Source organism: Epinephelus fuscoguttatus, linkage group LG4 (genome assembly GCF_011397635.1).
Source record: "Epinephelus fuscoguttatus linkage group LG4, E.fuscoguttatus.final_Chr_v1".
Classification (NCBI taxonomy): domain Eukaryota; kingdom Metazoa; phylum Chordata; class Actinopteri; order Perciformes; family Serranidae; genus Epinephelus; species Epinephelus fuscoguttatus.
The window spans coordinates 10,543,994-10,832,351 of NC_064755.1; the positions used below are offsets into that span (position 1 = coordinate 10,543,994).

Genomic DNA, 288,358 nt, shown 5'->3' on the forward strand with positions numbered 1-288,358 from the left:
AGCCAATGATTCCTGTCAGCTGCAGTGAGAATAAGCTCTGGGCAGCAGGCTTATAGGACTGTGTCATCTATGTGCATCTGATGTGTACCTTGTATGGAAACTGAAGAAGGCTCAAGAAGGCAATCAGCAGGACCAGCTTATCATTTCAAAGTCTTCATTATAGCATTACTGCTGGCCTGATTAGGCTGATTTTCCTTGTTGAATTAAGCTGTTGTATAACTGTGGTTAAATATGTTTATATCTCAACACTCATGAGTTAGGGAGGCAGTTTTTTCCTTACTCCCTGATATTGTCACCATTATTTCATCTACATTTACCACCCAGACATAAAAAAATGAATAAATGTAATATTACTGGAGGGCAATTAGTTCAAATATAGAATATAAAATACCTGCATTTCATGAAATAAAGATGAGTTAGGGAGCAATGCAAAAAGAGACAGGAAACCATGGCTTCCAAGATAAAACTGCTTTTAACTTATGAAAGCAGTTTTCATTCGCCGAAGTTCCAGAGCGCTTTGCCATCTTGAATAATCAGGCAGTTCCAAGGCTGCTGCTAATAATGTTAATAAAAAAAAACAAAAAAAGTAAACTAAAATAAACTAAAATAAACACTCATTGAGTTGCTTTGCTACTGAAAGTACATTGAAAAACAGAAGCAATCTACACAGAAATTAACATCATGTAAAGCCTCGCAGTCTTCATACTGTGAGGATGCACTCACCCTGTTCCTTGTGTCAGAAATGTTGCTCAAACAAAACATACACACATACATGTAAACACACTTTACTGAAGGTTAAACTGAAACCTACACAAACAAACTCTCCAGAATATAGTTACTAATATGTGGAATAATGGAGGTAAGCAACAGTCACAAAGCCCAAGGTTTCGGTGAAGTGCCAGAATACATTGCGATCGCACTGAATGCTGTGCTTCAGGTTTTTATTTTCCTCAGGCTCATCTTGCAATAGAATAAATTCTATTAGGTGAGAGTTTGATTAATTTATGTGCTCAAGTATTACTTTAATTACTCCTTCTCTTTCAAATTCAGATCCATTCAATATGGTTTTTCTCTAGTATTACCAAAGCGTCAAGGCCATAGTTCACTTTATTTTGCTGTAATTTTTAATCACTTTGTCTACTTGTATTAATGACATACTTATGTTTCCAAAGGGTTCACTCTCTTCTTCTCCTAGATATATTCTCCATAAAAGCCACAAACTGCAGAGGACACAAGGAGCATTCTTGTTGAAGTCCACTCGTAACCGGCCAGATTTAATGGAAAGAATGCAAACAGCTTTTAATCTGCTGTTAACCCTGTTGTCCAGCAATTTATCCCACAGGATATGTCAGGAACCACATGCACTCATGGGCTAGTTTGAGATCTGTAATACCATGCATTCATGTTTGTTTGCTAGCAGTCTTCTTCTTGCCTGCTTTAATGGGCACATTTCTACATTTGTTGGCCAACTGGCGATCAGTGGATATCACTGGAATGTGAGGGGCGACTGTGGCTCAGGAGGTAGCAGGTCATCCGCTAATTGAAAGATTGGTGGTACTGATACAGATACCCAGCTCTTCTACTCTACATGTTAAGGTATCCTTGGGCAAGATACTGCTTGTGAATGCATGGCTGATAAGCAGGTTTATGTATGTATGAATGGCTGTGTAAATGGGTGAATGTGGCATGTAGTATAAAAGTGGTTTGAGTGGATGGAACACTAGAAAGTAGGGATGCACTGCAATAAGTGATTAACATGGGGGGGGAACAAAATAAAATAAATAAATGAAATAAAATTCAACCAGCCACCCTCTTCCCCTGACAAGTCCCTTCATAAGTAAAGAACAGTCCCTAAAGTGTGGTGAGGTTTGTGGGCCATTACCTGCCACAAAGAGTAATGTGAACGGCTTGTTTCTCCTCTGATACCCAACATACTGTGTGCCACCATGGCTCGGCTGTTCAGGTACTTTTGGGCAGTCGTGACAACAAGTTATTCACCTGGAGCCAGACTTTTCTGTCGCCGGTAAGCCGTTATCCTGCGCTGCCGTATTTGACAGGAATACGTATTCCTGTCTGTGTCTGTGACCCCCGTTCAACCCACAACCGGCAGGATTCGTCATTTCGTTTCTGCTGCTGGTTGAAATCTGCACTCACACAGCGTGCTGAATGAGTTATTTTGCCTGCACAAAACTATTTTTAGTCGCAAATGCGAGTGCGGTGATGGACGAAGTAAAATATCGCCACACTGCTGACATTTTACTTCGTCCATCACCGCGCTGTTTGATTGCGTTATCAGAACACGCCGCTATTATTCGGCCTTGCTTTTCAATGTGCTCATTTGCTTTTATGTTTTGGTTCAATAAATGGATTTCATTTTCTCTGCATATGATCAGAGGCGTGGACTCGAGTCATGTGACTTGAACTCACAAATTTGGTGACTTTAGACTTGACTAAAGAAAATCAAAAAAAGACTTGCAACTTGACTTGGATTTCAACACCAGTGACTCATGACTTCACTTGGACTTGAGCCTTTTGACTTGAACATTCTTAATACCTTCCTGCAAGCCCAACGATTACCAAGCATTGTTTGGAGTTTTATCATGATATTATATTAATTCTCTGGACATCAATATATTCAGCCTGTTCTCGCTGTTTTTTTGAGGCCAGAAGTGACCATATTTTGGCAAGAGGCTGGTGCTGTGGAGGAGCGAGGGGTGGATGTGACTGAGAAGCTGAGGACACTATTGACAGAGAGCCTGTCACTCAAGAGCAGCCCGCTCATAATCATGTATAACTTTAAGCCTTATTCAAATCTAAGTTACACAGAAATTCAACCTCTGTACCTGTTATCATGAATCTTGAATTTAGCTGTAGATGCAAAAAACATTTTTTTCTGGTTTGATTGTTTGTTTGTTTTATTTCTGCTGTAAAGTTGGACATTTTAACATGGAAGTCTATAGACCCATTAAGGGCCAACATCACAATGTCGTCATTTAATTAGCTGGAGGCAAAACACGACTCGCCACCAAAGGGCTGTAGGTTACACAGGAGTCTTAAAATGTTGTTGTGTAATTGGGAGCCAGAATAGAAGGAGTCATGGCTCAAAGCTTAAATTTTATCGCATACTAGCCACAATGCAAAAAGGCAAAATGACTGGATGGAGGCAATCGTCAAAAATGTTTGCATGTATAGCGCAAACTTCGTCTCAGGTTAGGGCAACAAAATTTCCTGTTGTAGAGATGAACAACGTTATTCATATTAAGGGATATCATGTCCATCTGGGGAGGTATTGAGAGGAATATTGGATTTCTCTGTAATGCTAACTTTGTAGCACATTAGCTAATGTTGGCTTCGATATCGAAACAAACTGGAGGAAACGGTTCAAATCAGCCATTCCACCTTCAGCAATCCTGTCAAATCAAATCGGGTCAGCCAGTCTGGTCCCGTTGGTCAGTGTTTACTTCAAGTAACACTCGTGGTCCTGGGGAGTAAGTGACCTGACATGGTGCCTTCGTAAATTTGCTCTACGCTAAAATGAGAGCCCTGTTGGTCAAAGAAATGGAGCGTTACATTCCTACATGAAGTAACAAACGGTTAAGTTAATCACACACTTACTCCACTCGGCACTCTGCTGCTCTGTCTTCCCAGACAGAGTGCTTAGAGTGAGCTCTGCCACTCTGAGAATGCGGTGCTCTGGATAAATGAACGGTACATTCCGACAGTGCTCCTAATTTATGAACGATAAAGTTTGTGCCAGAGTGCGATCCGGTACTCTGTGTCGTATACAATGAGTATTTCTGGATGCACCACTCACATCATCTTCCTCCACTGTGTAAAACAAGTCAACAGAACTTGCTAGGTCTATGGGGATTAAATGGCTTCTGGAGCCAGCCTCAAGTGGCTGTTCGAAGAACTGCAGTTTTTGGTACTTTCGTGGTGGCTACAATGTGTTTTAGCTGTGTGTCACATAGATAAGTTAAAAGTGCCCTGTGCGTTGCTATCAAACGCTGAGGGGCATAACAAAGTGTTTAGCTTGAAGACCTGGGAATGAAAATGAGATGGATATTTGTTAATAATACAGAGTCTGCCACAATAAAATTTAATTCAACTCAATTCAGGGACATGCAATTGATATAATAACCGTTAATATTATCAGTCTTTTTCTTGGCTGTTTTGCATTGTTTGCCTGGTGCTAGGCTGCTAGCACTGTTTGAATGTTTAGGAAGGAGGTGCATCAGATAGAAATGGTGACACAGACGTGCCATGGGAATTTCAACTTTTGTCAACTTAAAGATGACAATAGGTATCATTATTTTCACTTTGCATTGGAGCGTATAGACATTTAAGCTTTAAAGAATTGCTCTCAGTGAGTAAGCCCGGAGGTTCAGTCTCCTGCTTGAGGGTACTGTGACAAGTTTGATGGTTGTTGTGGGACTGAGAACCCTGTCAATTCAGCCTCTGCATAAATGTCATCCTAAACTCATCTCGTATGAATCAAACCCATGTGGAGACTCCACACCCTTATTGTTTAGCTCGCTCCCCACAGACCACAAGAGGGCTCTTGCTGACATTTAGCGTCCATCAACTCTGACATTCTCCATCTTTATTTCCCCTCTGTCATTTCAAGCACAGAGGAGACCAAAATATTAAATTATACACAGATTTAGATGAATGCACAGATTAGAAGGTTCCAGTTAAAGCAGCGGTGCCCAAAGTAGAGCTTACCGGACAAATTTAACCCTCCACAAAGTTATTTTTAGCACCTCAAAGAGTTTCTTGGGAGTGACAGTCATTATTTTGATTTTATGGCTGTACTAGTCTGACACAATCTGAGCAGTAGTTTTCATCTTTTTATGGCACAAAAAAAACCACAACAACACCACAAATCTCAGTAAGAAAATGCTGACTTGATACATTTCTAAATAATAAATGTATTTTTGCCCCTTAGTGTTTGAGCCTCCATGAAGAAGATATAGGCTCCCAGGCACAGACAGCTTTAATAAAACATCAGGAAACCAGGTGAGGTCAGATCTGAGGTCAGACTGTTGACCTTAAGGTCACCACGCTGAATGTTTTACTAGCCTGTTCTGTGTTTGCATGGCTCTGAGTCTGAGAATGACACACACATGCCTCTGCAAAGATGTCATAGAAACACACTGAGTATGATCCACATCTGAGTCAGCTGTGTGTGGGTGTGTTTGTATGCATCCGTGAGAATTTTACTTACACACACAAACATAGACATGCCGCCATGTGGAATGCTAGTCTATTGGCTGGCTGGCCTGGCTGCAGTGTCGGGTTGCAGTAGGTGTTCCAGCCTGTGACCCTGGCATATCTGTGTTTGTTTTATGTCACAGCCCCTCCCTCTGGGGAGATGACAGTCCAGCAGTGCCTGAGGGGTTGAAACCTGAGATAGGCAGAGCTTAGTAGTAAACAACAACTCCTTTATGAGGCAGAGGCGGCTGCCTGCTGCATTCAAAGATCTGAGAGAGATAAAATGATTTTCAGGTTAAGGCAGTGGCTACTAAAAGTCGGGTTCCCAACAACCCTGAGGGTCCTTCAGGGCGGTCCAGGGGTGGGTGATGGGGTCTGTATGCAATACTAAGAGCATTAATATTGCAGCAAAGCACTACTTGCAATGTAAAGATATAGTGGAGTAATAGCATTCTGAGCAGAGAATGAAATCACACTACCTCTGTGTGTGTAGTAATCTGAGCTGCTCTGTTCTTTGTTGTAATCATCATGTGTGTATATCACTGGCCAGCTCTTTATCACTGCCTTGCACTATGCTTATATGGCTGTTACCGCTGACATTGGGACAGGGTTATTGGGGAAGTGTAGCACCCCCTCTCTAGTTCATCCCTGGTTAACACTGTAACCATTGTTGAGCACTTTTTATGGCATTAACATCATTTGCTGCCAGCTCAGCCATCTCCATGTTTAGAACTGAGTCCAGACTACTTATACTCTGAATTAATAAACAAACATCTGGAGGAGAATTTAGATAATTTGCTTTATTCTTGCTTGTGTGTTCCTACTAACAACCTATAAACACAAAAGATAGCCAACTGAAAGTAACATTAATGTTTAGCTCTTGATGTGTTTACATTAGCTTCTGTTTCAGCGTGTTGCCCTGCCTGCTTTGTGGTTTGTCAGATTTTCAGTGGGATTATGAATGAATTAGGTCCATAACTCTGTCAACAACCGCTAGCTAAAATCACTGGCAGAGACACAACATCTCTGAATTTTCAAATTTTTTTGTTTAATAGGGATGTGGTTATAATATATCTAAATGCAAACGTGAGATTTCTTAATCAAGGTTAAACTTTGCGTTTAAAGAGAGACCATGAAACTTTTGCTGAACAGCAGCCACTTTGACTATAATACAAAAGAAGAATTAACACATGACAGGATAATGATAAGTAGCCTACTAAAAGATAGGCTAGTCAGGGTGTCTACAGGTATCAAACACTAAAACACTAAAGACCTTTTAAAGATTATTTTTAACAAAATGTAAAACCAGTTTTTGCACAAAGATTTTTTTTCTTACTCAAGTGTTGGAGGTAAGGATGGGTTGTACCTTTATGTGTAGTCCCATGCAGATGTAGGTTTTATGTAGAAATATGGTTATTGGAGTGAGCTAGGTTAATCTACATTTTGCCAACAGGTAAAAAGACAGCATTAGGTTCAGTGGTAGGTTTAAAGATTTGTAGCATCAGAAATGTGGACATTCACTCACAAGAGTGTGACTAGGCAAATTTTTACAAATGAAACTCAAGTCCAGTGTGTGATTTTAGACAGCATGCTGACATTGAGGAATCAAAAGAGATGTGACATGTAACACAACAGTGACGGCCTCTATTGTGACATATAACATACGCTTCGGCAGCGCTTTATAAACAATAACAATGGCATTAACATGGCAATAACAATCATTTACTGTCCATGTTACATGGCAGTTGATTTCGTCCTTTGCTTGGAGGGTACAGAGCTCCCAGACCTCATTGTTTTCCCAGTTTGCGGACATTTTTAGCCAATGTCCTTCTTCTTTGAGTTAGCTGCTAACTGCTATCAGCTACTTTTTAACCATCTGGCAGTGGGTAACAAGCATGACACACTGTCAAAATGCCACACCCATGCCACTCATGATCCTGCCCTGCTGGCTGTCCTGTTCATACAGACATCGTTCAACTGCTGTTACTACCTCTGACACTGGCTTAAAGGTGAGACAACTGTACCCATCCCCCCCCCCCCATTCTGGGATTGTGCCTTTTACACGACACGGCGCAAGGTGGAATAACAGTATGAAATTCTTGCCTTGAAGAGGCAATGGAAAGGGGGCTTCAAAGATGAATAAATAAAATTAGATAAAATGTTTGTAGCTGTAAGACCTCACAAATTCAAATTTAAGACTATTTAATGACCTTCAAGGCCTAATACTTACAACAATAAAATTAAGACATTTTAAGACTTTTTAAACTGATGCACTCCACTCTGCTTGTAGACCTATGACAGAAGTACCAATAGGCTAAAAACAGTCACAAAGTCAGGGTACTTAGTCAGCATGTCAGATACACAACAATATCTATCTCAGGTTTGCAAACATTTACCACTTGTGATACCAGACTGGGGAAGGCTGTATTGAATTTAGCAAATGTTCATTTTATTGCTTATGAATTAAACATTTTAGTAGTAGGAGGAATGTGTTATGCTTCTTTAAAAAGTCACATAACCTCATTTAAGTGTTTAAAATGTCGCTTCCATTGTTTAAAATTTAACTTTTTAATTTTTAAGGAAGAACTTATTAAAAGTTTGAAATTTAACTCGTATAAAGATGCTGTCACTGTAATTTTTGAGTAGACCTTGTTTGATTCGTTGTCAGCTGCTCATCCATGCAGGGCAGTCCGTGTTTTTATCTCGACCCATTCTTCTCCTCCACTGAATAGAGTTTGGGCGCTCCACTCTTTTCTTTTGTTGTTGAACGCAGCCCATACAGTCCGGCCCCTTCCCCCTCGCTCCTTCTTTTCCTTTTTTTTCTCCACCCATCCTCCCATCTCTCACTCACTCATCCATCCAGGGTGACGCCAGTCCCTCTCACCCCGCCCCGTTCAACTCAGTCCACTGCGTTCATTTCATTCCTGCTCCCATTCCGCGCATATTTCGCATCCTTGGAGAGACGCTGCGCATTTTACGCACTCAGCGCGCCCGATCCTTCATCAAACCAAAACCGTGAGGAGACTCTGGAGTCGGCGGAGTGCTTCCCGATGCTGTGGCGACTCCGATCCGTGGAAAAGTGTGGGAATTAATCCATAAAGAGGCGTATGAATCGAGGTAAGTTCCCAAGGAGGAGTCCCCCCTCAGCCTATAGCCTGCGCGTCTGAAAGCCCTCGGACGTTTCGCTTGTTTCTAAAACCCTGAAGTGGTCACTGAAGCTGAAATTCAAATAATTTCGGCGACATCGCGAGCTTCATCGACACACTCAACCCTTTTATACATGTTAAACAAGTCTAACAAGCTTATTACTGCTTTGCCGTGTGAGCTTCAAAGCGAGGGATGTCGCTTTCACTTCAGTTTTATCCCCCTTTCTCCCGACACCAAAAAAACAAACCTGCTTTTCTATCACTTATTTCTCTCGTATAATAAAATACACGCTGTAGGAGGTTTCTCCATCAGAGTTAGCCTCATATATTGACCTACATGTAACGCGAAAGAGATGAAAACATTTTCGCTGCAGCGCTGGGAGGCAGCTTAACAAAGCTGGGAGTGAATGGGGGACTTGTTGCATCGGCGGGGTTTTCTCTTTTCCGACACAGGCAGGCCCCAGTCACAGGAACAGGCCATAGGCTGATAACATGCACACAGCCTGTGTTTACCCAGTGGACAGAGCACATTATATGCCCAATGAGAACACGATCAGAAAGGCCGTTGATGGATTTGTTTGAGCATCTTGAAGGAAAATACCAAATATTAAAGATGTAGAATTCATTTCTATAATTTGAGTTTTCCAGACTGATTCATCTCTTACTGTCTAAATCATACAACCTCCACAGTCTGTAGGTTGAACTGATTTCATGTGTGAGGAGTGAGGGTCATTTTGTGCTTCTCTGAAAATATGATTTTTCATTTGCTTACTGTCTAATGATTCCAGTCATTTCATTTTACACCAGCTCACATCAGACATGTTTAATGAATCTCTGGGAGCTGAGGGTGATTTAGTCAAAGAGTTTCCAGATTTTTTTAACCCCCCCCCCCCACTGGCCTATGATTTCCCCATATGGGCTTATAGTTGTGTTATGTATTTCCTTTTAAATATTGATTAAAGGATTGCTTTTGTCCTTTATAGCAAGAGATCTGCGGTGATGCAGGCCAAACCACAATGTAATTATTGGAGAAAATTACAGCCTGTAGGATGAAACATAGTAGACGCATTACTTCTGTAACAGCAATCCATCTGTCAGATGAGGGGAGGGGTACGTTAGATGAAAGGATTTGAGTTCGGACTAGTTTGGGCTTCTTTATAATAGAATTGATCTGGCTAAATGTAACTGTGAAATGGAGATAATTTGTTTTGTCAATGAGATGACAGTGAAATAACCTCAGTCATTGTGAGTTCATGATTCAGGGAGAATGAAACAGCTAATGATTATTTACATTGTAGATTTGATGCATAACATCCCAATTCATCGATAAATTGTTTTGGTTTTTTTTTGTCTAAAAATTGTCAGTAAATCACGGAATCTGGAGGTAGTAACTGCTCACAGCCTGACGCAGTGTCCTTAAATATTGTTCAATCAACAGTCAAAACTAATACACATTCAGTTTACAGTGATGTGAACAGGGGAAAGCAGCAAATGTGCACATTTGAGAAGCTGTAACAAGAGTATTTGTGGGCATTTTAGCTTGAAAAATGAAATTAAACAAATAATCAGTGACCAAAATGGTTACTGATTAATTTTCTGTCAATCAACTCATTTTCTACTAGATTTCAGGTCTGCTACTGTTACAAAATGATCGGTATGTGTGATAGAGATGACATTAAACTGACTATAAAATAACAAAAAAGCAAAGCAGAAAAAAACATACAAAGTATTTACAGGGTTTTATTTAGTTTCTGACTTCATGAAGGTATATACGTGTTGATTTTGAAGAGTTTTGGTCCATGTGTCACCGCTGGCAACAGTGTAAAATATGAATAAATGTGATAAAGTGATGCCCTACACAGGCAGCAATATCTGTGATGTCATTTTCCCTGAAAGTGTGGATTTAAAGAAGTAATCAAATTAGTTTTTAATTTTTAAATCTTCTTGGAAAAAAGTTTAAATCTTGATACTAGAGCAAATTGTACTTATTCTGTCTTTGCGCTCCTCAAAGTGTTTCAAAATGATAAATGAGGCAGTGTTGAAAGTGTAACAGAGCAAGGAGATGCATTTGTGTGTGTGAGTGTGTGTGTGTGTTTCATTGTCTTTGCTATGTCTAGGCCTGCGAGTGTTCAAAGCTTTGTCATTCACCCTGGGCAAACAGCCTCCCGTCGTCCCTCCACTTTCCTCCCCTCTCCCCCCCGTGCCTCTCCCTCTCCAGTCCGTTGACATCTGTTTTGAGTGCTCCGTGCACCTGTAGAGACCGAGGAAGTGTGTGTGTGTGAGAGAGAGAGAGAAGGGGGGGTGGGGGGGGACGAAGGGAGGCGCAGAATGCAAATCCAGGCGTTTGTTCTGGGCCTAAGCAGACTGACTGACTAACGACCATTTGGTGTGTGTGTGTGTATGTGCGCACATTTGTGTGTGTGTGTGTGTGTGTGTGTGTGTGTGTTTGCCTCTTGCTGTCCAGGCCAGGCGGGCCTATTGTTGCGGCAGCAACAGGCGTTGGTGGATGAGGACGCACCATATGGCCTCTGTGTGCTTTAGCCACAGCCGCTGTGTACATGCGCATGTTTGTGTGTGTGTTCACGTACTTCACCAATGCTGTTACAGTATGGTGGAGTTGTGAGCAACGGGCTGCTCGCTGCCCTCCTCCTTGTTGTTTCATCTGTCGTCTCATTTCTAGACAGGAGTACACAATCCGGTGCACAGATTTCTGGATTAGGAGGAGTAATCTTTCTGGCATGAAATGATGTCTTGTGATGTCCAGATGTAGACCCACTTTGTTCATTTTTATTCAAATAATGAAGTTTGCTTCAGCAGAATGAGACGTGAGTTTGAGGTGGAAATTGCCAGTTTATCTTTTGGATGAATCAACAGGTGATGGAGTCAGTCCTGGGAATTATGTGATGTTTCTGACTGTGAGGATGTCAGTGTTGCTGTTGGAGTTGTTGAGGTGTCAACTGGAGAATTTTCTCTAAAAAAAAAAAAACACAATTTCCTTTTGATGCTAATTAAAATCAACTCCTACAGTGCCGCTGCAGCCCTGTTTCGATTTCCTGTCTTTTACACATCCCTGACTGTAACAGCTTCTGCATTTTATTTAATCTTTGCTCATAACTGTGCTGATTTTCTATGCATTCACCAGAAAGTGAGGAGCGTTTAGCATGCAGCAGGATAAAGGAGGAAAAATTTGGTCAGTGTGTTCTTAAAGAGGATAAAAGAAGGGGAGCCTGAGCTCGTATGTAATGAAATTTAGGGAGTGGAGCCGGTTTATTAGAGCAACAATGCTGAGTGTGTGGGGGGTGAAGGGTGGGTTGGGGAAAGGGAGGGTGAGTTTTGGGGGTGTGGGGTGAGGTTGGGGGGGGCAGGCTTTGTTTAGGGGATGGGGGAACAATAGGCATCCTCCTGGGTGGGGGGTGCAGGGGTGCAGGGGGGAGCTGGTTTCTGGCTGCAGGAGGCTGTGGAGCCTGTGCTGGCTTGTCTGCCTGCCTGGGCTCCCTGTCTCTCCTCTCCTCTTCTCGTCCCCGTCTGTCTGTCCCTCAAGTCCACACTAATAGAAATACATCTTAAAATGTATCTTTCTCTTCGCTTATATCCGAGCAGGGAGTCACATCACCCACAGTGTGCTACGATCTGCATATTTTGCCATGAAAAGAAAGGCGTTATCATACAGGTGATTCTGCAGCATACTGTAAGATAGTCATCTAAGCTACATCATGATAGTGAAGAGAAAAACACAATCCTGAAAGGGCTTAATCAATGTGTACAAAGCAGGATCTATCCTTTGTTGCTTTTACTCTCTGCATTAGACAGACTTTTCAGTTCCACAAAGTTTCATAAAACTGAGATGAACCGTGTGTACCTAAGTGCGGAGTCACACACCCACACACACACAGCAACATTTATAGCCCACACTTTACATCGTTCAAATGCTAAACAGCCATAAACTCACAAAAAGCTTAAGACAGAACAATTCTGCAGCAAAGTAAAGAAACACTGCCTCGATATCACAAGAGAAAGATTGTGATGGTGTCCTCGGTATTGTGTTGTCAAAACTATTGATTACATACATATCGATTGTAAATATTTGAAACCATGTCAGTACTCATTTTCAGCAGTATCGATACACCGATACCAGCTGAACCTTCTCGCTCTCTCTTATTTATTTATTGCATTTATTCTGCTTTTCTCTGCTACTAACCAAGACCAGAAAAGTCATCATTGTTATGGTATGCTCTTTTATATTTATCTTTTAATAAAACATCTTAAATGCTCTCAATGCCAGTTTTTCCCTGTGGTATAGAAAATTTTTAGAATAGGTTTTTTTTTCAAGCTGTTTTTGAAGAAAGAAATTCCAGCATTGTGACAACACTACCTCAGTGCATCATAAGATACCACCAGAGACTATATCAAAATATCTCTTTTCCCTAATCTACACTCAGTTTTCCAATACTGAGCATGAAGTGTGTGTAGGTTGTTAAACTACAGCAGTGTAGACAGGAGAGGAGGAACTCTTTATATATATATATATATATATATATATATATATATATATATATAAAAATACGTATATGTATTCAGTGTCTCAACCTCTTGAAAACATGGCTGATGCACTTCTTTTGTTTTAATCTTTAACATTAGCAGATAGATATGTCGCTGTGCTTTTACAAGGAGCACATAGCACCTTGAGCTTCTGGTATTTCTGGTTAAGATCAAATCACTTGTTTTATACTCTGCACTATATGTATGTGCAGCTTATTGTTTTCGGTTTTAATGTAAACAGATTTCCACCCTTATTTTATATCCCTGCTCACTCAAAAGTTTTTGTTTCCTGTTGCAAGAAGACTCTGAACACTGTTAAGTAAAACAAAATCCTAATGTGGGTGCAGAAAATTAAGAAAAATAGATTAAAAAAGAAATATGGAGAGAAATTGCAAATGAGCAGCTCTGCGTTTTTTGCTGTGAAATTTTCGAAACCTAATTTACCCCAGATTTCTATATTACATCTGGTTTATAATTCAAAATAAACACAAACACATATTATGATATTATAAATTGGAATCATCAGGTGGAGCCAGAAATGAGGATAGAAGAAATTCTACAAGTCAAGTTTTTTTTTTGTCAGTGTGCAGTGTTCTTTTAGGGATGTTCAGCTGCACAGTGAACGCTCCTCTGAGCACCCTACGATCTCTCTGAAGCCCTTTTTACACAGAGACTGCACCACAGGGCCACTACGGTCCCTCTTCCTGTCACCCTTGCGTTTTTGCACAGAACCTCTAGTCAGCTTCAAGTGTGACAGATAACATATGCCTTGGCATAACATCACAATAACAATCATGTACCATCTCTGTTATATGATGGGTGGTCTTGTCCTCTGCTCTGAGGGTAAGGAGCTCCTGGACCTTGTCGATCTTATTTTTGGCTGCTGTTCCGCCTCTTTGAGTTAGCTGGCAACTGCTACCAGCTGTTTTTTAAATCTCCTGCAGTGGGTTGCACGTATAACACGTCACACCCGTGCTGCCTATGGTGCCTATGATTATACCTTTTATACAGAATGACAGAGCGGAAAAACAGCAGAAAATTCCCACCTTTAAGAGTCGGTGTAAAAGGGGCTTGAGTGAGACGGAGGCAGCTGCCCAAAGAACGAGTAAAATTACAGCTCATAGCAACTTAATACAATACAGTCTCTGGCTTTTGTTTGATATCTGGTGTTGGCAAAAAAAATTGTTTAACATTTCCAAGCCATTGTCAGTGCAGTTAGCATGCATTATCTTGGGGAGCTAACTTGACCTGTTTACTTTATTACCTGTTGTGAACATCGCTGTGATTCTGAAAGTCCCGCTGAACCCCATTTAAATTCTCAAAGCATAGGAAAAAAAGGAACAAATGGTCAGATATTCTTAGTGAACATCCAAATCCAGTTCAGTTGACTTAATTCTTAAATAAAAATACTTAAATAACTGAGTCAGGTACAGCCCTTGATAATTATTATAATTTTTTGTAAAATTAAAAATATATATAATATATGATAGTATAGTAATACTTTATGTGGCTGTTTACCAATTGAAACACAGAGAGATTTAGTGGAAACAGAGCTGTACCCTGAAAAACAGTAGAGTCTGGCACCTGCCAAAATTAGCCGATCCATCCAACCACACTCTGTTCCAGATCATGGTTGTAGTAAACCTTTTTTTGCCTAGCAACAATGAAATAAAAAGTATAGGCAGAGCTTTAAGTGTCTTTCTGCTGCTTTGGCATTTCAGTGTGGATGACGCACCTCTAGAATCAGCTTCCACTAACTGTGAACAGAACACACATTAAAAGCATTTTTGGGTTTATCTGTGTTAGCAAGGACATGATGTCATTCCTTTAGGATTGAAGTTCTGAGCAGATAAATGACGAGAAGCAACAAACCTATCATGGGAAGTCTGAATCAACCTCATGTTTCCTGTCCTCAGCAGGAAGTGAGCTGGAAGTCTAGATTTCAACTACTGCTGCTTACTTTCCCAGTTGGAGGAATTGACACGATAAACACTCTGCAGAGCAGGACAACAGCTCGCTCTGCTCTCTGATACTCTCACAGTGGAAAAAGTGCTTCCCTGCTGGTGTGCTCACGACCTCAGTTTTTGTCTTCAGCAGGCCCGACGGTGATTACTCACTGTTTGTTTGTTCTGTTGTTCTCTGATAACATCTCTGATCTGATTTGCCTTTTTGTTCTTTTGATGGGAGCGTATCTATGCTCCCCTGGTCCTATGTTCCCCAGCTCAATATCTTCTTCATATGACTCATTCAGAAGGCCTTTCAAAGGGTTTTATGTTCTCAGCTATGTTTTTCTGTAAGTCAGATGTTCAGTGGATGCTAGCTGGGTCAGTATGTTGAAATCCTCCACCTACAGTGTGTGGCACTTAGATTTGTGGGCAAGACAGTTTTGATTTTAGACATTGATATCTCCACAGTGGCTGAACAGACTTCCAAAGTTCAAACTGCATTTCATCTCCCCATCTCCCTTTGTCTTTTTTTGCAATTTGACCTGTGAGGCTAGCCCTTACCAAACTTGAACAATCTTAGTTTTTATCAAGAGATGTATTACCCTGGGAACATCGGGGTGACCCCCTTTAGAGGCTGTTGGTAGCTAATGACAGCAGAAAAAATTCATAACTTCATACATCTTCCATTGGAGTCAGTCACCTTTGTTCAATGTAATAAACACAGAGGTTTCCTGCTACATCCTGATCTTCTCTGTATGTATAACCTGTAGCAGTTAGCTGTATAGCTTATGCTAAGCTAATGTCTGCAAACTTTAGCTAGATGTTGTGTGGCTGACATTACTAAGACAGTTTGCCATCCTCATGACTTTTCTTCACTTATGCAACTGCTTTTCTATGTTGAACGCCACTTGCCATTATTTACGAACACATGGCACAGTGGCTACTGTTGAGCAAAAGTCACATAGTGCCATAGTGCCAAGATCTGCCGTGCAAATAAATCCTCTGCCTTTAAGTCGTTTCATCAGTGTGAGAGGTCGACTGATGGATTTTTAAAGGCTGATATAATTATAGTTTGGAACAGGAAAAGGCAGGTAGCAGATTAATCGGCTGATATCACACCCCTCAACCCCCTGTGGAAAAAAATTTGGCACTGTCGGAAATGAACAGTCTTTGACTTTATTAGACCCTGGGAAACTGTTGAACTGAACATCTAAGTCAAAGTAATAAACACCTAAATAAATATAGAAATCTTGAAGTGAACATTAAACTAACTGTAAAAAATCTGGGTAGGAGAATTTTTCGAGCTATTATTTTTCCTGAAATTCCACCTAAGATTCTCAGGTACACACTGACATCACCTTGACTTTGTGTATGGAGCCTCCATGCTAAATGGTGATCAGAGATGGGCAGTATTTCTGTTAGTTGTATTTGAAAAATGCATTTTGATTAGGGCTGCAACAATTAGTCGACTAATCGATGATAAATCGACTATTAAAATAATGACTATTTTAGTAGTCAACTAATCGGGTTAAGTTATTTTTCATAGAAAAGTACTATAAAAGTACCCCAAAATATCCCCTCTTATTGCAGCTTCTTACGTTCAAATATTGGCAGCTTTATACACTCTCCCATGACGGTGAACTAAAACCCTTTGACAAGACATTAGATGACATAATTTGGGGGTTTGGGAGAGACAGACCGACATTTTTTTTAACATTTTAACACTTTTTTTGATAAAATGATTAATTGACTAATCGAAGAAATAACTGACAGAAAATAATCGTTAGTTGCAGCCCTAAGTTTGATTACTCTTGGGTATTTTTTAATTGGTATTTGACAGGGCTGAAAAGTTCAAATGTAATTTAAAACAAGATACTTTAGAGTAGAGTAATTTCGGATTTTCAAAATACTGCTACACTATACAGAAGAAAAAGGAATTCAAACCTCTTGATAATTAAAGTTATATGGAAGAGAAAACTAAGGTGGATGGTAAAATGATCACCCATCCTGTCCATTGTAAACGCTCATCACAGTTTACAGACCAACGTCTTGAGGAAATTAAATTTTTCATCGTATGAAGTACTTCTTTAAGTATGACCTGCCATACCTACAGTAGTTTTGATTAACATTTTGGGTGTGCTCGCCTCTGGTTTTACCTCAGAATTAAAGAGTTTCAGATAATCTAACCAGCCTGTTGACTTAGAATTATTTTAGTGAGTAAGATGTTATAATTACTGAAAGAAATGGCCAAAATTATGAACTGTAAATCTTAGCAAGCCAGTTATGTCCTTTAAATAACCTACTGCACAGCAGCACGGGATGCACGGCCGCCACACTCCCTGCCTCTTAACCTGAGTCGGTCTAAATAAAGCAATACACACGTTTTAATGGACCACAGATGGAAAACGCAGTTCAGGGGCTAATTCATTTTGTGTGTGAGTGTGTGTTTGTGTGTGTGTTTGTGTGTGTGTTTTGAGCAGCGGGAATGAGAGCAGAGCATATGTTAGTTGTAGAGGATGTAATTGTGGCAGAGGGATGGATAGATGGAGTTTACCGTACTCTCTTCACATTCATGCAGCCATACAATGTTCCTTCGCTAGGTGTGGAACGAGACACACACACACACACACACACACACACACACACACACACACACAAACAAACATGTGGTTTGTGTCTCAGCACAATGCTCCTGAGTTCACACTTATTAAATGGTGTTGGTATTGCTGCAACCTCCCCAGGCCTCTCTTTCTACTGGTGGAGGATATTGTCTTCCATGTGTGTGGGTGTGCCTGTGTGTGTATGTGTATGTGAGACGGTCTACGTTTGACAGCGAACCCCCCCAGGAAGAGGCCGCATAATGGCTCGGTCTGACTCAGCAAAAACTGGTGGAAGAAGAAGAATAACAGAGCAGGATGGAGAACAGGGAGAGGAGCTGCTAGCTAAACATTTTACCATCACATTTCCAGGAGGAAATAAGCACTTCACTGTATCAGTGTGCAATCTGTGACCAATTACTGTGTGTGTGCATAAATGGTAATGCTTCTGTGAGAGGAGATGGTGAAATAATGGGGAGTGCATGCTGTGAATCACTGCCTCTTCACCACTCATAAAGCAAGTCTCTCTCACTTTCTCTGTCTTTCTCAAGTGTGTATTAGCGCTGGGGAAGAATAAAAGGAACTCTGCTGGTTTCATTTCACTGATACGGCTTTTTCATTCGGGCCAATGAATATCCGTCTTTGTTTTTTAAACATGAAATCGGGTCAGAACTAATCAAACCAACTCGAGACTCTCATAAAGGTGATTATTTTTTTCCTGGCATTGTGCAAGATGAATTTATCAGTAATGGATTAAATGAAATCGTGACCATGTGAACTATAAAGGGTGAATGCAGAGACGGGCATCAGCGCCAAGACAAAAATCACGAGTGGTGGAGTACAGGATTGATTAGTCTGCAGCAGAAATGGAGGCACAAGAGATGAGTTCAGTGTGTATGGAAAATATTTGTGCAATCTGACTGATCATAAAGATAATCCATGACACAAACACCTCCCAGGTGTAATGCCCACCACAAACTTAACTTTGAACATGTGTGCCATTGTTTGCAGTGCTCAGTATATGATACAGCTACTCCCTTAAATATTTTACATAACGTCCACAATCTCATATCGTGCTTCGTGGTTGTTTGAGGAGTTAGAGAGATACACTCCCCCACAGTTCAGCTGAAACAAAACACTGTTTTTGAGTCTTGTTGGTGAAAATTGTCACATGGTTGATGGTTATGTAGCCCTGTGAAAAAGCATTTCTTCTCTTTCTGCTTGTTGACCTCCTGTTTACATCTGGCCATGAACACTTACCTAATAGTGTCTTGTGTGAGTGGATCATAAGTAGATACCACTGCACTCGGTTGGGAATGCACCTAGATGCATGCCGTAATCAGAGGTGGTCAAGGACACGTTCTCATCTGATCTTATGTGTGGTTCACTTTTCCTGACGCTGCTGGTGAATGGCTGTGGTGACACGGCTCTAGCATGTAAAGCATAAAGAATCCCTCACAGTTGGATACAGTCGATGTGCTGGTGCCAAACGACTTGCGTAAAGTCTTTAAGCCGGTGTGCATGGAGATCTACCAAATAACTGCTACAGTCCTCTTCTCTAGCCTTTACAGTTGAGTGCTAATGTGAGGTTTTTTTCCAGTTAAAATGCATTTAGCAGTTCAAATCAAGTGGAAGAAAGCAAAAAACGATCATAAGTGTTCTTTCTAAATGTGTGGTAGTATGAGATGCTGAGGGTCATATGCATTCTGTCTTACCTGGATACAGTATCCATACGTCCCATTGTCATGAATATAATTAGTTTAAGGTCACTGTGCCCTCCTGTCTGGCTTACTCTTGTGAATGCAATATCTCAAGTAGGCCTTGTTGGGATTTCCTCGAATTAGGCATAAACGTTTACTTGGATTGGAGAATGAACTAAGTAGAATGTGGTGGTCAAAGGTCAAGGTCACTGTGACTCCACATAACATGTTTATGGCCATAACTCAAGAATTCACATGTAATTATGACAAAATTTCATACAAATGTCTAATAGGGTAACATGATGTAGTGATATGTAAACTGTAAATGCAACTTGACTGGTGTGTGGAGGCAAAGAACCATGAGGCGGTAATTATAGTTTTTTTTTTTAATTTTAAGTATTGATTGAAGGCACCATTTTGGCACTGGTATCATCTAAGGACCAGTATAGGTAAAAACCCAAATGATACCCCAATTCAACCTAAGACTTAAGTGTATTTATATATGAACCAAACCCAGGTGCTTATGTCAGAGATGCTATATCTGTGTTTTGTTTTGTTGAAAATTGTTTAAAACCTGCAACTGCGTTGGACCACCAACCTCTTTTTAACTGTGATTAATCCCACTGATCACTGTACAGCAGGGGTCTTCAACCTTTTTCAGGCTAAGGACCCCTTAACTGAAAGAGAGATGGAGCAGTGACCTACCACACATATAAAATTGCTGTGCATATTAAACTGAGTAGACAGAGGTTGTCAGGTGGAGGGCCATCCTCAGGCTGCAGTCTTGACCTATATTTGCCTTTCAGGTAGGTCAGGGAGGAAACGCCACTTTCAAAACGATAAGTTGTTTCAAAAGGCAAAATATATTCCATTCATGTTAATGTGTACTTTCAAAAATGATCAAACAGTCATTTGGTGGCCCCCCTGCAGTAGCTCTGAGCACCCCCCAGGGGTCCCGGACCCCCTGTTGAAGATCCAGGCTGTACAGTAATGCTTTGAAGCTGTAGCTTTCACTCATCCGTGATCCTTTTAGAATTCAGCCAAGCAGAATGAATAATTATATATTGTAACAATGCAGACATAGTTATAAATGTCAAAAACAGGCAACAGAGTAATTCACATATTGAAAGGTCCATTCATCATAATACAGCTCAAATTAGTGCAGTAAAAGAAAGTGTATGTTATTTTGTTCCCATAGTGACCAGTGTGGAGCTCAGGGACAGATGGTGCATCAGCACTGACTGAAATCATATACTTAAATACATTCTGACTGTTTGAATAACATGAGGTGCAAATGATGTGTCCGCTGTGGAGGCTGTTAAAACGGCAAGATGAATGAAGCACCCCTGAATCTGTTGAAATATCTCACACTTAAGTCACATTTGCACACAAATAAAAAATGAGTGCTGGGCCTGGGTGGTCCTTGATGAAAAAACACACAAACAAAAATAAGCAGGAAACAAGAAATATCACCTCAGATGCTGAATAATACTATTTGGGCCGTAAGGGACCATTAAAACATGGCAAAACATTGTAAAGTGGAACAATGTTTGCTTTGAGGATTATGAGAAAATCCTCTTGTATAAATGTGTGTGTGTGTGTGTGTGTGTGTGTGTGCGCGCACACATGTTGGAAGCAGTAAAAACAGATGCCATTGAGTGATCCAATAGAAGAATGAGTGAAAGGAACTGACTAGCCTGTGATAACACATTCAACTTGTCTACCAACAGGACCCCCTGCTGATACACACACAGAAACACACACACACATCCATGTACTTCTGTCTTTGTGAGGACCTTGACCAACTGTTTATATGCACAAAATGTTCCAGTTTCTGCCCTTATTTCGAAAAAGACAATATGGTTCTAAGCTGTTAACATGGATAATGAAAATGAATATTTCACTAATATTCCCGTTTACATGCAGCCACTCCAGTTAACATGCCCTAACGTGTCATTTATCGCATCAGAATATGATGGAACGTCTGGAGCCACTTGGGCCATTTTGCTACTTTGTGTCAAATTTTTTCAAAGTTTTCCACTGGTGACGGACTTGTTTGACCACGTAAACACAGCCTGCAAACTCGTATTTCAGTGTGGAGTTGCGTGCAGCGAATCGATTTTCTCAGCCCCTCCCTTCTCTCTGCTTATCATAAGACTACTGCTATGAACTGGAGCTCTGCACATGTGACAGAGTCATTCAAACACAGTGACAGGGCTAACTGTTAGCATCACAAAGCTAATGCTACCCGACGGTTATTCACAGGTTGACAGAGTCGAGTAGTTTCGATGTGAGATTAACAGCTCTGTGTCAATATGACGAATAGGGATGAGATCACATTGTGCTGTGTTAGCTAGTGCTAACTGGGTAGGCAGAGCAGGTAGAGAGCCTCTCACTGGGATGGTTCTACTTCTGCGTCTACTAACCCCCCACCCCCCACTCTGTTGGTTGAAAACGTGTTTTGTTTCTCACTGTATAACTTGATATACACACACACACACACACACACACACACACACACACACACACACACACACACACACACACACACACACAAGACCCTCTGGTCATTGAGGCACTCACACATCAGCAGCATTACATTTCATTACAACCCCACTGGCCTGCTTTTGAGAATATAGAGGCTGAGAGCCATGCACATTGCATCCTCACAAACACATACATGTAGCTGGCATGTGGTGGAAGCCAGTGAGTGCTGTAAGAAAGAAGTGAAAGAGGAAGAAAGGCAACACAGTGGGAGAGCATGAGAGTCCAAGGCAGCTGCAGGGCTGTGGCTGCATGCCCTGTGTGTGTTCTCCTGAAGGCTGGCACTGACACCATGAAGCCTGCTGTCCTGGCTGGAGTGGCCCAGGCCTGCCTGGTGACAGAGAGACACACAGAGAGGAGAGGCACCCAGGGTGCAGAGGAGTCGCCCAGTCAGGGTTGATTGTTGTGTGACTAATGTCTCTCTCCAGCGTCCATCTGCTGCTGGGCCCCTCTCATGCTCACATCTCCTCCGCCTCACTGTGATTCTTCTGTTAACCATGAAACCTCTTCTCTCCTCCGCTCCTTCACCTACTCATCCCCGATTTGCACCATTTTAAGCAGCTGCAAAACTACAGCTACAGTCCTTAGGTGCAATAATGGCAGAGACATTTATGTCTAATTAATAATCTGAATTTGGTTTCACTGGCTTTTCATAAATACTTTTCAAAGTTTTTGTGTAAAGTCCTTTGTAAATACTAAGTAACTACTAGTTACAAGTGAATAAACATGCCAGGTGGCACCATTAAAACTTACTAACTTGTACTAACTTTAATCACTATTTCTGTAATAGCAATAGATCAGGTGACTATGTAAGGTTAAAATGGTCACTCACACTAACAAACCTACACAGAATAATAACCTGGCTCTGCTGTTTTTTTCAGCTCATTGTTTACATTTCCTGGCGTGCAACTTTAGTGAGCTCACTCTCACTGCTCTCATAGTTGTTTTGACCTTAGCACACAACTGTTTTAACAGAAAAAGCTTTAGAAACCCACATTTTTCCACCAGCCCAGCAACAAACAGCAAACAATGTTAGTGACTAGCTGGTAAACAGAGTGGAGCATTTAGTAGCCAAAGAACCAGGAGTTCTCTCAGGAGTTAGTACCAAGACCAAAAACAGCTTAAAAGATAAAGAATATCAGACTCATGATCATCAGGTAGACACAAAATACGCCTAATGAATGCTGATGTTTCTTCATGCTGGATGTATAGGTGTACATATTTAGCAACACATAAACTCACATAAACTTCAGGGCTAGGTACCGCACTTGGTGCTTTAAAGGGTACAAACCGAATACATACATGAATAGGTACTACCGAGTACCTATTCACGTTAAATCCATCTGTGCCAGATTTTGGTACCTGAGAGCGCATCAGAGTGTGAACACTGGGTTTCGACCATAGGTGGAAGTGCCGTGAAGCACCCCAAAGTCTGGAAGCCAGCCACAGAGCTCCAAGGCCGTCAACTGGGCTCTGTGGAGCCGCCAGGTTCAACTTTAGACAGGAGCCAGATCCGCCCCAAAGCTTCTCCATCCGCCCAGTTAGGAGAAGTGAACACAGCAGCAGCAGCTAACATCAGATATCGAGTCGTTAAATGGCCCCAACAATCTCACACTGATACTGAAACACCACAACTCTATTGTTAAACCTGCTAATAACCACTGGGTAACAGTAGCAGTATAATGCTAACAGCTAGCCATGTTACTGTGTGTGTGACTCTGTCCCAGGCATGGAGCTCACACTCCTGCAGCAGTCCTCTCATAAGAAGCAGAGAGGGCAAGAGGCAAGGAGGGACAGAGCAAATCAATATGTGGGTGCAGCTCTACAATAAAATGAGATTTCACCTGTTTTAAATAATCGAACTTGGAGTTAAGTTGTGGTGGTTATGTAAAATCGCAAAGTCATGCAGACTTTATGGGGACTAGCTGAATTTAAATAAATTAATAATAATGGTGGATGGGTCCAACAAGTACAGGACTTACACCCAGGAGACTGGTTTTCTTGTCCTGAGTCGTCACAACCTTGCTTGTCACTGACCCCCTCTGCGTCAAAATACAATGCAAAAAGCTGCCCCTACTGTCCTTATAGTCTGCCCAAGTGTATGACAAGATCCCCATGGAACCTCAAATTGGTTGGCCAGCACCTTGAATGGTAGCTTGCTGCCATCGATGTGTGTGTGTGTGTGTGTGTGTGTGTGTGTGTGTGTGTGTGAGAGAATAAGTGAATGAGAAGCACTTTTATTCAACCAACAATTTTGCCTTTCATTCACTCAGATACAAATGCAGTCCATTTACCATTTGAACTTTTAAACTTACAAAGTGTGAACTGAGGAACAGTTGGTGCAATAGGCTCCAGCACATTTAAATGTGATCTCAGCTTTCTGGTTGATCACCTAACTAAATCATTTGTAAAGATCACACACAGGAGCAGCGCTAACACAACAATAGGATTTATTGTAACATTTGAATAGTGTGCCACATTGGTGCAACAACAATGTAGATTTTGTGTGGGTCCTCTGGCCTGCTCCCACAGTCCAAAGACATGCAGGCCAGGCTAATAAAGTAAACTGGCTAATCTAAATTGTCTGTAGGTGTAAATGGTTGCTTCGTGTAAACCCTGTGATTGACTGGAAAGCTGTCCAGACAAAATGTTGCTGCAGAGATTGAGAGCCCATTTCATTTTATTGTAGGTGGGTTATTGTCATTTCTTCAACACATGCTTTCAAAGAGGTCAAATGTTTTGTGAATGACATTCTCTTCTCCATCATTTGTTTAGTTTTTTCAGAGCCAACTCTTAAAAGATGATTTGAATGTGCAGTACTGCTTTGTGCTTGAAGTGATTTACAGATAATAACTGACTCAAAAAGGGAGAAGATCAAGACCCTTATGCACACAAAGTCTCTCAGTTGATACTGCTTCAGAAAGAATCCAAAGTCATGTCCTTAATTCATTAATATTTTGGCCACTATGACTGTGAACTGATACTTCTGCACCAAGTTGATGCCAAAATTCCAAAAACGTAGTGGTACTTATTTTCCAGTACTGTAGCTACCAGGGATGCAGTTCTTCCGCACTGGACTGGACACTTATACACTTACATTAGTTTTCTAATGTGCCGTTAAATGCTAAAGAAAGAAGAACAACACATGGAACATGACATCAATATACTTTTTTAAAATTCTTCAAAATTGTAATGCAGTGTATTTACACTATACTACAAACACCAGCAGCGTAACGAGGCTTGGAGCTTCTATTCTACGCTGAGTGCTGCGTGTTTGGCTTTTTTTCTTTCTTTTTTGGTTAAAATGTTGCACTTGTCACTGTTACTTTACACAGATGTACAATCACAGTGGAGGTGGGGCAGGACAGATTGCCTACCACGAGGTCAAGTGTCACATCTTAAAAGTGCTAAACAATAAAAACAATGGAGAAGAAATATGTTAATATTCTATATGTTATATATCAATATATGTTTCCTTACCCACAAAATCTTGTGAACCCACATAGAAAAGAACTTGGCATCAGGGATTAACACTAAAATTTAAATTAAATTGAATTGACATATTTTTTTTTTAAAAAAGGAGTGTATGTTTAAGTACATGGGATTTATGTTATTTATGGGTTTTTTTTTGTTTGTTTTGTTTTGTTTTTTTACTGTGGTATTGAATTTGGTATCGCGAATTGTGGAATTTCACTGGAATTGGTAATGACTATTAAATTTCTGGTGTCATGACATCTCTGGTAAAAACATTACACTGATGTCACCTTATAACATTTTTGTGGTCAGCACATTAGCAAACAGCTGTTCACACATCCAAAATCCATCTCTTTACCTGCTAAATGCTCCACTGTGTTCACAAGCTAGTTCCTGACCTTGTCTGGCAGGTGCTGGGCAACAAGTGTTCTGTGGATTTATCAGAGTTTTACTCCAAAAAATCGCTGCCAGCTGTGTCTGAAAACAAGCTTCTTGAGAACTAAGAAAACAGTGAGCTAAAAGACCCTAAAAGGCAACCCCTTTCACATTACAAATACCATTTGACTCATTAAAATATTGATTAGAGCAGCTTTTAAGCTCTATGTGGTAAATTGGAACAATCAAAAGCCCTTTATACACAGAGATCGTGCTATAGGGTCACTATAAAGCTGCTATGACGTTATGGCGCCTTTGTATTTTAACACAGAACCAGACAACAGCGGTATCATGCCACTCCAGTGCGTGATTATAGACATCATGCAGGCATTGCAGAAGCAAAAAAGGTGTGACGGACGTGATATGTAACACAACAGCATGGGCATAGTGTGACATATAACAGATGCATTGACAGCGCTTTATGAAATATAACAATGGCATTAACATAACAATAACAATCATTTACCGTCCCTGTTACATGGCGGCTGATCTCGTCCTCGGCTCGGATGGTAAGGAGCTCCCGGGTCTAATTGTTTTCCAGATTTGTGGGCATTTTCAACCACTGTTGTTCTTCTTTGAGTTAGCTGCTAACGGCTATTAGCTACTTTTAAAATTTTTGATCGCATGTATAACACGTCGTCAAAATGTCACACCCAATGCGGCCCATGATCCCGTCCTGCTGGCTGTTGTATTTATTCAGACTTCATCATGGTGCTGTTACTATCTCTAATGCTGGCTTAAAGGTGAGACAACTCTGTCCCCTGATTCTAGGATTGTGGCTTTTACACAGCACGGCGAGATGGAATAACGGGGTAAAATTCCTGCCTTGAAGAGGCAATGTAAAGGGGGTTAAAGACTCACTGCTGCAGGCTTTAAAAGGCAGTTGACTGTTGAAAAGTTTGATTGTTTTAGCTCCGCTACCGATCCACACTATCGCACTCCTTTAACCACCAAAGCCAAATAGAAGCAGTATTTATTCATATTTTGATGAAATGTTGATTGTTGAGAACATACTGAGCACACTAATAGACAGCAAAGAACCGGATTACACAGCAGGAGTGGTTTGAAATGTTTCTATGGATGCTTCAGTCCTTTATTTCTGCCATTTAAACGTTTCATCAGTGGATTCATTGTACCATGAATCCAAGATGATCAAAGCCTCTGTTACTTGTGAAGAAGGATACTTCCATAGCACACTCAGTTGCATATTCACAAACACACTCACACTCGGTGTAGAGGGAACAAATCTTGCTGCTGGTGCTCAACCATACAGCCCGCTGGATGAATGAATCCTTGTTTGAATGGAAAACTGCTGGGGGAGGGCAGGAGGGAAGAGGGGAAGAAAGCAAGGGTGGGAAGTTGGAGAGGAAACGGAAATGAGGGTGAATAGAATAAGCATGAAGAGAGAACCAGAGAACAAACTCTAGTAAAACCAGCAGATCTCATTCATTACACATGACTGGGAGTCTAAGCCAACGGATGTTTTCTTGTGGCCTTGCAGTGTTTTGCCCCAGGTGTTAAATAGCATAGAGCTGGGCTCAAGTGTACAGGGTTAAAATGTGTCCAGAATGTTGCCTGCTGCTTTATGGGCTTCAGTTGCATGTGTGTGCATGCGCACTGTCAAGTGTAATTGTGTTAAAATTAGCCAGACACACACACACACACACACACACACACACACACACACACACACACACACGGTACACTAACTGACATACACTTCACACTGCAGGCTTGTGCAGGCTGTGGCAAGGGACAGTGCATGGGAAGTGTGAACAGTAGAAGACCAGACAAAATGACATGTGTTCGCCCAAGGAACTGGCACTGTAATTGTGTGTGTGTTTCTATGTGTGTGTATATGTGTGTGCATATGTTGGTGTACTACGCCAACCCTGCTGTTTACTGTGGGGGATTTTAGAAGAATTGTAGGCAGCTGGCAAACCCCTTCAGTTTCTCTTTTTTTTCTTCCCAAGTCTGCTAGTAGCTGTGTGTAGTAGTGGTCCGTTTGTCTGTCTGTCTGTCTGTCTGTCTGTCCATCACTCATTCATTTGGTCCACTTATGTGCGTGTGGATTTGATGTTGGGCTACCACAGCGGTTTAACAAAATAGGCAATTTCCTACATGAAAAGAAGCAATAATTTCCCTCTAGCAGCTGGGATGCAGGCCTACAATGTGTTGATCAGAGCTTAAAGCTGTACTAGAAAATTTTTTCTTGGTAAAATACAGACTTAATATCAGCACGAATCACAGAGTGGCTCCAGAGATTGTAGAATGGCCCATTTCTATTATGTTTGCCCTGTTTTCTGTAATGAAATTCTGGGTTTTGGTGATCACGTCTATTCAAAGCAAGTACAAAATCAAAAGTTAAAGTGGAATCTCCTGAACCGCAATGCACATCATACACAGTAAACCGGACAAACTGGGTTTCTTGCTGATGACATACTGTATAGTATATAGAACAGTAGCCTACCACTATAAGCTATATGAGACTCATTGCAGCTTGCATATCAAGGCATCAGCTGTCATTGACTTCCATTTGAAATTGAAAAAAACAACAACACCTTAGCATGTAGCTTTGTCGAATGAAACTCTTTCACTTTGTCTTACGTTGCTTGAAAGAAAAGTTTGTTTTATTTTTTATGTGCAGCGATGCAGCTAACCAATAGCCGGGAACCATGTGTCATTGAGCTAATATCGCAGGCGCAGTCTGAACTTTAAGGTATGGGGTTCACAAAAAAATCTAGAACAAATGTAATGTGAACAACAGAGGTTGCATTTAGACAAAATTAAATCAGGATACCAGCAGGTGCATGTTCATATCCCGGCTAATATGCTCAATGAGTGATGGAATATTGAGAGAATTACCATAGAAACTGTATTTACAGAAACTGCAAAACCCAACAGTTAACCAGATAAAGACCCCAGCTATTAGTGTCAGGGCTTGACAGTAAAGCTTGCCTGGGGCAAGAAAACTGTTGGGGCAAATGGAATGCCTCATGCAGTTGTCAGATTGGGCAGGTGAAAAATAAATGTGATGTCTGACTTTAATGTAATGCTATCTGAAAATAAACTACGTCCTGTATCGCTGAAGTGGATCTCTTCCAACTGACTGATGAAAAAAATCTGACATACAGGACCATACAGAAGTTAACTCTGGGGTATCAATGTCATACACAACACTGACGTTACTAATACCCCAGCAGTATAATCGTTATCTGTCAGTTGTATGTGTTGTATCTTAATAAACTATAAGTCAACTATAAATAAAATCCCTGTATCCATGCAATGCATAGTTCTGTGTTAAATGAAAAATATGGAAAATATTTCAATTGCTATATGCACTTAGCTGCGACCACCATGGCATTCAGTGAGCCCCCAAACCAATGCATACTGCACCTGCACACAACTTAAGATTTTATTTGGCATTTTTGTCTTCATTTGGCAGATGACAGTGTGAAAGGTTGATTGAAACAGGGTGAGAAAGGTCCTAATGCTTGAATTGAACCTGTGGCTGTGTAGCATGCGCTGTAACCACTCTCCTACCAAGATGCTCTGCTGTGCACAACTAACCGCAGCTAATACAATACTTTGTTCTTCATTTCAGGGTTCCTGCTGTATGACGCTGGATTTGGAGCAGCCTGCCGAGTTGTCTGCAGTCTATGAGCCACTTTTAGTTTTATTATTGGTGGTTAGATTTTGGGATTACCATTGTTGAAGCACCAGCTAGCATTAGCATTCAGTTTCTAGTTTCCTCAGCTGGCTGTCTCCGCTGGGAGTTAATTATTGCCATTAGTATTAGTCAGCTAGAGTTTCACTTTAGCTTTTCATCACGTTACTTACTTAGTGTCAAACCATTAGCGTTAGTGTTGGGTATACGTCGGCTGGTTAGCTGCCAGTATGGAACGCAGTAGCTGGAGCGGCAGTGAGAGTCCAGGGGACGATATGGAAAGACTGAGTGACTCAGGAGGGGACAAGACCATGGATGGGGACCCCGAGGGGGTCTGGAGCCCCGACATCGAGCAGAGCTTCCAAGAGGCCCTGGCCATCTACCCGCCCTGTGGAAGGAGAAAGATTATCCTGTCAGATGAAGGAAAGATGTACGGTGAGTAATGGGAGGTGACTGCTGTGAGTCACTGAGGGAGGGAAGTTTTACTTGTGTTACCAGAAAATAGTTAGAAATGACCAAGGCCAAGAAACCAAAATTTTCATCATATCAAATAAAGAAAGCAGCAACATTTCACATTAGAGAAGCTTAAAACAGTGGATGCTTAGTTTTTCCTTGATACACTACGTGAACAATTAATCAGTCTTCAAAATTGTTGTTGATTAATTCTCTATAGATCAATTTATCACCTATAAGACCCACTGCTACAGCACAGGTGTGATGTGTTACATGTGCCTGATGTTTCCCTGGTATCTAATCTGTTTTACCAAAGGAGGAAGATTTGGATTGAAGCTAAATTACATTGTTAGCGTAGGACACTTGTTAGTGTATTTTGCACCATATTTAAAGAATGTGGGTAATTTGTGATCGTTCAACACAAATTCACACAGTGTGTTGTGGGAGAATGTGACATCTCTACACAGTGTTATAAACACATCCAGTGATTGGGCGAGCTGTTGAAATGTTCACTGTGGTGTGTCAGACTGTGAGAATTACTGGGTAGACGACTGTGTGTGTGAGGGCTGTCTCACAAGGCCTCGAGTGTCAGAGACACAGGAAAGAAAGATGAACTGTTAAAGAGAGGAAACAGAGGCGTGCTATAGGTGCGTCATGTGTATGTGTGCACGTCTCAGAATGAGCGCGACACTGAGAGAGAGAGTATGTATTTGTGTGTGTGTATGGCTGTGTGTGTGTGTGTGTGAACTAATAGAGTGATGAACAGATGGTCCTCTGGCTGCCACCAGCTGCGTCTCCCTCCCCTCTCTCTTTCTGTCGTTTTTCTCTCCCCCCCTCCTCTCTCTGTATGCAGAGTGAAATTTAGTGATTTCTTCATGATTCTAGAGTTTTAGGTCTCTGTTTTATTGTAAATCCCAGACATTAAAGACTTTTTTTCTTTTAAATACTTTGATGAAATCTTGCCTCTGAAACTTGATGGATTTGCATACACACACTAAATGGCCAAAAGTATGTGGACACCTGAAGATTTTAACCATTTGTGTTTGTGTTGAACATTTCCCATTCAGCCAGTGTTGCATTAGTGACGTCAGGCACTGATGCTGTCTGGCTCACAGCTGATGTTTTAGTTGATCCCAAAGGCGTTCGATTGGGTTGAGATCAGAGGTCTGCGTAGCAGAGTTACAGTTTTGTATTTTCATTGGTTTTTATTTTTATTTCGTTTAAATTTTTTTCTTTCACTTAAATTTAGTTTCACTTAGTATCCAGAGGGTGTTTGCTCATTTCAGTTTAATTCTTATCGTATAGAGTTGTTTTTGTTAGTTCACGTATTAGGTTTATTAAAATATTGGGGATAGTTGTCTGGGGCAAGAGTTAAGAACTTTAGATTAGGTATGACAATACAAATACAACATTTTGTGAAGGCAGTTAGCCCACATTCTTGTAAACATCCCATTCTCAATAAACATATGCACCAATGCCTCCTCATGCTCGTTATGCTGACAAATTTTTACCAAATTGACAAAGACTAAAACTAAAGACATTCCCTGTATATATTCATTTTATTTTAGTTTTGTAAGTGCACTATAGTTTTTTTCCCCTAAAGTCTAGTTTTTATTTTTATTTCAGATCTCTAAATATATATATACATATATATATATATTTTTCACACCTAGTTTTAGTTTTTAGTTTAGTTTTAGTTAACTTTAATAACCTGCTGTGTCAAGTTGAAAACCATTTCTTTAAAGCTGCATTAAAACTGCATTAGTATATTTATATTAACAATGGGAAAAATTACCATGCGGAATGTAAAAGGTGTTGCTTGTGAGGATAAACCCATGAGAATTAACACCCAACTTTTTAGTTCCTCTCACCTCTCCTTAACTTTTTAGCGTCTTTTAGCTCATTGTTTTGATTTTATGGCCTGCAGTTTTACCATTGTTTGCAGCAGCAGCAAGAAGCTGTGCTCAGCTAAAAATAAATAAATAAATAAATAATAATAATAGTACTAAAAAAATTAATAAATAAAAAAAAAAACAATAGCTTTGAGATCAACCCATGGCACACTACAGCCTCTTTCCCACTGCAACACTAACATCTAGCTTTTGTGTGTAATGGAAAAAAATTACAATATGCATTTACACCCAGGTCAAACGACTCTCAGTAGTCACGGGTATTTATCACCCCCGCTCCGACCGGCATTGATGTAAATACAACACTCGGTTTAACATGCTCATTTTAGCTGCTTTAACGGCAAGATACAGTGATGCACCACTACAAAATGCTGTCCGTAGCTGCCTAAGTAGTGCCTAGACATCGACCAAGTTTGAAATAGAGACTGACGTAGTAAGAGATATATAAAAATGGGTAACTACCATCACAATTTTTACTGAACTTAATAGGCCTGTTTCCACCGCAGGAACTTCGGGATAATTTTACGGGGCTGGGGCCGTTGGTGCGTGTCTCCACCGCAAAATAGCAAAAAAAAAAATAGCAAAATAGCTGGCATTTTTAAAACTCAGCAGACGAGGGTTAGCTCGTTCATAGCTTCCACCGCCATGTAAACAAACTCAATAACCGGACCGTGAAAAACATATTTTTTCCAGCGGATATCTTAGTTACAACATGATTGAGCTAGCAAAGCAGTTTTGTGTTGCTATGTGTAGTATTTATTCAGTTTTGGGAAATCACGATGTCTAGGAAGCATCAGTGGCTGCAGCTGACAGGGACAGCTAACAGCAGCAGCAAAGCTAACACCAGGACGTCATCTGTTAAAAGCCTCCTGTTGTCGGATACAACATGAAACTACTCCAGTTAGCTCAATCATGTTGTAACTATGTTAGCTGATAGCGGTGTCTGAAATAACTCACTAAACTCACTGAGTTTAGTGAGTTATTACAGACACGGCTATCAGCTAACAGCTAACAGCGTCCCTACGCCACTACGTCGCCCCGGTCAAAATGGTCGCGCTTCAGAGCTAGCTCCGTCAGCTTGACGGAATAGCAGCGGCTAACAATAAAGGGTTTAGGCCAAGCAAAGGGTCAGTTGAGTTAAACAGTGGCCCCTTTGAGATTCAGAAATACTGTCGTAAAAAAGATCCACTATTACAGCAACTTTGCTTCTTTGATTTCTTTTTACACTAAACCAAACTAGTAAGGCATAACGCCGCCCCACTGTGGGATTTTAGACACCATGCCCGCATTCTGGAAGCAAAAGAGGCTTTATATGTAACACAACAGTGTTAGCATTTTGCGTGTGTTTGTGTGTGTAGTCTTGTCTTGCAAACTGTCCTTTTTACGCAGACGTTGATTCTGCTCTGTTTAGTATCATCACTGTTGGTTTAATGGTGGAACAACTCTGTACCCCCAGTCCATGTTGGTGCCTTTTATACAGAATCGTGAGGTGGAATAGCAGCTCAACATTAAACAGGCTGTGTAAAACGGTCTACTGTCTGTTTTCTGTGCAGGAAAGGAGAAATGGCGAGAAGGGATGAGCAGTGCTTGAATTAGAGCGGGTTTAATTGTTCTGAGAACATCAGTGCAAACTTAAGTTCTGAAACAGCATCTAGTTTGTTCTTATTTCTGGCTCCTGATGCACACAGAATAGGACAAGCTCACATATTTCCCATGCATGTTTTTTAACTTATTGATTTTTTTTTTTTTTGTAAGAAAAAAAGCATAAATTTGTTTTTCTACAAACGCAAAAGCAACACACTGAATGCACGTAACCTTGGGGTTACTTAAAAACTTGGCATTATTTTCTTCACTATTCAAACCAAACCCCAGTGTTAATAATGGTGGTTTTGTGGTTTCCTTGAGCATTACATTAACAGTAAAATGTGTGGCAGGTGAGTTTTCCTACAGAAAAGAAAGAGGTAACATGTGATGGAGAGGGGACCTATGTGGGTCTAAGAATACCCCCCAAGTGGCTGCAGGGAAATGGACTGAAAAAGAAAAGAAGAAGGAAAATGTGCAAAAGTGCTGGGACGAACTTGGTGGGAGAGAAGCGTAAAAAAAAAATCATAAATGGATGTGTATAAAAGGGAGAAAGAATAAAAAGGTGAATAATAGTGCTATTATCCTTGGCAAAGGTACAGCAGAGATACAATGCAATGGGTAGTGGCTTTGTCCCCTACAGAAACATCATATGGATCTACTGGATGGATATGAAAGTCATTTAATTGGTATTGAACCTTGTCTATCTCTTAAGCTGTGGATCAGGGACATGTTCAAAACAGACGTATTACAGAGGGCTGCAGCATGCTGTGAATGGTAATGGGGGAAGTGTAGGCTGCAGCAGTGACACAGGCCACAGACATCTCCCAAACATCTTCACTACAGCCTTATGAAAGTATTTTATTCAATATTGTCACATTGTATAAAACATGCCTATATTCCCTTTCAGTGAACATTTAATTTATTTTCCTCTGACTGGAGGTGTTGCCTCACAGCCTTCATCAGGGCAGAGAGGTGAAACTGTTGCCTAGATACACTACATACCCAGAAACATTAGCATTCATTTGAGTGTTTTGGCAAGTTGTGTTAACTCGTATTAAGTCTAATATTCACTCTCCTGTCAGCTCTGTTTTGGGCTCCACAAACACCAAAGGGTAATATCTGCCCCTTTAGCTGCTCAGTGCTCCGCTGTGTTCACCAGCCAGTCACTAACATTGTCTGTCAAAACAGATGTCTGCTGCTGCTAGAAACAGCCAGAGGTGTGGACTCCAGTCACATGACTGGGACTTGAGTTAGAGTGGTGTAAAAAAAAATATGATAACTTAAGACTTGACTTGACAAAATCAAAGAAGACTTACAACTCAACTTGGACTTAAACACCAATGACTGGTGACTTCACTTGGACTGAGCCTTTCGACTTAAAAATACTTGATACCTTCCCCCAAGCCCAAATATTAAAAAGTATGTTATTTAAAAATAAGTCCAACAGCATCAGATCGAATTGCAGGACTGAACCATGAAGAACTAATGTTATGTTACTGAGCGCCAGTCGGAAAAAATAATGAATACATAAAAGATACAAAAAGACACAGAAGATAATATTGTTCGGGTACAAAAACTCTATGTTGGTCAACAAAAACCATATTGCAGTATGCCAAATGTGTGTCAAAAATTACAAATGGAGTCACAACAGCTTCCAACAAACTTGTTTCAACAAATAAGTACAAATACAGAAAGTATTGTAAATGTGATATATTATTACACTTTTGTAAAAATGGCATTACATTAGGCCAAGAGAGCATTGTGACTTGTTAAGGACTCAAAACTCAAAGTTTAGGACTTGGGGCTTGAGTGTAGGGTAGATGTTTTCTGATGCAATTTTTCCTTCCTGATACTGATTCCGATACTTGAAATTGGCTGATACCAAGTACCAATACAATTGCGTTTAAAAAAAATTAACAGCTGTAAACTGCTTACCCTGTGGGAGTTTAATGATTGCTATCATTGTATGGCATGATTCAGGTTCAAAGCTAAACTGATGGGACTGTCCAGTGTGAAATATCACAAAATTCATGGCATTTTGCTAATGGTTACCCTTACACTATTTACTGGAAATCAGTTCCTCTTGACTGCTGTAAAGCAGTGGTTGCCAGTGGCTGCACAGTGCAGGTCTTAGTGTTGGCTACTTTTTTAGAGCAGGAAAGAAGAACTGACTTGAAAATGGAAAACTGGCATTTTATCCAGGTGTGAAACCACTTGAAAGCTACCAATACATGGTATCAGATTGGTACATAGACTTGCGTATTTGCCGATGCCCCATCCAGTATTTTAGGCAGTATTGGAGGCATTTCGGAAAATGGTATTGGCACGACTCAAGTGCAGAAACGTGAGACTTGTGACTGGAAACAGGGTTGATAAAATCAGATGAGACTGAGCCAGAACAGTAGAGATATCGTGCTAATTTAGCTTTGGGTCTCCTGAATGTGTATACAGGCAAAATATACTAAATTGCTAAATTGCTCTGTAGGCATGGATGATAATTCTCTGAGGGTTGGTCACTTCAAATGAATCCTCTCACATTATATCACACAAAAATGACCAACATATACAAAAACAATCAAATGTGAACCAAAATCACGACCACATCAAAACATTGACATATTAAAAACAAATTGTATCACTGATAGGCACACTTTAAAACAGAATCTCTTTCTTCATCAGACCAGGAAATAACGAGGCATCAAAACTGAACCCGCAAGAGCTTTTCCTCCTTCAGATTTCTTTGAAATAAGTCACACATGCAGTCACTGTAACTACAAACTGCTGTTGACTGATCTTTAGCATCAGGTGATGTCACCACCTGTTGCTCTCTGCAGGTGACATCATCTGGCAGCAAACATCTCCAGGGTTTAGTTACTGTTTAAAGAAACTGGCAGCTTGTTTGCGAGAGATGAAAGATTAACTGTGTGGTTAGCAGGAGCGGTGATGGTTTGTGCCATTGTACCTGAAAAAGACAATAAAACAGTGCCACCTGGTGAGAAGCAAACTAATCCACAAAAGCCATCTCATTGCTGGACGCTGTATGTTTGGTCTGTGAGAGGTGCACAACTGTACCAAACACTTAAACTGTCCCATGTATGTCGCAACAAGCACACACTCCTCCTCAGTGTTAGTGAAGCCAGGCTGTGGGCCAGACTCGGGCCCATGTGGTCTCTGAGGTCTTCCCAGGGTACACAACAATACACACTACTCCACTGCGGCCTTGTTAGCGAGCGCGGTCAACAAGGCTTTGAACTAACTCTGAAAGGGTTTTTCCAGCTATTCTGTAAAGCAGCTGAAGCTCTTAATCACTCTGCTAACTGAGCGTGGGGAGCGACAGTAAACTAATACAGTAATGCTTCTTTGGAAGACCAGAGAGGAATATATTTACAAGTCCGGTAAATGTACTGGAAGCTGGGAGCTTGATTGATCATTATGTACTCATTGTCACAGGTATTTGTGTGCTCTTTCAGCACCATGTGACAAATCAGTCAATATTTTGTTTTTAGTGTGGTGTTTACATGTGTGTGTAAAGTATTGCATTTTAGTCACTGTATCTGAATTTTGGAATTTCCCTCCTCTCTTCACCTCATCTTGCCTTCATGTTCACTTTACTGAAGATGGAATCACTGTTTGATTCTATCATATTGTGACAAGTCTGCTTCTTGTCTTTCTTATTGTTGTTTTTTAATCTTAAGTGAATGGGGTTAAAAATCACACAACTAAAAAGTGTTTTTCATTTGCGTCCTTTCCCTCAATATCTGCTTGCACACAGAGTGGCTTCAGCCTGGAGATAGGGAGAGGAGGGTGCTTCTGTTCGTCACGGTTAATGACCATCTGACTTTGGCCTTGAAGTCTTTCACTGGGCAAGTAGAGAGAGGGAGAGAGAGAAGCAGAGAGAGGAAGAGGGAGGGAGCAGAAGGGAAGCCCATTCACTACAAGAGGGACAGAGGAGGGGAGAAAGGGAGCAGCCAGAACAGAGGATGGATGGATGGACGGAGTGTGTGTGTGTGTGTGTGTGTGTGTGTGTGTGTGTGTGTGTTGTGTGTGGTGTGTGTGGTGTGTGTGGTGTGTGTGTGTGTGTGTGTGTGCTGGAGAGTTTTTGAGAAGAGGGAGGGTGAGGGATGTGTGCCGCAGGGTTAGTGAAGGATGATAATTCACCGTTAAGCCTCCTAGAAAGACCAGCTGGCCCCTCTGGAGTCAGATGTCAGCCTCAGCAGCCAGGACTCTTTGTGTGTGTGTGTGTGTGTGTGTGTGTGTGTGTGTGTGTGTTGGCACTCATGCATGTATATACGTGTGTGTGTGTGTGTGTTTTTGCGTGTGTGCTGTCGTCAGTCGCAGCTTTTGACTGCTAGAAGGAAAACACCTGCATGGGGAGCTGTAGATGTTATCAGTCTAAGCTCCCTATCTCAGTGAGAATGGGATTGGTCAGAGCACGCACACACACACACTCACACACATGCACACACATATGCACAAATAGACGTGCACACACACCATCTGCTAGTTAGTTAGGGCTATTGTTGCGAGCCATTTGGGTAGTGTGTAGAGAGGTTTGGCTTTGTGCTGATCTTGACCATCAGTTGGCCAGCTGGCCTGACTTTGGTTTTCCTTTCCTTGGTCGGAACAGAAAACACACCGGGAGACGAACCAAACCACGCTTGTTAGCAAATTAAATAACAGACAAATTACATAATTTCATAAAAAATTTAAAGCGAACTGTCATCTTTGAATTTTGGGGACTCCAAAGTTGTGTCCTGGTCAGACTTTGGAGGCCACTGTAGTGCAACACTCAGCTACTATGTATTACATATGAACACACAGGTTTTCTGTATGTAACACTGTGGTTTTCTGCTCCTTTTCTCCCTCTGTCTCCCTCTCCCTCACTAATCTATACTAGCCAGGTCATGCTGAGTCTGCTGTGCGCCCTATTCAATGGGTTGAATTGTGTGTGTGTGTGTGTGTGTGTGTGTGTGTGTGTGTGTGTCTACGTGTGTGCGTGTATGTGCACACACATAAGCATGGGTACAGCTGGTCTGCTGGTTCCTTTAATCAGGGGACGGCCGGTCTGCATGAATACCTGTATTGTTGGGTCATGTGTATTCAGGGTGGTGGCGTGTGTGATTTTGTGTGTGTCAGTGAGTGTGTGTGTATGTATTTGTGTGGAGGGCTCAACAGGAGTACCAGTGATTACAGTGCGACTATGTGAAACTGCACGTCACAGGGTCGCTGGGTCAACAGTGCTAAATCAGGCACTAAGTTGTTTGTCAGGGTCATATGATTTCTGCTTGTGATTGTCTGTGTGTGTGTGTGTCAGTGTGTGTGTGTGTGTGTGTGTGTGTGTGTGTGTGTGTGTGTGTGTGTGTGTCAGTGTTTCACAGTATGTTCTGTGTCTTTTCCCTCCAGGTCGAAATGAGCTGATAGCCAGATACATCAAGCTCCGAACAGGCAAGACGCGGACAAGGAAACAGGTAATAATGAGGGTGTGCACTAAATCCAATCATGCTGTCTACAGTATGTATCACAGCATATCATATTATACAGACATAATGAGAGAAATGGTGCTAAATGCAGTGATGAAAAGAACAGTCTAAAAGCTGAAGAGTAATCATTAATGGTTAAGTTTGGGAAAAGAATACAAGCAATTTAAAGTTCCACTTTGCAGGATTTTATGTGTCCATTTTTGGAATTAGGGGAAAGTGAGGAGAGGTGGTCTTATTTAATGAACCAACCCACCTGCAAGAATTATTGTTGACATTGTACATTTCTGCAAACCACGGATATGTTACATTTGTATGCATTATGTTGGAAATACACTGAAATTCATTTCAGCAACGCTGTTTCCAGTGTTTGGTTAGATTAAGCCACAAAAACCACTTGGTACTGGTGCAGAAAAATTCATGTTTTGGCTTAAAATACCTGCTTTTGATGGCAAAATCCCAGCAGGAAATGCTGCAATGCCCCTTCCCCACTGCACAATGACCCACCTAAAACTCACTCACATCTGTTTTTTTATTGAATTTGAAAGGTTATAATGGACATTCACTCCCAGGTCAAATGACTGCAGTAGTTACGGGTATTCATCGGCTCCAGCTCCAATCAATAGTGATGGAAATATGACAGCTGAGTGGACAGGCAAATTTTAGCTAAAATTTTAGTGCTCAAACATTGTTCAAAATTTGGTTGACTCCAAGTTTGAGAGACTGAATAAGTAACAGACATAAAAAAGAAGCAACCACAGTCACATTATCACTGACCTTCATGCTGCTTTACTGGTGACTGACCTGTTTTCCGGCCCATCCGTGGCATTGAACCAGGACAATAAAAAAACAAAACAGAGAGGGGCGCTTGTCTGCTGCAGAGCCCTGTAAATGGCTCTGGTCTACTGGCTATGGGAGCGGAGTCTATTGTCTATTTTAAGCAGGTTTTCCTGTGTTAAAGAAACCTGTACACACCCACTTATTTTGGTGAAAAGGGGGTGTTGGTATGGTATGGTATGGTATGGTATTGGCTGCTTTTCGTGGCACTATCCAGGCTGGAAACACATGGATGGGTCCCTAAGAAACACCCGCATGCTGTGGCTGAAATACTGCTGGAGACAGAGCGTCAGGTCAATAAAATAACTGTTTTTGTTGTTTATTGGTCCTGAAGGTGGTCTGCAGTCTGGCAGCCGTCCCACCTAGCCATTAGTGTTTCTCACAAGTGAAGATATTATTTGTGGCTAGCAAAGCTGTTGAAACTGACATTAGAGAATTTGAAGTTGAGATTGATGCATTGGTCTGTACATCACTTTAATATTATAACGGGTAAAGCTGGAGATTATTGTAATATATACATATATATATATATATATATATATATATGATGTACAATGCTGGGTAGCTTGTAAATTTCCACCAGGGGAAATGATCTGATCCATTAATATTGTTCTTCTGGCGTTATCAGAGGCTTATTATGTCTTCACTGTACTTATAATAGGACATCATTATTTATTTGTAGATGTTTGTATTATTTGGAGTAAGAAGTATAAAGTAACAGAAAATGTAAATAATTAAGTAGAAGTACCTAAAAACACAGTATTTAAGTAAGTGTACTTAGTTACTTTCCACGACTGGATATACATCTATTTTCTAAGATATTTTTAGGTTTTTAGGAGTTTAACAATGATAATGACTTATGATGACATTATTAGTGGCCAAAAACACTACAGCTCCCATAAAGTTATGTCAGCACGGGAGCACACAAAATATGTTATCATAACTGATGGTTTCTCTCTTAATCAAAACATGCTCGTTGGTCTGATCCCCTCGCCATGCAGGCTCATATGGTGGTGTGTATCGAATGTAAAGCAGGAGTCATTAAGAAATATTCTCTAAGAGGGCTTTGGGGCTTTTTTTTAAATAGCATGTTTCATTAAAAGAGTAAAGTTTACTCTGAAATACATTTGTTTAGGTTTCTTGATAGAACGTAACAGAGCTCCATCTGAATGTAGTGTAATCTTAATATCTTAGTTGTTGGCCTGTGTTCCCAGGTGTCTTTTTGCTCTCTCAAAAGATGTGCATAGATGGGTCTATTCACTGTTGTCAGGGGAGTAGTGTGTGTGTGTGTGTGTGTACCCTTCCAGTGTGGCAATAGTCCTTTCATAACCATGGCAACTCACTGTTTGGTCCTTCCTCCTCTCTTTTCTACCCTCCAACCCCCCCCCCCCCCCCCCCTTTCCTTTTACCTTCTCCTCTCCTCTCCTCTCCTCTCCTTTCCTCTCCTCTCCTCTCCTCTCCTCTCCTCTCCTCTCCTTTCCTCTCCTCTCCTGTCCTCTCCTCTCCCCAGGTATCCAGTCATATCCAGGTTTTAGCCAGGAGAAAATCCAGGGAGTTTCAATCCAAACTAAAGGTAAGAGGGGTGGGGTGGGGGGTGGGGGTTGCTCAGGGTTTGGTGGTTCTCAAATGTAAAAATCCTCTGTAGCACAGGAAGTGATGTTCAGCTGATTAGTGAGGATTAACACTGATGACCACAATGGAAAAAGATGGCAAAAAGTGCCATCTAAAGAAACTTAATGTGCTTGAACAGAAACCGTCACATTATTTAATGCATTGATGAAAAGGTGATCTGTGAAAAATGCAGTGCAAAGATACTGCATAATTAGCACCATGGAAATCTAGTACATTACTGCTTACATTTCAGACTTACACCTCAAAAAGTTAAGAAAAATGAGCCATCCTAAAGCGTGTAGAGGCAGTGGAAGTACTTCTGCGATCTCTACCACACCACATAATACACCAAAGCAATTTGAATTCAGAGTTTGTCCCCTGCTTGTTGACTTTTTGCTGTGGCTGGATGGACGGATGGCTGTCACAGTGACTCCAGTATCCTAGGTATCTAATTAGGCCTGTTCTGGTTGTCTCCTCCTCCTCCTCCTCCTCCTCTTCCTGTCATTCTCTTATATCCATACATTCATTGATCTGTTGCTCTCCTCTTCCCTCCCTCTTCTTACACTCTCTCCACCCTCCTTCCAGTCTATTAATCTCTTACCCTCCGTGTCTCCTCCTCCCTCTTTCCCTCTTTCTTTTTCTTCCTCACTGTTGGCTGTAATTAACTTCATGTAGAGCAACAAAGGGGCACTCGTTTTCTGGGTAGAGCAGTCGCAACTCCGAATAGAAACAAAGTGAGGACGGAGTTGATGTTTGCTGTCATAAAATAAATGACAGATGGTTGGTTAAAATTGGTAGTAAAGGTCACTTGAATCAATTTAGAGCTAACACATTAACGTGTTAATGATGATACAGTGTATGTTTTCTTTTATATTTTGGAATAGTGCTGGGCAATATTGGGAAAGAAACAAATATGACATTTCTTGCCAAATACCTTGGTGTCAGTATTGTGACAGTATTGTAAGGTGGCTATTAGTGCTTTCACAAAATATTTACACCATTAAGTTTTTGATAAATAGTTATCAGTGATGTAGTTATAATGGCTAGGTGGGTAATGGAAAATGATTGAACAGCTAGAACAGTCTAGTAAGTTCAGAAAAAAACATCACTTTACTGTTATGTAGCCTTTGAAATCAGGAAAAGACAACACTTAGAATATTATGATGTCAAAAATCTAAGACAATATCTAGTCTCATATCATGACATCAATATGAAACCGAAATATTTGGAAATGGCTACATTGGCAGGAGTGCAGTGTTGCACGATGTAGTTTTTATTATTGTATAACTGACAAACTAGAAACTTCATATAAAATAGGGATCACAACCTTAACTTAACACTGCCACAGAGTGATATGCTCCCAGGCACGTACTGTTGACTCCTGTAAAGACCATATAAATCACTTTTTGTTAAAGCTTTTTATTAAAGATAACAATATACCTACAGCTCATTACATTTTTTTAATTAATTAATACGACTGTTTTCATAATCAAGTTCAGGTTCCCACAGCCCATGCTTACAGCAGGCTTACAAGATATTCCATTTCTGATGATATAATACATGGAAAAGCATCTCAAGAGCGGTTTAAGAGTCTGAAACCAGGATATATATATGGCATATTTGATTAAAAGATAAGTCTGGCGATATTCTGTATGTTTCACATTTTCAGTGAATCCTATGAAAAGACAAAAAGCAATGATACATTTATTCTTTTTCTATTTATGTAGTTTGTTTTTACTTAATTACACAAACACCATCCTGCTGCCCAAAGCAGTGACTGGAGCACTAAATGTGTATTCATCCACGTCTGAAAATAGTCCCCAACAAATGCACTATTTGCTCCTGTTTAAATAGTGTTTGATAAAAGCTACAGTAACCAGCTGTTTTAGAAGATAGAGACTTTTTAGAAAGTGAATTTTTTTTTTAAATAAAAATTTACATCTTCTGTAGGAACAAATAGGCTTGGGGCTGTGAGGAAGCTGAAAAGCTGAGAGACATTTTTGCCTTTAGTCATTTCATGGGCTTTGTTGGCAATAAGGGAAATATAGACTAACACCAGCCTGAAGATTTAGTAAATGACCTATACTGTTAATAGATGGTCATTATTATTTAGTGATTCCCTTAGCACTGTATATGTTCAGAAATGCTGTAAAGTCTGTGTTCATTTGAACGAGCTGCTGGATTTTCCATTTAAACCACAACACATGGGTTGGTCGTTTCAAAGAAATGAGTTCAGGTCAAGGATGTTATCAGACCCATATGGTTCCTGGTATTTAATATGAAAATCCAGCATGATTCCCATCTCAGTACCTCCTATAATGTTATTACCTCCCCTAGGAGGAGAGATTTCTCTCAGTGCCAATTAACTTGAGTGAAGCTGCCAATTAGTGATTCTCCAGCTATTGCAGCGTCTCTAATTCCATTTCATTCAGCTGTTTTCTGCTCTGAGGTTCATGTTGCTTTGAGATCAGATGTTACAAATGAGCCCTAAAGTTCAGACTTACTGTAAGTCTTCTGTACGGAGCTTTTTGCCCAGAGGCAGCAACCAGTGTGAAACACATATAACTGCACGCACGCTCCACGCTTTGTGCTCGGCGCTCTCCACTGTTGTTGCTATGATTTCCTCCTGGGCCACAAGTCAAACCACCACACCCAAACTACACATGCGTAGAGAAAGGTATATTCCCTAAATCCTCTGCCTTATCACTGAGAGACAGTTTAAGGCAAAACAGGGGATTCAGATATGAACACACATGATCAGACTCTTATTAGTGTTGGATTGTGCAGATAGGCAAAGGCAAAACAATTCCATGTGAGCCAGATTCGCTGCTTTCAGCAGGGACCTCCTGGTGTCTTAAAGATCATATAGTAAATGATAACAGACGAATGACAGGACCTTACCCCAGCTCTGCCTGAGGGGCTTTGATTGTCAAGATCATTGTCAAAAGCATTGAAACTGTTGTAGATAGTTTTGTTTTGTGTTTAATTCCTTTAAACACCTCACACGGCATTTATTTAAAAAATTCTCCAGCTTTTTAAATCAGTGTTTTATTGACTGTAAAGCAGGTTTTAGCTCTTAAGTCCTATTAAAATATACAAACAAAGTGTCTAGAGTCTAAGTGCACATGTTGTGCTGTTGGCAAATGAGCTGCTCCATATTGGGCAGTTTACTCAAATTGCGGTATGTTAATTTTTGTAATCAGAAAGTGGCAGGAGGCGGCAAACTGATCACAACCAGTCAGATAATGACAACTTAGTGGAGAATGACATCTATTATGATTTTTCCCCTCAGGCCTTCGGTTTTCTCTAGGATTTTATTGTCCAAGTTAATTCAAATTATTCTTGTTAATTTGGGGAATTTTCTGCTTTTCATAACTGAGTTTGGTGCCCTGATGGTTGCTGTCACTTTGGGTTTAGATTGTGTAGGACCAGAATGTAAAGTGTGTACATTACGATGATGATGATGATGGAGATGATAATGTGTGTTTTTATTGTCGTGTAGGACCAGAATGCCAAGGAGAAGGCTCTGCAGAGCATCTCCACCATGTCCTCGGCCCAGATTGTCTCAGCTACTGCCATACACAGCAAGCTCCTGCCTGGAATAGTACGGGCCAGCTTCCCCAGCAACGCACAGGTAACACACACACACACACACACACACACACACACACACACACACACACACACACACACATTTTCCTAAGTAACATTTGGGGGATTACATAGACTTACATTAATTTCCTGGAGATTACCTTAACCCTAACCACCACTTGCCTTCCCTAACCTTGACCCCAACGTTAACTTGGCCCTAAACCCAACCATTGACCCCCAAATCAGCTTTTCATGATTGTTGACACGACTTTTGTCCCCAGTTGGACAAGTTGTCCTCAGTTAACTGGTCTTTAGTCTGAAATATGTATCCGAAGGTAGCCTAAAGCAGGATTTATATTTCTTACCGCATGGGCCAGGGATACTGAGCTTGCTTTGCCCGGAGGCCACTTTTGCAAAATGACAAGAGGCTAGGGGCCAGACACAGGAGCCCTACACAGGTCAGGTGAGCGCTGGGGCGTTTCTAGGAACTGGGGACATTTGGGGCATTGACTGGACCTCTGTTGGGGGGGTCGGGGAGATCCTGTCCTGGCACATTTTTTGATAAACAAGCTCTATAATTATGCCTTTTTATGCACTCCGACAAGTAGAAAATGGTTGGGGGGGCCACCCAGCACCCTATCAAGGGCAAGATAGAAGACACAATGCCATAGGCCCTTGCTTAGGCTACAGTGAAGGCTCTGGGTAGAAACTATGCACAATTATAAATTGGTCTCAAGTCATACTCACACACTATCCTCTTCAAATAGATACAGGAAACACAAGGACATGAATACAAAATAAAGCTATGTTTTCCAGTGGCCACATATGCTCAGTTTGAAGTCCTGGTACACACATAATAACACACACGTATTGTATTGCATTCGTGGTTTGCTCCCTCAGTCCAGTGCATCAATGTGTGTTTATATGTTAATTTTCAGCTGTGGCAGGGGATGATTCCTGGAGGACAGTCTAGCTCCACCACAGAAGAGTAAGTCACACTCACCTCTCATATCTAAGTTACTTACTGATGTTAAGCTTTGATATTTGGATATGGACACAATGATCCTCGTCAAGTCCCTCATTGACCTCAAAATGTACACCACTGTCTATCTTCCCCCATCAGACAAAACTGTTGGTGTGATTTTTGCTTATTCACATGATTGAATCCTGGAATCTTTTGTCCCTCATTCTGCCAGATACTGACTGATTTTGTCGATGATATGAATACATGTTCCCAGTTTCAAACTTGGTGAACTTAGGCTCCAAACCCTGCTATCCTGCTGTTTCCATATCTTACATTAGTGCCTGTTCACATTGCCAGTGGCTAGCAGGGATCATGGTGCTACAAGTTCAAACCCTTTTCTTTTCATTGCCAGCTGCTGTTACACGACCATGTGATGATGATGATAATGGTAGTAAATGGGGCTGGTATAGCTTTTACTGAACTCAGAGACACTCTTGACCTCTGTACTCCTGCTACTGTTCATAAAAGCCCCAGAACAGAATTCCTGTCTGTATAATGTAGGTACAATGTGACAGGCCCTACTGTGTCGCTTCTTCTTTCAGCTTTTTTAATGCTCTCCTGTCTGTCTTTCTGTCTGTCTTTGTGTCTCTGTTTCTCCCAGTATCAAGCCGTTCTCTCAGCAAGCCTACTCTGTGCAGACAGCAGGGACCACCACAATCTCAGGTGAGAGAGACCGTGGTACAATTATTTCCTTTCTTTAAAACGAACAGGTGGTCCTCTCTCCTGCCATCGAGGCCACAGCCTCTCTACAGGGTTGTTTTTGACTGTCTGGGTGCCTGGGTCTCCAGTGCGCCTGGAGGTTTGTCTTGTGACGAGGTCGCAAGAGAGAAGGTGTCAATTTTGCTTTCCTTACGTAAATTGTATTAAATAACTTAAAATGTCTTTTTGCTTCTCATAGTATCTGCTTTGAAACCTTTAAAAGTTGAACTAACAATTAGCATACATTTTTTTGAAGAAATGAGTATGTATATCCTTGGTTTACTTTGTTTTCTCACCCTCCAAACAGTTGTCAATACCAGGGCAATTAGCTGTAGAGACCAAAACTGTTTTTGTACCACACTGTAAACATGTTTATTTCTGCTTTTAAGTTGGGCATTTTAACATAAAAGTCTATAGAGTGCTCCAGGGATGCTGTTTTTCTGTAGGCTAATGACGAGGTTAGCGTCGCCGTGGTTCCCTCGTCAAATAGCCTATGGGATTCCATTGGATTTTGGATTATTGCAGAAAATGAGATCTTCGGCAAACAAAAGTTGATGATACTTCTCAGCTAAATAATCTTCACAAAAGAGCACCAATTTTGTGATTTTAAAAAGCTAATGTTAGGCTATAAGCAAACAACACCATGGTCGCAGGACTTAACGTCGCCAACACGACAAGGCTGTAAAGTCTTATTTGATGTGATGACTGTCTGTAGTCTCGTTGAGCCACTTGTTAGCAGCTGCCTTTTTAAAACACATAAAAACATCAACATTCACCAATGGCGTATGTATTTTATGTTGTAGGACAAAACATGAAAGTCAGACCTTGGTTGAGATGAGGGAACCGACAGTGTATAAATGCTAACTCATTTCTAGAATGTAGGACTAATTCGTGGGGCTCTCTGGGGATTGACTCACTTTTGGAGCCAACCTCAAGTGGCCATTAGAGGAATTGTAGTTTTTGGCTCTTCTACATTGGCTTTATTTATTAACCCTGGAGGCTGCTGCTTGGTTTTAACTGACAATGTTGGTACTGAAATTTGCTGTCATTTAATTGGTAGGTGGCCACCAAAAATTGTTTATAATTCCACTTCACTTCCATTGGACACACAGACAGTTAATGAGCACTGGGAGAGGCTTTGTTACATATAGGGCTGTACCGTCTTTTTTTTTTTTTTTTTTTTTTTTTTTTTTTTTAAATTTGAAGCTTCTATTGAGGTTTTTGAATGAAGCTTTGAATGCGTGTTGTCATATTTAATGACATCACAACCTTAAAAAAAAATCTCATACAAAACCCTCAGTTTGAATAAAGTGATTTGTTAGATTAAATGAGTTAGTCTTTTTTAATAGTCTAAATGAATAAATGAAATTATTACATTTATCTTTTTTTTTTTTTAAATAAATTTTGACTTTTGGACCTTACAACTCAATGGAGTTATTGTAAATGTTAAGATTACACAAGTTGAAAATAATCCCACACAGCAGTGATATGTGGGTTGGACATATTAAGTAGGTCAGAAAATGACAAAGCAGCGTTCCGAGTAAATGATTAATAACTTACAGAAATATTGCATGCACCTTACACCTCCTCTTTCCCTCTCTGTCACTCTTTCTCTCTCTCTCAAACACACACACACACACATACACACACACAGAAGACCTTGTCTCTGTCCTTGTCTCAGTCCTCAGTCCTGACAATTGTGCTACTATAATGCATAATGTTGGCACTTTTTCAGTCCTTTTGGTTTGAGGTCATTAAATCATTATTAGAAATTCTTGATAAGGAATTTCAATGTTTCCTATCATTATTGCTGCTAAATGACACCTCTCAGGTCCCTGTGTCTGTGCATGAAAAAAGAATGTGGCTCTCCAGCCTAACTGCTGCGAAGGAGTCCTGGTAATACGATGGAAACCACCACACACACTGTCATTAAAGCATTGATGGTGCCTACTATTTTGACTCTATAGCTCTCTGTGGCACAGTCTCATGGTGCCAAAGACCATAAGGTCTTGGTCAGAAGCTCCTCTACTGATAAATATCTTGCCAGAAGAAGGGGGGTTATCTGTAGATCAATCATCAGTGAAGGGGTTGAATACAGTTATAAAACTACTAATTGTTGACATTTAAATGTGTGTGTATGTGCGTTCATGAACACATGCATGTGTATGTGCTTGTGCATACATTATTCTAAACCCTGATTTGGAGTTTTGGGGTAAAAAGACTACTTGTTACTGTGAGTTTTGGTCATTTGCCATCATGACTGGACCATTGGGAGGGGCTGACCCTCCTCCTATGTTTTAACAAACACAGCTCTGAGTGTGGAGGAGCTGCTGATGACTCAGTAGAAGTTGTCAGCTGTTTTTAGTGGGAATATTGCTCGTGTTAGCAGGCTATGCTAACTAGCTTTCACTTTGTGAATGAAAACTTGTTAGTCTAACATTTTAGCTTTCACTTTCAGATTGGAAATGGTATGCTTAGTTCTATCAAATGTTGCATGTTGTAAAGAGACAGACTGCTTAAATGGTCAACAGTTGATAACCAGCATTATGTGGAAAAAAGAAAAACATCAGTGTTCAAAGGCCACACAGTTTTCCAATCAGCAGGGTTGATCCGGCCATGTGACAAACTACAGTATGGGTCAACAAACACTACTTCGCAAGAATTTAAGAAAGCAACTTTTCCCTTGGCTGGCCTGTAATGTTGATATTTCACAATGAATTTTATTAACTTATCAAGGTCCCTGCAGGGTTGTGCATTTTTACTCAAAGTGGCTGATGGCAGCTGTCAGTTCCAAAAGCATGAGACTAAATGACAAGAGGAAAAAGGCTTTTGTAAATGGAGTGTGTGAGTTGAGTGCCCAAAAGAATTCACTGTGGCACTGTATCATTGTTACCCCTTTACATCTACTTTTGTTAACTGCTTTTCAGTGCTGCACCCTCACCTCAGCCAGGCTTTGTCTACGAGACTCCAGTAATGGCATAATTTTTACACATTTGTTGCAAAGAATAATGTTAGCATTACTGCTAACCCCGTTAAATAGCATGATTGTACGTGATGGCAGTGGTGATGTGAGGTTAAACAGACTCTGTGTGTGCGTGTGTGTGTGTGTGTGTGTGTGTGTGTGTGTGTGTGTGTTGTCTAGGCTACGAGCCTCCCACTGCAGCCCAAACACACAGAGAGCCAGCGTGGCAGGGTCGCTCCATCGGCACCACCAAACTACGACTGGTAGAGTTTTCATCTTTCCTGGAGACACAGAGGGACCAGGAGGCAGTGAGTACCACGCCTGCACACACACACACACACACATACACATACACACGCACACACATGCAGAGCACCAGTCTACAATAAGCACTCCCTATTGTCCCATAAACAGAGATGACAGATAACCCCACTGCAGAGAACAGCGTTAAAGCCCTTTGTGTGTATCCTAGTATGAATAACCTTTGTAAAGCTCTATCTCTCTGTCTGCTCAGTCTATCTGTCATCCTGCCACACTGTGGGCTCACTGTCATTTTTCTACCTTGGGCTCACCGACAGCTGGCATTCATCTTGTTGCAACTGTTTGGACAGTTAAAAACCTCGAACTGTTTGATGTTGACTTTGAAATAGACTCTGTTGTCAAAAGGTGTCATGTTTCTGCACAATTTACATGAATGTGAACGAGGGCCTTACAGGTAGAAATTTCATTGCAATGCAATTGTATCATTTAGCTCAAATGGTAGGCAAAGTTGCTTGCATGAGTTTTGCTTAAGGAAAATTCAGAGTAGGTAGGGCTGAAAACGTTGAGACAAATATTTAATCATGAGCTTTTTTTTTTTACCACTGTTGTGATTGAGTTTGGCATATTGGCTGTAGCTATCTTGGTTGTTTGGAACCATTAGTGACCACATTTGTATGAGAGGGTAGAGCTGTGGAGGAGTGAGGATTGGATCTGACTCATATGCTGTGGTGACACCTCACAGGCAGCCTGTCACGTAAAGCATTCTTAATTATGTGTTACTTTAAGCCTTAATCAAGTGAAAGAGGTGAGTTGTATAAATATTCATCCACTGTACAGTATTACAGTATTATAGCTAATTTCCCATAAATTGGGAAATTAGCTATAAAGACGAAACTGTTTATTGTACCAAGCTGTAAACATGTTTATTTCTGAGATAAAGCTGGGCATTTTATGGGGACTGACTGGCTTCTAGAGTCAGCCTCAGTGGCCATTTGATGAATTGCAGTTTATTGCACTGCTGTGTTGGCTTCATTTTGCAGCCCCGAAGGTTGCCGCTTGGTTTACACTCTGGAATTCACTGTGTGTATTCTTAAAAAACACATTAAATGTGTTTCCTTGACTATAAAATATTTTGAATAATTTTACAATTATATTTTTTGATGTACATCACTCACATCAATGTTTGCCAGTTAGCATTCTTCCCCATCTTTGCTGGTGCATTGCTACATTTTTAATTCGTACATTTTAACGTTGTGAAACCACAGGCAGGAATCTTTATTGATGTACCTGCATACTTGGGGTGTAAATTACCTTTGTGTGTTCGAGGGGAGCTTGAGCAGGGCTTGACATTAGCTTTATGCTCACCTGGCGCTGATCTGCATGTTGTGCCAACATTAGCACATGTTGCTAGCAGTGGACAGCTAAAGTTTCCGGGAAGAACTTGCACTGGTGAATTTGGTTTCACATTACATGCATTGATCTGCATGGGGTGTAGCTTATTCTGCATGCAGCTACGTGCACTGGACTGTTGGTTTTACAGTAATAGACAAATCATTTCTGCTCTAGTATATGCAACCCACCAAAGTGGATAGTAAGTGTGACTGTGTTACATGCCACTGCCAAATTCTACCGGCATCTGGCACATAGGCGGGTGCTGATGTCATGCCCTGAACATGATATACAAACAAAATGGGGACCCATTTACAAAAATATTGTTCCATAACACCATGAGTGTTCACAAAATTAATTTGGCACCTTTAATTTCTGAGATATGGGGACACATTGATGTCACTCCAACCTGTATCTTGTCCAAAAAAGTAAGAAACTATCTGTTTAAGATGGTCCAAACTCATAAATTAAGACCTTGCTGTTTCACTGAGTGAGATCAGCTGTTTTCTACCTGTCTGCTCTCTTTCTGCCTCTGTCTTTGCCTAATTCAAAGTTTGTCCCTCCTCGTAGTACAACAAGCACCTGTTTGTGAACATCAGCCAGAGCAGCCCGAGCTACAGCGACCCCCTGCTGGAGTGTGTGGACATCAGGCAGATCTACGACAAGTTCCCAGAGAAGAAGGGCGGCCTCAAGGAGCTGTTCGGCAAGGGCCCACAAAACGCTTTCTACCTGATCAAGTTCTGGGTGAGCAGACAAACACTTACCTTCAAATTAAAATCAGTCAGTATATTCAAAATAATTATGGCCTCAGTTAGTGTCTGAAAATTTCCATCTTTCATACATTGGCCATTTTTTAACTAAATTTTGTTTTTGAAATGTTAAGCCATCACACGAAGGTTGGCACGTACCCTGTATTTTCCCTGTATTTTTCCACCCAGTGCCATGTCTGTGTGTGTGCGTGTGTTCTGTCTTTCCACCTGGGAAATGGAGGTGGTGGGTTGATGAAAGCACAGTCGCTTTGTTTGAACACCTGCTCACCTCCTGACTCACAGGTTGCTCTGTCTCCACCTGTGTGTGTGTGTGTGTGTGTGTGTGTGTGTGTCTCTCACTTTACTGTTCTTTCTCAGATCTGCAGTATACCAAAGGACTTTAAAAAATTGCGGCAACAGAACATCACACATTTAGCGATTTCTTTTCCATCAGAGTTCTGTTGACACTGAGTGGTTTTTCATCAGACTTTTGATAAACTCAAACCAATCAAAGAGTCTCAAAAGAGTCTCAGACTAATTTCAGACTGGATCTCAAGTAGGTGAAATGTGACAAGACAGATTTTATTATGATCTTCCAAATTGGTGTGGGATTTCAGTCCCCAAAGTTACCGTGGCACGCCTGTCAAACTTTCCCTTTTCACACAGCACACATGCAGTGGTAGATTTACTACTCAAAATTCACTGTAATCTCTCAAACAAGCAGCAGGGGTTGAATTTGATTTCAAAGGTAGTGGTAGTACAGGCACAAGTACTCCAAAGGGCTTTGGTTTTTCAGATACTCCAATCAGAGGTAAAACAAAACATGACCATGTGTTTTTGTTTTTTTTTTTTAATTATTTTGATATGTCCCCTTCATGAAATGGATGGTCATAGCAACAGTATTTTATATGGCAAAATAAAGCCAAAAGTGATGAAATTATCAATAATGTGACTCAGCCCATGGGCAAAAAAAGTGCAGAATAAAACCACTCTGGAGACATGCCTACTGTACTTAATCTCATGTAATTTTTCCATTTGCTGGTTGGATTTAGTTCAAATTTGCACTAGTAGTGCCCTGATATCTGCCCTGCACTTCAATGCAATATAATATCAAAATATGCATTTATCATAAAACTAGAGTCTAGAGAATTTTAAATACAAATTGTCATAGACTGAAATTTCACAAGCACCTTTTTAAAAGAAAGTTACTTGTACTCAAAGGTTACCTACGGTAATATATGCTGGCATAGTTCAGGCCTTCGCATTGAATGAGACACTTTGTACAAAAACAGCAAAGGTGCTGCAATGTAGCAAAATGTATAAAGTGAGGACTATAATGCATTATTTTCATGGTAATGAATAAAGTATGGAAAAAAAAACTTTTTTCTTTTGAACTTTTGAAAAAATTTTTTAACCCTGTTAAACCACATTTTTTGTTTGTTTTGTTTTGGTTTTTTTTCCATATATATTATGTAGGTTTTAAGGTGCCCAATAGTGCCTTTTGAAAAGATAAGATAAGAGACGCCACCAGAAATTCTAGTGTAGCAGCAGTCAAGAAGAAAGAGTCACATTGAAAATTTAATTTAAAAAACTAGGCATGCAAAAAATATAAGAAGACGAAGAAGAACAAGAAACAGCAATAAATAATAAAGTAGTGCAGAGGACATGTCCCCTGTGTCTGCCCTGTAAATAATGTCCCCGGTCATTAGCAGATTTTAATAGCATTAGCTAAATAGCTCATTAAACTAACTTTGGCTCCATTACTTAGTTGAAAATGCCACCAATGGCTGACTTTTTAATGTTTCCACCCTCCAGCTGACTTGTTTTACTGTTTAACTTGTATAACAGTGTTAAATAGAAGTGGATAGCAACATTAATGATAATAATTAAAGACTGACTGATGCTAAAGCACACACTGTAAAAAAATAAAAAAAATGGACGTTGCCTCCTTGATGACACCCATTAGTTTGTAGATCATCGCCATCTTGGAATTTTGGAGATGGATGTGTATTTGAAAGAGAGGGTGGAGCTGATTTACTTGTTTCGGAGCCAGCCTCTAGTGGTCATTAGAGTAACTGCAGTTTTTGGCACTTCTTTGTTGGCTTCATTTTTCAGCCTTAATTGTTGCCACTTGGGCTAAAACTGCATGTCCCAGGCAAAAAGTCAACATCCTCACTGGTTAAAGATCCTTGTACAGGGCATGGAAAGGGACAGTTCTTTGTCCAGTCATTATAAATAGGCTATGACAGGAACAAATGTAAGATCAATCTGGCACTACACTGTTTGTCTGCTTAGCTGGCATAACTGGAAGAGGAAGACAAAGGCTGGCAGGAGTTATGCTTTATTTTTTTTTGTATTTGCACAAAATGTTTAACTTTTATGTCACAAGTGGGGTTTTTTTAGGATTAGAGCCCACCAATGTGTTTTGGTGACCATATCTCACCTACCATTGGCTGTGGTGGCTGGATTGTAAACTTCCTTGCAGTAGATGTGCCTATTGAGATGGCAATTTTTTTATGTTACCTATAACCCCACAAAATAGTGCACGTTTTGTGGTAAGTTACTAAGCTGGACATGCTAAAAATCACAGCTAATTTTATAGCAAACACTTCCGTTGTTTAATCAGTTGCTTGCACTTTTATTCTTGTCTTTTTTCTTTTCTTTTTTTTTTTTGAAAGATTAAAAAAGGAAACCACCCTCTAAAAAAGACTCCACTGTTTGAAGGATATCACCTTTACTAAAACCGCATTTATACCACTTCAGCATGTGGAGAAATCCAAAGCTTGACAGGCCTGCTGCGCCTGGTTACGGTTGCTAAGCTGTCATTGGACAATTCTTGTTTGTGGGTGGGTTTCACAGAGGGTTAATTATCAAAGCACTGGACAGGGTGAGTTGAATGTAGCTTTGAGGTTGTCGACAGTTGAACCATGCAGGGGCGGACAGAGGCCTGCAGGCCGCTGAAGTGGGTTCAGTGTACAATAAAATGTAGAAGAGATGAGATGAGCTTGTAGCATGACAACAAACAAAGAGAGATGGAAAGTGTGTGTGTGTGTGTGTGTGTGTGTGTGTGTGTGTGTGTGTGTGTGTGTGTCATGCGGAGAGCCTTCCCTCTGAATTTAATTAAAAAGCTCTCTGATCTACCACAATGGAACATGTTTCTGATAATCTGCTGCTTTAATAGAGCACAGTTTGATGTGTGTGTGTGTGTGTGTTTGTGAATGTACAAGAGGATGACTTAGCATATGGTGTGTGAGCGTGTGTGTTTGTTCTCCGCCCTGAGACACATAGTGCTCCTTAGAGAACTCATTACAAATAGTACAAACCCTTCTTCACTTCTCTCAGCCTGTAATCCAGGTGCAGCATGTTCTCCCTGCTCTGATTAAACAACTTCCGTGACACAAAGTTACACAAGAATATCGTTCTTTGCCCTGTTGTATCTTCTAGTGTTTTAGAAAGTAGGTTAGAATCTCGCTATTTGTTTCATTTATGTTTGTAAAAGTTACATCAAGCAGAAACAAAGCTATCAAAGGTTTTGATAGAAAAAAAATACAGCTATTTTAGGGTCAGCTCACCCAAATTACAACAAACATATTTGCTCAGTCTCTGAGATCTCTGCCTCCTTCCCAACACAGTGAAGCTGAAGTGAATTTTGTTGGTGGTGTTTACAGCCAATGGCGTCGCTTTGTGTTGAAAAGTGGTGGGTACATAAGGGTTCAGATGAAAAAACAAAAAAAGTGGCGCTTTGTTACAACATTGGAGTGGACGCATATGGACCCGGGACTCCTCAGGTCTGCCTCCAGGAAAGTTTGGGTGTCAAACACTTGATCTCCTGCATCTTGGTGAATTTTTATGCATCAATTTATGGAGGAAATATCTTTATTTATGTAAGAGAAAAACACAAACTTCAGGTGGCAATTCAAAATATAGAAATAGAATGGTATATAATGCAGTAAGGCTAGAAGGCAGTCTGTATTGCTTTCAAATATTTATTGCTCTGTAGATCAACTTTTCTTATTTAATGCTCACCCTGCTGAGTCAGCACAAGTGGGCATGATTTACTCTTCACTCCTCTTGTTTGAGGAAATAACCCCTTTAAATTTGAATGTGGCACCTATTCATGTCAACATTGACACATTAATCAGTTCTAATCCTGAACTTCACTAGCTCATACATATTGTCATGTTCACAGAGAGAATGGAAAACATGGACAAGAAGAAACTGTATCAAGAATTTTTTAAAGTTACCGATTGCTGCTGCACATGTCGGGGTCATTTTAGGTTCAGTACTCAATGGGAACATTTTTATTTTATTTTGTTTTAGATTACATTATTAATTTACATTATTTAATTTTATTTTCTTTTGTTTTACTTTACATTACATTATTTAATTTTTGTTTTTATTTTGTTTTAGATTACATTATTAATTTACATTATTTGATTTTTATTTTCTTTTGTTTTACTTTACATTACATTATTTAATTTTTGTTTTATTTTGTTTTACTTTACATTATTAATTTACATTTTATTTTATTTTGTTGTAGTTTACAATATTAATTTACATTATTTTATTTTGTTTTACTTTACATTATTAATTTACATTATTTGATTTTTATTTTATTTTGTTTTAGGTTACATTATTAATTTGCATTATTTAATTTTTATTTTATTTTGTTTTAGTTTACATTATTAATTTACGTTATTTATTTTTTATTTTGTTTTACTTTACATTACATTATTTAATTTTTGTTTTATTTTGTTTTAGGTTACATTATTAATTTGTATTATTTTTTTATTTCATTTTGTTTTAGTTTACATTATTAATTTACATTATTTGATTTTTATTTTATTTTGTTTTAGATTACATTATTAATTTACACTATGTTTTAAATTTTATTTTGTTTTAGTTTACATTATTAATTTACATTATTTGATTTTTATTTTATTTTGTTTTAGATTGCATTATTAATTTATGTTATTTATTTTTTATTTTATTTTGTTTTAGTTTACATTATTAATTTACATTATTTGATTTTTATTTTATTTTGTTTTAGTTTACATTATTAATTTACGTTATTTATTTTTTATTTATTTTGTGTTAGTTTACATTATTAATTTACATTATTTGATTTTTATTTTATTTTGTTTTAGTTTACATTATTAATTTACGTTATTTATTTTTTATTTTATCTTGTGTTAGTTTACATTATTAATTTACATTATTATTTTTTATTTTATTTTGTGTTAGTTTACATTATTAATTTACATTATTTGATTTTTATTTTATTTTGTTTTAGATTACATTATTAATTTACGCTATTTTTTATTTTATTTTGTTTTAGTTTACATTATTAATTTACACTATTTCATTTTTATTTTATTTTGTTTTAATTTACATTACATTTGTGGACAGTGCAGACTTGTTGCTACTATATTTACAGTGTATTGTATGTTTTCTTATTGTGCAAATAGATCTTTCTAAAAGTGTTTTCATTTGTAAGTTAAAATTTCTTGGTTCAAACTTTATCTCAGAACATTGTTAGCTAATTATGGTTTTAAAAAGTGATGGGAACAAAATTTAACACTTCAAAAAGTAGTGGGGGCATGTCCCCAGTGTCTCTGGTATAAATGACAGCCATGCTTACAGCACTGAAAATGACCCTTTTACAAGCAGCTGCCCATCAGGAGGTCAGTCAGTAACAACTCATGCCGTGCAGCCAAATATTGTCTATTGTAAATTTGAAAAACTTTCCCTGAAGAATCCTGTACTTGGGGAAAAAAAGAAGAGCAACAGAGTAGAGACCCTCCTCCAGGACAGATGAAGATTCAACAGATGTTGTGTCTCTAAAGCAGACAGAAATGACAACAGTAAAATTAGAATATGGAGAAAAAGAGTGGCAATATTTGACAGAATCAGAAATCAACAGACCTCTTTTTGAAAAGGGACTATTTGTCCAGTGGAAAGTAGTTCCAGTTAACTGTCCATTCCCATTTGTTGTAGTGCAGTTGAAGCAAAAAACCCAAAAGCTGATGCCTCAAAACCGAGACAAATCAAATCAGGACTATGTGAATGTCTTTGTCACTGTCTTTGTGATGGGAACTCTAGACCAGCACATCATTCTGCTCCTCAGTCAGTCTCATCCTGATGCTACAGACGCTGCTGTATATGGCTCAGTGTCTAAGCAACCAGCAGAGGGCACCGTTGGCTAATTCAGAAAGCATGCAATGCTCCTCTTCATGTTTGTCCTCATGTGACTGGGAGTGTAGATGGATTTGATTGTTTGATTTTGATCATTGACATTCATACTGTCATTAGTGGTGAAGATGGTAATATTTTTGCTCTGTGGTTGCCAGGCGGACCTGAGTTATAATGTGCAGGACGACCCAGCGGCTTTCTACGGTGTCACCAGCCAATATGAGAGCTCAGAGAACATGACCATCACCTGCTCCACTAAGGTCTGCTCCTTTGGCAAGCAGGTGGTCGAGAAGGTGGAGGTAAGGGTGGATTCAAGTCGTTGTTGTGCGTTATATTTGACAATGATAAACCAGGAGCTTTTCATGGGCAGTAATGTCTGTTGTGCTGTACTTAATGTAATCTCTGCGATCAAACCATAAGGGAAAAAACCTGGAGCTAATTCATGAAAGTAACTGGCCCATAGAAACGCATGGGTTTAATACAGTTAATAAAGTAAATTCAAGTTTGGTAGAAATTTTGGTTGAACAAATAAATCAGACACTCAAAGTCAAACCGTAAAGGGACAGTTCACCCCAAAATCCAAAATACACAGGTTTCTGCTTACCTGTAGTGCTGCTTATGAGTCTAAATTGTTTGTTGTGAATTGCAGAGTGTCGGAGATATCGGCCATAGAGATGTCTGTGCCTTCTCTCCCGTATAATGACAAGATGACAATTGTGACCTGATTACTCAGAATAATCCACAGACCTTGTTGTAAGCAGTTTCACGTAGGAGCTATTTTCTTTCTACCAAACTAAAAACGGCAACTTTATCACCTCGCAGAAGGAAGCGTGCATCTACTGCTAGCTCAACTAGTACCACTGAGCTAGCTAATGATGCAGCTCAACCAAGGCAGACACCATTAGTGTTTACATCTTGCACTGTCATGACCATGAGTCTTTCATCCATGAGTAGATGCATGCCTCCTTCTGCGCTGTGATATGATTGACGGGTGTGGTTTGGTAGAAAAAAAACATAGTTCCTATTTAAAACTGCTCACAACAAGATCCGTGGATTATCTTGAGTAATTGGTTCATGATTTCTGGAGAGATCGTTGTTGATCTTTTCAAACACCAGAGGCCGAGTGCCATCTAGTTCCAAGACTTGGCAGCGCACACCAAAATCTAGATTGATAAACAGAACTACAGATAAGAGGAAAAACTTGTGATTTTGAGGTGGACTGTCACTTCAACAACAAAAGAAGACCAAACAGTCCTTCAGACACTGTTTCCTGAATTCAGATCTTTCAGGAAACAGATGCACACAAATGTTTTAAAAACATATTAAAGGAGTACTCAAGTTATTAAGTATTGATATCCTGACTTTTAGTCCCTCATGTGGGACAAGCTCAAAAACACTTACGCATCCTGTAATGCAACGTCTTTCTTTCCAATTCCATCGTCCTATTTTGTACCACAGGCTTTCTGTCCAAATTTGAAAGCAGGTAATACCTAATGACATCATTAGACTCACTTTGTGAGGCCCGACACAGCTTTCCAGAGCCACAGAAGGCAGTTTTCACAGGGTCAGCTTTTGACTACTTAACTAATCTTGATGTGTGCTAAAAATTGTTTGAGTTCCCCTTCAGTGGTTAGTTATCACTTTTATTTAGTTATGCTGACTGACTCCCTCTCTCTCTCTCTCTCTCTCAGACGGAGTACGCAAGGTTTGAAAATGGGCGCTTCGTCTACAGAATCAGTCGCTCTCCGATGTGTGAATACATGATCAACTTCATCCACAAGCTCAAACACCTGCCGGAGAAATACATGATGAACAGTGTGCTGGAGAACTTCACTATTCTGCTGGTGAGTACATCAGTCATTGTGTCTGTCTGTGTGTGTTAGAGTATGAGTTAATTAATTTGCTTTTTTCTTTGTGTGTGTTTTTAGATACATATTTAACCCCTAACTTTTTTATCCTTTTTTTTCCTCTCTGTGTGTGCGTCCAGGTTGTGAGCAACAGAGACACTCAGGAGACCTTGCTGTGTATGGCGTGTGTGTTTGAGGTGTCCAACAGTGAGCATGGAGCTCAGCACCACATCTACCGACTCGTCAAGGAATAGCACACACACTTCTACAAACACACACACACGCACACTTATGGCCTTTTGCTTGGTGATTAATGGTGACATTGGAGGTAAAATGTCTAAAAACTGAATTCTACAAGAGTGTCTTTCAGCCAAACAACTCAACTCACTGCGGAAGAAAATGGCTGCATTTTCACTGCTGCTCACAAAACACCACGACAATGATTGGGTGATTTTTATTTAACGTCAGATATGATGCAGAACCCTCCTCAACAGGAGCATTTCCAAATATTAAATCCAACCTGAATATCAGATGTTCATTAGCTGTAAAAAGCAAAGTGGCAGTGCAGCCATAGAAACGCATCAGAATCGACCTGGGTGGTTTTTCCCGAGAACATGGTGACTCTGATATCACCTGGAGATGTCATGTCTCCTGCTAATTGGTTTCTCCCCCCCTTTCTCACAGTAAATTTGTATTTTGCAGTTCTGTTGATGGAAATGAAAGTGATACTTCTGTCATGTGCTTTTGGGAAAGTCAACCCAGGGTCGAAAAAAGAAAATCACAATTTTCGCCCCCCCTGTGACAAAAGTGTGTGTGTGTTATCTGCCAAGATACTGACGGACACTGAAGGTCAGACCCTGTGTATCATCAATAACCAGAGAAGGAAATAACACTACTGCGTTATCGTGTAGTACAGTATACAGGTGGTTTTGTACAGATAGCCACTAAAAATTGTGTGAGCTGCATTCTTGCACAAAAAAAAGAGGTTTGTTCCCAAAGAAAAGAAATCAAATTTTTAAATTTTTGTATTTTTTTTTTTTTTTAAATTAATAGCTTCTAAACTTTGGGAAATTGTTTATTGATAGTAGACTATATTTTAATTCCAGTAACACTATCTAAAAATGTATGTTAATAAGAGAGTATAAGTGAAATTGAGCAATTCAGGTACCTTTTTGTGCAACAAGTGACTCTTTATTAAGATTGAATAAATAAATGAATAAGCATGTTGAAGCTATGATCCTTAAGATTTCAGTCCTGGCTGTTTTGGCTCTGGTCTATGGAGCAGCTCCAGTCGCTATACTTGATGACGTAACAAATTTGAGTTTTAGTCGTTCTAGGGTGGTAGTCCTAGTTTCTGGATTTGGGAGAGAGTTTTTTTTATGTGAACTAATGTTTTTTGACAGTCTTAAATCATGGGAAATAACAATTATGAATTCTGAGATTGGGCATAATTCCCCTTTAATACAGCTCTGATATGACATTAGAGGAGATAATACAGGGTAGTGAGGCTGATGTCAATGAGAGAGAATTACAAACAGTAAAGCTGAATTGCACCTGTCCTGTAAGGCAATTTGAATCCAGTATGGCTATGGCGGACCCCGCCACCAACAACAAAAGCCTTCCACATTGAGAGGTAATTAAAGAATATATGAAGTGGCTATTGCTGAAAAAACAGGGTTTGATTTTTTTGAAAATCTTAAGGATTATAGCTTTAAATATCAAACATATTTAGGTCAGTCCTTTAGGAAGCACTGTGAATCCTAAAAACTATACAATGTCATTCATGGTGTGCATACAAGGAAGGAAACATTTCAAAGAGTTAAAACAAACCTATGTTTTTCTGATCAGGTTTCACTTTGCAAATTAAACTTAGCTTAGTTCGATATTCCTGCACCAGCTAACTTGAGCTTTAACATTTCCATATTGACCGATGTGTTGAAGCCTGAAATGTTATTATGTCCATATTTTAATTGAAGATTGCCCTGACCAGAAGCCATGGCACCTGTGTTATTATTTTGAGAAAAGTGTTTGAAGACTCAGTTTCTTTTAATCAGTCCAGGACTTGTTTCTTCCAGTTAGATGATATTATGTCAGAATTAAAGTCATTTATTAATTAAAAACCAAAAAACTGTTGATGAAGTGTACTGTAGCAGGTGATGATTGCTGGTTCGTCTGTGTCATGCTCGGCAGCATGAAGTGCCTTTGGTTGTGATCAGCAGTAGACATTTCTAATCTGTTTGACGAAAGTCCTGATAATTTGGTGTTGTAAATGGTGTATAGAAAGGTATTTTAGTGAATATAAATGCATAATTAGGCATCATGTGCTCCAGTTTAAGTGTCTGAGGGCTAATTATCCAAATTCCATATTTAATGGCTGTTTCTTGTTGTAATTTGTAAACAGTTGGCCGTGAACCATCCTTAGCTGTTCTTATTTCCCACAGGATGTTAATGAGACACATTCTTGTTCACTTCATTTTATGGCAGCGTTTACATGTATTTGTGAATTACATGCACACTAGGTATTGTTTGGTAACTCATTTATAAAATACAACTCAGACTTGTTACTACTACGGAAGACCAGTTTGCAAATCTTCACATCCCCACTGTAAATCAATTGAAACAGATCAGGAACCTCATGACAGAAAGTTCTGTAGTCTGAAATCCTATCTTATCTCAGTTTAGATTGACATTTAGGATTTTTGGTACACATGCCGTGTCTTTAACTGCCTGGAAATGGCGAGGATTGGCGCTGGGCGCTACTCTTGTGCCTACTCTGTGCCAGCTTTCAGGAGTGTGGCAGCAGATTGCATCTGAGGTTGCTAGGCAACCTTAACAAGCACCATATCAAAGCCTATTTACCTGATGCCCTGAGAGCAGAGCTGAGCTTCTTCCAGGTGTTGTTTGTGTGTAGGCCTGCTGCTATGGGAGAGATATAAAGCTCTGGCAGCCCTGCACTAAAATGATCAACTTCTTCTCCATATTAACATTAAAAACAATGAATAAAAACGCGACATGTGTACGGCTGTTTATACCCTTTCTTAAAATCAAGATAACTGCCAAGAATGGCAGCAGTACTGTTGGTAGGTCTGTATGCTAATGACAGTGACGATGGAAAGGAACATGAAGACCGAAATGTAACAACTGAAAGGCTACTGAAACCTTACATGTTAAATTCCGTTTTAATTAATAACTATTTTAAATAATTGAGAAGAAAACTTCCCAAAAGTTCCTTATAGCTAAAATTGAATGCCTATATTTATTTGTCCGCGATTACAAGCCAGCTAGCCAGTGGCAAATGAGAGCCATTGATGTTATGGCTTGTCCATCTCAAGTAGCCTTACTAATCAAAGATACAGGCATGACTGTTCACTGAATAATTGAATTTACAGTTATAGTTAGGATTTCTTAAGTAAAGATAAAACAGGAGGTCTGAGATAAGATAGGACACAGCTATGAGTATAAGAATTGCTTCTGTAATCGGGAAACAGTATTTTTCCTATCTTTGAAACTAAATGCAGTTTGCATATTTTTCTGTCATGAGGTCCCAGAAGAACATATTAAAGAACAGTGATCAGCATGCTGTATTCAACAATGAACTTTCCTGTGTGACCAGCTGGGATGCTATGTGGTGTCCAGAATACCCAGTAATCTGCGGAGAAAACCTTACAAATTTAGTTTGTGTCTAGGGCAACTTTTACGATTTTACCAGAACTGAAATGAGCCATCTTTAGTCACAGCTAAATATTTGGTCTTGAAGATGACTCAGATCTGACTGGTGTGGAACGGCCATCAGTCTTCCTTCTCTGTGCTGAAAGGTTTAACATTTGCCATTGTCCACAAGCACTATATTTTGACTCTATTTGTCTAAGGACTCCTGTGGGTGTCTCTCAGGGTTACAGCCACCTGTCCACAACAAAACGCAGTCCTTTCAACACACTGGTGGTGAATCATTCTGTCAGGAAACCCCCTTTCAGAATTCCCCTGCCTTTAACTTTCCCAGAGCTCTATCTCACACTACAGTGGTTTGTTGTTTGTGGGCAGACTACTAGACCTTCACAGCAGAGTACTAACATGTAACATGTATATGGTAACCTAACACAGCTTCAGACGAGCTGATTTTGCAATAACGACCCTTTGTCTGGACATTATCTACCACCTGCTTACCAAAGACAGTCATCACGTGACACAGAGGGAAATGGATTTCTTACAAGCTAGAGTAACTGACAAGCTTCTGCCAAAAACGTAGTCTGAGGGAAAATGACTATCAGCCTCCACACATCAGTAGCTCATGGGCTACACTGTAACACTGTACAGATGTAAGTAAAAAATAAAATGAAATGAAAAGGACTGGAAATAGAACTGTTTGAACCAGGTTTAGAAAAGTGTGCATTTAACATGTTTTCGTCTTTAAAATTTGACCTTATTAAATATGGACACCTCTATCATCTTGGTTGGCTGACTGTATGAGAAGGCCACAGGAAACTGATTTATTAAAATACCCCAAATGTGTTAAAATTCACAACTGTAGGGCTTTACTGGTGAATGCCTGCCTGTTATAACCAGCTGGAGAATGTGCTCACACTAATAAAGCCACACAAAAAGCAGTGTATCTATGCTGCCTAAAGGTTATTCAGAAGGTTTCAAAGGTCAGTAAACTGCTGAGTTTCTGGGTCATTGTCGTCTGTGTCGTTAATGTCGTCTCGTACGTGCAAGTTTAAATTTATGTTATCTTCTTTTCCGAACCACACGTGGCACAGAAATCCTGTCTGTAATCAGTTCCAAAATGGCCTTGAATCTTTTCACTCCGGCGCACGTGCAGCACATCTGTACGTGCACTGAGGGGTTTTTGATAAGGTGCTTTATATAAAGGTGACAATAACGTTTATTACAGATGTTGTGTATATCTTTGATATTCTAATGTTTATCCTATTTTGCGAAGAACAGAGTACATTTAGGAAAAATCCAAAAGCTAGTCATGTGTGTCTATTGGTACTGCACAGGGTCTGATCTTTGCTTTGTAACTTTTTTCCCCCTCACGGCTAAAAGTATGTTAGATATTTTCTAGCTTTGTAGAGACTTTGTACGCATATGCTATTCAGTTTAAATAAATGGTCAGTTCCAAATTGTGATCTGGGATTTTTGTCTTTACTCATAAGTCCTCATTTACAATTACATCCATGATCTCTGAATCCATCAAGAGCATTTTATTTTTGTTATATTTGATTGGAATCATAATGTATATAAGCCGTAACCATATGAGCAAAGTTACAGGTCATGATCACAACTGAGCAATGTCACTGTACACTGATTAATAATGTGAGATGGATAAGTAAGTGGACCTTCAGTTGCAGATTTTCTCAGTTGCTTAAGCACATTTTCTGACATGCTTGCATTTTTAAAAATCTCACATCAGTTAAACTGTACAGCACAGAACTTTATTGTCCCCAAATAAAGTAGAATATCCTTCACAGTCAGGTTTCTCCCTGAACAGTTCACCTTCCCATTTATAGTATGTGTACTTTATACATAACAGTCTCAGAAAATGAATAAATGAAAGTACAGTAAAACAATTTTCAATGCCGTTATAAAAACCCAAAGCGTGACTGCAGTGTATCAGAACACGGTAAGACCAGATTCAACGAGTGATGAACAGAGCTGCAAGTCTGAGGACATGAAGGATACACATGAAGACTGAGGAGCTCCAGTAAATGGCTGGTGTTTGCAGCACAGCAGCTGTAGTTACAGTCTTTAAATCTGTGTCATGTTGCCCCTCTGCACCAAACAGAACTGTTGAGCTGTGGCTTCAGCACCAGCTACATGGTCACACGAGGTTAGCAGTGAAGGTACCACCCTCTACCTCTGAGTGACACAAACAAAAAAACTAAGAAAACAAAGAATGTCACTCCTCAGCCAACGGACAAACTCCCTCCAAGGCAAGACAAGGCATGAGACCTGCAACTGGCCAGAGCCCTCCTCGGGGTCAGGGGCAGCTCAAAGCAAATTCTTTGTAAAATTTAAAACTTAAGCTGCACTAACAAAAGGGTGGAAATAAAACATTTTTCAAGAGCAGCCTCTGCTTGCTTTTCTGGTCACAGTAAAACATTTGTCCTTACAAAGCACACACAGAAAATGTTTTTGGTATGGTGCAGCTGTCATGTCTCTGCTGTGATGTCCTCACAGGCAGAATGTCAGCTTGGTCCTCCTTTTGTCTGTCCCTCCATGTCCACGGGTTCCTCTGACCAAACTGACATATGTAGACACCCTCTCTTTTTTTATGAGCTGTCCATCGTCCCTTTATGAGGTCTGCCTTGTTCATTTTCGGTAACTTCAGTAACGGTTACTACCAGAGGTGGGACCTTGTCATTGTAGTAGTAAGTAGTAAGTAAGTAGTAAGTCTCTATTCTTTGCACTCAAGTCTGAAGTCAAGAATGACAAGTCTTGAGTCAAGTCCCAAGTCTTAAACAAGTTATAATGTGCTCCTTGTCAAGTCTAATGCTATTTTACCAACAGAATAATAACTATTAAATTTTCCAAAACCATTAATGCTTTCAACATGTTGTATGTATTCATTAAAATAAGTTTCTTGGAAGTTGTCACATCTCTGTTTGTAATATTCAACCTGCATGTTTTGCATACTGTAATTGTTTTTTTGTTGACCACCACGTAATTTTTATACGCAAACAAAATTATCTTTATCATTAATTTAATTATATTAATTTATCATTTTTCCAACTCCCACTCAGTAATGTAATGTTCTGCATGGTTCCCTCCTTCATCTTGATTGGATGGTGTCAAATTTGTTCAGTCACAGTGCATCTAGCAAATTGTCGACTTGCTGGAAATGAAAAGTGTTATCATTAGTTGATTCAAGAAATGAGGAAAAATGAATTGATTTGTGGCACACTTTTTAAATAACATACATTTTAATCTCTGTGCTTTGGGGAAAGACCAAGTGTTTTCAAGTCACAAGACTCAAGTCCAAGTGAAGTCATTGGCGTTAAAGGCCAAATCGAGTTGCAAGTCTTTTTGATTTTGTCAAGTCGAGTCCAAAGTCATCAAATTTTTGACCTCAAGTCCAGGTCATGTGACTCGAGTCCACACCTTTGCTAATTACTGTACCATGTAAACCTCATTTCCACCCCCTCTGCGAATGCAAAGGTATTTGAGGAGTGATGTCTGCAGAGCGGGACCTGTAAACTGACTTTGACATGTGAGTGACATGTTTTGTTTCAAGTTTCACTATGAGTTGAGGACCAACATGTTGATAATCTGTGGCATTATGACACCAGATTACTGAAAATATGAGACAATTCTGTTTGAATGGTTGCATCAGTTGGCTCAGATATTTTACATGTGAGGAGTAACACAGCCACTACAATGCTAAACATGACTTACAGTCAGTTAGAAAAGCAGTGTAACCCATTATAACCACTGAGACTACCTTAAATGCATAGCATGGTCAACTGAAGGTAATTGCATGTATTCTTTTGCATTATGTGTGGAAATGACTATGAAATATCCCAAAGCAATTGAGAAAAAATGTAAGATATTTTTCTGATCATTTAAAGTGTAAATGAGCCTAGACTCTGATGATGTAGTTTCCTTTGTGAACACCAGAGGTAGCCATACTCCAGGAATTAAACCCATGGCCCTACAGAAGCTCTGTATTTCTATTTATGGCATGATGAACTTGAAGCATCACTTTCATGCACACATTTGCATAAACAGCCCCAAACATTCATGTTCATTTGCTATTTAGATAATGGAGTTATTACCACATCTCATTGTATTTGATGGATTACACCTATGCATAACACCACATTGTGTTTACAATCACAAAGGGGCAAAAACAGGCTCAGCTAACACTTACATTTACTATAACCCAACAACAGAGCTTTTTTATGACAGTGCATGTTTGGGTTACTCAGTCTTACCTTGTGATCATGCGCACTGTGGTAACACAGAAAGTACCAAACCCTTGACAACCAGTAATAAGTCTGCAGTCCAGACAGATGTGATGACCTCACAGGAAATGGGATCAAAGATAAGAAAAACCCTCTGTTATCTCACATCCCAGACGCAGCACCGACAATCCTCTTTATCCAAATCGAGTGTGTTTGTGATGCATGCTCTGAACGTGGGTGCAAATGCTGCTGTGAGTAAGATGGTGTGTTTGTGTCTGATATGTGCAAACACACACACATACATGCATTAGTGTGTGTTCACATTCCCAGATGGTTTTCCAAGCAGTTATTTTACCAACAAACGTGGCCTGATGCATCACTCTGAGCTAAGGTTAGAGTACACAAACTAATGGACTAATGGCGGCTGGTGGGGATGAACACTTGCCATTAATGTGATACTCACACACACCAAAACACTCACTGCAGATAAATCCTTTTATGAATCTCAGCGACCATATTGTGACCTGAAATAGTTGAAAGAGCAGATTATGAGGTCAGACACTATATCCGAACCCTGCAGTGTAATAGACGGATTTCTCTCTGCTTTATGATCAATCCAGCTGAGCTCTATTCGGCTGTGTGGGGATTATGAAGATGAAACTGTATAACAATGCATACTGCAGTGCAACACTGCTGAGTAAGAGCTTCATCTGTGTTTTAGCTTGGCTCGTAACCTGGACTCATTAGTTCTACTTTGTGTGGGACGTCATAAAATGCCTCTAAATACGTCCACATAACTGCAGCAAAATAAATAAATAAATGAAAAAATACCACTGAGAATATAAGATATGTAAATAACCAAACCTAAAATTAGTTAAGAAATTCAGGGGGAAAATCAAAAATACACCACAAGGCACCAGCTATGTTATACAGGGTTTGTGATTTTAACTCATCTTTGGCAAGGCTCAGTATCCTTTACATTCTGTGCTGATTAAATAAGGGTTTCCACACAAAGGTGCAGGACTTACTGAAATCTGTCACTGAAAGGAACAGTTCACTCAAATTCAAAAACACATATTTTTCCTCTTACTTGTAGTGCTGTTTATCAGTCTAGATTGTTTTGGTGTGAGTTGCTAAGTGTTGGAGATATCGGCTGTAGAGGTGTCTGCCTTCTCTCCAATATAATGGAACTAGATGGCACTCTGCTCAAAAAAAAAAAAAAAAAAAAATTGAAAAACTCAGCAGCAATGTCTCTTTCCAGAAATCATGACCTGGTTGATCAAAATAATCCTCAGACCTTGTTGTGAGCAGTTTTATAGTTTTATGTAGGAACTATTTTTGTTCTCCTCAACTACACCCGCCAACTGTACCACAGCGCAAAAGGAAGTGTGCATCTACTCATGTATGAGCGGCTCATGCTCATGAGAGTGCAAGAAGTATACATAAATGGCATCCTCTCCTGCTGAGCTGTAACACACTGAGCTAGCTAGTGTTACAACCTAGCATCTAGGTGAGCTAACGGTAGATGCACACTTCCTTCTGCGAGGTGATACAGTTAGCAGGTGTAGTTTGGTAGAAAGAAAACAGTTCCTAGGCCTACATGAAACTGCACACAACAAGGTCTGTGGATTATCTAACTGGGTCACGATCTCTGGAGAGAGACATTGCTGTTGAGTTTTTGTTGTTTTTTAATGTATTTTTTTTGCACTTTGAGTACCATAAACCGAGTGCCATCTAGTTCCATTATATTGGAGAGAAGGCAGACATCTCTACAGCTGATATCTCCAACACTCAGCAACTCACACCAAAACAATCTATATTAATAAATGACACTACAGGTAAGAGGAAACATATGTGTTTTTTTTATTTTGGGGTGAACTGTCCCTTTAAAGGCCTTTGAACCTATTTTCTAAATCAGCTTTTTATGATGAGCAATGGGGCCCTATTGTCTGTCTGTGCGCCTCTCACCGGCTTTATGTACCTAATTTAAAAAGGACGTAGGGTTGTTTGCTCGTGTTACCCGGGGAGCTAAACATGATTAATATTAAATACTAAAGAGAAATAGTGAAGATTTCAAACCATGTTTTTCAGTGCTTTAATTCGTAATGGAAAAATACTTAATTACAAATTCTGCACTCAAAAATTTACTTTGAGTATAATTACATAAGTGTAAGAAAACAAATATAATTACACAGAATGGCCTCTTCTCATTCGTGTTATTATAATTGGATAAGTCAGCTTTATTGATGCAGCTGCGTTTTACTACTGTAGGTAGAGCTGATTTTAATATACTGCTTTATACACAGTTGGGTACTTTAAATATCAGCTTACACCATGGATCTTCAACAGGGAGTCTGTAACCCTTGTGGGGTCCTCCGAGTTACTGCAGGGGGGTGTCAACATATTGTTTGATATTTTTTTTAAGTTGTTTTATTAAATTTCTATACATCTGAAAATACACATTGATATGAATCCAACATATGATCAGCAAAGATAAACAAACATATTCATAAAAAAAAACAACTGTTACTACATGAATCCTCAAATGAATGTATGATTTATAAAAATGTAGTTCAATAAATAATCATTATTCTAATAGCTCTGTTTTATGTGCACTATGTAAAAGTATTTTTATACATGGCTCTTTAGGCTGCCTTACACATTATTGTAGGACCAGTTTATACAACTAAATTACATATATATGCAGTTCCTCCTCTTCGTCTCTTTCAGCTTAGGCGTCCTTGGCCTGAAAAATGTTACACAATATGATGCATGTTTATAGATACATGCATCATATTGTGTAACTTGATCCTGAATTCTGCATGAAAACACACTATATCCAGACTTATTTGCAACTACACATGTTAAACACAGCCTCACAGAAATACGTGAGATGGACACGACCTCTTAACAACGCATTATGGGGTCGTGGGCACAAAATGTGTTAAAATGACATGCTGGCAACACACAAACAATACCAATGCAAAATCTATTATGAACAGTGAACAGTGTTTGGTTGGGTTCAGGAATAGATAATGTTTTGGGTTAAAATTACTATGTTCGGGACATAAGTGAGGTAAACATGCATACTTTGTGTAGTTATGTAAAATACCTGCGTAAAGTACTTTATAGTGACATTAAGTTTGCAAGGTCGTGTAATTATGTTGACTTTTGGTTTAACACAGGACGTGAATGTCCATGTTTGTTTGACCCATCCACCCCTTCCATGCACTATCTTTCTCTTTATACTTTATACTTATACTTACTTTATACTTTTTTATAAGATTGTGCTGACATGTCAAACAAAGTGGAGTAAAAAGTAGGCTACAATATATGCCCACGAAATGTGGTGGAGTAGAAGTATAAGGGAGAATAAAGTGTAAATACTCAAAGCACAAGTACCAAGTAAGATTCTGTGCAGAGCATATATTACTCTTGTTAGATTATTCAAGATGGATGACATATGTTCTGATTAATGCTGGCACAATTGTGGCAGCCGAGGTTCATTATTTCACTTGCTCTGGGACTGTCCAGCTGTTCAACTCTCTGCTTAGAAGCCATATCTTTTATGTCAGAGGGTTTTTTTTATGTTAATTTCCCAGTGTGTCCCAAAGCATGCTTGCTGGGCTTGACATAGGATAATAATGTTGGAGTCACTGTTGTCCGCCTATGAATGTTGGGTTGCTTATCTGCTACAGGACTAATTCTTCTAAACTGGAAAGAGCTTTGGACTTTAGTTGAAGGAATACCTGGACTTGCTGAACATGGAATGGGTGGTCTGCCTGTTAAAAGACTTTGATAAGGGCCTGGAAAACCACGGACTGTACACTTTTAAAACAGTACCTACTAGTTTAAAAGACTTGTATGCAACGGATGTACGAGATCCACAATGTTACATAACATTCTTTAAGAAATGCAAACACTAATCTTTTACCTTGAAGACGCACCAGGCACAGTATGATAGCTACGTCTAATTATAAAAGTCATGTGACAAGTGTGTAAATGGCAGAGATTAAAAGCAGAATCTGGGATTACTGATCATGGATACATTAACTTTGCAAACAAAAACCCAAACAATAAAAAAAAACACTCATTGTAAAATGAGGCATTTAGCAGCAGTGAAACCTTTCCTTCACTGTGACGTCAAACTCAACAATAACTACTGCATGTTTGCCTCACTATCTCAGTCCAGGTTTGCCTGTGTAGGAGGGGTGTGTGTGTGTGTGTGTGTGTGTGTGTGTGTGTGTGTGTGTGTGTGTGTGTGTGTGAAAGAGAGAGACACAGAGAGGGGGAGTGGGGGGAGGCGTGTCCCAGCCTTACAGCACCCTCTTGTTTTGTCCCGCACACAGCAGAGAGCAGCCTGTCCTGACACAAGGACGCTCCTCTCCTCTCCGGAGCAGTGCGCAGGGCTGAGATCGATCTGCCCGGGAGAGAGGGATGAAGTCCCGGCAGGCAGCCCGGGAACAGACCATTGGGAAAATATGAATGGAAATAATATTTTTGTGGACAACTCTGACAATCCTTCAAAAGGCGTAACAAGGTTATAGTGTCGGACTGAGCGTGTTGAAAGCAGGAGCTGATAAGCAGCGACGGGAGCGCAGAGGATTTGTTTCTGGATGAATGTTTTGATTCAGTTTCTCCCACAGAGGACTAATTAAGGTTTAAGTCAACTTCAAATGTTGTCAGAAATCTAAAGACTACTTTCATCTCCGTTACTTTTTGAGTTTCCACACACACACACTGACGTTGTAGAAACTTTTTCTCTGGTTGAGATGGAGCCGGAGGAGGGGAAGATCTCTGTGTGGGTCTGCCGGGAGGAGAAGCTGGTCTCCGGGCTGACGAAGCGAACCACCTGCGCCGACGTGGTCAAAGTCCTGCTGGAGGACCAGAACCTGCAGCAGGGCGCCTCGGCAGCGATGCTGTCCGGCTCCCCGCAGTCCTACTGCGTGGTGGAGAAATGGAGAGGTTTCGAGAGGATTTTACCCAACAAGACCAAAATCCTCCGTCTGTGGAGCGCCTGGGGGGACGAGCAGGAGAATGTCCGCTTCGTCCTGGTGAAGAACGAGGCTTCGTTGCCCAACAACGGGCCCCGCAGCGCCGAGGCCCGGGTGGTCCAGAGCCGGGAGAGCGGCGGTCCGGGCGGGGTGCTGAAGGGCACCGCCAGGACTTGCTGGACCGCCGCGGCCGCTGCCGCTAATCTATCCCAGGAGAAGCAGAGGCGCATAGTCAGGAAGGCTTTCAGGAAGTTGGATAAGATGAACAAAAAGAAAGAGCAGGCTGTTTCTAAAGATAAGGGCTCCGTGGAGAAGATGGAGACGCTGGTTCACCTGGTGATCTCGCAGGACCACACAATCCGCCAGCAGATCCAGAGGATCAAGGAGCTGGACCGGGAGATCGAGAGGTACGAGGCCAAAGTGCACTTCGACCGCATCAAGAGACACGGGGTGAACTATGTGCAGGACACATACATGGTGGACGCCTCCGCGGAGGGCTCCGTTCCTTCGGACTGTAAGCGCAAAGCGGAGCGGCAGGACGCGCGGTGCACAGCGGAGTCGGTGGCGCAGTTCGAGGAGTACGCGCGCCGGTGTGAGGAGGTGGTGCGGCTGCAGGAGGAGCTGACGGAGCGCGAGGCGCTCGTGGAAAGCATTACCGGGGAGATCCAGGAGGAACTGAATCGGCGGTGGATGAAGCGGCGGCGGGAGGAGAAAGGAGCGGAGGCGGCGAAGGACACAGACAGCGTCTGTGAGGAGATGTGCCTGGCAGCGTCTGGCGCTCCTGCTGTGGAGACAGATGTGGAAAGTTTGTCTGAGAACGAGTTCGCGCTGGAGGAGGAGAGGATCAAAACGCAGCTGGACACTAGTCTGTACATCGGCCTGCGGCTGAAGACGGACCTGGACTCCATCAGGGGGGACTTGGACCTGAGTCTGGCACTCTGGGAGACCAGGGAGAGTGAACTTCTGGACCTACTTGCAAAAGTTGAGACCATGGAGATAGAGCAGGCGAATAACACACTGACTGATGATGGTAAGGCAGAGCTGGGTGCAGTGAGCGCTGAGGCTGAGCCGGAGTCAGCAGAGAAGAGCAGCGTCTGGGTGGAGCAGGCCAGAGGTCTGTCCAAGGCCTGCAACACAAACGATGAGGACTCGGACACAGGTCTGAGCTCCATGCACAGCCAGGACTCGGACAACCCACCTGTGTGCGAGTCACTGGTATAGACTCACTTTGTTTGGAAGCATGTTGGACTTTTATGCATTTCAAAGCCACAAACTCAGGGGCAGAGAATCAGTGTTGGCAATACTGGGGTATGATCTTCCCTACCCAAAATGCACCTCAGTCCGGACACTGTAATTCTATAGCAATAATTCCTATATGTAGTTGCACAATAAGCTAGGAGAGACAGCATGCGTAGAGAGGTTTGATAGGCCATGCTGCTCCATAGCTGACCTTTGACTTCCATGAGAGAGTCAAAAAAGTACCACTTATTAAGAGAAATAGCCTAGAAGAGTATTATAATAAGCCACTTGTAATCTGTAGTTTTCAGCGCGAAACTAACGTTAAGGTAAACTTGATCACAGGTTTATAAAGAGTTAATCACAGCTTGCTTTTGTCAGGATACAGTCTGACTTTTCTGCTGAAGCAACTGAAAGGTGAGGCTGAGTGTTGGACTCTGTAAGTAGGCCTAATAGCCATGAACAGACAGGTTTCCTTTAAAAGGTCATCATCCAGTGTACCTTAATGCACAGTAAACATTAAACATACAGTCAGGTCAAGGTGCTGTGAAAGCTCTTTCAGTCAAACAAATGCACGATGAAGGTGAGATCAGCTTCAGATTCACCTCAGCCTCTTCAAAATGAGATGAACATTTACAGAAATCATAGCCAGTCAAAATACTGCTACTCTTATCAGTTTTTGGAAAAATGAAAACTGCAGACTTTGTGGATTAGAGTTGAAACACTCACTTCCTGCTGGCTAAGCAGCGCAGATCACTTGATATTGTCCTCAGTGTAGGCTAAAGAGTGAATGTCATTAAAGCACAAAAAGCCCTATTTATTTAACAGTACGTCAGAGCTGGGTCCTGCACTGGTCAGCTTTCAAAGGTTGGATTTAAACATTAAATATCTGATTCCTAATTGTTGTCATTGCAGCTCTTTCGTCGCCGTTTCATTGGTTCTCAACCTTTCTGGCTTGTGACAGTTCAAACAAGACAAAGTCAACTCTCAACCTCTCATCAAAAGTAACATATTTCTATGAGCTGTGAGCATTTCAGCAAGCAAAGAGTGATTTACTGCACAGATTCTTTGTATAATTACAGACACCTGAAGAGAACAAAAAAAGACTATATACAGGTAAAAAAAAAAGAGAGAGAAAAGAATGGTTGAAATTTAAGCAGCACAGACTGAGGTATTCTGATTTTTAGCTCCTAGTATGAGTGAAGCTCCAAAACCACCAAATGCTACATTTCCCACAATGCAACTGGATCTTTAATTAAACTTTGCAGTGCTCCATCCAGAGTAACAGGATCTACTATACAACTGTTTTCACAGGCTGACTGTTACGCCTCATGACAAGTAAACTAAACATTGGTTAGACTGTTGTTTGGGTGGCTTGTTTCTCCGCAAAAGCATCTCATCAACCACAATCAAAAAGCAGATGAGAAAAGCTTCACGCTTACATCCAGGTGCAAGTCAAGGAATTATTCCCTCTATCAGACGGACGGCTTTATCGTTATGGTGTAAGAAAGACAAACACACCTGGAATACAAGTGTGAGCCCGCACAGTAGATCTACATTTACAGATTACACATTATCTACAATGTCAGATTATATGTTTCTTGTCTGATAAACAAATTCATTCAACGATCTATGGAAAACCAAGAAGTCCAAAATCATGTTTCATCTGGAGCTAAGTTTTTGGCCTCCTTGGCTTTTCATCTTTAACTCACCTGATCACTTGATGATGCACTTATTCTCATGCCCAGTTTCACAAAAATGCTATATTAATTTAGAAACATGTCCTTTTATGTAAGTTTTTACAATGTTGCCAGGCCTGTCCAGTTAAACACTGATTTCAAATGTTATCACTCTATTAAAAAAATGTTAGTAGTGGTTATCAGCAGAAGTGAGTGACTCGAGTCGAATTTGATGACTTTGGACTTGACTTAACAAAATCAAACAAGACTTGCAACTCAACTTGGACTTTAACGCCAATGACTTGTGACTTGAGTCTTTTGACTTGAATATACGTACCTGATATCTTGATACCTGTAACTGTAATGTATCAATACTAGCACTATATTTGCTAAAGAGCACAGTATGACTTGCTTAGGAGTGGAAACGCAAAGTTTAAGACTTGAGACATGCCTGTCCTAACTTTAGACGTGGTTTGAGACTTAAACGCAAAGACTTGAGACTTGCTTGTGACCTTCAAAACAATGACATCCTTGGGGACAGAAATGCTGCTGGAAACGCCTTGATGTCTCGCTAAGGAACAGCTGGTGTTGTTGTATGTTGGTCTCGAACAGGTCTGCAGCTTGGCAGCCATCTCGCCTGGATGTCACACCATCCATCATCCCCTCCATCTCCCAGTGACAACGTCAGCTCATATACATGTTGTATAACAAGAAACACAGTTGTTTAACAGCTGATAACGACATTCTAAACATACTACCTGGTGTAGCAGGAGCTGACTAAACATTATCTGTAACACTGATAACCACTAGCAGTGCCTATGTATCAGAGTGATAACATCTGAATCAGGTGATTTGAGCCCAACTGTGAGTACAAACACCTGTAAGATTGGATTTTAAGATGCTTTTGTGAGAAATGACCCCATTTAGTAATCCCACAGCCCCCGTATCTCTGACTACTGTGACATTAAGGGAACTATTTTAAGCCTCAGCTCATTTTTTACATCCTGGAAAAAGTTGCTGCAAAGCAGCATTAGCTCTTCTTCCTGCTACGCTCTTCCAAGAACTGCATGGACAATAAGCAACAGAAAATTAAACAGAAGATATCAGAGTACATTATTTTAAGATCATCTTTCATCCTAAATCTCTCTGTATTTTTGTCAGGCTGTTGTGATGTCAGATCTTACATGGTTGACTTTGTCTAACTGTAAAATGGTGAGAATGAATAACCTTGTAACACCTAGAAGTGACCGATGATGCTGTTTCTGTGGAGTTAGCTGTTAGCTGTATCCAAATACCAAAATGACCTATGTGTAGCTAATTTATGTTGTTGATCAGGGACAATTTGGGCCGCTTAGTCCATGAGATTCAGCCTGTTATGTCAAGATAGATGACTCTAGATTAGCGACTCTGAGGCTACAGCAAGAGTTCTCAGATGCACTGTGGCTGCATCATAATGCCAGTCAGCACATTATTACACATGACTGTTTGTGTTGAAATAAAGAGCAAAACCTATCTGACTTGTAGTGTGGCTTTATTTGGCGTGACTGACATGTCTGAGAGCATTTTATGTGCGAGCAGCTCAGTGTTTTTACACCACAGTTAAGAGACGACTCCCCCCTTCGGCTAAACCTTTTTTCCACACATAGTTTTGCGTTTCATGTGTGGTTTTTGGACGGAAAGATAGTATGCATACCTCTAGGCCGCAGCGCTCGACATTGAAAGGTGTGTGTGAATTTGTGTGGTTTTTATAAAGTGCGCATTACTCTGCTCCTGTTATCCTGTCACACTCGTCATGCATAGTTATGCTTAATTGCTGCTTCCTGATCGCTCTTGCATGAACTGCTGCATTAATTATGACAGGATGAAACAGAGACCTGGATGTAGAGAGCAAAGCTGTGCGGCTCAAGTTACCATTTAGTAACACATACCTCCACACGTTCCTCAGGTGGTTTCTTAAAGGGTCAGTTCAACCAAATCACAAAAAAACTGGTGTCTAACTACGCAGACTTCTTTGGGTTTTATTTGACAAAGCTTTGTGACATCTGTCTCTGAGGTTTGTGCATGCAGCCAAATTAATGGAGGTGAATGGAACCCAACTTGTGGTGCTTGCAGCAATGATAAATTACATTTTAAATATTTAACAGCAGCATCCCTTTTCAGAAACACTGTCCAGGTGTCTCTGGATAATCCTAGGAACTCGCTGTGGACAGTTGTCAGGGGTTTTACAGCGAGGTCTGTGGATTATCCAGAGTTATGATCTTGCTCCATTTACCTCCACTACTCCACTACTTCTATAAATGTACATATGTTAATTGTTCTGCAAGCCAATCCAATGCTTATACTTAAACCTGACTGCTTGTACACCACCCAGGTGATACCTAATTTCTTAAATTATCTATGTCACTTTTTGGAGTGAACAGTTCTGGGGACTTCCTGATATCCCTTTTGCACCAAATTACTTCTGGTTCTTTACATGGTTATGTCAGGACTCTTGGTACTATCATGCAAACCAGCCCGTTTTTCCACCAGTTTTGAACAGTACCATTGTAATCAAGGATGTGTCATCAGTGAAGGGTATTGCACTATGCACAGCTGAAGTAAACAGTAGCAAGATGGCAGATCGCATTGATAACAAGCAAACCTTTTTTCTGTTATCACAGATGTTTGTTTTATCCAAAAACAAGCATGGACGAGCTAATAATGAGTCTGCTACACATGCTTTTTTTTCCCCCAGATAATTTCTTACTAAACATCTCTATTGTTGTCTTCTCCACTTTTTCTTTCCAACCTGTAGAATATGACATACCCACTGATGTTGTAAAGAAAAAACCTGCTATTTTTTGGTTCCAGCTGGTAACCAACTTTTCAGGGTCCAAACCAATTTATTTTTGGTCGATATTCTCTGAACGGCTCCAAATGCAGGAACCAGAACAGAACCCGTTCCATGTTGGTGGAAAAGGGGTATGTGAGGAACTGCCCACTGGGTAGCTCCCCCATGAATTGCCTTCGAAGACTTGTTTCCATTTGCATCTGCACAACCAATAGGCAAACTGAAGTGACATACTGTAAGCTGTCCAGCGGTGGAGATAGCAACCTTACTTGCGCTTTGACGAGTCAAAATCGTGTTGTATTTCCATCATGACATATATGCTTAGTGAAGCCTGGACTTCACCATCGGTCCTTCTTTCCTTTACGTGGTTTTGTTTGCGTTGTCTGCCGTTTACATGCCTAATGGGTTTTTAAAAATGGTGGTTACCGGTGCTGCAATGACTATGTCCGTCCATTCGACATAAATGTAGGACATCTGGACCAGTCACCATACACTGTCATCACTCATGGTTCCTCTTGTGCCTGGGAGAGTTCCTTCTCCATAATGGGTGCTAAAAAATCCCTAAAACATCATTCTAAGAGCTATGATCGTTTCTAGTACCTGTGGTGCGGACACAACAAAAAGGGGTTCTCTTATAGGTTCTTAGAACTATGAAGATTTCCTTCACTCTGAAAACTCCCACTGACAAGTCAAACCTACTAGACCTTGAGAATTCCAGACATGTCTCCTAACAAAGGTAATAATTTTGTGCCAGTTTTCCTTGTTCTGCGATGCACCTCTCTGATGATTGTACCACACCCTACTGTTCTGAGGCATGTTTGGAATGTGTAGCTTTATGGAGCCCGTGTCTACAGAATAAGCCTTATATCTACATCCATAGGGGAAATGCTCTTATGAGGACGGAGAAAAAGGCTCCAATGCAGCAAGTAGTTACCCAACTGTCTGTGAATAGTATGAGCATTAGTGGGGGAATCCCTAAAAAGTGCAACTGTATAAGGAGAAACAGACAGCAAGGTAAGTATTCTCCTGAAAGATGTAGTAAGAACAAGATAAATCTAAATGTATGTGTGCTCACTGCTAATACTGTGCAGCTGAAACATTTTAAATATCCAAAAATACAGAAAGAATTTGGGTTAAAGTTGACCTGACAGCCAAAAAACAATAACTTAAATTAGTTAAAATATAGGTGCTAAGGTTCAGTCATTCAGTTAAAGTTTGAGCACTAAAAGGAGTTAAAGTTGTCAAAGTATAATAAATTGTACTGTAGGTGTCAGTTAAACTGGAAGTCCTGTGACAACTTCTAACAAAAAATAATTAAGGTTTTTGTTTGAAACATCTGAAATAGCTCAAAAACGGAGAAAGTTGAACAAGCAGTTGAAGTACAGTTATTGAAACAAGTTACAATGGCAGACAATCAAAGTGTTAAAAGAATTTAAATTTTTGTATTTAAGTTTAAGCACTGAATCAAGTTAAACCAAAGGATCAGATCTGTACTTTTCAACCTGGCCCGTTTTCCCATGTTTTTTTGTTGAAGTGACTAAGGGGAACAACAATTTTTGAAATTGGTCCAAGATTGAGCAAGAGCTGTCAGCAGCCAGACAGGTTGAAATGTAAGCACTTGGGGGAAGGCTGCTCCGTCAATTTATATTCACTTTAAGTGCTTGTTTTTGCCACTGACTTGCTCAGATTGTTATTAAAAGTGACTGACGAGTTATGGAAAGGATCTCTACGGATATAGACCTTTTTTGTTAAAGAGTGAGATCACTTTTGTTTAACCAGGGACAGCTCCAAAATTGCTATCGCCAAACCCACCAGACTCCATTTAAATAAACAGTAATGTTAGCGTGTATAGAGCAGCATATTTTTTAAATCTAACTGGGTGAATTAAGGGTTCATTTCAACCAAAACAGAGCTGATGATCATTGGAACAGTGGAAAGATGAACCAAGATGGAGTTTTTTCTTTAGTTTTATTCTGTTTGTGTCAACTTTGAATGAAGTGTTTTTTACTATGGTAAAAATACTGTTTATTTTAAACAGTCTGGTGGGTTTGGTGGTAAAGATTTCAGGGCTGTTAGCTTCAAGAGCCAGAATGCTTACCATTGCTTGGCAACATCATCAGCTGCTCTAATAATTTTAATGTCTGTCTCCTTGTAGACTTGTCTACCTTGCTATTGTGAAAGAACTGATGCCACCTTGGTCGTACTATCCAGATTTTAACTCCTAAATTAATTAACAGGGTGTTCCCAGTGATTCCCAGTGTGTGTGGTTGTGTTTGTATGTGGAGGGGGTCAGCCCTAAAAAGTACCGATAAAAGTACTGATAACGTGGGAGCTTATCAATACTGCAGTCTTTGCTAATTTAGCTCTAGGGCTCATTTAATACTGGGTTTCAGTGGAACTCTCTGTTGAGGTGTAACCACTGAAAGCAATTGAAACATTTATCCAACAGGACTTGACCATCACAAGCATCAGTGAGGGGAATAAGCTTAATGTTTAAGTAGATTGATACAAAGGATAAGTGTATCCCTGAAATTTCCAAGGTCAGATAACTGATAGGGAAAAAAACATTGTTTCACTCTTCTCTACATATCTGGATTTAATAAAAGTAGTATTAGCATTCAGTATGTTTTACATTGCTGCAGCAGCACCACAGTAAATACCTGAGAGTCTACCTCCAGCAAAAACTGATTCAAACTTTTACATTATCATCTTTAGGTGAGACGTTTTCCCTGAGGGAATGTCTGACAGCTCAGTCGACTGCCAGCCTGCTGGTCTCTGTCTCATGTAAATGTGTCACTCAATATGCCTGCTGTCATCTGATACTATCTATTTCATTCCTACACTAACTGGTTTTTAAATCAGACTAGTGTCTAGGTCACCAAACACTGAATTTATCAATGGCGACATCACCCATGCTTGTTAGTGGGTTCGTCCAGGTAGGATTGATGTAAATGTATGAATGACTGAGTGACTCAATCTGGCAGTGGACACTCACTTTCTCCTGTGTCTTCAGTGGCTGATTATGTTTCAGTTACACTGTTAGGTTCATTTGATAGGCTCCTCATTCTCCTCTCTCCTTTCTTTCTGTCTGCTTTCCTCACCGACTTTTTTTTCTTATCAGCCTCCACAAGCGGCAGGTTCTCACATTTTGACCCTCTAGAGGCCTGTAATGTCAAAATGACCTTTAGTTGTCCTTGGAGGCTGAGAGAGCCATATGTTCTCTTGCAGTTTGGTTTTAGTGGAACTTTTATTTCTAGGTTCAGACTGTTAAATACCTCCCCTTTGGCCTCAATTAGAATAAATGACACACACTTTTCCTCTTTAGTGTGGGACAAGACAGGGGTGCCCACTCTCTCCATTGTTTTTTGCATTGTTTGGAGCCCCAGGCAAGTGCAGACTTAGGGACTTTTAGAGGGAACCAGGAATGCGAAATCTCACTGTATGCAGACAATGTCCTCCTCTTTGTATCTGATCTCTTCTGTATCCTCTCTTATCTGATTCGTAGGCTATATCTTCAACACTCTGAAAGAATTTGGTAGATTCTCGGGCTATTAACTTAACCTTGATAAAAAGTGAGCTCTTACCCATTCCCACCACTGTCAACCAATTTATATTGGTATATCTGTTGCAAAATCTCACTCTCAATTGCTAAGGGCCAATTTTACTACACTCTGGGAAGGTGTTAGCTGATGTTAATGGGGCTAAGCTCACAGTCTCTGGGGCGAGCTGGGACTAAACTGGAGGGTGGCCGTTGACATACACATTACGTGACATACTCATCACTTGACATACTCATTTACTTACTTTCATAAGTTTAGTAACAAACGTAGTTATTTTAAGCCAAGACATGATCTTTTCTCTAAGATATCTGGCTAATTTTGTTGCCAAACCATTATTTTGGTGCCGAAACCCACAGTTTGAAGTGCAGGGCCACTGAATAAGCTGTTGCATTTGACGAGTTGGAAGTCAGAACATGTTGCAAGTTAAGATTTTTGAATCAATTCAAATTCAGTATTATTGGGAGATCCTACTTTTGATGTGACGCTTAATAATCTATAACATCAACCCCACTATAGCAAGAAATTGTGCTGGAGGAACTTGGCAGCCGATTCTTTTGTTTGGAGCTCTCTGGAGCTCTTTGGGCATCCCTGGATGTCCTCGGGCATCCTCAGGTTTGCTTGGTCTGAGCTGATCTGTCAATATTTCTCTTGCAGCAGGCAGCAGGATCTTACCTCAACCCCACTTGGCCGGAGTGATGGTGGCAATGTTTGCCAGATCTTGATGATTCAGAGTTTCTTTCTTTCAAAGTTGCTGGATGCTGGCCTTGGGGTTCCCAGAACTTAGCTGTGCCCGCCTGCAAAGGTAATTGGTCGGAAGAGCAAAAAAACAGCAGAGAAGAACATTACATTCAAAAGACAGGATAACATCTGTTACGCCTGTTATTATTACAATATATACATATGTAAATGTATATGTCTGGATATGTTATATGAAAATCAAATGATGTGGGAAAACAGAATCAGCATATATCAGTATCAAAAAGTCAGTGGTCTTCAAGAATGTGTTCTCTCGACAGGGAGAAGAAGGGGTGGAGGGAATAAGCAGCTTGTACGTACATTGTTTTCTTTTCAAGTCTCAAGTCTCACTCCCACTGTAATGCAGATTGTACCACACTTGAATTGCTACTGTAAAGGTCAAATGTTTGCACAGTGAGCTCTAAAGGGCAAAGGGGAAACAATTCAGGTGAAAACTAAAGTCCTAAATGAAATATTCCAGTTATAAAGTGTTTTAAGCCATCAAACACAGCTTAGTGTCATGTCAGCGACAATGGATACCATCTGTTTTCACGAAGGAAGAACTTGAAAAACGTCCATAGAGACCATTTAGAACAGTATTACAGCAAGACCCATATCTCTGCTGAGAAGAGGTATGCTCAGTATGTTCCAACCACATAATATTTTCCCTGTAAGAAACACTGCAAATCTTAGACAAAACAAAGTGTTGTACAAGCAAGCAAACAATCATGCTATTATATAATAGGCTTAAGTATTCTTATATGGCCACTACTTATGTGGGTTGTTTGACCTCTTGGTGTCATGCTTGGCATCAAGCAGTGTGAGACCATTCATTTTACTCAAAACACTGGCATTTATGTAACTTGACATTCAGGCTGCAGGGGATACTTAACTCTGTGTGTGTGAGTGTGTGTGAGACTGAGATAAACAAACAGGGATAAAGAGACAGGAAGAGAGAGCGATATGGTTAGATTATGTAACCTTGTTAGACTATTTTTTTTCGTGTGTGTTGGACCCTCTGGTGTTGTGTTTGGCAGTAACAGTGTGAGGTGGTATAAGGGCCAGTTAGCAGCAGATGCGCAAATCTTTCTACCAAAAACACGACAGTTTACATAACCAGACCTGAACACATATGGTGTTTGTGTGTTTCAGCATCGGTTGACTGGTAATTTGATTTAGCCAACAGCTTATGTACATGCATTTACTATATATATGAGTGCAGTGATGTGCACACTTCACATTAGTGTGCTGGAATAATAAATTGGAATATATTTTTTTTACTTGTTCTATTCATTTAGCCTCTGTACGTTTAGTCTGCAGACCTGAAGGCATTAAATCCTCAATGTCAGTACACCAGTAAATCCAGTGGTCCAGGTTTACTAAGAGCCATTAAAGATGATTTGAGAAGATGGACATCTTCATCTTTGTCATTGTGGGGAAGAAATGAATAACAATGAGTGTTCTCCTAGGTTTGGCTCACATCATAACCTCCATTGTCCTTCACATCCCTCAGTTTTGGTTTAAACAAATAACAGACCAGTCACCAGAAGAAAATGTTTGCACTGTACATTTCTGGAAACCACAAATATTTTACTTTTGTACATTTCATAACATCAAATTCCTTGTGTCTATAGTGATGTTGTTTGGGGGGGGGGGGATTACACCAAGGTGAGATGCCTGCCTAGCTGCAGAACACTGAACAACAAACAACAAAACCAGTTGCGTTTTTGTGAATCATTGCATCATTGCTGTGTTTCTAGCAGCTTTGTGGGCACCAAAGGTGTGTGTTCTTTAGTGACTGGTCACTGTGTTTCCACTGTGGATAGTGTCACAAAAACCAGATGTTTTTTACCATGACATTGTTTTGTTTCTACAGGGATTATGCCCCCGAAAGGTATTTTAAACCAAAACCAATGCCTTTCTCAGTTCTCACTCCCAATTCACGAAATACTGATGTTTGGTCAGTGGCCCTACACATCAAAATATGATACTCTAAGTACTCCTCCAGTGTCAATTTTGGACATCAAAGTCTCTTTTCAAAATACATTTTGAATGTGGGTTAAAAACTTGGAACTGAATTTTTGGGTTTCTTTTGTTAGGATTACACAACATAAATATGTTGTTAGGTTAAAAAAAAGACATGGTTTGGCTTCAAGTAAGTATGTCACTAGCATAGTATGCTACACATGCTACCACACTATGTTATCAAAATAACTAAATTGACTTTTGATTTCACACAGGACACAAACAGCAGGCTCCTGGGTCAAAGTCCAGCATTTGTTTGACCCATCCACCTCCCCTTCCACCTTTCTATACATAGTTTCTTGCTCTTTACAATATAATAGTTGCCTGGAGCATCAAAAAAATGCAGCTGCCCGTTGCGTCTCATGTCGCCACTAAAGGGTGCCTCAGCGCGTGTGTCTCATGCCAAGGGCCACTGATTAAGCATTGGTATTTGACAAGTTGGGAGTCTGACCGGGTTAACCATAACCAAGTAGATTTTGTGCCCAAACCTAACCATATTTAAGGACAGCATTGTTGAAATGCAGACTTTGAACATTTCTGCTAAATGTACAAATGCAACATGTGGTTTGCAGAAATGTGCAGCACCAACATTTCTTTTTTTTTTGCCGCCTGGGTTAGGAAAGAAATACTATATTCTCTCAGTTCCTGTGAAAAGATAAAAAACCTAAAATAAATCATGAGAAGCTGTCCATGCCGACTTAGGTTAAATGTGCCTGACTTGTATTTTTTTTATACCTTTCACACAATGCCAGATTCCCCATGGTTTGGGGTTTTGGAGGTACAACTCCAAAAGCAAGTTGAGACTGGCTGGAAGGACAGATAATCACAGAGCATAATAAATACATTTCTTTAGCATCATTATGGTATCATCCCAAACCCACCGTAAAACTGAATGATACATTTGTACAAATTGCTAATGTAGTTAAAATTATAAATACAAGGTTAGGTACCACAGGTACTTTATGCCCACTATGAAAAAATCTGCTCTTTTCAGCAGGCAATAACTTGTTGATCAACATATCTATACAAGGACATAACACATATGAGATAGGTAAAATTATGGAGGACATTGCCATCATTTCATTTTCAGAAATGATGCCTAATCCAAATAATTCCCATTTTCTCTCTTATTTGCAGCAAAAAGTTATTATCACAAAAGTAACCTGAGAAGGTGCCTCTATAGGTTGCAGTGAACATCTGGATAATGGCCTTAAAAAACTCCCAACATAGAAACGATGGGAGAAAGACCTGAGTATCACTCACCCCACAAGAGATGGGCAGAATTTGGAGGAACTCAGTATCACTGTGTGTAAGATTTAGGGTAATACAATTGAAAATACTGCACAGAGCACACATCACCTGCTCTAGACTAATAACGACGGATCAAACCCTCTCAGGCTGATGATGGCATGGTTGTGAGAAAGTGGGCACCCTTGTTGTGCATCCTCGATCTATGCGTGCCTTTATGTGTGTCTGGGTGATTACAGAGACAGGGTGGTGTAAGAATGATGCACCATTTTTACACAGAATGAACTGAAAACACCATCATGAAAAAGTGCAAAAAAGAACAAACGCTAAATAAATGAGTTTCCCTGAGTGCTCCAGGCTGAGGAGACGAATACAGGAACAGCTGTCCTGCTTGGATAAAAGAGGTGCTGTGTGAATGTGTGTGAGCATGTGCAGTCGATTTAATCCCTGACGGGAGCTTGCAGACAGGCAGACAGGACGACATGTATTTGTGTGTGTGTGTGTGTGTGTGTGTGTGTGTGTGTGTGTGTGTGTGTGTAGCGTTTGTGATCCGGGTTAGATGAGTTCTCTAGGGGTTTGTGTGTCCTCCAAATCACACACACAGCTGGCATCATTGGCATCATTTATAAACAATACCAGCATTTCATCATTGGAATGGATTAAAATCTCGAAAAAGACCAGAGACATTCTGGTGGCTTTTAGCACACTCTCTCTCTGCTCATCTACGTTAACCTAGTGAACTCTTTGTTCATGTCACAACAGATCTGATAGGTGGAGGGAGGGTGGAGGGAAGTCTGATCTTCAGACAGCTGATCATCACCAAACTTGAGATTTTAAGGAAACAAGTCAAACAAGACAGATACAGCAGTGCCTTAATTTGCCCTTTTAAGCTGTGTGTGTGTGTGTGTGTGTGTGTGTGTGTGTGTTGCCAACACTCAGGGACAGCCGTCGGTCACACAGCTGGTGACAGATTAATTTCTGTTGTTGGATATTTAAAACACATTTCATCCACAGTTATGGTGAAACCTTACAGGGAGACCTTTCAAAGGATTTATTATGACCATATCAGACAGAAGAGGAGATACTCTGTCAATTGTCTGTAGCCTGGTTGACATTATGTGTTATGTGTTTGAGCAGCTTTGTGCCAGCAGTGATCAGCCACTGTGATAAGAGTGAAACCCACACCTCACCTTCCTGCGGCGTCCTTACATGGCTTCTCTCATCTTACAGAAGTACATCCAGGATTTGGGAGATCACCTTGTTGGTCACCTACTTGTAAAGTAACAAGAATGTAACTGCAATAATATGTAATGTAATCAATCAATCAATCTATCTATCTATCTATCTATCTATCTATCTATCTATCTATCTATCTATCTATCTATCTATCTATCTATCTATCTATCTATCTATCTATCTATCTATCACAGGGTGTAAGATGCAGGCAGGAATAGCTGAGAGGAATAGTGTAGAGGAACATCTGCAGTATGGGCTGGAAGTCCCAGGGTCAGAATGGAAGACATCTCCAAAGGTGGTTGAGAATGACTAAGCTAAGATCCTGCAGGACTTCCAGATTCAGACCTACAAACTGGAGATGGCTAACCAACAGGACATCATATACAACATTTACATTGAGTAAGTATTTAACAAATTATTTTATTGCTGGGTTGGCTATCCAACATTATATGCCTTATCAGGCAGAGCCAACGTGTTGTAAGCAAGTGCCTGGTCATCCGCAGGGCGCCAATGCATTGCCGCAGGGCACGTTCTTAAAATAATTGCAATCAAGCCAGTCTTCACTCAGATCTCCTTGGTCAAGTCAGCCGATGCCACACCTGAAGTGCACCCATGTACTGACACTTGTGGTCAATACATTCAAATGGCCCAGTTTGAGCTTACAGGAAGGGCTGATGACGGACAAGACTTGAAGAAGTTAGTGGAAGGATACACGCGTGACTACGTCTGGTTTTCAAAATAAGGTGTTACCAAAGAGTAGATAATAATGAGGTTGGCCCACTGAAAAAACTTTGCAAGCTTCCCAATGGCCAGTCCATGCCTGGCAGTCAAGCTAAAGTGCTCACAATGACATTATTCACATGCTGATATTTATCATGTCATCATTGCACTGTAGCATGCAAACATGTGTACATCTGAGGCTGATGAGAATATAATTTGTTAGTAAGTATTTGTTCATAACCCAAAGTACTGAACACATTCCACTGTTTAACTGATGATGGCAGAAAAGTTATAGAGATCACCAAAGTAATAACAACTAATCACACGGGGGAACATGAATACCTGTTCCAAATTTCATTGGAATCCATCCAGTAGTTAATGGAACATTTCACTCAGAACCAAAAATGTCAACCTGCTGGTGGTACAAGAGGAAAAGTCAGGAGATCACCAAAGTCAGTAGGATTTATTTCCTGGAGACCATGCGTGTCTGTACTAAATTTCACGGCCAAATATCCACTAGTTGCTGAGATATCTTACTTTGAATTACAGTAATGGCCTGACTAACCGATTGTCACTGCCTCCCTAAGGCTGCCATTTCTTCAAAAAACAGTATCCAGGCAAAAGGTTTCTGCAGGAGCCCCATCACGTTACAGCTGGGTTGTGCAGTGACCGTGGCCTAGTGGATCCCCCTACATCATTAACCTTTTATCAAAGCTTACGTAGAGCACTGACCCCTGAGTAACAAGTCACTTAGCTCATGATTTATAGTGCTTGTCAGTTATATTATTTATTTAGACAGATTTTTTACCACCAGGCAGATTGTGCCTAAATCCACATCCTCACATAAATAATGAAGCAGTAACAGCCTGTAGGGCCGGAGCTGCTGTTCTGCTATGTCAACCTGAATTAAGACACTCATGAGGCCGGCAAGGATGAAATATGATCATACGTTTTACTTAGAATATCACAATGTGGTGACATCAAAGTCAAAATGCATTAGCGGGCATGTAAGAGACCACCAGAGAAACTGGAAGAAGGAGAGCATTAAAGAATTTTGAAGAGCACATGTAATTTGAGCAGTGTGGATCACTTCAACATGGAAGACGTGTTTTAAACCCCATAAAAGTGAAGCTTTCTTCCTGCTGAAGTGACTCTGAGAAAGACATTGAATCCTTTGCAGCTCCAGGATTGGTGCTGTGCAATCATCACTGCTTGTGTGAAGGAAGTAGACTGAAGAAAGTGACGAGGAAAATCAATCAATCAATCAATCAATCAATCAATCGTCACATGGAATTATACAAGGTACAACTGCAGTGAAATGTGATCCTACCAGCTCCTTTGACCTATGCACTGGAATTAAGTCCTTTTTTGCCTCTCCTTACATTGTTGGCTGCTGCTTTATAATTGTCCATGTTTCCAGATGGTTCTGGTAATCCATGGTTTCTAGTTGTGGAATAATTTAATTGTCCACACACCCCAACCCCAACAAGATGGTTGTGTGGTTGCTTCTTCCAATCACGAGCAGCACCGCACTGAAGCCGCCTCTGTGCAGCGTATAGTAGTGATCCACAGCAGGAACAGGACAGCAACTCACCTTCCCACCGTAGCACCAGTCCTTATTCACGTCCTCCCCTTCTCTTGCTAGATACTACTCTGTCAGATCAGCATATAGAAAAAGAGTCACCTGGTTGAATGGCGCTGTCCAGGACTTAGCCAAAATTCAGTGAATCAAAGAATATTACAGTTCCTGATATCCAGTTGGAAACTGATGCAGCACAAAGGTCATCCAGTTTATTTTTCATTGTCTGTACAATGACTGGCAGGATATTAGTTCAGGTGGTGTCCATTTCTTCTCCATCTTTAACATAATGTTTACCAATGTTTGCATCTCGAAACTTCAACCTGGCTATCTAGCAGCTAGCTAGCAGAAGTCAGCAGAAGGTGAGTTTACAGACTGTTGAGTTGATTACCTCATCCTGATGACTAACTTGCAGCCACACGCCACCACCGTCCAAAGCCAACCACAAAAAAGCACCGCCAACACTTCCAAAATAGAGGCGACTGGAACTGTCTACGTAATAGATTTAAACCCATGTTACTGAGTCTTTGATTTGTTGTTCTCACTGGTTTGATGCCTGGGGCTCCATTTGAAAAAAGCTTGTGTATTTTGTGCAGCAATCAGAGTTTAGATACAACTGAGCCAAAGTGAACAGTGAATAAATAATTACAGTTTATACATTCAGTTAGACCTGAACAGACTTTTCAGTGGCATTGAAGTACACATCAGTGGCATTTAATATAATCAGTTAAAACCTTACACATCTTCTTTCTTAAAGCCGTGCTTTGACATAGTGGCCAAACCCTGAAATTACAACTTCTAACTCTGTCACATGATGCCACTGGGAATAGAAAGACTTTTTCTCACAGACTTATATTGTGAAAGAAACGTCTGCCACGTGTGCACACACACTTCGGTGCAAATGTCACAGTCAATCAGTTGGTTAGGGTTTGTTGGTGGTTTCACACAATGTGATTTAACAATCCCACAGAACAGGTGTGTACTTGCTGTCAGTGGTGCCAACTTGTGACTTTATTTCTCACATGCTAGGGGCAAAGGAACGCTGGGGGCAAATCTAATATCCTTTTCCAATTAAAACAATTGGCAACACCACATTTGATTAATGAAGCTGGAGAGAGCAATAACACAACAGGAACAAGCTTTTCCAGTCATAAGAAAGTAAGCCGCCCTTCATGGAAGGGATGAAAGTACATAATGTCAGCCCAGTAACACTGGTTTCAACATATGGTGTGTGTCAGAAACAAAAATGAGTGATGGACTGACAGTCAGTATATTTAAGGGTCTGGGATGCTTCATGCTTCAACACAAAGTCTACCATGTCAGAATTTCTTTGACATTTGTTTGTCTGGCCTGACAGCGTTCCCTGCTCGTTCCCTGCTGCCTGACATGTCTGGAGACCAGAATACATCCTGACACTGAACACTGACATTTTCTTTTGCTGTTTGCTGGTTACAAAACATGTTTTCAGTCAACCTTTTTCTGCAACTCTCAACAAGTCCTATATTGGATTTCAACTTCCTATCCAAAGTATCACCAAAACAATGATAATCAACCTGTGCTTTCCCAGTGCAGTCATCAGAAATAAAGCTGGAACTGTAAGTTTCTGCAAACTATGGATACGTTTCATGTGTACATTTTTAAGTAGCAGTTATGTGGAAAATTACATTTCAACAACCCTGTGCGCAATGTGTAGTTAGGTAGTTTAAGTAATTTTGGGGGCAAATCCCCACTGGAAACACATGGATGTCTTGGTAAACTACAACAGCTTTTTGTGGCATTATTCCAGGTGGAAATAGAACGATGGGTTGCTAAAAACACCCATGTTTGGTGGCTAAAAAGCTGCTGGAAACACATCAATGACTTAGTTATAGTGGTGGAAAAAAGTTTTCGGACACCCCATGCATTTGTGAAATATTGCATTAAGAATCACTCTTAGGTCTTCAAGTGCAATTTCTTTTAGTACAGTCACAGCCAAAATACTAAATAAATCCTAAAAAAGCCATTAAAAACTTAAAATTGATTGGTTCCATAAAAATACATAAGAAATTTTGAGTATTGGGTCATTTTGGTACCAGTGATGAAGGTCGTTCTTTTTATTAAAAGACACAATTTTGTTGCCAAGCTTTGTGTCTACATAAAGCCAGCACATTTGAAAGTTCTTCAGACACAAAAATGGCTAAAACAAGGAACCTAATGCAGGAAACACGCCTGAAGATAAAGATTCTCAGCCAGGAAGGGTACAGCTGCCGCCAGATAGCCAGGAAGTGCAGATGCAGTCCTTCAGCAGTTGGATACACTCTGCAGAAATACAGACGAACCAACAGCTTGGAAGACAAACCAAGATCTGGGCGTCCAAGGGTTTCTTCAGCAAGAAATGACCGCATCCTGATCCGCATGTGCAGGCAAAACCGCCGAATGACATCACAGGAGCTTCAGCAGCAGTGGTCAAACCAAACTGGTGTCCAGTGTTCCACCCGCACTGTACGTGGCCACTGTTAGATCATGGCTTAAGGTCCTACAAGGCTATCAAGAAGCCCCTGATCAATGAGAGACAGAGGTTAGCCCGGCGTCGTTGGGCCCAGGCACACAAGAACTGGACAGCCAGGAATTGGAAGAAGATTTGTGGTCAGATGAGTCCAGTTTCCAGCTTTATCTTCCTCCTACTAATGTGAGAGTACGCAGAAGGCCAGGCGAGCATTATCTCCAGCATGTACAGTACCTACTGTCAAGCATGGTGGAGGCAGTATCATGGTATGGGGATGCATGAGTGCTGCTGGTGTTGGTCATCTCACTGTCTGTGATGGCACATTGAACTCTATCAAGTATTGTACCATTCTCCAAACCCACATGCTCCCTTCTGCGCGTGCACTGTTCCGTCGAGGTAAAAACTGGATGTTTCAGCAAGATAATGCCCCTTGCCACACATCCAAGGCCAGTAGAACTTGGCTGCAGGAGAACAGTATACAGGTCTTATAGTGACCATCTCAATCCCGGACATGAGCCCCATTGAAAATCTGTGGTGGATTATCAAAGGTCTGTTTCAAAGCATAAACCAAAGAATTTAGAAGAATGAAAAGCAGTAATTCAAGAAGAATGGGACAAGATTACCCCTCAACAGTGTGAAAGGCTCGTGGGGAACATGCCAGCCAGGATTAGAACTCTACTACGTGCCAATGGCAGGACTACTAAATATTAATTTGATGATGTGATGGTTTATTTATTTTTTGTTCAGTTTTGAACACATTCTCTGTTATTTGTTGACTTTGATACCGATAATGTTGAGAACTGACATATTGAAACTGTCAAGAATTTAGTTTTGTTAGTTTTTCTTGTAAACAACAATAAAATATAATTTGTATTTGTTTGTATCTGTCTAATGCAGCCACACCTTTTGAAACACAAAAAAGATTTTTCTACAAATATTTCATGATAATATTTGAGATTGTGTAAAATTTTAAGGGTGTCCGAAAACTTTTTTCCACCACTGTATAAACAACCACTTTCATTGTTTGTTGGTCTTGGAGAGTGTTCTGTGGCTTGGCAGGCATCTCACCTAGGTGCCACACTGTTCACCACCCCCTCCACCTCCGCATGATGAAGTCAACTCATATATAGTCACTTTAGAAACGTTGATATGATACATATAAAACATACATATGTAGGTTTGCAGAAATGTACAATGCCAACATTTTCTTCTGGCGACTTGGCTGGCTTTCCATATAATTTGATGTGAAAGTCATAGTATTACTCATCCTGATAAGAAAGACAGTGCTGTACATGATTGTGACACTATTTTCTTGTCATTTTGACTGACTGTTGTAAATGAGAGCCTCCTACTGAGAGTGAGAGTTTCAAGTTCTTTATTATAACATGCACAACACTTACTTAGAAGCCATGTTGGCAATTTAAAAGTTTGACTTCAAGCTCCCTCCAACAATGCTCAGTAAGTATGTCTCAGTAAAAAAGAAAAGAAAATCATATGGATTCAAATTTGTGATAGACACAGTGGCGTAAGATAGTTACCATGGGCCCCAGCGCACACTATTATGACGGGCCATGGTGCACGTTATCATGCACATATGGTCTCTGAACAGTGACATGTTCAGAGACTTGACATCGGATAACATCAACATGCGTATTACTTAGCAATCATTATTGTATATCTGTATAAGACAAAAACTACCAAAGAAAATAAGAAATTATTAATTCTATTTAACAATTTCCATAGTTGATTTATAGTTATAGAATAAGCATATCATTTTGTTATAGATGCTATCGACTATTTTACAAAAAAGGAAAACATCAACATCCTCAAGGCATACAAGGGTATATAGCAAATGGCACTGTTTTTAATTTAATGAGAATTCTTCTTTGAATAAACGTATTTTCAAGATGGCAATCACGCATAAGGGCACTTCCTCTACTAAATGCATTGATGGAGGGCCCACTCTCTTGATGGTTCCCCCACCTCACAGGCCAAAGTGCAACTGCACTGGCTGCACTGTCTTTATTTACACGCCTGGGTTGACAGTTACTGCAAATAAACTGAATGTAAACAAGAATGTAGTAAATGCATATGCGTGATTAGAAGAATAAATATAGTGAACAATTTATAAAAGAGAGTGAGAATATAAGAAGATTGATGCTGTTCTCATCTCATTCTCAGAAAATAAGATCTCAGCAAATAAGAGTATTTCCTACAATGTTGAACTATTCCTTTAAGCTTTGATTTGTCACCTCCTGATTGGACAGTGAAACCTCACTTGGGTAAGCAGTGGAGATGGGACACTTTCACTGTGGTGCTACATTGTAATTTAGGCTGCTAAAATCTGTCAATTGTTTACATAGTGCAACTTTAAATACACACACTGATCTATAGCATATAATTTAACACAACTGTCTTTGCATTGGATTGTTCCGGTGTGTTGCCCTGAAAATGCCCTGTCATATTTAGCCTCTCGTTACTCAGTGAGCAGAGATGGATGGAAGGAGATCGAAACAAGAGAGAGGCCACAGCGCAGTGAGAGAGGAGTGTGAGAACAGATAAACAAGAGGAATGAGACACCGTGATTTATAGCGGAAGAGGGAAGGAGTCAGGCCTTGACGTTTACGAACCTGACGAGCCGGTTCTGTTCTTTTCTCCTCTCTGTTTTATTCTGTCACTTCAATCATCTCCCCAGCTCTGTTCCTGCACTCGGCTGCCAGTCAATTAAGGCAAATGCCAGCAGGAAGGGCGGAGACATGATCAATATTTTACGAAAGCAGCTCAGCCAGACAGACAGAGTGGCGGTGGTGATGTCAAAGACGGGAAAAACACACAGACACAAAGTAGAAAGCTCCAGAGCTAAACAAAGAACAGCCTTTCCACATCTGAGTCCTATCAGTCTGTGAGAATATAACCAGGGGGTTTGAAGATATGTGGTTAAATTGGATTTATTAGATCTTTGCTGCTAGTTCCTTGATGTCATCTGTAATCTGAGGAGTTGAGTCAGTGGTTGTGACTGCTGGTATTGTACTTGAGTAAGAGTAGAACTGCATTTAAGTGGTTAAAAAAAAATCTGTACTTCAGCTTAGTTTAACTGAGCTCCTCACGCTTCATAAAGTTTAATGTTTAGATCTTTAATGAGTGAGAAAATCAAATCTGGAATTTACATTATACGTTATACACGTCCCTAAACTTTGGCTGATAATCACTCATTAATATATGGCCTGTAGTAAAATGATCTCACCATTTTTTGCCATACCAGCAGCATGACTTTAGGTGAAGTCAGTCTGTCTGTGGGTCAGTCCATGACTTTGTTAAGACTTAAACATCTCAACAACTATCAGATGGATTGCAATGAAATTTCACACAGACATTAATGACCCCCAAAGGATAAATCCTAGCAGCTTTGGTGATCCCCTGACTTTTCTTCTAGCACAACCAGCAGGGGAAAGTTTCACTCATCCCATGAAATATCTCAACACCTACGTCATTTAATGGCACAGCATTTATTGAATATTCATCCGTATAATAAATCTTAATGACTTAAGTGACTTTGTGGCTTTGAGTGAAACGTCTCGACAGCTATTGGATGGATTGTCATCATTTAATGCTTATTAGCAAATGTTAGCATGATAATTTGTTGGTGAAGGTTAATAGTCATCCAGGTCATGGTAATCCTAGTGCTATATCACAGGCAACTGAACTTGCTTGAGTTTCTTGAAGACGTTTCACCTCTCATTCAAGAGGTTTCTTCAGTTCTGGGGGGGGGTTCTGAAGAACTGGAAAAGCCTCTTGAATGAGAGGTGAAACGTCTTCAAGAAACTCAAGCAAGTCCAGTTGCCTTCGATATAGCATTTAGGGTTGGCATGATAACAGTAAAATACTCACTTTCAGGGGCACAAGCACTAATATTTTAATATTTTAACAATCAATCAGTGTTCTTCTTCTCAATCAATCAGCTCCTCTTCATGCTATCCACTGTCCCCTCCACCTCCAGTAACAAAGTCAGCTTAGATACATGTAATCGAAGTACAAAAAAATCATGCTCTGGGTTAAAATAAATATGTTAGTTTCGTAACTTCACTGTGTGATGACCATACATAAATTGCATAATGTTACATTAAAACAACACTGACTTTTGGTTTCACACGGGACATAAAAGCCCTGTTTCCACCAAGCTGTATGTTACAGTTCAGTTCAGCTCGGTACACTTATTTAGTTTCCACACTGAAAAGATGTGGATGGTACCAATGGAACTGTTCCGTACTGTCCCCATTTTTGGTCATCCTTCTGTTTGGGTACCTAGTACATAGATCTGGTACTAAAAGGTGGAGCTACAAATGCTGCAGCCCGTTGATTGGTCAATAGCAGACGGTCACTCTTGCTCAGGGCTGAGTTGTAGCTGGTTTTGTGACCACTGGCAAGTTTTACATTAGTAAACTAGACCAATAAAACTGAAGGATGTTTTGCTGGCTCTCGCAGCAGCTGTAGTCTGAGAAAGAAATAACTTAAGTCACTGCAATTTTTAACGTGGATTGTTTCCTTGTTGTGTTACTCAGTGTATGAGCTGACGAAGTGAATCCATCAACAAACCTTAAATTTCGCCATGGGGGTTGTTCCTGTGGGTTCCAGCAACACTAAATCGCTGCGCTTGTCTGAGAAGGACTAAATGCACAAACCCTCTAGAGAGACTCTCACTCCAGGCTGTTCTATGTTGGCATAAATGAGGTGCAGACTGATAAAGGAGGAAATACAGTGAGTGCTGAACGGAGCAGTGAGTGACAACAACCCCACCCGCTTGAAAGAGTACTGTTTGCAGTAGAAACCAGAGATGGGGACTCGAGTCACTGTTACTTGGACTCAAGCCGACTCGAGTCGATGTTTTGATGACTTGTGACTTGACTTGACAAAAAATAAAAGACTTGAGACTTGACTTGACTTGAGACACGATGACTTGTATGACTTGAGTGTTATTCACATCATGTTTTCGGTTAGAATATAAAATTAATAAATTAATTTAAAAAATAATGTCGATTACGGGCAGCACGGTGGTGTGGTGGTTAGCACTCTCGCCTCACAGCAAGAGGGTTGCCGGTTCGATCCCAGGCGTGGGAGCCCTTCTGTGCGGAGTTTGCATGTTCTCCCCGTGTCACAGCATGGGTTCTCTCCGGGCACTCCGGCTTCCTCCCACAGTCCAAAGACATGCAGATTGGGGACTAGGTTAATTGATGACTCTAAATTGTCCATAGGTGTGAATGTGAGTGTGAATGGTTGTTTGTCTCTATGTGTCAGCCCTGCGATAGTCTGGCGACCTGTCCAGGGTGTACCCTGCCTCTCGCCCGATGTCAGCTGGGATAGGCTCCAGCCCCCCCCGCGACCCTCAAGAGGATGAAGCAGTTAGAAGATGAATGAATGAATGAATGTCGATTACTCGGTAGGAGCGCAGGCTGAGAATGGCGTTGTCATGATTGGATCACTACCCTGTCAATCAGTCATGCCCTCTCTATGTATATATATGTCTCTACGTGTTTATTGGAGAAACAGGCCCTCTTATATCAGATAGGCATCAACATGTCAGCGGGAGGGGTACCGAGAGTCATCGTCTTCGGCTTTCGGAATTACCATTATTACGGCAAAAGACGAACAGCACAGTGCAAGACATGCGGCATAAACATCTTGGACACCTAGACGACAACTTCAAACTTTGCTGGTCATTTGAAGAGACATTCTGCCCAGTAAGTGCTTGTCAATTAGCTAATATTATCTGGTTAGTCGGTAGTTAGCTAACATTAGCTTGATACGATACGGGGGTGGGGGTGGGGTTTGGTGGAACTTGTTTTTTAATTTATTTGCTAGCATTAACCCCTGAAAACATGAGCGAACATTCCAACCGGTTCATCACAAGACCGGCTGTACGTTTTATGAACGAGCAACACAGGGTTAAATGAGCTAAATGGGTGATTTTGGCCGCTGCCTTGGTTAGTGTGTGTGTGTGTGTGAGTGTGTGTGCGGGGTCGTCCCTGCAAAGTAAACATTGCAGCGATGAAGTCAGTGTTTACTGACAGTTACTTATATCTTGTCTTTTCACTGTATTAAGATCAGATGCTGCAGGTAAAATTACAATAATAAGGGGACTTGACTTGGACTTGACTTGACCTATTACAGGACTTGACTTGACTTCACTTGACTTGCCCAAGAAAAAATGACTTGGGACTTACTTGAGACTTTAAGGTTAAGACTTGAGACTTGTACATGTGTGACTTGGTCCCATCTCTGGTAGAAACGCTAGGGTCTAGGTACCATGTTTGAAGGGTTACTCTGGTTCCAAAGGTAACATACCAAAAGTGTTTGGTGGAAACGAGGCAAAACTTCGGTCTCTTAAATGAAAGTCCACTATACAGAGACTTTCTCACTCTCTATACCACATTAATTGCTCTCAGCATTAACTATTACCAAGGATAGTTTCACAACTGAGTTAGCTGCAAGTGTGGTGCATCACATAAAGATGCTAAAGGGTGCCTGTGGCGTTGACATCACAATATTTGATGCCCTGCAAATAAAAATGGTCTGGTAATAAAGGTACATGTCACCCTGTGTTGTTGCATTGATGTGTTAGTGATTGATTTGTGGATGACAATGCAGCTGTATTGGACAGAGCTATAAGGCTTTGGCTACACAGACAGTATTTGTTAGTAGGATCGATTCATTGGTGGTTTTGGTCTTTTCATGACATTTGTTGACAATAACAAAAGTATAGGCTCATACTGTGACATCCTTTATTTGCACTGCATCTTCTTTTCAGCACAACTGAACTCTTTCAACAACTTGTTAAATTCTTATTCTCCTGTCTGAGTAAACATAGAGAAAAAATGGACGTGTAGTTTGGATAACAGAAAATGTCATCTGAGGACTCACTGATTTAAAAGTGTTGGCCATGTGTGTTGGGGAGAAAAGGCACATTTGGTTGTAGCGTCAGTGCATCATCTGTTGGAAAAACAGGAGATGAAAGACAAAGAAGCAAATTGAAAAACTGGCACCAAACATCAAAACAGTTTATCTGGCATGATCTTGACATCACTACCATCACAGAGGAGGTGCACTCATCTATTTTAGTCATTGGTTTTCCAGATGGGCAGGGCTGGGTCAAACAGAGTGGAACAAAAGGTATCACCATCAGGCTAATAGAAAGGAACAGATCTGTGGTGCAAAAAGTACGAATCCTGTTGAATTAATGACATAAGTTACAGCTGTATCTTTTAAAGGGTCAGTTCACTTACATCATATATAAAACATATTTTCTCATTTATAGCTATTCAGCAATGCAGAGACTTTCAGATGTGAGAAATCTGACGTAGACCGGGAATATTTCTTCAGTAGAGAGCAATATTTAAGCAATATTACACAAGAGGGAGGGCTGTTGTCCTGACTATCATCATGTCTGTGATTTGGTCATGGGCACGAGGCCGCAGGCTATTATACAACAGTATACAAGCGCCATTTATTAGTTAAGAGGAAAAAGCAACAACAGATTATGATTCTTTTGTTTATTTAATTATTTATTTGACTCCACAAACACAAACAGCTCTGAAACTGGACTGGGACTGAACTGTTGCCAAGCGACACATAAACATTCTTGCACATTAGCTTGCTTCTTTGTGTACGTCTACATGTCACCACAGGCCATTTACTATGTATCATGTAGCCTAAGTTTATCTGTATGTTTCCATTTATTGCTCAACAAGTGAAATAACAGTGTGTTGACAGTTGCTTTGGCGCCGTACATGTGATGCCAATGAGTTAACACTTGATCACACAGTGTGTTGTGACATCCTCTGATGTCAGATGAGCATACCTGGAGATCTGCAGTATCTTATCCAGGTTTCTTTCCGTCCCCTTCCTCTTTTTCTGGTGACCACTCATAACTATACTCAAATTCTATTTGTGGGAATATGTGCAGTTTGTTATAATGATCCTTAATGTAGGCTAATTAACAGCTAACATAATTAATGGTTCACAACACCTGTAAAGTGGAGAGATGCATGCATTGTTAAGTCCCAGTGCTGTTATACTCTATATCAGCACTCATGGAATTTCTTTTGTCCAATCAAATGGCTTGGACAGAGCTAACTATTATATAATATTTGATATCACTCTCTTAGCAGTTTCATTCCAAACCAACCTAATGTGGTTCAGTTTAGGTGCGAAAACCAATTGGTTGAGGTTGGGAAAAGATCGTCTTTTGGCTTTAAATACTTGTTTCTCGTGACACTATCCTCTGTGGAAGAACACTGTCGCTAAAAAACACCCAGGTTTGGTGGTTAAAAGTCACAAGAAATACAGGTCACTTAAACACAACAGTGGTCTTCAGTGGCCTGTAGCTTGGCAGACGTCTCGCCTACATGTCACGCCATCTACCATCCCCTCAACCTCCGAATGACAAAGTCAGCTCGTATACTGCGTCACTTTAGAAATGTTGATATGATATATGAAACATACATTGCCAGCATTTTCTTCTGGACGGCTGTCCAAACAAACCAATATCTGCTTTGAAGGTAAGTCAAACTGTGAATGCAGTATCTATGATTGTGATTGTAAAGGTGGTTATCCAATCAGCAGCAATCCAGTCTATTTCTGGCCGTGTTTATCAGTTGGGTGAGGTAGTTCCTACACTGGTCAGTGTTGTGTTGGCAGGTATGGAGGCTGCGCTCCACCCAATGCAGTAATGTAAACTCTGGCTTAAACATCAACCAGGAGTCAACACACACTGCCTGAAGCTGCCTTGACCTCACGTTCCTCACTGCTGTCAAAGGCAAACAGACCTGCCTGTGTCAGAGCTTTTTAAACACTGAAGGATGTGACGATGACCAGACCTGTGAGTGTCTGTGTGTGAGAGGCATTGTGGGGGAAACAGTGACCACCATAGAAGAGATGGCATGACATCCTTTTTCAGCAGATTTCAAAATATTCCAAGAAAGAAGTGAGCCGACACTTGAGAGAGAGAGAGAGAGAGAGAGAGTGTGTGTGTGTGTGTGTGTGTGTGTGTGTGTGTGTGTGTGTGTGTGTGTGTGAACACAAAAACGAGTTCCCACAGGTGGGTGGTATTAGAGCTGAGCGCCGACAACTTATCAATCATCTTCCACAGGAATTAGAGACACGTAAAGTGTAAGGCATCAGCCTTACACTTTGTGAAATGCACACACACAGGCCATAGGCCCCTCAAATATTTGCTTTTTTATATTTGCTTCATAGAAGACATGAAAGGTTTGGGGGCAATTCTGTATATCCCGTCTTACTGAATAGATCTGTGTAATGTGAACTAAATGAGGAAGTAAAGTAAAGAAGCAGATTAGAGTTTAAAGAGTGCAAAGCTGTTTAATGGCTGTCAGACTTGAGATTTATAGATTTGAAGGAAGAAGAAAAGCCGCAGCTGCTTCCGCTGATCTTAAAATGCCATGTCAAAGATATATATAGAGAGCTACCTTTATTTTGAAATTGTGGTAGCCAGGTGTTACAAAACAGCTGTGGACAAAAACAAGCCCACCTATTCATCATGCTGGCAGGGTGGGTTTTTCATTACGCAAAGGGGACAGGGTTGGGTGGTGTTACGACATATACTGTGGCCTCAGATTTGGCAGCTAATTACATAAAGACACCATTTATGATCATTTAGAAAGGTGAGGGATGGGCTGCTGTGGCAGGTTTACAACCACATTAGTGACACAAGCTGTGATAGGCACATATATGTTTGTAAGGAGTGTAAAAAACATATTTACCAAGTGAAAAAAAAAAATCATATGAGCTCAATTACCACAAATAAATAAACCACAAAATATGTTGATTTTTACCGAAATTAAAGCTGTTTGTCTCTCCATCCCTCTCAGTCCACTGTGGCTTCCATACCATGTATGTGCCTCTCAGCCTCAAGCCTACACTGTAGGTTCCTATGTAAATCTTAAACAGTGGCTCATAAATGTATTTAATTTTTTGTAAGACTCAATAATTTAATAAAACTTCTTCGCGCTGCAGATTTTACCAATGTAGCTAAAACAGGTAAAACAGGGACTATTTTTTATCTGCGGATTAATACACATTTGGTGCTCTACTGAGTCGTTATGACAGCAGGGTGGTGCATGTAAGATTGATTGAAACAAACACAATGTGTGCTCATTGTAATAAAGGAACAGTTCTTGTTAGGAGCAATTCATTGTTGGTTTTGGTCTTTTCATGGACTTTGTTGGCAAGCATGCTAACAATGCTTGTGACAACAATGTAATACCTCTACTTGGCTTTGTACCTGCTTTTGCTGTGCAATTAATCACCTGGCTAGAGGAAGTGAGTTAATTACATTTGATAGGCAGTATTCAAATGAGAGTGACAGGAAATAACACTCCCAATCCTCTTTTAGGATGACAGCTTATTTAACATACACTGAACAAAAATATAAACGCAACAGTTTTGTTTTTGCTCCCATTTTTCATGAGCTGAACTCAAAGATCTAAAACAATTTCTGTATACACAAAAGACCATTTCTCACAAATATTGTTCACAAATCTGTCTAAATCTGTGTTAGTGAGCACTTCTCCTTTGCCGAGATAATCCATCCCACCTCACAGGTGTGGCATATCAAGATGCTGATTAGACAGCATGAATATTGCACAGGTGTGCCTTAGGCCGCAAGAAATACCGCTGGCCACAATAAAAGACCACTCTGAAATGTTCAGTTTTGCTTTATTGGAGGGGACTGGGTTTTCTGGGTCAGAAAACCAGTCAGTATCTGGTGTGACCACCATTTGCCTCACGCAGTGCAACACAACTCCTTCGCATTGAGTTGATCAGGTTGTTGATTGTGGCCTGTGGAATGTTGGTCCACTCCTCTTCAATGGTTGTGCGAAGTTGCTGGATATTGGCAGGAACTGGAACACGCTGTCGTATACGCCGATCGAGAGCATCCCAAACAAGCTCAATGGGTGACATGTCCGGTGAGTATGCTGGCCATGCAAGAACTGGGATGTTTTCAGCTTCCAGGAATTGTGTACAGATCCTTGCAACATGGGGCCGTGCATTGTCATGCTGCAACATGAGGTGATGGTCGTGGATGAATGGCACAACAATGGGCCTCAGGATCTCGTCACGGTATCTCTGTGCATTCAAAATGCCATCAATAAAATGCACCTGTGTTTGTTGTCCATAACATACGCCTGCCCATACCATAACCCCACCGCCACCATGGGCCACTCGATCCACAACGTTGACATCAGCAAACCGCTTACCCACACGACGCCACACACGCTGTCTGCCATCTACCCTCAACAGTGAAAACCGGGATTCATCCGTGAAGAGAACACCTCTCCAATGTGCCAGACACCATTGAATGTGAGCATTTGCCCACTCAAGTCGGTTACGACGACGAACTGCAGTCAGGTCGAGACCCCGATGAGGACGATGAGCATGCAGATGAGCTTCCCTGAGACGGTTTCTGACAGTTTGTGCAGAAATTCTTTGGTTATGCAAACCGATTGTTGCAGCAGCTGTCCGGGTGGCTGGTCTCAGACGATCTTGGAGGTGAACATGCTGGATGTGGAGGTCCTGGGCTGGTGTGGTTACACGTGGTCTGCGGTTGTGAGGCCAGTTGGATGTACTGCCAAATTGTCTGAAATGCCTTTGGAGACGGCTTATGGTAGAGAAATGAACATTCAATTCACGGGCAACAGCTCTGGTGGACATTCCTGCAGTCAGCATCCCTCAAAACTTGCGACATCTGTGGCATTGTGCTGTGTGATAAAACTGAACATTTCAGAGTGGCCTTTTATTGTAGCCAGCCTAAGGCACACCTGTGCAATATTCATGCTGTCTAATCAGCATCTTGATATGCCACACCTGTGAGGTGGAATGGATTATCTCGGCAAAGGAGAAGTGCTTACTAACACAGATTTAGACAGATTTGTGAACAATATTTGAGGGAAATGGTCTTTTGTGTATACAGAAAATGTTTTAGATCTTTGAGTTCAGCTCATGAAAAAATGGGAGCAAAAACAAAAGTGTGGCATTTATATTTTTGTTCAGTGTAAATGCAACAAATGAGCTACCTGGACGTGAACAGGAATTGTGCTTGAGTAACTTTGTGAATCTCCATCCATCCATTTTCATCTTCTTATCCAGGGCTGGGCCAATCAAAGCACCCCAGATGTCTCTCTCCCCAGCAATGCTTTCCACCTTCTCCTGGGGGACCCCAAGGCGTTCACACAGATAAAATATCCCTCCAGTGTGTTCTGGGTCTGCCCCAGGGCCTCCCACCAGTGGGACGTGCCCAGGAGGCATCCTGATCAGGTGCGCGAACCACCTCAACGGACCCCTTTTGACGTAAAGGAGCAACGACTCTACTCTGAGCTTCCCCCAGATGTCCGAGCTCCTGACCCTATCTCTAAAGTTTATTTTATTTATATAGCACCTTTCACAGATATAAATATATCTCTAAGGCTGAGCCCAGCCACCCCACAGAGGAAACTCATTTCGGCCACTTGTGTCCGCGATCTAATTCTTCTGGTCACTACCCAGAGCTCATGACCATAGGTGAGGGTTGGGATGCAGTTGGACCAGTAAACTGAAAGCTTTGCCTTCCAGCTGAGCTCCCTCTACACCATGAAGGTCCAGCGCAACACCCGCATCACTGCAGACGCTGCATCAAACCGCCTATCCATCTCATGAACAAGACCCCAAGATACTTGAACTCCTTCGCTTGAGGCTGTAACTCTCTTCCAACCCGGAGAGAGAACTGCCACCTAATATGGTGGAGGGGTTTGTGTGTCCCTGTAATCCTGGAAACTGTGTTGTCAAGGGCTAATAGCCCCTGGTAGGATCTCCCAAAGCAAAGTGGTCCCAGGGAAGGGGCCAGACTAAGAGCGATTCGAGAAATTCTTGATGACATGGCATATTTGGACATTGAGTACCTTGCCCGGTATGGGGACACCAGGCCCCCCTACTGGAGCCAGCCCTTGGGGGGGAGCTTGCCAGCGAGGATCTGGTGGCTGGGCCTTGGGCCATGGGGCCCGGTCGAGCTCAGCCTGAATAAGTAACATGGAGCCACCACCCTGTGGGCACACCATCCGCAGGGACAGGAATCAGGGTCAGGTGCGTTGGGTGCCTGGCAGGAGCGGGACCCCGGGTGTGCTAATACGTGGCGTCACCGATAAGCTCTGTGAATCAAAAGAAATCAAATGCTAAGGTGCAAGAAATTTAAAGGGTTCCATGCGTCATTCAGAGCATATGTGTTGTCTGGACCTTAACATGGACGTGGCTGAGCTGGCAGCTAATGAGGCTAATCTCATAAACAGCGCTAAAAAGCAGTAAAAGTGCTGACAGAGCTAATGGTGGTAACAATTGAGGAACTGGAGTGTCGGCGCCACGTTTCCACGACCCTACTTTTCATATAAATCTCATCAATAATGTGAATGAGTATTTTTAAAACTTTCAAAACTTGTAAACCTGTGCACTGATTTGGTCCAGAGAAAACCATCTGATGCACACTGCGTTTCTAGTTGCATGCCTGTATCCACTGAACCAGATTGAGATCCACTATTATTACTGTACATGGTGACGTCTCTGGAGAAATGACACACAGCACCATGAGTGATTTTACAGATGATGCTAAAAGGAGCAACAGCTAGGCTGCACATCTGGAAGGGAATGATGTGTGTGTATGAGTGAAAGACCAGGCGAAAGGGCAGGCGGCATGCAGGATGTTCACTCTGGCTCCAGCTTCATCAGCGTCACCAACACATGAATAGAGGGAAACAGATGCTGCCTCTCGCTTTCCTGACTGCCACTTCCTATTACCTCTGCAGCATGTGTTCATACATGACGAGTGTGAGTGTGTAAAGCATTTTTAAAATGGAAAGGAAAGTTACATTTCATTTCCCTTTCTGGTCTCTCACTCGGCATTGATGGAAATGTTGGTGAGTGTGTGTGAGGGGGTTAGAAAGAGCCTAATTTCCAGTTTCTATTTTCATCTCTGCAGCTAATGAGCTCAGCCAAACTACTTGGTCAACTATTACTCCCCAAGCAGGTCATCCAGGTGCCGTGCCTCCAAACCTGACATCACTTAACTCAGTGGTCGCTAAGAATTTCAGTGTTTTGCTGATCACTTTTTAAGTAACAGACCTGGAGCATAGTTGCACAGTGAGCGATATTTACAAAAAAAACTCCCAAGGATGTTTTTTAATGTACAACTGGCATAGAAGAAGAAGACACTGAACTCAACAACTATAATAGAGATGCTGGATTTTCTTTTTCACTGTCTTTGCCTGTTTAAATGTATTGATGCATCACTAGATAAAACGGGTTACACCTCACAGACTAGTTCATTAATATTTACACCTTCAAACTGCCTTGTGTAACTATTTCATAGCTAAAAAAAAGCAACTCAGAGCTAACATTAGCTTGCTAATATAGAATCTGTGTAAAGAATTTGAGTTTGAAGAGTAAAAGAGGTAACAGGATATTAATCCTGACACCTGAAACAGGTGGTAATTCTCCGGAGGTTTATTACTTAGAGCGCCTCCTGTCACATTGTCATATTAGTTTTATTTCTTCATTCAATATATTGTTGTAAAAATATGACTATAGCCACTTTAATGGGGGCAACCAGGCGGTAAAATCCAGGGCTGAAAAATGAGGCCAACGTGGACGTTCCAAAAACTGCAGTTCTTCGAATGGCCACTTGAGGCTGGCTCCAGGAGTGAGCCAATCCCTACAGTACCCCCATGTTAAAATATTTACAGCCTGGTACAAAAATACAGTTTTGGTCTCTATGGCTAATTTCCTTGTTCATGACAACCGTGCGGGGGTGAATTTATAACTCACTCATTTAAATGGTATTTAGGCTTATAGTCATGCATACTTGAGGGTGTGGCTGCTATGGGCAACAGGTGGGTGCTGTCTGGTGACAAGTTACTCGACGGCATACAATGTTGGTTAGGCTCTGTCACGCTCCGAAGTATGGTTATACTTAGAGCTGATGCCGACACTCCTTGGTGCCACAAGTTCAACAACTCCTTTGCATGTAAAGGCAGAAACACAAGCAGTCTTTCAAAACATCCAGTGAAAATGTATCACATACTGCTCTCAATAGCCTCAATCGTAGTTCATCTCTTGTTACCCCATCCACATCAGGTATGTTATAGTGTATAATAGTAATTCATTCAGGTTGCTGAGGTTTGTAGCCTTTCATTCCTGTTAAGGTTTTTTTGGGGGGGGACATGTTTTTCCTTATCCGCTGTGAGGGTCCATGGACAGAAGGATGTCATATGCTGTAAAGCCCCCTGAGGCAAACTGTGATATGTGATATTGGGCTTTATACATAAAATTCAAATTGAAATGAAATTCTAAACAATGCTATAGCAGAATGTTAATTCATATATGGTACTTACATACATAGAAAATGAAGCAATGTTAATTCTGTTCTTATAGTTTTTTTTTTTTCTCTTAAAAAAAGACAAAAAAACCCCCCAAAACATTAAGAGCACCGTTAAAGTACCAAATCGTTAAGCAGTATCGGTAAGATTAGGCTACTAATGTAGTTAAAAACTTAATGATACACAAGATTCTCAAGTAAGTTCATTTTGTTTCAATTGTTGTTTTTTTTGCTAGCGAAAATAATCATTAGCATTATCAGTAAGACTGTAAATCCACGGTGCCAACCAAGCTAGCATCTAGCATTAGCTCCACCTCTTGTCCAAATATGGTCACCTCTGATTCCAAAAATCCAACATGGCGATGGTTAAAATGCCACCTTAATGCTTCATACAGGAGTCCACAAATCAACAGGTGACACACGTTTATTATTCGTATACAGCTTATGGGTGCAGCCAAAATTTAAAAATGACTCGTCTGAAACAAGTATTACTAAGAAATTAGGAAGGCCTTTTCACAAAAACAACGTGGATGTACAAACAGCTGGTGCAGTCCAGTTCAGATTAGAGTGCAGCCAAAGCACTTAACATTTCAATAATTCAGTTTTAATAAAGCTGTAAATCAAATATCTTAACAGTGTTTCTCAAAACTTAGAGCTTAATTTCTGTTGTTTAAATGCATTGACTGAGAACAGTGACTTCATTAACTGAGGAATTATCTGTGCACTGCCAGTTTTAAAATCACTTCAGAGGAAACTACTCTTGTAACCTCTGTCAAATACTCCTGCAGCCTACTTTCTGTGTCTTGACATGCCAGTACTTGAACTTCATCATATATAGACATTTGAAGCGATTATTTATGTCGTTATCATTAGTTATGGAGCTGCAGTCCTTGCCAAGACTGAAATTGAGACACTCCCTGGTTAGCTCACCATAGGGCTCATCCGCTGTGGTGCGGTATCAGGTTCAGAGGGACTCTCCTGCACTTTTGCAGAGAATGAAAGAATGTGATTGTAGATTAGCTCAATAGGGAGGATGTTAGGAAACAGGAGGCAATCATTAACCTCCGGTTCCTATCCAGCTATAGATTTCAGACTCACTCTGAATTCCTCTCACACAAACTTCCTTCTCTCTCTCAGTTATTGTTTTTTTTTTGCATGTTTCTTCTTGCTGCCTTTCTCTTTCTTAAAAGCAAAATGTTTTAACATCTTACATTGATTATACTGTGCAGTGTATTTACAGCTGTAACTAATGTAAGAGGACAGTGCAGATGGGCTGAAAGTTTATATCCGGATGTGGTTTAAACATTATGTATATTTGGTGCACAGTGCAAAATAGAAAACACATATAATGAATGAATTTTAATTTTAATTTTAAAACTACTGAATACTTAATGATGAATTTTAAATACTTTGTTTTGAGAGCATTCAATCTGAATGTATGTAGTCTGAATTTCACTTTTTGAAATTTCCATAAGTTTTAAAATTTCAAAAAGTTTTTCTGTCTTTTCACAAATATGAATTTGTGGGCCAAAGAAAGGTTAAAGTGTCAGCGGATTACAGTCGCTCATAGAAACATGATTTTTGGATCATGTGACAGAACATGACCTGTTAAGACACTTTTGGTGTCTGGATGTCACCAATTTGATTGGATTTACTTCATTTTCAACTTGATTTGTTTTTGGAAAAACAAAACAAAACAAACAAAAAAAACCCACAAAAAAACACAAACACTTTTTTAATAGTTTTTTTGTAGACTGCCAAAACCTGATATACCTACTTGGGAAATTCATAGATTCAGATGGACATTAGTCAAATATTCCATTGCTAAATGTGCTTAAATTTGTCCAACAATTTATATATCTAAATTGTCCGTAGATGTGAATGTGAGTGTGAATGGTTGTCTGTCTCTATATGTCAGCCTGTGATAGTCTGGTGACCTGTCCAGGGTATGCCCCAACTCTCACCCAGTGTCAGCTGGGATAGGCTCCAGCCCCCCCACGACCCGTAACAGGATAAGCGGTTACAGAAAATGAATAATTGAATGAATTAGTCTAACAGTTTGGTGTCCTGTTGTTTATAAGACTCCAAATCATTTTTTTTCTTTTCACATCCACAGAAATGGAACTAATCCACCAATCCTCTAAAATTTGTGTCTGCACCTGGATCAGTATAAATGATATTTCAAAATTTTAAAGCTAGACTCATGTCTAATAGGTAGTGATGTCACAATACTAACTTTGATACAGTATACTTAAAAAATATTGATCATCGATACCATTTTCAATACCACAGGGAAAAAGTGATGTTGAGGTCATAAAAGTTCATTTTTTTTATTAAACTATAAATACAACAAGGCTGTAACATGACAAATGATAAAGACTGTTCTTGGTTAGCAGCAGAGAGTAGCAGAATAAGAATGTGCAGCTTTTCCCAGTGTGCCCATACTCTGAAAAATGAGTATTAAAACTGTTTTAAATATTCAGAAATGATATGCATCAACACATTCCTATTTTTGACAACACTACTACTAGATTCACACTATTTGAATTAACCAAGAGCAACTCATGATTGAAAGGGTATCAAATTTGGCAGAATTACTTAAAGGCGATAGGTACATATGTCGTTTACATATTGATGGAATTCCATGATGTGATTAGAAATTATGACAATTCGTATCAAGTAGGCCTTGCCTACAAGAGTTTGGCAATGGATTGTTATGAAACTCAATAAAAATAATTACCAGAAAACAAATAATTTTGCCCCCAGTCAAGGTTAATACTATCTATGTCAAATCTAGTAAAGATTGGATGAAATTTGCAGTGGGGAGTGAAAAAAGTTTAGATCAAAGTTTTATGTAGACATTAATGAAGGTGGCCAATACATGTCACACCAAGGATTCTGGGTGAAAAAAATTTGCATCCACCCAGGGGTGGAAATTCGCACCAGATTTTGCTATCCAGATTTTGCAGATAGATGAAAAAGTTAATTTCCAACTGTGCATCCATGCCTCACAATTTTGGTGTATTTGGTCTCACTTTTGGGGCATCAAAATATGCCGCTTGGGCAATACCAACCAATGCAATGGATTGCAGTGGGTCCAACAACTAAGGACTTTGACCCACGAGACCAGTGTTTGTGTCACATGTGAAACCGAAAGTCAGGAAGTTATTTTGTCACAAATCACTGGTCATGTGAGTCGAGTCACGTTGACAACGATGTTCTCCTAACCCTAACCAAGTTGTTCATAGACAGGTCCTCAAGAGGATGAAGCGGCTAGAAGATGAATGAATGAATGAAACTCCCTCTGCATCAACACACAATACAAAAGGCTGCCCCTGGTGTCATCATAATAACACTGGGGGATTCTGCCAAGCATTGAAATTTGCATGTAGGGATGAGATCATGATGGTGATAATGTGCTTTCAGGCATGTGGTTGTGATAACTACACCAAACACTTCCTCGGTCCACTACCTTCCCTTCCACATATATATTCACTAAAATCTGTTAACTACTTGTTAAGACCTCAAGACAAGCATGCAAACAAACAGACATGAAGGGGAACAATAACTAATAACACGCTACATGCCTCATATCCTTCAGATCCCAGGACATCCCAAACAGCAATTTTCAGGATTCTTCCTGTGCGACATCACAAAGGCAAAACATTTCTCATGATGACAGATCCTGTTGGAAAGTCACATCATATAAAGCACCGATAATATACTCTTGTTAGTCATCATGCCTTAGTGAAAAGGTGTGCTTTGTAGTGTTAAGACCTTCTAAAATAAACACACGTCTTCAAAGAAAGATGCCAATATTTTTAGGGACTTCAGGGAACAGCAGCCAAATGTTAATGTTTGACTGAACTGTGATGTTTTGTTTCACAGTCACCTGAAAATAGATTTAGTTTCCTGTAAAGCCAGTTACAAAATATACACAAGACAGTGTGACAAATCGAATCCCTAAGCAGGTCGGTTAAAGCTTAATGTTTCTCATACAGTGAGTGCTGATTTTATAATCTGACGCATTTAAACTGTGCAGGCTAAGTGAACAGAGGTATGTGACCCCTCTGTCCACCCCCACGTTTCTGTCCAGGTTGTGCAGTTTGCCTTTGATCCTGAACGAGTCAAACCATTACAAGGTCGGAGGGTCCACTCTGTGCATTCCACTGCCTTTAATAGGTCACTACCACAAGACTTCACACAGAAAAAAAGAGAGACCTGGGATGAACAAAATCATTAATTACAGGAGGTTGTAGCAAGAAGAAAAAGTTCACATAATCTGTTCCTGTGTTTTTTTAATAACAGCTTTTAGTATCACTGAGCCAAGTATCACTGTGTGTTTGTTTCAGGTCACACCCTTTATACATCCACTGAAAATCCAGTTACCTGTGTTTTCTCTCATGACAGATTAATACCGGCAGTAAATCAAGCTTTCCTGTCATGGCACTGGAACTTAGCGTTCATGACCTGGGAGACACTTGGATTTCCAGGTGATGAGGAAACAGAGGGAACAGTCTGAATACATTTAGGAGTTATGTAATAGTAGTGAAAAAGTCAGCATATCATTAAGATGATGAAATCGACCACACAAACACCTAATGTAGAAAAACATACACCACCAAAATAACTATTTGTGTATCAATTAGTCATTTGGTTTTATGTTGAATTTGTGGAGAAAATGTTTTTCTCGCACGCCTCCAGTGAACGAAGAATCCAAAAATGGAGAAAATTTGTAATGAACTGACATCAACAGGAAAACTATATCAAAACAACTGTTTACAAACTTTCACACAACTCATGGAGTATAATCTTAGCCTCATTTATCCAGTCGTATGTTTATTATTTCCCAAACAGACAGCCCTTTCCAATGGGGAACTGTATGGATAGTGACACTTATACTCTCTCCAAGGCCAGGCTCTGTTTTAATAATTTTACCCTGCTGAACATGGGAGCTGCCAGTCTACAGCTGCCTAGATCAGCAGTTTATGTTATTGTATGACTTTAGTGAATCCAAACTAACCCTTTAAAACACCAAAGACACTCAACCTAACTGATCTAGGCAGCAGTAGACTGGCAGCTCCTGCGTTCAGCAGGGTAAAATGACTGTTTTTGTCAATGGAGCCTTGCATTGAGGAGAGCATAGATGAGTTTTACTTTCTGTTCAAATCCCTGTCAGAGAGGGCCGTCTGTTTGGGAAGTACTGACCATACGACTAGTTAAATGAGACTTGGATTGTACTGCACGAGTTGTGTGAGAGTTTGTAAACAGATGTTTTGTCATAGTTTTGCCGATGTTAAAGGTGTTCACCGATGACTCCACGAACTTTCTCTTTTTTGAATTCTTCGTTCACCAAAGGCATGGAAGAAATACGCTTTCTTTACTAATTCCAGGTAACAAAAGGTCAGTAATTGACATACAAGGGATCATTTACGGGGTGAGGTATTCCTTCACTGACGAAAGAATGACCGTGTTTTAAAACGATCCATACGGCCTTTCTGAAGGTGTTCAGGGCACAAAGTGAATGTTAGATGCGGCACGCTGCTTTCAAAGCCAATGGGCAGACCTGAGTGAGCCAAATAGATGGGACTTTGCTCAAGGTGGTGCGAACTGAGATGAGGATGTTTCAGTGTGTGTTCCAACTTTAGCAAAAATATGTGTCTACTTCATAACCATACAGAAATGTGAGGAAAATGAGACTGACTGAAGGAAAATAAAAGAAAGAACTGGGGAGTTCTGATGTCAGTGTGAGCTGCCACACACACAAAGATACTCCACACACTCAATGGTCAAAGCATACACTGCTACATTGTTCATGTTTATTTGCTATTCTGGAGATTTTGATTGTATCTGAGTGGCCTTCACCAGCTGATGGAGTTTACAGATTTCGTTTTTCTGAGCACTTCAAGGACTCATTTATGTTGTCTCCAAAACCACAATCACATCATGTAATTATGTCAGGTATGAGTTGGAACCTCTTAAATTTAATCAGTCAGAAACTGTTGACTTTATGTAACAATGTGGAGCAGAAGTTGTCAAGATGCTCAGAAAAGTTGAACATCTGCAATCATTTTAGGTCAGGTTAGGAATGTTGTCATTGCCACTGCTATTTTGATCCTTGCCTCTGAGACAGTCGGTATTTAGGCGGTCACCAGATGTCACTTATCAGAAAATTGTGGTCATTGAAAGTGTCTGAACCAAAGACCCTTTTTTTCTTAGAGTATAACTGATAACACCAACTGACATTTGAATATCAACAGCATAAAACATTTTCACTCAATTATAATGTAATAAACAGAACAGACTGTGAGAACCGTCAGCACCGTCTAGCTGTGACTTATTTGATATGAGAAAGTTCCAACCCAGATAATTGCATGATATGAGTGAGGTTTTGGAAGCCCAGTGAAGAACTGACTTATTACAGAGAAACACACAAACACACACAGGGACGTCACCACACTCCCACTTAAGGCAGCGGCTCTGCAGTCCAGAACAGACATCCTCCTAAATAAATAAAAAGTCACCATTAAAATGAATATTAATATTTTATTAGTGCCAACTGTGTAAGACAATAAAAACAGAGTCATGTTTAAGCATTTATGGGTCAACTGGAAAAATAAACAGCACCAGTGTAGTTCAAAGTAGTATCAAAATAGATCCGGGCTACATGCACAACTGCATGCATGCACACACATACCTATGTATTCAAAACATAAGCAGTATAAAGATACTCTGGTGGAAATCTGGTTTAACAGCACCCTACAGGACCTGAGCGGCAACTTTAGATGACCTGCAGGTTGGATTAATGTCAATATGGACCCTGCACAGAGTCCCCTCATGACATTTGCTGCAGTTTAATAGTTTCCTTATGTAAGTTAGTCACCCATTTGGTCCCAGATCAAAAATAAAAGATAAAATAAAATCACCCGATTTACATGACTAACAATTGTTGCTTCATATATAATGTAAACATTATATTATTAATGTGTGCTTGATCACTTCACTTGTTCCATCATGTTCCTCTGTCTTCTTCAGGGTCAGATCATTTTGGACTCTCTGGTATTCCTGAATGGGACGCTGGTCTGATGTCTGGATGACAACTCCCTGACAGAGAAAGACAAATATATGGATAGTTTCAGAGAAGAGATGTGGGAAAATATGGTCAGATATAGTTTAGATCGAATCCATTTGGATCTTCAGCTTCGTTCATTTTTGACCTTGGAAACAGGAACTTGTCAAAAAAAATCTATTCAACACTAAGTCCAGCTTATCCTGGTTATGGATTCTGTTTCGGATTGTTGGCACATTGAGTAAAAAAAACTAACAGAAACGTTATGAGTACAACTGTGCACATCAAAAACCCATTATTACACAACACTACAGGAATGCATCTTAGACAGACTTCCCCCCTTGCGTGACCTTATTTCTGCACAGTAGTTACATTTTGTTCATCAGAAAGATATTCTATGAAGCATAGCCACATTTTTGAGGGCTTCTTTTAGATTTACTAGATAAGTGCATGCACAGCAATATGGATGGGAGCACAGCAGATCAACACTCCACTTTCAAGACTCTATAAGCAGAATCAAGAAGCTGGGTTCTCAGTGAATCCCCACTTTAGCATACTTTGGAGTGGGTTACAATTCTGAACTGGTTCTCGCAACCCAAGGCTCCAGACAAGCCAGTGCAGTAACAAATATTAAGTCACAAATAATAATAGTAACATAGTTGATATGCTCTTGAATCTGCTACACTCAGCTGTAGCAGTTAGTGTGATTTTATTGACTTGACTGTATTTTCTATGTGGTGGCCAATATAAATACAGCAATTTTGTTTATTTTAATAATTTTTTTGTAATTTCTTCTTTCTGGTGGTCATACTATTCCAAACCACTGTAAATTTCCCTGGGTTCATGTACTTATTGGTTAGCTTCCTGTATTTGTTTCAGATGATATCCTCAATCCTAACCATAACACAGTTCTTCTCAAACTGGGCCAAGATTCACATTCTCAGGAGCTCAAATGACATTTTGCTCATCTGCCAAAACCAAACAACTTGGTGAAATGTGCTTGAGTCACAATAAACCACAAACATTCATGAACACACCCTAACGTTTTTATACCAAATCCATCAGGAAGACAACAATACTGTAGAATCACATACAAACTTCCTGAAAGAAAACACACATAGGTCCCCAAGTAGATAGTATATGTTTTAGCAGCCATTTTGAACTTGTTTTCAATTAGACTGATGCGTTTGTTCACTGCTTTTGTGTTGCTGAGCACCTTGCATTTTTGTAGGAGCTGCCTAAACACCTTGCGTTGAAAAAACTTAAACTCAATGGGAAAAGCGCCCAAAGTCTTTGCTGTTTTTTCCCGTTGTCCAGTCAGATGAATTGAGAGGTGGGCCTTTTCTGGAGTCCATGACAACAAGTAGTAGCGTAAATGGTTTGCGCTAAACTAGTGTTTGCTCACTTTCAGCATCCCCTCGGTAAGCTGCGACACATATCTGAAAAATTGGAGCCAAAACTATGTTGTAACATTCACCCAAATGTAACGTTCCCTACTCATCCTGACTTCTCTTCTGTCTAAAGGGTCTCGTACTCACATGGATGTCTGTTTTCCTGCGTCCAACATAATTTTGGGAACAACCTCTCACCCTCAGTCAGAGCCAGAGCAAGTGCCCTTCGCCTGTCTCCATTCTGATGCATATTTCAAGGTACAGAACTGTGAGTTTACTTCACAGCAAAATAGCAATTAAGTTAAGGACAGGTGATCAGGTGGCTACAAACTGCAAAAGAACACTATCTACTCGGGGTAGGCTTCAACTAAAAAGGCGTTACGATGTTGCAACTTGCAAAACGTTCTGTCTGATCGGAGCCATACAGTTGTAAGCTCTGAGATATATCAGATGCCACCTTCTCTTCCCTCGTTGTTTGTTTCTCTTCCAAAGGGACTTTAAAGTTTTCACATAAAAACATTTCATAGCAGACCAGTCTCTGTGCCTTGTATTTAAAAAGCTCCGTTCATGCTGCAGACCCCTGAATCTGGTCATTACACAGGACATGACCGCCCTTTTTGTACTCAAAGCAACCTTATCTTTATTGTCAGTGCCACTTTACTCTGCTCCATCAACCTCTTACAGCCCAGCATGCCTTGACTCCACATGACATAAACACTGCTTCCCATTCCTTGGATTAAATGTCTGACGTAGACTGTGTTTTGAGGGTGTGTGAGGGGGGAGCACATGTGCTTGAAAGAGAGATATGAGTGTGTCTGCGGGTGTATATATTGCTTCTTGAGTGTGTGTTTGACTGAGTCAGTGTTGATTGGCCTGATTTTCATTGTGTGTTTGAGTCAGTGTGAGTTTGCAGCGATTAAACTGAGCAGGTTAGCTACGGTGGCTTTAGCTGCATGTGGTTGCAGACAGACCCAACCTGATGGTAAACAACCATTCACTGGGGCCAGCGCTCAGTCTGGCTTTCCCACAATACAAGTCTGTGGAGGTAATTCAATGGAAGAATTGACACTATGTGAATGGTGCTCCTTGACACCGACCCCACATTACACAAGCGTATGGCCAAGTCAGTCATTGCCAGTAAGCAGCACAAGCCTATGGAGCAACCAGTGAGGTGGGCCCCATGCTATTCGGTCCACAGCCTTTAAATGAACACGAATAATAACATTTATACCCAAAGAAACAAATTCTCAGAGTGATCAGAATGGTTCCAAAGTAAGACAACATACGGCTTAAAAAAAACAAAACAACACAGAGCAGTTGGAGAATAATAAATCCCCTGCCACCCACACACAAGCAAGACTAAACAAGAGCAAATAAAATAAACCTTTGTCACCAGAACATAGAAATGCTCTCACACAATCACTGGACCTGCACGGGCAATGATCTGTATAGTGTGTGTACACATGTGTGCACATATTGGCATGTTGCAGATGCAGTTTCCCTCTGTTGAGGGGGGGACCTAGGATTGTGTAAGCAATAACCGTCCCTTGTTGCAACATCTACCTTTGATCTCTATTCAGTCCCTTCATTCCTGCCATCACATCCATCACTCTCACATTACCCCCCACTAATGCATGAAAAGGGCACTTAACTGAAAAACAATACTGGTTGTAATCTGACAGTATTACACGCATGAGAAGATTGACACCATGCCTGTATGTCGAGTATGCAACAGAGGCGGTTAGCTTATCTGAGAAAAAAGAATGGTAAGCAGGGGAACTAGCCTGGCTCTGTATGTTAAAAATAAAAGATGTGTCCACCAGCACCTCTCAAGCTCACTAATAATTGTTTAATCTTTATAAAAAACAGAAATGTAAAAATGACAATATGTGATTTTACAAGGAGCTAGGTACAGTAACTATTTCTTGATGAACAACAGCCTTTTAACCAATCCATGTACTTCTGTAGAGCGTCTTTGCTGGTTGCCTGGCAACCTCACAGACCCCGGGAAGGCACTGCACAGGGCTGTTATCCACCCGGAAGTGGTTACAGCACGTAACTCCAAATGTGACCAAATGGTGGATTTTAACCATGCTATGACTCTAGGGATGGCCATGTCTGTCGGACTGTTGGGTGGTCTGTCTGCTGGTTGGTCAGTCCACCACTTTGGGCTACAATAAAATATCTGGACATTCATGGTCCCCAGAGAGTGAATCCTACTGTTGTCATGAAATTTGGTACAGATATCTAAGTGGGCCAGAGGACAAACCCTAGTGACTTTGGTGATCTCCTGACTTTTTCTGTTGCACCACAGGCAGGTCAAAGTTTTCAGTTATCCTATGAAATATCTCAACGTGTACTCTATGTATAAGCACAGAATGTTGTACAAACATTCATGATCCCCAGAGGAGTAACCCCACTAACTCTGATGATCTCCTAGCTTTTCTGTGACAACACCAGCAGGGTGACATGTAGTTTTAAGTGAAAGGGATATGATGTTTGCTTTGGGTGTAAGAGGTGCCGAGTTCAGATCCTAGACTAACCCCCATTTTGTCACGAACATACCCTTGCTTATTGATGCTCTTCCTTGTTCTTCTGACTGAAGAGCCTAAACCAACCAAACAAGAAGCACATTTACAAAAAAGTTCAGCCTCAGGTCAGTGTAGTAGGGCTTAGTATTTTCATTGCACATCCGTGTATGCTGTACAGTATGCAAGAGATAAAGAGAGGCACTCCCAAAAATCCAACCTTCTTGTTTACAGGAAAGCACTCATACACATTTCAGCTTCAAGATATTTTTAGCTGATTAGTTTCTGGGCTGTGACAACACGTGATAACAATCATAAACCAGAGATATGGAACACCACTGAGGTTAAAGTTGTGGTTCAAACCTGCAATGCATCTGTGATAAACATCCTCCAAACCTTAGACCGTCACACAATGACAATGATACCATTCATCAGTCACTCAGAGGGTCCTGAACTAAAAATGAGTGCAATGAGTCGTGAGATCACAACTGGCCCCATTTTGGAGAATAATGTAATGCTCCCCTGTCATACAAAATTGCTGAGTGAATCTAGTTTCCAGTCATAAGAAGCCACAATGGAACTGCTAAAACATTTAGACTGGGTGTCAAGTTGGGACCACGGTACCGTGGGGTGGGAATAACTTAGACAAAGGTGGCGCAGTAACATAGTCAGGTCACACACACACACACACACACACACACACACGTAAAGTCTATTGTGTGTCAGGTACAGTAATGGGAAAGTGTTAGCCAGGCACATCAGTCGCTGAACTGAGCTCAGGTTGCTCCTGTTTCTACACATGCATACACATGTATAGATACACACATGCACACACACACACATGAACAAAGAAAGTGATTATTACCTCTCTGCTCCAGCAGACATAAAGCATGCATAATTCAAATTCAATTACACTGTAAGGAGACGGAGGAAACTGGAGAGAGACTTTCAGTCAGCATTAATGTGCAGCACCAGTAAAACCATTCCATTTGAAACGATTCAGCAAGTCACAAGGCCTGGGCTCAGTTACTCAGCTCTTTTGGCCCTAACTAAGTTCTCAGCACAGAGATGCATCAGTGACACCTGACACCAGTGTCCAGTGTACTTCAGAGGAACAATGTATACCTGCACTGTGGCACCAGAAGCCTGTCCATGCCACATTGGTGAGACTGCTGAGCAGTAGAAGTTTCGTCTATAGAATTTCTGAAGATAGTGAAAAATGCTCATAACAAGTTAGCCTAGGGTGACATCTATAACAGTCATCATCTGAACAACAGTCCAATCAATAGGATATTGAGTTCACAATGACATTAATGCACTTAAACACAACAGAGCTTTAAGCTAAATGCTAATGTCAGTATCTTTACATGCTGTTGTTTAGCAGGCAATTTTTAATATGTTCACAGTCTTAGATTAGCGGGCCAACATGCTAATATTTGCTAATTAGCACTTAACAAAAACTACAACAGAGGCTGATGGCAATATCATGTAAGAGGTATTTAATCATATACTAATATATGGGCTACATAAAAATTTTGACTTGATGACAAGTAGATAAAAGGAGTATTAAAAAAAGTTATCACAGAAAATCCTGAGGCAAACATGAATGTTTGTACTAAATTTCATTACAACCCATCTGCCAGGGGTTGTGACATTGCACTTAAAACCAAAAAAGTGTATCTCATGGTGGCATGAGAAAAACAGTCATTTGGATGCATCATCTGAAAATATAAAGTTAATGCCAATCCATTTAGTTGTTGAAACATTTAGATACATTACGGATTTAAACACATCAATATAAACAGTCTCCTGCTAGGCCGTGCAGCACACCTGTGCACACGCGTGTGTTTGAACTCTGCTAAAACGGAGCTCAGAGGCAAACTCGGGGCACTACCAGCAGGCAGAAGTGTTTTAAATCATAAAGTTTCAGCAAAATGCATGTGTTTGAAAATACTGAGCAAGTGACTGAATAAATGAGAACTGGATTACACTGTAGGAGTTGTGTGAGAGTTTGTAAAAGGATGATTTGATATAGTTTTGTTGTTGTTTAACGTGGCCCCTACTAAATTCAGTTCAAGAAGAATGTGCGCCTTTTTTGGATTCTCTATTCACTGTGAGAGCATTTACAAAAAATACGTTTTCTTCACGAATTCAAAGTAACACATAGTGAGCAACTGATTTACCATTGGTCAGTCTGCAGATCAAGTATTCCTTTAAACAATTACCAAATTTGTTAGTGGTTAATATTCTCAATCACTTGTGATTTTCCTAAAAAGAAATTATATTATAACAAACTGTTTTCTTCTTATTTTCTATAGCCCTTTTTAGTTAGGAGTTGTGCAAATTTGCAGGAAAGCCCAATCAGTTTTTTCAGCATTGGCAGTATAAAAACAAAATCGGGGAGTGCAGCAAAAATGCCACCTACCTACTTTTGTTTATACAGAATGTGCCTTTTTTGGGGGGCGTGAGCAAGTAACAAAACGTGTAGCTCAGTGTGTGACGTAAACAGTGACGTGGGAAGGAAGCCGCAGCTTGTCAGTCAACTGGCGATTCTCTCGTAAGTCGGCCCGTTCTTCACTGTTCCCGTCATCTGACCTCTTCGTTTGTGAGGGCAAGGAGGGTGCGCAATTCTTTGTCTCCCGAGTTGCTCATCTTTACTGTATGTCAGGTTTGTGTTTCCCTCTTGCTGTTAGCTGCTCGCTAATTCCTGCTATCAGCTGTTTCCTGTTTATCCACTGCCATTGGGTCGCATGTGTGGCATCATCAACAGCCCCTCTGGCAGTGTAAAAGGGGCTTGTGTTTAGGGACCTTTATGGGTGTGTACCCACACAGGACTGAAGTGAGGTCAGGGTTTTATATAAAGGTAGTGACCAGGTGCCAGACGGTAAACAGCAGGCATCCAAGAGACACAGTGCTGAATAAACGCAAATATAGTAAGGGAAAACGCCAAATGAGAGTGAGTTTGGAGTTGGCTTTAAAGCCACAGTGTGTAGGAATTTCTCCCATCTAACGTTGAAATCATATATTGTATTCAAACAGATGGCGCACTCTAGCGCCTCACTGTTTCAAACACGTATTGCAACAACTGTAGCAGCTGTGTACCAAAAAGCTATGATAACACTGATGAAACCATGTCATCCAATACTACACGGAGTATTCATTCAGGCTCCTACACAGACACACGTGACGCGAGTTGACAAACCCCCTCCTCATCATGCTGGCTGTGTTTACAACGTAGGACTGTTGGGGCGGATGTAAATTGAAACAAACCAATCACGTCTTGTCCTTTGACAACTGACAAGTGGCTCAACCTCACACACCTCATCCCTCTCCTCGCATTACTGCGCTGCTAACAGCTGTTAGTGGCCAGCGGCACTACTGCCGCATAACAAAGTCCCACTCTTTGAGCATAATGCAGGATCATGTATTATGCAGCATCACGGGAGACGGAATCCTCGTCGCCAAGAAAGCGCAAAAGGGAATCAAAAAGGCAGCGTGACCAGCGAATTAAAAAAAACAAGGATCAGCATTGGGGTTGCCTTTCCCAGGTGGAGAGAGCTGCTGAAGGAGAAAGGTAAAACAATCACAGGCTAGCGCTAACAGCGGCTAACAGCTAACAGCGGCGCAGTGATGCGAGGAGAGGGATGAGGCTGTTAGCAACTGGCCGCTAACAGCGGCTAACAGCCAACAGCGGCGCTGGCCTGTGATTGCATAACCATTCTCCCTCAGCAGCTCTCTCTACCTGGGAAAGGCTACCCCGATGTGGGCCTTCGTTTTTTTAATTCGCTGGTCACGCTGCCTTTTCTATTCCCTTTTGCGCTTTCTTGGCGACAAGGATTCCGTCTCCCATGATGCTGCATATGCATGATCCTGCATTATGCTCAAAGAGTGGAACTTTGTTTCAAATTTGCCGGGGTAGTAGCGAAGTGCCTCTTGCTCCTCTCCTTCTGCTCCTCAGTCACACAGTGCTGGCCTGGCTCTCAACGAAAATGCCGAAGGCGGTGCTGTATGTCCCTTGCTGGCGGGTGTATTCTCAAGATGGCGAAACGTAATGGAACCCCACAGACGACTTACTCGCACAATGTACAAACAAATCCGAAATTCTCATTTTACGAGAATAAGTCAGATTATTGGTGGAGGTAATAGTACACCAGTGATGACATATTTATGAATGCAGACATCAATTTTTGCCAATAAACAACTGAAAATGTTACACAATGTCCCTTTAACTTTCACTTTAGCTGGGGAGAGTTTACAAACAGCAAGCGACCGCTCTGTATAGTATACCTTTTATACTTGATGACAAATGGCAATGCACAAGAATGTGTTTTACCTATGAAATTACCTTTTGCAGATCTTGTCTGTAATATCTGTAATACGCTCTGAATGTACCATGACTTTACTCTGGACAGCTACAAATAAATCAAAGGATGAACCTGGATGCTAACTTTACATCACTTACTATCAAACAAGCGCCACAACAAATGAATGAGGAAATGACCCAAGGTGAGAGCTGAATTCAAACATCCTCTGAGAGGGGGGCAAGGCAGTTCAACAGGTAAACGACTGTGTGAGGGAAGTGTAGGAGAGTTGATCGCGGGGGGTGGGTGGGTTTAACATATATCTGGCTCTTTTTTTGTGGTCCTATAAGTTAGTTAGATAACTCACTGAGGCTGTTTCTTTTTGATGTTCTGTCACAACTCTCCTGACAGGCCTGTGTTCTTTTTATTTAACCTGGATATGTTCATTTGACAACTCAGCACGAGCTCTGCCTTTCACAAAGAGAGACAATAGACTCAATCATTCACCACCAACCTTTACAGTCCCATGACCCTCATCCTGTCCCCAGCAGGTGTTCACTGTAAAACTGAACATATATCAGATACAATCTTAGATACGGGCTATAGGAAGTACTGAGGAAGTTACTAAAGACTTGTAGCATGAAGTTCATTCAAAGCAAATGAAATGTAGATCAGGGTAAGCACAGAGTGAGTTGATATCTTTTAGTGTTCCCACTGTTCCCTTGACAGGATCTCTGTAATGGTGTTCAATTCTACTTTTACTACATTTCCAATGTTAAACCTCTTGGCCTTCAGACAAAACCTTACTGATCAAGTCTGCAATAAGATACAAACATGACAAGCAAATTCATTTTTACCTTTCCCATTACTGCCACACTTGAAGCTTCAGGGCAGTCTTTTGTCAGACTCTTACATAAACACAAGGAGATGGGGGCGTTCAAAGCACATTCACTTATTTCCCTACCCCCTTAACTGAATGAACTCTTGAAGTCTGAGGGAACTTCCTGTACTATCATACTGGGTAAACAAAGATGTGATTCTTTTGATAAGAGATGTTCCATTGATAGTATTTGAGTTTCTGTAGTTGATGCTCTCTCCTTTGTCAGTACAGTCAATATGGCAACTGCTGTTAATGCCAACTAATAGCTGTTCTATTTCATTTAAACTACCCTGCTACTGATACTGCCGCAAACACAAAAATATATGAAACATGACAGAGTCTACAGCTATACAGGTGGCTCTGTGGGACTGGACTATGGCACAGTGATACGTTGAGCTAATTGCTACAGTAACATCAGCATGTCAACAAGCTCACACTGGAAAGTTTAACATGGTGCTGCAAAGCAAGTATAATGTTTACCATGCTAAACTTTTTGACAGGCTACGTACTTTTACGTATGTTTCTGCAAACCAGGGATAGATTACAGTTGTCCATTTCATATGTATTAAATCAACATTTCTAAATTGACATAGTCAATGAGCTGACATTGTCATCTGCAGGTGGAGGGGATGGTGGATGGTGTGACGCCTAGGCGAGATGCCTGCCAGTGTGCAGGTCACTGTTTGAGACCTACAAACAACAAAAGGAAGTCATTGCTGCATCTTCCAGTGGCTTTTAACCACCAAATGTGGGTGTATTTTAGCGACCCGTCACCATATTCCCAGCAGTAATATTGCCACGAAAATTGGTTGTTTTTTACTGAGACAGCACTGTGTTTCTTGCTGAGCTAATGCCACTAAAGCATTTGTTTTTTACTGAGGCATTGCTGCATGTCCAGCGGCCTTTAGCCAACAAAACCGTTTTTTTTTTAAGCCAAAACATAATCTTTTCCTAACCATTACCAAGCATCCCCCCCCCCCCCCCCATTTTTTTTATGCATTTATTTGTCTTTGAGTTTTGTTGCCCCTATTTTTTTTTTTTTTAATTATTATTATTATTAATATTATTATTATTATTAATTTATTTTTTTTTCTGTTTTGGTTTGTTTTCTGGTTTGTTCTTTTTCTTGGGGTTGCACAAAGAAAAACTGTAAGACTTACCATCAGATTGTATCTGGATTATTTTCTTTTGTGAAATAAAAAGACTTATAAAAAAAAAAAAAAGACAGGACAGGGTTAAGCCTGAAAAGGGGAAGACATGCAGCAAAGGGCTGCAGGATGGACAATGCCTTTGTACATGGCATGCCTGTGCTTATCACTGAGCTACTGGGTGCCCCACAACAAAGTGGTTTTGTACCTAAACCAAACCACATGTTAACCACAGTGTTGTGTTTACATAATAATAACGTACAAATGTAGTGTATCCATGGTTTGCAGAAATGTACAACGCCAACATTTATTGGGGTGACCTGGGCGATCCTGCTACTGCTTGGGGTTCAGGACTTGCTGACAAAGATGTGAGGGAACACAAGGTGTCTTATAAGCTGAGACATGTGATAGCAGTTGCTAAACAGACACTGAAACATCAACCTTTCAGGAAATTCTCTAGAGTATGCCACCATTGCAATTCACTGCACACACTGAGAAATATGAGTATGAGACAAATAAATTCCTAAATCCTGAATGAACATCTACACAAAAACATCCTAATTCCCTTTGCATGAAAAGACTTCGATTCTGCATTGTCCTTTATTCCTGGCTCTATTCATTTTGATACCTTTAACCTTGAAGGCCTTTTTTTCCTGACAGTCATTATCTTTGACCTTTTCCATTTACTGCAAGGACTTAGCATTCAAACCAACTCTTTCATTAAGACTGTAGATGACCAACAATTTATGACACATTTCTTAGTGAAATCTAAAAACCTATACATTTTCCTTTTTTTTTTCTATGAGGAATCACAGTTCCCTTAGTTATACTGGAAGAAAAACAGCAAGCGTACCTCACAGAGCAATTTATTTTCAATCTATTCCATTTATCACTTCCCTTCACTGCAGGCATGGGGGGAACACTTTCCATTCAGCTTTTAGAAAAACAGCGAGGTGTGGCCCATTCATGGTTCACTCACTTTCACATTTATACCTGTTAGCTTTTGTTCACCTTTCTAGATAAACAGCAAGGCGTGGACCAAAGCTGCCATTCACTTAAACTGTACCTCTGCCTTGAGGCTGACCCCCTCTCAGTGTACACTTAACTCTTTAAACTCTGCTTATACATGTACACGTTTTACTATAATTATGTGATAAGCATAATAAGGGTTTACCCAAGGTGGTCATGTTTGAATTGAAGTAAAAATACATTGGTTTAAACTATAATAAGGAGCTTAAGACATCCCAGTAGTCTATATAATGACTATAATGATAACTTATTAGAAGAGCTACAGTATAACAAGAGGTTACCTTGGGTTTGGACTTATAAATCAAAACATGAAAAGACTTGGAAACAAAAACAGATATTTAGACCACAGACTATAGATAACATACATCAAAACCTAAAGGGCAAATAAAGTTCAGCCAGAGTTTAAACAGTTAATTCACCTCTGCTATTGTATTTCTCTTTCAAACCATTCAGGCTTAAGGTTAACACGTTCTTCAACAAGTATAGTGTGTGTGTTTACGTGAGTCTTGAGGCTGAATCTTTGATCAAACAAACACCACAGTGTGGGATATCAGTGTGAGTCTTGCTTTTTTCACTCATGTGTGACCTGAAGAATGTTATCATTGACAAGGGTAAAGCCTGCCGCAGTGGCAGTTAACTTTAAACACACACACACAGACCAAACAACAGCCGGGCATCGCTGGGAAATCTGGAGTGATGTCATGAATGATTAAGATTACAGTGGTGTAGTGCGTTCAACAGAACAGTGCTCAACACAAAGTGGAGAACACGCATGCATATTTACTGAAATCTGACAAAAATGAACTGAACACTTGGACAAAATACTGCAGTGATAATATCATTATCTATCAGACCATTAACATTTCACATCAGTTGAGCCTGTCACACTGAGCAACAAATTTTAAGAACAGGGTGTACCAAAGATTATAGTGGCTTAATATAACTACATTGCATATGAGATGGAAAAGATCATACACTGTCTTTATAAGAACACAAATAAAAATATAAATACAAGTTATAAATAAAGTAGTAACTTCTTTTTCTGGGCAAAATCGACCTTATCTTACAAACTTGTTTTATGTCAATAAATATTTAAAATAAACTGTGAAGTTTGCATGTGATAAATGAAAAAAAATGAACTGATGGCTAGCACTTAAGGGTGCTAATGACAGAATTCAATAAACAATGCAAATATGTGCACTGGTGCTGACAGAGCTAGTGGTGTTAACTAGGTGGAAACTGGAGGGTGGGCGCTATGCTTCTGCAATGATGTCTCTACGGTATTAGCAGTAACTGACGAATAAGCGCACAGCAAAGTGGCAGCTATAAGCTAGCCAGAGAGACACACTCACAGGGACTCGCAACCCACAGAGAAGTTAGTAGTTAGCTCACTCTGTCAACTGGCAAGTTTCCTCAGCATCAGATAGATATGGATTTAGCTACAAGAGCTAATCCAGGGGGTTAATTTCTGTGTTTACAATGGAAGCAGTGTTTAGACTGAGAGATAAGCATTTAATATTATTTATGCAAAAATTAAAAACGCTCAAGGAGGGTTGCCCTACAACTGGCTACAATCTCAACAAGTGCAGCCATTTTAAACATTCCACTGTCTGTCTCTTCTTCTCTCCACTGAGTTCCTGTGTGTCTGTAAGAGCAGGGGCCTGCCCTTGGCAAAACACCACACCCGTATCCCATAAACAAGAGTAAAATCAGTATGAGACTGTTTATTTATGTTAATTACCGAAGATATGAGTACTCATTGTCATGTAAGGCATATGGTGTTTCACTATGATGACAGACAGCAGTAAAGAACTGATAACAACTACACCTACCACACCACTGAAACGCAAAGAAAGCCCCATGAGCAAAAGGCCAATAAGAGTAATATATAATGTAGCCTAATCCAAACAATTAAGTACAGATGACCATAATAAACACTCAACAGAATATAGTTCATTCACGGGATATATTGGGACATCCCTATTTTTTACCATATCCAGCGATACAGAAATAATACAGTAGAACCATGTTAAAAAAATATTGCAGTTTCCCTTTAATGTATTACACCTTGCTTCACATTTCTTCAACATCTGCCTTGATGGTATTTAAATGCTAATAAAAATGCAGGGGAAGAGCCTGGGGCAGAGTCAAACACATGCTGCTATCTTAAACTGAGGGTTCAGCTTATCTTACATGTTGTCAGTGGCAGCTGGTCGACCACTGTGCACTTGACCATGGGGTAATTGGCCTTGCCCACTGATTATATCATTGATGAAATTCATAGATGAAAAAAAGGTAGCAATAATATTTTTAGAAACAAAATGGAGTAGTGGTGCTGTGAGATTAAATTCTATATATTCAAGGGCAGCATTTCATGATTTAATTGAACTCTGATCTTTTTTCTGTCACTTTTGTGATGATTTTGTTTTGCCTTTTTAGAAGGAACTCCATATTTTTGTGTTTACATGTTTTAAATACAGTGCATTGGTTATACATTATGCAGTACAAAAGGGACATATTGTTTTTGTTTTTTTTTAATGACTTTTTATGTTTAACTACGGTGCATTAAACAGTGACAGAAGCTTGATTTGTTTGTGGTAGTCAGGGGAATGAAGGTGTCATTTGGCTGGTTAAAGCACCAAACACTGCAGTAAGCCTTCCACTGTCCCTTTGTTTCTTTAAATAGGATGAGCTCTGTGTGTGTGTGTGTGTGTGTGTGTGTGTGTGTGTTTGATCACTCATCCGTCTTGTATCCTCACGACCCTGTTACATAACACCACTACACCTGCATCTTAACAATTCCCTTAACAATGGTAGAGGTGGTGTGTAAGTGTATGTGTGTGTGTGTGTGTGTGTGTGTGTGTGTGTGTGTGTGTGTGTGTCCATACATGTGCTTTAGTTTGCCTGATTAAGAATTTTTCATGCATGTGGCTGTAACCAGGTTCATTTTTGCATGGGGTTTTTATCACGTGAAGCGTGCACAACTCAAAGGCACATCAGCACACACATGAACGACCAGGTTACAAAACACATGGTCACATATTGAATGTCTCTAATGTAAATATATTATGGATTTGTGTAAGAGTGTGCATGTACATAAAACATGTGTCCACAAACATCTCCCCAGGGAGAGGAGATGAGAGGTGAGTACAGGATAGGAGAGTGGCTCCCACACTGCTGAACATACAGCCTACAACACCAGAGGATCAGGTGACAAGCTTCAGCCAACACACACTCCAAAACACACACACACAAGCTCATGCAGTACGCACAGACATGAATCATGTTTTCGTTTCTTTTTACCTCCCAAACTCTCTCACACATGCAACCCAAATGGGAACACACTGGACACATTGCTTGGTCTTTTTCCTTAGAGTCAGTTCAAAACACACTGATAGATCATGTCTTTCTCTTTCTCTCTCACACACACACACACACACACACACACACACACACACACACACACAGCCAGCTTCTGACAGGCTGCAGGGGTAACATATGTTCTGCTGTAACGTGGGAAAAACTGTGGCTCTAATTGTGTCAGTGACTTTATCCTGTTCCCTGCACACAGTGATCAACCTCTATCAGTGTCCTCACACACAGGTGCCAAACCACTATTTAACCTTCACTACTGTTGCCCACGTGGACAGATACACATATATCAGGGTTCAATATTAATGCCAGGTTGTCAGTAGTAATGCCAGGTTGCCACTGGCAACCATTTTGAGAAACTGGCTCTTCATTTTTAGCCTTTGGTTGTGTGGTGACCACTTTTTAACATGTAAAGAATAGGGACAGCAAACAGCAGAAAGTGCACTCCAAAATAATCCAGAACAGTGCACCCAGCACAGTGCAGATGTCCGCCAGGCAGTCACCCAGGCTGATCTCAGCCACTTAAGACAATTCTTGTAATTTCTGCAGACGAGCCGCATTATGCTCCAGAAGTTCCCCAGAAGCTAAGAAAAATACAAACCCATGCTGTCGTAAAGAGCAGATCAACTGGCACTGTATGTGAAATTTGTATACAATGTAATTATGAGGATGAAAGTATTTTAAACAGCCCAAAATCTTTGATCCATGTCGTTTATAATTAGACCTTTAACACATAATGCTCCGCTTTCCTTGTGTGGTGTGAGGTTGTGTGGCAGACCAAACAAAATCATACAGCCATGAATGTACACACAAAATATTAGACTGATTGGTCCAGTAGTTTGTGAGATTAGCTGCAGACAGAAAGATATCATGGATGTATAAAGAGAACTGGATACAGCAGTGGAGGTGGGATACGTTAATTCCTAGGAAAGTTGCTCAGTGGAGCATGAAACCAAAAAAGCTCAATTTCCACGCCATGAATTTACACAATTTTTCCACATCGTGGCTCCTGTAGAGCAAGTACATAAAAGAATTCTGCCGTCTGAATGGCTAACTTCTAGTTTAGCCCTCTGCTAACTTAAATGGGGATAGTGAAACTTTTCATGCAAGTTGAGACGCTAAAGAAAAAAACTTTATCCACTGTTGTTCCACTATTGGTCACTATGTAATATTGGCTTCAAAGCTTGGCGATGTTCCAGGGGCCTGATAGATATACACACTCACACATGCACACTCTCATGCACACACATAATTATTAGTTAGTTGTAGTAATAGTTTTTAACATTTGTTGCATTAATGATATCTAAATATTGCTGTTGCAGTCAGAACCTGAACCAAACAACACTGAATGTGCGCTGGTGTGCTTACTTGCACGTTGACAGGCATCTGTTCTAGAGACAAAGACGAAGCAAATTATGTTGTTGTAGGGCAAAAAGTTCGACTAACCCGCCAACATCACAGTATGTTTGAGGTGAAGAACCACAAGGCTGGACAAGCACTGACACTCAAAGCAACACGAGCTGGCAGCTCAACAACATAATGAGGTTGAGGCTGCAAGAGCTGGCACACCCAATGCCAGGCCGATGAACACTGCCATTCCCAAGATTAGTGGCACCAACCCAAAGAGCCTTGTAACTTGTCAACACTTATTATGTTCTTAAAAATGAGGAACACTTTACATCCTTAACTTCTCTGCTGGATCATTTTCATTAATAAGCTTAAATTTAACTGTGCAGTATCTAAATTACTCAAAATTAAAACCATATTTTCAGTTACGCAACTAAACGCACCTGGCATCCACTCTTACATGTTAATCATGAGCCCTGTACATATACAAGATTCATAAGACATAATGCAGCCAGATATAGATTTTTAAGCCAGCACTTCTTATCCACATAATTCCTAAGGCAGGGATCAAAATTACAAGCTGCTATGTCTCCTGAGTATATTTGTCTTATTATAATATAATGCGAAAGCGATTAAAAAGAAATCCTTTTACATACTTTGGTAAGTGAGCAATGTCATAGTTAGATATAATTAAGAAACCTTACACACCCTGTTTCTGTGAGACGATGCCAAAGAGAGACGATGTGTGTGTGTTTCTCTTTGTCTGTGTGTCCACAAAGGTGCGTCTCATATAATGAAAAAGTTTAATATGAATACATGCAACTTACAGTTAAAAAACAAGTTGTAAAAACATGCAAGACAGAAAATACATGACACAAAGCATTAAAATAAAAATAATTATTACGTAACAACAGTGTAAATGTGTGTTCCTGGAGTAAAAGACTGTGTTTGTGTGTCTCTGTGACCGGCAGAATACTGGTTGAGCTAGTTACCTGGCAGTGTGTCAGTCATAATTGGCACTGTGATTCGCACTTGGAAAAATGTTTTCCTGCCTGCCAACCTGTCTGTTGCAATGCTGTTAACATGCGTGTATGACACAGATGACAGGACAAAATGAAAAGGGGACTTACAAGCATTAAGTCTGTAATTAGGTGACATTGGAGCAGCTTCCAGAGGAGAGTTAAATACTGCTAAAACTAACAAGAAAAGGCAATGAATCTGTTGAGGAACTGGTAGTTCTGTCAGCTAAAGCATGTAACTGCAAGGTTGTGATTCTGAACTTGATGTGCCGTCCTTTCCTATATATTCTTTTATGTGTTTTATTCTTTGACTGGTTAAATTAATGTGAAAAGGGAAAGGAAGTCCAATGAAAAAATGACAAAATATGAGATTCTGATACTATAGTTAGTGTCAGAGGAAAAATTACACTTTAGTGTTTAAGATTATTAATCAGCAAAATAGAAAATATGCAACAGCATGGTTCATTTTGTTTTGATGAGGGAGCATATTTCATGGGCTTGGCAAAGGACTCTTCAGCAGTTGGCTGTGCAGCAGGATAATTTAGATAATTAGTTTAATCCATGTCAAAAACAGTGAGAGAGAGAGAGAGAGAGGGGCCTCTAGCAAACTTAATTAATTTTAGAATATTTCTAATATATGCAATGAACTACAATGTTATCATTAAGTATATCCAGTGAGTCTTTATCATGTAACTTTTGGCTATCTAAAAATCATTTATAATGGTTAAATGGGAACAGGCTACACAGACACAGAGAGAATGACAGCCCCTCCCACGGACGTCCTCGCTGGTAATATGACTTCCCTGCAAAATTCCTAAAGTGAACAATAAAGTCCAGGACAGACTAAACCAACATTAAAAAACTAGTGACGATGAAGGCCGGCTGTTGTGTCAACTCAGGTCACCTGTGTCTCAGCCAAAAAGTTACACTTGAATACACAGCATAGACTACAGCCAACGGCCAACCAGCACTCCATAGCAGCAGGAGGCGGTAGTCTGTATTCATCATTCAAAAAGGGAAACCAGAAGACCGACAGGATGGATACAAAATGCTAGTTAGCCAGTTAGTACATCAGCAACACAACCTGATGTTGAAAGAACAAATGATATTTCCTTTCCTCACTTACTCATGTCATCTGCTGAGTTGAACTGCCAATCAAGAGTGACTTCTCTCACTGATGGGATTCAACATGCTAAATCGCCTGGAAAAAAAGCGGACACGGGCCGACTAGTGCCAACGGTGCATTACACACTGTAAAAACTAGGGTGACAGATGTTCACCAACAGCCCAATATCGACCAACAGCTGACCGTCAGCTTGGCGTGTAAGGGCCCTATCCTGTTGAAACTGTTTTGGTCCAGCTTGGTACACTGACTAATTTTTGCTTTTCTTTTTAACTTGACTTGGGCATAAAGGAATGGATGATTATTGATTAGTAGGGAAGCCCTTGCAGTTACTTTTTGACGGCATTTAAAAAAAAAAATCTTCTACAACAACTCCCTGGTCATTTCATAGAACGCTGCCGATTTAGGGTATTTGGCAGATGTAAGTCAGGAATGTCAGTTCCCTTTGACATTTTGACAGCTTTTCTTCTTAACGCTTCAGATAAGCGCCATGGCTGTCATACACAAAACAAATCGGCGCATACACAAGTATTACATAACTTGTGACAACAAACTTCACTGTACACAAAGACAATTTGACTTGCAAGATTAATTTTTTCACAGAGCAACAATGCAGGAAGAAGGATGCTATAAATATCATAGCCTCTACAATTCCTTAGGTTATGAAACTGTGATGTTATGTAACCGTGGCCATTGTGAACCAGTTAATCCCAACATTCCTTATCTATTTGTATTTAGCAGAACACAGGCTCTATTGCTAAACAACTTCTGTATTAGTCTAATACTGGACATGCATGGTAAAGGGTCGTTGGATATGGTAAAAAATAGGGATGTCCCAATATGTCCCGTGAATGAACTATATTCTGTTGAGTGTTTATTATGGTTGTCTGTACTTAATTGTTTGGATTAGGCTACATTAATATATTACTCTTATTGGCCTTTTGCTCACAGGGCTTTTGTTGTGTTAAAGTGGTGTGGTAGGTGTAGTTGTTGTCGGTTCTTCACTGCTGTCTGTCTTTGTAGTGAAACACCACATGCCTTAGATGAATAAATAAACAGTCTCATACTGATTTTACTCTTGTTTATGGGATGCAGGTGTGGTGTTTTGCCAAGGGCAGGCCGCTGCTCTTACAGACACACGGGAACTCAGTGGAGAGAAGAAGAGACAGACAGTGGAACATTTAAAATGGCTGCACTTGTTGCATTGCTGTGTAGGAAAGCTTTGAGTAAAAACACCAGCAAATGTAAAACAACTGAACGGATAAGACTATATATAGATCAATATAGCTGATCCCGATCAGTTAAAAAAATGCCTTGATCAGCCCTGATATTGATCTTTGACAATGGATCAGGACATCCCTTGTAAAAAATAATTTCTGTCTACTAAAATTCTTATAAAACATAAATTGGCTGCATTTATATAGTGCTTTTTGTGGCAAAGCTGAAGCCTGACCACTGGTGCCAATTTGGGTTTCAGAGTCTTGCCCAAGTACTCTTAAGCATAGACATGGACATGTGAAGAATCATAATACTTTGTACTGGCTCAAAATAATTAGCATGGTATTTGGTATTTAATCAAAATAGAATTTGTTTTCCTTTGTAACTGAGAAATTGTATTTACCAGTACGAATGCATCTCGTCTCTGATACAGAGGTGGATCTGTGGCATGAAGACTTTTATCATTTTTCTGCTTCTAAACTACATTGACTATACATCAATTATTTCTCTCATTTTCTATTTCACTCCCCTTTTTTCAATCCTGGCCCCTGATCTGTCCTCCTGCATGAGGGAAGCCACAGAAAGTGGAAAAGTAATTTCAGGCTGGGTGTGTCGAAGCCTTCAGTGGGCAGATACTGTCCATCAGTGAGGTGGTGAAGATGAGACAGCTTAGCTCATCTTCCTGTGCATGTCAGCTGTATTTCCTTGTTTCCCACACACACAGGGAACAACTGCACACCACTCACTCAGTCACCAACAACTCTACCAAAGTAAATTCAGCAACATGAATGCATATACACATATAACAAAAGTTGTTCTGGCAATAGTTGTGATGTGTGTACCTCCCATGAGATTCTTGGGAGGGACATCTTGTACAGAAGGTGTGTAACCTACTAAACAGGAAACTACAGGTCTATTTCTGTGCTGTGGTGACCCCACCCTGCCCTGCTGTGAAATGCTATGGAAAACACAACAGGATGGCTTAACTCTCACTGTCTACCAGTCACTCACACATACTCATCTCAAACTCTTTAAAAAGACCATTAACACATCAGTGCCATCCATTTACTATTAGTGTTTACACCCAGGCATGACGTAAGCCAATGAGTCTGATCATCACCAAGAAACCTCCCTTTGCTTCTGTTTTGTTTTTGTGGTTAAAATATGACATGTAGCAATTCAAACATTCATCAGAGTAAAAATATTATGACTAGATGAAAATATCTGTGGTAAATGATTTAGCAGTCTTGCTCCATCAACATTAATGTGGTGACAGATTAAAAGGCTGTTTTTCAACCAAGCAAATGAATAAAGGAATGTTTTTGTATGTGGATATTTCCCCACATTGCGTGTTTCTTCATAATATACACTGGCAACAAGTTGACAGGTTTTATTGTAAAATTAACTGGTCAGGAGAAACCTAAAACAAGAGGACTCTAGAAAATAACGTAGTCATAATACGCCAGCTATATTAAAGGTTTGACAGTCAGTACTTACAACTTGATAATCAAATACTAACGGCTGTCGTGCCCTTTGACGTTACATAGAGACGCACAGGGTACCCTTTAGTGTCACAATGTAATGCACAACTAAAACACACTGTAACATGAGGTGTATGTTGTATATCATGAGGCATGAACTGCAGTCTCCTGGGTGAAAGTCTTTTTTTTTGTTTGACCCATCCAACTCCCTTCCGTCCTACCTTACATAGACTTTCTGGCTCTTTATACTACATCAGTTACTCTCAGCTTGAAAGTGCAGATAGGTTTATATTGGAACTACTTGAAGAGAAAAATATACGTAGTGTTATAATTTACATTTTCCTTTTGGTTTCGTCTACAGGTACAGTATGTGTTGTTGAAAGGTGTCTTGTTATATGTTTGATATAATGCAACAGTGTTGTGTGGGATGTGGAAAAAAGATGGACCAAATGTGTGACAAAAAACCCACTATTAAAATAAACAAATAGATACAGAGACATCATCCTAATCAGTTTACTTGGAACTTTATTGTTTCACAAAAGCTGAGAGCAAAAAAAAAAAAAAAAGTTTCCCTGGCAGCATTTGGATTGATCAGTAAGGTGGATGTTTGATGTGGGGCGTTGCTGTCTGTAAAATAAGCACACTTCCGACACACGACCCTTAAATCAGATTAACATAAGCTTACAAGTTGCTGGTTTGATAGTGTGAAACTTGATATACTATGTGATGTGGTTTGCTCTGCTTACCACACTTGTTTTGAGCTTGACCGCAGCTTTTTTCTACATCCGTCATCTGTCAATAAAAGGGCTTATTTGGCAAGTTTGATCTTGGTAATTACCACTAAGGTTCTCTCATCTTACAACTCCACCCAGAAATGCTGAATTTTGTGTATGGTGTTAATGACTGATACCAACAGGTGCTGATTGTTTTGTCAAAAGTCTCAACAAAATGATTTTAAATTATATATTTTAAACAAATAGTGATTTTAACTCATTCTCAAAATATGTTTTTCATCCCCTTGTACACACAGATCCTCCTTCCCCAAGTCAACTGACAGTGTAGTTGTCTTGGTGAAGTAGTGTTGAGATTGTTCAGCTCACATCTCTCCATTCATCTAGATGACAACACTCAATACTTGGAGTATTTGAGCGTTTCGATTGATATTAGCAATACTAATCAAAGCAATAACTGCACACATTAGTATGCAGCACAAATATTTGTGGTTCTGTGATGCATGAAGTCAAAATTACCTTAACTCAAAATATAAAGTAGGGTAAATAATCTAATCCCAGTGGTAAAAAATTCAAATGAAAATACCAAATTAGTGTTCGAATTAATTTGTTTTGTCTTAGTTTTATTGCCTTTGGCCATGTGGGTATAGTACCACACCCAATCTGCTTCCCTCAAACTGCTGTGACCTGAGGTGGATGAACGCATACAAGATTTGTGTACTGTCTGTATCTACATGTTGCTAAGTGTTATATCTACATTCATATAGATACAACACATAGGTTTATGTCCTCTATGCATTTTTCACGTCAGCCACTGTAGTTAGAATCTGTGATGTCAAATTAAGGGGGGAATTACCACCTGATGTTTCTTCATAATCAGTAAGGTATGAGAATATCATGAGGTGGGGTGAGCATGTGGACAGGTAGAGCAGTTGCAGGTTTGATGCCAGACCTGTGCTGGTCTAGACTTCTGAAAGCTCACTGTAGGATTTTATATATTTCACAGCAGGCACATTAAAAGCAGTGAAAGTCCTGCAAGGCTGCATGTCATTTTCATCCTCTGTGTGAAAAGGCTCTTACAATAAAACTGTTTAACAGCTTAAATTCATATGAAGTTCTTACTTGATGAGAGCGGTCCTTGGTGTGTCTTGCTGCTTCTGCTGATCCTCGCTTTGAGGAGCACTGGATGATGGAGGACTCGAAGATAGGATGGAGGAAGATGGAGGAAGGGTAGAGGATCGGAGGGACGAGGGGAGGACAGAGGAGGAGGGAGGGGTCTGGCTCGGCGAGTTCTTGCTGTTTCGTAGAAGACGGAGGGACTTGACTCTGATGGGCTGGACGAGGCTGTGGTTGCTATGGCGACTGGCCAACTTGCCAACAGGACCTGTACCTGTCCTCTTGAAGGTTTGCTCTGATCTGGGAACAAAGTCAGAGTTATAGCAGGTATAAATTACTTCATCAATGGTTGTCCATTAATTGATATGTAAACTGGCAGTTTACAAATTTTAATACATTCACAAATGAATATGTATAAATATATACATTTACATAATCAACAGATAGATACAGCATATTCTCAATAATTTTAAAGAGAGCCAAATAAACAATGGATAGATAAATTCACAAAAGATAGATAAATTCATATGTTTTAATCCAGTAATAAGTGTTCATTTTCCTGTTATGATTTAGGTGGCACTTGGGATGGGATTTATTCTGACAAAATATTTCAAAATGTCTCCATGTCTAACATTAAATTCTTCATGCTGCATTGAAACTTATAAGATGCCGAAATAAATTAGATGTAAATGTTCATCTTAAAAGTTTATAAAATATTAAAAGACCTTAATAATTAAAACACAAAACAACAGCAATAACAACAACAGACAAAAGGTGTTTCTCCCTATCATAACCTCCCCCAACTCTCAGAGGGGATTACTGCATATCCACGTTGTTGTGTTGTGCCCTTTATCCTCAGGACAGGTGCACCCCTACAGTACCAACACCTGCATAGTGGCTACCTCATTACTGAGTAGGGGTGGGGGTGGAGTGATATCCAGTGAAACACAATGTACGGAGGGAGTACTGCAAACTCTGCAAGAATTTTTGGCAGGATATAATGAAGAACATGCAATGACACTCCAGGCATTTAGAATATGTGAAGATGCAATGCTCTGTATTGTATCTACAGGGTAAAAGTTTTTACCCGGTCAGCTGAACCTTGTTAGGTGCTTTATGAAGCTTATTACAACAAACCCACATGAAATTTTCACCGATGATTCAAATACTGCCTGCAAAATATGACCCAGGTTGACCTGATGGTGGCACTGTAATTAAAGGTCCACATCTCAAACTTTGAAATGTTGTAACTCCTATGCCGTAAGTCCAATTTTCGTAAAACCTAGTAAAGACGTCCATGCTCACTTTATAAACATGTCAAAAGAACCTCCAAAGTCAGCCTGACTAGATTTTCTGCCATTTTTAATTTTTCTGACAGGCACATTTTCTCCGCCTAAGCCTAAGGTCCAATTTGTACCAATTTTTTTTGTAGATCACTATTGGACCGAGCTTTTCAAAAGTTATGAAATAGTCCACAAGTGCTGGGTAAGTCATCTCGAAACTAGCAGGATATGTCTGGATATGAGAGTTTCATTCAAATCAATCACTAGGGTGTGTTACAAGTGTTACAAGTTACAAGTAATTTTTCTGACAGGCACATTTTCTCCGCCTAAGCCTAAGGTCCAATTTGTACCACTTTTTTTTTGTAGATCAACATTGGACCGAGCTTATCAAAAATTATGAAATAGTCCACAAGTGCTGGGTAAGTCATCTCGAAACTAGCAGGATATGTCTGGATATGAGAGTTTCATTCAAATCAACCACTAGGGTGTGTTACAAGTTACAAGGCTTGAACCCCAGAATCGCTGCTTGTGGCAAAGTTTCAATGTTTAAATTAAAATATCAACAGTTGGCTTGTAAAAGGCAAATATGTGAAAGCATTCAACTAAATTTCAATGCACACATTCTAAATAAATAAAATAAACCTTCTCTATGTGTGGGTCCAAGATGATATTTATGGACACAACAAGTTTAAAAGGAGCAAAAAACAAAAAGCCTACTGTTAGTAAATATATGCAATAGTGAACTAGTTGTTTGACTAGGAATAGAGTAAAATAACTGAATTCCAGAAATGTCTGGGAAGGTGGCAAAGTGGGAGATTTTGACAAATATGTATGTATCACATTAAAAAATGTCTTAGTCTGTAATCTAATATCTGGGGGTTAATCATAAAAGAGTAATGCAGTTCTTTATACTGAAATGATGCTAATCCTGGGACTTCAAAGCCATATTCCAACATCCCAAGACAGATTTGGGGTCCTGACCTGAAGACAGACGCTATCAGCTGTCAAACTATCCCAGTGTATAGGGTGCATATAAACCTGCTGAGGCAGGCAGGAGGGCAGGTGGAATTCTGAGAGGCAAATGCCACAAAGGAGCGCAGAGCATACCTACTATTGTCTGAATGTTCACCTCCTGTAGCTTACTTCATGTTTTGTCTACCGGCTTCTTCACAAATTCAACATGTCTGACAATATTTCTAACAGAGACAAAGACTATGTAGAAAGCCAGGATGCTTAGATAATACAGTATAGCTAGAGATATGTGACATGGTCATGGTATAATGTCAAGTGACCGTGGTATTCAAGCAGTGTGACCCTTAAGGCTAAGTAAGGGCACTGAGGCCCTGAACTCTGACCCCTCTGAAGCAGGAGCCACTTCGCAAAGTCTGATATGATCTAAGTCCTCACCGGATAAACTGTTTGCTTGATGTTTGGAGTGGCAGTCGTTAGCTCTAATATCCTACTGCAACTGAATACTGGGCAGTGCCCAAAAAGACGAGCAAATATTTCTCTATTAAAAAGCAAAAGAGTATACCGTTGATATGACAATAACAGAAAATATTTAAAAGTACTAAGTTAAGTCTAATTTTGTTGACTTTAATGAATTAAAATTCTGCCTTTTTGGTAAAATACATATTTATCAAAATTGTTTGTATGTATCATGTGTAAAAAAAAATTAATGAAGTGACAAAACTGATCCCACTGTGCTTGTTTGTTCGCCCTTGGGAGAACAGAGCAATGCTCATTGTCTCTGTGAATAAAACCCTGCTCCTGTACTGTTGTTCTGCCTTCTAAAATCACTATAATAAATGGATTACTTAGAGGATAACTTTGCTATTTTTCAGCCTAGACCCTATTTTCCCATGCTTCTGTGTCTACATGTAAGTGATTAATCAGAACAGCAATTTTTGAAACTGGTCCACTATTGAACAAAACCGCTGCAGCTGGCAGTTAGTGCAACCAACTGTAATGTAATCCCTGCGCACAATTTAGCACCAACAATTTAGGTCCACTAAAACTGCTTGCCCATGCACAGATTGGTATTCTAAGTGTCTGACAACATTATGGAAAGGATTCCTATAGAGGCTGACCACTTGTTAAACAGTAAGATCCTTTTTGTTTAACCAGAAATAGCCCCAAAATAGCTATTGCCAAACCCACCAGACTCCATTTAAACAAACAGTAATTTTATCATTGTAAAACACACTTCACTTAAAGTCAACAGAAGCAGAATAAAACTGACAAAAGCCGTCTTGTTTCATCTCTCCACTGCTCCAACAATCACCACCTCTGGTTTGGTTGAAATATAATTAATATAGCTCGACGTCAAAATATGCCTGCTCTATGCATGCTAAAATTATGGTCTATTTTTATGGAGTCTCTTGTGTTTGGCAACAGTGTTAGGATATCATGATGTCAGCCACTTAACAATCTGAGCCTGTCAGTGGTAAAAACAAGCACTTTTAGTGAATATAAAATGATGGTGCACACTTGCCCACAGGGATTGCATTGCAGCCTGTTTTGCTGCTGCTAACTGCAACAGTCTCTCTCAATACTGGACCAATTTCAAAAACTGTTGTCTCCATTAGTCACCTAGAGGTCAGAAAATACTTCTGTTATCCTTTAATTATCCTCACTTATGCACAAAGAAAATAAAATCATTAAATAAACCACAAAACACTGAGTCAGCCTATTTTAAATTGTAAAGGAGATTCTTCTCTTCAAAAAAGTACTTTTTAAATTCAGGGTGCAGGCTTTAAGACATTAAAAAACATTATAAATATTCAGTAGAACTCTTAACAATCATCATATAAGAAAACAGGAATTAAATGATACCCAGCTTTCACATCTTCTCATTAAATGCTTGTGCACTGTTGGAAATTATAAAATTGGCAACCAACTCACTTTATGATGAAGGTTGATGAGAAAATGTTAACAGAGCAGTCACAGTGTAAAGAGGAAGCAAGTGTCCTACCCACCCACAATGAGTTGATTAATTAATTATTAATTAGGCTTTAACAGTAAACTAAGTTTTAAAATGGAACAGTGACGCAGACTGGAAGAGTAAAGAAAATGTCTGTCCTTCATACTGTTATTACTTTCCAACTCAAAGCTGCTCTCCTTTTGAGAACCAGGGCCAAATATGGTGCAATCACTGCAGCTCTTTCCATAAAGCTACATAAAGACACATTTATACAAAAGACACTGAGGTCGGATGAGTACTAAAAACCATATTCTTAACAGATAGATAAAGCCAGTAATATTCAAGGGCTTAAGTCTGAAATATAAAGTTAAACTGTCTCTGTTTTTAACCCTGATGTATTTCTCCAACTCCCTTCCTCTGGTGTTCCACCCTTCACTTAACTTGCCTTGTTGTCATTGTTTGATTTTATTCTTGTTAAGATGACATGCGTTTTCAACACTTGGCACACAACATTGGTTAGTTCCATCCTCTAACACTAATTTGCCACCTCATTACAATAATCCTTTAGGTGACCCTTGGTGACCCCAAGTGCCCCACAGCCTAGTTAAAACAACCTAAACCACAAAACACAAAGACCAAGTCTGTGAGGAATGACAAGTATGCTTAAAACATGCGCACATACACGTGCATACATACGCATGGAGGAAAGGGCTCTCTCTCTCTCTCTCTCTCTCTCTCACACACACACACACACACACACACACACACACACATCACTAACACAAGAGTGACAGCCTTTTGTTTTGAGCAGTGTGCCACTCAGAGGAAAAAACAACATTACAATGAGAGGATTAGAAGACTATTGTGAAATTCTAAGTGCTGCTGAAGAACCAGCTGCTTTATTACAAAGACACAATACCTGAAGACATGGTGGAACAGAACAACTCTAAACTGGTAAAACACTGAATAGAGTTCAACAAAAGCTGTACACGTCACACACAGAATACAGTATGCAACCATCTGTACTTAAACAGACATGCACACATAGGTACATGTGACAGTATGTGAGGGACAATCAACATTAATTCTTCTTATGCTGTGTACATTCACATAAACATAAACTCAGTTAAACAGGCACATTTGGATATGCACGTCCAAAACTGTGTCTAGCATGCTTTAAAATGTCGATGTTTTATGCATATGGAAGCTAATTTATTTTATTTGCACTATGATGGTTTAAGTATGTGCAACAGCACAACGTGCAAAAAGGCTGGGTGAAGTGGGATATTGATCAGAGTGTGTGGTGTTTAACAAATACACTCTCAGCCGGTCACATCACTGGTCTCATCGCTTTAAAGCAGCAGTGCCAATCGCAGTCAACAACAGCTCAACAAATGGAAAGACCCTTTGTAAGGAAATCATATTGTTATCTAGATGGTGCAGAGCGGCGCCATAAATTATGTGTTTTCATGAGTTAATTAGTTCGATGATGACAGAAATACATAATGATGATTAAATTGGTTTGTAAAGCTGTTTATAGGATTGCATCAATCCAACATTACTTCAGTCTTTAATACACCGCATTCCACGCTGTACGTGGTTCATATCTTAAGCAATATTTGTGACGCACCGAATTAATGACCTCTGGCAAACCAATGTCTGCCTCATAAAAAGGCAGAATGCAGAGTTATAACCAAGCAGTCTGCTGAGTGTAGAGGTGTGTGTGGTTATTTTGTAGCAGCCTGGTGTCATTTGCACATGATTTAAAGAAGGTAAACATAGTGGACGGCAGTGCGTAATGGCACTGTGCTCAGCCTCTCAAATCAGAGACTGCAGATTTATCAACATACTCTTTCTGTCCTGCTGCCTCACGATGGCTGCAGGAATTTAATGAGCTGAAGGAGAAACTTCTCATGTAGTATTAAGCAGCTGTGGACAACAGATATTGTCAAGAACATTCATTTATTTATAGATCAATGCAGACTGCTTAATCAGCTTTCCTGCTCTGTACACATGAAGAGTTATTTTTTACAGCCCACTTAAATGCAGCCACTTGCTGAGGAATGTTTTGTGTCATTAATTTATCTACACTTTGAGTATTATTCTGTTATTGCTGCACATTTGTAGGTATTTTATAGTAAACTGCTTGCTCTTGTTGACATTATCATTAAGGTGGCAGCAGCTTGGTGTGGTTCTGTGATGTCCATTCTATGCGCTAAAGTCGAAGACCAGTTATTCCAACAAAACTCACTTTATGCTGCCTCATTTGAATAACCCTCCTTTTGCACCTGTGCACCAAAATACTGCAGGAACTATGGAGCTTTATCCCTATCTTTATTCAAGAGAGTGGTCTATCAGTTTGAGAGCATTATTTATTGATTACACACTCAAAAACCCTGCCCTCTCACTCAAATAGCCTCTGCTTGCGCTTGCATCTACTCTGTTTCGGCTCAAACTGTGTGCTCACACTCAGATAGCATGTTGCTCGCACTCAGATACAATGTTGCTCGCACAGATTTCCTGCTGTTCGCACTGTTTCTGTGCGCTCGCGGTATTTCTGCTCTCAGATTTCTGCCCTGCACTTGGATTTTTTTGTGTAACAACCCTGTCAAAATCCCCCAACCAATAGAATGCCAGATTTACTGTTGTGGGCGCGCTTGCTTTAGTATTAGAGCGTCCCGTCCGGGTGGGCACTCTTTAACCGGGTTCATCCACTCCCACCCTCTTCCCTATATATATATATATATATATATATGCATATCTCACGAGAGGGAGTGACGTTGTAGCCTACTGTATAATGTCACGACCTTGAGTGTGATATTGCTTTCAATAAAGCCCTGGAGGGTGGGAGTGGATGAACCCGATTAAAGAGTACCAGCCTGGACGGGACGCTCTAATACTAAAGCAAGCGCGCCCATAAGGAGGCAGGGACCATTTCATTGGTCAACAGTAAATCTGGCATTCTATTGGTTGGGGGATTTTGACAGGGTTGTTACACAAAAAATCCAAGCGCAGGGCAGAAATCTGAGAGCAGAAATACCGCGAGCGCACAGAAACAGTGCGAACAGCAGGAAATCTGTGCAAGCAACACTGTATCTGAGTGCGAGCAACATGGTATCTGAGTGTGAGCACACAGTTTGAGCCGAAACAGAGTAGATGCAAGCACAAGCAGAGGCTATTTGAGTGCGAGGGCAGGGTTTTTGAATGTGAAATCAATAAATAATGCTCTCAAACTGATAGACCACTCTCTTGAATAAAGATAAGGATAAAGCTCTATAAGGAACAGGCAAAGAAAATTTTGAGGTCAGGAAATTACCAAACAGTCACAGCAATGGTTGTTGCGCCATTATGAAAATATGGCTCTCAGAAATAAATTTTGGCAAAGGAAATTAAAAATCTAAAGAAAAAGCACTTCAACCTCCAACTGTCAACTGTAACAGATTAAACTAAATTTCAATGCACACACTCAAATGAACTTTTTCTGTGTAGAATCCCCCTCCCCACGGAAATCAGTTAGAATGGATGCAATGTCAGACTGAAGATGGAGGCAGAGTGTAATGACAATTCTGTCTGATATCAAGCAATGTAAACCGAGATATGTATGATGCGAAAACAAAGAGTTAACAAATGACATTAAAGCTACAAACAGAAAGGTATTGCACAAGTGTTCATGTTATTGTGCCCTCCCTCTTTATATAATGTACAAAGATCCCAGGGAAGAAAAGACCACGAGCAGCAACATGCTACATTAACAGTCCACAGATGGTCATTCATGTGTGCAGGTAGTATCCTGCAGCCAGAGGTAAAAAACAAACACTTGAGGAAAGAGTTGACATGAATGAGTGCAGGCATGTCATGTTTTGTTTGTGATGTTTAACCTTTGTCCTCACCTGTGAGTTTTCCCAGCTGTATCTGTCACAGTGACATCACCACTGCTCCCCTGCACTACCGGCTGCTGTGCTGCACCTCTCTGCTGGCTCCGCCTCCTGGACCTGATCTGAAAGAGAAGACAAAGGCCCTGTTTACATGTGGTATTAGCATGCACTGTGGGTGATTGGATGACAAGTGAGCTGCTCTAAGTATAGGCGTGAATGTATCCTCAATGTCTCCTAAGATCCAATTGTTCAGACCATAATCACAGGTGGTCTGGGCCACAAATGGCCAAATTCTTTCAGCAGTGTGTATCATATTGTGTCCTGGGCCACATTGGAGGACCAACTACTCAGCTGACATCCCTGCTTATCTGACTCCCGGCTGGATATGAACTGGCTGTTGCTGCTGTTACACAGGTTAAATAGACGCAGTGCTGATGGACTGTCTCTGGTGCTGCTCTCCTGCAAACAGTCAATTCAGTGCCTGCCAGGTAAGCAGGAGCTAACATAGCGGCCGCTGTCAGCTGCCAATCAAACTCACACCATCACAAAAATGCCTTGACTCTGTTTGTAAATCCCTTAAAACTGGTAAGTGTGTGTGTGTGTGTGTGTAAGTGTGTGTGTGTGTGTGTGTGTGTGTGTGTGTGTGTGTGTGTGTGTGTGAACTTTCGCTAACTGTCCCTGGCGTGGAGCTCACACTCCTACTCCTACAGCATCAGTCTCTTAGTGGCTGTGAGGTAGGGAAACTGCGGGTTGCGTTAGCTTGTCCCTTGATAAACACAGAGTATGAGCAAAAGCAGGGTGAGAAGAGGCTGAGCGAATTAATACAATGCACACAGCTCTGAGGTGAAATAACCCAATTTAAATTGTAAAAAAAAAAAATCAATTTGTGGTTGTGTGACTGTTGATACTGTGACGGGCTACTGCAATTAAATCACTGTATGGGAAACACTGCACGATCTCTGACAGTTTGTCGCCTCTAACCAACCTAGTAACATGGCAAGTGTGTGTATAGCATGGCAAACCTCCCACTGGTTAAAAACTAAAAGGCATTTGATCTTTGCAAATGGAGATGATGTATGCATTGACTTGCTCTGTCATAGTGAAGAGGTACGTCTTGTCTTGCTCCAAAGCAACAATCCCCATTCTCTGTAGTCTGTGGTGATTAACCAGCATTGATAAGGTACTGCATAAAGGATGCGTTTTTATCAGTTTTCACTCAGCTCTCTGTGTGTGTGTGTGTGTGTGTGTGTGTGTGTGTCTGTTGTTGGAAGGCATTTGAAGCTACACCTAAGAGGCTTACTTTCAATCCCACTTACTTCCCATGAAAAGAACATACATACAGAAGAAAAGTCAGGGGATCCCCAAAGTCAGTAGGCAACTAGTCGTGAATATGTGTTCAAAATTTCACGGCAATCCATACAGTACTTGTAAATTGGTGGACAAGAGGCCAACAAACTCACACTGCCATCTCTAAGGCCATGTCATATGACAGAGGGGAAGAAGATGATAGAGGGGGAAATTTTTGGACTGAAATGTGACCATCTTTACCTAGAAGCAACCCCAAGGTCGGCCGACCACTGATTCACAATATGCTTCAAGAAAAATCCCCTGGGCAAAGTTCCAATCACATCTTCCAATCATTTTTAACTGACAGTGGCTGGAGCCGTATGCGACGTAACAGCTGGCAAGGCAGGAGAGACAATTTTCTCTTTTCGATACAAACAGAACTATTCTGGGTCACAGGGGAAACATTTCTAAAGAGCAGAATTCTACTCTTTTCCTTCCTTACCTTCTCTCTCATCTTGTTTATCCATCTTCCGCTGGCTTAAAACTTCCTGTCTCTCAATCATCAGTTCTTTTTTTTTAAATGTCTCTTCCTCAAAGATGATAAACAATAACAAAGTGTATTCATTTATGGCGTATTTTTTTTTAAAGGAATGGCAACGCAGGTGATTCCCGAACAATCAGAGCTACAGCTTGCATGTGTGTAACACAAAGGTCACATAAAACCTTCCATTACTGTTACATTAAGATTGTGAGGCCACTGTGTACAAAGTGACTGATTTGTGTTCCTGAACAAAGTCATCCTGGTAAATGTCCAACTATTCCTTTCAGCGGGACTACACACACACAGTTAACTGTACCAATCAAATTATGAATTCATTCTTCATCTGTCAAAGGAATTAGAATAGGCAGCCTTCCAAAGTGGCACTGCCAAACCTGGAGAGTGTGTGTGAGTGTGTTTTCTACTAAAATCTACTGAATGGGAGTAGCGGATACAATGTGTGAGCCAGGATTGTACAGTGTGCAGGTCAAATGGACCCAGTGGTACTTTTATAGAGGGGTCTACAGGATATCAGGAGTTCTAAAAAAGGATTTTTATAAAAACTGTAAAATCATAGTCATAGTTAGGGGGCGTGGTTGGTGAGGGGGAAAACCTTTTTTGTGTCCCAGCCTTTAACAGCTGGGAAAGTGCGTTTTTTAAACTCACATCAGAGGCACTATTACATTTACCACAGACATGATTAATTAAACTGTGCATAATAACAGTAGCCTACAGCCATTAACACTGTGACATGTGTTTTAGTGAATTCCATGCACTGCCTATGTTTTGACAATGTGCTATAATGTTATCACACAGGGATTTGCAACCGCAACAACTACAGGTCCTTGGAGGCTCTCAACTTTTTCTTACCAGTTTCTGAAACGCTGTTTCAGGGTATATGCAGGAATCCTGAGGTTAATTTCAATACCTTTTTAAGACTTTTTTAAGACCTTCCAAAAAAACCCTTCAGACCTCATCGCCACTTCAAGCTGTCATTAGCAAAAACGCATCTTTAACTTATTAAACAGTTGTAGTTTGCAATTAAATCTATGGAGCACAAATATACAACAGAACTCAGATAAGATGAGAAGGATTTTTTATTGTCTTTTGCTCCTCTGTTTGTACATTCATGGATACTTTTTGTCAAAGCTTGAATGCCAAGAAAATTTAATACTTCATAAAATCGCGATTAAGACTTTATAATACTTTTAAGGGCCTTAATTTTCTGACATTTGATTTATCAACTTTAACTACTTTTTAAGACCCCGCAGACACCCTGTGTTTGAATAATGCGATACATCCATTTTGTTAAACCAGAAACTCCCAAAATCACTATTGCCAAACCCACCACACTGCGTCTAAACAGTCATTTTAGCATGTATCGAGCAGCATATTTTCACTTCTAACTGGGTGAACTGAGGTTTCATTTCAACCAAACCAGTGTTAGTGATTGTTGGAAAGATAAACCAAGATGGTTTTTGTGAGTTTTATTTTGTTTCTGTTGACTTACACAGTGTCTTTTACAATGATACTGTTTATTTTAATGGAGTGCCTCGTTGAGTTCTGGTTAAACAAAAAGGATCTAACTCTTTAACAAAAGGTCAATCTATGCAAGGATCATTTAAATTATATTCACTTAATCACTTCAAATAACAATCTGAGCCTGTCATTGGCAAAAACAAGCACTTTTAGTGGACGTAAACTGGTGGTGCCAACATGCCCTGAGTGTTTACAGTGCGGCCTAACCAACCAATTCAAATTATGTCATTCCCAGTAGTCACTTAGACACAAAATCATGGGGAAATTGGGTCCAGGTTAAAAAACATCATTTAACTCTGGATTTTTAAATGTATTTGATGTGCAAAAAGCCAGATAGCTATTCTTGAAAATGGTAGAAAATGCTTGTTTTACCCCTCTGCGTAAAAGGATGTGGCATTTTGTGAGGGCTCCCATAAGTTCCAACTGTATCTGAACCCATTTGTTGTGCCAGTGACAAGTATTTGAATCAGTATTTTACTTGAAGTCAACTTCTACAAATTTGATAATGCATTTGTTCCTAGTAAACCTGATCCATTTACAGTAGCTCACATCATCTAAATTAATCTGTTGAAGCTCGCAGTCTTTCCTTTGGATGCTGAGCTTATGTTACATAAGACAAAATTTGAATTTTTTTTTACAGTCTGACAGGAGAAGCTGCTGCTCAGTTGTGACGCATGTAATAAAGATACTGATGTGATCTTCTTATAAGTACAACCAGGGGATTCCAGTCAATTTGCTGGTGTTGGCTACTGTTGAGAACTAGTGTGTGCGGGCAACACAAAACAGTTGGCAGAGTGCACACCGCTTTGCATAGCATGTTGACAAGGTAACAGCCAAAGTTCATTCTGTAATTGGGCTAACTCACAAAAGAAATGTCACGGCTTTTAAAATTAAAATATAAAGGAAAAGCTTGTGCACAGCTTTGATTCTGCCCTTGAATTTATGGGGGACAAATAAACACAGGAAACTTGTTGTGACCGGACATTTTACTATATATTTCATGGGGGACATTGAAGCAATGGTGCACTCAAACCCTGTGGATCTATCCTAACAGATCTCCCTTCAACCCTGTCAGACTGACCTCTACCCTCTGAGGTAGCTGGTGCTGTGCTGGCAGTAAGAACAGAAAAACTCAGAGAGACCATGTTACCAAATATTATGAAAACTCAACACAGTAAGAACAGAGCTAAGCCCTGTAGTGTCAAAAGTGTTAAACATCAGATGCCAACTTAGTGAGCGTTGCTGCCGAGTCTGGTTTTAGCTGAAGGATTTGGCATCTAAATCAAGCTGTTGAAACTCTAGTTGTCAGACACTTGGTCCTTTGTTTGAAACTTTCAGACTGCTTGCTCTCAGTAGATCCTGATTACTTTAATGACTAAAAAAAACATAAACTGTTTAGAGAGTTTGAGAGTCTCCAAATGGGAGGCAGCAGAGATCAACGTTCCTGAAAATAGCAGTCTAAGGTAAAAGTTCACACCATACAGACCACATGGCAAGAACACATTATTGCATTATACACATTGCTTACCTATGAAACCTATGAAAAAGCATTAAGAGGTTTTTGGACTTGCACAATCAAAACAACCAGCACAAAGTAATATGTCTAGTGCAAAAGGACAGCGGGAAAGTTACCAAACACACTTTCTGTTCTTACAGGCACAGTGTGTGGGCACAAGTGTTGGGTTAAGTGGAATACACTTTGAAGGGTATGGTGATAAATCATGATGCAGCTGTGCCTGTTACAGTGGTGCATGACAAATTTACTCACCATATGACAAGGTGAGAGCAAACAGGCAACATGTTGTGGGAAGTAATAATGTTGTATGGTTGGTTAAAGTAACATCAACATTTCTCACAGCAATCAATACCACTTTCACATATGTTTGCTAAATATGTGGCTATAGCTTTAGCTCAGCCAGGCTAAGGTGAGCTAAGTTATCTTAGCTTGGCAGTGAGAGTAGATAAAGGGGAAACAGCTTGCCTAGCTAGAGGAAGCTAGCTCTGGAAGGCAGTAGCTCAGCCCATAGGTTAGGGAACCAGAGGGTTGCCAGTAGTGTGGACTGGTAGCTGAGGAGGTGCCAGTTCGCCTCCTGGACACTGCTGAGGTGCCAGCCCCGTTGCTTTGACATCCCTCCATTTAATGCATGTATAGGTCCTGTTTGGGCATGTGTGTATATTTTGGGCCTTTGAAAAAATATATTCATAAAGTACATCTTCTTCTTCTTCTTAAAAGCTAACAACATCTGTCTACTAGCACTACTAAAGCTTAATTTTAGGGATGCACCGAAATGAAAATTTGCGGCCGAAGCTGAAGCAGAATAATATTAAAAGCTTGGCCGAATACCGAATACCGAAAATCGTTTAGTTTTTCATTAGTTTTTGCAGATGAACCCCCTCCAGAAAATGAAAATGAGGCAGATGTGCCTTTTGTCATTTATAAAAAGATAAATCACTTTTCTATAATACATCAATGATATTTCAGTGGAATAAATTACTTATTGACTTATTCATACTTTAAAAACAGCATCAATGAGTGATGAACATGGGGGGGATCAAAATAAAATAAATAAATAAAATAAGAATCAACCAGCCACCCTCCTCCCCTGACAGTCCCTTCATAAGTATAGAACAGTCCCTAAAGTGCGGTGAGGTTTGTGGGCCATGAAGGGCTCATTTCTCCTCTGACACGTCACATACCTGTGTTCGGCTGGCTCGGCTGTTCAGGTACTTCTGGGCAGTCCACACACCAAGAAGAGGACATTATGGGAGCCGACTCATCCGTCGCCGGTAAGCCGATGGCCGCCGTATTTGACAGGAATACATTACTGTCTGTGTCTGTGACCCCCGTTCAACCTGCAATTGGTGGGATTTGCCTTTCGTTTCTGCTGCTGGTTGAAATCTGTACTTGCACAGTGTGCTGAATGATGTATTTTGCTTGCACAAAACTGTTTTTAGTCGCAAATGCGAGTGCGGTGATGGACGGAGTAAAATATATCGCCACACTGCCGACATTTTACTCAGTCCATCATCGCATGCTGTTTGATTGCGTTATCAAAACACGCCGCTATTATTCGGCCTTGCTTTTAACTTATTCCACCGAATACCGAATGTGTGTTTTTTTGCATTATTCGGCTGAATATATTTGGTTACTGAATATTTGGTGCATCCCTACTTAATTTAATCTGTGCTAAAACCACAGTGTAAAAACGACAACTTGAGGTATTATGGAATGTTTTGTGCTGGACTATTTCTTGGCCCAAAGCAGTTACTTCCTGGAGTGTCTATTTGCTGTGTGTCAACCCCACAGGAAATAACTGAGCCAAGCTAAGAAAAAGTACGGCCCCAGGCTTAACATTAAGCTAAATTAAGCTAAGCTAACTAGCTGCTGGCTGTAGCCTTGTACTGAATAGAAAGATATGAGAGCAGTATCAATCTTCTCATCTAACTCTCGATTATAAAGTGTGTTGTCCAAAATGTCAAACAACTGCTTTAAGAGTGACATGATCAGAATAAATGGCATAACAAATCTGCAAGGCAAAGGCTCATGGTGTGGCTTTTTAGGTTGAACTTATCTTATTTAAGTCCTGTCATGTCATGATTTCCATGTATAATGGTGCCTATTTTTATTTTGCAGCACAATGACCACTATAATATCTCAGAGAAACATGTAAATCATTTATATGACTGCATAAATTCAACATTGATACAATCATTATTTTCCTGTATTAATTAAACTGAATACAATTAAAGATGCATTTCAAAAGTTAAAACTGAAACGCTGTTGTTACCAAACAAGTACGACAGAAACAAAATCACAAAGTCATAAATTTCCAACAGAGAAGAGAGTCAGTTATTTTAAATAATGTGTTATGGTATCTACTTTTTAAAAGATAAGCTGCAGAGAAAATGTTCATAGTAAACAAGATGATGCATGAGGGGGTCTCATGCCATGATTACTATACTGTTTTTTACCTGTGCTTGCGTTAGTGAAGCTGAGGTCCGACTCCTGAACACTCGTCCGGGTGCAGGACTACGCTGTCTGGGCTTGGTCTGGGTTTGAGAACTTGTCGCTTCAACCCTCTTTCTACCCATCGGGTCCAACAGGTATCGCTGGGCCAGGCGTATCACCCGGGTCAGCACACTTTTAGCCCCTGTAACTGAGTCTATGGATAAAAAACAATGACTCAATATTGTAAATCCTCCTTGGACTAAACTCTGTGATCATCAAAGGCTTTCTTCTGGTGTTACAAGCCCTATAAAAAACAAAAACTCATCTATGATGGTATGAAAATGAAAAACTCAATCTTATAGTAATCACACACCCCAGGCCTGAGCACCACTCAGCTACAAATTCCTGGGGGCGTCCCTGTGATGATACCGTAAGCAGTGCATGTTGGAGTAACAAAACAAGTTATCATTCCATTACAGGCATACCCCTACTGAATTGTCTTTGTGTGTGTATGTGTGTGTTTCGGTGTGTCAATGTGTCCTTGTTATCCACAAATTAATGTTATCAGTGGCTCACCATATTTACTCAGGGGGCAGAATCTGCCTGCTTAGGCAAGCTGTGAACACAAAGACCCACTTATACAGTGTACTGTCCTTGTTTGTGTGTAAGCACACACACATACAATCACAGACACAGACAGTGAAGCTGTAGCTTACGTTTAGTAACACAAGGAGAACATGATATTCAAATGATATTTTTACTGTGCATTGTGTATTGAAGAGAGGACCTGATGTGCTTGACCTTCTTAATAACATGACAAATCTAACTTCAACACTGATTTAGCATCACAACAGCTTCTGTTATCTTCTGGAGTCAACTTTATTGCACTATACTATTGAAAAAGTGTGATTTAATAATTCTTTTGATCAACTGCTTGGTAGAGCAAGAGTCAGCAGTGTCTTTACCTAAATGTCGTCCTAGAGCCATTTCCCTAAGAACGAGAAGAGAGATTATGGTACACCATTTGTTATAATAACATGAGCTCATCAGATTAGTTTTGCCTTGTTATTTTTGGTTCTAAATGATCAGTTGATACACTCTTTATGTGGCACAGAGTGCTTAGAGAGCAACATACAGTCTTGTTCTGACAAAAAAACAACAAAAAAACATGAGGCAACTGTACAGAAAGTATTCAGACTGTTCGGTGAGGGGTGATTTACTGTAGTGTGTTTGTTGAACAATAGAGCTGCTGTAGCCTCTGGTTAACATATTGTTTAAGGGTTTCAATCTTTCAGTTAATCAATGACAGGCAATTTAGTGTAATTTAAATATTTCCGAGTATTGTCTTGAAACTGAATTGTGATTTAATGCTCTATTATGCAGGCTGGTACTTGTCAACCTTTTGCATGCAAGTCTGCCCTATGTTGAACCTGCTGAATTAATAGTGATTTAGTACCTCTGACATACTTTTTCCTGTATTAGCTGGGACCATTCACCAGTCAAGCTAAGATATATGGATGTGGGACGTCTAGACCTGCTGCATAGACTAATGTTGTCCTAACACACCTCAAAAATACTGCAGAATGAGACAGATGTTAAAAATGTACAGCTACACACACATAACCACACATAACCACACACACACACACACACACACACACACACACACTCTTACCTTTCTCAGTCGTCTTTTCTCCTTCTGAAGGTGTTGATGCATTTTCTTTTTCTTTACCTCCACTGACTTGGGTTGGCAGTGTGGCCTTCTGATTTTGACACTGTTCTGAAAAACAGACCACCACATATTCAAAACATACGTAAGGCTACATTGGCCACTACTAGCATAACACACCGAAATCTTCTACTGAACTGTGTGACATGTTGGAGGTCAATTTGTATTGTGGATAATGTTTCGACAAGGAAGAGAAGTGCATGGAATTAAAAAAGACAATAGCTCTGGGTCTGTTGCTTCGATTTTGGTCCTGTCCACTGTAAGTCAGACAATGTTACAGGAGTACAGAAATAAATCAGTGGAACACTCTTTAAAGAGATTCCCTTTAAATATATTTTTAAAGTATATACGAGAGACCATACACTATACTACTATTATACTACTACTTACTATGTTATACCTATACTATACTCTTCAACTGTTATATTTGACACTTTATTTAATTCAATCCTATGCTTTATTAGTGTACTATATATTATTTTCTATTATACAAAAAACATATACCATATCATTAATATGTTAATCATATTTAATATGTTCAAAATATGTCAAATCTTATATTTATAATACATCTTTCTATATACTGATACATGTATATGGCTAAATATATGGATCAATAAAGGTTCATCTTCTCTTATCTTAAAAATGTATGTGACTATGTAATGGGATAAGAGATGACAAATACTGTGGATCACTGGATCATTCACTCCGTTCACCAGTAGCTGGTGAACAGAGTAGAGGCCCCCAGGACGTGCCCTGGAGTTTAAAGCCAATTTTTGAGGTGGCCAAACGGTGGAATTACAACTCCTCAGCCCATCACATGTTGCCATGGGGCCCAAAAAAGACTTTCTAATAGACTTACATTGGGAAAGAGATACCTGTAAATCAGTGGATACATTCTTTTGTGCATTACATCCCACGTAAAATGACCCATTTCATTATCAGGATTTGATCAGTTTGGTCTAATAACATTTGAAAAGTCTAGATAAGATGCAAGATTATATCATTTTATCTCTCTGGTGATATCTCTGGTGTGCTTGATCTATGGGCCCAGTGACGCAGAAGCAATGACGATTATGAGGATGATTTCATACCATGAAAACAGAGCTTTTTTGGCTTCATTTGCCACTGAGCAACTTTTATAGGAGCGAACCAGGTCCTGTCTCCAACGCTGTATCCAGTACTCTCAATACATCCATGCTGTTCACTCATTCTGACACAGAATAGCCGTAGTATGTACAGTACCAGTCAAAAGTTTGGACACACTTTTTCATTCAAGTAAATGGGAAAGTGTGTCCAAACTTTTGACTGGTACTGTGCGATAATCAAATCATTAGATTTGGAAAAGCCTCGTCCAGTTTGTGTGTTTTTACTCGCTGGGCCAGAGCAAAGCTGACATGTAAGTCATGCGGGAGGCCAGGAGGTGATGTTGACTTCTAATTTGTAAGAGTCTATATCAGTGTTTTAACACAAGCCTCAAGGATAAGGCTTCTGCCAAACAGGAAGAGCCAATGATAAAGTGCAGTGTCTCCCGGCCTAATGTGAGGTCTTTGCAGAGTCCTGAGAAGGGTTATCTTTGATGTTAAAACAACTCCATTTCCCAGACACACCCTCCCCCCCCTACTATAGCCCATGGCTCTCTCCCTCTGCCTCATGTCTCTCTCTTTCCTTCCCTCCCTCCGATCTATCTCAATCACTGTCAGACATCGGTTAAGGAGAGGTTCCCTTCCACAGTCAAATGCCAATCTTCAAAACACTGACGTGTTACAGCACGTCTCTGGTTAGCCACCCAAAGACTAACTAGATAGGAACATGTGGCATTTTCAAACAAATTAAGCAGGGGAATTAGTCATGTATTGTATGTCTGACAAAATGTTAACCCCCGTTGGCTCTACAGACGTTCAAGTTTGAACTTCTTTTAATAACATGATGCTTCTTTTGGATGATTTATAAAGTCAGACAATTAGCATCATATATTACTATCATATTAGAGGTATAAATATGTTTTCATCCAAAGAGTCACACATGTGCAAACACAAACACAGTACGGATGCATTCACATCGAAGATCTCAGCTGCAGTTTCTGTATGACTCAGGGTTGTAATGAAAAGGTCTGAATGATTGTGTGTGTGTGATTTATTGCCCTGTGCAGATCTATTGCTGCCAAACAGCAGTCAGCTTCATTCTCACACAGTCTGGATGCTCTTTAAAGAAAGAGCTTTTGATGAAGCACTGCATACTACACAGAATAACTTTAGCAACAGATAAATCACGACAATTACTATATCTTTCCATCTAGTGATTGTGTATAGCCCCTTATACAGTGCAGGATCACAGCCACTGGCATGATAGCTCACAGCTAGCCACTGAACCACCATGCCAGCCCCAAGCAGTATTCTTTATCTTAAACTCCAGTGTAAAGGGTAAGGGGTTCATGGCAGTTTAGTCCAGTATATCATAAGTTTGGCAGGGGGGAGTTGTGTGTTTCTATACAGGATAAAACTGCAGTAAACCACTGGATAAATTCATAAAGTTTAACATGGAAACCTACAGTGAAGTGCTCCAGGCAGTGATGTTGCTAGGCACATGTCCTGCGGGAAAAATTAAGATTTTTGAAAAAGCAGTGGAAAACCTCATGTAGCAAATGGGTTTGAAGGACAGTTGTTGGTTTAGGTCTAGTGGGAATGTGGCTTTTTGACCTCAGAGGCTGCAGAGATAAAGAACTGAAGAAAAATTGCATGTAGGGCACAAAGGCAAACAGCGGGAAAGTTACTGGTTGTGCATATTTTCCACTGGACAGATGCAATGGTTCTTGTAGTCTGTTTGGGCACTGCTGTTTTCTACTTTTGTAGTTTGTGTGTGGCTGGATTTGAGAATATAAAGTGTGTGGATGTGGCCTGTTATCAAAATCTGTCCATGTATTACTGTTCCTCTGGGTAAGAATTTTACCTACTTTATGGTTAAACACTTTATCCTCAAGTTGACGTGAGTTGAAACTGAAAATTTTGCCAGTCTGAAAACAAAATCTATTGCGTCGGTTCCCATTTTTTCTGTTCTACTTCAGTGTACTGGCTTAGAAAATAGTCGCCCGTCCTTTGAAAAGTGAAGTCATAACTTTAATAACAACAGCTGTTGAAACTCATTATAATTCAACAGAAATTGGCTCGCCCTCAAAGCAACTGCTTCAAATAATTAACCCTGGAGCCTGTTCAGCTTCAACTTAACTGTCGCTTCCAAACAAACAGCAGCTTGTTGTAGCACAGGTTATTCTGTCACACCAAAGTGAACCACTGGTCTGAAAAGGCAAATGCTTTAATGACGTTGACAGACAGAACATATCTATCTTTTTAAACTGACCGATCGATATTATAGGTCAAACACCTAAAAGTAACCAGTAGGAAAACTTAGGTCCTACTTAACCAATGTCTTTGGTGATCCCCTGACATTTCCTCTACTGCCACCAGCAGGTTGCAGTGATCAATTACACACTGAAATTTGACTTAACTGTCTTAACTAAAGCTGGATCGCAAAATCTCTCTGACTTCTTATTTAGCACTGAAATGAAAATGTATCTAGTACTTTCAGTTGGTTTATTACCAGCTGTGACAGTGTGGCTGATATTGTTTTCACCTTGTGAGTCTATGTGTGTGTGTGTGTGTGTGTGTGTGTGTGTGTGTCATTATAGAAAAATGTGGTCCTGGAGACACCTATTGTACTAAGAAGTATACTTCGGCAGATGTTTATATGCCCATCTGTTTGTCGGTAGACAGATACTATCAGCACCACAGTGTCACAACCATGCAAGACGCAGCCATGAAACTTTACAGATGTGTTGTTGAGATCAAAATGAAGGCTGAGTTTATAGATGGGTGTGATCAAAGTAATGACACCAGAAGTAGGTGGGTAGAAAGTAAGAAAGGGGCCTCTAGCACCCCTAGCCCACATTAGTTTTTAGTTGCGGATCAGCGTTTCAGCTGAAACCATTAAACCATTGCAAGATGGTCTATAATTTATAATTAGCATATAGTGTTAGCATGCTAACATTTGCTAAACTAAGATGGTTGTAAACAATACAACTGCTAAACATGAGAATGTTAACTTTGTCACCGTAGAAAGTTTTAGCATGCTGACATTAGCATTTAGCTCACAACACCACTGTGCTCAAGTATTCTCTCACTAACTCAATAAGAGTCTACAGTCATGCTAGCAGGACTGTGAATTACATGTACAGTCACTTTATTATACTATCAATGGATTTTATTCCCAGTCTGTAGTGTTCATTGTGTGTTCAAAGTTTTCCAAAGAAAATCCAATAATTCTTTCCTTGAGACCCACCAAAATTTCTACTATGAAAAATATGTGACATGCCCTGGGGTACTCTGCCCCCAAATAATGAGGCAACGCCAGGTTCACCCCACATCCCACCCCTGACACATAAATAGAGCAATCTACACTGACTAACATTACAAAGACAATTCAAATTTTCACTTCAAAAGGAAATTATCAATATTATGTAGGTTAATTGTGGTTTATTTGTTAGCTGACGTTACTAACCTGAAATTTAATGTATACCGCAAATATGATTGTTGGGTCCTGGTGTTTAGTGTTTAGTCCTTTTCACAGCTGTCACTGTACTTACCACCAGTATTTTCTTTTATTGTGATATTCAGGAGGAAATCTGTGCCATTGTTCTACCGCCCCTCTTACATCAATTTGTAGACCGTATTATGACAAAAGATTGCACCATGGTTACAGTGCTTGTATTTTCTTGTATACTGACCAGGTTCAAATAGTATCATTGTAAGTGCTGCCTGTGTTTTACCCACCAGCAACTACATGTCGTCACTCTGTGACATCAGCTCAGTTACTCCCATACAACTAAGTGTAGAGGGGGTCTGAATCAAGTTTGTGTCAGACAGTCTAATTTGTTATTTTAGGTGTAAGTGTTGTCCTCAAAGTCTGTTCAAAGAGTCACATATGCATACTCATGTATTGTATATTCACAGACAGACACACAAACACAAGAAAACAAATTGCACAACTCATGTCATGTGTTAACTTTACACTATTAAATCAAAACATATGGCCCAAATCACAACTCACACACACAGTAGTTGAGAACGTCAGTGTCTGTGAGCTCAGCTCCGGGGTTTCTCTATGACTCAGGGATATAATGAGAAGGTATGACTGACAGTGTGGGTTTTACTGCCCACTCTCTCTCTCCCTGTCTCTCTCTCAAAGTCATTCTCAGATGACAGAGTACTCTGCTGATTCCTCAGTGTTCAGGAATTAATGCTGATGACACGCAGCCTTTTGAAGGTTGTGTTTTGGTGTGTTTGAAGCGTCTGCCGTCCTCTGGGAGTTGGCGGGGGCAGCACACCTGTAGCTAGGATTGAATAAGCTCTAATGTAAGGCTGGGCTCAGCAGATCCTGTGGCCTAGGAGCTCACTGACACTGCTCAATGGCAGCTTTGAAGTGCTGATCCTTTACAGAGGGGAAAAAAGTAGACAGGAAAAAAGGGAAATGGTCACAGAAAATGTCCTGAGGGAAGGAATGCAGAAGGGGGAAAAAGATGGAGACAAATTGGAAGATTCCACTCCACCATTACCTGAACACCAAGGCAACAGGGAGAGAGAAAATAAGACATGGGTTGCATTCACCCGAGATGTATTGTAACTCAGATGCAACACCTAAAAATGATGGCCTCTAATCACTCCCAAAGAAACTGTTGCACAGTTTATATGGAATGGAAAATTAATAGAAGCTCAATACAAGAGACAAGCCAGAGGACATTAGCCTTAATAGAGTAAGGAGAAAATATGTTAGCCAGCAGTTCTCAAGATTGCAAAACCTAGATTAACACGGTGACCTCAGGGCAAACCACAATCTGAATTGATGTCTGTAAGCTTTTTTTAATGTGTTTTTCATTGTAAAAGGAGTCTATTATGCTGAGCTGACGTTTCATTGACTGAAAGCACATTTGTTTTGTCAGGGTTGCCACCACCATGACCCAGGGGCAGAAATCCCGGGGGGGACAGGGGGGACATGACTCCCCCTTCAGTAAAGCTGTACCCCCCTAGAATCATTTGAGACACAATTAATAATTTTTGAACAATGCAGTAGTATTTATTGAAAGCACTATGTAAGCGGTGCTCATTATAATCGCGCAATAATGTGCTATTTAAATCTTAAAAGATTTAGTCCCCCCCTCCCATTCCTAGTAGTGGTATATCCCACACTCTTTCCAATGGGCGGGGCTGCTTGGCAGCAGTAGCAGCGTTTGGCTGGAACCGCTGTCCACATCACGCATCGCAGAGTAAGTTTAACTTACACAAGTAACAACACATCCCATTTACTGTTACAACAAGCCCCAGGCCCAGGCTGATAATATAAACTGTCTACAACATTTCTCCTGCATTGTTCAAAAGTCTACTCAGTTACGAGTGCTGCTAAGCTAAAAGCTAATGATTAAGGTTAGAGTTTAGTGATAGTTAGAGAGGACAGGAGAGAAAGAAGGGGGAGAGGACAGGACAAGAGCAGTCAGTGGTGGAGCGGCTCGTAGGTAATGGGTACCTGTCTGTGGGCTCTCCACCTGTCAGTGAGACAAACATGAGAGACATGCAGTCTAACCGATGAGGAGCGGCCATTACGCGCGACTATTACGCACGGTTGTGAAGTGCGCAGCGGCAGATCTCACAGTACACTGTTTATAAACCAGTTTACCAGTTTAATTGCAGGAAATGTTTAGTTGTTAAGCCATTTCTCATAAGTATAGACATTCACTCTGCCTGTTGGAGAGATAGAGAGAAGATTAAAGCGTCAAATTGCGGTAAAAGATGCTGTATAAAAGACAGGCTACAACTTTTTTTCCTTGTCCCCCCCCGGAATTATTCTCTAAAATTTTACTGTTTATTGTCCCCCCAACTATGAAATGGGATTTTTGCCCCTGCCATGACCTCAAAAAAGACAACACCTTAATCAACAAGAAAAGTGCACTCAGTAGAGTGTGGGTCTCCACCAGGCCGCTGCCTGAGCTGATTGCAGCCACTTTAGACTATTCTTGTAATTTTCATCAGACGATGTACACTTTTAACGAGCTGACTTGGTCCGAGGCTACAACACAACAAAGTAGAAAATAACAGCAATAAACACGATTAAAACCAGGCAAAATCCCATTTAACTAAATAGCCTACTTACTAGCTTATGTTCAAACCATAAATATCACAGTAAAATGACCAAATCAACAAAAACTGTAAGTCTACAAAATCAAGCAGGCAAATCGCTCCGCCTCTGAAACGCTCTCAGTGTGGTATGACGCTGTGCGTAGGACAGAACAAAACCTGCTTCAGTTCAAAATGACAACTAACATCTCTGTGGATTTCAGTTTTGACCCACAACAAATGTGGCCAGCAACTGACAGTAAGTTAGGGGCGGCAGTGGCTCAATCCATAGGGACTTAGGTTGGGAACCGGAGGGCCGCCTGTTCGAGTCCCTGTCCGGACCAAAAAATATAGAGTGTGGACTGGTGGCTGGAGAGGTGCCAGTTCACCTCCTGGGCACTGCCGAGGTGCCCTTGAGCAAGGCACCGAACCCAAGCCTCACCTAGGGCAGCCCCCTCACTCTGACATCTCTCCACTTTGTGCATGTATAGGTCCTGTTTGTGCATGTGTGTGTCTTTCGGACCTGTGTGTAATTGACAAGCAAGAGTGAAAACATTGAATTTCACCTCAGGGAGATTAATAAAATAAATAAACTTAAGGCTTATTGTTTTTAGTCGAGCCAATTTCTAGAAAACTTTCAGCCCCTACTGGCCAGTTGAGTGGAGTGACAAGTCAGCAGTCAATGACAGTATATGACACCACATGGCCACCACCACAACCATGAGGGCCTTGAGCATACAGTCATAAAGATGCACCCTAAATATTAGGCTCATTGGTCCAATAGTTTGCAAGACTGGCTGCGGACAAAGGGATATACACGCTTACACACAAACACACTCATGCATGCACACACACGATGCATGATCCCCTCCAGGCTTACACCTGACGGAGATAATTATGCCAGTTGGGGAGAATGCCATGACTTTAATGATACAGTCAGCTGAATGAATGCATTATTTAGATCATTATCTATAATAAATTAATTTATCGTTCAAATACCAAATTTACTTGATTTTGTGGCAAGTACGAGACACATCTGGGGCCAGATGTGTAAATGATGCAAGTGCGTTTTCCCACACACAGAGTGGTATTTATAAAGCAAGGATCTGTGGTGAGAATATGTGCACCTCACGCAGACTTCAGACTGGGCAGTTTTAGCTGAGATTGCTGCGGGTGACAAGATAAGGAGGAGATTGAATAGAACTTGAGACAGATAACATTGCTTTTAGATTGTTTGCCAATATCACCGATTGTATTACTATTTTTGCAATCTGCAAAGCATTCCATAAATTGTTATAAAAGACACATTTATAAACTTAATTATAAAATATTTGAGTGATACATTTTATGTGTGCCTGTGTTTGCCACCAGGTGGCCCAAAAATATTTGATGTTTCTTTGAAAAACAACACAAACCAATATTTAAAGCTGGCATGAGTGTTCACAAAGCCAGTGGAAAGAAAGAAAACATGCTGAAGCTCGATTCTGTTGCTGCCGAAGCATGAGTCTATTGCTGCAGTTTACCACTGTTAAACTTGATAAACTTGAGGGAATAATCTTTTTTTTTTTTTTAAACATTATTTTTTGGGCTTTTGCCTTTAATGTACAGGACAGAGTGAAATGGGGTGAGAGAGAGAGTGGGGGGTGACATGCAGCAAATGGTTGCAAGCCGGAGTCGAACCTGCGACCACTGCAGCAAGGCATCGCCTCAGTACATGGGGCGCCGGCACTATCCACTACACTACCGACGCCCCGACTTGAGGGAATAATCTTGAGGCTGATTCTTCCCACGGAGCAGGGGACAACAGTGAGAGATAGTCAAGTTATTTGTTATTCTAGCCTACTGGACACGACCCTGATCGACCTCCCGTCACCCCATGTCCTTCCTCTGCACACTGTTAGGTCACACAACACAAAGGACTGTTTAGCTTTTACTACTGGGCACAATCTGCAAAAAGATAAAAAGCAGAGGGGAGAAATACAGGGAAAAAGAAAGGATAACATCAAACAAAGAAAAGTGGAAGGTGAGAGAGAAAAAGATGAGAAGGACAGGAGGAAAAGAAAATGGTGAGTAAGACAAGAAGAAAAGAGAAATATGGTGCAATAACTCTCAGATGTCTTGTGTCATTACAGATAAGCTGATAACTTGACAAAAAGGAAGACGAGTAAGACTGCTCTCCCACACACTGTAGCACACAGACACTCTAACTTAAATAGAAGCACGTTAGTTCACAAATATCCACAAATATGAACACCCACAAACACCAAAGTAATAAATCCTAAAATGCTGTCATGCTACTGGCTTGTGTATGTTTTCATTGGGATCATTCAGCACTTTATAACCTCATAGTGTTTCATTTGACATCCAGTAGAGCCAAAAGAATGAAAAACATATCACAATTCAAACGGGACTGCGCTGCTTGTATTTTTTGCCTACTATTCCACTTCTTTTTTCCTATTCCTATTTTTATCCTCTTTGTTGAAATCCATCTTTTTCAATGTAGGGTATCTGAGAGAAACATTGTATACAGAGCAATGCCATTTCAGCCACTCTTTATGAGAAAGTGTGGCTAAGGAAGTGGAACTAGAGGTTCAATCACTGAACAAAGGTATTAGTTTCTTATTCCGCTGGGTTTAACAGGGTTTATCCAGGCACTACCAGATGGAGGCCGAGGGTGTGGACATGTAGTTATTTTATCAGTCTAGCTCATCTCTTACATCAAAGTTGTTTGTAGTTCAAAGCCCCCAGCAGCCATCCTACGATTCCTCCAAACTCACAGAGGCTAAATTAAGGGTATTATTACAATGGAGAATAAACCAGCCTTGTGTTTGATCTGACTGGCCTGGAAAAACAACCAGCTATGTTTCTCTGAGAATTAAAGTTTGAAATTGTGTTACTGGATAAATGAGGTCTTACCTGTATCTATTAGGTTGTAATAGACAAAACAGTGGCTACTAAAATTCCAATTAACTACAACTGATGTTTTTAGCCTGGGCGGGCAGACAGACAGACAGACAGACAGACAGACAGACAGACAGACAGACAGACAAAGAGGGTAAACACAAGAAAAAACAGTAGGGAGGATGAAGACAAAAGAGAAGGATAGAAATATGGAGGCAGATATTATGAGTAAGTAGAAGGGGATTTCCACAGAGAGGCTGTCGTCCACTTACAAAGAAAAACACCCAACCTAAGAAGAAAGTCATAAGAGAAAACTCTTAAGCCTCATTCTTACATTACATTTCTAACACTTCTTTTTAACACAGTCTTTCCATGAAAATAATGTCAGCAGTTGAATATTATAAGTCTTGTAACTGATTTCATTGGCACAATGACAATATCCAAACTGATGGTAGAAACAATTTAGCTTTACACATAAAGTTTATTCCAGCTAGGTATAAATAATCAGTTTTAGCTTAACTCAAATTTACGTCATACAAACATACATTTTTCAGTGAGTGTCTGTGTGTCCACATGGTCCCATGTGTCTATGTCTTCAGTTAAAGCAAGAAAAAACATGAGACTGGTATGAGGCCAGAGAAATGTGAGGGGTCAAGTGATGGAGAAAAGTAGATAAAGATGTTTAAAAAAAACATACAACAGTACAACAATGGCAGGAGTAGAGCCAAGAAGTGACAAGACACATGCACAAAAAGCAAAGTTAACACAGAACAATGACATCAGCTGTAGAGAGAGTACAGCAATTTTCAGATAGCATTTAAAATATTCTTAGACGTGGTGCTGAAGACCACCCTGCTCTTATCCAACACAATTAACCCAGTTCATCACATTACTACACAATAAAACTTGGCATCTATAGGGGGGGTCTATGCAAAATTCAGAGAGGATGAGTTGTCTGGAAATGGTTCTCAACATGGAGGTAGCTGCTCTGGTGGCCAGCAGCTAACGGTGCTAACTCCATGAGCGCTAAACAACAGTAGCCTGACCAGTGTTGTGTGTAACGCGTTACAAAGTAACAAAGTAACGCGTTACAGTAACGTAACTACTTTTATTGGGTAAAAAGTAGTGTAACGCGTTACTACTGAAAATATGGTAACGGAACGTAGTTACTTTGTCAGTTGGGCACAACGTTACTTTTCCCGGGGACAGATTTGACAGTGACACTGCCTGTCTGCCTCAGCTGCGCACTAGGCAGGAACTGTGACAGTTGCCATGTCAACAGTACAGACAGGAACGCCAAAATCAAGAATCGTATGAGGAATATGGAAGATACACACGCCTCCTCGGATTATTTTAACGGTTTGTCAACCGAAGACAGGTTAGCTTATTGTAATAAGCTAACAATTAGCAACGGAGTGAGGTTTCCTGACCCGTACTTAATGTCGGGTCAGTGGGTCACCGACCCAACGAAATGGCCTAAGCTACAGTGACCGGACATTTTTTTATATCTTGTGGAGAAACCCAGCGTTTATACGCATGAAAAACTCAAGGCATATGAATCCCTTGATGTGTATAATTTTGTACTTTGCGGTCATGTCCAAGATATTGAATACCGGGATTATCTGATGGTTTTTGTGCTCTACGGACCGAAGTACTGCCGAGCCAGCGACAAGGACACAAAACAGTAACGTTAACTAATGTACAAGACCTGGGCGACTCTGAACAAGTCGACCAACTATATACTGACAGCGAACTGCAGTTGTATGGCTGGGTAAGTGTTGTTAAATGTAACGTTAAACTCGCTAGTCAGACCTCAGACATGGGCAACATATGACCCCGGAACCTCAAAGGAAATCAAAACGACCCCCAAAACATCAATAAAATGCAGCATTGTGTTAACAGAAAACAGAACAATCATAACCTGCCTACCTTCCTGGTGCTGTGTGAACGGCAGCCTGTTGCAGCAGCTCCTATTTTGCGTATTTTAAATTGCTGCTGTGACGTTGAAATTTCCCCCCGAGGGGTTAATAAAGTACCTACCATACCATACCAGAAGAGAAAATGAATTAATTTATTCATGCAGGTCTGTAGCTTACTGCAAAGTATGAGTCTGTTACACAAACACAGTCTCACAGTTACACACGTAATAACAGAACAGAAAATGATTTATTCATGAATATGACACTATTTGTTCAAAGATAGTGTCTGTGAATATTAATATTTTCCTCATTCAGTGATGCAGCAGGTCTGGCAAATAGGCTATTAGTAGTAGTAATCTGTCATGTAACAAATTCATGTAGCCTAGTTAACACAAATTAACTCTCACTCTTTAATCTTTATTTTATCACCAAAGTGGTAAATACCAGTGGGAAACTCAGATTTTTTCACATTTAGAAAATGAGATGGGGTTCTACCCAAAGTCAAGCACCATAAAAGTAACGTAAAAGTAACGAGTAACGTAAAAAGTTACTTTCACAGAGGGTAACTAAGTAAAGTAAGGGATTACTTTTTTAAGAAGTAACGAGCAAACACTACTTTTTAAAAGTAACTTCCCCAACACTGAGCCTGACTCACTGGATGTAGACTGTAGCTATACGCCTGCCACTGAGGCGCTGATTTCAGCTGGCATTCTCCCTTTCTTCGGCTGTCTGTGTGTTACCATTTCCAAATCCCCTTCGCTACAGGACACAACAACAGCCTCTGAGCTAATAACTTACACACTGATGATGGCAAGTTCTGAGGAAGTGCTGCGGAGATAGGTCTGGCTATATGAGACTAACCAGGGAACTGGAGGTTGGGTGCTGAGCTTCTGCGCCACCACAGTCTCAATATCAACGCTAACTGCCGTATGAGCGCAGTGCTAAGTGGCAGTGATGAAGGACACACACATGCACTAACATGCACACGTGGCCGGACCGCTTACCACAACAAACCACAATTTTGGATTATAACATACACAGGGGTAGGGTGACTCCATGCTCTGCTTAGGACTACATTACTCCACTATAACTATAGAAAAAAGTAGTTTAGGGATATATTATCGCTCTGAATGTCACATACAACACCTTTAATAAAGTATCATTATCAAAAGGATAATGTTTGTGCTATTTTTCCATAATCTCATGAAAAGGTTGAAACCAGAAGTGCCGATACTTTCTGTCCTCACTAACTGTACAGCCCCAATTTCAGCGGTTCCTACTGAAGAAATCTGTAAAACCTCTACTGGGCACTGCAGATTTTTGCAAACTTTACTCAGAGTGGAGGAAATAGTGCATTTATTGAGGACTTTCTTCAGCTGTGGATTAATACACATTTGGTTTTCTAGTGAGTACTTAGAGAAGCAGGACTGTGTATGTGTAACTGACTTGAAATAAATTAGACTGTGTGTGTTTGTGGTAATATAGAAAAACATGCAGGATTAGTGTCATCAGATTTATATATAATAGATTGAAGTGGTAACCAATGAGGTGCATACCAAACTGTAGTGCAAGCGCTGTGTTGCAGCTCTTTTTTCCTTTTATCTGTAATGCAATTATGCAGATAATCATCTCATTTAAATGCAATACCCTATGTTTATATCATAAATAAACTAAAATATGATACAGTATGATATTTTTTTTTACCTCATGAGAACTTGATAATTTTCCACTGCTCACTGTAAATGAGGAAGTCCTTGAGTTATCAAGTCAAAGCAGGGCCTCGACCTGTTTGGATCCTATTGTGAGTTTAGCTCTAAGTCACTTGAAGTCAGCACGTGTTTACAATATCTAATCTAGCCTCCTGAGCATCAGACCACAAACGCTCTCAATCATCACTCATTATTAAGTTCAAGAATTATAACCATTTTGTTCAAACCACTCGGAAATATCCATGTCCTCAGGCATCCTCCACAGCACCACACATAGACAGAATTACGGTCAAACACTTACACCCACACTCATGTTTGTCACTACAGTCTGGGTTTGTTATAATACTTCAGTACCCAAGGGGATCAACATCTCATCTCACAGACTGTGGGTCCTCATTAATCAGACAGCAGACAGCAGCTGAATTATTCCTGCTGTTTGTTTTTGTGTGCTTGCCTGAATGTGTGTGTAAAACTGACAGGAAAAGCTTCATGAGTAGAGTGCAGGGTGCAGTTATGGACAGTTACGGTTGCCAGGTTGCCTCTGGCAAACATTTTGAGAAACTGGCAACCAATTCTTTGCCTTTGGTTGCCCTCAGTGGCAACCACCATTTAAAATATAGCGATAGCAAACAGCAAAACATGCACCCCAAAATAAATATATTTATATGAGTTGCATCAATGATATTTAAATATTGCTGTTACAGTCAGAACTGGAACCATTTGACTCTGGATGTGACAACGCTGCATGTGTGTTGCTGTGTTTCGCCAAGTGCGCACAGGCATGTGTTTTAGTGACAATGACAAAGCAAAATTTGAAAAGGAGAAAACAGGTGAGCAAGCATCCAGTGACCTGCTGGATTCATTTTTGAGACACCTGTAAATAAAATGACAACAGCTGCACTACTGGTATTTTGTATGCAAGGAATTGAAGGTGGACATGTTAACTGATAATACTTGAGATTAAAATTCTGTGTAGTATCAGAGAAAACACAAACTACAAAGAATTTTGTTTGGTTCAAGCAGCAACCTCTGGGGCTGAAAAATAAAGCTGACATGGAAGTGCCAAAAACTGCAGTTCTTTGAACGGCTGCTTGAGGCTGGCAAATACCAAACTAGACAGAAATAACATGTTTACAGCCCAGTACAAAAAACATTTTTGGTCTCTATAGCTAATTTGCCCTTCATGACAACTGTGCAGAGGGTGAATCTTTATTTAACTCATCTGATTAAGGCTTAAAGTTATGTGCTACTAAGGGCAGGCTGCTTTGAGTGACAGGCTGTGTCCTCTGCTTCTCTGTTTCACCCCTCACTCCTCCACAGCTCCACCCTCTCGCACAAATATGGTTACTTCTGACTCCAAAAAACAAGATGGTGACGACCAAAATGTCAAACTCGATGCTTCAAAACTAGATTTCACAAACCAATGGGTGACGTCTCGATAGCTATTGCCATTATTTTTACAGTCTATTGTTTAGTTGTGGTAATAAAGCTCTTAAACAGTCTTGTAACTCATGATTTCATCACTAAACCAATGTACAACTGCATGGTATCTTAATTACTCAAAATATAAGGTGACTAAAAATAGCAACCATAATTTTCAGTTTTGGCAACCAAAAGCTGATGCCTGGTTGCCAGCCTGGCAACCACTTTTAAAAGTTAGTGTGGAGCCCTGAGTGTGTTTTAATTGGTGTTTGGGAGTACACGCTGCAGTCAACATGTGCCTGATGACAACTGGAAAGAAACACTGAGCCTTTAATAGAAATAGAAATGCACAGATTCAGTGGCTCACACCCACAAAGCTCAAAGAAAGTCCCTGTGTTGGTAAATCAATGGCTTAAGAGTGTGGAGGCCACTACAGGGCATGATAAGGAGAATAGAGGGAGCAGGGAGGGAGTGTGGGAAGACGAAAAACAAAATAATAGCAAAGAAAAGACGAAGGCAAAGCAGTTGATGAGGAAAGCGGGGAAAGGAGAGCAGAAGGGGGAGGACAGAGGTTCAGAAGTGGGTATAAGTTGAGAATGCAAATTTAAGTTAGCAGTGTACAAGGATTGGCTTTAGTTCCAACTGTTTGACCATGAACACAGCTAAATTTACAATCAAACAAAATATGAAGAAAATGACAGCAGATCAGTTTGAAATATCACAGGGAGTAATAGAATAAGGGAGCAGCCAAAATGAGTTGTTTGATGTAGAGCTGCGGGCAACATGCCACCAACTTCTTTGTGCTGCTGTGTGGAAAACTGCTCGCAGCGTGTGCAGCATGAGATCAGATTGTGGTTACTCATGTCATGACGGAAAAAGGCCAATTATTGAGTGACTTCATTTTTAAAACAATGTGAATATGTGTGATTGTTCTTTGAACAGATGCATCGGTTGCTCTTCTGTTGTATTTCTGACAAAGTAGCTGCTCAAGGGGTGTTTGCTGCCATGGGTTAATCTGACTCACTGTTACCACCAGTAACCACAGCTGCCCATTCAACCAGGACTGTAATCCTACGGACTATAAATTTAACCACAAAATTGGTGACTTTTTAAATAAATTCATAGGAAGTTAAAGATAAAGAAATTCATGCAAAAAGCACTACACCATATCAGATAAAGGGGTGGCAGGTGAAAAGAGCTGTTTGGTGCGTTAGAGGAAAGGAATCAAGCAAAGCAGAGAAATTAGGATGGGGATTGAGTAAGGGATGTTGGAGAAAGAGACAGGGGAGAAAGACATAATGGAAGGGAGTGGGCCTGTTTGCCCCTGATCCCCACTGACCTGTGAGTTTTGACCCCTACCACACCCTGTCATTCAGAGCCTGCCTCTTAATGCGCCTTAAGGCCTACTGCAAGGTCAGAGTTCATTCCCAGAGGGCAAAGGTCCAGCAAGGACTCCAGAGGCTGGGTTTCAAGAAGTTGGGCACTGAGCAATAAGTAACACATATTCAATACCCATGGTCTAAGACAGTCCAAAAATATTAGGAAACATTATCAACTCTCTCCCGAATCCAAAAGCTAGGGTGCTAAAACTCAAATTTGTGATGTCATCAAGTATAAAGTGTGAAGCTGCTCCATAGACAATTAATTGGAAAAAGATGTTATAGATGACGCTAAGAGCACCCAGGGCAATGTTCTGAGTATTGACCAAACCACAATGTTTATTTACATTAAGTTCCCAGAAGAAAATCCTTGCATTACGTACATAAAATCAAACAGCGCTGAGCAAACACTGCCTCAATTAGTTAGTTTTTAGCCACCTAAAAAAGGCCTACAAAAGCCCCAAAGCAAAACAAAACAACAAAAAAATATCAGTTTGAGTGTACACTATATTTAGAATATTTTCACCACTCTACCTTGCTGTCAGGCAGCCTTTTCTGATGGGGAATTGGAGCCGTTATATCAAAACCACCAGACTCCCCTGACAAAGGCAGTCATTTTACTTACCCAAACACTGAGTTGCTGGTCTACCATTGCCTTGACTGGTTAGTGTGTATGTTAACTTGGGGCATAAATTTTAATACAGCATACACTTACACTGATATTGATTTTTTTTAGGTAGCTAAAATATGTTTTGATGCGGTACCATCCACAGCAGTACATTGTTTGGCTTCTGTGCCGGTAAATTTGCTTTATCAAAGATGATAACAAAGCAACAAACAGCAGAAATGTCACATAGTGTGGACCACTATGTTTGACCACATTTCTTTGAACTTTACTGTTACAACTGAAAATGTAAACAGAAATAAACATGTTTGCCAATTTTACAAAACTCTGCAATTGAAATCAGCTGCCAGTTGCCCAACCTGAAAGTGATTGTTGTTGTTAGCACGACATCAAGGTGTTTATATGGGTACATTTTCAGAACTGACAACACTACAATAAAGCTCATTTGGGTCTAGAAAGAAAACAAACATTCTGTGGGTCAACAAAAATAGGCTCCCATTCATTGTGTAAGAGCCTGTTTACACCTGGTATTAACACACGTCTTCGGTGATCGGATCACAAGTGGACAGCGCTAAGTACAAGTGTAAACAACCACAAAGACGGATTGTGATTGTGACCGCATATCTTTTGTAGTGTTAATGCTAATGCATGCAGATGTGTCCCTGACAGGAGTGTCATCAATACAGGACGTAGTGATTGTTTTGGTGACATTGTGCCAAAGCTTTAAGACTTGCCAATTTTAAGACGAGTTGAATTAACTGTCGTGTGACCCTCCCTTGTTTTGCCTTATGTAAGGAGACATGTTGGATTCTGCTGACAGTGCTATCTCCGGCTGTACTAGCACAACTGCTAATGTGACTAGCAAGCATGCTAGCAAACAGCCAGCGAGAGTGTGGAGGTAATAACTGCGCACGAGGCACTTTGACCCCCTAGTGTAAGTGACGCAGGCAGTAACAAAATCTGAACACGCCAGAGGTGTGAATGGCGATGTGTTTCAACTCTACACGTTTTCAGATCACCGAAAATGCATATGAATACCAGGTGTAAACAAGTTCTATGGAACGGCTCCAGAATTTATACTTGATGACATCACATGTTTTAGACTCACTTCTCTGGTTTCTGGCTTTGAGAGAGAGCAGCTCATGTTCACAAATATTAATTGAACATTCCCAGGCCATGGTAATAACATATTGGATTTCTTAACTTGAATGATGTTCCCCTTTAAGACAGTAAGGGAGGGGAAAATGAGGAGAGGAGGGAGAGAAGGGAGAGAAGGAGTGAGGGATGAATAGAGGGTAGGGGAAGAGAGATTGGGAGTGGGAGGACAGGAATGAATCTAAAACAGCCAGATCTCTACTTTCAAACCTGTAATTACAGCTGCCAAAACTAGAGTGATGAGCAATCTAAACAGAGTCTGGGGCCTCTAATTTAAACCCCACAAGTTTAATATTTTATTGTGTCATGGTTTGGTTAAACACAGTTAAATGAAGTTAAGATCTGTGCCTCTCTGATTGCCTGTCAGACCAGCCCTGCAATTTCTCTGCGGGTCACTTTGTGTGCTTGTGATTCAAGAGATAGTGTTTTTTTTGTCTTTTAAATCTCCAACTAAGTATTCTCAAACATTGTGCCTCACTTTGCCCTTGTTTTATTGATCTGTTGTCATTCCTCCTTTCTCAAACATTTAATAATATGCCTTCTTTCTTCATGCTTTTTTAAAATTTATCCAGTATTTTAGATGAAAAAAATGCAGCAAAGAAAGCTCATTTTGCCTTGTTTGGCAAGAAAAGAATGACCCAAATTTAGGTGTATGCAAATCATCATGATAACCCCTTTAACAAATTATGCCCCAGATTTTAACGGAAGTAAACATAATTAAGAAAATCTATTAATTATTAAAGTCATACCTCCCTTGCTTGAGTTTGAGAGCCAAGTTCTACTTCAGAATACAAACAAAGCTGCTTTATTCACATGCATGAACACAAAACAGTGTATGTTCTCTCTTTCACACACACAAACAAATACCCAGCACATACACATTGGCTCCCCTTTTACCTCAATTATATAGCAATACACTACACACACACTCCAGGATAGCCACAGGGGCTCTACGGGGTGTAACAGCAGAGTGAGGCGAGAGGGAGAGAGGGAAGCGCTGGGAAACTTACATGGCATGAGCTGGAGTGTATGAACATACACACACACACACACACACACACACACACACACACGGAAAGCAAGTAGGCAGGAAAGCCTTAAGGGCCCAACCCTGGAGGAGAGTACTGAGGGGCTTGGTAGGATCAGAGCCAACTCTGCTTTCCTTTCTTTCCCTCTAAACAGATTAGTTTCTCTCTTCTTACCCTCTCATCTCCTCTCCTACCTGCGGCTTCTAATCCCATCATCCAACACATTTACACACAAATCACAAATAATTAATTCTCCTCCTAATTTTTTTTTATCTCATTAAGGACCATATGCAAACAAGCACAGAATCCCTAACCAGCTGCCTTGTTCTAATTTAATGAGTGGAGATGAGGACATGCAAACCGCCATTCTCTCTCACTTTTACTGAAGTAATTCACCTGCCAGAAAGTCCAAATCTTCTTGACAACTCCTAATTTACACAGAAAAGCTACTGTAATTACAACATACACATAAAGCCAACTTTCAGATTACAAAAGCTTCATGTCAAAGGTAAATTACAAAACAAAATTACCAAATTCTATTCAGGTTAACTGATTAATTGCTTATCTGATGGACAGAAATTGTCTATTGTCTATTGAAATTTTCCAATCTGGTTTTAAAACATTGCACAGCACAGAATCAGCACTCTTAAGGGTTTTTAATGACATCTTTTTAGCTAATGACTCTGGTCACTCGGTAATTCTTGTCCTTTTAGATTTAACTGCTGCTTTCGACACAGTGGACCATGATATCCTAATTGCTCGCCTGGAGCAGTGGGTGGGCATCAGGGGTCAGACGCTGGCTTGGTTCAGGTCCTACCTATCACACCGGTCATTCTGTGTCGGCCTTGGTGACTCTGTGTCCTCCACTGCTCCTCTTTCTTGCGGGGTTCCACAAGGCTCAGTGTTGGGCCCACTTTTATTTTATTTATACCTTCTTCCACTTGGGTCCATTCTCAGGAAGCACGGCATTTTATTTCATTGTTATGCGGATGACAGCCAGATTTATGTCCCCCTTAAAAAGGCTGACTCTTCTGCACTTAAGCCACTTCTAAATTGTCTGGATGACGTCAAAGCTTGGATGGCTCGAAACTTTTTAAATTTTAATGAGAACAAGACGGAAGTGATTGTCTTTGGTGGCACTTCCGTGACCTCCCCAGTCGACCTGGGTTCCCTGGCGCAGTTCGCCAAACCCACTGTTAATAATCTGGGGGTAAAGTGGACGCGAACTAAAGTTCGACAGCCAGATTAAAGCTGTGGTAAACACCAGCTTCTTCCAGCTAAGACAACTTGCTAAAATTAAACCCTTTCTGCACAGACAGCACTTTGAAACAGTAATACATGCCTTTGTAACCACTCGGCTTGATTACTGCAATGCTCTTTACATGGGGGTCAGCGGGTCCTCCATTGCACGTCTGCAACTAGTGCAGAATGCAGCTGCACGTCTCTTAACTGGCACTCGAAAGTCTGAGCACATTACACCGATTTTAGCTTCACTTCACTGGCTACCCGTCCATTTTAGAATTCATTTTAAAATTCTTTTATTTGCTTTTAAAGCCCAGAATGGCCTTGCTCCAGTGTACCTCTCTGAGCTTCTGCACCCTTACGCACCTACTCGATCCCTCAGGTCAGCTGACCAGCTGCTCCTGAGGGTTCCCAAAACAAGGCGGAAGCTCAGAGGGGACCGAGCGTTTGCTACTGCCGCCCCTAAGCTTTGGAATGAACTGCCGCTGCACATCAGGCAGTCCTCTTCCGTGGCCACTTTTAAATCTCTTCTAAAAACGCACCTCTTTTCCTTGGCTTTTAACACCACCTAGATTGTTTATTTTATGTGCACAGGCTTTTTTTTTTACCCCTTTATTTATTATGCTTTCTGTTTTAATGTCTATTTTATTGTTTATTTTTCTTAATGTACAGCACTTTGGAAACCTTGAGTTTATTTAAACTGTGCTTTATAAATAAAGATGGATTGGATTGGATTGGAATTGTTTCAATCATATTTCAAGCATCTTCTTCTTTTAGTTTATGTTTCAAGATTCTCAAATGTGAGGACTGGCTGCATTTTTGTATCATATGTCATAGTAAAGGAGTCTTGGATTGTTGACAAAACAAGCAATTTGACAACGTCACTGTAGGTGCTGAGAAACTGTGATGGGAAATTTATTACTTTAACTAAATCACTAAATAATAATAGAGAAAATTTCCTACACAGTCAACAATAATGCCAAACTGTTAGTTGCAACACTAAAAAAAGTCAGCCTTGTGATAGTCTGGCAATCTGTCCAGGGTGTACCCCGCCTCTTGTCCAATGTCAGCTGGGAAAGGCCCCAGCATCCCCATGGCCCCCAACAGGATAAGCGGCTATGGAAAATGAATGAATGAATGAACCCTAGAAAAAAATGCTCATTATAGATTAAAAATAATTAACTGTTATGTGCTGCAAAAGGTGCTAGCCTTCATCAGATTTCCATTAATCTATGTACAGTGGAAACCTTTATAGTGATCACATCTGTGTGGGTCAAACTGATCACTATCTGTGGATGATTATTAGAACCACATTTTTTTTCTTTTTCTTTGTTTCTCATGCAGATAACCATCTAAAGATATTTGTATATTTATTACATGAATATAAAATAATGAACTTGACAGCATCACTACCAAGGGTCCACTCAAGGGGGCATTACGTGAATAGACATTATCGTTCTACTTGACGTGGGCGGCCTCAACCACAGGTGCTTTCCCCGTGGCCATTGTTTTCTTTTGCCATCACTAGCAGACATGACTGTGTCTCGTTGTTTAATAGCCTACACAAGATAGCCTAAGGAATTATAAGTTTTGCTGCAGCATCTCATTGGCTTGTTTTTGGCAGTTTGTCCTATGCTTCGAGGAGACTACACTTTTCATTGAGAGAAAATGACTGTCTTTTTCCTGTAATGATTTCAATTTGCAGGCATTATCCTCAGGTAGCCAGCTGGAAGCAGATGGGTTACCACAAGGCAAAGTATCATGAGAGATAAGTAAATAAAAAAAAGAATTACCATATTTTTGTTTTTTTAATTTCCGTATGTTGTCATGTATAAAAATGAACACTGTAGGCAGACTACTTGATTTCTATAAGCAAATTATTGAAACAGTATTTTGACTCTGTCCCAACTTTTCTCATCCACAGAAGTGGTTTATTGCTGTAACCGTCAATCCTGATGATCATCATCTGATAACAAAAAACAATTTAAAAAACTGCCAGGTAAAAAGCTGACACAACAATTACATCACTATGTCTTGATCTGACATTTGCATGAAATTGTCAGTTGGAGTCACAACAACATAACAATCACTACAACTCAGCCAACATATAGCCAGACAAGCCTCCAGGTCATTGGCCTACTTCCTGAAACCTGCTAGTCAAGCTGAAGTTGAACAAAAGAACTTACAATGTACAATATCTAGGTCATTGTACACAAACAAGCTCATGAAAGTCATGACCCCTCTGTCCCATAGGAGTTTAAGAAATAGGTAAGTGGGAAAAAAATGTATTTACCATAACAGGCTGATACAAACAAGCACCCTGACCCCCTGTTTCTGCTGGAAGCTGAATCTGTTAAAGGCCTCCTTGTGCTTAAGTATGTGGCCAAATTTTACAAGGTCCGGGTCACAAGAGAGGTGTGTAATCAGGGAAGTGGATTAGCCTTGGGCTGATCAAGCAGGTGGCATTCCATTTTAACCATAAGAAACAAACGGAGAGGGAGAGGGAGATTACAACAAACCTTTACAAACAGAAGAGCTTACTAGAAAGCAGGTCCAACTAAGAGGTCATCGGTAGGCTAAGTGCCCACGGCTAAGAAGCCTTACCCAGGTTAGAAAGGTGACATTCTTGTGGGACTAATAAATGCAATCCGGCCCTAAGAATGGCCTCAAACGACAAGACCAATATAAAGATGACATAGGTATTTTCTACCATCTCCATTTAACCTCTATTTTAGTTAGGAAATATTAGTGACACACACCATTTCTACCACTGGTAACATATTTTATCACAAAAAAGTATTTTTAGAGTTGGGTCAACTTCAGGATTAGCCAGTCTAGTCCACTGTATGAGCTTAAACCAGTTTGACTTATTGCACACTGACTGAACCAGTATCTGGAATTATGTCACGTTCTAAGAAATAAAAAATGCCTTGGGGGGATGAGATGAAGCATGGCAGAGTTATTTTCTTAAGAAAACAAAAACATTTTGGATTTGAAGCCCACAAAAGAGGTGTCCTAACTAGCCGCGAGTGACATGGTGTGCTGCTTTGAGCAGAACTTTTGTCGGACACCCAGTTTCGACTTATTCCCTTCGCTTGCTTTTAAAGCACGACAATGGACAAGGAACAGCCTATTCATGACGTGACGTGACGTGACGTGACGTGATGATCGGATGCTTGTTTGCTGTTGGGACACAGTGTCATAATGTTCCACTCGAGAATGGCTGCTAAGTCAAGTGCGACACCTAGGAGTAAAATACAGTACACCAATCCGGTCAGATGTTTGGCTTAATATCAAACTGCTTTGCAACTTTTTACACTGGCCCAACTGTAATTGGTAGCACTACAAAGTACGCAGATACGACTACATTTGTTGGAAACACACATCAAATTTGTCATCAGCATGCCATTATCCAAGGTGACTACCACTTTCTAATCAATGGTTCAGATCTATAGCTTGTTTGCAGTCATGTGACTGTTATGACGCGTGAAATTCAGATCGAGGGCAGGAAGTGGATATAGAGGAAAGTGACTACATAAGAGGACTGGATGAACCTGCAGGCAGAGGTATCGTCAGAACATTCAAACTTATGTTCTTTGTTATACTAACAAAACAGAAAAGTTTTTTTTGTCACAACTTGACCGATTTGCCTGGTGTGGACACGATCTCTGGCACAAATGTCCAGAAGCGTACAGAAGTCTAGTAGGCTATAACTATTTTGTGTGCGGTTGTATCCATGACTGAAACGACTGCCATCTTGTTTTTGGCCGGGTGAGTAAATGTGCTTAAGTATAACTGTCTTTAATACTTCAACTTTGTACATGTATGCATCCCTGTCAGGTTAACGTTACTGGGTAACATTGCTAACTTTAGCTGCTATTTTCTACCTACTAGGTCAACTGTCCTAGAGGTCTGGTGTAAAGCTGTTAAATCAATCAATCAATCAATTAATCAATCAATTTTATTTATAAAGCCCAATATCACAAATCACAATTTGCCTCACAGGGCTTTACAGCATACGACATCCCTCTGTCCTTAGGACCCTCGCAGCAGATTTAAACATTTGGGTTGTGGCTAAAAACACACAGAAGTTATCATAGCACATTGTAATTGAACTCGAGGTGCATTTAACACAATGCTTTAACATTTACATTTGACGCAAGTTGACTCCGCTCCTCTAGACTGAGGATAGAGGTTTTTGATCCCCATCTGTCGCTGTTTTTTTTGTTTTGTTTTTTTTTACTTCTCTCCTTTACATCCTACTATTTTTTGGGAGTTAAAGTCGCCTTTATTTTTTTCCCCTCGCCTGGATTGATTGGAACAGCCATGAACAGCACAAATTATTGGCATCTGTACAGTGTTGGTAGTCTTTGCCTCCAATTACTCGTCCTCCATCTGGACAGGGCACCGATGTTTGCCGTTATATGCAAATAAGCTACTGACACAATTCAGTGTTGGCTGAACAATATTAATTTAATATCAGAGTTACATTGTAGAATCACAGACCACTGTTGCTCATGAGTATTGTTAGATTTACAATATAAAGATAATGTAATATATTAGGTTGAGCTACTCTGGTTATCCTTTAAAAACAACTGTACAGAATGCTATTTACTTCATCAAGCATTTTATCTCACTGACCAGTATTCTCTGCATTCCAAAATATACTTTACTTTGATGTTGAGACCCTCCATTAAAAAGGGTCTGACAAGCCTGGTAAGAACCGGAAGCCTTATAACCTCAGCTGAACTTAAAAGTACGTCTTATTTTGATACCCTGTTTTTGTCTCAGTCACCTGTGACCTGTGTCCATGACCCCTTGCACAAACCCTTAGGGAGCCAGCAGTAGTGCTAGGACAACACCTTCTGTAGGCCATAAAACCTACATTATGGCCCTTGAAACACCCTTCATTGCCTCTCTCGTAATCTGTTTGTTTGTGTGTGGTCGTTACAACACTGAACCTTGGCCAGTTTCTTTTGACCCTCCTTGTTAATCTGACCTTGCTTGTTCCAACATGGACTATCTGCTCCATTTTCAACCCCTTTTTCCCTCAGTGTGTGTTCTCATTTTTCTTCATCAAAGTTGTGCCAGAAACATACATTTTGATAATATCTTCCTCTGTTTTTGTATTTCTCTGAAACAAAGCAAAATCATGAAAGATACACGACACGGAGTCACTAAGTAAGCATTCTGTGCTGGATCCATTTATCATAAGCCAAGGAAGCGAAGAGAGTGCACACGCACACACACGCGCGCGCGCACGCACGCACACTAATATACATAAACTACTGCAGTGAGTCTGCTGGAGCCAAATAACAGATGGACAGCGAGGTCAAAAAATGGTGTGAACAAGGGGATAAAACAGAGAGATTTAGGGAACAGATGGACATACAGTTCACTGATGGCAAGAGTAAGGAAGCAGGCATACACTATGAAAGAATTTCAGCTTTTTTTTTTGTTGTTTTAATGAGAAGTAGGGAGCCTCTAGTTGAACAGCTTAACAAACCACTTGGACATCTTTCTGGTCTAACACATCAATACATGACACAGATTTTACAAAGCCAGGACTGCCATAGAGCATATACATAAGGTCATACTTTTAACCATCATAATAAACCATCATAAAGTTAGAATCTAGTAAGCATGATGAACGAAAGCAGCACTGACTATAGGAGGTTGTCTAGGGGCACTGAAAAAAATGAATGCTGAGTCACTGAGGCTCGAGCAGCAGGCAGGCAGGAAGAAAACGGTGTATCATGAAAGCCTGCTGAGGAGAACAGGACTCTGGCATCTGCCACTACACCAGAGGAGTCATGGAAAAAAGGAGATATACGGGGGCAGGAGAGGGAACGGAAGAGGAGGAGAGAAGGTAACAATGGAGGGAAGGAAAGTACGTAAGGGTAAATAGAGAGATGAATAAAAAGGAGAATAATGTAGGAGCGGGGAAGGACAGGAAGGGGAGAGAAAATGTCAAGACAAGGGGAAAGGAAAAGGGAGGTGGGAACAGGAAAACAAGAGCAATACAATAGGAAAGTAGCCCACAGAAGGACAGAAGGACAAATCTACCTGCTCTCAGAGTTTCTCAGCCTGACTCAGCATAACCTGAAGTCACTTCAACTTTGTCCTTTATTGCTGACTCAGCTTGCTGTTGGACAGGCCCCAGGGACCCTGCTGTGACAACTGAAACACTCTACAACAATATCATTCACAACATCCCCTCCTACCAGGGCAATGCACAACATGAAACCTTTTTAGTCACCTGTACCACCATATTAGCTTCACGTCTAAATATACTTATATGGACTTATGGCAGTGCTCTAACTTAACGGCATCCATCATTCTGGGGACAGAAAAATGTTCATGGATGATAAAAATTTTGGGACGGTGGCGAAGCAGAAGGTAGACGTAGCCTTAAAACCTCAGTGTGTAAAAATGGTGAGTAACAGTGACATCAGCGGTCAAATTCTAGATTGCAGTGCTCACTTGCTCACCCCTCCTGTCAGGTAAGTGACGGTGGCCTTGTAGGACAAAAAGCCTTGCACAGACAGCAGAGATGGCATCATCCACGAGTTTATCAAGTTGTTCAGGAGTATCCCGCGACGAGGTGAATATTTATTTAGGAATCTAAACCATGTAACGATATGTTATAGGGAATGGGCACAGTGACGTCACCATGGACGTCGCCGCCCTGTTGATGGCTACGGGCAGCAGTAAACAAACGCAGTAGTTGAGCTGCATTGAGTGGAGAAAGCGAGGGAAAAGATGTTAAGATGCCAGAAAGGAAAGGGAATTTCAGACATCCGTGATAAAAATGCATGTTTATTGAACAATAACGGATATACAAAACACACGGCAACCCCCTGTACACCTTCCTAACATCTGTGCCTATGAGGTGAGTACATTACATGTTTGATTTGAACGTTTATGGAGACGTGAATCGGTCCAGACTGGGAACCCCCAAACGAAAAACCATTTATAGCGTTCATTTTCTCCATATACCGGTCCCTGGCTTTGTGGTTCAGTGTATCCCGGTAAATTCCCTTTCCTTTCTGGCATCTTAACATCTTTTCCCTCACTTTCTCCACTCGATGCAACTCAACTACTGCGTTGTTTACTGCTGCCCGTAGCCATCAACATGGCGGCAACGTCCATGGTAACATCAGTGTGTCCATTCCCTATAGCTTACCAGTGAGATATAGGTTATCTGTTACTAACAGAATTTAACAAATTTTAATGCATCTCTCTCAGAAGCCACGAAAGTCTTTATGCAACTTTTTAATATTAACAATAGTACTCTGGAGACCTGTAAACAGACTTCATGAGTAGAATCAGTGGAGTTCCCCTTTAAGTGTCTCAGTAAACCCCAACAGTGTTACAATGAGACAGCATGCACAATACCAGGGCCCTGAAACTTAAGCAGCTAAATTAAATTACAGTGAAATGTCAAAATGCCTCTTGTGAAAAAGGCCTATTGTTTTCCAGAAAATGTATCTTCTATCTAATGTATCTTGTGATAGAAAGTTAAATTTACAGTGACAGAAAATGTTATCCATATTGCTCACCCATAATGCACATTACAAATAAACAAATGTAGTCTTGTGTAAGTTCTTTGATAAAGCATGAAAAAGTGAAAGAAATTAGTTCAAATCTCCCAAATGTCGTTTTGTCCAAGTCCAGTCAATTTCATTCAGATAGTCTTAAATTCGTAAATAGCCTCAGTCTCTCTACAGCATACAACACTGTGTCTTTACAACCAGTTGTCTATGAGGATCTCCAAATGCCACATAAACAGAATGCTTGCCAGCAACAGCTCTTGCGGTGAACAGCGCTCCAATTAGCTGCTAACAAGATGCATTTGGATGCAGCAGTAAAGGTCCTGAACTGTTAATGAGAGTGTGGAACACATGCCACAAGATCTGTAACAACACCATGACTGTGCCGGGTGTCAATGACAAAGACAGAGAGTGAAAGTGTGTGAAAGAGAGAAAATACAGGAACGTTAGATTGTGTCGGCGAGGCAGCGGATGAATCAGCTCGTTTCCCCTGCTGCCTTGAGGGCTAGACAGTCTGACAGGCCAGCAAATAAGGATGACTCATCCTGACTCACACACAGCCACACACACAGGTGGGCACACATACACAAGCACAGACTGATGGATTATTCCCACCGTAAAACATGCTTTTGTGGCTTCCAATTGCCCTGAAAGGAAGCCTCTCACGCCCTCTCAGATTCTTCTGCCCTTTTCGCAAATACTCACACACACATCTCTCTCTCTCTCTCTCTCTCTCTTTGCATTGACAAACACAGTCCTGCAGCCACCAACATGTGACTCATCCATGCTGCCTTTCAGAGTCTTACATGATGCGTGCACAGACATAAACATATGTGCACATTTGCAGCCATGAAAACACACACACACACACACACACACACACACACACACACACACACACACACGAACACACACACACGAACATCAGGTTTGCATTCCAATCTTTTGTGAAGGTGAGACTCCTGTGGTGAGGGGTTTCCAGATCTTGAGGAGCTGATATCTGAAGAACCTTCAAAAGATAACAGCTCCTTTGATCTGTCAGGTTACAGTAGGCACGGACACATACACACAGTAGCAGCCTGTTACATGAACTCTGTCATCAGCACAGGGTGAAGTTGACAGTCTTTTAGGTATTGTCAACTGATGCCACATGCAAAGTAAAGGCAGTTTCTTTGAGGTCCATCTATTGTTGTTGCACCACAAAAAATAAGACACTGTTTAGGTATTAAAACATCTGCACAGAACCAGAGAACTATTTCACATTTCTTGCTAATGGGTGGTTTGTTTGGAAGGCAGTCTGTGATAAAGTATCAGCTTTAAAATGTCCAGTTCTTTCAAATATTTACTGATGAACAAACTACTTTGCTCTCCCATTTGCAATTACGGCGGTTAAACATTTAGCAAGCTGTTAACAGAAGAAATACTAGTTACTGGACGTAACTCGCGTTCTATGAATACGTGGGTAGTCCTCTACCTGGCTTCACTATTGACTTATCCATTAAGGCTCACACTGGGCACCCATGAGTATAAAGAGGAAAAACAGTGTTCCTCAACTAATTAATTGGATACAGGTGAAGCAGGGGAAGATCATGCATCGTGCACCGCCTTACACTTATTTGCACTACTTGTGAGGGGGAGAGAGGGCACCACCCCCTCCTAGGTGGGGTGCCTCTCATAACATGTGAGACAGCCAGTGTGTCTATGTTGGTGTTTTAAGGGAACTATACTCTTTAGGTTAAGTGGGGCAACACCCTTAATTAGGACTGAAGACCTACTGAAGGTCCTACTTGGCCTGGCGCTGCTGCCTCTCCTAAATTTGCCTCTGGAGAAAGGAGACTAAGAGGGCACAGGACAGCTCGGGGTGGCAGGGGCCCAGTCGCAGGGGTGGTCCCTGGAGCGCTGGCAATGCTGCGGCTGCTGGCGCTACTGATGCTGCTGCTGAAATGGAGGCTGCAGGGGGTGCAGATGAGAGCCCAGGTTTTACAACGTCTTCCTCTCAGTCTCCAGTGGTTTATCATTACCTGGATGTCTTGATCAAAAGGGAGTTAGTAGACAGTGGCATATAGAGAAGCTGCCACCGTTCGTTCTCCTTCAGACTGGAGAGACCTAGCCAGCCTCCTGGGCAGCACAGACGCCATCCAACAGCAGTTGAACATGCCAGCCGTCACTCAGTCCCATTCGGACAGGAGCGATGGCTAGTCACCAGGCCAGAAAGGGGAAGACAGGAGAAGATAGATCATGACTGAATGCTTGATCAGAGTAACACTCTTGTCCCATTGCAAGCGTTGACATTAGAATAGGTGAAAGCCACTGATTTTATTGCAAGCAGAATGTCCCACTCTCATCCAAGTTGACACTGGAGGCTGGGTGGATGAATCAAGATGTAGATCTACTCCAAGTGACTGAGTGAAAAAGGGGGATGTGCAGCGGATACACTGGGGTTTTATAGTGCATAGTTGCTGTGTGGTTGCTACCTCCTAAGTGGGCAGTGAGAGCAAAGATCCGTGTCAGGGTGCCAAAGTGGAGTCTCAATGGGTAAACCAATAGCGAAGCCCGTTAAATGGCGTTTCACATATGAAATGGAACTAAGAGAAGGAGGTGAACAAAGGGTGATTGTTTTCTCTTTTTTATCGCAATGTTCTCAGGAACAAACTGAAGATGTCTTCCCCAAGGTCCAACTACCATACACATTGACATTAAGACCAGAGAACAATGTGTGTAATAGGATCAGCATGTGTGCCAAGGTTAAGTGATGTAGCCTGAATGAGTAACCAGAGTTTAAGTGACTGTGTGCCGAGTGTTCCCCAGTGTCCCTCTGCATTATTAGCTTCTGCCTAAGAACAACTGCTTTGTGTGTAGTGTGTGTGTGTGAGTGAGTGTTTGTGTATGTGGTACCTGCTTTGGGTCCATGGTGGCTTTCATCCAACACCAGACTGTTCATACATTTAAGCTCCCAGTCTTGGACCTCGGTATTCCACAGGGCAGGAACTAACACGGTGTACTGGGCTCTGCAGATGACAGTGGGGTGTGGAGGACAGTGAGATGGGCTACCTGGAACTGGATTTAGGTTACAATAAGAGGGGTGCTAGTGTGAATCCCCAAATCACCTACATTGGATCAGCATTAGGAAGGGACATTAGAAAGGGGAATTATTACAGCAAGAAAAAACTGTTTTATTGTTCATATGGGAGAATTTAGAATTGTATGGCTAAAAAATCTGATTTGAGAAAAAGATAAGGGGAAATGGTAACAATTTGTATCAAATAATGGGTGGAAAAAACAGAAGCTGGGGAAGGGGTATTTTATTTAATGTTCTGAACGGAGTTTATATTACTACAGCACTGCAGTGCATGGTGGATAGTCCTGGGAATCCAATATCAAGAACTCCAAGAATAAGGCTGTTATGTGACAGATCTATGGCTGAAAGGTTAAATAATACAGAATATAAAACTATCTGCATGGAAATTGTTGCAGTGTTCCGAGGAGTCCTCAAATATTGGAAGAGCTCTGAAAGGCTTTCCTGTATGGAGTGGCTCGATTCTTTAATAAAGACCGCATCTTGTGAAATAATGCAAGCAAAAAGAGTAAGAGAAAAGATACAAACAACAAGTAGGGCAGTTTTATAAATCAACTCAAGATAAAAGACAGGTCAATGGGTAAAAGCATTTGATACTTTCTGCATCTTAAATTTAAGCATTCTTGTGTTATATTGGCCAGTGTGTGCATTTCATAAACTGTGAACTGTATATATACAAGTATAATGTACGCACGCATGACTGTATGTGACTGTTTACATGTATGGCTATGTAGGCATGGTTATGTATACGATATGTACAAATACATTATTTTCTTTTACCGTGATCTTTCTAGAAGGTAACACAAATACAGTATGTGATATCATCCCAAAAAAAGAAATGCTTGAAAAATTGTGAACTTATCCTTTAATCCGATCTGTATTAATTAAAGTAAGGACATCCATGTTCATAATGCAACATTAATGTGAGGAGAGAATGATGTCAGAAAACAGGACAGAGACAAAGGAGGGAGAGAGGGTGATAAAACAGTGATATGTAATTGGGATAGATCACATGGTTGGGCTATCCATCCCAGTATATCATGATAAATGGTTGTAGAAGCAACAGATAGTGTGCTAGGGAGGGAATGAAAATAGTGCAATCATGGGAGGAGAAGAATGAATGATGTGTACACGTTTCCTGTCAGCTCATTGAAAAAGATCCCAGCAGGCATTTTACAGATGATGGCTTGATACTGGTCAAAACCCAACATACAGTAAACCATTATTGTTAGTAAATGTAGGTAACAACTGGACAACTCTAAATGTCGTTCAATTTCTGTGTCCAGACACTTAGTTGACTTGAGTATACCTTGACACATATGACTTGCATACTATACAAGTATATACATCAGTTATGTAGTACTCGAGATCAGTCTTGGTCTCAAGACCAGTCTCAAGGTCTTGTCTCAGACTTGACCTTATTTCTACTTGGTCTTGTCTCAGTCTCTGACCAAAAGGACTTTGGATTTTACTTCAAGACCGTTCAAAACCACAACTGCAAGGATCTTTATATTGCCTGTGCAAAAAATTTATATTTTAAATAAGGTTGGTAAAGTTGGCTTTAGTTCCTTTTTGATTATTTCATGAAGACATTTCTCTTGGTACACTTTTAGATTCAGATTCATTGTCTGCTATTGCTGATTAATTTATGGTGAAATAGTTAAAGTTGCCACATAAAGTACAGCTTAACATTACAGATAGTCCAACAACTTTAACAATATTAGCTTACTGCAGATGTATTGTGTTGGTGAGTATGTCAATGAATAACAAGAAATTAGAGTACAGAAAGGATTTTCACACTGTCCTACTTAATATGTACTTTTAAAAAAAAAATGAAACAAAAACTAATCTCAAGGATCTGACGTTAAGTGTTTATGTTAAAAGTGATGATCGGCTGATATATCATTATCAGATTTTAAACTCCTAAGAGTCAGTCAATGTCAGCGCTGGTCTTGCGAATTCAGTGTCAGTCGAGCTATACTTAACATTTCTCCTTTCCTTAGCAGGCCGTGTCTGTAAACCTTGTTATGACTATATTCTCTTTGAAGCTGCTCTGTATATATCTACTACGCATCAATGTGCTTTATCTCCAGCCTTAATATGTGCTTTGTGCAGCTTAGAAGTAGGTTTAAATTACAAAATGTCAAAACATATAAAGGTTCCAACTCTGACCATCTCAGACCATTTTCTGTATCAGGTTGCTTAGGGAAAGGCTCTACCAAACAATACATGGACTTGTATTTTGGTGACATGCGTACATAAATGAACAAATCTTTCTACACAACTCTTTTTTTTGTGTCTGATATGTACCAGGTCAGCTTGTCGAAAGTCCGAGTGCTCGTGAATCCCTGACTTTTCTCATTCACCAACTTGTTTTGTCGTAGGGTACTGCTCATGCTGCCTGCTATGGTGAGTGAACGAGACCGTATTAAAGCGCACTCCAGTCAAGACCTTTAACAGTCAACGCCAATGGTGCATTCAGATGCTCCTTGGATGCTTCTTCTTCTTACTTTGGTTATTTCATGAGCTTTAAGTTGTAATGTGGAAACAACATGGCTGCTACAAAGAAGATGTGTTGTTTTTTTATTGCTCAAAGCTTTTAAACACCATGATCACAAAGAGCAACGGAAACAGATCAGGTGAGCTATTTTTTTTTTTTTTTCAAGTTATTCTGATACCACATAAATGCAGCACAAGGCTGTGGAGGAAACTGGCACGTCTGCTACTTGCCCCTCAAAGAACGACAGTACTTTGGTCAGTAACATTCCTGCAACATCATATTGAGCTTACATAACCTCCCTACATACAAGTGGGATGCTGAATCAATACCTTTAAATTAATATTTTATCTTTAATAATGTAAACATATACATACAGGTAATACATTGAAGAGAAGTTTTTGTCGTTGTGCGCAGCAGTGGCTAATTGACACTGTATTTTGCGAACAGTATCAACACTTTAAATGGTTCGATATATTTACATGTATCAACTTGAAGAAACTGATACTGAGAAAAGAATCGATCCACCCATCACTACTGTATTTTTAAAAAAAACAACTAAAATTATGTCATGTCAAAAGAAGAGAAAACACAAGCAACACAGACCCACTGGGTGATCCTAAGCCTTAATGCTTTTGGGACTTTTAAAATGTTTAACAGAGACGAGAGAAACTAAAGAACACTTATTGAAGCCAGCCTTGTCAGTGTGAAGTAAACAAATGATATGTGGACCCCTCAGGCTGAGCGAGGGTGTCACTGTGTCAATGAGGATAAATGAATGAATGAAAAGAGGCAGCTAGGAGGAGAGGGGGCGCAGAAAAGTAAATGAGAACACGGGGGAGGAGGGACAGCCCAGGGAGGTTTATGGGAATTGACTACTGTGAAGGAGGGGGCAAACAAGAAAGAAAGAGATAGGACTGGTGGAAGGCATTTAGAAAAACAGTGTGTATAGGGAGTGAGTAGGATGAGGGTATAGAAAAGGAGACAGAGAGGAACAGGACTGGGCAAAGGAGATATGGACACTGAAGTAGAGACAATAAAGTAAAGGTGCTGGAAGACAGAAAAACAAGTCAGAAAGTGGAGCAGTGGCTGTTTTAGGTTGAACGGAAACTCATGATTAAAACTGAACAGTGCCATAATTTACGTCGATACAAATTTCAATTCAATTGTACTTTTTTAGCTTCATTATTTGCCTCAAAATATATGATATGATAAAAAACTATTTTCTGGAAAACAATATAGATTTTACTGTTGGTTATTATTTGTATATCATAACTAAGTCATGTGCAGTGTTGGAGGTAACACTTTACAAAAGTAACATGTTACAATAATATATTAGGTTTTGACAGAATTCATCCACACTGCTCCACTTTCGCCAGCGCACCACCAGAAAAAAATATCACAGAGCAACGCTGGCACACAGTCCTGTTCTTGTGCATAACTCTCTCCAGTGCTGCTGTAGCTGACCGGCATACCGGGAACTGGCGGGTCTTCCAGCTCCAGTGTTTTAATATGTGCTCATCATAGTAACTGACTCGCAAGCCACCTCAACATTTGTATACTATGTTTCATAGGCCCTCAAATATTGATCCATATCTCATAATTATTAGACTTGGATGCTTTGTCTCACCCTCCCTGTGTCCAAGGGCATTTGTTTATTTAAAAAGGTCTAGGCTATTTAATTGTTCTTTATCTTTTTTTTTTTTTTTTTTCTCATTGCAATACAAAATGGTAGCCGAGCCACTGTATGTGAATGCTTGACTGGGTCAGACCTGCGCAGCACTGGATTTGAAATGAACTGTAATAAACTGGAGGGTCTGTGCTTTTGATACCTGCTGTGAAACAACATGATCCTCATCCATTTAAAATGCCTAGTCATTCTTCTGAGGTCAGTTTGAAGAAAATAACACAGAAGTAGTGTAATAAGTAATTTGTTACTCTACAAAGAGAGTAATACTGTAAAGTAACTTACCACTTTCAAATGAAGGTAACTAGTTACATGTAATAAACTACATTTTGAGAGCAACTTGCCCAGCACTGGTCATGTGATTGCTTTGCCTCCAAGACAAGCCAACCGCAATAGTTTCAATAACAACACCTTAAACATTGTGGCAAGAGTTCAGAATTATGAAGATGTAATTTTTTCAGTTTTGTTCATGATGATGGTTGTGACGATGGCACTAGATCAAAAGTTAAAGGGAAAAATTGCTGATTTTCAAGCAGCTGTGTGTCACCGCTGTGTGGGTTGTGTGTGCAGATGAACAGTGTTTGGCGCCTCTCAGTGCTGCCAGCACCACAGCTCTCCGCTCTTCCTCTGGTGCAGTCCCCTGAGTGACGCGAAACGGGACATGGAAGGAAGCCAAACACTTCACTGTTCATCTGCACACACTGCCCACAGTGCAGTGACACAGAGCTGGTTCAAAATTGTTAACGTTTCCCTTTAAGGGGTTCCCAAAGTGATTACAATTCATTCTGGCGGGGACATGAATGTGTGTGCCACATTTTTTGGTGATCCATTCAACAATTGTCAACATCCAGTGATCACAAAAGCATTATGATTTATCCTCAGGGCACTCTGGATACCCGTAATAAATTTGAAGGCAATCCATCCAATAGTTGTTGAGATATTTTAGTCTGGACCAAATTGTCGGTCCGACCCACTGACTGACATTGCAGTCCATACAGCTACACCGATAGGACAGCTAAAAACAGATTGGGGGAGGCAGAACAGGTACTGTCACTGAATAAAGGGTGAGAGGGTAGTGTAAGAGCAGTAGTTAAAAATATTACTAAAAAGCACCACTCATTGATCTGTACTGAGACTTAAAGATTAAACCAGGAACGGGGGAAGAAATACCATTAAAGTGTTAGAAAAACAGACAGAAACGTAATCCGCAGAGTGTTAAGCTGCTCTTTGATTGGTGACGTAGGGTGTGCTGGGAGTCATTGTTGCAATCTATGACTGAGGTGACAGCTGACTGACAGCCCAGTGTAGACAGACAGACACATGAGATGGATGAGCCTCTCAACCAACCATTAATCAGAATGAGCTATATGGGTGCATGACAACTCCGATTTATACCATTCACACAAAGTAAAAGAGCAGAGATCCTTATGAGAATTAAGAGAGGTTGAAGATCTTGCCTTGCTCCTCTCCTTCATTTCTCATTCTCTTTTCTACCCCTCACCACCCACAATTAGTGCACCTTCCCTCTCTAGCCACTTCTCACTGACCCTGCATTCATCTTCCTCTCTCTCTTTTACCACACTCACTCCCTTCCCCTGTTTCTTCAACAGTATCTTCCCAGCGTAAGGGGATCCTGCCCTGGGAGACAGTCGGACCACTTAGTGTTGACTTCTGACCAGGCTTTCATAACGATGCCAAGCGGGCAACAAGGACTTCTCAATGTGACGTGGTGGCAGGCTGCCCACTGAACACCAGAGCGAGAACAAAACGGGACTGTCAGTGCTGCCCTTGATGCATGCATATACAAACAGAAGAGGAGTTTCACACATGGATCAAAATGTGCTGTTTCTTTCCTTGAAGCTCAGAAATCACAGGTTATTATTTTAGGAACCCCTCTTTTTATTTAAGTAGTAATGAAACCTATCTCTGAAATGTTGGAAATAAAGCACTTTAAAAAAAAAAATCAACTGGTCGATTAAGCAGTTAGGTCAATTGTTTCACTGTTCAACACAATAATCCTAAAGATTTGTCCTTCATAATCCACTTTGCAAGTCACTGGTGCGTACCTCATACGCCATCACCCCCCCTCTGGCTCATGATAAAGTGCTTTATCACTGGCTGTGACACAGCTACCTTTATGGAAACTACTTGGCTGTCTGGCCTCCATTATTCAAAGTCTACTGAACAGATCTTTGTCCAAGGTAAACAAACTTAGGCCAAACAGTGGGACCTTTTCTACAGTGAGAAGCACATATGAGCGTGAAATTTAAGTAGTTGAAGGGAGCTTATCTAATAAAACAAATATGATAAACTGAATAATTGTACACCAGTCTGTCTCTCTCTCACACACACACACACACACACACACACACACACACAGGCTGTATACACAAACCCAGTGACCCTGCTGAGTTGCCATAACTACAGCTCCATGTCAACAAAACATGTCCGTCGGCATGTGACGTTTATATTCAACGTAGTGAGACACGGACAGAGGGGTACCACTGAAAACAGCGTGGGCTGCCATTGAAGAAACTAATTTAGCATAAAAGATGTTTAATCCAAACATGTACAAAGACAACCATGGCAAAACAATGACACTCTACTTTTCCTGGAATGCTCGGTGTCAAAATATGTCCAGTCCTGATGAGCTGATTGATATTCATGAGCTGCCTGGGGTTTTATTTAGGACAGAGTCTAAAAACTCTCAGCTCTGAGAACTGTGCTGCACATTCTTCAGAAAAACCCATCACTTTCAACACATTCACGAGGGTGGTCTGGGACACTCATGGATGCGGGTCTCAGGCAACATATATTGAGGTATTTTGTGCTGAACAAAATGTGGATTATGAATACAACACAGATCTGCACAGCTCACATATGAGAGAATAAAACTGATAAATGTCGTAAGCCACTCTGTTTGATATTCATATATATTATGTAAGATATTTTCTGTTTGTAAGCACAGAACTAACATTGTCTACAGACCAGACAGTGTTCATTCATAATTCTGTTCCAAGTTCAACTTTACTTTACTTACACATCAACAGGGACTCTCAGCAGCAAGGGCAACACTGCTCCCTCATCATTCAGGTCCATTAGTCGAGGCTCCAGGAGCTCAATAATGGTCAAAGCAGTACGAAACACAGCTGACAGGCCTGAGGAGAGACAGTAGGATTTCCAAAAATGATTGCTGTATATATACATAACACTTTGTCAATACAAAGTAGGTGTAAAAGAGAGAAGATAGAGAGGATGATAAACAATTTACAAAGTGAGGTATCAACCCATTTAAGTAATAATTCACCCACAAAATGACCATTTGTATATGAATTACTCGCCCCTTATTATGTTGAACTGAAGTGAAGAAAACTACACTTTTCTCACCTCCAAGGTAACACAGAATGCAAAAATGGAAAAAATTCTTGATGAATTGGAGTGAAAGGGGACTGTGTTTAACAGCAAAACTAAATCAAAACATCCATTTACAAACACTCACACAACTCCTGCTGTACAATCCAAGTCTCACTTACCCAGCTGTAGGCGCCATACCTCCAAAACACAAGTATTTTCGCTAAAATCCTACCATTTAAAACACTTCCACGTACAAGTAGTGCACCTGAGCAAGCCCATGTCTTTGAAGTCTGCTTGTGCATTCCACTGAGCAGAGTTCAAACCCACGTGCTTGCCCAGGCGCGCTACTCATTTTGCTGATGTTTAACATGGCTGCACTTCAGTGCAAGTCATCAAAATTTCATGAAAAGTTTTCTTCACGAATTCAACAGGTGACTAATATACTTTGATGAAGTAGGTGCAGGTGCCTCCAGTTGCCTCTTTGTCAGCTCAGCTAAATTTGTGCTAAATGTAGACTCATGCCTATTTGGCAAATGTTGGTGGTGCTTTTTGTGGTTGGTTATGGACGGTGGTGGCTGCAAGTCACTCTTTAGGATGAGGAAATCAACTGACCAGTCATTAAACTGTACTTCCGCTACATCTGCTAGCTAGCCATGTTGAGATTTTCATATGTAAACATCAGGGAAAGGATGGAGGAAAATGGCACAAGCTGAACGAACATCCTGCTAGCCCTTGTAGAATATAAAGACCTTTACTGTCATCATTCAACATGTGTATGATGAAATTAAAACAGCTCCCTCTGATGGTGTACAGGTGCTGGAGAACAAACTGGACAACCTCTGTGCTGCATCAGTTTCCAACAAGATATCAGGAACTGTAACATCCTGTAATTTACCAAAACTTGGCTAAATCCTGGACAGCGCCATTCAACCAGGTGACTCTTTTCCTATATGCCAATCTGACAGCAAAGGACTCTGGCAAGAGAGGGAGAGGAGGCGCGTGCTTCACAGTGAATAAGGACTGGTGTGACTGTGGGAAGGTGCTGTCCTGTTCCTGCTGTGGATCACTGTTAAATGCCTTCCAGAGGCAGCTGCAGAGCTGCCTCGGAGGGAGCGACTATATGGCCATCTTGTTGGAGTTGGGTGTGAAGACAGTAAAATCATTCCACAACCAGAAACCATGGGTTACCAGAACTATCCAGAAACATGGACGATTATAAAGATGCAGCCAATAATGTAAGAAGCAGCAAAATAGGACTAAATTACAGTGTAAATTAAAGGATTCAATGGGATCACATTTCACTGGAGTTGCACCTTGTATAATTATGTTACAAATAAATGATGACTGATTGATTGATAAATAGTTTGATTTACACATGGTAATTTTGTAGGTGAACTATTCCTTTAAAACCGTTTGATTAGCCCACCAATCTTTTCCCTGGCAATGGAACAAACTGAACTATGCTCACATTAATTTAACATTTAAAAAAAAAATCACAGTAAAGTATGTATGTACAGAGGCTATGCCTTGATGCAGCAGCCAAGGGTTCGATTCCAGCCTGCAGCCCTTTGCTGCGTGTCATTCCCCACTTTCTCTCTCCCCATTTCATACACTGTCCTGTCCATTAAAGGCAAAAGGCCCATAAAAATAATAAAAACCACAGTAAATTAACTTATTCCCCCCTTCCCCACTGAGTGCATCTTCAGTAATATCAGTCTGCGTCATCAGCTCCCTTGTACAATTATGCATGTGTGTATACATACCATGCAGAATGATGAGATCCCAGACAGCCAGGACAGAGTCCCAGCAGGGAAGGGAAGTGAAGAGAGTGAGGAACCATGGCATCACAAAGTGGACTGATAGGACTCCCACTGACTCCTGCAGGGAGGATGGGAAAACAGGGAGGGTTAATTTGGCAGAACCAAACATGAATTCAACACTTGCTTCTCTGCCAATGTCTGCTAACCATACTCCTTCACTTTGGTCCTTACTGAAACATCCATTCAGTTGAGTTAGTGTTAAAACCTTTATTCTAGTTCAAGGAATTTCCTAAGTGGTGTTACAGACAAATTGTGGCGTGCAATGTTAACTGCTTGTAATAGTGGATATATGTCTTACAAAATAGTATTATAATATCATAGGTCCTTCATGTTCAACACTGAAAATGCGTTCAGCCTCTGTTTGCTCAGATGTGGTGGGTACAGCCCAAGTACAAAAATCTGTTTACAGCTGGCTTGCTTTAACTCTACTGAACAGCTCTATTACAAAGGAAAAGCTGACCACCGATCTGTAATAGGCCTTTTCTGTAAGGGCGGGTAACGATTGTGTCTACAATAAGCCCCTGTGGTGTGTGTGTGTGTGTGTGTGTGTTGGCTCTAAAAGGGCAGCTTTCCTCCCAGACCTGCTGAGTCGACGTGAACTATAACAATGTCTTCAAAGACACTTGAGCAGCACAAATGGTAGCAGTGAATGAATCAGAGTGTGCAAGCATGCTTAGATCGAAGATTATGAACAATATAGAACTTAGCTTCAACTGTAACATGACTGAGAAGAAGGCAAAGAGTAAGGCTCACTATTTACAAAACTGTGATTGAGAAAATAATACTTCCACTGGACTAAAAGCATTTTGTCAAAGCTGTTTGACCATCTGACAAAGCCTTCTTATATACACTGCTGCCTTAGGAGTTAAGAATCAACAGCCAACAAGTGATAACGGCTCTATGATGCTGTACTTGGGCACAGCAGTGCTTTGAGTAAAAAGCCTACATAAACACACTAACATGATCACAATGACAATTATGCCTGACAGCTAATCAAATAAATTATCGTAATCACAATCAAGTGCAATATCCACATCGCAGGAGCTGCAATTTTTTGACAAAAGTTAAATTTGTCACAACATACCACAACGAATGAAGCATTGTAGTGCTACAGAGATGCCCCAGCCTACAAATCATATTCCAGACAAAAGGGAGCATGAATGTTTGGTACAGAACCCAGCAAAAATCATAATTTTCATATTTTTTTTTCAGTGAAAATGAAATGCAAACATTTTTTCTTAAACAGCAATCACACTATCTTAATCTCACACTATCTCTTCCACAGCTTAGCATGTTAGCATGCTAGCATTTGGCAGTTAGACAGTACAGCCCGAAGTGATGATAATGTCATTAGTTTTGCAGGCATTTGGCCATCTATCAGACTTTTGTACAAATTATAAACTGAAAAGTTAAGAAATCCCTCAAGTTATTACAATTTATCCTGTGGTGGGCATGAATATCTGTGCCAAATTTTACGGAAAATCTTCCAATTGTTGAGACGTTTTACTGAAAACTACAAGTCTGAACCTCATGGTGTGCTAAAAGAAAAATCAGGAGATCACAAAAGTTAGGAAGATTCATCCTATTGAAACAATGAATGTCTATACAATTGCATTGCAATCCACCCAGTACCAAGATATCAATATCAAGCCTTAGGAGGCTGAAACTTGGCATGGAGATCATGAGGCAGGAGGTCAGGTGTGCCTAAAAACGGCAAAACAGCAGTGCTGGTTGCTAGTGGCCAGTAAGGACACCTCTTTCTTCAGCTTCAAATATAAAATCTTTTTGCCAAGTTTTAGTTTTCTGGGAGACTAACTGCCATGTCTCCTCTCATCACTCCAAAAAACACAGGAACTTTCTAGTTAACAAACTCAATGTGCACCACTCGATCCCCCTCCCACCTCCACTGAAATTGGATCTCCTCCATGTCGGGTTCGGCTCACAGCCTATCAGACACTGGCTCCATTAGTTCATTTATAAACAAACATAATGTTAATCACAATGCTTGTTACTAATGCAATACATGTTTGATTTAGCGCAGTGAGGCTGTCAGCACAGGTTGTTGGTGTAGGCTACTTTTTAATTTCCCAGAATGTGTCATTATGATAAATGCTGGTTCAACCGGTGTGCATAAAATCTAACCAATTTAAGCTTGTACACTGGATTAGACTCTAGAAAGAATGAATGGCTTTATGTATGTGTCTGCTCACTTACGTGACCATTCCATACTTAACATATTTTCACTTTTACATTTTTTCTTAAATAAACAAGTCCTCAATTTGGCTTTTTCCAGATTTCTTCTGCCCATATTTGTATGTATTTGGCCTTGATGTAGTAGGTACACTGCACCTCTGTTGTCCGTGTTTCTTTTGGCTTAAAAAAAGCTAGTTGAAGTGATAACATCTCCTTATCCATGAGATGACATTAAATTTTCATCCACAAGCAGCTGTAGAAGAGGTGTTGCCTGTCTACCTGCACTCCGTAAAAATACTTAAATAAAAGTGGGGACGGAGGGAGGAAATTACACAACTGTAGCCTGCAACCCCCCATGCAACCAGTAACTGCTGAACATGATGAGCCTAGAGCCTAATACACTGAATGACAGGAGAGGCCCAGTTGCTGATGGATACATTACAGTGGCCTCTCCCTCGCACATGAACTACTCATCACTTGGCCATATCTGGCCTGAAACACAAAAACTGAGCACACACGTACACACACACACACTTTTAAGATACTTCTTGTCATCATGTGTTTTTAGTCACATTTTCCCTCTCAGCCAACTGAAAAAATTCCAGTACAAAGTAGTTTTTTCCTCCCAGTTTGTCCGCTAATGATCAATACCATGACAAAATTCATACTTACATGTTTCCTACTCAGCGTGTCATTTTACAGAGATACAAAGTGTATCACCAGGCTTTCCTGTGCACAAACCCAGTGAGTAAATACCTGAGCTGAAATAAAAAAATCAAAAAGCACTCACCATGTGCTGAGAGAGCTGTGGCTTCCTGTGTTTCAGGAACTGGTCAAACACCTTCACTTGATGCTGGACCCTGATTAGCCCAACAATAATTGTTTAGTTTAGTGTAGCTGTGCCACAGATTCAAAGAAAACAGCAACAGAATTTACAAATTGCTTGTTTCAGGGACCAATTCAGCAGATCCAATTTTCTGATGCAACTGCAGAAAGTCTGCATTTTTGGAATTTTAAACATTATACATAAATGCCATAAAGTGTTATTTGATGAATCTGTGTAAGTACCATGAAAAAAGACATTTCGAATGAGCCCAATGATCCAAAAGTAATGTTGCTACTAGTCTGTTTCTCTTGATTAATTAGGAAAAAACTTTCAGCAGTGATATTTTAGTTGGCTTTGCCCTTTCCAACACTCTCTTCTTATTTCGTACAAAAAGGAATTCGTCTTTGCACAGTAAAACACAGTCCAAGAGAATTAACCAATTTTGAGTAAGGTCATCATATGTGGGAGTTTCAATGTTTATCTGTATCACAAAGCACCTTAAAAACTGAATAACAAAATGTACCCTTTCATAATTTCCCTTAATTTTAGTACTAGTAATACTTTAGTACTAAAATGTCTGTACAATCACTTTAGACTTATGACTCATGGTATATTTTTATGTATTATGCACTATGTTTATGCATGCATTTTTATTTATTATGTATTCTAAGCCCATTCTTACCTGGTGAGGCTGAGGTCAAACAGTTCAGCCAGGTATTTGGGTTTATCCAACAAGGCTGTCAGGGCCCAGAACGCCTCCTCCTCTGCCAACTGCATCAGCAGCACCGCAGCTATGTAGGACATCCCTGTGACACACACACACACACACACACACACACACACACACACACACACACACAAACAATAAATACATAAATACTGCATTACAGTATGAGTTATGTGTGTTTGATACACTGCATGAAAACATTTAAGTTACAGGACTGACCTTGTTTTACGAAAACAGCTGAGACAATGAAAATAGTTCATTCGTAGGAGCATTAGGGTACACGGCTGAGCAAGATAATAGAGCATAAGCTCAGTACGCTTTGTACAGCGACCTATGCATATCTGCCCTTACTAAAATATGATACATGTCCTATTGAAGCAGCAAACAGGGCAGGAAAATGGTGAAAACGGTAAACCATTAGTGTGACATTAATCAAGATGATTTGATTTTATCATCTGCTGCAATAGGGACACTATTTTCCAGAAACCAAAAATAAAGCTAAAAATGCAAATTACATATAAATATATGATATGTGATAGAAGATATTTCAAATAAAGTGTATTTAGGACTTTAGGTTCAAAATGATTTTCATCCAGGTTCTGCATCCTCTTAATTATGTAACAACAGCTTATTACGCATTTCTGTCTTCCTCTAATATTTTAAAAGAGCTGTTGATAACCCAGAGTTACAGTGGCTGCAAATGCTTTTGATTTTGAAACAAATGTTAGTGAGTTTTTTCATCCAATTTTCACCTTTATTAAATATCTGAAATAAAATTAAATACATCTCTTTAAAATAAATACATCAGCCCTAATATATTATGATTATTATTGGTAGTAGTAGAGGTAGAATTAGTATTATTTCTATTATCAGTATTACTATTGTTATCATTGCTGTTAGATAATGTGAAAAAGATGTGTTTCATTTCACTGACACTTCCTGCACAGAGAAGAGCACGATGCTGCAACTCTTTATATTAAAGGTCCTCTGCTTCCATCAAGTGTTCACATCAGGTACTACAGTCATCTTCAGTCAGTTACTGAAGTGTGTGAAAAAGACATGACGAGTAAGGGAACACAATGGTAAGCTTAAATGACAATAAATGTCCCCACGTGAATTTAAAACAGGCCAAACAACCTCATAGTAGTCACTTCAATATTATTTTCTGGGAAGCAAAGACAGAGGCACTTTGCACTGATTTAAAATGGCATTCTTAGGACCCCATGTGTGATGTAAATGAACACTGTAAGATCATATGATGCATTACCTTGGCTGTATCCAACCTTTGGGCTGTATTTGGCGTAAGCGATGAGGACCCTGAAGAGTTTAGCCTGACCTTCAATGGCTTCTGGGCTCTCCCCCATCAGAGAGCGGTGGGTCGGGAAGGAACGTTCTATTGAACAGGTCAAATTAATCCAATGCATGCTTCTACAGATGATTCATTTACAGTCATTTCTTTAGCTGTGATCTGGTCACCACATAACTCCGACTGTGACCCTAAACATGGTGCACCACCAGAAAAGAGGCTCACTGTGTGATGTAATACATGTAATACTCAAAGTCAACATTTACCCATTTTTACAACATTTTGAGGACTGCACAGTCAGATTAAAATTCAGTCCTAAAACTGGCCAAAATACTCTCCCTTTAAATTTTTAAGGCCATGTTTTACATGGATAACAACATTTGAAATACAAACACCTATTTGAGCTTACGCAGGTCAAGCGCAATCTGCCTGAAGAGTGTGATGTCATCCACAGAGTATCTGGGCTTGGGGCAGCTGGACAGCTGCTGAGGGTTCAAACCTAGATCGTTTTGGGTTTCGCTCAGTGTGGTGATTGCCGACAGGATGCCGTACTCACTGACTCCCAAGTCGACCAGGGGCCCTCGCACCTCTAACAAACACTTCTGTTGGAGAAAGCCCAAAACATTCCACTTTTAGAAATCAATTAATAACATTTCAGCTGTGAATGAATGACCAGGTTATGTCAGGTAGCAAATAAATGTAGAACCAGCCTGGATTAATAAACGTACAAGAAAATCATTGTTACAGGTAGTGACGGTGGAAATGAAGCTTTCTTGAAGCACTGAGGCTAAATGGTGACATCTACTGGCCAAGCCTTGGTGTTGCATTTATAGTAAGGATAAAATTGTAAACCAGAAACAAGTGGTCTCACTGCTGTCTTTATGGATATTTTCTTCAATCAAAATTACATCATATAAAGTGTCCATTTTTAAACATTCTACAGCTCTGCCTTTAATATCTGTGGTAGATTGACAAGCACATCCTCTATTCAAATAACCTCTGTGACACAAGAGTAATGAAATGAGGACACATGATTTTAATAATGAATTAAACTGCTCACCAGTAATTGATTAATTATTTTTCTGATTAAGCAAGGAATTCTTTGGTCTATGAAATGTCACAAATAGTGAAAAATGTCCATCAAAATGTCCCATGGTGACATTTTCAGAAATTTGTTTTGTCCAACTAAAAAAAATCAGTCCCCCCCCCCCCCCCCCCCAAAAAAAACCAAAAATTGCTGATTACTTTTTTGACATCGGCTAATTGACTAATTCTTTCAGCTCTAAACTACACATATTAATAAAATAAAATCTGTCTTATTTTACCTGGTAGTTGAAGTCACTAGTTTCTCTCAGACTGTCAATGGTGAGAAGACACTTCCACACTCTACCTCGCAGACTTGGAGGAATACCCATCCTGATGAATCGCTCAATCTGAAAACACAACAAGAGTGTGAAGGAAACAAGTTGTCTGTTGAAACGATTACTGCATGATAACTGCAAATCAGAGCAGATGATGAACATTTTAACTTTTTATGTAGTTTATACAAGTGTGACGAACGCTCCTGTTACTCTGCTCTGCTCAGCCTGCTAAGTGTTTCTCCTCCCCTCACAGGTAGTGGGCTTGCAGTGCAGGTTGTTAGTGAGCTGTTAAGTCTACAAAGCTGGCCACTTCACTCTGCCTCACTGTCCTGTAGCTCTCTCAGCTCTTTTGTCTTTTCTTTTAGCATGCAGCATCTTCATACTCTAAATCTTCTTAACCTGGCACTCACATATACCACTGATGTTACTGATTGTTTAAATCTCATTAATCAGTTTTGTCAATGACATTATTCAATAAATTGTTTCATGTTTGACCTCCACCCTTTTTTGTATTCTCCCTCCTTTTGTTTTAACAGTCAGCCGCTTTATATGTCACATATCTCACCTGGCTCCTGCAGATGAAGCTGGCTCCATTCCAGTAGCTGAGCAGCTCACACAGCTCTTTCACCCTCACTGAGCTCAGCTGGGGGTAGCTGACAGAGACAGCAACAACAACATGGTGAGCTTGGACAGATTCAGCAGTTTTAGGAATCAGGCATACATTGTCCTTTTCTGTAAGAACAAACTGGACACTGAGTGTTCATCCTCTGATGATTCAAAGCACGATGACTGTCGATGATTACATTTCCAGTCTGAGTTGATGTGTCTGTCCTGACTTGTTTCAGTATTGATTTCTTTTAAATGTGCATGGAGAGAGTTTTACTTCTGCCCACAGCTGAAATCTTCCCAGTGTGGTGTGGTGCGGGGGAATTTGCTCCACAGCTTCACGGTTAACAGCACATACAACCTACAGTTAGAGGTGCTGGAAGTAAAGTTACTTATATCCCCAGAAATATCAAAATATGAAGGAGTGGAAACACTTACATTAGATCTAATGAGCTTAATTCTGTCCCAGTGCCCTTGCTGACAGCACCATTACAGCCTCCTTTTGAGTAATTAATTGTAATGGCCATTTTATTTACCAGCCAAAAATTGGTTGAACTTAACGTTGAATAAAAAGTAGAACAATAGTGTAAGCATTATAACATTATTATTGTCCTTGGTCCCACGTAGCTGTCACATATAGCTAGATATCATGTTGAACTCAAATTTAACAGGATAATATCTGAAACACACTTTTAACGACACACAAGTCCACTGTTACAGTTTGATGTGTAGTTTTTCCTAACAGCTAAAAGCTAAAAGCGCGTGCACAACACTAACCTTAACGTTACCAATGACACCAACCAATGACTGACGTTTAACGTCAACTGAATGAAAAAAATTGAGTGTAACGCTACATGAATAAAATGTGAATACAAGCGACAATTCAACCGTCCTCAACAACTTTAAATACTGAAGGTGCTTTTTAGATAACAGCAAACTCACAGCTAACAGTTTACTAGCTTAGTTTAACTAGTTTTCAGGAGCTACCGTGAACGTCACCTCCCTGTCCCCCGCACCTGTAGTCATGACATCGGTGATGAAGTTTTTGGTCCTTTCGTTTAGTCAAAGCAAAGCCGAATTCATCAAAACGCAAATTCTCACTGCGTCTTCTAATAGTGGAGCTTCTCCTGCTGGCGTTACTACTATTTCTCCCCCTCATGGTTATCTACGAGTTTCCTCAGGAGGTTACTGAGGACAGTAGCTTCAACACAGTCCAGTTTAGTCCGTTTCAAAAATCACAGCCGACAATACCCGGCTGTTGGTGGGGGCGGGGTTGGACCCCCCGAGAGGGCGTGGTTTGCATGACGTAGCAGTGCACGCTCTGAGTGCGCGTTCATGTATACAGTATGGGAACAGTGGGTAGAATTTTGTCAGATAGAACCAGGATAGAACCAACTCAGTGCACCTCATGTCAATATATTTTAGCACTATGTACATATTTTCCATTATGTGGTCGTCTGAGCACCGGGCATACAACTCTCTGTGTGACGCAGGACATTAAATACCAGCCCCTGGGCGTGTTTTTAAGCAGTCCATTGTTGTTGGGGAGTTGCTGCTGTCAGACTCAACGGTCACATCTGACCGGCCCTTTTTATTACGTCATCATCAACTGAAAATGGGCGGGATGAGTCAGAGATGGACCCACTGTGTCACCCATGTGGAATAACAAGCACATTTTATATAAACACAGATCCCTCTGTATGGAATATTGGTTTCACATTTATCATTTATTTATAGTGATAGTCTTCCTCTTTATGTAGAGAGTGCAGTGTCCCTCCTGAAGATGTCTCCAAACACTGTGGATTTAATTATCATAAGAGAAACACAACACAGACTCAGCTGAAACTGACCTGGAGAAGAGAGACCAACACAGACATTCATGTTGCCTCTCATATTTTTATACACAGAGGAGACTGACCTGTTGATACCTGTTGGCACTATTGATAGTAGAGATCTTCATCGCCTTGATTAAACGGGGAAAACCACTGAATGTAGTGGATCAAAGCGAGATGTCGACAAAACAGTACAAGTCCTTAAAACACCATCACTGTGGTAAATATATTTTAATAGAAAAGAAGCTGAAGATATGACCTACTCTGATGCCAATGCCCAAAACTTATAAATCCTTTATCATAAATTAGGTTTTATTTCTGCAGATTGACATATGGAAATGTAAAAATGTCACTGAATCTGAAGGACCACATGTGTACTGATGTGGGAGATTATATACAGACATGACGACAGTTCAGAAACTGAAAACTGAAAAAGCTAATAAAATGTAAACAGTTGTCATGAACAGAGAAATTAGCTATAGAGACCAAAAACAGTTTTTGTACCAGGCAGTAAACATGTTTATTTCTGCTGTAAAGTGGAGACTGACTCGCTCCTTGAGCCAGTCTCAAGTGGCCATTCTAGAAACTGGCACTTTCGTGTTGGCGTCATTTTCAGCCCTGGACGTTGCTGCTTGCCTGTTGATATAAAGGAGGTGTGTGTGCATGTGTGTGATTGATCTTTTGCAGTGGCTGAAGGCCTCAGAACACTTTCTCTCCCCTTTCCGCAGGGTTTACAACCTGTCTGATGAGTTCATCTTCTTTCCTCTCTAGTCTTTGACCGTTTCTCAGAACTTCTGGATATGTAGCTTTGCTTTAAAATGACATAGTGAACCAGATGACTCAGTGTAGCTGCTTATTTAAAGAGACTCCAGGTGGCAAAGCTGTTTATACCTGTTATGACACCTGCAGCTGATTCACTATTTAAAAAGCTTCACATGAACTCAACATCACTGCAGATAAAATAAATGTCACAGTACATAGTGTCACTTTATATGTCTGAGTGTTTTATTGAATGCAACAGCAAACCAGTGCAGTTCAGACATTAATGTGACAGAGTGCGCTCAGTCGACAGCTGGGATGGCGGCTCTCTGTGGTTTGGCTCACTTCCACTCTCAGGAGCCCCTGCACACAAGAGGAGAACAAGAAGTTAGCGAACACACAATACACAATAACATACATTATCTTTATAAGTCAAAAGCTCAGACTCATCTTTAGTCCACAGCAAACAGCAGCAGCTCAGGTGGTGTAGTAAGACAAGGAACATGAATAATGGTTAGTAAAACAGATTAATAATCTTTCAGTTACTAAATAAGTGATATTATCTAAAGAAACAGGCGAGGTATAGAGTTTGTAGCTAGTTTACACAATAGTACACATAACTTTCTGTCTTTATATCACATCATGCTCTAGCCTAGGTCACTGTTTTAGTAAGTCAGAGGCTCGTACTTACTTTTTTTCATCCATGGTGAACAGCAGCAGCTCAGGTGGTGGAGTGAGATAAACCTTTAGTATGACAAAAAAACTGTTAGTGAGACAAATACTCTTTGAATTATTGAATATTATGAATATAATATGTTTAAAATAGTTACTATACCTTTGGCCATGTGAAGGCATTTTAGTCTCTGGAGGCCAATGTTCAGTCATCTGGTGGTCTGAGAGTGGTGTCTTGTCTTCTCTTTAAATTTTGCAGCTTTGTTCTCCTGTCAGTGCTGTCGTCTTCAGTGGGGACCTGGAGAAAACTGTGTGTGTGTGTGTGTGTGTGTGTGTGTGTGCGTGCGCGTGCACGCATGCGTGCATGTGTGTGCGTGCATGTATGTGTGTATGACAGAGAGATCTGGTGCTGGTTCATTTGAACTCAGACCAGGGTGACAGTTCGTCGCCCTGCCAGACGCAAAGGCTACATGCGCGGGGTGTCAACAGCCCTGCCAGATGCAAGGGCTACCTGGTTCATCGCTGAACCCTCAGCGATGAAAGAAAGGTTGATCAATCTACCGTGCAATGAATGAGGAGATACTCCCTAAAAATCCCAGTGCAAGACGCTACCTGGGGTCCTAAAAGCCCCGCCAGACGCAAAGGCTACATGCATGGTGGGTCGACAGCCCTGCCAGACGCAAGGGCTACCTGTGGCATCACCAGCCTTGCCAGATGCAAAGGCCGACCCTCAGGATGGAAGAAACATCCATCGATCCACCATGCAAAAATGAGGAGATATTTACAAAAGTCCCAGGGCAAGACGCTACCCTGGGTGTCACCAGCCATGCCAGACGCCCAGTCCCAGGGCTGGTGACGCTACCTTGGGTGTCACCAGCCCTGCCAGACGCTAAGGCTGCCATGGGAATCACTGGTCCTGCCATGATGTTTCATGCAGGATATTCAGCCTGTCCATGGTAGACTCAATCCCTGTCACCCTTCAGCCCCCCTCTCCCTCTTCGCAGCAGTCTCCTCCCCATCACTGTCTTCCCTGGTCCTCTTTGTGTCCATCTACCCTGCAATCAGAGGCTCAACATCTTCCAAGAGGTTAGCACCAGGGTAAGCAACAGGTGCTCATCATGCTGCAGGAGCAGTATGACAAACACCTCGAGGGGGAGGTGGAAGAGCAGGTTCAGGAGTAGCAGGAGCAGCAGGAAAATCAGCGAAAGGATCATCGAAATGATGCAGATCAGCAGGAGGATAAGCAGGAGGGAAAGCAGGAAGAAATGCAGGAGGGATAGCAGGGGGGGGAAAGCAGCTGGGAAAGCATAAGGGAAAGCAGGAGGAAATGCAGGAGGGAAAGCAGAAGGGAAAGCGTAAGGAGCATAGGGATAAGCGTAAGGGACAGGGTGCGGCACAGGATATGGAGCAGGGTAGAAGGCAGGAAAGGGGAGAGCAGGACCCTCCACCCCAGGGTGAGGTGGTGGGGACCGACGTTCTCCCAACCCTACCTGAGGCCCAGCCTCTTCAATCCCATCCATGTCCTCCACCCCGACAGGCAGGACTGGGTCATCGGGGGGGCTCACACTGCCACCTAAAGAAGAAATATAAATATAAATATAAATAAAGTCACATTCTCCACTTCGTGAAACAGAACAAATTGTTGAATCTCAACAAATAAGCTGCTGTTGTTACAAATGCTCTTTGAACTATCTGTGTGCAGACTATCCAAGAAAATGTTACCCACAATTCTACATAATAATAACCATGCTCACATTCCAGGTTTTGCCTCTGACAACACATCTTGTTTCTTATAAGCACAATAAAAGTCAGACTATAGAAGTCAGAATAATCAGATACAGTTGTATCATGAGAGAAGAGATGATCTGACACTGTGGGAACTGTGTGTTTCTAAGAGGATGTCACTGCCTCAAAGATAAGCTGTGTTAACACTGAGATGGAGCCAGAGACCACAGACCTGCGCGCGCAATTACGCACAATAAAACGTTGGCAGTTTAAATGAATTATGCTCAATAAATAAAAGGGCGTCTCCAGAAAATAATTGCATCAAAATCTGTGTTTTTTCGGCACACTAAATGTTTCTATTCAGTTAACGTCACTCTTCTTATTTATGAGTTGCAAATCCCACGGCGCGGAGGAGACGGTGGCACTTTGGACGCAGGACGCGCACAGTTACTGCATGAAAAACCACCCTCATTTCTTCCCTTCATAAGAAAATACCACATGAACGAGCGAAGCAGTTGCCATCTATTCAGAAAATACTAACATGTCAGGTACAAGCTGTTAGTGCAGACTGAACAGCTTTGGTTGTAGGTCCAATAACTGTCACACACTTCAGTTCACTTCATCTCTTTTATCCAGACTCAGAGCAATATATTCATCTGTTTGTGCTTTTTGTGGAGTTTCGGAAAACTGTGAAACATGTGTTGCTTGAGTGCAGGGGTTATTTGGAGGAGAGGAAGAAACTGGCAGCAACACTGGAAAAACTGCTAAACTTAAACTCAGCATAGGAAACCTCATTGGGGCAGAAGCAGAGGGCAAAACATCAAAGCATCTAATGAAATACCTAAGGGACACTGGATTAATGGAGAGGATATAGAACTTTGTATTTCGCTTTACCTTTTTGTTTGTTTGGTTTGTTTTGACTGCCACGCTCCTGTTCCACACTCCAGACCGGTAGGTGGCGGTAATGCGCCTGATAAGCTGGTTGCCAACCGCCAATCGAATCAGAAGAAGAAGAAGAAGAAGAAGAAGAAGAAGAACAAGAGGAAGTAGCAGTAAACAATAAAAGGGCGGCAGTCGTTTCGCAAATGACTGAGTTAACTTCGGGAGGTTAATCTATGAGTTAAACGTCGAGCCACATTTACTGTAGCCTACTTTAGACAATAATGTGTTCAGCTGAGTCTTTGAGAGAGTTTGTCAAGGAGCGACTAACTGCTGCTGCTGCTGCTGAAGAAATATTGGGAGCTTTTAAAAGAACCATCGTCGAGTACGAGGAAGAGATCGATCGGCAGCGCAGACTGTTGGATATCGTTTTGAAGCCTGAAATAAAGTTACACAGGACAGGTGGGTGAAACCTAATTTAACTAATTTACTGCCATGTGTGTATATTTGCTGTAGCATGACATTAGTGTGCTGTTGGTGTTGCTGTGTGTCCCTCCAGAGCTCCCACAGCAACATGTGTGTAAGGAGGAGGAGGTTGTCACTGAGCAGCAGCTCTGTACTGAGGAGAGGAAGTCCAGTGTGGACCAAGAGGAGCCAGAGCCTCCACAGATTAAAGAGGAAGAGGAGGAAGTGTGCAGCAGTCAGGAGAGAGAGCAGCTTGTAGTGAAGCAGGAGACTGATGGCTTTATGTTGACTCCTGCTGATGAGGAAAGTGAGCACAGTGAAGATCAGACTCTGGACTTCATTCATGATGACACTCAAAGTGCAGCAGAGAAAGAGTCTGTCGTCATCATACCAGTTATAAGCTATGTGATACCAAGCAGTGACCACCAGCTGCTCTCTCACAACTCTGTTGAGTATTTGAGAGAGTTTGTCAAGGAGCGACTAACTGTTGCTGCTGAAGATATATTGGGAGTTTTTAAAAGAACCATCGTCGCGTACGAGGAAGAGATCGATCGGCAGCGCAGACTGTTAGATATCGTTTTGAAGCCTGAAATAAAGTTACACAGGACAGGTGGGTGAAACCTAATTTAACTAATTTACTGCCATGTGTGTATATTTGCTGTAGCATGACATTAGTATGCTGTTGGTGTTGTTGTGTGTCCCTCCAGAGCTCCCACAGCAACATGTGTGTAAGGAGGAGGAGGTTGTCACTGAGCAGCAGCTCTGTACTGAGGAGAGGAAGTCCAGTGTGGACCAAGAGGAGCCAGAGCCTCCACAGATTAAAGAGGAAGAGGAGGAAGTGTGCAGCAGTCAGGAGAGAGAGCAGCTTGTAGTGAAGCAGGAGACTGGTGGCTTTATGTTGACTCCTGCTGATGAGGAAAGTGAGCACGGTGAAGATCAGACTCTGGACTTCATTCATGATGACACTCAAAGTGCAGCAGAGAAAGAGTCTGTCGTCATCATACCAGTTATAAGCTATGTGATACCAAGCAGTGACCACCAGCTGCTCTCTCACAACTCTCATGTAGCTGAGAGCCAAGATGAGGAAGAATACCAGCATGGAGACTCAGGATCAACTAGAAACACAGAGCTTCAAGCAGAGAAAAGACATCATGAAAGTGAAATTAACAGTAAGAGTCCACACACCTCTGCTGTGATCAACTTAAATACAGGTAAAAAGCCTTTAAAATGTGACATATGTGGGAAAGTTTTTGAGCGCAAGTCAAAATTGCAGAGACACCTGAACAGCCACACAGGTGAGAAGCCGTTTTCTTGCAAAACATGTGGGAAAAGATTCAGTTACAGATCAGGATTGACTGCTCATATAAGAACCCACACAGGTAAGAAGATATACCTTTGCAAGACCTGTGGGAAAAGATTCCGTAAGAAGTCAGGATTGGAAAATCACATGACAAGCCACACAGGTGAGAAACCGTATACTTGTAAAGTATGTGGGAGATCTTTCAGACATAATCGTTATTTGTTAGTACACATGGAGACTCATTCAGGTGAGAAGCCGTATACTTGTGAAGTATGTGGGAGAGCTTTCAGACATAATCGTTATTTGTTATTACACATGAAGATGCATTCAGGTGAGAAGCCGTATCCTTGTAAAGTATGTGGAAAAGCTTTCGGACGTAAAGGTTCTTTGGTAGTCCACATGGACATTCATTCAGGTGAGAAGCCGTATCCTTGTAAAGTATGTGGGAAAGCTTTCGGACGTAATGCTTATTTGTTAGTCCACATGAGGACTCATTCAGGTGAGAAGCCGTATCCTTGTAAAGTATGTGGGAGAGCTTTCGGACGTAATGGTAACTTGATAGTCCACATGAGGACTCATTCAGGGGAGAAGCCATATACTTGTAAAGTATGTGGGAGAGCTTTTGGACGTAATGGTGTCTTGTTAGACCACATGAGGACTCATTCAGATGAGAAGCCATATACTTGTAAAGTATGTGGGAGAGCTTTCGGACGTAATGGTTACTTGTCATTACACATGAGGACTCATTCAGGGGAGAAGCCGTATACTTGCAAAACATGTGGGAGACATTTCAGATGTAGCAGTAACTTGACAGTCCACATGAGAAGACACACAGGTGTAAAGGTGCATCACTTGAGCACAGAGGTTCCAGCTGAAGTCACACATATACAGGAGAGAGACTGTTTACATGCAAAACATGTGGCAGAGCTTTCAGAGGCCTGTTCCATAAAGCATGCTAAGAAAAGTGGGGAGTGAAGTCCAAATCCTGAATTTTGATTGAAATTGCAGGTCTGGAAAAGTTAGACTAGTGAGATAAAGAACAAAAGGAGGACACTGCTTTAAAGTTTGAATGAATTTTATACTTGCAAGAGTCATGGAAAACCTGGAAAAGTCATGCAATTAGTCAAAATCATTATAAGTCACAGAACTTGTTTGTGTATAATGAAATTATTAGAATCATCTTCAGTGGATAACCCTCCATATAATGTAACATAATGACAAATTCATATGTGTCAATGTGTGACAGTGTTTGTTTACCATCAGGTGTGTTTTGTCATTTTCTCCCTCAGAGGGGTATTCCAGGTAGGAGGTTCAACAAACTCTGAGTCTATCCCTGAACTCTGAGTTGACTTACTCTGAGATGGGAAACACTGAGTTACCGGTTCCAGAACAGCTGATCTGAGTTAGTTCAATCAACTCTGAGTATGTTCACTCTGAGTTAAGCCGACAATAAAAAGCCATCATCAATGGAGCTCCAACTCCATGATTCGCCATGGCAACAGGTAAATAAAAGACAGCGTCTCCATTTTAATCCAGTGGATGTAGAGATATTAATGCATGTGTAGCAGACGGTGCATGTTTATCTTTAAAAGAAGAGCCTGAGTCAGAGCGAGGAAAGTGTAAATAAGTTAACCATAAAGTTAATAAAAAAGTTTTATTCAGTGTTGTCCGTTTATTCATCATTTATCAGACTTACATTTCCTTAATGAAGATAAAGTGACTGTGTATCAGGCTGTAGATACATTACATTATATTAATATATTTGTTCAGATTTAATCTGATGGGGGAAAACACAGGAGGCAGCAACTGAAAAATAGGAAGATTTAAAACATATAGGCTGCTAGGCTATAGATCAAAGACATAAAGACATGACTGTAAACTCACAGTCTGACCCAGTAATAATATGTTTGGTGATTTGCACTTGAAAAGACGTTGAGGTTAAAATACAGTAGATTTTAAAATGCTGCACATCTATTTGTATCTTGACTCAACAGCATTCAGTGACTTTATTTCAGCTACAAATGTAGTAAATTTAAAGACACTGAAATGCTGCACCATTGCTCACTCAGAAATATTAACATATAATCCCCAATATTAGGCTATAGGAATTATGTTCCATCAGTGCGACCAATGACATCAGTGATAGAGAACATTAGTCATTGATACTACTGTCTAAAGCTTCATACTGATTTTTAAAATTCAAATACTTAGACCTACACATTATGTGCAATAAACATTTGGGAGCTGCTCTAACAGACTGACAGTCTGATCCTTGTGCACAGTGTTACACAAAATAATAAATATAAAAAGGACAGAGGTTTGATTCTGAGCTGAGGGTGAATTCTCGCTGTGTAATATTTGAATGTTAAGACAAAAACTGATGTCTAAAGAAATGATTGATGTGCATAAATTCAGTAACTTAAGACAGTCCTGAGTAACAAACTAATATCCAGCAGGATTTAGACTGTGACAGACAGTAAATCTCCGCTAATGAAAGCGCTTCGATACGAGCTTTGACACGGACTGAATGAATGAGGAAATGAAACGGCGTGTAAGAGGGAGGAGACAGAGAAAAACTCGGGGTTTATTGAAGAAAACCTGTCAGCGAGCAGGTTATGTTCACAGAGTCTGTTACCATAGTGACTGACTCAGTTTGATTTACCTCTCTTTCTGGAACTGAAAACCCAGAGTTTCCCTCATTTCAGGGTTAACATACTCAGAGTTTTCACTAAACCCGCTTTCTGGAATACCCCTCAGTTTGTGTCTCCCTTCCTGTGTGCCAATTATGCACAGTAATAAACTGATCCCAGAAGATTTGTCCTGTTGCTGTGATCTTTTGTCAGAGTGTCTACAGGTCCTTTTAAAATAAATTAAAGTTTTCATGAGGCCTTAAAAAGTTTCCCAAAATAAACCAAATACCAAAATAAAAGACATCCGTGTAGTTATTGCTGCCTTTTTATGAGCCACCAATGATACTGAGACTACTTGTTACAGCCCGGATGTTGAAAAGGCTGCCTTTTGCCTGGTAGCTGAGAAGGGAGATACTCATCTTGGCCTCTAGGTGGTGCACTGGCACTATTCTGACTGGCTACAGGGGCCAGTTCAAGCCAGTTTGCCAGCAGCAGAACGGGAGAGAAGACTACAGGTGTTTTTGAGAGTTGTCAGTCGGTTTTTTGGTGTTCCAGGTTCTAGTTTTCAGTTTAAGAGGGATGTGTGCGTCCATATGTCCTGTAAGTAGACTTCAGTTTGATATTAATATGATTATTTGTGAATTGCAGTTACTTTGAGTTAAGTAATAAGCAGTATGTTAATGTAGGATGCTGTTAAGTTGCTATCGGTCATTAGCCTACCATTTTGTTGTATGAAGGATACAGCAGTGTGGGTTTTCACTCTGTTTGTTCTGTGTACATCCTAGAAACCACACACACAGCCACCACTAGAAGCCCTGTAAGGACCAACCAAGTAGAAAATAAAGAACTCTCTCTGCAACCCACGGCTTGCTTATTGAGACCCACCAGAGCCCTGATCGGACTCTCCACAGTGATTCGTGCTCTCCAACCACCCTACAACTTCAATCTATTTTTCACCGGACACTGATATTAGAAATGATAACTGCCAACCATTTGAAGCGGAACACGTGAAAACCTCATGTATTTCACTGTCGGCACTTAATAGTGTAACGAGAGTCACTGGAAGTGGGCGGAGGATTGGCACGAGCGGGCTGTGAATGGACAGGAGATAGCAGGAGGAAATGATGGATCAGAAAGTGAGTTAGGAGGAATGGTAGCAGGTAGCGGGAGAAATGAAAACTGGAAAGCTGTGGAGAAAGGTAGTAGCAGGTGAAAACACAAAAAACAGACAATATAATGATACTTCTCACTCAGAGGAAACAGAATGAGCAACATAATTTCAGGAATACCTACAAACAAGTTGGTAGACCAAGTGAAGGACAATAGGAGCAAGGGTTGCCGAGGTGAGACGCCTAAAGACAACGCATAATGGTGAGAAATGTGATAGCTTGGCAGTTATGATTGTGTTTGACCAGGAAACACTTCCATCCAAAGAATAGGCTGACTATATGTGCTACGAGGTCAGACCTTACATTCCCCTGTGTTTGAGGTGCCTTAAAGGGAAATTTCAGTTTATTTCAACCTGTCTCCTATCATCCTAAATTTGTTTCAAGTGACTAGTGACATAGAAATAATAGTTAGCATGTTAGCCGTTAGCCTAGATACAGCCGTGGCGCACCTAGTAGCATCAGAACTGTTAACACGTAAGTGAAAGGGCAACTTTCAAGTGCAAAGTTAGTCCACTAAAAAAGCTCTTTTTCCACAAAGACTGCCACATATCGTGAGAATAAATGTCAGACAACATATAGAAAACGACATGTAAGTGTGTTGTCTTACCGTAACCGTGTGCTGCCATGTTTGTTTACCATTATGTCTGCTTTCCAAAGCGCAGCAGAACAAGCAGCAATCTCATACCGTGCCTGAAATCTCGCGAGAACAAGCAGCAACAGCTGGAAGGCAGAAACGGACAGTAGCCTGAAGAGTTCATTCATTTATTTTCTGAAAGATTTATAGAATAATGGCTGACTTTTTGCCAGACTTCCACTTTGTGGAGGAGGAATTGGATTTTGCAGAGTTTGATGGCTGCCCTTATTTATTTGAGCCAGAATACACTGACAAAGAGCTTCGTGAAATTGAAGAACGGAGGAGGAGAGAGAGAGAGGCACAACAGGTAGAGGACGAGACAGGAGGAATGGCTGCTGCAAGGCTGCGTAGCTCTGGAGATTGGTGGTATTTCGCGATATTTCAGCCGCAATTTGGAAAGCAGAGCTAAGTTGTAAACAAACACGGCAGCACACAGTTAAGGTAAGACAACACGTTTACATGTCATTTTCTATATGTTCTCTGACATTTATCCTAACAATATGAGGCGGTCTTTGTGGAAGAAAGCTTGTTTAGTGGACTAACTTTGCACTTGAAGAGTATGCCCTTTCACTTACGTTTTTACAGTTCTGACGCTAATAGGTGCGCCTCGGCTGTATCTAGGCTAACGGCTAACATGCTAACTATAATTTCTATGTCACTACTCACTTAAAACAAACTTTGGATGATAGGAGTTAGGTTGAAATAAACCGAAATTTCCCTTTAAGTGTCAAAAATATGGGCATGTAGCAGCAGTCTGTAAAGGCAAACAAGATGTGGAAGGTGTGCTGGGGAGCATGAGTACGGGAAATGTGCAGATGGAGCTAAGCTTAATTGCAGGAACTGTGGGGGGAAACACAGCTCTGCTTACAGGGGGTGTGAAGCAAGTAAGAGAGCTGTAGAAGTACAGCAGATCAAAACATCGGAAGGAATGCTGAAGCAGTCAAGAAAGTAACTTTACAATCAGGCAGAACGAGCAATAACCAGACCGTGGCGGAGAATAAGAAACCAAGATCATGTGAGGGATGTAACAAGGTCAAGGAAGACACTCTGACTGTGGGGAAAAATGATTTTATCTTGTTTACTGTTGAGGTAATAAACTGTTCTGCACAAACGGAAAGGAAAACAGTTAAAGATCAAAATAATTTAAGTCAGCGGAAAAGTACCTGGGAATCAAGGATTCAGGATGGGAGGAAGTTGAGGAAATGTTAAGTGGGGAAGCACCAAGTTCACAAGCGCTATCATGGGGTGGTGGCTCTTCATGGTCATAACTCCCACAGTGGGATTTGGTACTACAGGGTTACGCAGCGATTAGAAATGATAGGGTGAATGGTAAAAGTGGTGGGGTAGCAACATTTGCACAGGTGGGAACAAGGTTTAATGCGATAGGTGTTGGAGAAGAACATGAATCAGTAACAGTCAAAATCTGGACACAAAGAGATACGCTAACAATAATTATTACCTCCACAAAGGAGGTTATGTTATGCCTGGAATCAGAAATCAAAAAAGCTCCAACAAATGGGGAGATGGTGATAGCTGTCTTTTTTGATGTTGAAAAAGCATACGGCATGTTGTGGAAGGAGGGACTGCCGACCAAGTTAAGTAAATTAGGTGTGGGTGGTAGGCTCTATAACTGGGTGATGGACTTGTTATTAGACAGGATAACAGAGGTCAGGGTGGGTACAGAGTACTCAAAGTTATATAAAGTTGAAAATGGAACCCCGCAAGGCAGCGTTTGCAGTCCAGTACTATTCAATATAATGATTATCTGTTTGATCTGTTTGTTGATGATCTGTTTTTTCAAATTCATCACTTCATTTACAGAATGTTCAATAAGGGCATGACGGTCAGCTTTGTTTGGCTTCCTGCTCATGCAGGAGTAGAGGGAAACGAGGATGCAGATATTTTGGCAAAGTAAGCACTTAAATCAACGGCAGTCAATATGGAAGTTTCTTTAAGTAAAGCTGAAGGCAAAACATTTATCAAAAAACAGATGTGCAAAATATGGCAGGAGTACTGGGAACCGAATGAAACTGGGAGGCATTTTTTTCAACATCCAAAAACATGTTGGTTTGGGAAGAAGGCTGAGCACAAGCCGGAAAGAGGAGACGATCATCACCCATCTAAGGATAGGGCACACTGGGCTTAACCAGTCATTGTGGAGGACAGGGAGACATTCAACTGGTCTCTGCGCAAAATGTAGTTGTCCAGAAACTGTGAAACGTGTTGCTTGAGTGCAGGGGTTATTTGGAGGAGGAAGAAACTGGCAGCAACACTGGAAAAACTGCTAAACTTAAACCCAGCATAGGAAACCTCATTGGGGCAGAAGCAGAGGGCAAAACATCAAAGCATCTAATGAAATACCTATACCTGGATTAATGGAGAGGATATAGAACTTTGTATTTCGCTTTACCTTTTTGTGTGTTTGTTTTGTTTTGACTGCCACGCTCCTGTTCCACACTCCAGACCGGTAGGTGGCGGTAATGCGCCTGATAAGCTGGTTGCCAACCGCCAATCGAATCAGAAGAAGAAGAAGAAGAACAAGAGGAAGTAGCAGTAAACAATAAAAGGGCGGCAGTCGTTTCGCAAATGACTGAGTTAACTTCGGGAGGTTAATCTATGAGTTAAACGTCGAGCCACATTTACTGTAGCCTACATTAGACAATAATGTGTTCAGCTGAGTCTTTGAGAGAGTTTGTCAAGGAGCGACTAACTGCTGCTGCTGCTGAAGAAATATTGGGAGCTTTTAAAAGAACCATCGTCGAGTACGAGGAAGAGATCGATCGGCAGCGCAGACTGTTAGATATCGTTTTGAAGCCTGAAATAAAGTTACGCAGGACAGGTGGGTGAAACCTAATTTAACTAATTTACTGCCATGTGTGTATATTTGCTGTAGCATGACATTAGTATGCTGTTGGTGTTGTTGTGTGTCCCTCCAGAGCTCCCACAGCAACATGTGTGTAAGGAGGAGGAGGTTGTCACTGAGCAGCAGCTCTGTACTGAGGAGAGGAAGTCCAGTGTGGACCAAGAGGAGCCAGAGCCTCCACAGATTAAAGAGGAAGAGGAGGAAGTGTGCAGCAGTCAGGAGAGAGAGCAGCTTGTAGTGAAGCAGGAGACTGATGGCTTTATGTTGACTCCTGCTGATGAGGAAAGTGAGCACAGTGAAGATCAGACTCTGGACTTCATTCATGATGACACTCAAAGTGCAGCAGAGAAAGAGTCTGTCGTCATCATACCAGTTATAAGCTATGTGATACCAAGCAGTGACCACCAGCTGCTCTCTCACAACTCTGTTGAGTATTTGAGAGAGTTTGTCAAGGAGCGACTAACTGCTGCTGCTGAAGATATATTGGGAGTTTTTAAAAGAACCATCGTCGCGTACGAGGAAGAGATCGATCGGCAGCGCAGACTGTTAGATATCGTTTGAAGCGTGAAATAAAGTTACACAGGACAGGTGGGTGAAACCTAATTTAACTAATTTACTGCCATGTGTGTATATTTGCTGTAGCATGACATTAGTATGCTGTTGGTGTTGTTGTGTGTCCCTCCAGAGCTCCCACAGCAACATGTGTGTAAGGAGGAGGAGGTTGTCACTGAGCAGCAGCTCTGTACTGAGGAGAGGAAGTCCAGTGTGGACCAAGAGGAGCCAGAGCCTCCACAGATTAAAGAGGAAGAGGAGGAAGTGTGCAGCAGTCAGGAGAGAGAGCAGCTTGTAGTGAAGCAGGAGATTGATGGCTTTATGTTGACTCCTGCTGATGAGGAAAGTGAGCACGGTGAAGATCAGACTCTGGACTTCATTCATGATGACACTCAAAGTGCAGCAGAGAAAGAGTCTGTCGTCATCATACCAGTTATAAGCTATGTGATACCAAGCAGTGACCACCAGCTGCTCTCTCACAACACTCATGTAGCTGAGAGCCAAGATGAGGAAGAATACCAGCATGGAGACTCAGGATCAACTAGAAACACAGAGCTGCAAGCAGAGAAAAGACATCATGAAAGTGAAATTAACAGTAAGAGTCCACACACCTCTGCTGTGATCAACTTAAATACAGGTAAAAAGCCTTTAAAATGTGACATATGTGGGAAAGTTTTTGAGCGCAAGTCAAAATTGCAGAGACACCTGAACAGCCACACAGGTGAGAAGCCGTTTTCTTGCAAAACATGTGGGAAAAGATTCAGTTACAGATCAGGATTGACTGCTCATATAAGAACCCACACAGGTAAGAAGATATACCTTTGCAAGACCTGTGGGAAAAGATTCCGTAAGAAGTCAGGATTGGAAAATCACATGACAAGCCACACAGGTGAGAAACCGTATACTTGTAAAGTATGTGGGAGATCTTTCAGATATAATCGTTATTTGTTAGTACACATGGAGACTCATTCAGGTGAGAAGCCGTATACTTGTGAAGTATGTGGGAGAGCTTTCAGACGTAATTGTTATTTGTTAGTACACATGAAGATGCATTCAGGTGAGAAGCCGTATCCTTGTAAAGTATGTGGAAAAGCTTTCGGACGTAAAGGTTCTTTGGTAGTCCACATGGACATTCATTCAGGTGAGAAGCCGTATCCTTGTAAAGTATGTGGGAAAGCTTTCGGACGTAATGGTTATTTGTTAGCCCACATGAGGACTCATTCAGGTGAGAAGCCGTATCCTTGTAAAGTATGTGGGAAAGCTTTCGGACATAATGGTAACTTGATAGTCCACATGAGGACTCATTCAGGGGAGAAGCCATATACTTGTAAAGTATGTGGGAGAGCTTTCGGACGTAATGGTGTCTTGTTAGACCACATGAGGACTCATTCAGGTGAGAAGCCATATACTTGTAAAGTATGTGGGAGAGCTTTCGGACGTAATGGTTACTTGTCATTACACATGAGGACTCATTCAGGGGAGAAGCCATATACTTGTAAAGTATGTGGGAAAGCTTTTGGACGTAATGGTTACTTGTTAGTACACATGAGGACTCATTCGGGGGAGAAGCCGTATACTTGTGAAACATATGGCAGACACTTCAGATGTAGCAGTAACTTGACAGTCCACATGAGAAGACACACAGGTGTAAAGGTGCATCACTTGAGCGCAGAGGTTCCAGCTGAAGTCACACATATACAGGAGAGAGACTGTTTACATGCAAAACATGTGGCAGAGCTTTCAGAGGCCTGTTCCATAAAGCATGCTAAGAAAAGTGGGGAGTGAAGTCCAAATCCTGAATTTTGATTGAAATTGCAGGTCTGGAAAAGTTAAACTAGTGAGATAAAGAACAAAAGGAGGACACTGCTTTAAAGTTTGAATGAATTTTATACTTGCAAGAGTCATGGAAAACCTGGAAAAGTCATGCAATTAGTCAAAATCATTATAAGTCACAGAACTTGTTTGTGTATAATGAAATTATTAGAATCATCTTCAGTGGATAACCCTCCATATAATGTAACATAATGGCAAATTCATTTTCTGCAGCTGGCGTCTTAATGTAGCTTTAATAAGCGTCAATGTGTGACAGTGTTTGTGTACCATCAGGTGTGTTTTGTCATTTTCTCCCTCAGTTTGTCTCTCCCTTCCTGTGTGCAAATTATGTTTACATAGAGTTTGAATCTGATGTTTGAAAAACGCTGGGCAAGTGGGGAAAGAAAAAGAAAATTCTTCATTATGAGTCCTTGAAAAGTCATGAAAAAGTTTGGAATTATTGTCCATGAAAATGTGAGCGGAACCTGTGATTAAAAGTATGACTGATTTTGCAGTGAGCACAGTAATAAACTGATCCCAGAAGATTTGTCCTGTTGCTGTGATCTTTTGTCAGGGTGTCTACAGGTCCTTTAAAATGATTTAAAGTTTTCATAAGGCCTTAAAAAGTTTCCCAAAAAGAACCAAATACCAAAATAAAAGACATCCGTGTAGTTATTGCTGCCTTTTTATGAGCCACCAATGATACTGAGACTACTTGTTACAGCCCGGACTGATATCAGTCAACCATGCGGAACAGGTGAAAACCTCATGTATTTCACCGTCGGAACTTAATAGTGTTGGGAATCAACATATATTTACCTCACACGGTGGCACCAAATATGTTGGGGTTAAATTGGCTATCGGAAATAATTAATAATTATTATTAATAATTAATAATTGTGTTAAATAATGTGACTTAATTAACATTAAATCACCTCGTGGGGCACCATTCCCGTAAAGGGAAAAATGATAGCCAGTTAAAGATATCAGTCTCATAAAATACGCTAAACTATTAATTTGGAGTTTGATTAATAATTAAATTAATGACAACAACCAAAATTAACAGTAACGCCTGAAGGATTTCAGAGTTCTTGACGCAGCAGAGGTTGACTATTCATTCACCCTTGTGCAACATTAAACAGCCAACAGGCATGATTCCAAAGAATTATATTTATTCACAAATTAGCAAAGCAAACCAAAACACACAAATTCTAACTAACTATATACAAGCTTGGTGTGTGTGTGTGTGTGTGTGTGAGTGTGTGAGTGTGTGAGTGAGTGAGTGAGTGAGAGAAAGGCGGGTGTGGTGATCAAGGAGGCGTTTGGCCTACAAAACAAAATGGCTGACAACAGAGAACTACCAAAATGGCAGAACCAAGGCTGGCTTCCGGTTGAGGTATTTGTCTGACCGTGTGGTCAGGACAAAGACAAAGGAAAAGAAGCAGGAACTTGGAGATGCCTGTTTGGATGTAGCTCTGTTGAAAGCCTATTTGTTAATGAGTCTATGTCAAAGTGACGTGTGTTGCAAACGGTCTGAATTAGCGCAGAGATTGTTTTGTTGCATGCAAGAATCTGTTTGTGAACAGTATCAGCAAACTAAACACTTTGCTTCAGCGAAGCCAACTAATCAATGACCTAAAGCCTGGCTCACACTACAGGATTTTAAAAATCTTAAAAGATTTTGAAATCAGGTTGTATCACACACATAACGAGAATCTTCACAGATTATCTTATCTAAAATCTTCATTGTGCACTCACTACAAGATTTGAAAATAATGACCAGCACACACTACAGGATTTCATCAAGATTATCGGACCAGAGAGCGGATGTACGTCATCTCACAAGGAAGCGGAAGTCAACAGTACAAAAACAAAATGATGATGGAGACGAGTGGTGCAGTGCTGCTGGCTGTAGCCATTCTGTGCAGTGAAAAAGGGAAGAGGAAGAAATGCGTCTGGATGAGAAAGTGGTTGGGGAGACGCAGACAACAAGGGTTGTCAGTATTACAAAGAGAACTGGAGGTGAGAAATTAAATTCATCCGTCAGTTTTATTTTTAATATCCATCAACAGTAACTGTTAATTTGTTATGCTGATCTGTTCTGTACGACATCTATTGCACGTCTGTCCGTCCTGGAAGAGGGATCCCTCCTCAGTTGCTCTTCCTGAGGTTTCTACCGTTTTTTTTCCCCGTTAAAGGGTTTTTTTTGGGGAGTTTTTCCTTACCCGCTGCGAGGGTCATAAGGACAGAGGGATGTCGTATGCTGTAAAGCCCTGTGAGGCAAATTGTGATTTGTGATATTGGGCTTTATAAATAAAATTGATTGATTGATTGATTGATTGATTTTTTTTCAGTTAAGTAAAATGTTTTTTCACACCCAGTTTTAGTTTTTAGTTTAGTTTTACTATAATAACCTTGGTCTGTTTGTCTTTAGTTGGAGGACAGGTCGGGCTTCAGAGAGATGCTACGGATGACCTCAGATGAATTTGATGTGGTTTTAGAAATGGTGGGACCACTGATCACCAGACAAGACACCAAGATGAGGATGGCAATTACTGCAAGGGAGAGGCTGTCCTTGACATTGAGATTCTTGGCAACAGGTGGTTATAGATATGAGATACACATGTACAGTTTTTTTCTCAGTTGTATTTTCATTTTGAAGTAATGTTGCTTTGTTTTTCTCCATTATAGGTGAAACCTATAAATCCCTGAGTTTCCAGTATAGGATTGGGGCAACAACAATATCTACTATTGTGAAGGAGACATGCGAGGCCCTGCATCAGGTCTTGAAAGATGACTTCCTGAAGGTTAGAATCCTCCTTTTCCTCTTCACTCTTCCCTCTCTTCCTCTCTCCTCATCCTCCTTCCTCTCTCTTCTTCATCTGTCCTCATCTTCTCTCCTCCCCCTCTCCTCTTCCACTCTCCTCCTTCTCTCTCCTCTCCTCCTCTTTTTCCTCTCTCCCCATCTTCTCTCCTCCCCCTCTCCTCTTCCACTCTCCTACTCCTCTCTCCTCTTCTTTCCCTCTCCCCATCTTCTCTTCTCCCCCTCTCCTCTTCCACTCTCCTCCTCCTCTCCTCCTCACCTCTCTCATCCTCTCTCCTCCTCCTCCTCCTTATCAAACGATAACAGAATGCATAGTATGTTATAAGACATTTACATTGTAAGCAATTTGTTATTATAAGTGGTATGACTGTTGATGTTAATCTATCATTCTGCTCCTCTATTTGCAGAAAACATATCTACATCCAGCCCCCGGTCCACAGCGGTAGCACATGGTTCAATTATAAAAGCAGATTTTCAGTTCTTATGATGGCTGCTGTAGATGCACATTATAAGTTCATTTATGTTAGTGTTGGTGCTAAGGGGAGGGTCTCAGATGCTGGGCTCTTTGCCCATTCAGACCTGAAGAGAGCATTGGACCGGGCTCTCCTGGATGTTCCGCCTCCCGAAAAGCTCCCCAGTTCCAAGGTTGTGTGTCCCTACATGTTTGTGGGGGATGAGGCTTACCCTCTTAGAACAGACCTGATGAAGCCCTACCCCTACAGGCAGCTGGACCAGAACCACAGGATCTTCAGCTACAGGCTCTCACGAGCACGGCGAGTTGTAGAAAATGCCTTTGGCATTCTGGCTAATAGGTTTAGAATATTCCGCGCTACAATTCTCCTACATCCTGACACTGTAACCAAGATCACCCTGGCTTCAGTATGCCTTCACAACTTCCTTTGTCAGCATCATTCAGAGGCCTACATGCCACCAACGCTGGCAGACTGGGAAGATGCAGACCACAGGGTCCATGAGGGAGCATGGAGGAGAGATGGCCTGGGGGCCATGGAGTGTGTGCAAGCGGGAAGGGCACGGAACCCCACCCTCACTGCCAAGCACCAGCTCGATCTCCTGAGAGACTTCTTTGTGTCACCTGCTGGCTAGGTACCATGGCAAAAAGACTACATTTAAAAAGGAGAGGTTTTCTGTAACCACATTCTGTTACTGCTTTGCCTATGTTGTGTTATGTGTAAATATGTATTTTCAGAAATGTACTTTAGTAACTAAAGTTTAGTTACTGTTTAGCTGTAAAATGAGATTGTTACCTGGCCGCCATGTTGAAAACTGCAGAGCGAGGATCAATCACAAACCAACTCGCGGTACGTCACCTACTACATCACCCACCAGCTGGAGCGCTGCTCTGCTGCTCCTTCGCGGTCGCCATTTCCGTCTCTAGGTAACGTTACGTCCGGCCTCTTCTTCTTCGTCTGCTTCTTTTACAGCAGTTGGCATCCACTTCCGGCGTCATCCCGATAAAAATCAAACATGTTTGAAAATTATCGGGTTGGCCTCGACGTGTCTGTGAGCTGATCGTAGAGTTTAAGATTCATCTTTCACCCGCTCACACTAGAAGATAATCTGGGCCGAACATCAGGGCCAATTAAGGTCCGAGACCCGATTTCTCCACCGATTGTCGGGAGGGCCGAATCTGGGTCAAATCAGCCCAAGAATCCTGTAGTGTGAGCCAGGCTTTACTGCAATCCATCACAACAATAACTCAGTAAACAGCATTAAATCACATACAAAAAGTTAAACAGTCTTGCTTAGCCTGTAAAGCTGTGATAAGCTATGCCCAGTTGTTACATTACCGATCCTTGAATGAATGGAGGAAAGAGTCACTCGGTGGTGTACTGCTGTTAGCCGGCAGAAGAAGACTGGGAAGATGGTTTCAGCTGCAGTCTTTGTTGGGTCCTTTGTTCCAAAGGTTCTGATCCGAGGAAGCTGGTCGCTCGGGGTCCTTGCAGAGTTAGACGCTGGGTGCTAACTCACTTAGTTCCTTGTTGCTGGAAAGCTGGTTTGCAAACCTTGTGTTTGCCAGAGAGTCTGTGATCAGTTGCCCTCCCTTTAGAGGTTTGGGCTATGGAGCAGGGGTTCGGGCCTCTGCTGTCCAGGCCCAAACGGGAAGAGGTGTTAGCTGCTGAAGCAGCTGGAGTTAAGAGCACTGCTCCACGGGTGGAGCAGAGAAGAGCCAGGAATCTGTTGGAAGGGAGCACAAATCTACAGATGCCTGTGACATCAGAGTCACATGTCACTGTAAAGGTCCAATCAAGTTTTGGGACTTGAGTCTCACTGAGGTGTGAGGTGAGACCTCCTGTGGAGATGGGTGTCCTAGCTGTCTTTGTCTGGAGAACAAAGAGCATGCAGAGGAAAAAGCCTTGAAATCAGTGATGATTTTACCAAATGATAAATCATCTGTGGTCCTGTGAATCCCTACAATAGTGTAACAAGAGTCACTGGAAGTGGGCGGAGGATTGGCACGACTGGGCTGTGAATGGACAGGAGATGGCAGAACGAAGTGATGGATCAGGAAGTGAGTTAGGAGGAATGGTAGCAGGTAGCGGGAGAAATGAAAACTGGAAAACTGTGGAGAAAGGTAGCAGGCGAAAACGCAAAGAACAGAGACAATATAACGAAACTTGTCACTCAGAGGAAACTGAGACTGAGCAACATAGTGTGATGGAGAGTGATGAGATGAGGAATGCAAAGTAATTATTAAAATGGTCCAGGAAGGTGCATCATTCGGTGAGTGGAACCCAGTTCAGTTAAGAAAAGCCATAAACAAGTTGATCAGACAGGTGAAAAGTGCATGAATATTGAGAAATGGAGCATTGTTGGTCATTTGCAGGAATGCTGATCAGCAGGGGAAAGCTATCTGACTTAACAAGATTGAAGGTAAGCGGGTGCAAGGATCACTGATCAATAACAAAGGGAAAGTTCGAAGTGTAATTTTGGGAATACCCACAAACAAGTTGGTAGACCAAGTGAAGGACAATAGGAGCAAGGGTTGCCGAGGCGAGACGCTTAAAGACAACACGTAATGGCGAGAAATGTGATTGAAAAAACTAGGCTGTATGTGGCGGTGGTTCAGGGTAGCATCCATTGTGGTGTGCACATTTAAACACAGGAACCGGCAGTCTGTTCTTGGCAATTTATTTGAGGTTACGAGGATGAGCAGAGTGGAACAAAGGGTGGTGGATGATTTCCTGCACAGAATAAACATAGAGGATAAGTCATAAAACATAAATTTTCACCTTCACACAGAAGTAACAATAAATCAAGGTCCATGAACTTAACTTACTTCACATTTATGCATCCACAATATACCATTATAGAAAAGGAGGGTACTTCAGGCGGCTTTCTTTGTCTGGTGGTTTTGGAGGGAAGGAGAGAAAAGGAAGGGCTGAGGTTCGAGGCGGGCTTATATCACCTCAGGAGGTGGGCGGTTCCAACAGGGTGGAGTCAAGTCTCTTGTGATTTTTAACAGCCGCCCCTTCAGATGGTACATTTGAATCTGATACAGAAATCACAAGTTAATCAGGGTTAGATTCAATTGATGGAAGAACTATGAGCCTGGTTACCAGTCTTGTGTAGGTCTTCCCCCCACATGTGACTTTGGCAGTACGGCTTCTTCCGTCCTGGCTTGTTAAAGCACGTGCCACTTTACCAACTGGCCACATACCACAGGGTAGCTGGGGGTCCATCATCATTACCACAGCTCCCTCTGTCAGCTCTCCAGGATCTTTCTGCCATTTGCCACGCACCTGTAGATTAGGCAGGTAGTTCCTGATGAAGCAGGACCAAAACCGGTCTGCCAGTATCTGGCTGTGTCTCCATCTCCTCTTCCCCAGTAGGTTGGTGTCTGCATACACAGCTTGGGGGAGAGATGCATCTCGCTGCCCCATGAGCAGTATATTGATTTTTAACAGTGATAGCTTGGCAGTTATGATTGTGTTTGACCAGGAAACACTTCCACCCAAAGTATACACTGGCTATATGTGCTACAAGGTCAGACCTTACATTCCCCCACCTTTGAGGTGCCTTAGGTGTCAAAAATATGGACATGTAGCAGCAGTCTGTAAAGGCAAACAAAGATGTGGAAGGTGTGCTGGGGAGCATGAGTACAGGAAATGTGCAGATGGGGCTGAGCTTAATTGCAGGAACTGTGGGGGGAAACACAGCTCTGCTTACAGGGGGTGTGAAGCAAGTAAGAGAGCTGTAGAAGTACAGCGGATCAAAACGTCGGAAGAAATGCTGAAGCAGTCAAGAAAGTAACTTTACAATCAGGCAGAATGAGCAATAACCAGACCGTGGCAGAGAATAAGAAACCAAGATCATGTGAGGGATGTAACAAGGTCAAGGAAGACACTCTGATTGTGGGGAAAAATGATTTTATCTTGTTTATTGTTGAGGTAATAAAGTGTTCTGCACAAACGGAAAGGAAAACAGAAAAGATCAAAATAATTGTTAAGTCAGTGGAAAAGTACCTGGGAATCAAGGGTTCAGGATGGGAGGAAGTTGAGGAAATGTTAAGTGGGGAAGCATCAAGTTCACAAGCGCTATCATGGGGTGGTGGCTCTTCATGGTCATAACTCCCACAGTGGGATTTGGTACTACAGGGTTAGACAGCGATTAGAAATGATAGTGTGAATGGTAAAGGTGGTGGGGTAGCAACATTTGCACAGGTGGGAACAAGGTTTAGTGCGATAGGTGTTGGAGAAGAACATGAATCAGTAACAGTCAAAATCTGGACACAAAGAGATACGCTAACAATAATTATTACCACCAAGGAGGTTATGTTATGCATGGAGTCAGAAATCAAAAAAGCTCCAACAAATGGGGAGATGGTGATAGCTGTCTTTTTTGATGTTGAAAAAGCATACGGCATGTTGTGGAAGGAGGGACTGCCGATCAAGTTAAGTAAATTAGGTGTGGGTGGTAGGCTCTATAACTGGGTGATGGACTTGTTATTAGACAGGATAACAGAGGTCAGGGTGGGTACAGAGTACTCAAAGTTATATAAAGTTGAAAATGGAACCCCGCAAGGCAGCGTTTGCAGTCCAGTACTATTCAATATAATGATTAATGACATCTTTGAAAAAGCTGAAAGAAATGTAGGGAGGTCCTTATATGCAGATGACAGGGCCTTATGGATAAGAGGATGAAATTTAACATTTATCCAGAAAAAAAAATGCAGGCAGCAATTATGGCAGTGGAGCAGTGGGCGAACGACTGGGGCTTTACGATGTGTGCTGCAAAGACACAAGTGATATGCTTTTCCAGACGACATAAAGACGTGACTGTAAAATGATATGGTCAAACAATAGAGCATGCCAAGGTAGTTAAATTCCTCGGGGTGATATCTGATGAAAAGCTGACCTTGAAACAGCATATGAGCAAAGTCACAGAGAAATGTAAGTAGGTTAATAACCTCTTAAGATGTCTATCGGGAAGGGACTGGGGAGCTACCAGAACAGCACTATTAAAAGTATATCAAGCATTAATGAGATCAGTATTTGACTATGGATGTATAGCATATATTTCAGCAGCAGACAGCCACCTGAATAGAATGGAGGTGGAGCAGGCACAGGCATTAAAGGGGCAAAAAGCGAAATCATTTCACCGCTAGGTTTGGTGTTGTGCACTGCCTGTAGACCAAACCAAAGTGTGTCATGAGCCACTCCCCCCTCTACCTCTGCGAATGCTAACATTCCTCCTCTTCTCCGTGAGTGAGAGCGATGTTTTAGCCTAGCAGGCAGCTGGCTCGCGGGCTGCCCACTATGCTAAAACATCACTTCAGGTTAAAGTGGTAAGAAGCAGCGGTTTTATCGGGCAGCTGGGTGAAGTGGAGGCTGCGGAGGAAACACTAGGATGGGTTAATGTCTGGAGCTTGAGCAGCTCGCCAGGCTCACGGGCTGCCCGCTAGGCTAACACATCACTCTCACTCACAGAGAAAAGTAGAAACGTTAGCATTAGCTCCCGGAGTTAGCACTAGCCGGGATCTGGCAATGCCCAGGTGGGCAGCCAGGCAGGGCTGCTAGCTCAATCTTGTTGTAATGGCTGGATGGTTGATGCGTACATGCTGATTTGCGTACTATCAGAGCCAATCCGCACATTACTATGGCTTAAAGGTGCTGTATGTAAGAATGTGGCCAAAACGGTTACTGCACTCAAATTCAAAATACTGCCGCGAGACATGTCCGCCCTACAGATTCGAGGTTGCTGGGCAGCGGCACACTGGAGACTGATTTGTTTGCCCACGGGCGGCTGCCGTGGCAGGGCCGCAGCGCCGTGTGATCTTCGGTTTTCAAGCGGACTGTTCGAGCAAGTTCGGCTTCTCTGCTGCTAACGCTGCTGCCGGGATACAGCTTATGAGGAGCTGGCTGCTAATGCTATGTACCGGGACACTGCTAATGCTGCTTGCCGTGCTGCTGTAGCTCAGTCGTAACTGTAACTGATGCTGAGACTCTACTAACTGCGTGACTGGTAGACAGCGGTGGGTGGCGCAACAGGCCAAAACACAAATTCAAAACATAAACATGATTTGCGGACCGTAAAAATTTTTTTTAAATGCAAATATTCTGGCTGTACTACTGTTGTCGGTGAGATCAGTATGTTATATGACCATTATTCCTTAGTCTTTGTGACATATTAGGAGGATTTTACGACTATTTGCTTTAGATTTCTTACATATAGCTCCTTTAATTATCAACCTGGTCAATAAAAACAACCCGTCCTGTGTTAGGAGTGTATGTCGCTGACAGAAAGAAAGAAAGAAAAGGAAAAAAAGACAGAAAAGCAGCGTACACCTCATATATTTATTTCTCACAGGTGCGCACACGTTTGGCTGGCATGCAGAAGCACCATCTCTGTGTCGAGGGTGCGAGCCGCAGCTTTGCCTGCTCAGGTAGAGAGGCTGCGTAGCGCAGTGTGTTTTTTCGCTGATTCAGTTCTGCAGGTTCTCTGCTGGTACACTGGAGACGGGGATCAAGCAGTTTGTCTCACTCGGGATAGATTGTGCTTTTTTGGTTCATAGTTTCTGATTGACGTGTGATTTATTCGCGTTTAGAGGGAATTATTTTTACCTGCAATTACCGGATAACGGAAACGTGGGCACAGTTATCTATATAAAATACACAGACTAACTAACTAACTAACTGATTGACTAACGTAAACAATTGAAAATTAAAAAAAAAAGGCTTGCACCGCTCCGATGAGGGAAAGCGGCTGACCGGAAGTCACGCACGGGGAGGGGGGGATTCACATGAACGTACATGAACGTGCAGCCAGACCGGCTTGTAAACAATGGGCTGGAGATCAACACAGAGAGAGGATGTGTGAGGCCATGCTATACTCCAGATGAAATTACACCTCTAGTTCTTCACATAGCAATTTTTTAATTCCTTCAATCCAGAAATGATGAATTTCGCTTATTGCTCCTTTAAGGGTCTGCAGTGGAGCCTTTAGAACCTCCCCAGTGGCTGCCATGCAAGTGGAGATAGGAGAGCAACCATTAAGAATAAGAAGGACCGCAGTAATGTTAACATATTGGGTCGATCTTCAGGGACACTGTAGCTCACACCCTGCTAAAGCAATCTGAGAGGATCGTTGGGGAACACAATGAAAGTAGGTGTTTCAGTTTCGGATGGGTAGGAAATGCTAAAGCAGAGAGCCTTGGTCTGTGCAACATAGCATATAGCCCAACAGTCCCATATCCAGACATCCCTCCATGGTTATTTGTGACTCCATCTGTTGATTTGAATATATGACAAGAGCTTAAAGGGAATTCAAAGTAAACACAGGCTGAGAGGATTGTAGATGTGTACATAGAACAGCATTTTAATGATAAAACTAGGATTTTCACTGACGGCTCAAAAGACCCTGAGACCGGAAGGACAGCAGCTGCCATCTACATTCCAACATGTAAAAAAGCCATTAAGAAAAGAACCCCTGATCATCTTTCAGTATATACAGTTGAGCTCCTAGCTCATTATGATAGCGATGCAGTGGATAGAGGAGAACAACATTAGAAAGGCAGTCATCGCATCAGATAGCTGGGCAGCACTCACTAGCATCGAATCCGTTAAGTCCTGCAGGCTAGATCTGTTTTTTCAAATTCATCACTTCATTTACAGAATGTTCAATAAGGGCATGACCGTCTGCTTTGTTTGGCTTCCTGCTCATGCAGGAGTAGAGGGAAACGAGGATGCAGATATTTTAGCAAAGCAAGCACTTAAATCAACAGCAGTCAATATGGAAGTTCCTTTAAGTACACCTGAAGGCAAAGCATTTATCAAAAAACAGATGTGCAAAATATGGCAGGAGTACTGGGAACCGAATGAAACTGGGAGGAATTTTTTGAACATCCAAAAACACGTTGGTTTGGGAAGAAGGCTGAGCACGAGCCGGAAAGAGGAAACGGTCATCACCCATCTAAGGATAGGGCACACTGGGCTTAACCAGTCATTGTGGAGGACAGGGAGACATTCAACTGGTCTCTGCGCAAAATGTAGTTGTCCAGAAACTGTGAAACATGTGTTGCTTGAGTGCAGGGGTTATTTGGAGGAGGGGAAGAAACTGGCAGCAACACTGGAAAAACTGCTAAACTTAAACCCAGCATAGGAAACCTCATTGGGGCAGAAGCAGAGGGCAAAACATCAAAGCATCTAATGAAATACAGCAAAGTATCTAATGAAATACAGCAAGCCAGTCTGATGGGCCTAGTGGAAGAAGTCCGTGAGCTGAAGGCCACAATCAAACTTAAAGACCAGAAGATCCATCTGCTTGAAGAAAGGATTGATGACCTGGAGCAGTACTCCAGGGGAAATGACCTGATCATCACTGGGCTGGATACCAGACATCGCAGCTATGCCAGGGCTGCAGCCAGTGACCAGCAACGTGAGGATGCACCACCTGAAGAACTGCTCACACTAGAGACACAAGTTGTTACATTTTTGAGCAGTAAGAACATTGATCTGGACGGTGAGAACATCTCAGCCTGCCACAGCCTTCCACGTAAGGATAAAAATGCCAAACCAACCATTGTTGTTCAGCTTACCAACAGAAAGTATAAGATTAATTTACTACGACAGGCAAAAAAACTAAAGGGCACAGGGGTGTACATAAATGAACATTTGTGAAGAAGAATGCTGAAATAGCTAGACATAGCCGCATACTCAGAAAACAAAATAAAATTCAAGCAACATGGACAAGAAATGGGAAAACATTTATCAAGTTAAATGGACCACCAGAGCAGGCAAAGGTGATTGCAGTGAGGAATCTGAGAGACTTGGAACAATACAAGTGACAATGGATGCAGCTTGGTTAGCAAATGGCACACTCAATGAGGATTGGAAAATGTTTGTTTGGTTTATTGGAATAAAGAAGCAAGATAAAGAGTTAGTGCCAAGTTTGAAGTATGAAAATAGAATTTGTTGCTTTTCACTTTGAGTTATATCCTGTGCTCTATGATGGTAAGAGAACAGCTGTTTTATACAAGCATATTGTACAATCTTGTGACTTCTGTTTTGCTGTTTTGTTGATATTTACTTTTTTTAGTTAGGATATGACAGATAAAAATATATCTTTTCCCTTAGAACAGGAGTATGAGGATTTCTATGAGAATGAAAACTATTTAGCTGAGCCCTGTTTCAATAGAATATATGAAGAGTCATACTTAAGTTTTTTGAAGTCAGCTGAACATAAATCATTTAGTTTTGAGAATGACATTGATCCAGATGCAAATTTTTATAAAGATTGGAACTCTGGGTCCAAATATTACATGGAAATTCAGTTTAATGAACTCAGTCTGAATGGATTTTCAATTATACACTTTAATAGTCGAAGCCTCTATGCAAATTTTGATCAAATCAAAGAAATTGTGCAATCTTTAAAACATAGTTTTCAAGTCATTGCCATCAGTGAAACCTGGCTGACAAATGAAAAGGGCTCCAATTTCATATTAGAGGGATACAATCATTTTAATGTAAACCGCAAGAATAAAAGGGGTGGTGGAGTGGCTTTCTTTGTACAGAAAGATTTTCAGTGTAGAGTGGTTGACAGTACAGTTGTGGATGATATCATGGAGAGTCTGACAATTGAAATTCATTCCACTAATCTGAAAAGTATTATTGTGAGTTGCATATATAGGACACCTGGCTCTTGCATTGATTCCTTTGTTAATTCCATGGTTGACATTTTAGGTAAGGTATGTGATAAGAAACAAGTTTTTATTTGTGGTGATTTCAATATTGATTTAATGAAATGGAATGAACATAAAATGACAACAGAATTTTGTAACACAATGTTCAGTCTAGGTATCTGGCCCCTGATTGACAACCCTAGTCGAATAACCAAAGACAGTGCAACTCTTATAGACAATATTTTTACGAATACTCATCACCAAGTAACAAGCGGTTTGCTCATAAGTGATGTCAGTGATGTCACCTTCCTGTTTTTGTAGTTGTGCATAATTTAATTGCTAAATGTACGATTGATAGAAATAAACATCCCTACAAATTAAGGAGATTGAAAACATTAGAAAGAATTGAAGCCTTAAAGATGGATCTTAGAAATTGTAACTGGGACGAGGTTTATGTTGATGATCCAGATTTAGCATATGATGCATTTTTGTCTGCATTTTTAAAATTATATATTAAGCATTGTCCTATAAAAATGTGTAGGGTGAAAGATCAATATGAAGGTAAACCATGGATTATAAAAGGTCTGCAAAAGGCATGTAATAAGAAAAACCAACTGTACAAAAAGTTTTTACAGCAGAGAACTAGTGATAGTGAGGAAAAATATAAGCGCTATAAGAACAAACTAACTACTATTATGAGGACTCAAAAAAAGGAATACTATAGTAAAATATTGGAGGACAGTAAAAATAACATACAAAAACTTGGAAGGTAATCAATTATATTATACATAATAAAAGTAATAATTCAGAACTTCCAGATTTCTTTATAAATAAAGTTAATAATAAAGTGGATGATTTAAGAAATATTGTTGATGAGTTCAATGACTACTTTGTAAATGTTGGAGCTAAAAAGAGATTACTGTATCTGATAACAACAAATATATGTTTAATAATTTGATTAATACTAATGCTAGTTCTATGTTTTTAAGTGGGGTACATGAAACTGATATTATTGAAACTGTAAGAAAATTAAAAAATAAGAGATCACTTGACATCCATTCCATTGATACTGTAATTATTAAAAATGTTATTGATTATATTGTCAGACCCTTGACCTATGTTTGTAATCTGTCTTTCCAAAAAGGAATCTTTCCTAACAACATGAAGATAGCAAAGGTGATCCCAATTCATAAAAATGGAGATAAACACTATATGGAAAATTACAGAGCAATATCACTTTTGCTGCAATTTTCTAAAATTTTAGAGAAACTGTTTGTGAAACAATTAAATTTGTTCATTCATAAAAATAAATTATTAAGTGAAAATCAATATGGATTCAGAGAAAGCAGAACCACTGCTTTTGCAGTAATGCAAATGGTAGAAGAAATAGCAAATGCAAATGAAAATGGTGAGTGTTCTATTGGTCTGTATATTGATCTGCAGAAGGCGTTTGACACCATAGATCACAGACAGTTATTGAAGAAATTAGAGATGTATGGAATACGAGGGGTTGTTCATTCTTGGCTGGAAAGTTATTTAGGTAATAGACACCAGTGTGTACAAATTAATGATACTATGTCAGCACTGAGAAAGATTACATGTGGCGTACCACAAGGATCAGTGATTGGTCCAATACTGTTCATTCTTTATATCAATGACATCTGCAATGTAACAGATTTATAGATATGTAATATTTGCAGATGATACCAATTTGTTTTGCTCTGGTAAGAATTTAAAGGAACTTTTGTGTTGTGTAGAAATGGAGCTGGAAAATCTCAAGACTTGGTTTGATGTCAATAAATTATCTTTAAATATTAAGAAAACAAAATTTATGGTTTTTGGGAATCCAAATGAAAGTGATTGTAATGTTAATTTAAAAATCTGTAATGCTGACATCGAAAGAGTTTCTGAGACTAAATTCCTTGGGGTTGTCATTGATCAAAAGCTAACATGGAAACAACACATTGAATATATTAAAGGGAAAATCTCAAAATCACTTGCAATCCTGTATAAATCCAGAAATGTATTGAATTCCACGGCTTTGCATTTGATCTACTACTCATTGATTGTTCCCTATATATCTTACTGTGTGGAATTGTGGGGATCCACCTTTAAAACCACCATAAATTCAATAATAAAACTGCAAAAACGAGTTATACGTATTATCAATAAGGCTGATTATTATGCTCACACAGAAATACTTTTTCTAAATTCCCATGTTATGAAATTTAATGATCTGTTTTATTATAAAATAATGCAAATTATGTTTAGAGCAAAATCAAAAATGCTCCCTGACTCAATACAGAGGTTCTTTTCAATTCAGGACAGTCCTTATAATCTTAGAGGTGCTTGCAAGTTTACTGTACAAAAAGCTAAAAAAGGTATGAAAAGGAGATGTGTCTCCATTATTGGCGTTAAATTCTGGAATGATGCCAACATAAATTTAAAAACATGTCATTCTCTTTTGGTTTTTAAGAAAATGGTTTGTAAAGCTATTTTTGAAGCTTATAAGTGCGATTAATTATCTGTTGTTGTGGTTTCTTTGTTTTTTGGAGGTTGGTAGGCTAAAAAGTTGATAATATAGGATAGGCTCTTATAAGCAGTCTGCTTCTGCCTATGCCTTTTCAGTCAATATTCAACACATGATTCTTGATTTTGTGATTTTGTGTGAAATGTCAATACTGTGTACAATGTTTGGTGTTGTCATGACTGAATAAAACTACTACAACTACAAATACCTATACCTGGATTAATGGAGAGGATATAGAACTTTACCTTTTTTGTTTGTTTGTTTGTTTTGTTTTGTTTTGTTTTGACTGCCTCGCTCCTGTTCCACACTCCAGAGCGGTAGGTGGCGGTAATGCACCTGGTAAGCTGGTTGCCAACTGTCAATCAAATCAGAAGAAGAAGAAGTGGTAGTAGTGAACAAGAAAAAGGCGCCAGTCCCATTTCACAAATGACTGAGTTAACTTCGGGAGGTTAACCTAGGCATTAAACCTTGAGCGACATTTACTGTAGCCTACATTAGACAACGTGTTCAGTTGAGTCTTTGAGAGAGTTTGTCAAGGAGCAGCAGCTCTGTATTGAGGAGAGGAAGTCCAGTGCGCAAGTCAAAATTGCAGAGACACCTGAACAGCCACACAGATGTTAAGCCGTTTTCTTGCAACACATGTGGGACAAGATCAGTCAGAAGTCAGGATTGCAAAGGCACTGTAGAACCCACACAGGTGAGAAGATATACCTTTGCAAGACCTGTGGGAAAAGATTCAGTAAGAAGGCAGGATTGGAAAGTCACATGACAGTCCACTCAGGTGAGAAGCTGTATACTTGTAAAGTATGTGGGAGAGCTTTCAGACGTAATGGTGTCTTGTTAGACCACATGAGGACTCATTCAGGTGAGAGGCCGTATACTTGTAAAGTATGTGGGAGACACTTCAGATCTACCAGTAACTTGACAGTCCACATGAGAACACACACAGGTGTAAAGGTGCATCACTTGAGCGCAGCGGTTCCAGTTGAAGTCACACATATACAGGAGAGAGACTGTTAAATGTTGCTGCTGTCCCTGTTTTATATGAGAAGAGGAAAGGTAGTTGCTAGGCTAATTTATGCAATGTAAAATGCCATAGGCTTGTGCTAATAACATTAGCATGTTATATTTGTTTGGAAAACGTGTTAAGTCTACGACAATTGTTTTGTCTGTGAATGCTGTGAGTTGTAATAGAGCCAAATTGTGTGCCGTTACCTTTGTTAAATGTTGCTGTTGTCCCTGTTTTATATAACAAGAGAAAAGTTAGTCACTAGGCTAATTTATACAATGTAAAATGCCATAGGCTTGTGCTAATAAAGTTAAAATGTATTTGTTTGGAAAACATGTTTAGTATGACAGTTGTTTTATCAATGAATTTTGTGAGTTGTAATGGAGCCAAATTGTGTGCCGTTACCTTGGTTAAATGTTGTTGTTGTCCTTGGCTTTATATGAGAAGAGGAAAAGATCGCTAGTTGCTCAGCTAATTTATACTGTGTAAAATGCCATAGGCTTGTGCTAATAACATTAGCATGTTGTATTTGTGGGGAAAATGTGTTCGGATAAAGACAAGTGTTTGTCTGTGAATGCAGCGAGTTATAGTGAAGCCATTTTGTGTACTTGCTTTTCAAATTGTCTCTAATAAGCCATATTTAATGTGTGTTTAATGTGTGTTTTTAACCAACTAAACTTACAGCACTTCACAGAAACCTCCACCACTGACAAGCGTTTTGGAAGTGTAACTGCAGAGTGACACAGACACGCCACAGCACAAGTAAAAATGCTCACAATGCCAAAGGCTACGTGCGTAGGGTCAACACACAACTATAAATTCTCTTTGTGCCGTACCTACAGCATCAGTTGAACACAGACGTATAAATTCTCTGTCAGAGTCACTCCAGACAGGAGGGCTCTTTGTGCTTGGATTTTCAAAGTTGGATATATTTTTTCAACATGTCATAGTTTCAGAGCTCTTAGTGAACAGATTTATCTAACTTTATACAAGAAATAAAAGTTTAATAAAGGCCAAATAAGTTTTAAAAACATGCTCTACCAAACAGTTCATTTGTCCCCTTATGGTAAAGCATACATAAATAACACCTCATATTCCATTCATACTTTTATTATTATTTTCCACAGAAATTGAACTGTTTTTGTCAGTTGTACTCTACACCTACATTAGGAAAACATTCAGCACAACGTAGTGGCTCTTAATAAGTATAATTAATATCATATTTTCAATTGGTTTTTTTTATTTGAAGGTATGCTTTTTCATCAGATTTCTGACATTTCCTCTGAGATTTTTCTGCTTCCATTGGAAAAAAAGGAAAAAAGACAAAGAAGTGGGAGGTTGGGGAAATCCCTTTCATCCAGATGATAATGCAAACTCATATTTGTATAGTACCATACATAAATAACACCTCATATTCTATTAATACTTTAATTATATTTTTGTCATTCTCACATAAATTGAACTGTTTTCCTGAGTTGTATACCATACCTACATTAGTAAAACATTCAGTACAACATAGTGGCTCTTAATAAGTATAATTAATGTAATATTTTCTTTTTTTTTTTTATAACAAGGTATATTTGAGACAAGGACCCAACCTGAGGGGCCAGCATCTTTAATTCTTCATTCAGGTATTCTGCTGTCTGTAGGCAGATGGATAGAGCTTTGTGAATATTGGTCATGGGACTGCAGTGTCCCTCCTGAAGATGTCTCCAAACACTGTGGATTTGATGATCAAAAGAGAAACACAAGCATAGACTGACCTGGAGAAGAGAGACCAACACAGACATTCATGTTGCCTCTCATATTTTTATACACAGAGGAGACTGACCTGTTGATACCTGTTGGCACTATTGATAGTAGAGATCTTCATCGCCTTGATTAAACGGGGAAAACCACTGAATGTAGTGGATCAAAGTGAGATGGCGACAAAACGGTACAAGACCTCAAAAGACCATCACTGTGGTAAATATATTTTAATAGAAAAGAAGCTGAAGATATGACCTACTCTGATGCAAGTAATTACTGTGGTCTCTGTACAGATCATCTTTTTTTGTCCAAAACTTATAAATCCTTTATCATAAATTAGGTTTTATTTCTGCAGATTGACATATGGAAATGTAAAAATGTCACTGAACCTGAAGGACCACATGTGTACTGATGTGGGGGATTATATACAGACATGACGACAGTTTAAAAACGCTAATAAAACAGGTGAGTAATATAAACATTCACCCCCATACCTTTGTCATGAACAGAGAAATTAGCTATAGAGACAAAAAACAGTTTTTATACCAGGCAGTGAACATGTTTATTTCTGCTGTAGGGTTGGGCATTTAAACATGGGGGTCTGTGGGGACTGAAGCCAGTCTCAAGTGGCCATTCTAGAAACTGGCACTTTCGTGTTGGCGTCATTTTCAGCCCTGGACGTTGCTGCTTGCCTGTTGATATAAAGGAGGTGTGTGTGCATGTGTGTGATTGATCTTTTGCAGTGGCTGAAGGCCTCAGAACACTTTCTCTCCCTTTTCCGCAGTGTTTACAACCTTTCCAATTCATCTGTTGACTTCATTGATTTCTCAGAACTTCTGGATATGTAGCTTTGCTTTAAAATGACATAGTGAACCAGATGACTCAGTGTAGCTGCTTATTTAAAGAGACTCCAGGTGACAAAGCTGTTTATACCTGTTATGACACCTGCAGATGATTCACTATTTAAAAGGCTTCACATGAACTCAACATCACTGCAGATAAAATAAATGTCACAGTACATAGTGTCACTTTATATGTCTGAGTGTTTTATTGAATGCAACAGCAAACCAGTGCAGTTCAGACATTAGTGTGACAGAGTGCGCTCAGTCGACGGCTGGGATGGCGGCTCTCTGTGGTTTGGCTCACTTCCACTCTCAGGAGCCCCTGCACACAAGAGGAGAACAAGAAGTTGGCGTACACACAATACACAATAACATACATTATCTTTATAAGTCAAAAGCTCAGACTCATCTTTAGTCCACAGCAAACAGCAGCAGCTCAGGTGGTGTAGTAAGACAAGGAACATGAATAATGGTTAGTAAAACAGATTAATAATCTTTCAGTTACTAAATAAGTGATATTATCTAAAGAAACAGGCGAGGTATAGAGTTTGTAGCTAGCTTACACAATAGTACACATAACTTTCTGTCTTTATATCACATCATGCTCTAGCCTAGGTCACTGTTTTAGTAAGTCAGAGGCTCGTACTTACTTTTTTTCGTCCATGGTGAACAGCAGCAGCTCAGGTGGTGGAGTGAGATAAACCTTTAGTATGACAAAAAAACTGTTAGTGAGACAAATACTCTTTGAATTATTGAATATTATGAATATAATATGTTTAAAATAGTTACTATACCTTTGGCCATGTGAAGGCATTTTAGTCTCTGGAGGCCAATGTTCAGTCATCTGGTGGTCTGAGAGTGGTGTCTTGTCTTCTCTTTAAATTTTGCAGCTTTGTTCTTCTGTCAGTGCTGTCGTCTTCAGTGGTGACCTGGAGAAAACTGTGTGTGTGTGTGTGTGTGTGTGTGTGTGTGTGTGTGTGTGTGTGTGTGTGTGACAATGACAGAGAGATCTGGTGCTGGTGTTCATTTGAACACAGACCAAGGTGACAGTTTGTCGCCCAGCCAGATGCAAAGGCAACTTCATCTTCCTCAGCCCCGCCAGACGCAAAGGCTACATGCACGGGGTGTCAACAGCCCTGCCAGACGCAAGAGCTACCTGGTTCATTGCCAGCCTTGCCAGACACAATGGCCGACCCTCAGGATGAAAGAAAGGTTGATCAATCCACCGTGCAATGAATGAGGAGATACTCCCTAAACATCCCAGTGCAAGACGCTACCTGGGGTCCTAAAAGCCTCGCCAGACGCAAAGGCTACCTGAGGCTTTTCTTGCCCAGCCAGACACAAAGGCCAGCCCTCAGGGTTGAAAAGGGTGAATCCAATGGCCCCAGGGCAAGACGCTACCTTGGTTGTCACCAGCCCTGCCAGACGCTAAGGCTGCCATGGGAATCACTGGTCCTGCCATGATGTTTCATGCAGGATATTCAGCCTGTCCATGGTAGACTCAATCCCAGTCACCCTTCACTCCCCTCTCCCTCTTCGCAGCAGTCTCCTCCCCATCACTGTCTTCCCTGGTCCTCTTTGTGTCCATCTACCCTGCAATCAGAGGCTCAACATCTTCCAAGAGGTTAGCACCAGGGTAAGCAACAGGTGCTCATCATGCTGCAGGAGCAGTATGACAAACACCTCGAGGGGGAGGTGGAAGAGCAGGTTCAGGAGTAGCAGGAGCAGCAGGAAAATCAGCGAAAGGATCATCGAAATGATGCAGATCAGCAGGAGGATAAGCAGGAGGGAAAGCAGGAAGAAATGCAGGAGGGATAGCAGGGGGGAAAGCAGCTGGGAAAGCATAAGGGAAAGCAGGAGGAAATGCAGGGGGGAACACAGGAGGGAACACAGCAGGAAATGCAGGAGGGAAAGCAGGAGGGAATGCAGGAGGGAAAGCAGGAGGGAGGAAAGCAGGGGGGAATGCAGGAGGGAGGAAAGCAGGGGGGAAAGCAGGAGGGAAAGCGTAAGGAGCATAGGGATAAGCGTAAGGGACAGGGTGCGGCACAGGATATGGAGCAGGGTAGAAGGCAGGAAAGGGGAGAGCAGGACCCTCCACCCCAGGGTGAGGTGGTGGGGACCGACGTTCTCCCAACCCTACCTGAGGCCCAGCCTCTTCAATCCCATCCATGTCCTCCACCCCGACAGGCAGGACTGGGTCATCGGGGGAGCTCACACTGCCACCTAAAGAAGAAATATAAATATAAATATAAATAAAGTCACATTCTCCACTTCGTGAAACAGAACAGATTGTTGAATCTCAACAAATAAGCTGCTGTTGTTACAAATACTCTTTGAACTATCTGTGTGCAGACTATCCAAGAAAATGTTACCCACAACTCTACATAATAATAACCATGCTCACATTCCAGGTTTTGCCTCTGACAACACATCTTGTTTCTTATAAGCACAATAAAAGTCAGACTATAGAAGTCAGAATAATCAGATACAGTTGTATCATGAGAGAAGAGATGATCTGACACTGTGGAAACTGTGTGTTTCTAAGAGGATGTCACTGCCTCAAAGATAAGCTGTGTTAACACTGAGATGGAGCCAGAGCGCACAGACCTGCGCGCGCAATTACGCACAATAAAACGTTGGCACTTTAAATGAATTATGCACAAAAAAAAGGGCGTCTCCAGAAAATAATTGCATCAAAATCTGTGTTTTCCCGGCACACTAAATGTTTCTATTCAGTTAACGTCACTCTTCTTATTTATGAGTTGCAAATCCCACGGCGCGGAGGAGACGGTGGCACTTTGGACGCAGGACGCGCACAGTTACTGCATGAAAAACCACCCTCATCTCTTCCCTTCATAAGAAAATACCACATGAACGAGCGAAGCAGATTGCCATCTATTCAGAAAATACTAACATGTCAGGTACAAGCTGTGAGTGCAGACTGAACAGCTTTGGTTGTAGGTCCAACAACTGTCACACACTTCAGTTCACTTCATCTCTTTTATCCAGACTCAGAGCAATATATTCATCTGTTTGTGCTTTTTGTGGAATTTCGGAAAATTAGTTCACTAATGTGACAAATGTAACTTAAAAGGACCCGACATCATGTCCGGAGACATTTTAAGCAGCATCCTCAGCTATCCACACAGAGAAACAGGCCGCGGTTTGTTTACACCTGCGCGTGATGACGTCCTGACCTTTGCTCCTAAACGTTCCATCGTCTCCATGGCGCATGAGATAAAAATATTTTTTGGCATCATTCAAAAAAAAAAAAAAAAAAGGTAAAGTCGCCATCTTTATCGCAAAAATTTCGACGGACGAGTTTGGAAAATGCAACACCCTAAAAAAAAAAAAAAAAGTGTTTTCTAATCACTACACCATCGTGAACACCTTCCACACCTGTCCTGACACATTCAGCGCATGCTCAACATATAATCATTATTTTACACCGAGAGAAAGTCGAGTTTCACTGTTTCCAGCAGGTCGACTAACATAACTGACTGTCTTTACATTCAACAATTAACCATTTAGCTGAAATTCTCTTTTTACGAACATAAATAACAGGTCTAAATTGACATGATATTAATAAAAGATGTCTTACCGGCAAAGGAAGTCATCCACCGCCAGGCTCTGGTCAGCAGGGGCTCCACCGCGGGGGGTCCGGACGCCATGTTGTCAGCAGGTTTGATGGAGTTGAAGTTGACCTCGTTAGGTTTTTCTTCAGCTCAGTGATCCAAGTGTTTGTTCTCTAAGGGTTGTTTACAACTTTCCAGCAGAAGGTTTTGCAGTTCAACTCGTGGTAAGTCCAAGTGCAAAAGGGAAGTCTGAAAGGTCTGCAGCCTTTACATACCCTCAGTAGAGCCGTTCTGTTGCCATGACTTTTACTGACGCACGTGCGTGTGTGTGCGTGAGCGACTGAGAGATCATATACAGTACATGGACGGTGTATGGAGGCTGTTGGGCCCCCTGAAAAGCACCAGGTACCCTGTATGGCTTCGCTTGGAGTATGCACACCTTTGTAAAATGGCACACGCTAAAACGAACAGCAACATTTCCTCACATTTACTGTAGCTCCAAACTTTTAAATAAAAGTGGTGTGACTTTTTTAAGTCACTTTGTTTACCAGCTTTACAGCAACATTTGTGTATTTTGTCACATTGACCTTTCTTGTAAAATGACATATTAAATAGCCTACTATAATTAGATATGAATCTAAATGTTAAACTTCAATCTAAATGTCCTTGGTGGTTTGCCAGTGCTTCATCAAGCTTTTACTTTGGTACTTCTGCTCATCTTCAGAGTGAATTTTCATATTAGCTCAATAATTAGTGTTACCCAGCAAGTTTAGATATAAAATTTAATATTTAGGTTCAATGTTTAACGTTTAGATTTAACATTTAGATTTAATATCTTTTTATATCTACTATTTTTTTAATCTAATTTTTTTTTTACACATTTTTTGTTTTGTTTTAAATTTCTTCTTTATAACTACTATTTTATTTACTACTTTATTACTCAAAAGAATTTGTTTTGTTTGTTTTAATTCCATTTTTTTCTCTTTTTTATTACTATTAGTTTTTTGACTATTTTTTTACTTTAAAAACTAATTTAAACTAAACTCTTTTTTTTATTACTAGTATTTATTTTATTTTATTAAAAGGATTAATGTAATTCCCCTTATCTCCAACATACTCTTCACCATAGGCAAAATGTGTTTTTCCAGCGTTAACCTTGATACTTTTCTTTATTACACGTTCCCTTTTGTATGTCTTATGTTAGAGACAAGAGGAAGAGTGGATTTCTACTGTCAAGCCATTAGACAAGGATAACAGGTGTGTCAGTTGGGGCTTGGTTGGTGATGAAAGCTGCCTCTATATATGGCAGTTGTCACCAGAACAGCAAAATTCAAATGCAATAGCCAGGTTTCAGCCTGCAGAGGGCAGTCACTATGCATATTTTTAACACAATATGAAGAATTCAAAAACCCAGATGTTAAGATTTGGACCTGAATTGATCAACTGCACTACTAGATGCCCATACACATTGCTTTTGAACAGAAAAAAGTGGTTTGGGGGTTTAGTTACTCTTTAAGCACAAAAGAGACCATATATTCTCTACATCAGATGCATTTCAGTTCATCAGTGTCTGCTGGTGAGTCTATGCCCAACGTCGGAAGGCCTAAAAGGTGACACAAGAAGAAGTACTATATGAGATTTTGATTAATAATCACCATCAATTTTAAATTATAATTGTTGAATCAGTTAATCCATGTTTTAAACTGTTAAGCATCCTTTTTTATGTTCATTTTGTCTATTTTCATGTAAAGCTCACAGTACTTATACTGCCCTTATTGTAAAGCATTTTGTGATGCATTTCTTGTGTGAAAGGTGCTATATAAATAAAGTTTTTAGTATGATTATCTTCCACATGCCTCTGACTCTATTAGACGCATTCTGTGCTGTCATGCTGCTCCGTCATCACTTTGCAGTAAACCCCATTTAGCACAGTGTGCTATACTTTATCACTGATGATGACAAATTTCTTCATCATCACTGCTCTCTGCATCATAATAAAGTGTGTAAGAAGGAATAGGCCCGATCTACTATTAAAGCTTCCAAACTACCTTCCCTCTCTTGTCTCATATGACACAGTCCAGTAACTACTTCACCGTATCTATCCCATATGCTAAGCACGAACCCTGGCAGAACTCAGGTACAACACACACTTTAAATGTTCTTTATTGTGGTGATACAAAGTATAAAGCCTGTAAAAATGTATAAAATGCCTTTGCTTTGACATGATCTTTATGTCTAACGAGTAATAGTTACAAAGGTAGTATCCATTGCCAGCAAAGGATCGCTATACTGAACAATAGTAGAATTTAAGCTACTCATCAGTAAGTTTCCTTCACTGATGGTCTGATGTTTTTTGCATAGATTTTTTGAAGTGATAACACAAGTTTTGAAAGGATGAGGACTGTAGATTATCTTCATTCTTCAATGAGTGGGTCATTTATGCGTGTCTCCACTTTGTATATTGTCTGGTAGCCGTCGTCCCAGGTGTACAGCTGTTTGTCTCTGGGGTGGTAGTAGATGCTGCTGTGGCTGGTGTAGCGCTTTGGGAAGAATATTACAGGACTCTCACCACTGCAGATGGATGGCACAGGAAAGGGAAAATGTAGAATGAAATTAAGACATTGCTTCAGTTATGAAACTATGATGATGTGAATGCAGTCTTCAGTCTACTTGTTTCTGTTTTCCAGTGGATGGTTTCATGTAAGAGTGCATGTTTATGTGAATATCTAGGCTATATTGTATTTTGTTGGTCTGACCTGTGGATGGTGTCATGGATGTCGTAGAGACACTGAATGGTGGAGCGACCTCCGTAGCGTGTGTTGTAGACCACATAGAGAGTTCCACATATTAGGAAGGCTCCCTCAGCATCGCGGCTTCTACATTGTGTATCCCAGGTATACTCTACTGCCAAACTTACTGCGGTAAGGAAGCAAAAAAAAGTGCTGATTACAGAGCAGGCTATGGTACTCATCTATCCATCCATCCATCCATCCATCCATCCATTTTCTAACCGCTTATCCTCTTGAGGGTTGCGGGGGGGCTGGAGCCTATCCCAGCTGACATTGGGCGAGAGGTGGGGGTACACCCTGGACAGGTCGCCAGACTATCACAGGGCTGACACATAGAGACAGACAACTATTCACACTCACATTCAAACCTCGGGACAATTTAGAGTCACCAATTGACCTATCCCCCACCTGCATGTCTTTGGACTGTGGGAGGAAGCCAGAGTGCCTGGAGAAAACCCATGCTGACACGGGGAGAACATGCAAACCAGGAATCGAACCAGGAACCCTCTTGCTGTGACAGAGCTAACCACCACACCATCGTGCCGCCCTATGGTACTCATATATCTATTTATATACATCAGGGTAGTACTCTCTACCTTTGTCCAGTTTGGTGATGACCAGGTTTCCTGCATACTCAGGGTCTGCATGGATGACCCAGAGGCCGAGTTCATCTACAGCCAGGTCCAGGTAGGTGTTAGGGTTCAGACTGTAGACTGGTAGACGACCTGCTCCAGGTAGCAGTGTACTGTCCACCACTGTGCCATTCAACACATCTACCTTTACATGATGGAAACAGATGGCAGTTGACAAATTCAGAAATGCACAGCTAGACGGCACAAACAAGACTAATGGCGTGTCTCAAATCTAATACTTCCCTTAGTACACTTCTATGTAGTGCACTATGTGCACTATGTACTCATTGGCGCAGTGCCCAAATTTTGACAGGTTAGTGTTGTCTCAAACCAAACACGGCCATTGTGCACTCACTGGAAATGACGACCGTAAATTAGCTAGTTAGCAAATTAACATTAGCATTCGCGTTATCATTCGCGGTACCAAATCATTACAGACTGCTAAATTAACCTAACAAACATACTGCTGGGTTATACCCGACAACAGTATAGTGGTGCTTAGTGCAATAACACATGTATTTTTGTACAATGCAGCAACGTTCACTGTCGCACAGTCCTCGGCTGCCATTTCCAGTTTGAAAAGTGGTCCCTCCCCTTCCGCTACGTACAGACTCTACAGCCATGCTTGTGAATCTGTGAGTCTGTATACACACTGTTGCTTTTAGCTATGCTAATGTCAACATGCTAACATGCACATAATGACAGTGCTAATTGATATTTAACATGTAAGTCAGCATGCTAACATTTACTAAATAGCACCAAACCAAATGGCTGAGGCTGATGGGAATGTTATTAGATTGTAGGGTATAAGTATGCCTTTAGCCTGGCATCACCAGACCAATTTGCAAATTTAAGTTAGTTTGAAACCTCTAAGCTTAGTTAATTTTTGATGTTCAAGAGGTATTATCCTTGGATGTGATGTTAGATCAAATTCTCCTGGATCCTGCAACTATGTTTGTTATCTACAGGAGGTAATTACATTATAATATGATGTAAGTATGTGATGTGACATGACTTAACAAGACATAACATAATGTAATTTAACTTAATGTAAGGCAATGTAGTGCTATGTAAAGTATATGTTATGTTATAGTTACAGTAAGTCAACGCTGACTTTTGGTTTCACATGACACATGAACAGCCGTCTCCTAGGAAAGACAGTATGTTTGTTTGACCCATTAACTCCCCCAACCTTACTCCCAGTGCTCACACTTTATACTATCTGTGGGGGTGTCATATTAACCACCAGCCATTATGTGACATTGAAACAAGGAAATTGTGTGTACACAAAGACAAAGGATCCTACTTCTTTCGATAGCATCCTTGGTGCTGGCATGTAATTTTAACACATTATGTGCCACCATTATGTAATGCGGTTATAAGAGGTCATGGTCATTACACTTATTTTTATGAGACCAGGCTGCCCTGGCACAAGGTGCACAAGCCAAAAATAATGTCTTAATGTTTTTTTTTTTTTGTTTTTTTTTTTGCGTAAAGCACAGGGCCTCCTTAAATTGTCAGTCGTCATATTAAACCACCTCCGTATCAGATAAACAGTTGTGACTGAACCGACCAGGGTCTGCTTGGCTAGATATCTGTTTGTGCAGGAGTGGGACCAGATTTATCTGCCAGAGCAAATAAAACATGAGCTCACAGATTTATCTTGTTCCCTGGCTAGGCATCATCCTCTGGTAACTCTAAGTGTACAAAATTCATAGCAGTCCATCCAATAGATTATCAGATATTTCAGACAATGCTGTTAAAGACACTATTTATAGGCTATGTGGATATGGGTCTTTATTTGCTTTTAGCAGTGCAATTGTTTTTTTCTGAAATGTATTTTCTGAAACACACTTCTCTTCAGTAAACTCTCTGTAGCGATTACATTTGCTGCCAAACGCTTAAAGTATTTTGAGAAAAGTGAGCTCATTTTACTGGAACAAAGTTGTTACTCACTGACCTCAGTTAACAGGAAATAGGGCAACAAGATGAAATAAACCTAAGTTAATCTCCAGCCAAAAGCTGCACTGCAGTTCTACTTCAGCACTGACAAAGTCCCAGATCATTGAATTGCAATCAGCACTCAGTATCTGTTGCCAAGCAATGTGATCCTTTAACATGACCACTAGATAAACAAAATGTTTTATTCACCCCCTTTTATATTTCACAAATCTAGTAGGAACAATGAGCTACCTTGATGAGAAACACATTGATAACTTTACTTCAGTCACACACCTTCAGTATCTGGTTGGGAGTGTCTGCCTTGTGGTAGTAGAGGAATCCATTGTAGACCACATGACCTGTCCCCTGCCAGGAGGAAGGCAGCTGCACCACCCTAACTGGTGGTGTGGTGGTCCTCTCCGCGAAACTGTGCAGAGAAACATACTCCAGCAGGGTGTCGTTACGAATTCCACTGAACAGGTAGACCTGAAAGGTTTACGAAAAATGTAATTAGTAACTCAACTTTGACATCCTATTCTTGCTATAAATAAAATGATAATATTAATATCTGGTATTCATGCAATGTGCAACATTCATATATTTACGTTTCTCCCTTGTTGATCAATGTCACTGAGTGAGTTAGACCAAAAAAGTACAATTAATCTAGATTCATCCACCAGCAGCCCCACACTGAGAGGAAGCTAAGCACAGTCTGCTGCCAAGAAAGAGAGATGTCTCCCCATTGTAATCAGTCCATTATTACTGTAAACATGTAATTCTTTCAAAAGAACAGACCTTCGCTGATCCTTCAGAGGGGTCCTTGAACCAGGAACCATAGGTGTCCCCTGTCTTCTTCACAATCTTGAGAGACTTGATTTGATTCAAGGCTGTGTTGCAGTCTGTGGATGTTGGAAAGAAGACTGTGAATGAACTGAAGCACAATGAATGTTCTGTACAAGACATTTTATTTCTGTTCCTTTTTCCTTTAAACCACTAAACAGATAAATGCTGTAATCTTTGTCCTGCGCCACTCAAGTGTACACACACACACACACACACACACACACACACACACACGGTACCTACCGTGCTCCACTCTGATCGTGGCTTTCTTTTTCAGCTGGTCCAGTTCAGCAGCCTTTAGCTGTTGTTCCAGCAGCGCCTCTTCCATCTCAATGTCTGTCTGGCTGGGAATCTTGTTTTCAAGATATTCCAACTCTCTCTCCACCCGGTCTACACGCACAGCCACACTGTCCACCTGGCTCTTCACCTCTGATCTATGGGGCAAAACAGTTTAATTCTCACAGTTCTCACATACCTTAAGTAACTACTGTAGTTCCTTCATTAAGTCGCACGATGAAGTCGCGTTTCACGACAGGCCTACCTCAGAACACTGAGAGTGGAGAGATAACCCCTGATTTCAGAGGAGAGGTCATAGGTCTTCTGGGTGACACTCACTGTCTTTTGCTCACATAGATTCAGACGCTCCTGATGGCATGAACACAGAGAAAAAGTGTCAGGAATGCAGAATTCAATTAATGACAGATGCCTTTTGACATTCTTCCTCTTACAGCTGTTGAATTCTTGGGAATAAAATGCACCCTTGCTCATTTCAATAGGCTGTTAATGTTAACCTTAAGGGCCCTGATACACCAAGCTGAGGGCCTTCCGTTGGTCAATGTCGAGTTGTCGGTGAGCGTCTGTCACCTTAGTGTGTCCTGCACCATTGGCAAAAGTTGGCCCTTGTTGGCCCTTGTTGGCCCTTGGCCAACTCAGCCTGTTCAATTGACATTGGAAATGGCTGAGCCCGATTGTGAGTGAAATCACTCTGATCAGCAGTTCAGCTCAGCTCAGTTCACAATAAGCAGGATTGAGGAAAGCAAACAAACACCTGAAGTCAAAAGAGCGTGAGATTGAAACATGTTATATAATGTAACATTTTTTTAGCCATTGAGCTCTTTAGTAGAAATGAGTTGGAACTGTTTGTGTCATGGTACACTAGTGCACGGTAAACATCATTTGCTCTTGCATCATTGGGTTGTGTTATTGCTAACTGGCTAATTAGCATCTTGAAGCTGTTCCTTTTTGAATACAGAGTACTGCTGGTTTGGGAAGTTATTTCCTTTCACGCCTGTGTAGAATGTATGTGTCAGTTGGCTGTCGTCTTTGCAGCATGTTCAAGTGCAACTGTCTAGTCGAGACACAGGCAGCGTGAGGTGACAGAACAGTTGGCCTTGTCGCCATGAGTTCTTTGATGTCAGTTTGATGTGTTGGGCCTGAGCTGATATTGCATTGAAATGTTGACATTTGAGCATTTTTCTGTTCTCACATATTATTACTTATGAAAATGTAGCAATACCACAATGTAAAAATACACTGTTGCAAGTAAAAGTACTGAATATGAAATTTTAAAAGTAGTAAAAGTAAAGAGTATGAGCACCAAAATATATTTAAAAGTGACAAAAATAAAAAGCACTCATTTCCCATTTCAAAATCTTACTATATAATGACAAAACTCAGTCTGTGGGTGTGTGTGTCTGTTCCACGTTTTTCTCTTCACTGACTTGGTCAATCCATGTGTAATTTGGCACAGTGGTAGAGGGTCATGGGAGGATGCGAATGAAGCAATATTACAGCAATTGGCCAAAGGGAAATTACAAACTTTGAATGGGCATATCTCATGCCCCGTATGTCGTAGAGACATGAAACTTTGCACAGAGATGCCTCTCCTCATGAAGAACAGGTACAAACACTTAAAATCGATCTGTTCCTAGGAAGTTTGACCGATCTGCATGAAACTGGGTGAACATAATCTAGGGACCAATATCTAAAGTTCCCTCTTGGCAAAAGTTGGAAAACTTACTAAAACTGAGCTTCTATAAGGCAATGAATATTGTGGAGGGCGTGGCTCATCACATAAAGGTGTATAACATCTCAAGGGTTTCACCGATCACCACACAACTTTGTAGGCATATGACCACACATAATCTGAGGGGACCCCTCCATTATTGACCCCATCAAACAAAATGGGGGCGCTAGAGAGGTAATTTTTTTAACTAGGCCTAACCGCCATATTGATTTTTACTAAACTGGACGCCTCAAGGTGACTGGAGAAATTTAACTGTAATTGGCAACTGGGTGGTGCCATAACAACAGAAAAACGCTTAAAAATGGCTAAAATGCGACCGATCGCTGTGGCTCCCCCTGTAGCCGAATGGCTTTGTTTTTTTTTCTTCTAATTTTTGTTGTGACTAAGTCATGGTATGGTATGCTGTTCTCAATGGGTATGAACTAGTAATATGTATTATAAAGTATTACTGAATTTTAATTTGTGACACATTCATCTGTAAATCAAGTTAATGTTTAGCTGGTAAAGGTGGAGCTAATTCTAATTACTTATACTGCTGGGGTAAAAATCTGTCAGTTTTCATATTAGTTGATTTTTATTTTGTATTAATAACATAAAAGCTTTAAAATAAATACAGTCGAGTAAAAAGTACAACATTTACCTCCAAAATGTAATGATGTAGAAGTATCATGCTGCATGAATGGAAATACTCAAGGAAAGTACAAGTACCTCAAAAGTGTACTTACTTACAGTACTTGAGTAAATGTATTTAGTGACATTCTACCACTGGCTACTGCTACACTTTGTCTTAGCATTAAACCCTGCTGGCGTTAATGACACAATATTCACACTAGTACCAGACAGCACTCTGAAATGAAATACATTAAAATCCTTACCATGACATTCAGTACACTGTATCTCTACAGATCTGCATAGCACATTCATTGATATTTTCTAGAGATCTGTTGACTCAGCTGGATGCCCACAACACGAAGACATTATGAAACTGAGAGGATGCCAAAAGTGTGTCAGCCAGATGATCTGACCACAGTGTAAACATAACACATGATATTTTCATTACGTAACTCATTATTCTGCTCATTTTAAGGTGTGATGATTGTAACATAGCAAGAAAAGCTGAAAGTCATGTCAGGTCATGTGTGAGTAGCAGCTGCAAGCCTGAGGTTATAGTGCTCTGATTTCAAAGGTAGCTGATGTTGAATGAAAGTGAAGCAGGCACCTACCTCCATCTGAGACAGTCTCCTCTCCAGGTACTGGATTATAAAGGCATCCTGGGAGGAACCCTGGCTCTGGACTGAACCCACAGTCATATAGAGGGACAGGAGAAGGACAGGAACCCCTCTGCCTAACATCATTAGCACTTCTGTCACCAGGTCAAGACTAAAACTGCTGCTACTGCAACAACTTCACTTTTTCTGCTTCTGCAATGCCTTGCCAATGACAATGAGACTTTTTCCTGTAATTCTGAAACACTCCTGCAGAGAACAACCCTCTGAACAGTCTTCCACACTGAAAGCAAGAAAATGAGATCAATCCATGTGGTTTCAGTTGCAGTTGAAAACAGTCTTGCCGTGTTGAAAGAAATCCTTAATGGTGTTTTAACGGCTGAATATTCTTTTCTCCTCCTGCTGTGCTCAGTAAGCGTTTCACGCTGTTGGAGCTCCAGAACTTTCTGTCTTGTTTCTTTAAACAGTTGTTGCTCTAGTGGAATTGGATCCAAGTGAACCTCACCCACGGTCCCTCCCTTCCCCTCTCTCTCTCCTCCAGTCTCTGTGTCTGTCTCTCTCCCACCCCCTCCTTCTGGAGATTGTATACTTGAGGTATGAAGGAGAAAAACCAAAAGAGAAGGGGGAGAGAGAGACCAGAAACAACCAAGACAGTTCATATCCTATTGGTCAATCCTACAATTTTCTATTGTAATACTCTCCAGATGGTCCACTGACACGTCCTCAGTTCTCCCACAGAGAAGAAACTGTTCAATAAAGTTGTTAACAAGGCTGTAACCAATAACAGCATCAGTACCATATCATCCTGCAAGAAATATACACACAGCTAATCATATTTGAATCTGAAAACTTCATTAAACATGCTAAATCTTCATAAGACTACACAAGTAATTTGTTATCTTGCAAGACACAAAGGGTGTTTCCGCTGGCAGGATTGCAGTTATCATTGTAATACAATATTATATAGACACAAAGCAAATATTACATAGCTTCCTTGTCATTTTTGCTCCTAATTCTATACTATAATGTCAAAGACATGCTATTATCTAATGTCCCCATAACTTCCCAAAGTAATGATTATTTTGTCTGAGGAGACTGAGGGCTTAACAAGTCAGACTATACAACAAAAACAGATTTCTGCCTTCAAGAATCCATGTGTGAACATTTTTGGCAGTCTGGTTCCAGGTCTTGTTACCCTTCGTGGTGATCCAGGTGACATTCTGACTGATTCAGGTCCAAAAGTTGTCACTGCCATTAAAGATAATTTTTGGTTCACTGCTCTTGGTTGACGACTTTAATCTCCATCTGGTGCTTTTCAGAGCCACCTGGGCCTGCTTCCTGAGCTTTTTTGTTATGACAGACAACATCTGGTTGTCAGCTTTCAACACTCCACTAGATCTGCATATTGAACACAGAGCTTTGCTTAGAGCAGCAACTTTATGTGTATGAGACAGGGATAATGGAGGATAAGACGCTAATGTGCTAACAAAGCAATATACCAAATACCCATTAACTCATTAACATCTTCTGTTAAGATCTTTAGTATTTTATTTTTGATCAGGCCTCTGCATTGTACTAGGTTTCTACCATGAGATGGCGCCACATCACAACAAGAACACGACATATTACAATATCTTGTACAGTCTTTTATGAGCAGGCCTCACCGCTATGGCCCCACCACAGCCACCCATCTCCCCACCAATTCACCTGTGGTCTGTAATTATAGCCTGCTGTTAAATCCTCTGCAGAGAACAGTGGTAATAATAAGGCAGCAGGAAAAGACAGAGGAACTGTGAGCGACCAAGTTCATGATTAGAAATGCACTCAGCTGCTGTGGTTTCTAACCTTTTGTCTTGAGTCACCTTAATACTACAGAAATGTCTGTGTGTGACTCCAGTCTCATGAGCTGTTGAACCAAAGTGATTTTCCCTTCTCAGGGGAAATATGTAGAGGAAATACATCTATGATGGTCTCTCATCCTGTTAACCTCCTGTAGAAGCACTGAAAGGATTGGAATATATCCATTTTACTGCAGAGGTCTAGACTCAAGTCACAGGACTTAGACTTCAGTCAGACTCGAGCTACAAATTTGATGACTTTAGACTTGACTTGACAAAAAACAAAAAAACCTTGCAACTTAACCTGGATTTTAACACCAGTGTGTGACTTCACTCTGACTTGAGCTTTTTGACTTGCATGATACCTTATCTCTTAACCAAAGATAAAAGAGTATGTTATTTACAACATAGTCATTTCTTGAATTAACTAACGTTAACACTATTCACTCCCTGCAAGTAGACACTTACTTCCGTAGATCCACTTTGTCTGAAACAATCCAACAGCATCCAAGTCATCTAGTTTCAGGAGAGAACCATGAGAAACTTACATTACATTACTGAGCACTTGACTCAGAACTTGCCTCTCTTGTCTTGTAACCTTACTCAGGAGTTAAGTGCAAATATTTGAGACTTGTGACTTGCAGAACAATGGCCTGGTTCCACCTCAGCTCACTGGACTAACACAAACTGCTGAAACCTCAAATAAACATCAGATAAACTTCTAAATATATTTTCGCTGAGAGAGAAGGACTATGGATTTTGTCCCCTATCACTTACCTTGGATGCACATTAGTAAGGGATCTCTTATTGGCCAATGTAAACGGGAGGAATGATTACAGCATTGTTCATATGGCCACCTGCCTGTTGTCTCTAGATAGACATCAAAAACTGTAATCTACTCTTGAAGTAAAAGCAGCAGTACTGAACTGCATTCAAAATGTTCCTCAAGTTAAAGTACAGAAGCAAAAAAATGTACTAGAAGTATTTAAAAAATGCTTGCAGAATGAGGGTGGCACAGTGGTGCTGTTACCTCACAGCGAGAGGGTCCTGGGTTCAAAGCCAGACTTGTGGCCTTCCTGTGTGGAGTTTTTATGTTCTCCCTGTGCCAACCCTGGGATGCCAGCATTCCTCCCACAGTCGAAAGACATGCAGGTTAGGTTAATTGTTGACTCTAAAATGCCCGTAGGTGTGAATGTGAGTGTGAATGGGTGTCTGTCTCTAAGTGTCAGCCCTGTGATAGTCTGGCGACCTGTCCAGTGAGTACCCCCCTGGGTGTCGCCCAACATCAGCTGGGATCAGTAGCCTGCCCTTGACCATGAATAGGATAGGTGATTATAGATAATGGATGGATGCAGAATGACAGCTGTCATAGTGTTACAAAACTGAGGCCCTACCGTACTTTGACTGAAAGACTGACATACCAGAACCTTTTTGCCTTCCTTTTCAGTTTCAGTTTCAGTTTCAGACAGCTTTATTTATCCCGCAAAGGGCAATTCATTTGTAGCTTTCCCGGTGTACATTCATGCATACATCATACAAACAACACCGTCATTGTAAAGGAAACGTATTAAGAGCATGGGTCAGGGGAGAAGCTACTTGCCTAGATTGACAACTTCTACATTGTTTTAACTGTTGCTGACATTGTCTGTTGTTAACTTTTTTAGTTTAAATACCGCTTTGAGAGACATTTTGAAAATCGAAAGTGCCAAAAACATTAATATTTACTATTATTATTATTATTGGTAGTAGTAGTAGTATTATAATGTGTTCCATGATGTTGGACCATATGAGCACAGAGACATCTGTAAGCGCAGTGAAGCAACAGAGGAATTATTTTGTATGTTTTTTTTTCACCCTTTGCACACATATGTATGCTTTGCACCCACACATGCATCCTCTTTCTATAAGATGCGAAGAATGACAGAGAACCTACCGCTGAATCACAATGCATGGTTCCAGGGACACTTTCATTATGAAAATTGTAACTTCATACATTCACAATCTCCTGCACCTGTGTACGTCATGAAAAACACAAAACTAGGATTGCTCAGGGTCAAATCTGTAGTCTGGCAAGAATTTATGATGCGTCTTATGATAACAGTGCTAGTCAACCCAGTCTTCACATCTCACATGTTTTCATCAACACCACACCTTCTGTCCTCTCTTGTAATACACCTGGGAAGGAATCTTTTTGCGTGCCTGATCCATCCCTGGAATCTTCTGCAGATATGTCCAGGCATCCAGCTTTTATTGCATCCAAGAAAGACTAAAGAACATGTGGCTGGTGGTAAGAAACTTTACACTCAGGACTAAAGGTCAATTCATAGTTTCCACGGTCGTACGTGAGAGTCTGCTTTGTCATCATCAGTCCATGTCTGTGAGGGTCCATGTGGACCCTTAAGTGCAACACACACCGCTGCCGTACGCCGCGTGTCAAAACGCCCGCCTCCATTATATTCTATGAACCAACCCACAATGGCGCCGGCCGCCGTGCCACGCCACTCTGCTTCAGCCCAATATTTCCAGCGCGGCCGGCGCTCACGGCGGCGCTGCAAGAAAAGCCTTTTATGTACTCGTCTCATAGGATCAACTCCGGTTGTTTCAAATTTTTAATAAGATGACTTTGATAAGAAACTCACCCGTGAAATTCAAGTTGTTGTTGCCTCAAAGTTTTTCCTCTTCTTCTTCTGTTACTAGCAGTTGGCAACCGTTGGCAACTAGTGTAGGTACAGCCACCTAGAGGGCTGGGGTGGGAAATACATGTTGACGGTGCCGCTGCGCGCCGCTGCCAGTGTGTGTTGGGGGACGGCACTTGACGGCCACAGCGCCGCGCCGGCGGCGGTGTGTGTTGCACTTTATGTGGTAGTCCTCGTTCGTGGCTTGTATGCATGGCAAGCAGGCTAACTGTGCATGCTTCAGTAACAAATATTACCTCTTGTTCTACACCCTCCAGTGCTTCTTGCTAAGAAGAAGAACAACAACAAGAGGAGGAAAACAAAATGGTTACTTGTTTTGAAGAGAGGTTAGTGGTTTTCTCTGTGTTTGGCAAACAACATTTTATGGTGCGCTGCCACCAACTGGAATAGACTCAGATGTGGATTGGGGAATGGGCATGTGTGGAACGCCAAGACCAACACGGAATCTCGTGAAAACAAAGAAAACAAACAAAAACAAAAACAACAAAAAAACTGTTGTTGTGCGTGGAACTGTTTGAACAGTTTTGAAAGTGACCAAAACATAGAAATGTGGCGTAGCAATTGTAAAAGACAAAACAAAACAAAACAACATCAAAGCCTATTTTAGATTGTTGTGTCCCTGCTTTGCAAAGACTAGCCCACTAGAAAGCATTTGTTGTCAGGGAGTATAGGTACCTGATGAAATGTAAGGTAAGGTATGGATTTTCACTTGTTTAGGTGACCAGATTAGTCTTAACCACCACTTTGTAATCTTCTAACTGCACATAACACGCATGTAGGCATACAACCCCATCTCCACGTACACACACAATGAGATGTAACCTCATGAAAGATTCATTCCAATTTGTGGAAGAGACCTATAAAATATCCATAGAGTCTCAGCGAGACATCCGACTGGGTTCACTTTCAGGACTCACAGGAACAATCCATAGAGCTTTGTGTGTGTGTGTGTGTGTGTGTGTGTGTGTGCTGGATTTTGTACTTTTATGTATGTTTCTAATGTTTCCCTGCTCTTTCATATTTGTTGTATTCTTTTATGTTTCTTTCTGAGTGTGTGCGTTTGTGCATCCATGTGTGTGCACATATGTCGTCTCTGTTTGTATATGGATGTGTATGGGGCCATTATTGCAGCATAATTATTTGCAGATGTATGTGGAAAGTTGAGGACTGTGTCTCAATCCATGTGCGCAGAAATTTGTTAATGTGTGGAAGAATCTGCAAATGTGTATTCAGAGTCAGAGAATATTGAGATTTCTAAATGTGTAAAAAATGGTATAGAGATTTATATGTGTAAACAAATCTGTAAATGCATACATAGATCTGTAAATGTGTATGTCACCATTCTGCATTCTGCATTCCTGGTCACCTGCTCTTTTCTGCACGCCCAGTCATCCAGCTCTCAGTCAGTTCCTTTCCATTAATTATGGTTTCCCTTGCCTTAGCTTTAGTCATGTCCACCTCATTAAGGCAACTCAGTTCACCTGTTCCTCATTACTCACAGTCAGTGTATATAGCCCAGCCTGATGGACACTCTTTGCCAGATTGTTATTCGCCACTCATGCAAAACTCTCCAGCACTTTAATCTGGGCTGATTTCCCATTGTCTGCCTCTGACCTGCCTTCTTCGTCTGATTCCTGGTAAACACACCAGCCTTCTGTCCCTGACCACAAGACCTGCTTCCATGTCCTTGGTTCTTGTTTGCCTGTGGCTGCTTGGCGTTACCATCCGATGTTGACACTTCACTGTGATGGTCCAGAGATTTTCACCGTGTCACCACACTTGCCGTTGTGTGTGCATCCTGACAATACTTACCTGCTGGCTTCTTGACCCTCCACCTTGCCTCGACCTACCCTCTGCCTGTCCCTTATCAGTTCTTCTGCTTGGACTGTGTGCTTACCTGATATTCTGGATCTTCTGCCTCCCTTATTTTTTCCTCTGTCTGCTCTTCCAGAGTACCATTACCTTTTATCGAACTGAATTGTGTTTATTGTTAGGCTAACGGCACCACACACTCGCCTGCCTCTTGGTTGCCAAGGACTTTGTGAAGACACTTTGCTGGAGTGTTGAACTATATTGTGTGCTGTTTACTTGCCATACCCTGTATCTGCTGAGTTGTAACAGTAAACGTCATTACCAACTGCTGCTTGTTCCCTGTGCTCTGCTATTGGGTCTTAACACCACTCTTTACAGTATAGATGAATCGGTAAATGTGTACATACTGTACTGCTGTACCTACATACTACCAGTCAGCAGAAGCACCTGCTGATTTTAGTATGCATTTAAAGAAGACTTACAGTCGTATGTCACTTTGTGATTCAACTTTTAGTGACAAAAAAGACAAACATAATTTGATAACTGGTGTTCTAGAGGTAAAGCCTGCCCTCACTACAACAATTCACTGAAAGAACAAAGCAGGCATGCCTTATTGCACGATGCAAATCTTCATGAGAACTTGCCATTTTCAGTGTGTAAGTTGTTAGCTCGGAGGAAGTTGTTGTTTTCGCGCAGTGAAGGGGATTTGGAAATGGTAACACACAGATAGCGTAGGGAAGGGAGAATGCTGGCTGAAATCATCAGACCAGTGGCAGGCTTATAGCCACAGTCTACATCCAGTGACTCAGACTATGTGTGTGTGGATATGAGAGTGACGGAGGATGCCCTGAGAGCAGACAGCTGTTGGCATTCAGGGCACAGAGGAAATTAGCTGTAAAGTTGTCAAGAAGAAGTAAAAGTACGGTGTTTCAGTCTTTTAATGAAATGTCAAGTGAAGCTGGTAAGCATCATCCTCGGACCTGGAGGCAAAACAAGCAGTGGTTCTCTCACAGATTTTTCTATGGCCAAATGAAAATCTTGTTGCTGTATATAGGTAATAGTTGACAAACTAGATCAACGTGAAAGTTAAGGAATTGTTGTTGAAATTTCTCATTTTCTTTAAAAAGACAAATATACAGCTTTAATTTGAAGGAGTACATTGTTTATAACGAACAAAACATTTACTGGAAAAAGCCCTTTAAAGTTTTAAAACACCACACAGGGGCCTTGAATTTTGATTGTTTTTGTGAGGTAGGGGCAGTGTTTGTATCTGGTGGCTGTGGTCCCACCACCCCTTGGCAATCACAATATACCCACCACTATAAACTAGACCTCACTACTGCTCTCCACACACATTCACAAATAGTTATGCGACAACAATGGCCCATACAGATATGTCTTTATCTATATGTACCCTAGCGAATGTGTTTACCTGTTATGACGAGGCCAAGGTTGTTAATGTGTGTGTGTGTGTGTGTGTGTGTGTGTGTGTGTGTGTGTGTGTGTGTGTGTGTGTGTAATTGAATATTTGTGCTTGTGTGTGTGTGCATTTGTGCATGAGTGCGTGTGTGTGTTTGAGTGATTGAGTGATGCCAACTTGCCACCACACTTGGGAATCTGACATCATCACTGACCTTTCCTGTCTTTGTTTCTGGCAGATGATGAGGTTTTAATGCCAGCCACTGCAGACAGGTTCCGCCTGGAGACAGCTGACTGTGTAGAGGCTCAATGATGTGGAGGACAGAAAGTAGAAAAAAAGACACGTGTCTACCATATCACACTCACTCAACCGCAGTCACTTCTCCTAAGAGACAAGAAAAAAAAAATCAGTAACCAGAAGGGAGAATTTTAATTTTATATTTTTTGGTTTTATGATGGTGCCCTGTAGTTTTGCATCAATTCAACAGGATACTGCTACAGAATCCATCTATGTAAATTGAGACCTTATGTCAATAAAGCTAATGAAATGTTGCATAAAGCTAGCCTGGAAATCCAGACTCAAATATACAGAGATCTTGAGTCTGGCCCTCACCGATACACCCTTCCTGCCCAAATGCCGCTGCATGCAATTGGATAGCACGATAGCCTATCAGAGCAAAAAACAAGGTGACGTATTCATTGTAGTAAGCCCCATTGGTTTGGCGACCAGTGGGGCTAACTGATATATTATGCTTTTGCCGTATCCCGTCGGCAAAACAGCAAAAACGTCCTTCCTGGAAGCGAAGGCTTCTAGGGCAGACTTCTGTTCCTCTCTCAAAGAAAAAGATAAGTGTAGTTGGCTTAGTGTTTCTTCCAAAGCTAAATTGACGCGGTCCTTCGGCAGCTGCCATCTTGGCTGTTTACTTTTTGACTCCTACGGTGCAGAGCTGTCATCATCATGTTACGCCTGCCCAGAGCCCGCCTCTGTCAGATGGACTGATCTGATTGGTCCGATACCGATTCACCGTGCTCTGCTCGTCAGCAGCGCAAATTCAAATTTGCTAGGGGCAGGGCATCTGGATTTCCAAGTTAACATAAAGCAGTATCCTCAGCGCTTTATCATAGCCAGTGCAGATGGTCACACTGAGCCAGGCAAGCTGCACAACACAAAAATCCTAGTTTGTGTCGACAAGAAAGTTGCAAGCGAGATATGATATGTCAGTTTTAGGAGTGCTGGTTGGGAAAATTTGAGGCAGGGCAGTTGTTTCCAGTCTTTGTGCTAAGCTATGCTAACTGGCTACTTGCTGTACTTAACAACAGACAAGAGGGGTTTATTCTCATCTAAGTCTCTGCAAAATACCACAACTGAAATAATGAAAATGGCATGACATTCCCGTCAGCCTTAGCTGTACTTAGTGTTTTACGTGCTAATACGCAAAACTAAAATGATGAACATCATTAATATTATACTTGCTAATCATATCCATTTAATGGTCATGTTAGCATGCAGATGTTAGCTCAGAGCACAGGCCTATAAGCTCCACTCACATCTACTCATCCTATTCTGCATAGAACACCTCAAGCTTCCCATTACATAAAGCTATATGTATAATATCTGCTGAATGCCAAAGTGCTTCTTGTTCTTTGTATTGTTTCACAGTTGCTCTCTGACCTTCCCTCTCTGTTCTCCCGCTCGCTCTTTCACGTCATCCATCTCTCTGTCACTCTGTGGGTCGTCTGACTTCCTGTGGTGCCACTTGTAAAAATTTAATTACCAGGACGCTCCCTGGTGCAGCAAGTCAAGGAGAATGCCAAGTCAACCCCAGGTATAGAAATTAATTAGTTTTAATTCAAGTAAAACGTATTGTTGCTACACTGTGACATTTCCACTGTCAGGAACATCACCCTTTCCATTCTTTATGTCTCAAGGCAAATTAGTGTTGTCTGTATTTGCTAGAGAGGATGTAACTGGAGCAAACGTAACACAGCTGCAACTAGGTTAATCCTTAAAGAGAACATTTTCTGAGTAATAATGTGCATTCATCATCATCACAGTAATTTTCTGAGGTGGGTCAACATAGGTTTAAGATTCCTCTCATCTACCTCTATACTCTCATGACTCTCATGTAGTCATCCCTAAAGAATGCAGATGTGTTTTCAACCTATGGCTTCTTGTCATCTTCCACACCCTGTTTTTATTGACATTTATTGCAAACACACATGAAAAAACACTTTTGCTCAATTTCCCAGTGAACCTACTGGAATATGACATTATGTTGTCTTTGCTATAACTCTCCATTCACTACTCTAATGAAGTTTCACTAGGTCTGGTTCTTTCTGACATGCACTCGACAGAGAGACTGTATAATATCATACGGTTACAAATGTGACAATAAATGTAACTTTGCAATTTCCCCCAGCCTAGAGCATTTTAGTGTCTTTTAGCTTTGATTTGGATTTACAGTCCACAACTGGTTTACTTTTCCTGCTCTCATGAACAAATAAGGTTGATGAGAAATAGTTATCCACTTGTTGAAGGACAACTCTGGCAGATATCTTTAACAGGTAACAGTTTGTGACTATACAGCATTCTCCAGGAGGATGTAGTTTGGCCAGAAGGTTTCTTCTGTTAATGAGGAATTTCTGTTTTTGAAGAGACTTTTGGGTCTTCTTTTGTATCAAATAGGCCTAACGTTTATACAGTCATTCAAACTTTTGCTACTTTTGCTGCTGTTAGCCAAATGACTTCAACTCACACGAACTTTAAATATTAGAAGGAGGTAATATTTAAAGGAGCAATAAGCGAAATTCACCATTTCTAGATTGAAGGAATTAAAAAATTGCTATGTGAAGAACTAGAGGTGTAATTTCATCTGGAGTATAGCATGACCTAACACACCCTCCATAGCTGCAAGTTACTCCAGTAGCCGTAGTAGCTGTAGTGCTAACTCCAGGAGCTAACGCTAAGGTCCCTACTCTTCTCCGTGAGTCGGAGCCACAGGCGCACAGAGAAGAGTAGGGACGTTAGCGCGGCAGCCGACTAGTGCTAACGCTTACAGGAAAGCAGGGAAATAGCTAAACACAGCAGAGACTGAAAGTGACTGAAAGACATCACTAACTGCTAAACTAAGCCAAACTAAGTTGGCTGTTTAGGTTTTATTTCCTCACCCCTGTGGCGAGTGAGTCTGCCTGTAGTGAAACCGGAGCTAACCGGTGCTTCCTCCTCAGGCTCCACTTCACTCAGCTGCCAGCACAGCCAGTTAGCCTCTGCTAGCTTCCCAGCTAACGTTAGCCCCGGCTCTCCGTTTGAGCCCTGGCTTGTTATTCAGGTTAATGTGGAAAGAAGCAGCGGGTATATCGGGCAGCTGAGTGAAGTAGAGCCTGCGGAAGAAACACTGGGACCGTCTGGATGTAATAGTCCGTGGAGAGGCTGCACAGATGAGGCAAGTGGGGTGGGGGGTGGAGAGCAGAGGTAGAGGGAGGAGTGGCTCATGACACAGTTTGTTTTGGTCTACAGGCAGTGCACAAGAGCAAACCTAGCGGTGAAACGATTTCGCTTTTTGCCCCTTTAAAGCTGCACTGATCAATATTTTGTATAAAGAACTGAATGACTATATGTAATGTGAAGGGGAACACTTATAGTAATAAACCCACTGAGAGTTGTCACCCGATGCTTCCCCTCAGCTCTATGTCTTAGCAGTTTTGGCATCTTTAAGTTTTTTGTTTTGCTTTTACAGCCCACAAACATAAATGTGTAGGTTCAGTCTCAAAGCTCTCATTATCATGCTTGGTCTCACTCTGAAGTCATTGAAATCAGGTGCTTGGGCAGCGACTTGCGGCGCAAGAAACCAACGAAATGAAAGCATCCTTTAACATCCACATGATACGTGGCCAGCCATTATAGTTTAGCGGCGTCAGGGGGAAACGCAGTGGGACAAGGAAGAAAGTTAAGGTGACAATAGTCCGAATGGGGCGGGCAGAAGGGGTGGTGGATGGGTCCAACAAACACCAAGTTTCACCTGAGAGAGCATGTTTGTGTCCCATATGATTCTAAAGCCAAACCCTGTCCCATGTGTGTTTGTTGTTAAAGGAAAAAAAAAAGTAAATTCATGGTGTTGTACGGATGTAGTGTGTTTATTTTGAAAGAGACTGTATGTAAACGTTGAATTTCCTCCAAAAACGGAGGTGTATTTTGAAAGAAGACAATGCATGTAACAGGTAGAACTTGACACTGTGTCCCAGAAGAATGTCAGATACCACAGAGGTGCGATGGCTGGTATTGTTTTCACCTCATGAATCTATGTGTGTCATCATGGCAAATCATGGTCCTGATGACACCTATTGTAACAGGAACTACTAAAGAAGTTGTTTTGAATACTTCAGCAGGTATTTTTATGTCTGTCCCTTGACAGATTTTTGTTAGTGCGATAATGTGCATGATGCAGTCACAAAACTTAACAGGTGTGTAGTTGAGATCAAAATGAAGGTCAGTTTGGTCCGAGCGAAGGGGCCAGAAGTAGAGGTGTAGGAAGTAGGAATGGGGCCATTGCCACATTTGTTTTCAGTTGCTGATCACTATATCATGGCTAGAATGATCTTGAGTTTACTTTCTTTCCAGCAGCAACCCACTGTACCCTACCTACCCAGCACCAAACAGCAGACATACAAAGCTGACAACTAGCAGGTGAACATAGTGGAGTGTTTAGAAGCTAAAAGTCAGATATTTCGATCATGGGTTGGAGGAGACCAAAACAGAGCTGAAAGTAGAATACAGGACTCACAGTTATTCATCAGGTGGAAAGAGATACGACTCCATATGAATACTAATGTTACACTGCTGGTTGTGTAAATTAGCAACTGTTTGCAAACTATTTGCTAGTTCGATAATATGTCAGTGTCCTTTAAAGCTTGTTGAGCTGCCAGCAAGTAGTCCTAAAATAGATTAATGCAGGTTTAAGAGAAGGCTCGCATGTCTCAGAAATACACTATTACCTTTGAGCAATAAGGTGCCACATGCTAAGAAGAGTGTTTTGTATAAGCTACTTATCACCAGAATAATTAGTGCCCCAGGCCTTTCAGCTGAATCAGAAGTACACCAACGCTCCCAGACAGGAAATATAGTTGTTTACAGAGAACAACAGTGAGAGAGGGCATGAATCTTATTTCAGATGTGAGTCATTTGGTACTATTTTAAAAGAAGTCACCAACAGGATCATTTGTCATTGTAGTTTAATATTTTCATGCAATAATCAGTTATGCCAGAAACACAGTGGCAGAGTAAATAATGAAACAGACAGAGTGATTTGTAATCAAATGTCACCTTGCTTTATTAGACATTACTCATGCAAAAATTTGCTGCTGTTTGAAAAGGATGCATCATGTGGACAAACGCTGAGAGAAAGGCCTGCCTGCGAGGCGAAATTCAGGCTAAATAAAATCTCATATAACAGCTTTGGGATTTGCTGTTTCCAGAGCTGTCTGTGGTGCTGAAGTAAAATGACCCATACTGCACATTCAAAAGTCATTATTCACTACACTATTGTCCTGACCTGTTATTTGCATACTTGTGGCCTTCCTTACTTGGACTTTGCCATTTTCCACATCAACAAGGCATTTTCTCCCTGAAGACTACCACTGGTCAGTTGTGTTTGTTTACAGCACCATTCTTCTAAACTCTTAACACTGTGTTGCTAAAATCACAAGAAATTCTGGGACATTACAAGTAGTGCATCTGCCAACAGTGATCAAAGCACCTTGACTGTAACCAGGACATATTTCATGTCCATTCATGTCTCTTTACACATGCCTTTTAACGCTTTCATTTTAACTGTCCAGAGGCATTACCAGTTTGTGTAAATGTGTTAGATTATTTCATTGCAAACAAGGGAATTACCATTATGTCTATTTCTGTCAGTAGGTCCTTTTGACATTATCCCTTCCTTCGCGATTTTACAATGCCTCTCTCTTTCTCCATCCTTTGTGTTCTCCGTCCACGCCTGTCATGGTCCCGACTGTGCCTGTCCCTCATTCTTTGTCTGTCTGGTTTGTCCCCTGTTTCTGCTCTTTCTCTCTGTGTTTGTCTGGGTGTGACGTTCCATTCCACTCCAACTGCCAGTCAACCTGCACACCTGCAAAAAACCTGGGGACAGTCGCACAAAACACCTTAAGATGTTCCTTAACATCCTAGTTAAGGTTTCTTCATAATAAAATCAGTTGCACCACACACCCTTAGGTCTTCTCCTGAAGGTTTTCTTAAAATGTTCACTTAAGTATTTGAGGTTTTCTCTTTGTTTTGGTTTTACACTTAAGGAATCCCTAGACCATTACATAAAAGACCTTAGCAACCAAAGCAAGGTTAAAAAACAAAACAAACAAACTTAATGTACCCCTGACTCTATCTCAACTGCAACATGGCCGAGTTTATGTTGATAAATAAACAAACACAGCCCGAGAAGAGTGTTCTGCAAATTGACTTTGTAGTATGTGCTTTCTATGACTGTATAATCTTTTCCTCTAACCATTATGGTTTTCTTGTCTTCTTTTCTTCTGCCATTTTTTCCACTAACTGTAAGCCAACGTTGTGAGATGATAATAGTCATCACAAGTGTGAGTCCAAGCAAACAAATAATCTTCATGGAAACTTTTATCACTGTAAAATCACATTTTTCCTTACTGAGGAAACCTTTAAAGGGTTTCTGTGCAACTGCGCAAGTCCCTCAGCTGAGGAGAAATGAAGCCTTAAATGTCATTCTTAAGGAGAAAACTTGAGGTGTTTTGTGCAGCTGGTCCCTGGTCTCAGAAAGACGAGAAGTTGCCACGATCTCTTAACACCACATTGCGTAGTGTTGGCACATATTGTGTCAAAATGACGTGCCATCACCTTGGAAACAAAACCAACGGAAAGTCAGTTAGGATCCTTTGTCGTGGTGGACACATGTTTTCAATGGGTTGTGGTTAATGTTACGACCCCATAAGTAGTATAAAGAGTGAGAAAGTCTGTGCAGTTTGGATTGACGGGTGGATGAAACAAAAACTTGACTTTCACCTGGGAGACTGATTTTCATGTCCTGTGGGCAAGTAAAAGTTAACAATGAGTTCTTTCGTCCTTTACATAGTTAGGTTATGTTACGCCACTTGGCAACAAACTTACGTTCCAGACATAGCTAATGTAGTTATTTAACTGAAAAAATGATCTTTTTTCTAAACCTAATCAAGTAGTTTTTGTAATTTCAACACAAGACATGCTATCACCACATATTGCATTGTTCAGGGGTTGTGGGGATTTCTGTGGGATCATGTTGCTCGAAACCTATCCACTCATCAAGCTCCTGCAGTATAGTCCACTTCTTCACTCCAGTCTTCAACTGTTTGCCAACATGGCACGAACGCTACAGCAACTCCCAGGCTTAAATTAGTACTTTATTTATGTTTGCTTTATCCTGGTTAACTCTGTGTCTTCCTGCGCTTCAGGTCCAACCGTACGCCAGTGCCTCACCAGTCTGACCCCCGGCCGACAGCTCTCTCCTCAATGCCCGCCCTGCTTCACAACATTCCTTGGTTCGGCTCTCCATACCTCAACTCACCTACTTCTGAATAAACTGAATTTAAGCCTTTGTTCAAGTCCTGCTTTTGTGTCCAACTTTAACACTGCCTTAATAGCACCCTCCATCTCTCTAAATGTGAGATGGTATGAAGCAACACCTCCAGATGCATCTCCACAGAGAGCGGACTCTGAAGCACTGAAGACATCAGACATGCATTAGGAGTGGACAGGATTATGTCATACAGCTGTTAATATTAGAAACCATCAGCACAGTGCAGTGTGCCGAGAACAGCTTGTGCTGGAGGAAGAGATATCCAATCACAAAGTGGAACCTTAGAAATGCAGCTAGATTTTTCTAATCAGATGATAAGAAAGCAACACAATGGAACACTGAGTAACTGGCAAATGACTGCAGAGACTTTGCTGCAAGTTTTGTTTGATGAGTGGTATTTGTGTTCCACACTGGAGGGGCTCTAAGGAACAAAGAAGTCCACTGTCCCTGCCGCGGTGGACATTAGTTGCTATAGAGACTAGAGAGAGGTGTATAGGTGTACAGGCAAAGGAATGTAATGGTAAGGTCACGACATGCTTCTCTACACACACACACACACACACACAAGAAGCCATGGGCATAGACAGCAGCACAACCCAGAGCTTTATTGGGTGACCTTTTCAGCACTTCTACAAGCTGCAAAACGCACTGTGAGAGACAAGCTCCTCCTTTGCAGAGGGAAATGTTGCATCTGAGCTTTGACGTCTAATTGGGGACAGAAAGCTTTTTTCTCACCTTGCACAACGTTGACTTCCATTTATTACACCTATTTTGTGTGTATGTAAAATATTCAACCCAACTGCCAAAAAAAATAGCATTGTTTGTTTCTGCAAACCACAGATACTTCATATTTAAACTTCACATTTCGACAGTGCTGTGGTTAACATGTGGTTAGGTTCAGGCACAAAAACAACTGCTTTTTCGTGCCACTGTCCCAGCAGGAAATGTAGCAATGTCTTGGTAAAAATCGATCACTTTTTGTGCCACTACTGCTGCAGCAAATGCAGCAATGTCAACTGCTCTTTTGTGGCACTATCCCCGCTGGAAAGGTAGTGACAGGTTGCTAAAAAAAAACACCCACATCAAAAAGCTGCTGGAAACACAGCAACAGGCCATTAAAAAGCACCCACCTTTGGGGGCAAGAAAGTGAAAAAAAAAGAGCTATGGGCTGCTAAAAACACCCATATTTTTGAGCTAAAAAGCACCCCAACAAATGTGGGTTTTTTTTGTTTGTTTGTTGGTCGTGGTCTGCCACATGTGTGGCACCCTGGACATTTTTGTGATAGTTATGCCCAGAATTGCTACTGTATTAGTTGTGGAAATATCTTGGTCTCACCATCATTATTATTTTATTGATTTTCAGATAATGATTCCTTGGAATGATTTGTGTCACTTGAAATACAGCACAGAACTCCATGTCGTTATAAAGTGATACTCATTTTTGCCAATAGAGGGCAGTAGCAGCTTTGCACGGTTAGTGACTAGCGCTGTTATTCTTCTTAGAAGAAGTTAGCCCAGTCGAAAAGGTCAGTAAACAAAGCTGATACTCATCCATAACTGTCTTTTTATACTGTGTTTACAGGTGAGAGAAGTGCACAAGCATAATATATTTTAAGGTTGTTGTCACTCATGATGTCATCTCATCATGTTTGAAAAATCATTTGAATGAGAAGGTAAGATAGCTAACTAATGCTAGCATGAATAGTATTATATTTATAATGTTAATCTTGGCAAGCTGTGTGTCCTGGCTGTTGTTTGTGTTTACATCAGACATGGGTGAAAGTGACATATGTGCAAGTCACAAGCAGGTCCCAAGTAAGTTGTGATGAGAATCAAGCAAGTCAAGTCCCTGCTATAAGTCAAGCACGTCAAGTCGAGTCATTGCTCAGGTCAAGCAAGTCACAAGTCAGATCATATGTCACATACAGCAAACATCTCCTCACGATCTGCTAGCTACATGTCCTCTGAATATGCTGTGAAAAAGTCTGGTCTCTGTAGGCAGCCCAGGCTCTGCAAATGGCAACAAAAACATTTGGGTCCAGGCTGCACCAACCAGCCAGCACGAGACCAGCGAAAGCAAGCACACACACATGAACGTGGTGCCCATGTCTCAGGGTCTCGCGCAAGTGTGCACACATAATGCAGTGCCCAGAAAGGCAGTTAGAGCTACAGGCTACAATGAGGCTAAAAAGAGTTCAAACAGGGCTCTACACACAGAACGAAATTTAGGAGCGCAGTTAAAATTTTAAATAACACATTTATTAAGAAAACAACAAAATACAAAGGCTCCTCTGGAGCCACCCTCTCCTCCATCATGTGTGTGGAAAGGGCCCAACACACACACAGGGCTACACTGGGCCTACTGCTCTACTATTAGACACAAAGGATGTCTTTAGTCCACTGGCTTTTGTAGTGGCACGCTAAATTTTAATTCATGGTGAAGGGTCAAGCATATTCCACCAGTCACTTCGAGCTAGCTCCGTTGTGTTTGATAACATTGTTGAACGTAAACAGTGTGCCTTTAATACTGAATTAAAGCCAAGTCCTTTTGAGTTATCTGTCTCAAGTCACAGTCAAGTCTCAAGTCATGAATACAAAGTCAAGTCGAGTCTTTCATCAACATTTGTCAAGCAAGTCTCAAGTCATCATATTTGTGACTCAAGTCTGACTCGAGTCAAGTCATGTGACTCGAGTCCCCCATCTCTGGTTTACATCAGTGAATTGATGGAGTATATAACTGCAGTTTCATGTAGGATGTTGTAATGTCAAAGACAAAGGTAGTGTCCATTGGCTGATATGAACAGTTCTGTGTTGCTGTAGGAGGTTATACATTTCATATTGTGTCCTGATAGGTTATTCTGTCATGACAGAGCACTAAATTAATTTACTTTTGGCTGTTAATTCACGTAGAGGAAGTTAGCCAAGTCAGAGAAAGACAGCAGCAGTAAACAAAGCCGATACTCATCCATGACTGTCTTTTTTGCTGCATTAACAGTACAATAAAATAATCTAGTACCTGGATGAAAATTGTCTTCATTAGGCATGTGTGTTGCACTTAGCTTGTGTCTCACCATAAGCTGAAAACACACCAGTGCCGCCGCAGCGCGATGCACGTAAAGTGCTGCCCCTAGCACACTCTGGACACGTCAGACTGCAGCTTGTTAACAGATGACCACACAAAGTTATTCATGCTTCTCCCTTTCTGCGTGAGCTTACAGTCATGTGTGGACAGACCTTAATTAAACGTGATTTCTCACCTGAAGAGCCAATCTCCACAGACTCACCAGGCAATATCTTTTTGGTCATTATAATGACGGTATTGTGGGTCGTTTAGCTCAGTATATTTCTTGGCCTCAACAACAGGTCTCTGGTCACCCAGTCTTTGTCACACATATGACAGCAACAGAGTTTTCATGCATCCATGATGAAGAGAGGCGGCGCGCCCGGGAGCGCGACTTGCGTCTAGCTGCAGCCAGTGTGGGGGTTCTACGGCCTTTAGTGTCACACCATCCACCATCCTGTGCACCACCTGCTAACGGTAAGCTGATATACCTACTGCGCCACGTTAGAAACATTGATGTGTTACGTATGAGATGCAAAAGTGACATATTTGTCTTTTGCATAAACATACAATGCCAATATTTTGACCAAGGCAAAGTTGTACACACACAGCTGGTTGACACCTAGTTCACTGGTGTTGTCACGATAACCTGGATCTGAACAAAACTTTAGGTTTGTGGCATCTAGCCTACAATCTCCCCGGACCTGAAATGATTCTTGGTCATAAAAAAGGGTGGATGCTGCAGAATCCATATGAACAATTAAATGTACGTAGTTTCTTTCTATAGTACATTACGGTGTTTTGCTAGACGAGACTGACTGAGATGTTCAACATAATATGACCAAAAAGGCCAAAAATGTCAACAGCTTTCACTGACTAAAACTTTAATAGTTATGGTTTTCTTTGACTAAGATAAGACTAAAATTCCTAGACTTTTAGACAACTAAAACTAATACAAAAACAGGATAAGGTTTATTAAATGTGATGAAAAACACACAGGACTGAGACTAAATAAAAAAGTAGCTGACAAAATTACCAGAATGTGCTTGTAATTCTTTATTACTGGTAGTAAATAGTAACTGTAAGCAGCACACGGCATTTCTCTGTTTCACAGTCAAACGTTATCACAGTGTAGACAGATGACAGTGTGAATTATACAATATTCTCTACAGTATTTTGAAAGGGCATCAAACAGACACTCAGCCGCTTTGACAAACCTCTCACAGCATAAATATGACAATAACTGTGTGACACATTAAAACATTTCAAGTGAAAAGATCTATGTCACTGTAAAACTGGATACAGTCTAATCCCCACAGGAGCTGCTGACACTTAAGTTACTGAGCAGTTTCTCGACTGCATAAGCAAGTTACTTTATATGTTTTTTTATATGATCAGTCATTCCAATTTCAGTTATGCTAACACAGTACAGGATACAATCTATTCCAACAAGTTACCGCCTCATTATGGTAAGTGTCACTGGTCTGATGCAACTAATGTGTAGTCAGAATAACAGCGGGAAAGTTGCTACATTGATCTCTACACTATAACTTTTATTGCTTTTGTATGTTTATTAGGCATCTCCTTACCAGAAATAATTACTTAAAGGTCCAGTGTGTAGGATTTAGGTGCTTCTGTTGGCAGAGACGGTACATCATATTCATAACCATGTTTTCAGTAGTTTATAATCACCTGAGCCTAATATATACATAGCCAGCGGGTCTACCTCCACGGCGTCCACTATGTTACTTCTACAGTAGCCCAGAATAGACAAACCAAACACTGGCTCTCGATAGAGCCATTCCAGTTTTTGTGCCAGCCGTCGTAGTTGACACTTGGCATGCAGGAGAAGTTTCAGTTGGTTGCAATTTGCAATTTCACCACTAGATGCCACTAAATCCCTACACACTGGATCTTTACTTAACTATTGTTTCACATCTGTTATTGTTTCACATTGACTTCCTACTTCCCCCCCGACACACATCCTGACAAATACTGTACATTACATTACATCATTACATAAAGGTCTGGTCCTTGCGAGCACATCACCTAGTATATTTTCACTCCAAGGCCTTTCTTCTTCACTGGGCTCATTTCTCACAATGTAATGTAAAGAAAAACTTATGTGTATGTCTACAGTGTTTACAGAGTTTATGCATAAATAATAAGAAGACAATATGTGACAGAGACATATCAATACCATTATTTACCTGCCAGTGTTGTTTATTTCTCCCAGATTTTGAATCACATTCCTACTGGAACCTGTGCATGGTTTTTCGAGTAGACCTCAAAATAAAAAGATGTACCTGGAGATTACCATCATACGTGACCTTTAAGATATTTCAAGCAACAATATACATTTTTAAAAGATAATGCAATAATATATTTAGTCATCATTGCATTTTGTGCCAGAGCAGACATGCACTACTGAACCCGCCCCTCTAACTGCCTACACTTGATTTAAGAGCTTGTACATTAAATTAAAATGTAGACAATCAACTTACACAACAATTTTATTCAGGAGAAATTGCTCCTGATGGTGCAGAGAAATTATGCAGCTAGTGTCTATGCTGAATGTTGGATTACTGTAGTTAGCTGGCCACTGTATAAATAGCAAACACAGCCGTACTGATACATTGACGTTTCTTGCATGCATAGCTCCATGAGGGTCTGCTGCTATCTCGGCCATCACAGCACTCTCCGTAAAGTGCTACTGTTAGGAGCCCATTTCCACGGTGGATATGCAGGAAACCACACCCTGCTAATGAGCAAATGCTCTTGTTCATTCAAGGACAAACAAACACACAATCAGCAGGGAATGCAGCTCTCTGAAGTGTGCTGTGCATCCAGGTGTGTCCATTGATCCCTGTTGAGAGTTTCACTGGGAGGATATCTCAGAACAGATGTTCTTTTAGTTTTCAGAAGTGACACAAAAACCAAAGATTGAAACTGTGTTCCATGTTCTCTTGTATTGTTTTTAGGGAAGCTTGTCTTAAGCTAATTGGTAAAACATAAGAATAGCTGTTCTATGAAATAGCATATTGCCTCTAAAAGAGGATGTATGAAAAAAAGGTGACTACAGCATCTAAAAAAAGAACAATTTACTGGAATGTCAGGAGCCATGGGAGATTTTGAGCTGCACTGTTTAATGGGCGAGCTGCTGTCCGTTCTCTAATCTTGACACAAAAGGCAAACTGAAACTTGTGTTGTAGGCGACTCTCATTATTCCTTTCAGTTTATGCAACAACCACCTCTGACCCCTCTAACCTTTGTACTGGATCTTAAATGATATTTATCATAATGAAACAGCAGGTTCCATCTAATATTTCATTACACTTCCTGTATGCTGTATAGTTGATATTATCTTGCCTGTAACACACTAATTAGAACTGAGACCTGAATGTCCAAACCTTGGCTGGGAAAAAAGTTTGTCTCCTGGCTTCACTCTCCTTCACAGTGCCTGTCTGTAATTACATATTTAAAGTCTAAATATAACCTGTCCTAAATCTGCCCTGCTTCTTAGAAGGAAACAGCAGAACATCTTAAATAAGGAAAAAGAACAGCTGGTGCAGATGATGATCGGATGATCGGCTGTGTCGCTTCTACCAGGTGAATGGACCACTTATAAGTGTTTAACTTTAATGGAAGCTGTAGTTTTTTCTGTCCAGACCCAATTAAAAATACATACAGTGGCCATACATGTACCTCCGTGCAATGACACATTGCTTCCATGTATAGTATAGCTTTTCAGAGAACCTCTGCAACAGTATTATTGATCTCTGGAGAGCAGCTCCGTGTGTCGATCTGGCAGACGTGCCTGCGTATGGTCCGATATGCAGTTCCTGATTTAACAAGCTCTGAGGAATAAACTATGTTAGATCTGCTCATGGTGAAGGAATATGTCACCCAAGTTCAAGGAACAGCACTTTTATGTACGTTTAATTGGATTTAGTTCTACAGTGGAGTTCTGCAGAAGAGAAATGCATTTTTTCCAAGCTGTAGCAACAGAGATGTTTGCTGGGGAAAAAAAACACAATATAGGTTTCAGTCTCTTTGTGGAATTTGTTGACAGTAATAAAAACATAAACTGTCAAGTCAAGAAATTTTTATTTAGAAAGCCCAATATCACGTATTACACATTTGTCTCCTGGGATGTGCATGGGGTACATGCAACTCCGACACAAGGTATCCTGACAGGCTGGGCGACGGGGTGTATTTTTACCCTTTCCTAAACCACATCTCAACCGAGAAAAGTGTCTCCTTAGGACAAAGTTGTGTGGTAACGTTAGACCACAACATCAACTCAATGTGAATAAGATTAACAAGGATGCCTACATCTGTTCTAAGGTAAGTCAGCATTGTGTTTGAGGCAACATATTGGGCTCTAGTTTCGTGGCGCAGTGCAGGGTGGCGCAGGGTGGCGAACCCCGCGCAGAGCTAGTTTCGAGCAGCGCAACCCGAGGTGCGCTCAGTTTGGTAGTTTGGCAGACTGAGGTGCGCTGTGATGGGTGTGGCGGCGCAGCAGTGGGAGGTGTCGACAGATCCAGCTTGGTGCAGTGACAGTTTCGTGCCAAAAGGCTTCGCCGAAGGTGCGCTAAAAGCTCACCAACTGAAACCACGTCTACTGTCAGCGCAGGGGAAGCGCAGCCGGTGTAAGCCGAAGTTTGGCTGACCGGCGGACAGTGCGCACACGTCACCAAAACCTCACAGGCAGAGGTTTCCAGAATATCAGGCACATTAACAATAAAATAAATACCCAGAAAACCACTATTCAATGCAACTATGTGCAATCAGCACTTAAATGTATCTCTATATCGACTGTCCCATCACATCTGATGTCAGATCAAAGGGGATTGGCACCGCTTGGCACGTTTGGCACGCGTAATGGAAACCCAACCTGATTTGATCAACACAGCTGCAAACTGAGTTCACATCCCTCTCAGCCAACCACAAACAGCCACAGCATCAGACAGGGAGTATATATTCAGCATCTGTCAAAGAAAACAAACCGAGTGAGACTGCGAGAGAGAAAGAGGGAGCGCACGAGCACGAGAGAAACGCAACATTGATTTACAATTGTGGTGACCTCCTCCCAGGCTACCTTTGCATCATCAGCCCATGGAAGTCTGCTCGCAGTTCCGTATATTTGGACACTGCGAGCTTGGACCTCGCAGACCAAAACATCAGTTTCCTCCTGGGAGAAGTTTGGCCGTCTGACGCTGCTGCTCTCTTCCGCCATGGTGAATTGAGTAAACTCTCATTACGCCTTCGCGCGGCGCATTTAAGGGCGAGTTGAGGGGCTCATTTGATTGGTGTGATGTGAATGGGCTGTGTAAAACCCACTCAACGCCTTCTCTCCTCCCTCTTTCTGACTTGCGCCGGTAGGAGGGACAGAGGTGGGATAGAGGAGTAGCTGCACCAGGCGCATGGTGTGCCAAACTTGCAAAATCCACCTGGCCACACCCAGTTGGCGAATTGCAGGTGCCGGTCTGCAAAACTAGAGCCCATTGTCACTTTGCTGGAAAGAAATATAAAGTTATCTTTAACATCTCTAGCTAACGTTAGCTAAAGTTAGCCTAACGTTAGCTCCTAGATGCGCATCATGTCACCTTGTTTGCTGGGAGTTCATTAGCCTATTTTGTAGCTGTTTTGTACTTTGGTGATCGTACATCATTGTTAGCTGTTGTCCAAAGGGCTCTAGTTAAACTAACGTTAACTTCTGGAGCTTAGCTTCATTAATTGATCTGTAATCGCAGAGATAACAAAGGTTGGCAAATGTTGAATGATTCAGTGTAAATACTGTAGCACCAAACTAACGGAGAGACACTCTTGGTAAAGATGGTAAAATGGCCGTTATCCTTTTCTCATATTCTGAGCCAAAAACCTTAACTTCAGTGGAACAATGCTGATCTTCTATCTTGTTGTCTTTGATGGTGACGGCAACGAGATGCGGTTTATCATGCTTACACTGTGACCTGTAAATTTTGGCTTGTAATTTAAGCTTTTCATCAACCTTCTCAACAATAAAATGATGAATATATCCCTCCAATGTGTAGTTTAGGCCCTTTTGGTTACTTCTCAATGACATCTGATCGTTACGTCTCCAAAAATCATCAGTTTCTCCTGCGAAATGCCGTGTACTGTGACACACGCCATAGCGCCGGTCACTAAATGTCCAAGTGAGTGGAGGGGGGCGTGGCTTAGCCATAGGTCAATTGTTCACAAAGTCAACAGACCTTCCCAATGGAAGACATTTTGATACAGTATGTCACAGCCCAGGTGACCACCAACAATATTAGATGTTGATGTTGGGTTGAGCTTAGGGTGTCATAGCGAGTGACCAAAATTAAATGTCAGGATGTCTAATTCCAATATTGATATGACATAGAATACTGATGATAGATGACACTGATATGTTGTTGGATTTAAGTTACGCTGTTAGGTAACCAAAATCCAATATCTAGGACTTTCCCCGGGAGCAGGTGTTCAGAACTTGTGTGTGAACTTTGAGTGAATGTTGAGTCATTATAAGGTACGTCCTCACCATGTTCCTTTTCCTAAACTTAATCATGAAACTTTACTTGCCTTAACGTAACCTACATAACTTCATATTAATTACATAACTTTATGTCAAGGACATTACATCATCTGTGGGCTGCTTATTCATAGAATATCATACAAGGAGGATACGTTGTATTTTGTCGTAAGGTATGGCAAACAAAACCCAGCATCTGCAAAACATCACAGTGTCCACAGAACTTGAAAATCTAATGTTGTTAGACGTTTAGAATATTGTCAACAGAACTTTTTATTCCAACCACATTATTATGTCTGTCTGATGTAAGAGTCCAATGTGTTTACAGGTGGGACAGGACAAACAAATCTGTGATTAATGAAAAGAAAATGTCACCAAATGTTCCATCTGGTTATCAGGCTAGAATTTATGTAATGATTGAAAACCAATATTATACACAAATTTTCACTTGTCTGAGTGGCCACATTCGCTGCTAATGCTCATTAAGAGGAAACCATGTCAAGACCATATTCTAATTATGTTAATGCAGAAAAGCTCTTAAAATAGCATAAGCATAATAGGATGATCTGATTTTATTTGCATAAATACACACCACGCTCCCCTACCTCACACTTAACGTGTTTATGTTTGTTGCACTTAAGGTTGTGCAAAACAGACATAAAAGCTGTCCTGAGAGAAATGATACTGTTTTCAGAGAGAAAACAGTGTTTCCCACATCTCTCCCTAAATACTCACAATGCGTGTGTCAACATGATTGTTATGTAATGTGATAATCATCCATTCCTGGAGTTTTGGCGACATTTCAGAGTGCCTGTAAACTGGTGTCTTAATCATGCTTCACAGTATCATAGTTCTTAATCATCCATATCATGATAAACAGTTTGGGCAGACTCAAGAGATGTTGACCCTAAGAATAAGAAAACGGTATGATAAGGGAGGGGAACAGGTTCAAACCCCCCCCCCCCCCCATGTTTGGACGAATTGGGCAGAAAAAGTGAATGAGAAATGATCTCTAATTTCCTTAACAAGCTTAAAAGGTGCCCATGAGAAAGGTAGATGGCATTATTATGAGATACCAACTTCAGTGACTATACATTTTGAATTCAGGAAGTACTTTCCAGATGTCAGAAGGTCTTTGTACTAAACTAGTTCATGCTTTAAGAAAAGCCCTAAAATTCTTGTGTGCACCTATACTCTTGTAGGTACCGCTGGAACTCCACAGATAAAAATTGTCCATTTGTGTGACTTGGAAACGTAAACAGTCAATACATGAATGAACTCAATTGCCCAGAAGTCCTTAGATTTTCACACCTATGTGTGAAACTCTAGCCCAGGGGTCGGCAACCTTTAATCTCAAAAGAGCCATTTCTGACCAAAAATGATAATAAAAAAATCTGTCAGGAGCCACAGAACATTTTTGAACCCTATAATGAAGGTAACACAGCCCAATTAACCAATCAACATTACTAATGGGTCTAAACTACAAGCTGGCTACTCTTAACTTGTAACTTAGCCACTGCTCTTAAGGTTTGGCAAAATTTGGAGGGAAGGGTGCCTGGCTGAAGATGTTTTTTTTTTTTTTTTTACTTGATGCATAGGTGCATCATTTCTTTAGGCCTCCAACAATGATAAATGAAAATTGAAATGGTAAAAAAAACTTTTTTATTTCTATATGATATCTTTGCCAAAGCCACAGTGAGCCACTGAAGAAGCACAAAAGAGCTTCATGTGGCTCTCAAGCTGCAGGTTGTCACCCTTAGCTCTGCTCTAGCTCATGGACCCAGTTTTCAGCTACCATTAGTGTAGTGGATGATGTCATCTTATCAACAAACCCCCAGTGTCCACTGTTGTGTCTTCCTCTTTGCTCTTCTCTTTTACCACAGCCTCATGCATGGCCTGCTCACACAGCACACACATCAGACTTCTTTTATTAATGGCACTGACACGAGAACCTGCCTGACAGACCTGGTTGGTGAGAACAAACCACTAACCAGCAGCTAAGTTACAACACAAAGTCGGCAAGCTAACTTAGCAACAGAATGGAGCAAGTTAGTGCCAAGCTGTTAACTCTGTAAGGACAACAATGGACAGAGCGACGGGTTTCCTCAGATCTGCAAAGCAGGAACACAACACAGCAATGACTGTATCATTCGACTTCAGAATCACAACTTTTCCCAGCCTGGCGCAGCCACAATGCAGTATTAACTGGGCATAGCATAGGGTTAGTACAGCAAAAGCCCAAGACTGAAACTAACTTTTGTCAGTGTATATGTAGCGTTAATAGTTTGGTTTAAAGTTTTTCACTGACTTTAATTGACGTACAATGCTCCTTTTCTGAAACTAACCACGTGTTTGTTTGTTTTTTTAACTTATTTTTTATTTAAACAACCAACAGACATACACCAGTAACTTGCCACAATCATCACATTTTCCCCTTCATCAGTCCTTTCATTTGAAATGTCCTTTTTTTTCTTTTTCTTCCTCTCTCCCCCACCCTCCTCCCTTAATCCAGTCCGTGTTATAATAGTTTGAAAAACGGAAATATGCCTCACTTCACAAATACAATCAATGCCGTCTCCTAGCTCAGATAAGAAACTCCACAATCAGAGCTAATAATGCTAGAAATAATAAAAAAAATGGGAGGGGGGGGGGGGTAAGGATAAATAAATATAAATAAGATGTAAATAAATAGAAAAGAAGAAAGAAAAAAAAAATACCAAATACCATATCCAAAATGAGTGAATCATAAATCCATGAATCCGTAAATCAAACCTCAGGAATACATCACTGCAATATCAAAGGCAACACAGGCATCCATCTCTTTAAAATTTTTTCTTTTTGAAGTCGAACAGCATAGGTGATTTTTTCCATTTCATAGATTTCATATACCTTCAAAATCCAATCATTATATGAAGGGGGTTCAATTTTCAACCACCTAAATGTAATACACTTAATGGCCGCGGCTAGTAGGATTTGTAACAAATATACATTATTTCGGCCAGTAACCCCTTCTGGTATTATACCTAGGAGAACCACCATGGGATCTTTAGTATTTCACGATGAAAATTTCTTTAAAGCGCCAAAAACCCTCCTTCCAATAGTCCTCTAGTTTTGGACATGACCACATTATATGAGTATGGTTTCCTATGTGCTGTCCACATTGCCTCCAACATTTATCTGATCCTGTTTGATTCCATTTAGCTATTATATGTGGGTTCGGAAATACCTTGTTATAATTTTCCACCTAAACTCTCCAAATATTAGAACTGGTCACTGAATGTGCTTCCTCACACCCCTGTGTCCAAGTTTCAATTGGGATAATTGCACCAAATTCGATCTCCCATTTATCTTTAATATGCAAAGTATTATTTGGGTCCATGGATGAAAATATAGTATATACTTTGGAAATTACTCGTTTAATATTGTGATTTGATTGTATTTCCTGGAGAAACAGCTCAAGCTGAGAGGGTTTTTAACTTTTCATATTCTTGATGTGTTGTTAGAAAATGTCTCAATTGCAGGTATCTATAAAAATTAGTTTGTGGAAGTTTAAAATCATTTCTCAGTTGTTCAAAAGATTTAAGATCCCCTTAGAAAACATTTGGTGTAGATACCTAAGACCATATTGATACCAGTTTTTGAAACCCATATCGCTTTGAGATGGTATAAAGTCCCCCAGATATCCTAACTCAGATACGGTAGATAGTTTCTTTGGTAAATTAAAGAATACTTGTATAGTTTTCCAAATTTTTAATGTTATTTTTGTCCACACACCCATCTGGATATTCTTCAAGGGTAGATCTAAAAAGAGAACAGTCTTTATTGGTACTGAGCATAAGCTCTTTTCGATATTAATCCACCTGGTATGTACCTGATCCTCCAACCAAGAGATCACTGGTCTCACTTGGGCAGCCCAGTAATAATATTGTAAATTTGGGAGTCCCAGTCCCCCCCTGGATTTAGATAATTGTATAATTTTAAATCGGATTCTAGGACGTTTCCCCTGCCATATGAATTTTGATATTAATTTATTTAATCTATCAAACGCTAATTTTGGGACCTCTACAGGCAGCATTTGGAACAGGTAAAGTAGTCTAGGTAAGACGTTCATACGTACTGATTCGATGCGACCAAGCATAGTCAGTGGTAATGTTGTCCATCGTTCCAGGTCCTCGCTTATACTTTTAATAATTTTGGGGTAATTTGCCTCATATAATAGTGATGCCTAAATACACCATACTTTTATTCCATTTAAACCCGCTTTTATTTTTAATATGATCTGGTATTTGACCATTAAGGTCGATAGCTTCGGTTTTTTCAATATTAACTTTATATCCTGAGATGAAGCCATAATGCGAGATCAATTTTTTAAGGTGTGGAATTGTTGTTTCTGGTTTAACCACGTGTTTTTGAGCATTAAAAATGAGAGTAAAAGTGTAACCTAATGAAACTGCGTGCCTGATTCAGATGTTATCAGCCTATTAATGGCTGTTTAGTTTTAAGCTCCATAGATATGGGATTGAAGTGGCCTGCTACACCTACTGTCAGGTGCTGAGGCTGTTATCAGCCCATTAAATGGCTGTTTGCATATTTAACGTTGTGAAACTGTTGCCATTTCAGGCCATTAAATGCACATGGGAGACGTTTGCATTCAGGGCTTTCTGCCTAAAGCCCCTTTGGAAAGAAATCTGTTCATTTCAGCCCCAAATTTTGAGGCCATTAAATGGCTGTTTAAACATGCAACGATGTGAAAAAAACCCCAAAACATTTCAGCTGCATAAAGCACATGAGTTGCAGTCTCATGTTTTACACGAGAGGTATCATCAATGGCAGGAAATATGTTGCAGTCCTAACTTAACAATTAAATATACATGTTAGAGGAGGAACAGTTCATACTGCGAATTAAGTCAGAAAAAGGACAAAGAGACAATTTCTTTGAGATGAGAGACAGGCAGAGAACTAAGACCTTATCAGTATTCATGGAGATCCTCACTTAACACAATATGCTCAACCTCATTATTACCAGCCAATCAAGTACATATCAGAATGAGTACAACAGCTGCATCGTAAAGACTTTGTAAAGAGAAATACAGACAGCAGGAGGAGGAGTGTAAGATCATGATGGAGAGCTGTACTTGAGAGAAAGACAGGACAGGAAGACATCAACTGAACAGACTCAGAGATAATTCTATTGTATTAGGCGAGATTCAAAGCAGATGTCTTGGTTCAGTCAGGGACTGGCTAATAGGAAAATCTAATTCAAATCCTCCACAGATTACATTATAAATTCACTCCAGGCCATAAAAAAGAACCTTTCAATTCACAGGGGTGTGTTAGACAGTGGAGATAATGTCCGGATGGTCCAAAGCTTTTCCCAGAAATGCTAAAATTATAAAAAGCAAACCAGTTTATTCTAATGAATGCTGTAGTATTGGTTTATGGAGCTGAATCTTAAGTGACAAAATTATTATTTTATTGCATTTTCACCCTACAAAGGCAAAAGAATACAAAGCTTGTTAAAATGTTTTTGAGAGTGACCAGTGGGCCATGCATTAACAGCATCACACTCACACACACAGACACAGACATAAGCATAGAGATGGTTCAATAGCTATTGAATAGCTATGCCCTGGCTATTGTCCAAATCAATCTGCGGACATAGGGGATAAAGGGAGGCATTGATGGCTTTTGATCGCTCTGAAGGTCATCTAATCTGGTCAGAATGGCTATCTGCCTCTTGGAGGAGAACTCTGAATGATCCCTATGATCTTTATGAGTTCCACAAGTCCTGTGCCTTCCAGCATAGGAGCCCCACAGTTACTGTGTGCGCACATAAAACCAAATGTTTTGCATTGCAGGAGTATTAAACAGAGTCAAAGCAAAGATGGAAATAGACACATATTCATGCTGGGAGATGCATGACAATGTGTCACAAAAACCTATCAGCGTTGAGACTGTCCTGACTTTACCAAGAATCAGCAATGGAAGACAAACTTATTGTCACCGCCTTTAGGCACCCAGAGCTCTACAAATCAACATCAGTATTAAGAGACAGAGCAAAAACAGAAAGAGCATGGAGGAAAGTAGGTGAAGCCAGCGACTACATCGTAAGTCATGAAAATTTGTATTGTTACGTATGTAAGCTATTTTGTTGAGTTGCTTTTTAGCAGAATGCTCTGAGTAATTTAAGTTGTATTTTTTGTAGAAGGTAAACAACATAAAATGGTAATTAGCTGCTGCAGACAATGTGAAAATTAATAAAGGGTGTTGCCGCCTTGATTCACACTCATCCAGAGGGTGGAGCCTACATGTGCACTGTATTCACATCACATTGACTCAAGCTCATTTTCGTTCCATAACCGCTTATCCTTTTGCTGGAGCCTATCCCAGCTGACATTGGGCGAGAGGCAGGTACACCCTGGACAGGTCGCCAGACTATCGCAGGGCTGACCCATAGAGACAGACAACCATTCACACTCACATTCAAACCTAGGGACAATTTAGTGTCACCAATTAAATTATCCCCAACCTGCATGTCTTTGGACTTTGGGAGGAAGCCAGAGTACCCAGTGAAAACCCATGCTGACATGGGGAGAACATGCAAACTGCGCACAGAAGAGCTCCCTCCTGGGATTGAACCAGGAACCGCCTTGCTGTGAGGCGACAGTGCTAACCACTTACACCACCAAATATGTGCCAGTTGCGGAAAACTCCAAAAAATACTCCAGTGGCTGTGTTTGCGAGTAATGCAAGGTGAGGATTTGCTTTGTGTTCGATGTGAACACAGATCATTACAACAGAAGAATGACTTCCAGCAACTGGTTCGAAGCATATATTTTTTTGTTAAATGGTAACAAAAAATGAATTAGTTAGTTAGTGTATGAAGCTTTTCCAAAATATGTTTCTGAAGTATGTATCAAAGTATGTTCCTGAAGAGACGTTTATCAAAGGCTTTTACAGTTGTTTTGCCTGTTTTAGCACAATTACTACAAGTCACATAAACCTAAAATATAAGCTAATATTTAACGCTGCACAAATCAATATTTTGATATTGACCATGGATCAAATTACTATATGTAAACTCAAGGGGAAACTCATAGTGACAGCCCTACAGAGAATTATCACCCAGCTCTGTGGCTGTGTTTTAACATTTCTCAGCTTATTGTTTTGGTTTTCTCGCCCACAGTTTTATTGTTTCTTTAATCTTATTGCTCTCTTCAAACTGAATTGCACTGTATGCCACCTGGAAGTCATATATATCAAGTTAGTGACTAGCTGATAAATGTAGAGGGCCTTTCAGCAGCTAAAGAGACAGGTATTTTTTTCAGGGGATGGTGGAGACCAAAACAGAGCAAAATGGAGAGAAAATATTAGATTTACATTTGTTGGGTGGTCATTATCATGACTTCAAATAAATGCTGATGGACAACAGTTTGCTAACATTTTTACAATGCCCATCATGTGGTTACAGCATTTCCTGCCCTCCTGTAAGTTGGCAGAAACAATTAAGACTGCTTTGTAATCTACTGCAATGAACATCAAATCTACATTAATTTCATTTTGCTTCTTCTCATAATATATGTTCCAATGTTATGTAACACTGAAAAAAATTAATAGAGATGCAATTGTCTCTGTGATGAATTACACAATGTCTGCACAGGCCGCATAATGAAAATGGCAAATTAGCAAAGCAACCTGGAAAATGCAACTGAGACAAGACAAGCAGCGTTTACTGATTTTCAAACAGTGCAGAAATAAATGGAAACCAGTGGCTGAAAAAAAAACATTAAAAAAAAATCTAAAACTGTATAGCAATATGCAAAAAAAGTTAAGGAGACAGCACATAAATAAGGTCTTTTAATTGCTGTTTTTCTTTTGTTCAACTCCTAAGAAAGGAAGGGTTAAGATGTTCAAGACTGGCAAGAAAATTCTCAAGGGATATGGTGATGTTTGTACTTTCAGTTTGAAGAGATTGATTGGAACAAAATCTCTATCAAAGGTCAGAAGAGGTCAAAAAAGACTATTTGACCAATTTCTTTTTTCAGACTCCAGTGGAGTGTAGACCCAGAGTTCCCTTAAGGGCTCATTTATGCTGAACATTAGATATGGACACTGATGGAGCTTTCTGTGTGTACTGTGCATTCATTTTGTCCGTGTTTGTGCTTGTTTTATTAAAGCTTAAGGATATGGACAAAACAGAGAAGTATCACTCATGGGGTCATGGGGGTAGTGTAGCCTAGTTCAAGCAAGATAGACTATAGGACAATGAAGAGATTTAAGAAAAAAAAAGCGAGCTTGACACAAAAATATTCAGAGAATTATCTCAAGTGCAACTCAGTTTCATACAATATATGTAGTAGGGGGTCCCTGCTCCATCTGTCTTTCAGCTAAGGGGTCCTTGGGCTGAAAAACATTGACGTAGACTTTTTGTTTGATGAGGTGTCTGTTTATCGTTTTCTGTCTTTGCTGTTTATTTCCAGTTTGCAGTTTATATGTGGCAACTCAGGCTGTACACTGCAAACAGTAATGTTGCAGCAGGTGTTTTGCCACTGACAGCCCATAGAAAACATACACGGAATGATAGACAACACAACACGTTTAAGAGTCTTGATCTACATAGAGCAGTGTAACAGATTATCCCTGTATGTCATTTGCTGCTGATTGACCCTTTAATAATTTAATGCTCCATTGTTGACCAAAAGCATTAATGTGGTACACATCACTTTACTGTAATAGTAAACCAGGAACTAAAGAGAAGGATGGCACATAACAGTAGTGTTTATGTACTGCATGTATGGTCAATGTATTGACTGTCTTTCCACATGCTCAATGATTTCTGCAAAGTGTATTTGTCTGCTGCATTGCAAGATAAGTAGAGCTGATACCTTTATGAGGAAGTGCTGCTAATTCATCTTTATGGTTTGATATAAATCTTATCTACTGTTATAGAAAAAAAACACTGCATAACAGTCGTGAGAGTTACAAAGCTCCAGTCAAAAAAGGATCCTGACTGGATCCACTAAGAACTGTGGTGGAGAGGGGCACATTGAAGAAACTGAAAGCTATAATGGACAATAGGAGACACCCTCCCAACAGCCTCCTGGAGCAACAGAGGAGCAGCTGCAGCAGTCAGCTCATCTCACTGCGTTGCAGCACGGAGCGTTTCAGGAGATCCTTCGTCCCCACGGCAATAAGACACACACTAACACACATCACATTAGCCACACCTGGCTGCAAAAACACTTTCTGGCCATTATTCAAGGCCATAACTCAGGAACAGAAGTGAAGACATTTGGTCAGATACTAAATTGGTGACACTGATCTCAAACCTGTGCTGCATGTATAGATTGTATGAGCTGCTAGGTTGAAGATGTGTGTGAAACATTCATGTTTTATAATATGTAGTTTCACTGGAGCAACATCCATATTTGAAACATTGTCTACTGCTTCAAATAGCATATTGTGTACTACATATGAGTCTGGACAGACATGACTGCAACTTGACTGGTTCGCAGAGGTATACAACCATGAGGTGCTAATTCAAGTTTATCTATGTTATAAGTTTATTTTGAAGAGACTGTGTGTATCTTAGGAGCAAACTGTACATTTCCTGTGAAAATGGAAGGTTTTATTTGAAAAGAAACAATGCATAAGAATAAAATGACTCAATCCCTGAGCGTCCAAAATGAATGCTAGAGGAGTACCCAGAGCATCACAGTTTGACATGTACTATTCAGTATTTAATGAGCTGAGTGTGAGAATGTGTCATAGGTAAAGGTAATTATTTTGAAAATAATAACAATATTAAATTCCTTGGAGATTTTTACTATAGGTTGATCTGTTTTTAAATCTAAAGTTACAATTAGAATTTTTAATATACGAGGTTCTGCTTTAAAATCTGCTGCAAGCTTGAGAAATTTGGGATCCATCAAGTTGGGACCAGCCGATTTGCTGGGATCCAGATGCTTTAGAGCTCTATGAACATTAATCACATCAAGTCATTAAGGTTGCTAGCAGTTTTAGAAAGGTAAAAATCAGATTTGGCTCTTTTGGTGAGAGAGGTAAAATGACTTTGGAGCTCTTTAAAAATCAACCACTCAGCCTGGGATTCGGATTTTCTTGCTTTAGCCCAGGCAACATCCCTTTTCTTTCATTCTAAATTTGTGGAAAGGAGCATGTTTTTCTACGATTTTAATAAAAGCATCATGAAAACAATTCCAAGCCAATTCTACATCATTAATGAGAGAAATTTTGGGCCAGTCAAAGGTCCACAGGTGAAGAAAAGCTTGCTCACAGAAGTGCTTAAAATCTCTTTTAATAACAATTTGAGGTCTCGATTTAGGGAGCTTGGCTTGTCTGACAGCAGCAGTGTCACAGTGGTCACTAATATCATTTGCAAAGATACCTATATCTGAATATTTATGAGGAGCAGTTGACTAGAAGAGAGGATTTCTCTGGGCATTTGAGATTTGGATGGGTTGAACTATTAATTAGTTGTGTAAATTTAAATGAGTCACAGGTAGATTTAAAGCTGTTAGAAACGGGAGGCGGCCAGTCACAGTTAAAATCTCCAGTCAGGAGAATCTCATTAAAATCAAAGGATGATAGTTGCTCACACACTGATAACACAGCCCCACTGCTTGCTGACAGAGGTCTATAACAACCTACTATAGTGATAAAAATGACCTTTAAGAAGTTTACATTTCAAAGCAAGAAATTCAAATTGCCTGCTGAGCGATACTGATGATAGCATGATGGTAGCATGAAATTTGTTTTTATATATATGACAACACCACCACCCTTTCTGGGACGGTAACAATGGAAAACATTATAACCCTTAATTGCAATGTCTTTGTCTGTAATAGATTTGCTAAGCCAAATCTCTGACAAGACACAAATGTCAGTGTCAGTGGATTTTGCCCAGACTTTCACTTGATCCAGTTTAGGAAGCAGACTTCTGACATTAAGGTGAATAATACCAAGCCCACTTTGAGCTTAAAATCACAACATTTGGTTTGTTTGTATGGTGTTCGCACATGAGAATTCACATGCAAGCAGCTGAGCAACACAATGCACATTCCTGCTGCCAGTTTCATATTATTCCTTTGCCTGGTGGTGGGAACATACAAGAAAATGTTGTAATGCAAATACAGGGAGAAAGAAGGAGACTTCTAGCTAGTAAACATGGGTTTAAGCAATGCACGATTTAAGGAATGCATTCAACACATTGGTCAGTCTTCAAGGACACCCACAATGCATAGTGGTGAGCAACACTGAACATAACTTTTATTTGTTTACAATATAACTCCATAGGGCACCTTTAACAGCTGAAGAGCCAGATATTTCCCTCAGGTGCTGGTGGAAAACAAATATATGTATATGTTTAATTCGGAATGTTCGTGATTATGTCCATGATATTGCTCCTAATGTCCCATTATTTCACATCATGACCCATTATGCCATGTAAACCAGAGAATTGGAATGATTGTGAACCACAGGGAGACCGTAATCCAGGGAGAAGCAGAGAGATTCAACGAACAGAGCAGAACAGAGCTGAAATGGTAGCTGGAGCCACCTTAGCACCCCATATTTCTGCAGTCCATCCCTCGACATGAGGTAGATGATTGGTTAAGTTTAATTTCCACAGGAGAAAAGCATCTCCGTATTGTTCTGTGGCACATCGTGGTGGGATCAGTCACAACACAGTACCAACACAAGAGTTAAAAGCCGTTACTCTGTTTTAAAATCCTACATATTGGCTCTAACAGTTAAGCAATGCTTTGTTCTAAAATTACTCCAGTTCCAAAGCTGTATAGTTGCTATGAAGATCAAACTACATTTTTTAAATAGCCAAAGGCATTTGTATCTGTTGAACACATAAAAACTGAGAAAACAAGAAAGAGGATCATTAAAAGCTCTGGTCTATTTCTGTATGCCTGTTTTCATGCTCATGTTAAGGTGCTCAACATCACAACTGGTGCTGGAACTTATTTAGGCCCTTAAGTTGTTACAGTCGACAGGCAGGCACTCCCACGTAGAGATGAAAAAAAAAAACAAACCAGGCAGCTCTGTCTCT

General features: G+C 40.7%; 6 protein-coding genes across 7 annotated transcripts; 4 read left to right on the top strand and 2 right to left on the bottom strand.

Moving 5' to 3' along the window:
• Positions 1–8,077: 8,077 nt before the first annotated feature.
• Positions 8,078–64,977, top strand: tead1a (TEA domain family member 1a). The gene is made up of 12 exons (XM_049574978.1): positions 8,078–8,331; positions 29,200–29,697; positions 38,613–38,677; positions 41,034–41,096; positions 44,637–44,768; positions 45,664–45,713; positions 46,351–46,412; positions 49,591–49,718; positions 51,631–51,804; positions 58,160–58,300; positions 59,693–59,845; positions 59,989–64,977. The coding sequence occupies exons 2-12, from the start codon at positions 29,493–29,495 to the stop codon at positions 60,100–60,102; spliced, it is 1,287 nt and encodes a 428-aa protein (XP_049430935.1). The 5' UTR covers positions 8,078–8,331; positions 29,200–29,492; the 3' UTR covers positions 60,103–64,977.
• A 7,062-nt stretch (positions 64,978–72,039) lies between these two features.
• On the top strand, positions 72,040–77,165 carry LOC125887880 (ras association domain-containing protein 10-like). Its single transcript, XM_049574977.1, has one exon. It carries the CDS (start codon positions 72,525–72,527, stop codon positions 73,965–73,967), a length of 1,443 nt encoding a protein of 480 aa, XP_049430934.1. The 5' UTR covers positions 72,040–72,524; the 3' UTR covers positions 73,968–77,165.
• Positions 77,166–114,046: 36,881 nt separating this feature from the next.
• si:ch211-266k8.4 (uncharacterized) lies at positions 114,047–239,475 on the bottom strand. Of its 2 annotated transcripts, XM_049574971.1 has the most exons (17): positions 239,089–239,475; positions 238,945–238,997; positions 202,927–205,191; positions 201,870–201,957; positions 201,269–201,376; positions 200,353–200,545; positions 199,905–200,030; positions 198,593–198,716; positions 197,875–197,944; positions 194,835–194,949; positions 192,758–192,875; positions 185,353–185,465; positions 154,311–154,415; positions 152,659–152,849; positions 145,338–145,444; positions 137,248–137,541; positions 114,047–114,592 (listed from the first exon to the last, which is right to left on the bottom strand). In XM_049574971.1, exons 3-17 carry the CDS (start codon positions 203,067–203,069, stop codon positions 114,526–114,528), a joined length of 1,962 nt encoding a protein of 653 aa, XP_049430928.1. In that variant the 5' UTR covers positions 203,070–205,191; positions 238,945–238,997; positions 239,089–239,475; the 3' UTR covers positions 114,047–114,525. The 2 variants fall into 2 exon arrangements, with proteins under 2 accessions (XP_049430928.1, XP_049430927.1); XM_049574970.1 differs by lacking the exons at positions 238,945–238,997; positions 239,089–239,475 and adding an exon at positions 205,337–205,870 and having other exon boundaries at positions 202,927–205,245.
• Positions 207,635–217,399, top strand: LOC125887286 (uncharacterized). The gene is made up of 3 exons (XM_049573984.1): positions 207,635–208,239; positions 208,337–208,852; positions 216,912–217,399. The coding sequence occupies exons 1-3, from the start codon at positions 208,062–208,064 to the stop codon at positions 217,397–217,399; spliced, it is 1,182 nt and encodes a 393-aa protein (XP_049429941.1). The 5' UTR covers positions 207,635–208,061.
• LOC125887879 (zinc finger protein OZF-like) lies at positions 217,401–219,745 on the top strand. The gene is made up of 2 exons (XM_049574976.1): positions 217,401–217,426; positions 217,524–219,745. The coding sequence occupies exon 2, from the start codon at positions 217,712–217,714 to the stop codon at positions 219,173–219,175; it is 1,464 nt and encodes a 487-aa protein (XP_049430933.1). The 5' UTR covers positions 217,401–217,426; positions 217,524–217,711; the 3' UTR covers positions 219,176–219,745.
• A 4,550-nt stretch (positions 239,476–244,025) lies between the features above and the next one.
• On the bottom strand, positions 244,026–251,822 carry olfml1 (olfactomedin-like 1). The gene is made up of 8 exons (XM_049574979.1): positions 251,324–251,822; positions 248,616–248,719; positions 248,318–248,508; positions 248,027–248,130; positions 247,526–247,717; positions 245,255–245,435; positions 244,626–244,785; positions 244,026–244,440 (listed from the first exon to the last, which is right to left on the bottom strand). The coding sequence occupies exons 1-8, from the start codon at positions 251,453–251,455 to the stop codon at positions 244,284–244,286; spliced, it is 1,221 nt and encodes a 406-aa protein (XP_049430936.1). The 5' UTR covers positions 251,456–251,822; the 3' UTR covers positions 244,026–244,283.
• Positions 251,823–288,358: the final 36,536 nt, after the last annotated feature.

Excerpts from the sequence above, each read along its gene's own strand:
- tead1a (XM_049574978.1), top strand. The coding sequence starts at position 29,493 with ATGGAACGCAGTAGCTGGAGCGGCAGTGAGAGTCCAGGGGACGATATG. Across the intron at positions 41,097-44,636 it reads AGTTTCAATCCAAACTAAAG|GACCAGAATGCCAAGGAGAA; the intron begins GTAAGAGGGGTG and ends ATTGTCGTGTAG. Across the intron at positions 45,714-46,350 it reads TCTAGCTCCACCACAGAAGA|TATCAAGCCGTTCTCTCAGC; the intron begins GTAAGTCACACT and ends TGTTTCTCCCAG.
- LOC125887880 (XM_049574977.1), top strand. The coding sequence starts at position 72,525 with ATGGAGCCGGAGGAGGGGAAGATCTCTGTGTGGGTCTGCCGGGAGGAG.
- si:ch211-266k8.4 (XM_049574971.1), bottom strand. The coding sequence starts at position 203,069 with ATGAGGGGGAGAAATAGTAGTAACGCCAGCAGGAGAAGCTCCACTATT. Across the intron at positions 200,031-200,352 it reads GCAGATTGCGCTTGACCTGC|AACGTTCCTTCCCGACCCAC; the intron begins GTAAGCTCAAAT and ends CCTGTTCAATAG. Across the intron at positions 192,876-194,834 it reads GGATCTCATCATTCTGCATG|GCCTGTCAGCTGTGTTTCGT; the intron begins GTATGTATACAC and ends GTCTCTCCTCAG.
- LOC125887286 (XM_049573984.1), top strand. The coding sequence starts at position 208,062 with ATGTGTTCAGCTGAGTCTTTGAGAGAGTTTGTCAAGGAGCGACTAACT. Across the intron at positions 208,240-208,336 it reads AATAAAGTTACACAGGACAG|AGCTCCCACAGCAACATGTG; the intron begins GTGGGTGAAACC and ends GTGTCCCTCCAG. Across the intron at positions 208,853-216,911 it reads AATAAAGTTACACAGGACAG|AGCTCCCACAGCAACATGTG; the intron begins GTGGGTGAAACC and ends GTGTCCCTCCAG.
- LOC125887879 (XM_049574976.1), top strand. The coding sequence starts at position 217,712 with ATGTTGACTCCTGCTGATGAGGAAAGTGAGCACGGTGAAGATCAGACT.
- olfml1 (XM_049574979.1), bottom strand. The coding sequence starts at position 251,455 with ATGATGTTAGGCAGAGGGGTTCCTGTCCTTCTCCTGTCCCTCTATATG. Across the intron at positions 248,131-248,317 it reads CACGATCAGAGTGGAGCACG|ACTGCAACACAGCCTTGAAT; the intron begins GTAGGTACCGTG and ends CAACATCCACAG. Across the intron at positions 244,786-245,254 it reads CATCACCAAACTGGACAAAG|TAAGTTTGGCAGTAGAGTAT; the intron begins GTAGAGAGTACT and ends TCCTTACCGCAG.